The 288,358-nt window shown below is 35.1% G+C and overlaps 1 long non-coding RNA gene and 1 pseudogene across 1 annotated transcript; both read right to left on the bottom strand.

The window, feature by feature from the left end:
- Positions 1 to 38,913: 38,913 nt before the first annotated feature.
- Positions 38,914 to 39,161, bottom strand: LOC109461100 (cytochrome c oxidase subunit FA4 pseudogene; annotated as a pseudogene).
- Positions 39,162 to 108,319: 69,158 nt separating this feature from the next.
- Positions 108,320 to 263,620, bottom strand: LOC141571820 (uncharacterized). The gene is made up of 3 exons (XR_012496877.2): positions 263,509 to 263,620; positions 109,604 to 109,699; positions 108,320 to 108,364 (listed from the first exon to the last, which is right to left on the bottom strand). It is a non-coding gene; the product is annotated as an uncharacterized LOC141571820 (long non-coding RNA).
- Positions 263,621 to 288,358: the final 24,738 nt, after the last annotated feature.

Raw genomic sequence — 288,358 nt, 5'->3', positions numbered from 1 at the left:
TAAAGTTAGTGTGATTCCGCTCAAAAAGCATGAAATACGTGTGCAATATACATTGAAAAGTACCAAACATTTCTGAGAGAAATTAAAGAAGATCTAAATAAATGGCAAGAGATACTATATTGTTAAGATGTTAATTCTACCAAATTTGACCTCTGGATCCAATTTTAATGAACATCTCAGCAGACATGTTTTGTAGATATTGATAAACCAGTTCTGAAATTTTATGTGGAAATGCAAAGGACATAGAATGGCTGAACTACTTTGAAATATAGAATTAAAGCAGATGACTTACACAATCTGATATCTAAGCTTTCTATAAGCCTACAGTTATGCAGCTGATTTGGTATTGGAATCTGGATAGACATACACACCAGGGAAACATGGTCAAGGGGCTGGCACACACATGTACGTGATTTTTGACAAAAGTGCCTAGTCAGTTCAGTGGAAAGAAGTATAATCTTTACTACAAGTGAAGCCATTACAATTAAACATCCTTGTAGTACGAATTTCAACATGTATAAATTAACTCATTATATATAAAAATAACTCAAAATCAGTCATAGACCTAACTAAGAGCTAAAACTCTAAAATTTCTAGAAGAAAGTAAGATAAAACCTAAGTGACTTTGAAATAGGCAAAAGTATCTTCAGTAGATATAAAAATAAATATTGCAAAAAAATTTGATAAATTGGACTTCTTCAAAATTAAAAATAAGGCATTGTTAATAAAATGAAAAAATAATTACAAACTTGGAGAAAATATTTACAAAATGTGTATTAGATTAAGATTTTTTTGTTCTGAATATATATATATAAAATAAGTCAATATTAAGACTAACAACCCAATTAAAAATTGGGGAATAGATTTGAAGAGAGTTCATCAAGGAAGACATATGAATGTTAAGCATATGAAAATATGCTTAATTATATTAATTATTAATAAATACAAATTAATACCCAAATGAGATACCACTATACTCTTACAGAATATCTAAATGTTTTCAAATTTGCTTTCTTAGATTTTATATATATAATATTGTATGCCAGCTATACTTTAATAAAAAATAAATCTTATAATAAATCTTATCATATTTCAGTAAAGAACTAGGGTGACTTGAAGTCTTTTATATTGCAGAATAGAAGAACTGGAGAAGAAATAGGTAGAAATGTAATTATGATGAATTTATTTAGGAAAAGCATTTAGCAATTTATCATAGTTAAACATGAAATTACTATATGATCCAGCATTTCACTCCTAGGTATTTACCAAGAGATAACAAAACATATACTCCATATCGACTTGTGTATAAATATGGAATCTTTTTTTCATAGTAGTCAAAAACTGGAAGTAATACATATGTCCATTTACTTATGAATGATTAAATAGAATGCAGTATTATCCCTAAGATGGAACGGCACTCAGCAACAAATGAAAGAAGCTAGACACCAAAAACTTTGTAATTCCATTTATATTAAATTCTAGAAAGTCAAAAATCACAGTGAGAGAGCAAATCACTGTTTTCTAGGGGCCATGGATTTGGGGGAGAGACTTCACTTAGGTAAGGGGCAGGAGGAGACTTGTAGTGAAGGAAATGTTCTAAACCTTGACTAGTTCGTTTAAATGTTCAGGTTATAGAAATAAATACAGTAACTATTCTTCAAAGTTAACTGAACATAAAAGTAGCAAAGTCGCTTGAAGAAAAGAAAGGTATAATTTGAATTGGCAGTAATTAAAATGAAATGACTTCTCTCAGTCCAGAGAAGGGCGTTTTGAATCATGATCAATGTGCAACATTTTTCTTGCCATTCCAATGTTGCTGTTTATATAAATGGACACATTACACTGAAGTACAAGCAGCTAGACTGATTTTAGTCATTCCAATCAGTAGTTCAAAATTAAAAATAGAGACAACAGCTTTCTAAATGCTCCTGCGATGCTGATTATCTAATTTCATTGCATTTATTGCCATTTCTGGCCACTGTTTTGCCTTCAAAGGGGAGTTTAAGATCATGCAAGAGCAAAGGGCTAGGATAAGGTTTTTTTTGGATTTTATTGATGGGTATAACAGGCAGAAAATCTGCCATGGAGATAGCATGTGCAAGATACCTGTTGTTACCTTTTTTCCCAGAAGAATCTGGGAGTTGTTTGGAGAACCCAACACTGTGTTTACCAGGAGATTTTTGAAAGAAGAAAATTTATGGATGAATAATGTAATTAAGCAATTAGACTGATGAAAAAGATGATAGTTGTCAAATCCATCCAGTCACTTTATTACCTTTTCTACTTTCTCTGAGCTCCTGGGAATGAACACATGCATTTTGAAATGTACATTTAATAACTGATAAAGTATATATCTCTGGAATGTATTTCCTATCAGTGATGTTCTTCTGATGATTAGATATTTCATTTCATAATTATTACACAATAGAATAATTTATAATTTAACTTTTTAGTTTAGATAATTTTTTAGAACATTTCGAATGTGCTTTCTAAATATTATATTAAACATTTTAAACTGGATTGATAAATATCAATCAAGCCACATTTGTAGTTTCTAGTTTATAGTACTAATTTGCTAGGTAAGAGTGCCTGTTTTTATCAGACAACCAAAATTAAAATTCCAGTTGTAATTCTAACATTTATAGAGATTTTAATAAATGATGGTTATTAATTCAGATGAACATTCTGGAAAACATTTCAATCAAAATGAGGCTCATTGATAGACAGTACAAAGGTTTTCTACTCTGAATATATGACCTTTTTTTTCCTTCTCTTTACATAAAATGCAAATGTTTTTCACTAACCAAAGATGCAATTGAATGAATACTTTTGCTACTTGGTTGACGATAGTGTGCTTTGTTTCCAGGAAAGGACTGAACTCTTCGAGTTCGTGTGTGTGTAAAGAATCAGCATTGCATCTGGTTTAAGCATAGGTATATATCCATTTCTTCATTCATTTAGACAACAAATAAGCTGCATCAATAAAGTCAGAGGTGTAACGGAAGTTTCTTTTTTTTAAAAGTTCTTGATAGTGCCATTTCCCAATCTGCTCAATGATTTTGACGGTCAACATCACTGTGCAATGACCACACTTTATGTAATTTGCTATATATCTTTCCCAGAAAGTTTAATTGTAGGTAGGCACTCTTAATAATAATGTTTTATATTAATTATTTGATTTTTTAGAAATGTGATTTAAAAACGTTCAGCACAGTCAATTTCATGCAAGTAGGGAAGCCATAATTGAGTCAAATCAAAGCCTGAAAGCACAGCGCTATCAAACATTGAAACATACAAAGATGATTATTTGTTTTATCCCATGTTTGGGGTAATACCAGAATACTGGTGAAAAAAAAAAAGATACTAATTCCTTATCACAGAATAGTCTTATTTCTCTTTTGGATAGCTTAGTTTGATTTTTAAAACTCTCCTCTATTTCACAAGTATTGCTTTTGTTTAATATTTAATGGTTACCATCTCTTTTGTTTTCGTTATTGGCTCTGTTATGGAAATCATTATGTGTAGATTTATCTAGAATAATACTGACACAATGATCAAAGTATTGAATGTTGATTTAAGTGAAAAGCTAATGAATTATCCAAGAGAAGACTGAATATTGTAATACAACATTTACACACTGAATATAAAATACATTTTATGATAAAGTTGACTATACCCTTATTGAACTCCAAAGGTTGATTTAAAAATGTTACTTAAAATAAAACCTGATGGGTTTTTGCCTTGGAAAAGGAATTATTAAACGTCTCGGCTTCAGTGGATTACTTAAAACAATGAGACTTTCTTGCTACTGAAGCTACTTAAAAATAATTAACAGTAAATATCTATGTGATTTTTGTCATGGGTATGAAATTCAGCTCTTTATATGATTATATTTTCCAAATCTATGACATAATCTATAATCTATATGTTTAATATTTTTTATTAGTTTCAGGTGTACAAAACAATGTAATAGACGTTTACACCCCTCACAAAGAAATAACCCCCTCCCCCAACCTACTATCCCTCTGACATCGTATACAGCTGTTACAGTTCCATTGACTCTATTCCCTATGCTATGCTACATATCCTGTGACTACATATATTATATATATATATATAGTTTTATATATATATAGTTTTATATATATATATATATATATATATGTAATTATAGTTGACATTCATTGTTATTCACCCTCAGCCTCAGGTGTACAATGCAGTGGTTCACATACACATTTAGACTGATTGGGAAAAATAAGAGTTGCCAAATCCATTAGCTCATTCACTATATTGTCTTTTTCTGCCTTTCCTTCTGTGCTCCTGGGAGTAAACCGACACCTGTATTTAGATACCAAAAGTACTGTAAGGTCTTCGTTATACTATGATTCTATGGAGGATAATTTTAGCACAAAGTTCTTATGTATTATTTAGAGCTCCTGAAGGGAGAGCAGAATTTGCCACCCCAAAATATGCGTTTTTAGCTGATGATTATTTTAGCATGATGATTATTTCTATTCAGAAATAGCAATCATAGGAAAAGTTCTGAAAACTTAACCTTCTGTAAGAGACATTTACAAGGGACATTTACATTTAGAAGGGAAATCTTCAGTTGTTAATAGTTCTCTGAACCAGGAAGAGAAGGATGACTAAATCTCTAGAAACTCATCAGTGGAGAAGACAATCACTTAAATCTGCAAAACAACTTTACCCTCTCTTACTGTGCTTTTCCTGGTAACCTGCCATAACTGGCTCCCCCAAACCCAACATCTTCTTTTGCTTTTAGATGGAGATTATATTTTAGGTGGTAGTTTAGGCCACTTGGGAGAGTTGCTCAGTTTTCCTGGATATCTCCCATATATATATATATATATATATATATATATATATATATATATATATATATATATATATATATATGAGTTATACATGTTATGAAACTTCTGTTTTCTCCTGTTAATCTTTCATTGGGGTAGGGGACAGCTCAGCCAAGAACCTAGAAGGGTTGAGGAAAAATTACTTTTCCTCCCCCACACTCCAAATATGAAGAGTTTTGTTTGTGTTTCTGTTTTGGTTTTGACTATTGCTTTTTCTAAAAACAAATTCAAGTTGAATTTTTTAAAGCTTGTAACACACATCTTAGCTATGACTGGATCCAAGTTCCATAAATTTTCTCTTTCCCTTCTAAAAATATTACCCCCTCTACACTCTTATTTCTCTCCTTCCTGTTCATTTCAAACTTGTGAAAGAGTAGTCTTCACCTGTCATTTTTATTTCCTCTCCTCCAACTTTCAATTTAAAAACAGAAATAACCTTTTTTTTTTTTTTGCCTTCTCCGATTTACTGATTTAATTTTCTGGAAGGTTACCAATAGTGTTATGGATAAATCCAGAATTTTCTTACTCATTTGTCTGTTTTTACTGTCCTTACTTTCCTTCTTATGTCTTGGATGCATTCTATAATATTAACTCAGGTATGCACCTTGATAATATTCTCCATCTTTATCTTTCATCATACTTGACTCATTTCATTTTAGTTCTCATTATTTCCCTCTACCCTTCCTATTTTGGTTAAATAGTATTATCTTGAGAAATACCTTCCTAGAACACCTAAAATTCTACCCTGTTTAAATTAAGACTAAAATTATATTTAGACCACGTGTTTACATCTATGAGGATTCACCTTAAATATTTTTTATTGTGCCAAATCCCTTTCTTGGACGTCATTAAATATTTCTATTTACAAAGCCTAGCAGAGTACATGGTGTACAGTAGGCATTCAATAAATGTTTGAACATTTATTAGTAGATCAACATTTGTCAGATTCCCAAGCCTTTATTATTTCCATTTTTCTGTGCTGCTTGTGCAGTTAAGTATCGCAAACTCTACAAGTATGAAATACCCAAGGACTGCACCCTAAACCTCTTTTGTGGATAGCACTTAAATATTTTTTTTCTTTTCTCCATTTATGTGGGAGCCTGGCTTAGGGGTGAAATAACTGGCCACAGATTCTTATGTGTCAATCGCTATTTCAAAAGTGTCACTAGCCTAGCCATCTCTGCATTTGCTCCTGGCTCTCTGCTGTCCTCTAGTGGCTATATGCTGTATACCCTTACCTGGAGTGGTACGAATGAGAAAATAGTCTAGGTGAAGATCTAGAATTGTCTGTCCACACAGACTGGATTTCCATTGGCTGAGCTAAGTAGTAAGAAGAACTGATGTGGCCTATCACAGGAAGGCCAGATCCATATCATTATGAGCTTGGAACCCCATTAGTGTTCCTTTCATTGTCATTGAAATCAAGCTGCCTACAGACAACAGCCTCCATATCACCCCTTGGTCTTTCATCAGATAAGCACCTTTGTGTATTGCGAGATTTCAATAAGCCTTACCCAAAATATGCCTTGTGAATGAAGTCTCTTTTCAATGACTTAGTACATTTATATTCTTTGCTAAAATAAAGGGGACAGGGGTTGCTAAACCTGAATGGTCCCGGATATGTAGGTAGAAGAAAAGCTAACGGAGCCAATACTTAAATGGCACTCAGCAGAAAAAATCCCCTAAACTGCTATACTTGTAAAATTCTTATCAATTATGAGATATAATCTCAGATAAGAGTGATACAATTTTAAGCTATGTGCCAAGGAAAGATTAACTCGCCCTCCTCACATCCCCTTTTGTATCAGCACACCTTTAAGTCATGGAATGGAAGTATGTTATCTGAAGTTTCATTTCTACATGAAAAAAATAGAGACGATAGTCTCAATCCTCTATAACTCAGTTATTGTGAGAATAACTTTAATTAACTTTACTTGGTTTGTAAACTATGTAGTTTTATGCAAATAGAAGGGATGAATAAGGTGATCATCTGTTTTAACACGTTTACATATAAGCATTCAGGCAATTACATATCTCCTTAAACTTGTAGTCATGAGGAGCATGACACAGTGAGAGCTCGTAACATTCTTGGGTAATTTGACTTATTATTGAGTTGTAAGAACTTTTTATATATTAAGTATACATGTCTTTATATATATTTATATTTGTATATATTATATAAGGAAAACAAAAAGGTCAGCTACAGAATGGAAAAATGCATATAAAATTATATATGTGTTGATATTGCACTCAACAGAAAGAGGAAATGTGAAGGTTGCCCTTTCTGCCCACCAAAGCACATGGCAAGGTGAAGAGAATCAGAGATACAAACTCTATGTCTGGAATACCTTTTTATGAACTGTATTCTTAGAGTAGGAAAGCTTATTGGATATGTTGACAAAAAAAAAATTAAAAAAAATCTGAAAGCAAAGATATTTTAGCCCTGTCCATTATTTGTTCTCCTGGGAAGAGATTGTCATTCCGAGTGTCATATGCCAATATCGAGATGATAGTGCAACATCTGGGAAGGGATAGATGAGACATGTCTAACCTGTCTTCTGCAGCCATGTGCCCTGGCAGAGACCTAGAAATTTCTATGTTCTCTAGGAGATAATGAAAAAAAAAGTAGCTGTATCTCTGGTTATTACTGTGGTGACAGAGTATCTTGGTTATTAAGGGCTACTGAGCAAGCTATTTCAGGGACCAAATTGGAGTGTCGGTCATGGTTCAGGAAGACACAGAGGTCCTTAGGCTTCAGTCGGAATGAGTCAGCAAGCAAGGGAGAGCTATAGGGCTGTGACTAGTCAGGAGACAGAGATATTCATGTACATGAGTAGGATGCTTATCGATAGGAACAGACTCACTGTACCTCAGGGATACCAACCTCACATAGCCAGTGGAGTGCAGCCCAAGGACCAGCATGAAACAAGGATAACCACTAACCCCAATCTCATGGTGAGCCCTATGTCTTGGGAACCATAAGCTTTCTTCCACTCCAAGATGCCAGCTCAAGAAGGAAGAGGGGTGGGATAAACAGCCTCAATAGGACTTGCGATTTTAAGTTGCCCGCATGTTTTCAAAACAGGCATTGTTTGAAACCAAAAGAAATTTAAAAATGAAAGAGTGAGGTATTATTTTTAGAATATCTAAAATTTCATTTACTCCTATTTCCGGTGAGCTATCAAAGTGAAGCAGATATATTTTCTCTCTATATTGAGGTAATTTTTAACCCTGTTACACAGCTAGTGAATGTCAGAGTTTATATTAAAACTAGGTCTGTTCTATCACATATGCACTGAAACTATTTTTATAGGGTTGACCCTACCCTAAGGTATAATGAATGTCAGTAAAATATTACTTGCTATTATGAAGCTTCAGATACACCACAGGTGAAATCTATCAACAATAACATACCAACTACATATATTAAAAGTCTGTTACAACACAGGAAATGTACATATACATACATACACACATGCACACATGTAATTATAGATGCATTTATATGCATATATTTTATATATAAATGGAGTTTTAGGCTTAACAAATTGCTTGATGGTTGAGGGACATTTTTGTTCAATAACCAGGCCATGTCAAGTGGAGTGAGAAAAATTAAATCATGGAGAGGTCATACATTATCAGTAAGGGCTATACAAAACTTGATGTCTCCTGGAGCAAGTCAGTTTCTGGCTAAAATTCAATCTCTCTTTTCTTTCAATGTGTCCCAAACTGTCCCACAGCTCTCCTCTCTGAGGAAATATAGCTATAGGGAATCATGTAGAAAGTAATAATCAGTATTGGGTTTCTGATTTACCAAGATGTTTAGGGAATCCACTTAACTTCACAGCTGCAAATTCCTTACATGAAAATTTAACACAGGCCTTTCTTATAGGTGGTTAGAAATAACTGGTAGAAATAATATTAAAAATGATTTGCAAAATCAACAGGAACTTCAAGCAATATTTAAAATGTGAATAAAGAGATTGAGTGGTGTGTGTGTGTGTGTGTGTGTGTGTGTGTGTATAAATAAAATTGATATTGAACAACAGCACACTACAATGGGGAGAATCGGCTTTGGAAAACACAAATTTCTCAGTTATCACAGGGAGCAAATTCTAAATCTATATCACATGGAATATGTGGCCAAGGTATTATGGAAATTGGTTAGCTTTCTGGAAGGAAATACTAATTCCAGGTGTCTTCAATAATAGTATTTAGGGCGACCTTGGTTCTTTCCAGATCAATGAGAAGGTACATGATCTTAGCCTTCTTAAAATGGCTACATTGTGAGGGAAACCTGCTACTTGAAAAAGGTGCTGAAGTCAGAAAAAGTCTCAATCCTGACTTGTGACCTAACATATAAGAACAGTCTTGGCATACAAACTTTCGCGGGAAGATAAACATCTTAGGCCATATGATGGGAAGGTGCCCCTTTGTGAAAACATTTGTGAACACAAAATATTTTTCTCTAAATCAGCATGTGAAGGTGTTGCCTTACAGCTGCCAAACCATTTGCTCCCCCGTGCTCTTCCCGGGATTTCACAAGGGAGTGCCTCAGCAAACTGAGGCCCGATGGAGAGGTATTGGAAAAGCTCTGTTGAGGGGAAGTCTCAGCAAACTGAGGCACGATGGAATTATATCAGTCCCTCCCCTTCAATGGATTCCTTGGAGATGTGCGTGTGTGAAGGCAAAGTTCAGGCTGGAACACAATGGGAACTTTTGGAAAGACGGCCAGCAGGCTGCTAACACACAGATCTTGAGATTAACAATCATTACCTCTTTAGAAGTTTACCAATAAAAACTACACGTTGGCCTGATTCAGGGTTTAGTCCCTGAGACTGTTCCCCTAGGCCCGTGCTTGCACTCTATTCGTGGCTACTGTCTTTTCTTAAGCCTGCACTGCCCTTCTCCTTCCCCACAACCCATGTCGTGCTGGACACGACATGAAGGAAACAGTGAATTAAGACTTCATATGTAAATAATAACTATCAGTTCTTTTTGCCAACCTAGCCTATCACTAAAACATAAGCATCCACTCCAACATGTTGCCATAATCTATTGAAATCCAGGGAGGAGAGAGGCAGCAAGCTATTTTTATTCCCACAATGTAGGTGGTCAACCAAATAACTTTTTAAAATATCCAGTTATTGATTTTGTCATCCTGTATAAAAACCTATTTACCAAACATGTTTAATTCTACATTTCCTTCCTTGACAGACTTTATATTCTTTGTTTTTCTGTTTCCAAATAACAAAATTTAAAATGTCATTTCTGCCTTTCTCACTTCAGTTTCCAATCAAAGTGTTTCTCTTCTCTCACCCACATACTTGATAGCATTTTCTTATGTAAAACAAAACTGATATTGAAACAAGGAGGCTTTTATAAAGTACAAATTAGTAGTGGAAGACAAGAAAAATGAGTAAGAAACTCAGATGGTGGCTGAATTTCCCAAGGAGCTCAGGGCCTGAGGGTGTGGGAGTGATATTTTAAAGTGATTAAATGCTATGAATGCCCTTGTACATTTCATATACTAAATGATATACTTGTATAAATGAACATTCTACAGCAGGGATAGTCTTTGGCTTTGCTGACCTTTTGAAAAATTGGGAACAGGACTGACTGCATGTCACTGAGCTTATATGATTTATACACAGTTCCTCTAGTTCCCTGAACTATAAGTTATTGAGGCAAAAGTGACCCTGGAATTTTCCATTTTCAATAGTTTACAAAACTATTTGTTTTGTTTCAGTGAAGCATATCTGAACTAGTGCAATATGCTTCCCCAAAGGTTAGAGATATTTGCTATACACAGTGTGTGCGATTTGCCCTATTTATATATTGAAGAATATTTGACCTCTTTATTTTTCCATTGTTTAAAGTACAGAACTTATCGCCAGTTGGCAGTTTTTGAAAAAATCTTAGTCTTAGTATTTCAAAACTAGATTTCATTTTAACTAACTCTGCATAACACATGTGACTATAGTAGAGCCAAGATGGCGTCCAGTAGAATTTGAATGTCATTTAAAGCACAGGCTAATTAAGAAAGTTGGAGGCTATTTGTTGTCATGATTCAATGCAGTTTACATACTGCAAAATTAGGTGATGATGCAATCAAGTAAAAAGTGGAAAGGCAGCCAAGTACTCCTTTAATTCTTAAGCTCTCATTGACTATTTAAGAGTTAATATAAATATGAGCACAGTGCATACATAGGAGTAGATTCTAGCAGAGAAATAAATTAAGGCAGTTTTCATTTCAAAGTAAGTTGGAGGGCTGAAAGGTCCAATATCCTAGTGGTAATTTTTCTTCAACACTTCTTTCCCCCCCCCTCTTTTTGGTCTTATTAATAACTGTACTTCGTTGGTTTTGCTTATACTATTATCTATTGTCAGCTGATTTTATATATATATATATATATATATATATATATATATATATATATATATATATATATATATAGTGCAGGTCTCTGCAACTAAAGCAAGTGTCAGAGAGAGAGAGAGAGAGAGAGAGAGAGAGAGAGAGAGAGAGAGAGAGAGAGAGAGAGAGAACTAAGAACTAATTGGTAATATTATGGGAGACCGGAGACTCATAGTGTGTGTGTGTGTGTGTGTGTGTGTGTGTGTGTGTGTGTGTGTAAGAATGTGCATTACCAAAATGGTCAAGGATGCCTGAGGGTGACCAAGTATGACTCTTGCAGAAATAGGAAAACCAAGCAAAATCAGGATTCCATGGTGTATGTTAACCAATGATTGAGACAAATGGAAATGAGAAGACAGGGGAAAGAGATGGATTTAACTTACTCTTTGATAGAAACAAAACAAAACTAAATAAAAAGAAAACAAACATACAGGATGGTGGGCTTTAAGCATTATTATTTAACAATTAGGATTAATACGTTCATGGACCACTAAGTTTCCATAGTACACAATTTGAAAACTTTTTAGTAAATATCTAGACTTTAAAATGAATGAAAACTAGGTATTTCTAAGGTAGTATTCCATGTGCTGGTACTCATAGAACTTTAATGCTTCATGTATAAGATCCAGTTACCCACTTATTGAGGGAAACAAATAATTACTGTCAATAAGTATATATTGGTAATATACTTAGCCAACGAATACATATTGACAATATAAATTATATATTGATGGGAACAAATACTGTGCCAATTGTGTGTGTGTGTGTGTATGTCAAAGTTATAGCTATAATATTTATGTACTTATACTAATATATATATACCAGGGTTGCCAAAAAACCTACACATTTTAGGAGCTGTAATCTATGTATTACTTTTAGAAGTTGAATTGAATTACGGTAGCAATGTATAATATAGTATTCACTCAAAAGATGGTGTTAATCAAATGAATGTTAGTGTCATTCATTGTATTACAATGTTAATACAGTGTTTTCCTTTCTTAAAATGTGAATACATTTTTTGACTGTCTTTCTCTGTTTCTCTCTGTCTCTCATTCTCTGTCTCTGTCTGTCTGTCTGTCTCTCTCTCTCTCTCTCTATATATATATATATTATATATATATTATATAGGTATATTTTATACACACACACACACACACATACTTTCCATTGAATATATGTGGGCAGCATTCAAATGTGTGTGTATTTAGATTGACTAAATATTAACTTAAATATTAAAACTGGGAAAATAATCATATCTAATTTTAATACTATTTTATGTTAGAATCTTAGAGCCTAACACAGAAATATTTTCCTAGATAATATTTTTGCTTTAATTTATCTTTATTCCATTATTCATTTCTCTCATGACCAATTAAAAAGGTATACTCTTGACAAGTGAGTGGATGGAGTGAGGCCGTATAGGGAGACTGAAATGAACATTCTGGAGCTAGAATTAAGTCTTGGCATGCTCAGGGATCAGTCAAATCATTAACTAGTAACTGAAATACGTGTCACACAAGAAATCTTTCCTGGTTTAGAAATTGTAAACTAAGGGGCTGGTATATAGTGTCAAAACAAAATTATTAGTTGGTAGTTATAAGATCGATTTTAGAAGCTTAAAAAACCATGAAGGAATTTAAGATATAATTTCAAAAGTTTACCCAGCATGCAATAGTGTGTTTAAAGTAATGGCTTTTTGATATGACAAATTTAGTTACCTTGTAGGAATTTGATATAACTCTTTTTGACCTTCCGGGGGAAAAACGTTGCTAAATAGAGGCCATATGTTACAAATGTCATTTGGACAGTTTGTGTAATATGTTGAATGCTTGTAAGTCACCTGAGTTTGCATATTTGCCTTTAGGGGGGAGTCTCCTAAAATGCAATTTGATCACTGAATGATGTACACTCTAAAATGTTCTGTTACGTAATTGTTTAAAAGAATCCCCCACAGCTTTGTATTCACAATTAACTATGAAAGTTAACATAAAGTGTCTTTCACACAAAATAAACAAAATAAAGGTTTTCATAACACTTTCTTAAAAACATGGCAGCTTTCAGAGAAAGAGAGGATTTAGTTAGTAAATTAAAGCAGGTGTTAAAAAAGTCTGACTGCAACAGACCTTGCAGGCCATTTAGCGCAGCCTCCTCGCTGGCAGAGGAAGAATCACAATCTAGAGACAAGCAGTGACCTAGCAAAAAAAGAACTCAGTCTTCTAATTTGCAGACCAATTTCCTTCCTCATATCCCATGGTACCTAACAACAATGGATATTCTAAACCTGTTTTGAATCCATCCTCTAGAGTGGAGAGTGACCAGTGAAGATGTGAGACATGGCACTGCAGGACAAAGAACTGCTTCGTCACATACAAAACTTTCCACGTTGGGCAAAATCCAATAATAGGATTTGAAATGAGCGAAGAGTATACCAGTTTCTCATCAAAGAGTTAACATTTAATTTGAATTAATTAGGAACTGGAGAGGGGGCAAAGGCATTCTCAATCAGCGTTTGCTTAGCTTAAATAGATACCTCTTAAAGTCAAGGAATTTGGTTACTTCAACTATTTTAAAATATCAATAAAACAGCTAACAGCTTTACTAGCTGTTAGCAGATAAAAGCTACGAAAGTTGGAACTAAAAGAGAAAATAAAGGAAAAAATTGAAAATGAAAAGAAATGTTCCCTTCAACTAGGTAAGAATTGAAAATAAAGTTAGACAGGAACTTATTAAAATGAGCACTTATTTATTTTTCTTTAAATTCTTATCTATAATTGGTATCCTATTTCATGTATTTTTAGAGTATAAGTTTAGTGACAATCATATTGCTGTTCACATAGTTTCTTTTATATATATTATATATATATATATATATATATATCTAAGTATATATAAGATCAGTATCATAAGAGGCCAGTGAATTGCCAAGTCCGTTATAGTATTTAACAAGGCAACAGCACCATATTGTTAGCAATAATAAAGGAATTATAAAGAGTATCTACAAGTTATCAAATGCTTCCTATGCTTACATACACTACATGAAAGGAACTGGCTAAATACAAAATATGAATCATTTCTTCGGATGAACAGGTGAGAAAATAAAAATTTGGCAAGGTTTAGGTAATTTTCTTGAGCTTTGTAAGTGACAGGATTTAGAAGCAGTTTTTTTTTGTCTTTCAAATCTGTGGTCTTGAAACCATGCAGATCCAGAAATTTATGCAAAGTTTCAAAGAAGTTATTATCAAAACTATGAACATTCTATTGCTATTTTCCATGGTGTTATAATTCATTTAAATAAAAATTCCTCTGGATATATTTTCGGCTTTTTTTTTTTTTTTTTTTTTTTTGAATCTAAATACATGACAGATCAATAAGGCCAGATTTCTATAGTTTACTTAATAAACACCTACCTGGAAGTTATTATGTATCAGAAATTGTTCTAAGTATTTTAGGAATATTTATTCGTGTAATACTCATAACACTCCTATTAGGCATATACTATTATTATCTCCATTTGACAGATGAGGAAACTGAAGAACACAGAACTTGAGGAACTTATTTGAGTTTACACAGCTGGTAAATGGCAGAGTCGGGTGTTGAACCTAGGAAGTCTGGTTGAAAGTCAGTGCTATTTGTCATTCACTAAGCCACTGTATGAATTCACCTGGTAAATTCAAGTGGGGAGTCTCAAAGTCCACTAAGTATCTATTTTCATTACCAGTAGTCTCTGGTAGCTGAATTTATCCTTTTGCCACGTGTTTGGCTGAAATAATGAAAGCAACTAGTGGTTACCCTTAGTTACCACTTGTGTCTTTTTCCCAAGATAGTTCCCCAAATTTCCAAACTTGTTTTCTGAAGATGTATAGCATATTAAGATTTTCCCAGTTACAGCAACATGGGAAATGCAACAAAATGCATCCTGCCCTTGGAAATTCACAATGCTAGTCTTGCAACAAAGAAAACCTCTTTCACATCGTTTAACCCAAAGTTTTCTAAGTGTAGTTGAGTATGAAAATATTAAAAACATTTAGAACCCACATGGATATGTGGGCAATGCCTGATGATGGCAATAAATCAAGATCTGGGGTCAAATAATGCAGATTTAATTCCTGAACATTTAGGGTAAAAAAACAACCATCTCTTTAAGCCTCAGTTTTCTCATTTGTAAAATGGTAAAACAGCCCCTTACTTGAAGGCTGCTGGAGTTATAGCATAATTAGGTCACTTGGGAATCTTATGTCATAGGCAGCCTACTACGAAATCTTCACAGACTGCTTTTTAGATGTTTTAATTCCAACAATAGGTTATTTTAAACATTTCTAACACTCCCGCAACATGCATGCCAAAAAGCAAAATTCTCTCTCTTCTTCCAGAAACGTTAACAAGTCCTGACACCTTCTCAGCGTCAGAATGGGAAGAATTCATTTGACTGGATTGTTGCTGTTGCTGAGAGAATTGAAAACCCACCTCCATACTATGGAATAGTGCTCGGTCTGAACTGCAATTGAAAATAATTTCTTTAAGGAAATTGTGCCAAACATCAAAAGCTCCAACTTTATTTTTAAATCCCTGTGCTCTCTTCTGAGAAGACACCAACATTATTCTCCTCCACGCTCATTTCTACTGTTGACATTTCTAGTTTAAGTTCTAAGCCTACCAGGTCACCTTGAGAACTGTTCACCAGCAGAGGTTTTTTTGTTTTCTCCAAAGAAATTTATCTCATGGTGACAGCAAAATGCCACTCAATATCCTCAAAGCCAAATTCTTTAAACAAAACAAAACAGAGCAATTTCTTCTCTTACTGTGAGTCTGATGGGCTTGGTATCCACACACCAAACTGTTTCCCCTCCTTTTTTCATTCTCTTTTTACTACATTGCACATGTCACTAAATTCATTACCATGAAAGATGGACAAAAGTCATGTTTTTCCCAAGTGAATTTTCAAGCTGCCACAGACACTTCAGGCAAAAGAATATTTTCTTAATTCATCATCTAGTTCTGTATCATAAATCAAATGTATGCAGTAAGCAATATACCACGCAACCAAGGTAACTAGAAGATAATGTCATACGGATGACACAGAAAGGAGGGGAAGCAGTGCTTTATTTATGGTCTTTGGCTCAGGAACAGATGATAAGTGCACACTGCAAAATGTTCCCATTCATTCTTTTTCTTTCTTCTTTTCTTTCCTTCCCCTTGTCCTCTCCACCAGGACAGAGGAGATGGGAGGACTTTTTCAGTGAATGAGGTACATAAGTGCGGAGGCTACAACAGCACCCAAACCCTTTGCCTTCCCTCTCTCATGCATTCTGTATTCTTTTTGTGTCTAGCTCCAGTCCAAACCTCTGCAGAGCCAAATGACATTCACAGGACTGTTTGAAACCTGTGCATTTCAAATTAGGTATTATGTGTGTGTTAAGGAGAAGGCAGATACTCTAATATGTCACATTTCTTGAGTCAATCATTTTACTCTAAGATTTGAGGAGAAATAAGTAATGACTTTATACAATAAGCAAATATAGTTTATAATGAGCTAACACAAAATTCTGGTGGCTATTTAAGATAAAACTTTTTTCACTTTCCCAATGCTTACAAGAGAGAATTCCAGGTATTGTTAGAAATTCAGACTCTGATACATCTTGTCTACCAATTAATAGTAGTTTCATCTTGGTCACCTCACTGAGTCTCTGCAAGCTTTGTTTTTCACCCTACCTGCAAGATGCAAATAAAAATAATACTCTCTCCCTAGATTTTTCAGGGTCAAATGAGACAAAGCCTTGCATATAGTAAAGCACACAATAGAATTTAATTAATATTACCACTTTCTTTCAGACTTCTGTCTGATGTGATTATTCTCCAAACTTTAGGTCACTTTTGTTTAGCTGGATAAGTTAAAGAAACTCTGCTCATTGGTTGACTTTTTGAAAAATATGGAACTTAAGTCTAAGGTTCAAAAACCCAGTGAGAATGTTCATCTTATCTATTAAACCTAATCCCCATTTACTGCTAAGTGCCTATTGGGAGAGTATGATTAAAACAAAAGAAATCAGAGAACACTGTGACAAGTAGGTGTTAGGGAAACCTTACATTTATAAATGTAACTTAATACTACTTTTTGTATAAATTGAGTTGTTATAAATTGTATGTAAAGCAAGGGTTCCTCTATTATAGTTCGCTTTTAAATTTCAGCTCTGGTGCAAAGGAACCATTACCATACCACAAGGTGAACCAAAAACCAGGAAATAAAACCTCGTGCAGACATGCCTGCACTGAAATAAAGCTCTCTTCATAGTACTTGTTACTTAACTGTGGGCAATTTGTATGCGTTTTTTCTTCCGATTCCTCATATATGAAGTGGGTATCACCTCTGTCTACCTCACAGAATTATTTCCTGGATTCAGTACAATGTGATAGGTGAAGCATCTGCACACATTCATTCAGCAACTATTTGCTGAGCACATACACTGTGGAGGGCACTGCACTAGAGTAAAGTCATGCATTCGATGCTTATGCCCCCAGACCTTGGAACTTCTAATTGGGGTGGCCTATAAATGGAAAACATGCAATGGAGGAGATGGGCCGGAATCCATGAAACCCTTTTTTTAAAAAAATTTATTGGGGTGACAATTGTTAGTAAAATTACATAGATTTCAGGTGTACAATTCTGTATTTTATCATCTATAAATCCCATTGTGTGTTCACCATCCAGCGTCAGTTCTCCTTCCATCACCATATATTTGATCCCCCTTACCCTCATCTCCCACCCCCCCACCCCCCTTACCCTCTGGTAACCACTAAACTATTGTCTGTGTCTATGAGTTTTTGTTTCTCATTTGTTTGTCTTGTTCTTTTGTTGTTTTTGGTTTATATACCACATATCAGTGAAATCATATGGTTCTCTGCTTTTTCTGTCTGAATTGTTTTTTGTATTTCTTTTTCTGAGATTTCATTGTTAGTATATAGGAAAGCAATGGACTTTTGTATGTTGATTTTGTAGCCAGCAACTTTATTGTATTTGTTGATTGTTTGTAATAGCTTTTTGGTGGAGTCTTTAGGGTTTTCTATTTATAGCATCATATCATCTGCAAAGAGTGATAATTTAACTTCTTCATTCCCAATTTGGATGCCTTTTATTTCTTTCTCTTGCCTGATTGCTCTGGCAAGGACTTCCAACACTATGTTGAAAAGCAGAGGTGATAGGGGACAGCCCTGTCGTGTTCCTGAACGTAGAGCAAAGGGCTTCAGTTTTTCACCATTAATTATGAGATTAGCAGAGGGCTTGTCATATATGGCCTTCATTATGTTAAGGTGTTTTCCTTCTATACCTATTTTATTAAGTGTTTTCGTTATAAATGGATGTTGTATCTTGTCAAATCCTTTTTCTGCATCAATTGATATAATCATATGATTTTTGTCCTTTATTTTGTTTATGTGATTTATCACATTGATGGATTTGCGGATGTTGAACCATCTTGTGCCCCGGGATGAACCCCACTTGGTCATGATGAATAATCTTTTTAATGCATTGTTGTATTCGATTTGCTAGAATCTTGTTTAGGATTTTTGCATCTGTATTCATCAGAGATATTGGTCTGTAGTTTTCTTTTTTTGTGTTGTCCTTACCAGGTTTTGGTATCAGGGTACTGTTGGCCTTGTAAAATGAGTTAGGGAGTACTGTCTCTTCTTCAATTTTTTGGAAGAGTTTGAGCAGGATTGGTATTAGATCCTCTTAAAGGTTTGGTAGAATTCACTAGTGAAGCCATCTGGTCCCGGACTTTTGCTTTTGGGAAGGTTTTGGATGACTGATTCAATTTCGTTACTGGTGATCGGTCTGTTTAGATATTCCAGTTCTTCATGGTTCAGCCTTGAATGGCTACATGTTTCTAAAAACTTGTCCATTTCTTCTAAGTTATTGAATTTGGTGGCATATAGTCCTTCATAGTATTCTTGGATGATCCTTTGTATTTCTGTGGTGTCCATGATAACTTCCCCTTTTTCATTTCTGATTTTGTTAATTAGTGTCTCCTCTCTTTTTATCTTAGTGAGTCTAGTGAAGGGTTTGTCAATTTTGTTAATCTTTTCAAAGAACCAGCTCTTTGTCACATTAATTTTTTCTATTGTCTTTTTGTTCTCTATTTCATTTAGTTCTATCTGATTTTTGTTACTTCCTTTCTTCTGCTGACCTTGGGTTTCATTTGTTCTTCTTTTTCTAGTTCTTTAATGTGTAACATGAGGTTATTTATTTGGGATTTTTCTTGTTTCTTGAGATAGGCCTATAACGATATACATTTCCCTCTTAAAACTACTTTCGCTACATCCCAAAAATTTTGGTAGGCTGTATTTTCATTGTCATTTGTTTCTATGTATCTTTTGATCTCTCCTCTAATTTCTTCTTTGACCCAGTTGTTCTTTAAAAGTATGTTGTTTAATCTCCACGTATTTGTGTTTTTTCCCGCTTTCTTTTTGCAGTTGATATCCAATTTCAAAGCCTTGTGATCAGAGAATATGCTGGGTATGATTTCAATCTTCTTAAATTTGCTGAGGCTGATTTTATGTCCCAATATATGGTCTATCCTTGAGAATGTTCCATGTACACTAGAAAAGAATGTATAGTCTGATGTTTTAGGATGAAGTGCTCTATATATGTCAATTATGTCCATTTCATCTAATGTGTCATTTAGGGCTGCTATTTCGTTATTTATTTTCTGTTTGGATGATCTATCCATAGCTGTCAATGAATTTAAGTCCCCTAGTATAATTGTGTTTTGTCAACTTCTCCCTTTAGTTCTGATAGTAGTTGCTTGGTATATTTCGGTGCTCCCTGATTGGGGGTGTAAATATTGATGACTGTTATGTATTCTTGTTGTATAGTCCCCTTTACCATTATGAAATGTCCATCTTTTTCTCTTGTTATCTTTTTCACCCTGAAGTCTGTTTCATCTGGTATCATTATGGCTACACCTGATTTTCTCTGGGTACCATTTGCTTGGAGTGTCAATTTCCACCCTTTCACTTTGAGTCTATGCTTGTCCTTGTAGCTGAGATGTGTCTCTAGGAGACTGCATATGCTTGGGTTTCGTTTTTTGATCCAATCTGCTACTCTGTGCCTTTTTATTGGTGAGTTCAGTCCATTTACATTTAGGGTGATTATTGATATGTGAGGACTTCCTGTCTTCTATCTTTAGTTTTCTGGTAAGGTTGTGTCTCCATTGTTTCTCTGCCTTTTTGTTGTTGTCTATTATTTCTGTGTGGTGGTATTCTATGATGTTTCCCTCTGATTCTTCTTTTATTACAGTATGTATTTCAGTTCTGGATTTTTTTTGAGTGGTTACCCTTAAATTTATGTAAAACAAAGTTTGATATTTAGAGTATTCCATTTTCTTCAGCATGCTTACTTTCTCCATTCCCATATTCCAGTTCAGGCCTTTACTCTCCCCCTTTTTATGTTTTGGTTGCCACAAATTGTTCCTGTTGATGGTGGTCGAATAGCCTCCTTTAGTATTTCTTGTAGTGCAGGTCGTGTATTAGAAAATTCCCTCAGCTTCTGTATGTCTGGAAAGGTCTTTATTCCTCCTTCATATCTAAAGGATATCTTTGCTGGGTATATTATTTTTGGCTCATAATTTCTCTCTTTCAATAGTTTGAATATTTGGTTCCACTCCCTCCTGGCTTGTAGAGTTTCTGCTGAAAAATCTGATGATAATCTAATGGGCTTTCTTTTGTAGGTTACCGTCTTCTTTTCCCTGGCTGCCTTGAGGATTCTTTCTTTGTCATTGAGTTTAGACAGCTTCAATACAATGTGCCTTGGAGAAGGCCTGTTGGGATTGAGGTAATTAGGTGTTCTATTTGCTTCTTGGATTCGAGGATCCAGTTCTGTCCACAAGTTTGGGAAGTTCTCATTGACAATTTGTTTGAATATATTCTCTGTTCCCTTCTCACTTTCTTCTCCGTCTGGTATGCCCATTATTCTTATATTGCTCTTTCTGATGGAGTCAAAAAGTTCTTGTAGAGTTCTTTCATTTCTTTTAAGTCTCAAGTCTCTTTCTTCTTCCATCCATATCATTTCCAGATTTCTATCTTTGATGTCACTGATTCTTTCCTCCATCTGGTCAAATCTACTACCTAAACTGGTTATTTCATTCTTAATTTCTTCTACTGAGTTCTTAATCTCCAGAAACTCTATTTGGTTCTTTTTTTAAAATTTCAATCTCTTTCGTAAAGTGCTCGTGTTGTTCTTTGATTGTGTTTCTGAGTTCATTAAACAGCCTTTCTGTGTTTTCTTGCATCTCGTTGAGTTTTTTCAGAACTGCAATCTTGAATTCTCTGTCATTCAAGTCACGTATTTCCATATCTTTAAGTTCCCTTTCTGGAGACTTTTCACTTTCTTTCTGAGCTGTCTTGTTGCCTTGGTTATTCATAGCAATTACTGGTTTACTATTTCTCTTCCTAGACATCTACAGGAGTGGCTTCTGCAACAGGTTGATAGGAAGAGGTCTTTCTTTGTTTCCCAGTACTTGTTGGTAGAATGTTTTATTTTCTCTCAGACTGCAGCCGTTTTTTTCTCTCTCACACAGTAGTGCTTTCTCTCTCACACAGTAGTAGTGTTTTCTCTGCACTATTCTAGCTTCTCACACAATGGGGGGATTTCCTGGGAGATGGGCTTCTCCTCTGTTAATAGTTTGCCTGGGTCACAGGGCGCATTGTCCCTGTGGGTATGCGGAGAGCTTCTGAAGTTCCAAAGCTCTGCCTGCACCAGATTCAGAGCCCGTATGTTTCAGCAGTTCTGTTTACTCCTGCAGGGATCTGCCCAGATAGGTGGGGCCAGGGTCGGGGTGAGTTGTGAGAGGTGGCCCACAGCAATGGCAGAGACCACCACCACAGCCAGTCCTGCTTCCACAGCTTCGTCCCCTTTGCTGGAACTAGTTTGGCTGCGAATCTGTTTCTGTGGTCCACAGTTCTCAGAACAGCAAATATTCTGTTCTTTTGATCTGACACTGCTACTGTTCTGCTTCTAGCCCCGAGCAGGTGGGAGCGGGGCGAGCTCTGGGAAGGTAGGGAGGGGGCGGCTAGTCTCAGTGCCTAAGCCTTCCATTCTCTGCTTGGCAGTGAGGGCTTAAACCACCGTTTTCCGCCTTCTTCCCTCAGTCTTTTCTCCGTGGTCTCTGCTGTGAGCGTTGGATTCAGCCGTGTTATATGCTGCCCCCTCAGCCCTGTGGGCCATAAGCGGAGCCCTAGCAGTCTGAGTTCTTCCCTCTTCTGCAGCTGCGGTAGTTCTAAGAAGCAGCGAGCTTGGAGCACTGAGCTAGGTCTGCATCCCTCCCCCCCAATGCGATTCACCCACCTTTAGGTGAATTCAGTAGTGGGCCTCTTCATCTTGCCTGTCTGCTGTGTAGGGAGTCCTTTGTGGAGTTATTGTTGTTCTATTAGTTGTAAATTCCAGGGTAGCTTTACAGAGGCTCACCTCATGCTGCCATTTTGATGACGTCCAAAACCTTTTATCAGAGGGCCAAACACAGACTGTGGGCTCAGAAGTCTGCCCCAAGCAAGGGAGATTCTAGTTGGAATCCAAGCCAGGAAGCACGTCAATCTGTCTCACCATGTTCAGTAAATATTTCTTTTGAATCAAAGGGAAAAAATAAAACGAGTCTGTATAGGTTAATTGGGAAAAGGGAGAAAATGGGGAAAAGAGGATGTCCCAGGCTAGGAGAAAAGCATGTGTAAAGGAGCAGGAAGCATGTATTGTGCTCAACAAATGATATCACAAAGAAGTATTTTCCCAGAAATAACACTTCGCTCCAACTATAAATCCCACTAGAGATATTCGTATTTCCAAGGAATAGATGGCATAAAGACATGAAGATAGACATATGGGTCATCTATTGGGATAGAGATTCTCAGGGAGGAATGGGTACAGATTTCCTATCCTGATAAATTATATATAAGAGCTCCTCAGGTAAGTCCTTTTTTCTGTTTTGCAACTCTTCTGCTGGCCCTTAGGAGAAGAGATCCCAAGGCTTAGCAAATGGGTCCTCCTAGGCAAATCATTTGTATACTACTATGCTTTATAAAACGTGTAGTGGTTAACCTGCTATGTTAAGTTGTCCTGTTATGAAGGTTTCACAAAAATTTTATGTATTTAACACCAACTAATAATAACAGTACATTTCATATATAGCACTATTTTACCTTAAAGTGCTATTTCATGTTTATTATCTTAACTATCCTGACAGTTTCTCATAACTTTTATTCCTTTATTTTTAGATGAGGTAGCTGAGGCATAAGACTTGAACCCTCTGCTTCCTGACTTAAAATCCAATATAAACAAAACACTTTTTGGATCTCATGGGTTATGGGCTTTGCATTCTCTCTCTCTCTCTCTCTCTCTCTCTCTCCCCCCCCCCCCCTTCATCCCTCTCTCCTAAGTGTGTATGTTGAGCATGGATGAAATGCACTGCTAGATTATGCAATTACCCACATCATTATGAATGGGAACAACTTACAGTGGTAATTAAATAGTTTTCAAATTACTTCCAAATGCCTTATCATGTCTGATGTGCCCAATTATGTTAAATGTTTCATATCCCATCTAGAGTCAAATAACAGTAAGAGTCAAAGAACAGTAGATCCAGGACTGGAATCAAGATTGACGAATACCTCTGTAAGACACCATGGAAAGTATTCAGTTCATTATTTTATAAGACAAACAACACACAAGCAGAGAAACAAAGTAACTTGAAGTTGGAAAGTTCCGTAAAGTAGACAGTCTTTCCTAATGTTCCAAGAGGAAATGACACTGTCCCCACAGCGGGCTATGGTTCCAATGGTCGCCAAGACTGACCACGGGCTGGACATAGAGGTAGACATAAAACTAGAGAACAGTCTCAAACGGGCTTTTTACAAACACTCAGAAATTTAAATTATGCCCAATTTAATACTGTTACATGTTAGGTTGGTTCAAAACCTAAAGTAAATGCAATCTCTTGTACCTTGTTAATATTTTCTTATCTGTTTATGGGCTTATTGGAAATGCCTGGAACTGTATTGAGGTCTGACAAATTCTTAAACTAAGGGAACCATGAAGTCAAGGTCTATTAAAATACTCCAAGGAAACCCTGGTACCTAAGAAATTTACATTCCAGTGTGCTGATCACATTCCTTTACTTAATGAAGGTACATTTCCACTCAAGAGTTCCCACAAGAACAGCACTATAAATTTAAATTTTTTCCAGTAGGAACAAACTCAAAGTGTTAACTCTTGAAGCTGGTGGAATGTAAAATATAACAATTGATATCTGCATATCATAAGATTCCATTCTTTATTATCCTTTTTAATGGAGGATAGAAGAGACAATATAGAACTGAACATATTAAAAGCATATATATTTGATGTTAAAAAAGTTGTGAATGAGAGATACCAGATTCAGGAGACTTGAATCAAATCAAGAGACTAATTGTAAAAGTCTGGTTCATTAGTACATATATATCTATACCATGTTTTTGTTTATTTGTCTATTTTCTTAAGCTTAGGGATAAAATGACTTACTGTTTCCTGGCACTACAAGAAGAAAAAGAAACAACTGAGCTCTCCCTCTCGCTCTCTCTTCCTTCCTCTCTCTCTCTCTTTATGTTCTTGTTCATATTTTCCTTAGTGCTGAAAGATGATTGTTCTACCCTAAGATGCATCTCTGTCAACAGTTACTGGAGCAAATAAAGATTTGCTTATGTCAGAGCATGAATCTTCTATTTATGACTTTAATAAAACCTTTAATTTTATGCTGCTTTACAATTGTAAAACATGTTAGCCTGTATGGTCTCAGGTAATCCTCAAAGCATTATGAGAATAGGATGGGCAAGTCTTGTTTTGTTGCTGTTGTTGTTGTAGTTATTGTTTTCACTTGAAATGTTGAGACTCAGAAAGGACAGTAGCCATGGTCACATTCATTGAACTAGCAAAATTCATAGGGTCAAAATACTTGTTTACTGCTCTTTCTGCTACCTTAGGCTTCTTCCAGCCTTATTGTTATATTTATTGTTTATCTAAACAGTAATATCCAAGATTTATATCTGTTATTCAAGACATTTTCCATTCAATTCAAAAATGAATGTTTTAACTTTATTTCTCAATATTCTTTGGAACCATGCAAGTCAGTTAAAGGGGGTCTACTATCCCATGCACATCCCTGCCCCTCCTTGTGGTTACCTGTACCCAGGAAGTCTTCTACCAGGTGCTAGACCAAGCCAGATCTCCCCTTCCTTCCATGCTCAGCTCTTACAGAACCCTCTCTGCTGCCATAGAGCCTTCATAAACACCTCTCAGCAACAGATGTTCTCTTCTCTAAACTTTAATTTTGCACTATTGTACTGCTCATTCCCCTATTGATAGATACTTTTTTAGATTTCTTGTTGTGTAATGACTTATGATGATATTTGTGTTTGTGTCCAAATATAGATAACTCCCCCACCCTAAATATTATACCTTTCTTTGCCGAAAAGAATATATACCATTCTTTTAACATGGACATTTTTCCATGGCAACTGATCCTGCATACATAGTTAAAGGATGCGTAAAAATGTCAACAAAATTGGCAAACAACATTCAAAAGCAAGATTTGCTGTAGATACCTTTGTTGTAGAAACCTCAAACAAAGATTTGTTGTAGAAACCTCAAACAAAACAAAACAATCTGTATTCTGACAAGTCAACTGATATTCCTGATTTACTAGTACATGTTAGAGTAATTAAATACACAAAATTGTACCAATTCATAGATACTTTGGGAAATCTATTTAATATATTTCATAGTAGGTGCTTTAAATAGGCATTGAGATACATAAATATCACAAATCTTTTAAAAGAAAAATCACCTGTTTACAATGAAGCATTGTGGTAAACCAAATAATGTACCACACCAAAAAAGATATCCATACGCTAATCTTGAAAACTGGTGAGTATGTTATTTTACATTGAAAAGGAGACATTGCAGATGTGATTAAGTGAAGGATCTTTCAATGGGGAAATTATCCTGAATTATCCAGTGGGCCCAATGAAATCATGTCATTAAAAGAGGGAGACAAAAGGGTCAAAATTAGAAAGAAAAAAAAAAGTAACAATGGGATCGGAGACTGGAGGAACATGAGAAAGGGGCCACAAGCAAAGTAATACAGGTAGTCTCCAGAAACTAGAAGAAGCATGAAGTAGACTATCTCCTGAAGTCTTCAGAAGGAACACAGCCATTCTAACATGTAACATGATTTTAGAATCCCGAACTTCAAAACTCTGACAGAACAACTGTGTATTGTTTTAAGCCACAATATCTGTGGTAATTTGTTAGGGCAGCAATAACAAACTAATACAAACATAACAAATAAATTCTCTTTATAGTAAAGTCAAGTTAAAACTTAAATTATTTATGATATTTTGTCTCCATAATATTGGGTTTTTATTGTGTTGTTCACTGTCATTGAGACCCACACACCCAGAGTTATGAGGTGACCTTTGAAAATCTGAATACCATACTCAGATTTAGTATTTCAGTCACTCCTCAAATGTACAAAAATAGAACTGAAAAGACTTAAAGATTTCAAGATTAAGTTCAGCATCACTGAATAATGCTCATAACAAAACTGTAATTTGGTTTACTTGGTTTACGTTTATCTCATCAGCTTAGTGAAACATAAGGTGACTTTCCTTGTTACTGATTAAACGTACAGTGATTAGGTGCTCATGGACTTAGGGGCAATTATGTTGTGTATTTCCCACTGGTTTCTTTCACCACAGCCATTATTATTACATGAGTTCTGTTAGAGTTGATAAGAAATGCCTAATTAATGACTGGTCTTCCATTTTCTTTGTATAATTTCATGGTTATTAAATTTGTTTAGGGAATTGACATGGTGATAAAACCACAAACAAAACAAAACAAACTGAACACACTCAGTAGTGGAGACCCTACTGAAAAATGTATCCCTATAATTTAAGCAAGCTTTGCTCTCTTCCTGAAGAAAACATACTCTAATGTGTGGTTATCTTCTCTATTTAAAAAATGAATCCTTTACATTTAAGTTAAATAAGTTGGGTACATTTAAACAATGGAATATTATTCAGTCATATAGAAATGAAATTGTAGATGTGGATATACTGACATGACAAGGATAAATGTTATTGATAGGTGGGTAAGTAAGAAAAGGACATGGCAAACCCTCTATAGAGTAGCAGTTCCTAATCTTTTTAGTTTTAAGACTCCTTTAAATGGAGGATAGCAAAAATAGTTAGTTTATGTGGATTTTACCTATCCATGATTATTAGACATTAAAAGAGACATATTTAATAGATTTATTAAATCATTTAAACCAACAATAAAGGAGCCATTGCATATTTACATGAAAATGTATTTTATAAAAATAATTATACTTTCCAAAACAAATAAATTAGGGAGAATAGTGGCATTGTTTTGCATTTTGCAAATCTCTCTAATGTCTTATTTAATAGAGGACAGCTAGATTCTCATATTTGCTCCTGCCTTCTGGCCTTAGAAATTTCACTCTACATTTCTGAGAGAATGAAAGTGAAAAAGGCAAATAATGTCTTAGTATCATGATGAAAATAGCTTTGATGCCATGAACTCCATGAGAGGAACTGGAAGACCTCCAGAAGTCACTACATCATACTTTGAGAACAGCATGATCCATGTGTTTGTATATCTATCTATCCATCCATCCATCCATCCATCAACCCATCCATCCATCAACTCACCCATCCACCCACCCAACCACCCACCCTCTATTTCTTAGAAAAAGTTGTGGCAAAATTTTGATTACACCAAATACTATTCCTACTACAGCCACCACTACTGTTATCACAGTAGAGTTATACCACCATTCATAGTTAACATTTTGAATGCTTATTGTGTTCAAAGCATTAGGATAAACACTTAAAATTATTATATTGCTCTGTCCTCACAAAAGCCCAATGCGGCACATTATCTTATTGCAGGTGAGAAACCTATTTTACTGGTGAAGAAACAGATGAGAATAAATATCTTGCCACTTAGCAAGTGGTAGATCTAGGATTATACTCTAGTATGTATTACTCTGGAATTAAAAAAATTTTTTTTCCAGTAAATTGATCAAATTAATAACTGGCTCTTTAATCATTTAGAATAAGTTGTTTTAGTTTTTTAATCCATCTACATAAACTATCAAGTAAAGATGGCAGTGATTAGATTTTAAAATTAACATTAAAAACATATTTGACTTTAAATTTGTTCTAAATCTAGGATCTGACTCAGCAGTTCATGTACCTCCAATAGATGGTCAATAATGGGATACATGTCAGATGTATATGTATATTTTTATAGCAATAAATCTATACATTTTATACAGGTTTTATACAGGTTTACACAGGAATCAGTCACTCAGAAAGGTGAAAAATGATTCTCTTGATCAAAATTCAATGCATCATGAAAAGAAAGGTATCTAAATTATTTTAGATAGTGTATTTTTACTTACTTTATATCATTATCTGGCTAAAATATTTGTTTGGATTAAAAATACTTTTCAGAAATAATTACATATATTCATAATAGTTAACTTCTCATATATATACAGAATTATCCATTACAGCAGGCTAGTGTATCAAAAAAAAAATTTAAATGGAGTAAAAATAATAAAAGAAAAATAATCTAAACAGCTGATTAAAAAAAAAAAAGAAGGAGAAGAAGAAACCCTTAAGTTGACAGTTGAAAATTACAAGGACATTTGAGATGAATTTCTACTTTAATTTAAAGTAAATTATAGCTCCTCCATTTAATGAAATTCTGAAATGTTACACTCAGAGAATCAATATTTTACAATGCTTTGCTTTGACTAGAACTCATCATGAATAAAATTATTTTTAAAGGTTGTTATAAATCCCCTTACTTTTTTGCTCGAAGGAATTAGTTTTATGTTGATAAATGTTGTAATGTAATTGAAAGTAAATGATCTTTCAAGGTGTTTATAGAAACACCTTATCCTTAAAAATAGTTCCCTTTATTCAAACCTGTAAAGTGAATTTGGAGATAAACACTTAACTTTTTATAATCCTGGTTAATCTTTGGGATAATGAGTATAGCATTTGCCTAATTTTTAAAGGACTGCTTATGAAAAGAGAATATAAAATGTAGAAGCTACAATTCTAGTGTCATTTTAACCGATGATTTATCCCCATCAATTATTTTCACCTTCATTATAGAGATAGAGAGAAAAAGATTGCCAATAATTTCCTTTCAGCCTCCTTGCCTTCCTTCTCTGTCTTCCCCCCAACTGATGGCAGTATCAATACTCAATCATACTTCAAATGATAGTGAAAGAGAGAATATGTCTTCACTGAAGTATAAATATACTATCTGCTCTGAAATAACCTAGAGTTAGACAAAATCCATATGTTGGCATGCAGGTAATTTTCCTGTCACCAGCTACTATCTAAATGTACTACTCAATCATACAATTTCAGGACCTATGTCCCAGTCATTTTAATTTGGAAATTGTCACTGATAAGTTACCTCAATACATAATCCAAGTTTAGTGGGTTACAGACTTTATACTCTCATTTCCTTGTTTTCAATGAAATTTCCCTTGTAAAATTGTTAAATATAATAATTATTGTGGTAATAATCCAGATTTCAATTATTATTTAACTGTTTTTCATTGTTAAACCCTATAGAAGTGGTATTTCATTAATCTTTACACTTAAAGAAAATGTAAAATTATTGACATTTATGCCTGGACCTGAGATCCTTCCATACATTGAAGATGTTGTAGAAATGATACACTACCAACCATTTTTTCCTTACAATTATATTTTTTAAAAGAATAATGCAATATATATCTACAGATAATTTAGCTTTTTCAATCTAAAAGACAGCTGTGGTTGGGCTTCTGTATGCTACCAAAAAACGTACACTTGTACTAGTTTCAGAAAAAAGAAATTGATTCACATTACTCTAAAGTCCAAGGATAGTGTTGGCATCGGTGACTCCAGGGCCCTGAATAATGCCATTGGAAATCTTTATTTTTCAGACTCTTATCTATCCGTGTGTTGGCCTTTTTCTCTCCTATAGCCAGGAGTAGAAATAGAGAGGAGTGTGCCTGCTGACAGCTCGTCTTACAAAGCTCAATGTTTGTCTTTTCAGAAGGAAAAGAGACCTTCTCTCACCTGATTCTATATAAAAAGGATTGTAGTTAGCATTCAGGGATCTTATGGCCATTGCTGGAAACTTATTGTAGCCAGAGGGATAACATGATGACTGGCGGCCCACCAAAGAAATCCACGTGGGTTATGCTGGTGAGGCAGAAACAACAGACTCTACTACAACGACCATGTTTTGAAACTGTGCCTTGCACATAAGCAAGCTCTATCCTGTTCAGGCTTTCTTGTAGCTTTTTAGACCTTAGCAATGGATTCTTTCCCACCCAACCTTTTTCCTCAATTTGCATAAAACCAATTGTGTTGCACTGAAAAGCCTTTTCAGACTGACTCTCCACACAGTCTGTACTTTCATTATAAGCTTCTCCTCCCTCAGGTGCTTTTCCTACATATGCTGAGAAACAAACAGAAACAAAAAGCAAAAAATAAACAACAAAAAACCCACAAATGAAAGCCCACTTCTTTTCTAAGTGTGTTGTAATTCTTAACAATTCTGTAGAGATTACGCTAAGGAATGTTTGAAATGTTAAAAGTGGCAGAGTCTTCAAAATATTTCCTAAATGATAATGAGGGTCAGGGTAGAAATCTGAAAATCATGTTTTCATTTGTGTAAAAACCTCTCTGAGGAGGGTCAGCTAGCTTTCTGTATGTGGTATAAGGGAGAGCTTAGTAATTGTATATCCATTTCTAGGGTTAGTGTAATACAGTCCACTCAGGAAAGTACAGACATATAAGGAGATTAAATGTACCCTTTTCTGATACCTTTCCTATAGGAAACCATTCTGTCTCTCCATGTTCTGTCCTGACAGTGGCTTCCTGTCGAAAATACAGGTTACCTATCAGGACAATCAAGTGCTGGGACACACCCATTTCTTTCAGAGCAACCCATTGCTTTTCATGATCAGAGGCTTTACTGTGGTCTATACAACACAGACTACCTTCTTCTGACATTCTTTGGAGCACTCCATATGCAATGAATGTTCACAATTAGATGTCGAGTGCCTTTTCCTTTTCTGAACCCAGCACGAACATGAGGCCTTTCTTGCTCTATATAAGGTAGTAGCTTTTATTGCATCAACTTGAGCATCACTTTACTTGCATGGGAAATTAGAGCAATGACTATAATCATTCATACCCTTGTGTTCCCAATTACCATGCATGGGTCTGAAAATTGGACAGTGAAGAAAGCTGATAGGAAAAAAAATGATTCATTTGAAATCTGGTATTGGAGGAGAGCTCTGTAGATACCCTGGACCTCCTGAAAAACATGTAAGTGGGTCCTAAAGCAAATTAAACCTGAAACATCACATTGTTGGGGGCAAAAATGACAAAACTAGTTCAGGTACAGCATGCGAAGGCAGGGTTCTATGGAAAAGATTATAATACTGGGGAAAGAAGCAGGCAGCTGGAAAAGAGGAAGACCAACTATGAAATGGGTTGACTTCATAAAGGAAGCCATAGGCATGAGTCTACAGGAGCTGAGCAGGGCTGTTGAGGATGGGACGTTGTGGACGTCACTCATTCATAGGGTCGCCAGGAGTCACAGCTGACTCAGTAGCACATCATATATATGTATATATATGTGTGTGTGTGTATATATATATATATATATATATATATATATATATACACACACACACACACAGACGCACACATGGGCATACAGATTGTACGATCATTTCCCTTGTTTTCCTATCATTAATTAGTAAACACATACATTACATCAGTTTGAGTCTGAAGGCAGGAAAAAGCTGATATTCTAGTTTTAAGGCCATCAAGCAGAAAGAGTTCTCTCTTACTTGAGGGAGGGTCACCTTTTTGTTCTGTTAAGACCTTCAAGTGATGGGATGAGACTCACCCACATCACAGAGGACAATCTGATTTACTCAGTCTACCAATTCAAATGTTCATCTCTTCCAAAAACACTCATAGAAGCACCCAGAATAATATTTGACAAAATACCCGGCACTTAGCAATCAAGTTGACACATAAAATTAATCATCACAATACACAAACCCAGGAATTCTGATTTCCTTTCTATGAAGTACAGATGATTTCTCACCTTCAACATTCTGAGTTTTCCAAATAGAATTTTCAAGAAAATTTGGAAAAGTATATATATATATATATATATATATATATATATATATATATATATGCTAAAAAATATTGTTTTCTAAAACATCAACAACCTACAACATTCCAAAGGCTCATCTGTTGCAGATTTCCTGCATTTATACATCCAGAAAGTTATGCCTACTTAAATGGAAAATAGTGGTCCTTGGCCTGGAAACTCATGTCACTTAACACAAAGACTTTAGTCTTCCAAATATGACTTGTACTAGCAGGTAGTTTTGAGATCCCGTTCCCTGTCAGAAGTTTCATATCTCCAGTAGAGCTGGGTCCTCTGTTCCTCAGAAGAAATATCCATTTTTTTAAAATTGATAAATGTATAAAATTCAGGTTCACAAGAGAAACAGAGGACCATGCACAGATTCTCTGAGAAGTGTAGCACTTCGAAACACACATGCCTGGTTTCCACAAGGCAACTGGCTGCTTCTCCTCAGTGGCATAAGCTCTCTCAAGTCTGCGTGTGTGTGTGTGTGTGTGTGTGTGTGTGTGTGTGTGTGTGTGTGCTGTAACCCAGCAATACATTCAGAGCAGCCTATGCAAAAGGATTCTCACCTTGGAGTCAAGAGGTTTGTGGCTAAGTTCTGGCTCTGCCTGTGGGGCTGCTTAGAAAATTAGGCATAGTACATCACTACTATGCATTCTTAAAAAGCAAATGTATTCCTGTATCAATTTATCTCTGAAGTGAATTTTAATAAAAATAAATAAATGAAGGTGTTTTAAAATTGTTTCACTGAAGACAAAGATAAATCAGAATAATTTCTTTTATTACAGCCAATGGATCTATCATGGTTTTGCATTTCTCATAAATAATTTATTCAATGTAATGCTTTGTTGCAATGTGCTTCCATTTAAAGAATTGCTTTTCATTGATATGCACCAGTTTTGATTCAAGGATAATGCATGGCTTTAATTGGATAGTGTCACTTTACTATATTATAGGCGTATTATAGGATTCTCCAGAGCCATGTTTTAATTCCTAAATAAAACATGATTTGTATAATTACTGGTTCTGCACTATAAGATCATTAGAAAAGTATCCCAAAAGATATGAGTTCTTTTTTTGCTTATCTCCAACAATAATATATATTTTATGTATCATTTTATACTTGCAAAATGCTTCACCTATACGAATTCTCACAAATTATGAGTGATCAGAGATGAAGAAGTCAAAAGATGTGATTTGTAGAAGACCAACAATCAGGGCACAGGTATTCACTTTATCCTGGACCCCTCAGAGCTGTCCATCTTCAATATCTGTGAACAGATATGAAGCTCCCTCCCATGAACCTTAGAATGAACGCAATGGTGTTCTATTCCATATTTTAATAATTTAGTGAATGATTGCCCTTGTGTTTTGTTGCTTTGAGCTGAATATCCATTATCCTTCAAACTCTATTTCCCAGAACAAATCACTAAACAAAAGGTCACCCTGGCTTGAGTTATGTGAGCAGCTAATCCATTTGCCACTTCATAGCTACCATGTAATGGAAATTGACTGGCTTTTAAGAAAAAAATTCATGGGGAGAGTGTAACAGGAAGGGAAAGTTTAAATATTTGTGACAGAATTTGTTCAGAATGACCCAGACAAGCTCTCTCTTTTAGTTGAAATTGAGAATAGGAACTTGATGACTCAGAAACTCAGGGGAAAAGTCTGGGTGTTGGCTGCTTCTGTAGCACATTTCCTGCTGCCGTGAGTTAACAAACTAAGGTGGCCCTCTGATGAGAGCTGTAACATGGGGTGATGAGTCAGGTTGGGGCTTCGTGGAAGAGACAAGTCTTGTAAAAACATGTGGGCCTCTGGTGAATTTGCTCTCCTGTATTATAACCAAAGCCAGAGACATTGTGTCCTCATTGTCTTTGAGCCTAGGACACCGCCTTGGGATTTCTGTCTGCTGATGGTCAGCCTTGTACCTAGGTTCCCTTTGATGTCCACTACATTGGACGCTGTGAAAACACAGGGAAGGTGGTGAGGCAAGAATTATCTATATTTTGCTCCAGGTTGAGCCCAGCCACATCTCCTTATTGAGTCAGGACACCTTTTGAATGTACAGAAAGCTTGATGAAGGAGCTTTGGAGCTGGGCTTGCTATTCCTGGGCCCCAATCGTGTTTCTGCTGTATCTGCTTCCTCCTTAGCTCTGCTATTACTAACCAGCGAGGACTGAGATCTGGCTTTTCAAACCCTGAATGTGTCTAAATGATTAGATTCTCATTCTCAGTCAACTTGGGCTACATATTATCTTCAGAAAGGCCTTTTTCCAGAAAAGCACAATTTTCTTCATGCTTCTGATCAAAACGGTCGGTTTTAAAGCAAACATTGTCCTTCTAGCAGCTTAACTTCATTAAGCTATGAGTAGCCAACACAATACAGCATATTGAAAATTTCCTGCCAGATATCTTAATGTTGTAGCCTTGCAGCATATGCTCTGCTAATCAAGGAATAATAACCCATTGTTTGACAAAAGAAAATTAACTTAATAGCAACAATTGTCCGTTTTAAACCCAGTATGCTCATTTTATTGTTTCCTCCTAATTGCAACCCATTCCACATGTAGGACCCGTTACATTTAACACTCCTCTTTCTTGAATCAAAGCCTGTATTAGCTAGGATATTTTCATTTCTAATTAAAAGAAGATTCAACTCTATTCTTTAAAATGATGACAGAAATTATTTTCTTTTCATTAACTTAAAAGTTCGAGTGTCAAGGTAATAGTTTAATCACCGTTCTGAACTCTATTTCTTGTTGACTGTCTAATTCTCTGCTCTCCTCTCTGTGTTTCCCTCATAACAACAAAATAGCTGCAGTTTAACTTAGGTCACATGTCCCTGCCATTCAACTTCCCTGGAATGGCACGGATCTACGGCCACTATCTGAGTCAATCTATAGATGTCCTCTCCCTTAGTGAAGACCAAGAGACACTGATTTGCCCGGTAAGGGTTAGCATACCATGTTATATAAGAACTAGATGAGTATTAAGAAAGATGGTGAAACTATAGATTGAGTCCATGGCTTACCAATATAATCTATGAAAACTATGTAGGTCATTTCATTGAATATAAGCACCATATGGACAACTATAGGATGAAGGTCCAACAAAAGTTAAGTCTTAGGCTATGTTTATAAAGCACATATTGGAAACAAAAAAAAAAAACAAAAAAAAGGTTTAGCCATAGTTTTAATTTAGGTGTGCTATACTCAACTTGAAATACCATTTTTAGGTGTGAGTGTCACAATTTAAAAGTGACATAATAGGGATTGTGAAGAAGGGCAAGTGTAAATATGATGACCAGAAAGTCATGATCTAGCATTTACTGTATACATATTACTTATGGCCATCCAGTTTCCATCTATTTAAGTGTAGGCTTCAGGCATGTATATATATATATATATATATATGTGTGTGTGTGTGTATATATATGATTTCACTTCATATTTGTATAATTTTATTTTACATTTATATGGTTTATTTTACTTTTTTACTTATGGAAGTAAATATATGAAAACTCACTGCAGAAATTCTAATAATATTAAACTATATTTAGTAAGGAAAGTTCTCCTTTCTCTTTACAATATAATTTTTATCCTTACAGTTTAATTCTTATACTTATTTCAGTGGTTATTTTGTTCTGTGATATTTTATATTATAAATAGTCAAACATATGGAAAATATGATAATAATTTATTAAAAACTTATACAAGTTTTAAACCACTTATAGAAACCATCACCCAGCCTAAATAAATTTTAACATTGTACAGTATTTTCTTCAGATATATTTTTAATGACTCCTGTTGGCGAACATACAATGTGATATATAGATGATGTAGTACAGAATTGTACACTTGAAACCTATGTAACTTTACTAACCATTGTCACCCCAATAGATTTTAATTTTAAAAACATTAGATTCTGTACATATGAAGTACTCTTTGAATAGTTCTCCTGATACTAATAACTTGCCTCTCTTGTAAAATAATTCCATTTGGATTTTGGTATGTATCCTTCTCTCAATGATTTACTAGTTTTGCCAAAAGTTACATGTGTTTTTTAAGATGTAAATACACATTTTCACTCAGTGTTATTTTTGAGATTTAGTGACATTAACACAAGTAAATTTAGTCCACCAATTTTAAATACTGTACCATACACAGCTGTGTGATTACATCAACTATATATTCTCCCTCATTCTCAATGTTTAGATTGTTTATAATTTTCACTTATTCAAACAAATAAATTTAGTTAATATCATAAAATTGCTCTCAAAGTTGGTGGACCAATTTGGATCCATACCGGCAATGAGTGAGAGTTACTGTTTAGTCACTTATATTAACATATTTGTTACAAATCTTATGGATATAATTTTAATTAATTACATTGTTTTGGGTGCTTTTTATAGTTAAAGTTGAACATCTTTTCTTGGCCATTTGAATTTTCTCTCTATGAATTCAAAACTTTTGCTTATTTTTCATATTGGTTGTTTTACGTTATTCTTACTGATGTATAGAAGTTATTTGTATTTGCTGGCTGCTAATCTTTTATAGTTTGCACACGTTAAAAATAATTATATCCAAATTGTGGATTTTCTTTTGTATTGCTTTAAGAAATTTTTTTCTTATAAAGGTATTTTTCATGTTATTGAATTCCAAGCTACCAATTTTTTCCTTGCTGGTATGTCTTTTGCTCCTGTGCGATATACTCCAGACAACAGTTTTCTTTTTTCTTTTTATTACTGCTTTCAATTCTTTCGCTTTTGTCTCCCTTCTTATGATGATACCCAAGTTCATAATCACATACAAATGCATTTCTTTTTCATCTTATTGTTACTTTGTCAGTGACCTTAATCATAAATGGATGTCCTGAGAGTTACTATAGCACTTAACAACATTTAAACTTTCTGATGTCTATAGGAAAAAAAACAGGGGTTCACTAAGTACCTGACCAACATTAATGGCTTCCCTGGTAAATTCTTGGTTGGCAGGAATAGAAACTGATGTTGTTGATTTTGCTTGATACAGCCTCATGAAGTCAAGGGTAGTAAATAACTCGGGGTTGGCACTTACTATTTTGGCAGCTCATTGGGGTGAAGAAGGGATATCCAAGTTTTATTGACAGAAGACTTTTCAAACAACAACAAGACTTGGACAGGAAGGAATGTTTGAGGAACCCAATACGATTTAGCCTCGGAAAAAGAGAAGCCTTAGAGGCAGTGGGACATGATAGTTATCTTAAAGTAACTGATGTGCTGTCATGTGGAAGAGGGATTATAAGACTTTCTCTGTATATTCTTAGAGAGTTAGAGAAAGGATCAATGGGTTGAATTGGTATTCCAATGCAGTGTAAGAAAAAGCATCAACGGATGTAGATGCCTGATCACTGCACTGTACACCTGAAGCTGAAGCTGAACAATAATGAATGTCAACTACAATTTTATATATATATATATATATATATATATATATATATATATATATATATATATATATATGGTTACAAGAAGTAGAGTACAGCAGTACAGCATTAGGAATAGAGACAGTGGAAATATAATGGCTGTGTGCAATGTCAGAGGGGTAGTGGATGGAGGAGGGGAGTTGTCACTGTGTGTGGGATATAAATGATAAATGTTTAACGATTATATTGTTTTGTACACCTGAAACTAATAAAAAAAGTTAAAAAAAAAGCATCAATTGCATAAAACCTGAATGAATATGGCAATTTAAAAAATATCACTGGAATAGTTGTCTCAAAGACTAGATAACCTCTTCTTGGATGGAGGATCATGCTGCCTTTTTCTACTTTAGGATTACAGAAAAATAAAAGAGTTATATTATTCAACAATTAAATGGATCACCTGGGGAAGTAACGAACTTCCCATAGTTCAAGTATGAAAAACAAATGACTGAGGTGCAAAACAGAATGTTCCTCTGGCTCGTAGGATATTTTGACAAATATAATTTTTTATTTCAAAATCTACTTATATGATACTCATTAAACCACTAAAGAAAACAATTATTCAAGAATGAACAACATGAAATGTAAGGAAATACAAACGTATCATTATAAACTATTATAAAACAATTATTCTGGTACTAGGTTCAGCTCTGATTATATGTTATACTAAATACAATATTATTTTTTTTCAAGTTTCAGATATTTATTAATAAGTGTAAACCCCAACATAATACACCTGGTTAATAATAAACATGATTTCAAGCATTTGGAGGGGAAACATTTCCTAGTTCAGTGGAAAATTGTGTGGATAGCTTCTGGAAGACCGTCAATCTAAGCAGCTTTACAGTGAAATATTTCATTTAGAAGTCTGGAACTTCTTTCTTCAGTTTGCTCTAATCTACATACACTGAGTAGAACTTGTATTGATCATTGAGACCCAGTTTGTTGCTGGGTCATGGGTTATTTTTTTATCCCAACAGACATCTGGATTGAACAACGCCAGGCGCATGACATACAGCGCTGCTCCAGTACCTCCAGCTCCAATAAATACAAAGAGGTGGATCAAGCTTGGATGCTTCTTAGCCTGACCGATTATTTGGCACAGCATGGCTGCTGTAGTGGGCTCGGTTCCAGAAGCACAGAAGAACAAAACTATAAGGCCTGGGACTAGGTAGTCTCTGCCCAGTACTATGATTAAGAAATGAGTAGGAGAGGGGTGAGCAACAGATATGTTCTTATCATATTGGATTGACTTCTTGAATTTCTCTAGATTCCCTCAAGCAGAGCTTTTAATAGTACTTTAAATTTACATTGCTTATATTTTAGTAATATTAGATTAAACTAGCTAAATGGACATAATGCTTTCTGGCACTTTGAAAGACTTCAGAGTAGCTATACTATGTATCCCCCCAAATCACTACATTTTTTTTATATTCCCCTTTTATAGTAATTGAATTTAGGTATAACCCAAATGTGTAATATATCAAAAACAAAAATATAATTTGTTTTATCACTTCAAGGTGCAGCCCTGTAACAATTAGACCAACGATGTCTAGATCTTCCTACCATGATGAAAATGTTGTATATCTGTGCTACGCAATATGGCAGCCTTTCTCTAATAAGCCCTTGAAATGTGGCTAATGCTCCTGGGAAGCTGAATTTTTAATAGCATTTGATGTTTATTAATTTAAATCTAAAGGCAAATAGCCACATAAGGCTAGTGGCTACTATATTGGACAGAGCAGGCCTGAAAAGATTTTCCATATGTCTTTTCAGAGATAACCCTCAACTTTGGCAGGCACTATATCTAACACCTAGAATCGCTGCATTTCTACTTGAGCTTCCTAATGCTCCAAATCAACTGGAATATGAAGGCAGAGAAGGAAGATGAAATTTGAAAGTTTCCATCATCTCCTATATTTCAGTGATGAAATCTTACAGAGGACAGCATATATGTTTAATGTACACACAATAGATTGAAACATATTGCCTTGCATATTTTTTAGCTTTACAGTTTAAATATTCCTTATCCTATGTGATTAGAACAAAAACATTGTGAGTTGAGCAGGGCAAGAATTTTTGCCTTTACAAATGAGAAAATAAACTCAAACAGATTGTTTCTTTCTTGCGCTCATGAATCTAGTGTCATAGGCAATACTGCTGACATTTATTCAATCAGAAAATATTTATTGAGTAATTACAGAGTAATAGATACTGTCTAGGCCCTAAGTATATAGCATCAAGTGACAAATTTACTATCTGCATAACTGGAGATATTCAATTTTGTCCAATTGTCATTGGGAATTTACTGAAGTAATTCTTGGTATAGTCTCTAAATATTTCTTCAAATTAAATTTTGAGTCTACAATGGGACAAGCATTATTCTTTTCTGAAGAAAATAGAACAAGCAATATTTTTTTATTCAAGTTTATTGGGGTGACAATCGTTACCAAAGTTAGATAGATTTAATGTGTACAATTCTGTAATATATTATGTATATATCACATTGTGTGTTCACCACCCAGAGTCAGTTCTCTTACCATCACCATATATTTGAATCCCCTTACCCTCATAATATGTTTTAACAAGAGAATTAGAATTGTTCGAGCATTTCTATGACTCTTGTAGGTGCTGGAAGGTTAAGGATAAATGACAGAGACCTCCTCTGTAGTCCTTAAGATTCTCAAGGAAAAGGACCTGGAAGCTTTCATTATTTTATGAGAATGTCTGAAGAACAGTGGGAGCTTAAAAATCAAAACAAAACAAAACATTAAATGAATGAGTAGTCATTTACTTCAAAGAGGTTATACTTCAGTGTGGAAGACATATATTTAAACCATAATAACATGCTATGAGAAAGGCAAATATAGTCCAGGAGGATCTATGCATTGTATTATCTCTTGAAGCTTTATGTATTCATTAGGGATTGGTCTTGGAAAAAAATCTCAGTTGTAGATACAATTTCTTCAATGACATTACTTTTTTACTTAATTATGCCATTTCCAACTCTTACTTCTTAACTCATTCCTTAACATGGTAAGGGCCTTATGCCATCCCAGTGTTTCATTGGGCAGATCTTCACAGCTTGCCTTTCTAATATGTCAAAGTATAGTAGATGTTCTTAACCCAATTTCTTGTGTACCTTGACCCTACTAAGTAGTTAAAAGAAAATCTATCTGCTGTAATTAATAAATCTTAAAATAGTAATGCATTAATACTTTCAGGGATATTTATGTTAGGTTTGTTTGGTCATCAAGAATCTTGTTGATCAAAAAGAATGCATTGCAGACATTTTTGACAATTTTGATAGGAAACATTTGAGAGCTTTCCTTAGTGCCGCTCAGATTTCAGGAATAGGCAATTGCTTATCTTGCTTTGACTGAGGCCAGCTCTGGGGAGGTACTGGGAAAAGTTATATTTTCCTTGAGCTCTAATTCATGACATAAGGTTATTAATTATTTTATGTACTTCAATTTCTGACTCTGAAATGAATATCTTATCTACATTTAATTTCCCAGAGCATGGTGCAAATTAATTAGATCATGCAGAGTGAAATATTCCTTCAGAAGTTTACTATTAGTAAGGGTCTATATGGGAAAGCCTTATTATTCTACTGCTAAATATTCAATGCATAAATAGATAATTGTAATTGTCCTCCATTAAGACTTTGAAGATTTGTCTTTGATGCGTTTGATCAAGGACTTAATCAAACAATAGTTGCTCATCTCTTCTTGTTAAAATCGGTGTAGTTCTTAATTGAGAATTTATCTTCATCTACATATAAGCACAGCATAACTTTTAAATGTACGAGTATCTTTAAAGTTTATTCCCAAAGAAAGCAGACAATTTCTTCAATATCTAAATTTTCTGGGTGTGTGGATATTATCTTTAACTCACTAAAAGTATTCTCTAAGTTTAACACTGAATTAATTTTCTGACTTTTTTTTTCTTTTGTAGCTCGTTCAATGCTTAGAAAGCCCTATTTCTTATAGATAACCCCCCAAAGCATTTCTCTTTCAATATCTACCCCACAGTACCTTGTTTTATAAAATATAGTTATTTATTAACGTAAGATCTTATTTCTAATTTTACCTACCCTGTGTCTTATGAATTAATACATAAATTAATTACTACATCCATTCATGCACTCATTCTACACAGTGGCATAATTTACTATTTTAATGAACTTAAATAAAATTACATCTGATGGAGATAGGTTCCTCTTCCCTGGCCCCTCCTCCTTCTTCCTTCCTTTTTTACATTCTCCTCCTTTTTCTCCTCTTCTTCTTTCACTCCTCCCCCCCCCACCCCTTCACAGCTGCACACAAGGGCATTTCCTGCATTTCTTAATTGTCAGATAAACAGATAATTCTGCTATTTCCATCTTTCAGATTGCTTTCCTATTTTCAGATCAAAAACGATTTCTGTTATTCCTTGACTCTGTGTATAGTCATGATTCTCCCAATGATAATCTCTTAAACCACCTTTTTTTAAAGTCATAAATCCTAAAAGTTTTTAAAAAGCTAAGGAACATAGGGCTAAAGTCTCTGCAACAGTTTAGCAAGCAGAAAACAAGCCAATCCCTCTCCTGTGGAGAATGAGCTGTTGTTTTATAGTTAGGTCTTGGCCACTTAACCTAGTTAATTGCCACCTAGAAAAATTCCTCAGAATCACGGATGATCATGTCTTACAATTTGGCACGTTCAGAGGCTGTACAGGGACACTTGGGACTTAGACTCACTCCCACAGGAAAATGTGATACAGAGAGGATTGTATTACTTACTGAAGACTAAGAGACAAGTTTGACCCAAGGCTACTTATTCTATCTTTCCATCATATACTGATGAGTCACCAACCCTAGACCTATTGTATCAAAATTTTTGAGAGATGGACTCTAGCTCCTGGGCATTTTTTTTTCCATTTAATTTTAAGCTTATAAATTTCTTTATTCAGGAGAAATCTACTATTGAATACATTTTAGTAATAGATATAGTCCAAGGGGTATTGCATATTCCTACTCCACCTTCCAAATAATTGGAAGCAGATAAATTACCTAGGCACTGCTAATCAAATCTCTGCCTGGAACATGGAAACTAGCAGACAGGGTTATGGCAAAGTTAAAGAAGAATTTAAAAAGTTGTTCATTGCAGTGGCAGTGGCATTTCAAGTCCAGCAACAGTGATGGGATTGGTGGCAGATGTTCAGGGATGGGATCACAACCAGATGGTTGTGTGGATCTCAAACACGTAACCCATGCCCTAACCTCCCTTTTTATTCCCGAGCCTGATTCTCCAACCTGTATATAAATTTTAGGAGCTTCTTAATATTCTCCCAATATGTAATATATCTGCTTAAACCATAATTGGGTTTTGTTGCTTACAACCAAGACCACGCCTGAGTCCTCAGGTTATTCTCCTAATAGACTAGATTTGTACACTATAAATCTTATACAATACTTTTCTGAAACAAAGAAACAAGAAAAAAATAAGGCTATAAAGTCTAGGAAACCTCTTCTTCATATGTTTATTTTTCCAACAAAGCGTTCCAAAGTTGAAAATGTGAATCACGTGTCATATATTTGGCTAATGTCATTAAAGAGTGAAACAGGCACAATTCTAGATGATTAAGGACACGTGGTCTCTATGTACTCAATATGGAAACCAGGTGGCAGAATGGCCAGAGACAGCATTATGATATCCAACAGATATTTAAAAGGTAAGTGGAATTGGTAAGGCTGTGAAGACAGGATAATTCCTTCTATATGTATCAGTAAAAGCCCAAAATATGACTAGGATTACACAGGCTACAGTGAAGAGTTAATGTTCCCCCAAACTGAAGCCATCTATAAAAGGAAATCTTACTGTTTATTTCAAATATATACGTTTTGAATAGTTTGAATGCATTTAACAATGATTAGAGAATAACTTGAATAATGAGTAATGCAAGAAAATGTGACTTTATTAAACAAGTGGAGCAAATAAGTGCTACCCCTGTATACTATTAATCTTGACAGGTTTTACGCAAGGAAAGTACATTTCCAATGCAAATACAATTATAATAAACTCCTCTTGGAATTTCCTCCAGAGTCCATGACAGATTATCATTGAATGGTGGTCTGTTTTTTTGGAAATAGCTCTAATCTGTATTCAAATTTTGAGAATCTGGGAAGGAGGAATTCCCAGGCTTGTACACATCTTTAAGATACAGAACATAGGTTTATAATATAAAGTATTTTTGTGTCTTTTTTTTAATTAAAGTTTATTGGGGTGACAATTGTTAGTAAAGTTACATAGGTTTCAGGTGTACAATTCTGTATTACATCATCTATAAACCCCACTGTGTATTCACCACCCAGAGTCAGTTCTCCTTCCATCACCATATATTTGATCTCCCTTACCCTCATCTCCCACCCTCCCACCCCCCTTACCCTCTGGTAACCACTAAACTATTGTCTATGTCTATGAGTTTTTATTTCTCATTTGTTTGTCTTGTTCTTTTGTTGTTTTTGGTTTATATACCACATATCAGTGAAATCATATGGTTCTCTGCTTTTCCTATCTGAATTATTTCGCTTAGCATTATAATCTCAAGATCCATCCCTGTTGTCACAAATGGTCCTATTTCATCTTTTCTAACTGCTGAATAGTATTCCATTGTGTATATACACCACAACTTCTTTATCCATTCATCTATCAAAGGACATTTTGGTTGTTTCCATGTCTTGCCCACCGCAAATAAAGCTGCAATGAACATTGGAGCACACATGTCTTTATGGATAAATGTTTTCAGATTTTTTGGGTAGATATCCATGAGAGGGATTGCTGGGTCATATGGTAATTCTATTCTTAAACTTTTGAGGAACCTCCACACTGCCTTCCATAGCGGCTGCACCAGTCTGCATTCCCACCAACAGTGTATGAGAGTTCCTTTTTCTCCACAGCATCTCCAACACTTGTTACTATTTGTCTTGTTGATGATAGCCATTCTGACTGGGGTGAGGTGATATCTCATTGGGTTTTTGATTTGCATTTCTCTGATGATTAGTGATGTTGAGCATTTTTTCATATGTCTATTTGCCATTTGTATGTCCTTTTTGGAGAAATGTCTCTTCATGTCCTCTGCCCATTTTTCAATTGGGTTGTTCATTTTTGTTGTTGTTGAGTTTCATGAGTTTCTTGTATATTTTGGATATTTGTGTCTTTAAAGGTGATTCTCAAAGTAAATCTCAAAAATTCATCCCAAAACTTTTCTTAATAATGGCTACATCCCTGAAGATAGAAAGAGAGACAGCTAGATGGATCAATCTATAGCTTGTATAACAGTCTTCCTTGAAATGCACTAAGCATTTGAACATTGGCTGCGTGAATTCTGCTATGTAAGTTTGGATAAAGAACCCCCAGATCACCATCTGAGGATAAACTTCAGGTTGGCAGATCATAATAACTAAGTATACACACAAAAATCTTATGTTCTTCCACGAAATTTGGACCTATTTTTTTGTTGTTGTTAATTGAACAAGTCAACTAGAGACAGAATTTATAAAATGATAAGCACTTAATTTAAATATTATGCTTAAATATAAACATTTAATGTATACTAATAGTTTTTTCTTTGACTATAGATATACTGATGGAGCCCTTCCGCAGACTTTTACATTTGGCTCATTCACACCAAATTCAACATCATTTCTTTTCAAATAAACTCAATTTTTCAGGTGCTATATTTGGGTTCTTCAGAGAAACAGCCAATAAGAACTAGGTATAGATACAGATATAGACATATGAAGCACATATTTGTAATACATTTATTATAGGAATTGGCTCACACGATTATGGAGGCCGAGAAATCTCACTATCTGCCATCTGCAAATTGGAGAACCAGCAAAGCTGTTAGTGTAATTTAGTCCCTATCCAAAGGCCTGAGAATCGGGGGCCTGATGTTTGGGGGCAGGAGAAGATGAATGTCCCAGTTCAAGCAATGAATGCAATTTCACTCTTTCTCTGCCTTTTTACTCTATTCAGGTCCTCAAGGGATCGGATGATGCCCACCCACATTGGTGAGAGCAACTTTCTTTAGTCTGTCTACCCTTTTATGGAGACACCCTCAAAGACGCATCCAGAAATAATGTCGTATCAGCTATCTGGGCATCCCTTAGCCCAATAAGTTGACACAAAATATTAAACACCACAAGTGATAACAAACCATATAACTTGTGTACATGGAAATACAATTCAATTTCTTTTCACTCACATTGTTTTGATGTTTAATTAAATGATGTAAGCAAAGGACAAAGTAAAATGGAGCTATACAGTTTAAGGATAAATACAACTGACAATTAGAAAGCATTCAGCTAAACTGAGGGGAATGGTAGAGTAGGGTGTCCTTAGCCTACCATCTACAAGGGATGCAGTGTGTTATGAATGGCTGGCAGTGCTTGACAGATGAAATAGTTACTCTACTGAGTGAGAAAAATGAACATTAGTTAACACAGCTTCTCCTGCATTGAAATAGCAAATTAGAATAACACCATATCAACACGTGGAACAATGTCTGATTTGAGTAGCATCTATACTATTAAAATATTAAATTTGAGTTTGCATTTCCTTCAGTTTGTGATTCATTATTTACTATAAATTGGACAAACTATCTTTTGTCATTGGCCAATGATTTGTCAGACCAAATGTAAGTTATATAACTAACCACTGTGTGCCTCAGTTTCCTCATCTGTGAACTGGAATTAAGTATACTACCTTCGTAGGTTGCTAGGAGGATTAAATGAGTTAATATATGCATTACCTAGAGCAGTGCCTGTCACTCAATGAGTTGCCTTGTGGCATCCTTTGGTGTTGTGCCATGACAGCCTGTGCAGCCGAATGCAGCAGCTGTGGGAAGTGCTATTATTCCACTTTTATACATGTGAAAAGTAGAACTAGAGAGTTTAAGTAACCTGCTTGCAGTCACATAGCTAATAAGTGGGAGAGTCTAGACCAGCTTATAAGCAGAAGGTTCTCGTATCTGCCTTTAGGGATGGCAATGACCTGGACAAGGCCATCACAATATTGCACTTGCTACCTTCCATGTGTTGGCATTAAACCGAATTCTGATGACCAGATTCCTAACAAACGTCTGCCCACACCCTCCTCAAAGAAAGGACAGGACTGCTTACTTTGCCACTCACACAGAGCATCCCAAGTCTACAGAACAAGGAAAAAATTTCAGAGCACATAAAAGCATACGACATTGTAAATATGTTTACTATGAAAAATGTACACCATTGTGGGGAGTATTTAATGCTGTAGTTAGACATACTACAGTCTATTGATGTGATGGAAAACCATTTTGCAATTAACTGATTCAGGTATAGTTTTAGAATGCATAGGAGAAAACATTTTTAACAGTTTTTAAGTTAGCTCACCTGTGTTTAGATAATTCCACACTTACAAAATGCTATTGTCCTTTCAATATATTGTTATGATCCCTTTTTAAAATTTTTGGAAACGGATACTAAGGAAAAGGCTCTCTTCCTAATCACAAGGGGTTTAATACTCGATATTGTTTAAGCCTATCTGTCTTATGTTTCTTGCAAACTTTAGCCTTTTGTGCTCTTTTCTTATTTACTTAAAGTAGAACCTCAAATTCATACCTTTCATTTTCCTATTATGTAAGCAATTTTAAAAATATCAATCATCATCACTTAAACCACATAATCTCTCATTAAATAAAACATTGTCTTATCTCATAAATTCTGTATTCTAGTCTAGGATTCTTTCCCCCATAAATGGCCTCTATTTGCCCCAATACTCATTTAACCTTTGCTCACAGGAAGCCATAGTAATTTTTAAAGACTATTTTCTACTATTTTAGACCCCTTTCTTACATTCCTATGTTTTTGCTCAGAACAGAAGTCAAATCAGTGGGTGAGTTTCTAATTATTTCTCTTCTGGGCTTCTCTCCTGGAGAGATCCTAATGAACAGTGAACTGTTCTTAATCAGGCAGCAGCAACAAGAAAGAGGCAGAACAAATTTCTTGGCTTATCCAATTACTGGATGATTCTGGAGACGAGGCCGTGCCAATGCATGCACAATATCACTATGGAGATTCATGAAAGAAAATGGTTTTAAGAGAACACAGCAATAGCCATGTAAGGGAATAAAACCTTCACTGAGCGATTCTTGTAAATTAGCAATGGAACCTGGATGGAGACTTGAGACTTTTTATTCCTCCTTCATTGGGATGTGCTAAAATAAGCCTCTAGCAAGTCAGAGTTAATTACAAGGAGAATCCATTAATACACTGACAGTGTATTTCTCTAGGTGATTAGAATTTCCTGGAGAGGCAATATCTTAAAGGGAAGGTCACAGCTCCCACAGAGAGCCTCTCTGAAGAGACTCTTTGTCTTCCAGACTCTCATGACCATGTCCACCCTCTCTCTTTCAGGTTTGGAGATCACCAGTCCTGGGAGAGGCCCTATCCTTTCTGCTCTCCTACATCATGGACAAACTTTGATTAATAGACACTTCTCTCAACTTTTCCACAAATCATGTAATTCAACTGTGCTATTCCTGCCAAGACCTTGACTAGTAAGGTTGGTTTTGAAAAAAGACTCACCGAGAATTCTCACTTCAGGATTTACTAGCTGGTAACTTTGAGCAAGTTAGAACACTTTTCCTCACTGTAATGGAATGAAAATTAAATGAGATTATGTAGGTAAAATGCTTGGCATATTGTTTCATGCATAATAAGTACTCGTTTCATTTCATTACTTGCCTCTTTCCCACCTGTTTATGTGACTGGTATGCCGTGAAAATTGATGGGAGAAGGAAGATTTTGTCGAGAAAAGGAAAGTTTCAACGGCATTTTCTCACACAACTATGATTATGGATACTATTAGTCAAGTCTTGATTTTTACTCTAAACCAATCATTTATTACCTTTTACTCAATCTTTAGGTCTAAGATTGCATTTTTGTCTGTCCATGTGCGTATGTGTATGTGTGCAACAGAGAGAGAAAAATGAATATCTATGTATATATTTAAATATGTTTATTAGATGTTAAAAAAAAAAGCAGCCGTTTATAACAGTTCAAAAAAAAAAAAAAAAGAAAAAGAAAAAAATGGAGTAAAAACCAAGAGGTTTTTTTTTTTTTTCCTTTTTTTTTTTTTCTCCAAATCCACTTTCCTCTCCAAAGGTCCCCATTGTTAAATTTTATTGCATGTGCACACACAAATACAGACACACTCCCTCCTGCTCTAGTGGAAAAGAGATCCTACTTTACAGAGGTGTTTTCAATTGGTAAGAGCCAGGAAAGGGGATGGATAAATGGATTGTACTCTCCAAAGCTCAGTTGTGAAAACTTATTCAGAAAGGGTGAGGGCAACGTCTATTTTGTTCCTGCCTAGTGCCTCTGTTTTTTGTTTTGTTTTGTTTTTGTTTTTGGTGGTTGTTGTTGTTGTTATTTTATTTGTTGTTTATTTTCCCCCCATTATATTATTTGACATTTGTCTGGTTATTTTCTTGAGTTGATTTTGATTGCTAATTACACAGACTATTCAGTTGTTCAAAATTTCATCTTAAAATATATCTATCAGCTATATTTCCATTGCTTCACTATTTATCTGTTTCTCTGCTGAATTATCAATCACACTGTGTATGGAGATTATGATACATTGACTTTTCCCATGGTGTTATATACTGGTAATGTAATCTAAAAATATTTCTGATGCTACCACTGCATAACTACCTTGCTGTGGTGGAAGAGGTTTTATAGCCAGCTCAGCCAGCTCTGGCTGTGGGGGAAAGAGAATACTTAGTTGGGCTGAATGTTACCTGAAAAATCTCTCTCTTTCTTACAAGTACTGGTCATCTGCTCTTTGTACCACACTTTTAAAGTGAGCCTCTCCTCCTTTTCCCCTCAAGTATCCTGCTTTCCTCCCTCTCCCATCCACAGATCTCTGCTTAACCTTCTATTGTTATTTCCAAGGGCTGTTGCTGTTTATCTGCTTTATGTCCCTTAAAGTGAGCTGCACTGGAGACAGAGGATCTTAAATCATTAAGCTGCCATTGTCTTAAAGTACTACTGAAACGTTTTTTAACATATATTGAATACCTAAACATATGCAGATTTGTGATGAATATAGTTATCTTGAATGCTTTATCTTCACTACATGGGCACAACACTAAAGACACAATTCATGAAAAAAAGAATAAGTTGGACTTGATTAAAATTAAAACTTTTGCTCTGCGAAAGATAATGCCAAGAGAATATAAGAGAAACTACAGACTGGGAGAAAATATTTGCAAAAAGTCCATCTAGCTAAGGAATGTTATCCAAAATAAACAAAGAACTCTTAAAAACCAACAATAAGAAAACGACCCAATTAAAAAAATGGGTCAAAGACTGTAGCAGACACTTCACAAAAGAAGATATACAAGTATCAAATAAATATATGTAAAGATGTTCCACATCATATGTCATCAGGGAAATGCAAATTAAAACAAGAAGGAGATGCCACTACATATGTATGAAATGGTCAAAATCTGGAACACTGACAACACCAAAAGCTAGTGAGAATATGGAGCAAAAGGAATTCTCATGCTGTTGGGAATGCAAAATGGTACAGTGACTTTGGAACACTGGTAGCTTCATACAAAACTAACCATGTTCTTACCATATTATCCAACAATTGTGCTGCTTAATATTTACCTAAAGGACTTGTTTATGTCCACACTAAAACCTAACCTGCACACAAATGTTAACAGCAGTCTTAACTGTGTTTTAAAAAAACCTCAAAATGTGGTCTCAGCAGAGAAATAGACAGTCTCAGAAAAATAACAGAAGTTATAAAGAAGAACTAAATGGAAAATTTAGAAATAAAAAATATGAGAACATAAATAAAAACTCAATGAATATACTCAACAACAAAATGGGAAGGACAGAAGAAAAAGTCAATGAACTTAAAGATAAAACAAGAGAAATCACCCAATCTAAATAATGCAGAGAAATAGGCTGAAAAATTAAACTATAGCAAAAATATCACTACAAATATATCACTAGGACTACAACAAAAATATCACCTTGAGGTCATTGGAGTCCAAGGAGAGGAACAAAAGGACAGGACAGACAAAGTATTTAAAGAAATAATGGTGTAAGATTTCCTAACTATGGAAACACCCCTAAAGCTACAGACTAACAAAGATGAGTGAATCCCAAACAACTTAAATCCAAAGATAGTCACAGGGAGACACATCCTACTGAAAGATCTGAAGACTAAACACACAGAAAGCTTTTTAAAAAGCCAGAGAGATTGCTTCCATATTTTGGCTATTGTAAATAATGCTGCAATGAGACATGAGTCATTACTTGGAGGGAGAAAGCAATTGAAATAACTGTCAATTTCTGACAGAAACTATAGAAACCAGAAGGAAATGGTGCAACAATTTTCTGCTGAAAAAAATAAGAATTACCAATCAAGAATTTTGCATCGTTGACAAATTAACAGAAAATTCTATATCCTTCATAAACATACACAACATATCTTTGTCAAATTCCTTGTTTTTATTGCACTATAATTAACTAAGATAAAACAATTAGGGGGAACTGGGTGAAGGGGGCATGGGACCTTTGCAACTTCCTTTTAATTTATACATATTTCAAAATAAAAACAGGTTTTTAAGTTTAATAAATTACATTCGGCCAAAATTTAGTTTTAGCAGTACTGTCACAGTGTCATATCACATCAGTCATTGGTTGTCAAAAGTCCAATTCCAAATCCACCAAGTTTTTTCTTGAGCCCCCTCAGTCATATTTCTGAGGAAGTATCAAGGGTTTCATACCTCACAATTAAGAAGCATTAGACATGGTTGGACTTCCAGCCATTCATTTATGGGTTTCACATAATTCCTTAGAACCCAGTGTGCCAGAGGCAGAATTCCCCACAGATTCATATGATATATGTAAATCTGGTTTATAAAAATCATTCCTGGAAAATACTGATTTTCACTTTTAAAAATATATATTTGGAAAGCAAGTGCTAATTTTTGCATAACCATTTTAATTATATTTTTGAGATAGTTTAGCTTTGAAATAGCCTAGCTATTCCCAACTTGATAATTCTAGAAAATAGTAATATTTAGCACTATAAATGCATAAGTTTCAATTAAATAATGCATTACTTAATACATAATGCAGCCCCTTGGCAATGTTAATATATCACACCCAGTTTACAGCAAACCTGTGGCTGAAATGCGGTGCAGCTGTGGTGGTCCCTCCATAGACCACACGAACTCTTCCTAAAACCACTTTACATTGCGAGGTAGTCCTCAAGGCACCAACAAAAGAAGATTTTAAAAGTATCTTTTGGAGATACTGTGCATGAAGCGAAAAAGCAAAGGCAAGGCAAAATCACAAAAGAGCTTTTAATGGGAAGGGGGTTCCCTGAGTGTTACAAATCTCAGTTGGAAGGCTGGCAAATGGAAGGAAATGCTTTTCTGACATTGGATGTGCTTTCTAACCTCAAATGCTGGACCACTGTAATGAAGAACTAATTGCGTTGTAAAGCCGTAAGTGAATGAAGAACGTCAGGGGCATAACTCAGTTCAAATACATGAATGAAGTGCATTTGCCCCCTTCCACCTTAATTTGATTTTATCTAATGAAGATGTGATTTTACCTAATGCAGATGTTAGTGCATTTGTTGCTACCGTGGCAGAGCCCAAAGGAAGAGTATATAATTCTAATTACATTCGGATTTAATAAAGTAGGGGAATCAATTGGTACATTTATTTTAAAATACATTTTGAAAAATTCTAATTGTTCGAGTCATCAGTTGGAAGTTAGTAGCAAATAGGTTATGGAGGCCTATTACATTTTTAAATAGTCTATAAATAAAGTATTTTTGACTGATGCACATTTATTATTAGCAAATATACAAAGAACTCTTCAAAATTCTTGGATTAAAGGGTTGACCACTGAGATTTCCCAGCATCAAGGGAGTTTCATTCACTAAAGAAGTTTTGCAGGATTTCATAGGCTCCACTTTGGCCACTGTATTTATTGTGAAAATTGAAAATGTTGATTGAGGAATTCCTTTATCAACCAGCCTTTCTCAAAGGGGATACTGGACTCTGATGTTCCCAGCAATCTATCGAGTGGTCCTCGGCAACTGGCAGCTTCACAGAGTTATATTTATATACATTTTTTCACATTTAAAATGTAAATTAATATTATCTTCAAAAGATTCTTAATAGCTTTTACATTCCTAAAATTGCTCATCTATTTTTGGATCTTCATTGGCTAATTTATCTTCTGGTAACATTGAATATATAGGTGGGACATTATCTTGGCACACTTATCTTCATTTCATTCACATGTTTTTATTTATATTTGCTCAATTTACTTTTTTTCATTGTTATATCTGTATTTTACAATATTCCTCAATCATTTAAATGGAGAAGTATCTTCCGAGTGGTTCTTTGATATGCAAAAATGATCATTGTGATTTAGAATGTCAACTTGAAATGATATCATACATGAACATGAAGATTAAACAGAAACAGTACAAATACAGAATTTATATCTGTATTGGAGGTAACAAGTAAATCTGCTTGGGACAAAGAGCAGAAAACCACAAAGATTAAATAGAAGTTATATTAATAAACAGTAGAAGCTGAGCTATTTTGGACTGCCTTTGCATTCAAACTTGGTCCCGAGTGAAGGTCTTATGAAACATTATCAAAAGTCTTTGTAGTCACATGAAGCCAACTAATGTATTCACATCCTATTTGAATACAACATGGTGACCTCTCGGGTAAATCAATTGAGTTTTTTTTGTTTTAAAAGAAGAAAGAGAGGATCAAGCAATTCCTTTATGAAACAACATTTGTATAGCCACATGAAATCAATGGCAATGGCATGCTGTATGAAAGAGTGAGTTTTGTATACTAGAAGATCATTTGTTTTATATTTATATGAAATCACTGATATACAAAGCCTGAATCAATCTATAATATTTGAATGGCACATATATGACATAAAAGTATTCAATGACTTTTTATTTTTACTATTAGAGAAAAATTCATCCTACCAAAGAACATCACCTTTTTAATGGGACTGAAAAATTGTGTTGGGAGCCTCATTTATGGAATGCTATCCTTATCCATAGCAAAGAAGGAAGATTATGTACAATTAAAAGAGTTGACACCTTTACATGCTAATCCACACACTGCTTTATTTATAGAGAAGTGTTTGTGGTCAGTGATTAACTTTTAAAGAAAACACTGAAAATAATAAGCGTGATTAAAGTTGAGCTACTGTATAACTATGCAATCTATATTTGGGGCAAAGAAATGTGCAGTGAATGTGTGTTAAACTGATTAATGGTCCCAAAGATGTTCATGTCTTAATCACTGAAACCTGTGAGTAGGTTTCTTTATACGGCAAAAGGTACTTTGCAGATGTGATTGAGCTAAGAAATTTGAGGTAGAGCAATTACCTAGGTAGATCCAATGCAGTCACAAGGGTTCTTATAAGAGGAAGGCAGGGGGTGAAAGTCAGAGAAGTGGCAATGAAAGCAGAGATTAGAGTGTTGCCATTGCTAAAAGGGGGCCATGAGTCAAGAAATGGTGGTGGCCTCTTCAAGCTGCAATAGGCAATGGATGGATTCTTCTCTAGAATATCCACAATGGATGTGTCTCTGTAGGTACTTGGATTTTAGCACTGTAAGAGTCTTAAATAAAATAAATATGTATTGTTTTAAGCCATTAAATTTGTGCTAATCTGCTACAGAAGCAATAGAATACTAATACAGAATGCAAGAAAAATTTATATGATGGCTACTGAGGGGAACAGGGTTACTTACCTCACCTTTTGAAATGATGATAACATTGAAATCTATCTACATAACCCTGACACTGCCAGAAATAACCATTTCTAAGTGCTCAAGTGACATATCTTAGCAACCTATCTTGAAAGGCTCAAGCTTATCACTTCATATTTGAAATATCAAGATTTTAAATGTTGAGGATAGGACATTATGACTTCTTAAGACTAAATTCTAGTAAAAATAGCACAGTCACTTACTTGACTCCTTTTTAATATTTGATATTCAAGACACATTTAAAAACCACATCCAAATGTAGTGACAGAGTTGAAATATTTTGCAAAGCCAGATAGCATGGATGGACTGGGAAACAATAACACTACTTCTCAAGTTAAAATATTGTGCCATCCAGCTTTCTCATGTGAGATGCATTACTGAATGCAGTGTTTTTTCAGTAATAGCTCTATTATGTCGGAGTGAATGTTTCATATAAACATATATAGAATTCCCTGTCAGAATGTTGACACTTTCAGGAAGCATTTACACTGACAGAGGTTTCTCTCTCATGGGAAACTTTTAGGATTAACACTCAAACTACTGCATTAAGTTCACATTTTAGTCAATAAAAATGTGTTGTCTTCAACAATACAGATAGTTTTAAAATCAAACAACAGAATTTACAGCGTGAAACACAAGTCTTCTGCCCCTACACATCCACAGTCAAGATTTATACCCCAAAGAGGCAATAACTTTTAACTCTTTTGGTTTATTTTTACTTTCAAAATAATATGCTTATAATGTTTTTTCTTGATTTTTTCCAATTGTAGCTATTATAAAATGACTTTCTAATCAGAAGATGAGAATTCAGTTGTATATAAATGCCCTCATTTTTTTCTTCCCCTGACACGTAATGTAGTTATTTCACTCTATTTATTTAAATAAGTATTTAGATTTTTTAAACTAACTAGTTCTCACAAGTGAAACATGTATTAACTTCCTTTTTGTGCAAGTATTTAATTATTTTTATTCTATCCTAGTTAATAATTTTTTTAGGTTATCTTTCTTTTCTATCCAGTTATCAACAATTAATTCCCAAACTCTGAGTGCTCCAAATGTGCTTTAATGTATTTAAAAGCATAAGAACAAAACATACAAAATAACTCAAACTGGATCAAAAACTAAATGTAAAAGATAAAACTGTAAAACTTTTAGAACGAAACAGGGGTAAATCTTTATGACATTGGATGTAGCAATGGTTTCTGAGATATGACACCAAAAGTATAAATGACAAAAGGTAAATAAATAAATTGGACTTCCCCAAAATTAAAAGTTTTGCACTTTAATGAACACTATCAAGAAAGTGAAAAATCAACCCAATGATTAGGAGAAAGTATTTACAAATCGCATATCTGATAAAGGACTTGTTTCTAGAAAATATAAATAAATCTTACAACTCAGTAATAAAAAGACAAATAATGCATTTTTTAAAATGAGCAAAGTATATTGGTAGACTATTCTCCAGAGGAGATACACATGAGGTGTGATCAAACAATATGGTGAATGACTAAATTATAAAAATTATTACAGTAAAAGACACATTGCCATTAATTCCCCCTTAAAATACTCCCCTTTGCTTCAAACACACTTATCCCATCATTCTTGCCACTTTATGAAGCAGTTCTGGAAGTCCTCTTCCGTGAGTGTCTTTAGTTGTGCTGTCATGACTGCCTTGATGTCCTAAATCATTTTGACTTTGGGAAAGAGCTAGAAGTTGCACGGTGCCAGATCCAGTGAATCAGGTGGATGAAGACACACCGTGATGTTTTTATTTGACAGAAATTGCCGTATACCAGAAGTGATGTGTGACACAGAGCATTGTCATGATGGAAGATGATTTACAGCACACTTCAAAACACACCGTCTCTAAACCATTGCTCACACCCGATTGACTACACTGAACAAGTTGAAACTTGTCACACAATGTTACTAAGGTTCAACATGCTGCTTCCCATATTGAAGATCGCTGCCTTTCTGTTGGCTGGCACTCCGCAGCAGCTTTCACCATATTGTTTGATCACAATGGAAAGGGTCCATGTCACTCATTGCTTTTGGTATGGTGATTTCTGTCAAATAAAAACATTACGGTGTGTCCTCATCCATCTCATTTACCGGATATGGCACCGTGCGACTTCTGGCTCTTCCCCAAAGTCACAATGACCATAAAAGGAAAATGTTTTGAATTGATTCAGGACATCAAGGCAGCCATGACAGTGCAACTAAAGACACTCATGAAAGAGGACTTCCAGAACTGCTTCAGAAAGTGGGAAGAATGATGGGATCAGTGTGTTTGAAGCGAGGGAGAGTAGTTTGTGGGGGATTAAGGGCAATGTGTCTTTTGCTGTAATAAACTTTTTTGTTTAAACATTCACTATGTTTTGATCACACCTCATACACTAGCAATAAGCACATAAAAAGATGTTCAACAGCATTAATGATGAAGGAAATGCAAATTTATACCATGTTGGGATTGTATTTTCATATTCTCTAAGATGTCTATAATCAAAAGGAAAGTAGCAAATGTTGGTGAGGATATGGAAGAACTGGAACCCTCATTTACTGCTGGTAGAAATGTAAAATGGTGCCATCACATTGGAAAACAGGCTTGCAGTTCCCCAAAAGTTAACCATAGTCACCATTTGACCCAGCAATTACACTCCTAAGTATATACCCAAGAGAATGACAAGATGACGACATAATATTTTGTTCAGAAAATATTATGATGGTGTGTGTGTGTGTGTGTGTGTGTGTGTGTGTTTTATCACTTATTTTTCTGGTCCTTCATTGGCCCTTTTAATACAGAAACTTACTAATGTCTTTCAATCTGGAAAATATACTTATAATTTTTCTTTGATTTTTTTTCAATAATGACCTATCATTGTTAGTTAAGACATAATTTAGTAGAAGTAAAATGTAAGAAGGAAAATTAACTAGAAACTAAACTACGCCTCAATCTATCTATTAAACTAGATACAGATTCCTTGGTGAAATTATAATAAATTCATCCCTTTCCTTAGTGTGAAAGAGAACAATATTTTCAGAAATACTGTTTTCATCATTTAAAAATATTAGCTAAAATCAATGCCTGTGGTCATCCTGAAAAACTATTAACTGGTCTGTGGATGTTGTAAGTTTGTAAAGCATGGCTATAACCAGTGTTTCACTTTTTCCAGGGATTAAAATGATCTTTTAATGAAAGACAAGGTATTTTTTTTTAATCTCTGACTTGTTTCTGAATTAAGTCTGAATTTTAATAGTGGCTATTTCTTACGAAGAATGTTCCCAGCAGTTAAAATTAACATATGTGATGGATCTAACCTCAGATGTAAATTAAATTCTTATCAAATTCCTGACGTGATCAGCAAGTACATGTCCTAGAGTTACTGAATCTCTCTCAATAAGAAATTCTACAAATGCCCATGGCTGAGCCCTACATTTTGTGCTGCTTAAATAGAGAATTAAGACCTCCGTGACTGGCATCTGATAATAGCTCACCTGGCTGTCTTTCTATTAAACCACAAAAGTTCTCTCACCTGTTTCTCATGGATCACACTCATATTCTGAATAAAAAGCAAAAGATTCATATCTTAGTCACCTCGTGGTAAACAAAAAAATAAACAAAATAAAAACCTCTAAAATTCAACTGATGTAGGAATTCTAAAAAGCCCAAAGAGAATTTGAGATTTATTCTGTTTATTTTGTCACTATTGACACACCAGATCCTTCAGCCCAAATTTCAGCCCTTAAAAAGCCTTATAGATTTATTTTTTTCTTACTTGAGCCCAGCATTTGTAGTAAAGGTGGGAAAGCACACAGAGGTCAGAAAGCTGCTGAGTGCTTCCAGTTTGCCCACAAAGAGTAAGTCATGTGGGAAAAAAATAAAATAAAAAATTAGCATCACAGAGTACAGGAAATAATTTTTTTAAATACTTACATGTTTATTTTTAACTAAATTTATTGGGGTGACAATTGTTAGTAAAATTGCATAAGTTTCAACTGTGCATTTATATAATACATCATCTATATATGACATTGTGTGCTCACCACCCAGAGTCTACCATCAACAAGACAAATAATAACAAGTGTTGGAGAGGCTGTGGAGAAAAAGGAACTCACATACACTGTTGGTGGGAATGTAAATTGGTACAGCTGCTAAGGATACAGTATGGAAGTTCCTAAAAAAAGTAAGAATAGAATGACCATATGACCCAGCAATCTGTCTCCTGGGTACCTACCCCCAAATCTGAAAACATTTATCTGTAAAGATATACATACTCTGATGTTCACTGCAGCATTATTTATGGTGGCCAAGACATGGAAACAACCATAGGGTCCTTCAATAGAATAATATTTTTAACCTCAATGGTGGACCAAGTTGCAGCACCAGTTGTAAAATTTCACAAATTATATTGTAACATCATAAAATATATACATCGGGCATTGAGTTTTCCCTTAATTGTCATTATTTCTGGTCTAGTTTTCTTGAAGGCAACACACTATGGGTTTCTGGCCCTATTTTTTCATGTGAGGTGCACCCTGTTGCTAATATTCAATTAGAAATCGATGGGACCCTTGCTGCTTTATGGCATTAACTAATGAATTCATGCTTTTGACTCTGTTTAACCATAACATGGTGCAGTGCATCTGGGAAATGACGAAGTGTATCTTTTGTTGCTATATGCTAATGAGCATTCTCCAGCTTGTGTACCACCTGAGAACATTGGCAACAAAAATGCTTGAGATACATAGCTTCCACCCAAGGCCCTGCTGCTGGCCTGCACTAACTGAGATGTGTTCCTTCTGGATGACAAACACAATATGTTATTTAAATGTTGGAATCAATAATGAACAATATAGTAAAAGCATATGCTCTTTAGAAATATTCGGTTTGTATTGCTTCAGATAACAATAGGCTGTCAAGACTGAGAAAGCAAAAAAGTGAAAGATATACAGAGACTTTTCTTTCTCCCAACTCTTTGGCAGAGATACAATGATAAAAGAGGCTTGTCACTTATTATTCCCTTCATCCCTTTCTGACAAAATGGTTGAACGTAGTGGACTAGACCTATGAGGGTAAAGAGTTCTTAAAGGCAGATGGATCAGGGTTCATATTTTGGGGGCTTGAACTACTTAACTTCTCTGAGCTTGTTTACTCAGTTACAAAACAGACATATCAATTAACATAAAGTTGCTATTAGAGCATCATGAGATAATGTAAGAAAAGAGACACCTGGAAGGTGCTCAGTAAGTATGAGATTTAAAAAGACAAGGAAATAGGATGATGGGGTACAAAGAACACTGCACTAGGAATCAGAGAATGCCCACCTTTGGCACTGACCAGTTCTGATACTGCATGAAGATCACTTTACATCTCTGGTTTTTGCTTCTCTTCTAACTAAGAAATTTAGGATGAGAGACCCATCTAAACTTGTTCAAGCCCAAAGGGATAATTATTATTCCTCTTTCTCTGAAAACTGATAGACACTATTGCAATCTTAAATTAATCTCACATTATAGAAGAGGCTACAGTTCACATAACTCACACTCATAAACTGAAACGCTTTACAATCATCCCAGGGCAAGAAATATAATATAGCCAGGCCATAAATGAGGCTGGAATGAAAAAAAGTGAGAAAATAGGGCTAATTTCTCAGTATCTTAGTATTATGACATCTCTCTCACCTCCACTTCTTTTTATACTTTTGCTGCATTCGTCTCCCCATTTCCCCTCTTTAGATTATTTTTCTTTGCTTACTCGTGGCTGTTATGGCCACTCCATTACAACCCTTCTGGCTCCATTACAATTACAGCGTATCAATTGTACACCCCCAACACAGACTGACAACAGTGCTGATATCTCTTTTTTTTTCCCTTTCATATTTATTTTTATTTCATTTTATTTTATTTTATTAAATTTATTGGGGTGACAATTGTTAGTAAAATTACATAGATTTCAGGTGTACAATTCTGTATTACATCATCTATAAATCCCATTGTGTGTTCATCACCCAGAGTCAGTTCTCCTTCCATCACCATATATTTGATCCCCCTTACCTTCATCTCTCACCCCCCACACCCCCACCCCCCCTTACCCTCTGGTAACCACTAAACTATTGTCTGTGTCTATGAGTTTCTGTTTCTCATTTGTTTGTCTTGTTCTTTTGTTGTTTTTGGTTTATATACCACATATCAGTGAAATCACATGGTTCTCTGCTTTTTCTGTCTGACTTATTTCGCTCAGATGAATGGATAAAGAAGTTGTGGTATATATACACAATGGAATACTATTCGGCGATAAGAAAAGATGATATAGGAACATTTATGACAACATGGATGGATCTTGAGAGTGTAATGCTGATATCTCTTTGATCAAAGTACTGGAGGAGAAAGAGTGGCTTATTCTATCCCATGGACCGGTTTCCCGTAAGTCAGCTGTCCATCTCTTATCTAAGCAGCTATTGAGAGACTAGAGTTGCAAAGAGACAATTTGTGGTATAGTGGTTTGTCTTGTAGGTAGACTGCTATGTTAAGCATTTAATATACAGTACATCATGAGTTTCTGATAATACTATGAGGTGATTGGGACTATGTCAGGTTCACAACAAAGAAAACTGAGGGGTAAGAGATTTAAGTGAACATTTTCATGTCACATAGCTTAGGTGACATGTCCATTATTTGAACCTAAACTTGACTAATTCCAAAGCCCATGCTCTTAACAAATATTCTCCCCTGCCTCTTCTTATCAATCATCCTCTACCTGACACCAACTTTCTTTTTAAGAGGCTGTCTGTGTGTTGTACTAATGGCAGCCTCTGTCTGCCACTTTTACAAGTGGTGGGATCTCCCCTAAAGGAATCCATTTCAGTCAGAAGACATTTCATTTGAGTCACTAGGGAGGGATACGCTGAATGGCAAATGCATGTGGGTAAATGGAGTGTGTCCCCAATCCCTTTTCCAGACACCGTGTGTGGTCATGTGACCAAGTATACTCGATCCTTGCTGTTCTGTGGTAGCCTTCAAATTCCAACTCCTATTAAAATGGATCATGTGCTTAGAACTCATCTGGCATCTACAATTACGTTTTGTTATAATGTTGCTGAACATAAAATTGTCTTCATGATCCCCCTAGTTATTTGAAGGCAGCTCATAGTTAATGAAATAATGTCTGCTCCCCAAACCACCTCCTGCCCCATCCGTGGCCTTCGGCATCTGCAGCAGAACCAACCTCACCCTCATCTCTCAGCTGCTTTCTATGCTCCTCTGGGTTTGAACTTTCCAGGAGAGTCATTCATATATTTCAGTCATTAAGCAAAATAGTGTAGTTTACCAAGCATTCCTGAGCAGTATCTGTACAGTAAACATTCTGTGGTTTGCTTTGTCGGTGTGTTTTAACCTTGTTCACAGGCTCTGGAGTGAGAGAATGCTTATAAATAGCACTTACAATGTAAGCCATTTCTTTTCACTTGTATTATAGGTACTGATCTAGACTCACTTGCCAACATATTCCTTTGATTTCATAAATGTCAAATAAGATTCATTTGATCAGTGCTATTAGATAGTTTCATTATAAACTCTTCATATTCAATTGTATCATGGAAGAATACAAGAATGGAAGACCAGAGATTCATTGCACATCTGTACAATGTAAGAAGTGACACCTTCAACAGGCTACTGAGTGCATCTGTAGTATTTAAATCTCAACAAGTTCTACTACAAGTTAAGACTGCCTTATGATTTTAAAAGTATAACAAATGCCCCATATGTGCATAAATTCCAGAAATAAGTTGACTAATATACAATAATGCTTCAAACCCACTTTATACACATAATTTGCTTTAAGTACCAGGATGAATGTCATATTCAGAAGTCCATCACTATTAATTCAAGCAATGGTTTTCTACTGTGCAACCTTATCCTGAATTTTGAACTTCTTATCAGAGATTGCAGCAGATGTAAACAGGCTGGAAACAATATTTGTCACCTCAAACCAATTCTTTCATGTAGGCATTTTATAAACATTTTTGAGCAGCCACTATGTGTCAGGCATTTTTCTGGGGGTTGGTCGAGACAGAGTTGAACAATGCTTGATTTTTGGCTTCATGAAATTTACATTATGATAAACAACAGATATTACAGAACTTTATAGTGCAGTATAGATTAGTTAAAAGAAAAAGTGGGAATGAGCAGGCCAAGAAAAGAGAGCAGAACGAGGAAAAGTCCAGTGTCATAGTGAAATTCAGAACAGTAACTCTTAATACTACCATTGAACATTGACTCTATTCTTAATGGGAGGAACCATTAAATATCAGTTAAAAGTATTGAAAACGAAAATGTAATATTTTCCCAGCCTGAGGTTTGAGGAAAGAGGCAAAATAAGAAGCTTTATACAGCTAGGGGTTAGGAATGGGAGAACAGTAATATACTGTAATCTGGGCATAGTAAAGGACCAGTAAAAGGTGGGTCTAAAAATAGGAGGAGGGGTCTTCAGAGTGAGAAGGAGAAAAGAGCTATAATATGATTAATTTTCTTTATTTAGCTCAACACAGTGTGATGATCAGTTCACCTTCCCCACCACTCCTCAGTCTCCTGAATTTTCTTTTTCCCTCTTGATTGTGTTCATCATTGAGGAAAAGTCTGCCCTCTTAATGAATAAACATGTTTCTTTGCCTGTTCTTTTTATTATAGCCTGTGCGTCCATGCTGAGTAAAAGAGCAAACTACTAAATTTCCTGGTTATTTCCAGCATTAGCAATAAAACCCTCCTGAATTTTCTAAGCATTTAAAATTTATTTTTGACAAGTAGTCTTCATTTTTAAATTTAATGTTTCTAACAGTAGGTTGATACACACGGAATGTTTTTGTTTTGTTACATAATGGAAAGCCATGTGATGAAAAAATTTCCAGCAGACTTTTAAATTATGAAATTACAAATTTTTAAATTATCTTGTAAAATAAAAGCCAAACCTTGCTCAATTCTGCAGTACTATGGAGCCAATACTTTTATGTTCTTTTTCCCTCCACAGCATTTTTAGGCTTCCAAGGACTACCAGATACTCTTTAGTGAACTTCAACTCAGAATTTCCCTGCCAACATCCAAAAGAAGTTTTCAAAATGATTTTTTCTACTTGTCACTAAATTCAGAATCAACAAGAATAGTATGAATATTTCTCTGGCATCGACTCTTATTATTGAATAATCTCAGAGGTAAAATGTACAACCTACCACAAAGTAGGTAAGTTTGAGAAGAGCATCTGGTAAATCAAGAGAGATATAGTAGAAACTTAATTAAGTCACTATTAACTTGTTCGACCACACAGATTCTCTCTCTATTCTCTCTATACTGACTGCTGCCCATAATACAGGGATTGGTACCAAACTGACAAGCCACTCTCAACCCACATCCTCAACTGTGTGCTTAACAAGTGCCAGCTAAGTTGATTTTCAGACATTTTTAGACTACTTCCGTCAGTTATTATAACTACAAATTTTGATAAATAGAATGTAAACTAATGAAATATTAGTGCAAAAAGTGGTTTCCTCGAAAATGATGTTAAGTGTGGGAAAAACGTGAGTTAGTTAAAATAAAAATAATATTGCAAAAATTACTGCCGTATTTGGCAGAGAAAGACAATGGAAAAAAGATGGGGAGAAACTCCAAAATCAAGGATTCTGCACTCCTAATGTTTAAACAATGCCTTTAAGCTTTCACTCCATCTTAAAGAAACCAAAACTAGAAATCAGAGATAATGCATGACAGGTATGGTTTATGAAAGAAGATGATATGGGAATCTATTTAGAAGACTCAAATGCAAAATGACTTCAAATGAATTGTCAAGTGATATATATTTATATATTTACATAAAAATAAAATATTCATTGTGACATTGTATGTTTCATCTTATGTACAGATATATGCCTGTTTATTATATACTATGTTTCCCCAAAAATAAGACCTAACTAGACAATCAGCTCTAATGCGTCTTTTGGAGCAAAATTAATGCAAGACCCGATCTTATATTATATTATATTGTATAAAACCTGGTCTTATATTATAGTAAAATAAGACCGGGTCTTATGTTAAGTTTTGCTCCAAAAGACGCATTAGAGCGGATTGTCTGGCTAGGTCTTATTTTCGGGGAAATACGGTACTTTTATTTTATTTTGGAATCCCACTTCTGTTGATGAATTTTTGTTTTTTCAATTTGCAGAGTAATTACTGGCTATAATCATATCAGGTAACAATAAAAGGTATTTTTTTATTAAGCACATACTCTGTGATAAACAAGATCCAAATTTAAACGTGTTAATTCATTTCATTCCCATGGCAACCCATTATCACCAGCTTTTAGAGACGAGGATGTTGAGGCATAGGGAAGTTAAGTAACTGGCTCAACATTTTATGGCTGTCAAATGGTGGAGCTCAGATTCAAATAGTCTGGCCTAGAGTGTATAAACTGAACCTGCACATAATTTATGTTTTTCTATTCAAAGATAGTGATAAACCATTGTTCTTTGTTAGATGGACTGAATGAATCAGCATGAGAAAGTGAATCTATATTTCCTAAGTTATCCCAGTGCTACTCACTCACAGTTAGCCATGAGGCTGGCTGTATTCTCCTACAAATACATTTGCATTCACATTCTGAGACCGTTTCATTTGCACAGGATAGTATACCTCTTTAAAAATATTTCCTAGCCTATTTTGACCAAACATCTCATTTCCAGCCTCTAATTCCTCACCATTGGACACTTTTACAATGCCTCGTTTGAAGAGTTGAAAGGTCTCTGGCATATCTGGTCTTTCTCCTTTCTCCATAAAACTCAACTGTGTTTGCAGCATAACTTCAACTCATCGTTCCAGCTCAATGATCCACACATTGGCCAAGAGAGGAAATGGAATAAAAGCACCTTGAGCCAAAATACACTATCAAATTTAGCTCTGCCTGTTGACCTCCATTATTGTATCCTCAGCCCAGGTGTTCAGGATGCCCCTGAGGCCGCTGGCCTCCTGACATGCCTGCCATAAATTGATTAGAATTAGAAGAAAAGATATTTTTCATTTTCTCTTTGTAAAATGCAAAATTATTCACTTAAAACCCCTAGAGGTAGATTCTGTATGCAACACTCTATATTTAACTCCATTAAATTCAAAATCCCTACTGACATGTTCTCTGTCTGTGTTGCAGTGAGTTCTAAGAAAAGGTTTCTAAAATCCTGCAAATGCATTTTGATTATGAACAGAGGGAAAGTGTCCTGGCAAGTCTCATAATACAAGTGAAGCGATGGGTGCATTAGCAAGTACTAAGTTTAGAAATATTAGTTTCAATAATCTAAAGTGTAGTTTTAAGTAGCTATAAGAAAACAATTTTTCTCCATTAAGTGTACTAGTATCTTGATACACAGGGCAACCCAAGAAAAAGGGAGTCACTCAATTAGTGACTTACGGGGTCACGATGTACCTCTCTCAACAGATGCTTGCTGAAAAACATGGATGTAATGTATTGGGGAGTGTGTTTCTATGAGAAAATTACATGGAAAAAAGTAGGCTCCTTTGACTGCATTCTTCTATTTACTCAACTTCTGCCATTCTCAAGTTGATGACTGTTTATTCTGTTGAACTTATTTGAGAAAGAAGTGAAAATGACGAATATTGGCTAGAATTTTTTTTCTCCAATTTAATATGTACAAGGTAATACCAGCTTTCAAAGACTTCAGCCAAAGAAATAACTAATGGTGGCGATTTCAGACAGCAAACTTTTGATTTCCTAAGGAGGAATCCATTCTCCTAAGTTCTTAGCTGTGCACTTGGACACATATGTATGCTCGTGAACATGTTCATGCACACAACACACATTATCGCACACACCATGTAAAATCATTCCTTTTCCCCAGTATTAAAGAAATTACATTTAACTTTTTGAAGAAATTGTGAATTTTTCAAATTTGCTTTAAATTTGCTTTTAAATGAACACTAGGTTTTCTTTCTGGTTCCACCCTGTCTTTCTCACCGAATACAACAATAAAATATGGACAGAATTCATAAAGCAGCTATCGGAACTCTCTGAAGTAAACCAAAGACAGCAGATTGGAGAAGACCTGAACTTGAAGTTCCATGGAACAAGTAGTGAGTTTACCATTTCTTTTTCTCTGGTATCTCCCAGGCTGAGCGCAGTGCCCCAGAAGTGGGCAGTGAGGCCCAGAGAGTCCAGATGAACTTCGTAGTTCTAGCTTGAGAAGCAGGAAAGGGAACACCTAACACACAGAGAAAATATGGAAATCACCTCCCACCCCTCACTCCCCCCGCCATTTTCTCTGTTCTCTCATGCCCCAGCCTCCAAGCAATCCCATGGTGGTGATGACAGACACTGGAAACTCTAAGGGAAACAAATAGGCCTCTCTGTTCACTACAGCTCTGATTCCAAGAGGACTGGGTAAACCCTGTTGCTTTTCTCTCTTTGTCTCCTGGTTGCTTAGCCCCAGACGCTGGCACGGTTATGGAAGTTCATAGCAGACTGGAATAACTGAAACTCCAGCTTGTTCACCAGCAGACTAGAAAGAAGAGCTCCAGGGAACCCCAAAGTACTGGGGAAAACATGGAGAGGGAGGAGCTCAATAAGTTGACCCATGAAGTTATTTTTTAAAAACTCTTGAGCACACCAGCCTGCTCATGCGTGGATCTGATCCCATTCAGGATAACAAAAGCATTAAGAACTGAATTAACAGACCGCCAGCTATTCTCCACTGAATGTAAACAAGACTCAGGTTCTCATAATATGATACTGAAAAAGTCCAGATACAATCCAAAACTACTTGCCATGTAAAAAAAAAAAAAAATTAAAAATCCCAGTTTGCACAGGAAAAGACAATCTCAATAGACTCTAGCACAAAGCTGGCATAGATGTTGGAATTTTCTGACAAAGACTTTAAAGCAAGTATTATAAAAATGCTTCAACAAGCAGTTGTGAATATCATTAAAGTCAACGGGTAAATTAAAAAACCTTACTAAAGAAATAGAAGATACAAAAAGGACCAAGTGGAAATTTTAAAACAATAATCACAAGGACCAAAATAAAAATCCTTTGTAGGTGAATGGATAAATACTGTGTGTGGTCCATCCAGACAATACAATATTATTCAGTGCTAAAAAGAAATGAGCTACCAAGCCAGGAAAAAATATGGAGGAAACTTGAATGAGTATTACTAAGTGAAAGAGGTCAACCAGAACTGTACGTTTCCAACTATATGATGTTCTGGAAGAGACAAAACCATGGAGGTAGTAAAAAGATCAGTGGGGTAAGACGAGGGATGAATAGGCAGAGCACAGAGGATTGTTAGGCAGCTACTAAATATTCTGTATGCCACTATAGTGAGAAATATCTGTTATTATTCATTTGTCCAAATGCACAGAATGTATAACACTGACTGTACCGTAATATAAACTATGGGCTTTGGGTGATTATGAAGTGTTGATGTAGGTTTTTCAGTTGTAACAAATGCATCACTCTGGTGAGGGGTATTGGTAATGACTAGGCTATACATATGCGGGAGCAGGGGTTATATGGGAAATCTTTGTCCATTCCTCTCAATTTTCTTGTGAATCTAAAACTGCTGTAAATGTGTATATAGAGAGATATATGTGTATGTATATTAATCACAGAAATAATAGAAAGGGAGACAACAGAACAAAAGAGTCAGTGAACTTGAATATGTACCACTAGATGGAAATTATTCGATCTGAAAATCAGTATAGAAAAAAAATTAAACAATTTTGATTTTCCATCGTTTGGTAGTCTTGGGAAATGTAATCGACATTGCTTCTCATTCCAGGATACTAATTTGAGGATCTGAGAAGTTTATATTGTGCCTATACATTAAGGGAAAGACCTTCAATCTCATTTATTTGCTTAGTGGTAAACGATGGCTAAGCCACCTGGCCTTATCCCAGCCTGCCCTAGTGATATCTCCTGACATTTGCCCTTTCCCTGGCCTGTTACCCAGGGATGATTTCATGTGCATACCATGTTACTGATGGTATATAAACATCTAAGATCACTGTCATTTAAATTAGACCCCTCACCTTATGTTTATGATTCTAGCTTACAAACTCCCAGCTTTAATAGCTGTTTTAGACCATTAGGCTTTTGAATGGTATGAATGGTCTTTGATTTATTGCTTCCTGTGTCCCATTCAGCTTTCAGCTCTGAACACGTATTTTCTGTTTCAGAAGATGGAGTCCTTCTTATACTGTGGTTCCACAATCCCACAGGTTAAACTTCTCATTTACCAGCCCAGTGTTAACAGTGTTCCATCCTGAGCTACAATCAGTTTCCTGAAGCCAAGCCTCAAAAAGGTCTTTCCACTCAAATTCTTACCCTGTTTGTGATATCTTAGAAATTGTTTATTCTGCTGGGCAAGGAGTTTTAAAAAAATATGACTTGTGTGCTTTGCTGATTTTGTGACTTTAGAAATTGGTGATTTATCAGTTTTACATAGTAGTGTTTCACTTCTAATTGATGGATATCAGACTTCAGCACAAATCCCCATAGAATGACAACAGAGAAGTAGTTTCATATTTTAAGGAGATAACCTTTCCTAGAAGACTTATTTTGTTACCTCTTGTTAAGCTTTAGTTACAGCTCCTTTTAAAAATTGCAGGTAAGCATTTCCCATTGGTCTTCTCTGGTGTTTTGGGTCTATCTTCTCTGATTTCCTCTTATTTGTTAATCAATAGGTCTCCAGAAACTTTTATGATGAATGTTTATATAATGATAACCTCAACCATGAACTGAGGGATGAGTTATGCATTCTAATCAGAAAGAACGTGTCACATAAAGTGTTATTTTGTTTTCTGATCATTTGTATTCTTTGCAGTTTTTGTCAAGGAAGACAGTCTAATCAAAACCTGAAACCCTGTGTTTCCCCCATAAAATCTCATTAGGATTGGCACAGCCAGAGCACTGAAAGAATACTTGAAGAGGTCACTTTTTTTTTTTCCAAGCTGGAAAAGCTGCAAAACACATACAAAATCTGTATGGTTCTCTGGCTACTCTTCCCTGCCTGTGTAAATAATGCAGGAAAGTGGGGCAATAGTTGCTTGGTGGAAAGTGCTGTAATTGCAGGAATCTGCAGTCCTTTACCATGACCTGCAGTGGACTCAGCAAGCTTAGTTATGTCAGGATGAGTAATGGTACAGGCACTGGCAAGACCATAGTCTCATCTCATATAGGAATTAGGCTTGAATTTTACTTTTGTGCTAATTCTGTTAGAAGAAGAAGTCATTTGGGTTGTTTATTTCTTAACAATAACAACCTCCCATCGTTATCACAGCTCCAAGTTTGCTATTCTTGTTACAATGTCACACTAGCAATATTGGTCCTTTAGAACAGTGCTTCTCGAATTGTGATCTTCTGACCACAGGAACAGAATCATCTGGACCCAACCCCAAATCTGCGAAATCAGAATTTTTGTGGATGAGGCTCATGAATTCATACATTTTACATTTTCCCAAGGTGATTCTTCTACCACCAGTTAGAAAAGCCCTACCTATGGAAAAGACTGTGTTTCAGGACAATAAAAATAATGATTCAATGCCATCAGTGCTATGTAATTAACGTCTGAAGGACAAGAGCATCCATTAAAGACTAAAACAAACAGGAAGAAAAGACCTAAAATTGGTATTTTACTTCCAGTATTAAAAAATCATATATTAGAGCTGAAAGGGACCTTAGATAACACAGTCCAAACCTTACAAGATATGACTGAGGAAATTGATAGCAGAAGTTGTTATTTATTGGGTGTTTACTATGTGCTAGGCATTATGCTAAGCACTCTATAGGAAATATTTGGTTTAATCTCTGTTGCTCAGAGAGTTGAAGAGGATTTAAGGTTATCAAGTATGTTATAGGGAAAATGGGGTCAGCTCAAAGTCACATTCATATTTCACCTCACAGCTTCTTATCTTTTTCTTGGAGGAGAGGAGAATACCACCCAATTATATGTGCCCCTTAAAGGGAATTTCAGGTACCTATATCGCAAGTCACGCTTCAACAAAATATTTGTCATCTACTTACTTTTTTATTTTCCCTAAAGAAGGAAGAAATAGAATTCTCTAAACTGTCATACTTTGACCTTATTCAAAGTCCAAGCACAAAGTACATTGTGTTAAAAAGAAATAACTAGAAAACAACCAGATGTAAAGTTTTATGTGAAGCACACCAAGAATATTGGAATCAGTTTCCTTCTCAATGATTTACTCTTAATATTGTAATGAAGAATTATACATTGTGATCTTTAAGTAGTAATTTAATTGTACATTCAATACTGTGTAGGATTCTGGAGCAGGGAATTTGCTTATTATCTCTAAGGATCTGTTTGCATGTGGTCTGTGTACATATGTTTCATCCAGTAATTTTTCAAGCATCCTTATATTTTCTATTTCCTACAAACCTCCTTATTTATTTAAGTTTGCACGGATGTGTAAGATCAAAAAGCTGCATCTTTCCTTATATTGTCACGTAGCAGACTTCAGACATGGGGACTAAGCAGTTCTGTCTTAGTTCCTCATCCCTTTCAGCCAAAAGGTCAATATTTTAGTATGGGTTTAATTTCCATGCTCTAGTCCTGGCCTACTCTTTCATCTGCATTTCTCACTTCTTTCTTTGTTCTTCATTTTATATTGCAAGAATACTGGAAATTTCAGGAGCATATAACACTTTCTCATTCTCCTATACATGTGTATATATTGTTTTATTTGCCTAAAAATCTCTTTTAATGATCTGCCTGAAGAACTCCAACAAGATCCAACTCAAATGTTCACTTCTCTGCAATATACTCCTTAATTCAACCTCAACCTTCAAGCAAAATTAACTACTTCCTGTGGACCTTGTAATTTTCTCTTTCTATTGCTGCATTTGCCACTCTATATTTCAGTTGTTGTTTGTATTCCTGGTTTCTTATTTAATTCTGAATTGCTTAAGATACATTGTCTGATTCTTCTCTATTTCTCCAGAACCCAGAATAATACCCGACAGAGCAAATGCCTATTGAATAAAGATTTATCTTTCCCTTTGTTTTAGATTCTTAAAGACTCCTATCTTTTCAATGCTGTTTTCTTTATAAAGATGAAAATCTGTTAACTGAGAAGTCACTGTTTAGTGGGAATCAACATGTTGATTAGTAATCTGAACATTAATGATTAAACCAACTTGTCAATTCAGTAAGAACTAATATTTCCATAGATTTTCAATGTCTGAAGAATTTTCTTATACATGAAATTATTTTGATACTACCAAGGTACATATTCATTGCTTATTGCACCAGAGGGAATGGAAATTCCATAACTGGAAGTGGTTTGCCCAGTATTGCTAGTTTGTTTCTTTGCTTTTAAGCCTAAATTTCATGCTCATTCCAATACCAAAGAGGGGAGTTATGAATGAATAGATTAGTGACTCCACTTCAAGAAAAATTGATAATTTATTCCTTTTATAGAAGTCTTCAAATTAAAAACTGATTTTATTTTCTTAAAGATTATTTAACATAAATAACTTTCTTTCAAATTGAATGGGAACTGACAAACATTTATTTTTAAAAATGTTAGTCCATACATAAAAATAGTATTCTGACCCACAACCTCTGTGGCAACCAATCAGCCTGGGAAGTCAAACCACAACCACTGCAGCAATGAGCTCAGAATGGTTAGGATTTGGTCGATAACTGCCAACTTTCCTAATGTTTGCTCTCATCCCCTTCTTCCAACTTAGGGTCAACCAGAGAAAGCCAAATAAGCTCCCCAAACCAATCATGAAAGGTGCCTCGCTTTTCTTAGCCTGAGTCCAGTTTTCTCCTGCCAGCAACCACTACGCAGAACATACTTGAAGCCTTCCCCTTTTTCACTATCCAGCTTTCCCATTATCCAACCTTCCTTTGAGTCTCTGACCAGTCCAAGTGATGGTGTCTGACTCCCTTGCTATAGGAAGTTCTAAATAAATAGCCTCTACTTATCCTCATTTATTTCTACAATATTACCTTTACTGGTATTTATATTGTAAACTTCCAATTTCTAATTTGCAAAACAGTGTTTTGCTTCTGTTTAAAAAAATAAGTCAAGCATAGCCAAATAGTGAGAGGAGAATTATTTGGATTCTTAAGAGATGTTTAAGCCAGATCATGGTCCAGCTCTAATTTCTACAGACAATTTACCAAGATTTGCTAACAGAAAGAGATCCTGTGGATCCTTTCAAACATAAAATAGTATTTGGCAAATACCCGAGTTCTGGTTTACTGAAATTACTCTTTGCTAAATACCTGCCCTTCATCTCTTGCCTGTTTATCATAAGTGGAAGACAGTTCCTTTTCCTCCCTTTGCTCCAAGACTTCAGAATGTGCACTAATATCTTTCTAGGAAATATGTTATCTCCTATTTAAGAGTATATGTGAATTTTTGCTTCTCTTATGTAACATTTTAGGAGGTAGCCATGGATGAAGAAACTGAGTTGGCGCAGAGAAATTAAATCATTTAATCAAAAGTCAGAGTTGGTATGTACCACATTCATGGTGTGAATCCATCTTGCTCTGACTTTAAAGACTATCTGCTTTCCTGTATGTCACAGTAGCTCATACAAAGATCCCTTCCTTTGTTTCTCATTTATGGGTAATAATCTCTTCTTTGTGACCACTATTGGAAGGTTTCAGAATGAAAATGCTCAACACAGGTTGGGTGACTACCCAACAATACAGTGGGTGATTCAATACAGTGGGTAACTAAAAGAAATAGTTTTTTGTTTTATTTTATATTTATATTTATATTTAAAAGTCTTCAAGGACAGGAACAATCTTCTTACTTTATAAGAATACTATTCATAGTCTATGCCTTGCCTTTCTAATGGTTATTGCCACCCTAGCATTTTAATACGATGAACATCAAGGTGGAACATTGCCATTTGCAACAAAACGCCAAAAACCATATATCCAAAGTACATGTCCAATAGATACTTTGCTGATTGTGAGGTTACAGGCTGATTGCTCACATGTACGTTCTGTTCATTCTTATTTTAGAATGAGTTAGAAGAATGCAGTCAACATTACCCTATTGATTATTGTCATGAGTTACTACTCAAAAGCCCAGGTGAGACACAATATCCTGAACATAAGATGGAAATATGAGAAAATACTCCTCCCTGAGAAATTGAGAAAAGGAATAAAGCGTGATGGATTAAAAAGTATATTTTGTTCTATAACACTGAAAAATGAAGAAGGAAAAGGGATGTATACAAAGAAAAAATGGAAAGGTAAAATAAACAAGGCATAGGAAAAAGCTGTGGTGATGTTAGTTGCTTTTTTTTTTTCTCACCAAGAATATTGACATAGAATTAAAACTGCAGAGTTGATTATGTATTAATGCACACAGAAGACCTTTACCTGTTTATTTGCTCAAAGTACGTAATGACCAGCCAAGGGACAGTTAAATGGCAAGTGCACTTGATCCTTAGATTGGCTTCATCAACACAAAAGCCTTAATTTTGACTACATTTCCCTTTCACCCTGAGGAATCAGTTTGACTGACAGGCATTTCACAAATGCATAGTTGCATGTATGTCAACCTGCTCCAAAGATAAAAGAAAATGTATTTAATAATATCAACATTGTTGGTACCAGTTGGTCTATAATCTTTCTTAAGAAAATAATATGTATAAAATTACAATGTCAAATATTTTTAATAAATAAAAAATTAGAAAATTTTAATTTTAATTAATGCAGTATGCCTTACTTAATTTCTGGAAATGTTACTGAGAGTACATAATGATAACAACCTTGAATTTATATAAAGCTCTATCCCATCACACATTTACAACCACATTATTTTACTTTATCCTCCAAAGATGCAGCGAAAAGTATTCAAAAGTATTCCTATCTTTTTTTTATAGATCATGAAAATCAGTGGCTGGTTCAAGGTTATCAGTCAGTGACAGAGTTAGATTAGGGCTTTTGTTCTCCAAGGGCCTTGCCTCTATAGCCACTATGTTAGAAGTGACCACTCTGAAATATTCAGTATAGCATTAATTTAAATTTCATGTTTTTAAACCAGTGAATGGATTTAATTTTTGTACAATTATCACTACTGATTAGAATTAATATAATTATATTTATAATATACTATACCAATGTTTTTCAAATTTCTTTGAAGAAAAAATCAACTGGGAGCTTTTTTTAAAATGAAAAAAAAAGCCAGGCCTGCTGAATGAAAATATCCAACACTGAATTTTAGTTATCTATATACTAATAAGTTCCCAAGGGATACTTAGCTCTAGGGAAATTGGGACTCAATAATCTAAATCAATTACGTAATAATCTAGTAGCTCCAGTAAGCACATTTATAGGCGTGGGATTTCAAACATGTTTTAAGATAATACTATATATAACACGATAGAATTTACATAACAAAGAACTTTCACTCAAAGTAATCATGCCTTGTAAGAGTTATAAAAATATTCAAGAGATTTATTAGGATGGTAAAGACACAGAAAACTTTAAGAAATGACAAATAGTAAATGGAACTGTGATGGTTATGAGGGAAAGCAAAAGTTTCATAGCTGTCTTAAAGTATTTGAAGAATTGTCCAGAGGAAAAAAAGGTAGATTTGTACTCTTTAGCTAATGGTGAGCACATATCAGATACCCAAGAGACATTACAGGGATAAATTAATGAGTGATACAATTAATAAAACCAGTAGGTAGGGAAAAAAAAGCAAAAAATGGAAGATATAGGGAAATAAATATCATTTTAATGTAAAGAGTGATGTTCTCCTGTCAAAAGCTATCCACAGAGGTTTAAATCAACAAATTGCCTTGGTTAGATTGAAAAATAAGATGACAGTTACATTTTTTTCAATATTGAAAAGAAAGGTGCTGATTCTTACTAAAATTACACGTCTTGCAAAAAGCTAGCCTTCAAACCAGTATTCTTTTTAATTCTCATAAAAATGTTGAAACCAATTTTTAACACATGGAAGCAATTTTAGAATGCAAGTTGTTCTGGGAAAGAAAATGTCAAATATTTTTCAATTAAATATGTATTTCCAACTGTTTCTAGCATGAACAAACCAATATTCACAATAATAATGGCATGGCTTATTGTCTGTCTACACTCATCTAGGAACTGCTGACAGTTTCATATATCTCTAACACCAATACCAAACCAAGTCTAGGACAGCCAAGAAATGTAATATAGATATAAACTCCTTTGAGTTTAGGGAGGTTAGATAGTTTACTCTGTGTCACACATACATTAATTTGTGAAGCAGAGATTTAAATCTGTGTCTGTCCTAGTTTTTATCCTGTGCTGTTTACCTGATGTGATTTATTTCTCCTGAAGAAAGTCTTCCTTCTACAGCTGCTTTTCTGAATTGAATTAGTGTTATCATTCTGTATTGCCTAATCAATATCCTCCAGTAAACAAATAACATACAATTTATAGCAAAATAAATCTCAATTGTTTCATCTGAGTTAAATGATATCTGAAGAAAAGTAAAAATCGAGCAAGTGCTTTTATGAAGGAAAATGCTATACTGAAATATCATTGTCATTTTTGGAAAATGCATACTGATGGGGAATTTTCAAACTCGATAGCAGACATTCTTTGAGGAGGGCTTTTTTTAGAGTCAGACTATGAACTGGTAAGAGAATTCATGCATGAAACAATCAGTGAGTTTGGTGTGATGGACAGAGAGATTCGCAGACAGGTAGCAGGATTTGCAAGAGCAATTCTTCATCCAATACTTTTAAATTTATTAAAATGAAAGGGTAGAAATTATATCAGTTATAAAATACGGAAAATCGTCTAGAAGGCAGGGATCACAGAAATGTTTGTCTTTATGAGGGAGTCAAGATTTATTCACATATGAGCTTTCTATCCTCCTCCTCCCTCAACTAGAGAATTTTCTCTTTGCACAGAAAAGTACTCTAGCCTACATGCTACCTTCTTTGAGAAGTTTGAACCCCTTCCGAGTCCATCTGATTTGCACTATCTCCCTCCCAAATACATTTCCCTAAATTTTGTTTATCACACCCTTGCTTGTCATTTTAGTTTTATCTCATATAAATGGATTTCCAATAATCTTGCTGTTTCTGAAATTCGTATAAAATGGATGAAATGTAGATATTCCTTTGTGACGTGCTTTTTCCCCCCTCGGCATACGTATTACTTGAGACGCAGCATATTAATGTGTATGGCTATACTTCATTCATTTTCATTGCTGTATAATTATACATCACTAAATTGATGTCCAAAGTTATTCTACCAATTAAAAACACCTCCACCAGAAGTATATGGGAGTTTTTAATACCCATTTACTCTCTAAAACCTTTGAAGTCAAACTTTCTTTATTCAATATTGTAGGGGTGAGGTAGTATCTCCCTATCATTTTTAATTTGGATTTTCCTGATGACTAATGAAATGGAGACTTTAAATGAGTTTGTTTCCTTTTTTGTTAAATACCTTTAAACGTCATTTGCCTATTTTCCTATTTTGTTATCTGAGTTTTTCTTATCAACTTTTAGGCTTTTTGAAATCTAAATTGTAAACAAAGCTACAGTTTTGCTGCCAATATGTGTACAAATATAGTCTCAACATTTTGTGCCCTATTTTTACCATATCTGTAATGAATAAAACTTTTAAATTTCAATATAATTTCTCATTTGTAATACCTATGTGTTGTACATTTTTCTGTCTCATTTAAGAAATCTTTTCATATGATAGAGTCACAAAGGTATTTTTCAGCAAGTGTAAAAAATATAACTCCTTTCCTTATATTTATATATGTTCTCTTTTCACAAGAAAAAAACATGAAGGAAATTCTTTGTCTTCCTTTTGAGGTCCCAGGGAACATGTCCTAATTGACTACGGCGTATCCTGTCTGTTACCATAAGGGATGTTCTATCTGCATGCCCACGGTGAGTTACTGCTACCCTTTTTTTTTTTTTTAATTTATTTTTTAAATTTATTGGGGTGACAATTGTTAGCAAAATTATATAGATTTCAGGTGTTCAATTCTGTATTACATCATCTATAAATCCCATTGTGTGTTCACCACCCAGAGTCAGTTCTCCTTCCATCACCATATATTTGATCCCCCTTACCCTCATCTCCCACCCCCCACCCCCCTTTAACTAAGGGATTTTTTTTCCCCAAGAAAGAGGTGGGAACTATACCCTTCGGCTTTGCACCCATAGTTATAAAGCTGAACCAGAGATTATGTCGGTCTCCCATCTTTCGGGTCCGTGCACTACTTTGTTTTCTTACCATCTGATAAATTTTTAAAAATGAACAAATAAGGTATGAAGGAGTATTCCTTAAATTGGAGCTCACTCTCTCTGTTGTAGTCCCAACATTGGTAACTGTTTGAAGGTGAAAAACAAAGGACAGAGGGTCATCTGAAACACCTCAAAGGTCAGTTTGTGTTTTATATGAAAGTTTGATCTGAGTTTTCTTAGCAAAGTTTCCAAGTGCTTTCCAATGCCCTATATAACCGTCTATGTCTACAGACTATCAAGAGAGTCTGAAGTTATTCGGTTCTTCATTTACTCTCCCAGTATTTTACATTTATTCACACATTATAAGGACATCTTTATTTGAGCATTCAGTTTTAGCATAAATTAGGTCTCTTTCCATTGGTCTGACCTTCGTTAACTTGTCTGTCTAGAGCTCTTTTTCTCTGTTTTCTAATAAACTTACTCATATTGCATTCTTTATTTCCATGCTCTGGCAGAATTTACAGAACAGCAACTGTAGAAGATGCTAGAGACGCGGCATGCCATGCAGTGCAATGAGTACACTCATTCTTTAGGGCAATTATGAACCTTCAGGTTGCAAACACTGCCTGGAGAACATGTTTAAATAGTTTCCTAGGCCGTCACCCAGATGTTCTGCTTCTGTAGGAATGAGGCTTGAGAATGAATTTTATTTATAGCAAGTTCCCAGGTAATGCTGATATTGGTTAGGACTACACATTGAATATCACTTAATTATGACACTGGTAATTTTAAGATATTTTGTTGACAGATTTTAGAGAAAGAGCTTTCTCCTCAGGTATAATCTTCATTCTTTGCATAGTCACATTTAAAATGGCAGGTGTATTCCTCAACTAGCAACGATACCTTATTTGACTCACAGATTGGACTCACAGGAGGTCAAAAAGTGCAATTCATTGCATCTTGTGCCCTACGGACAATGATTACATCCTACACATAATCCAAATGTGATCTGATAGCAACTGCTATATGCTTTTGAAAGCTCAAATGATAATGGCTCTGAAACTGCTTCCTCAATCTACCCAAATAGAAATGTAGCATTTCTAAACATATCCCGTTATTCCTGACTGTCCCCCAAAAAGGGACATGGTGACAAACCAGTTCATCAGATGCAGTCAGTTGCAGCTTCCACTATGCTATTCCTGTCGTGGTTGGCTCCTTACTTCCCAGAGAGCAGGAGCCTCAGTGCTGCCATTCTTGACACTGCCCACTGTGAGTGTATTATCTATGAAAGCTTGTAAAGTGACCAATCCTCACGGTGCCAGAGCAACCTGGGATCCATCATGCAGGAGCAGGGTGGAAAGCCAAATCCTATTTCTGTGTTACCCTTTATTAACCTTTATTATCGAGGACAGAGGAGCAAATCTTTTTTTGTGCTTGGGATTGATTTACAAAGTCACTCTTGAATATTTTCATCATCCCTAATTATAAGCATTTTAATGGGTGGATATTAAACTCAATCAAAGGGGATGGATGAATAAACCCTATTTACACTTCTCATTCTTTTTAGTCACAACCAACAATAGCCAACTTCTTCCTTCTCTAATTATAAGCCACAGTTCCATGCATACTGATGAATACAAAATAAGGGGAGTTTTCCATAGTACTAGGACTATGGATTACTAATTTAGGTACTTTAACACAAAATTAGGTCTTAACATGAAAGCTCCATTTTACATATTTTTTTTCCTTCTGTCTTTCAAATAGTTTGAGGCTATTTTATTACTCTAGGTGAAAAATGGCAGTGGGTTGGTTTGGAGGGGTGCTGGTAAAGATGAAGAGCTGTGATTATATTCAGTGTTTTAGAGTTTGTTTCTGTGCCAATCTCAATATTTGCCCATTGTCCTTCATTGCATTTGAGAGAATTTAGAATGTGCTGTTACTCAAAGTCTCCTGTGGTTTTTTTTTCAGCTCTCGGTGTAGTTTTAATTATAAAAATAACTTCATGTATGATTTACATAAGTGACACAAATGTAATAAGAGTCTGACAAATCCAAAGGGTCTTGTCCCACTATTACAGCAAATTTGGGGGGCTGCAGAGGCTTTACTAAAGTCCTCAGGCCTCTTAGATAAAACAGAAATTTCAGAATAAGAGTTACATTAAATATTTTTAAAAGTCTCCTCTACCATGAAAGTTAAACAGCATGCCTCCCTAATTCCTTTTAACACTTTTTCTGTCAGAGACAAAGGAGCTGGGTCTTCCTTCTCTGTTTTTTTTTTTCTCACCTAAAGATGCAAAACAATGTGATTACTAAGGTACTCTTGTCCAAATGCCCATTAATTCTTTTTTTAGTTAATGGATTATGCAACAAATCTTGCCAATTTTATTTCTGAACTTTTCCCTAATTTAAGCCTCCCTTTTGTTACCATAATACTGGTTAAGGCTTTCATCATCTCTTGCCAAGATTACTACAATAGTGTCTTAACTGCTCTACTCCTGTACTTATTCACCTAAAACTTATCTTTTCTAAAGCCAAAGAAAGATTTATCTAAGCACAAAACTAAACTTTGCTACTTTTAATTAAATCCCTATTTCTTGCATTATAGGAAATAGATTAAAAATCTCTGGAATTGAACTTTACAATGGCCATTATTATAGGGAATTTAGGAGTCAAGGATGTTTAATAATATTTCCAATAAGTAGTGAAACCTTTATACATATGAATATATCTTATATTAAGTATACATTTGAAGATATTAATTTAATATCTTCTACATAGTAAAGATATATGCCCTGATTTTCAGTGTTTGCATCAGCAGTTCAGAAATAAGTATCTCGAGCTAAAAATGAGACTACCTAAACAGAATGATACAGGACTGAAAATGAATCATTTTTTTTAAAGAAACCTGATTTCTATCATAAAAATTAATATCCTGGTATCAAGAATATACCAGGTATATTCGGTAAGAAGCAGATTATAGAAGCTATATTTATTGACAAGTGCAAATTGGAGAAGTAATGAGAAAACTGTAAAGGAAATATTAGTATAGATTTTGGATAAAAATTATTGGCTGTTCAAAATTGTTTCCAATAAAAGAACATTATTTTATAATGACATCTTTATGTTGAATAATATTGGTCTATTATACTGTTAAATATCAAATATTCCATTTAATTCATCAACAACACAATCAGCAGAGAACAAATTTTGATGAATTTAATGGAGCCAGTGTTTTCATAAAGCTGGGAAAAAAAGGGGGTAATCATTTTTTGACATACGGATACTGTGGCACTAACTAGTCTTGCTGTTCCCACATAATATCCCCCAAATGTCCAACAATCCCTCTGCCTATACTGCTCTGCCCCAACCAAACTCTTACTTGCATGGTGCCAGGAAGCAAGAAAACCCTAATAAAGTGAACGGGTTGTGAGAAAACATACAGAAAGACAGTCAGCAAGACAAGTAGATCATTCTGCCTGCTCTACAACTCAATCGGTACTTGTCTTAGCTCAGCCTTCTTTAATTGATAATACTTATGAGCATTCTTCGGGTAAATACCCAGAAACAGAATTGCTGTGTTGTATGGTAGATCTGTTTTTAGTTTTTCTGAGGAATGTCCATACTGTTTTCTATAGTGGTTACACTAATTTGTAGTCCTACCAACAGTGCATGAGGGTTCCCTTTTCTCCACATCCTCGCCAACAAATGTTATTTGTTGATGTTTGATAACAGCCATTCTGACTGCTGTGAGGTGGTACCTTATTTGAAAAACATATAAACTTACAGCATTATTTACAATAGCCAAGATAGGGAAGCAACCTAGGTGTCCATCAATAGATGAATGGATAAAGAAGATGTGATATATATAAGCAATAGAATATTACTCAGCAATAAAAAAGAATGAATTCTTGCCATTTGTGACAACATGGACCTAGGGGGTATTATGCTAAGTGAAATAAGTCAGACAGAGAAAGACAAATACGGTATGGTTTCACTTATTTGTGTGATCGAAACAAAACAAAACAAAACAAATGAATAAACAAAACGAAACAAGACTCATAGAAACAGAGATCAAACTGATGGTTGCCAGAGGGAAGGGGAGGAATGAAATGGGTGAAATGTGAAGGGGAACATAGTCAATAATATTATGTTAATATAAGTGTTCATGGTATCAGATGATAACTAGGTTTAGTGTGGTGATCACATTGTAGATATATGAACGTCAAATCACTATATTGTATACCTGAATCTAATATAATATTGTATGCCAGCTATACTTAAACAAAAACAATAAAAAATTAAAAATAAAATTCTAGCACCAAAATAAAAACAAAAAACTGATGAGAATCCTAAATGTAGTATTCCAATAGCTCAAAGTATCCTCAATAGCTCAAAGAACAAGAAGGTTATGACTCATTTCTGTAATCTTAGAAAATGAGAGAAGGGAATTCTTCGTCTACACCACCCAGAAAGGGGACCTGATCCTCCTCTTCAGTCCCTCCTCTCGCTTGCCTGTCCTTAATCTGTTTAAGGGGATAAACCTATAGAGAAACAGATCACATGCTGGAATATTCATAAGGAAGTAAGGTTTTATTTGTATAGATTACCTATTGCTGTGTAATGAGTAAATTACTCAAAATTTAGCATCTTACAGCAATACACATTTATTACCTCACAGAGGTTGTGAGGGTCAGGATCTGAGAGTGGCTTAGTGGGTGATGCTGCTTGGGTTTCTCAGGAGATTGCAGTCAATCTGCCTCTGTAGACTTGAATGGGGTTGGAGAAGGCACTTTAACCCTCATTTTGTGGCTGTTGCTAGTAGGAGGCTTCAGCTTATCTGGCTCCTCTTGCATTTTCTTACGAGCAGCAAGAAGAACCAAGCAACACTTTTAACATTTTGCTTGGAAATCTCAGCTAGCTCACTCGGTTACTATAGGCAACAGTGTTGTTAAATTTTTTTTGCCACTACAGAGCAAGGATCCCCTTTCTTCAAGTTTCCAATAACGTTTACCTTACTTTCCTGTGAGCCCTTGCTGGAAGCCTTATTAAAGGTCACATGGCTTGAAGGCTTTGGTTAACAATTTCTTCAAAGGCAACATTTGAGTAGTAGGGAAAGGACCACACAACTATCCAGGGAAAGAACATTCCAGTTAGAGAAAGCAGAATGCACAAATCTACTGAAGTAGGGGTGCTCAACATGTTTAAGAAATAGCACAAAGGCCAGTATGAGTGCAGGAAAATGAAGGCGGGAGAAAGCAGTGCGAATAGGAGGAAAGAGCTATAGCAAGTAGATTATTTAGGGGCTTACAAGATGCTGTGAAGACTTTGATTTGTCTCTGATTGAGGTGGGGACGCAATGCAGGAAATGCAATCTGGCTTAAATTATAAATGAATCACCCTGGCTGCTATATGGAGCATAACTGTGTGTGTGTGTGTGTGTGTGTGTGTGTGTGTGTGTGTATCTGTGGCAGTGTAAAGGTCGACCAGGAAGCCAGTTAGGAAACTTATTTTGGTCCAAGTGTGAGATGATGGTACCTAAGTTTGGCTTGTAACAGTGGAATTAGTGAGAAATTGTTGAATTTTGAACATTTTCTAAAGGAAGAGTCATAAGATTTGAAGGAATTGGTGCTCTCTGAAATCTTAAAACTCATTTTGTTGCGCCTTCAAATGTATAGATACCCTTTAAAATGCTCATCAATATAACATAAAAATGACAGCAAGTAGTTACGGATGAATTGGCCATAAATATTAAATTAGCTTGAATAACATATATGAGAAGTAGACAAAATACATTGGGTTTTGAAATGAGAGAGGATTAAAAATACTGAAGAAGATATTTTCTTCATCCATGAAAATCTTCAAAAACTTGTTCAACTCTAATAATGCAGTATGCGTTTGCAGGATCAGTTTTAGTATATCCATTCAACATCTGAACATTAGCTACGTGGTTTCAGAAGCCATTCCATTATAGTCCTGGAAGCCACCCCATCCTTTTGTAAGTACTTACAGAAGGTCAGCCACTCTTAGTGCTTGGGAAATAGAGTTTACTAAAGAAGCAAAAGTCCCCTCCCTCTTGGAGGATCCTTTTGAGGGTCCATATTACATACTACTGGTAAGATGATGACAAATCATAATTGTATAACTCTCAAGACTTGAGATCATTAGCACTTGATTTTAAAATCAAAGGTATGCATTTGTAGGATATCTGATTGTAAACCTGATAAATTGGATCATTGGGCTATTCTGTTTCATACCTAATGTTTGAGGTTAAAGTATAAGTCAACAAAAACCATTTGTGTATTCTACTGATAATTCAACTTCAAAATCAGTTTTGGAAATGAAAGTTCCATTGAATCTTCCTTTATTCATATTTATACAAGTAACTGGTTCTAATTTACAATAACATTTGTAGACCTAAGGGAAAATTTGACAGATGTAAAGGGCAGATGGCATCTGATAATTAATGGAGTAGTAAAAGACAAATACCTTGGTGGCTGTGTTTATTGGGTAGGAAATAACTAAGTCAATGAAATTGTACATCACTAGTCAACCTTCCATCGGTTGTTAGTGTATAGATTACCTTACCGTTAATTGTGACTTAACAATGTATTTGGGAGCAGCTACCTAAAAATGGCAAAGAATCTGTGGCACCTGAGACATTCTAACCAGGAAAGCTGATGGTTTGGAAATTGTATTTCAAATATAACTACAAAGTAAACAGCAGTATAGTTTCTATCTGTTTAATCATCTTTGTACTGAATATTCAACAGAAGTGATTTTATCTTAAGGCAAAAGTGGCATGAGACAGATCCCAGGTGTGGAGAAGCCCTCAATTTCTCTAGGTATATTACTGGACCACTGACTCCCATCTGCCCCACGAGTCTATTCTGTATCTTTTCATATCCTAACCCATGTGTAAGAAGAAACTCTATGTAGTCAATAATTGAAGATTGTTCCCTGGCACCTCTAGACAGCTTCACCTCTGCGTAATTCTCTCATCTGCACCTTTTGGATATTGTTACTATGTCTAGTACTACAATTTATCTCCATTGTCCATGATGTACACTTCCAGCTATGAGCATCTATTAGCTAATCATGAAGTTAGCAAGGACATGTTTCACCTGGATTGTAAATATAATCTGAGTGGCATTGGAGGTAGTACAGGGAATGGAATAGGACTTGATAAAGTGTTTCTCATGATAAGAATCATCATTTTGTGGAACACGTCTACATTATAAATCTTGTTCCTATGACCAAAGTGGTTTAGACCTTTATTTCTTTTACAAAACTAGCACTTTTGTTGCAATATGTGCATGCAAAATGGCTAGATGTTATGCTATTTAAGGGAATGTGTTGCTTGGAGGCTAAATATTATTTTTAAAACAGGAGATCAGGGCATCTTTTTCTTCTCCTGTTATAGTACCTCAGTCCTTAGTTACTGACTTCACCCTCCTTCTCAGAGACAAAGTTATAATGGGATCTCTTGGGTGGTACGATAGTGCAGGTGGAAGCTTCAGAGTCACATTTAATTGATACTAATAACACTTGAATTAATACTACTACCAGACACTGTGCTAGGCAATTTCATAGGTTACCTTATTTAGTCCAAACAAGCAGGTATGACTTAGTCCTATTATTCAAAGAGAGAAGCTAAAACTTGGAGAGATAAAATAACTTGCAGGAAGCATCACAGACTCTGTTTAGATTCAGGTTTCAGTCTCAGTCCAGTATTCTCTCTTATACCAAAAACACTCACGTATTATTCTGTGAAGAGGATTCATTCCCTTAACCTTTAGTCTTAGACATCTGTGACAGTTATCTTCAGAGACAACCTGCTAATCCTATTGTGTTCTGGGTTATTGTTTCTAGAATGCCATTTTAGTCTGAGGTTTATTGAAGTGGGGTGGGGCGGAGCAAAAGGAAGCACAAATAATGATTCAAAATTTTTAGCCTTCTTACACGCAGAGCTTTACTGAAATGACAGGTTTTTGTTTCAATTTCTTAGGAGTTTGAACAAAAGCCAAGATTGGAGCTTGTTTTTCTCAAATTGAGCTAGATTAAATTATATCTTGTCTTCATTCTGTCATGCAATAGCCTGGAATTATAAATAGAACTAATATGATTGCCCCTGTTCACTCTGATACACACATGACTACTAAACCCAACCTAAATTAATTAAACAAGTTTTAACTTGATTTTTAACCTTTTAAGCAACCTAAAATAAGAGAGAAGATCTAATTTGGAAAACAGAGATACCCAGGATGCCAAATCAAATTTAACCCATATAACAAGTCAGATATTAACTTGACTGGAGACACATTTCTATGGACCAATTTGTGCCCTAAAGAAAGATAAAAAATGCTAACCCTGTACATTAAAGACTTGGAATTAGGAAATATTTATTGAGAGACCGAGGTACCTGGGGTCAAGCTCACTGGATAATTCATCAGCTCCACGATGTGGGTTTACTTTCTAAGAAAAGCCATCCAGTTTTCTTTACTTTCATTTATATTCATTTGTATGTCTTTCTCTACACCACACTTCATAGAAAGATTTTATTGGACAAGTGGAACTTGACAAAGTGTTTGAATTATTTAAAAAGGAAAAAAATGGGGTCTATTAATAAGTGATAGTGATGATGATGATGTCAATATTTACTGAATGTTTACTATGTACCAGACCCTATTCTAAGTTCCTTAAATGTAGTAACTTATTTAGTACTTATTGCAGCCCCACAAGATGCATTACTATTGTCACTTCTATTTTAACAATGAGGAAACTAAGTGACACTTTTTCCCTATTGACTGAACGCAGTCAATGCTAGAGGCATTGTCTTCTTTTCTTGTTTGCTTGTTATGATCCAATAGATCCATGCATTCCATAAATGTCTATTGAGAGTTAACTCTAGAGGTACGAAGGTGAACATGAGATCTACTTTTACCTCAAAGGGTTAAAATTAAAGAGGAAGCTAATATGTTATAGGCTCTCCCTATAGACAAACTGCAGAGTACTGTAACAGTCCTTAGGAGGGACGGATAATATGGTCTTAACATTCTTGTACACAATGACAAACATGTATTAATTTAGAAACACATTATAGGCCAGACAATAATAAGTGTTATGCAGGAAACCAAAGTAGAGTAAGGGAATAGGGAGGTCCTAGGTAGACAATGGTAGGGTGATTTTAAATAGGAAGATTGGGGGAGGAGGCGGGGAAGATCCCTGAACAGAAAAATATTTGAATAAAGACCAAAAACTGATGAGAGAGAGAGAGACATTCAAATATCTGGAGAAATATCAGTTTCATCAGAGAGAAAAAAAGGACAATTGCAAAGGCTCTGAGGCCTAATTCTTGATGTGTTGGCAAAGTATCAAGGAGGTTGTGTGGTTGTAAGGATACGAGTTATGAAGAGACTAGTAGCAGATGAGGTCAGAACAGCATGGATGTACGAGATCTGGTAAGGACTTGTAGTCTTTTTTTTATTATTTATTTGTTTACTTTTTCTCAGAAATGAGATGAGGAATCAGAAGGGTGTGGACAAAGGAGTAAAATAATTTATGTTCCATTTTTTAAAGTACATTTTATCGACTGCATTGAATATAGGTTGTAAAGAGGTAAGGGAGGAAGCTAGAAATACCAATCAGACCAAAAGTTAGGGTGATGAGATGTGGAAAGGCGGGGTAGAAATTATGGATTAATACTTTTGAGAGTGATACAATGAAAAAATTTTAATACATCAAGAATCATTCTAATTTACACATTAGTGACAAGATGACTAAACATAACTGCAAACAATCAATAAAAACTAACTTGTTTTGCCCTATGCTTAGGCATTTCTTTGGCCAATAAACTCAATTAATATTAAGTAGGATAATAACATTCACTTCTTTGCCTCCTGAACTTAATACATTTAGTTAATACCAGTGGCACAAATTGTACCCTATTTGAAGTAAATACCTATGAAAAGTATCTTAATGATTAGATATGTGAAAAAAATGAGTATTGACCGTTATGCTATGCCATACACAAACATTAACTTAAGATGGATCACAAATACAAATGTTAAATTAAAACAATAAGACTTTTAGAAGAAAACATGAGAAAAAATTTTATGACCTAGAGGTAAGTGAAATTTTCTTCAATAAGACTCAAAAAGGAAATCATTTAAAAATTGATGACTTTATAAATGAGTCTATCTACAAGGGACTTAGAATGAAACTGAGCCAATTGGGTGCTTATTGGGCACCTATTTGCAAGACGCTCTGCTAGGCGCTGTAGAGGACATGAAGAGCTGCATTATATTCAAACATCTTAATGAAGAATGCATCCCGATTTCCAGTCAAAATAAGTTACAACCTCTTGGACAAAAGAATCCAATTATAGGCTGGGCACAGCTTATATCATTAAATAAGTATATCTGAAAAGGCACATCAAAATTTGATTGTTTTCTTTAATAAATATTAAACTCACTCTAAAAAAGGAGAGCCACCTAATAAGAGCCCATTAATTTCATTACAATTCAAATAAACTTGGATCTTTAACCTTCAAAAAAAAATAGATGAATCGGATCATTAAAAGATGCAAGGACAGAAATGCAGGGAGGAGGTATAGATATACTGTCCATTCACCCAGATCTCTCTCTCTCAGATATATATGACAGAACTATGGGCACAGATATATTGATATATATTGATAAATATGTTAATTATATTCAATATAATTTTATATAAAATAAATAAGAACTCTTAAACCATATGAAAACAACATAGAATAAGCAAAGTTATTTGAACAGACACTTCAACAAAGAAGATATACAAATGACTAATAAGCACATAAAAAGATGTGTGACAACATTAGTTGCCTGAAAAATGAAAATTAAAACGATGATACATTATTACTGTGTAGTTCATATAACCATTACGGTGGTTAAAATTAAAAAGCAAAACAAACAAACAAAACAAACAAACAAAAATCCCCAAAACAGACAATCCTAAGTATTGCCAAGGACTTGGATCACTGGGGAATCTTAACAGAGACTGAGGCCATCCTTCAGACCATGCTAAAGGGAATGGGACTGACTATACAGTCGGCTGAAGGTTGCACTAACATATCTTTTATTTCTAAGATACTATTATTTAAGTTTGTGCCAGATCACTTGAAAATTTCACAGCCTCCTGAAAATTAAATGATGGGAATATGCTGAGGAATTCTCTAATGGAAATGAAAATTTCTGTAGAAATGTAGTAACAGTATAAATTGAAGGACAGGGAAACCATGAGGGTAGTGTTTTGTCATTTCTGTTGGTTGCCATAAACATACTTCCTAGCACAGATGAGAGAGGGAGAGGAAAGTAGGAGAGAAGGTGCAAATCCAGGAGGCTAATGTAATGAGGAGAAGGGCATGGAAGACTGACGTTTCTCATACCTAAAATAGTCTGAGAACTCACAACTCCTTAATCTTTGTTTGCCGTTGACCTGTTTGTTGGGTTCCCAGCATATTCCAAGGCATCTAAGTCACTCATTTCTATAGGTTGTTTTAGTCACCGTGATCGTTGCTTGCAAGTATTCTTAAATTTCAACACGTGTAAACACTTAAACAAAGCATTAATAATCAAACATGCTTAGGTTGCATCATATCAATTGTGTTTCTAACGTGTATGCAAGCAGAACAGAACTGTACTTTTTTCTAAGAGCTTTGAACAAATATGGAAGCTGGAATCTCAATCTGATATGGAAATAGAAGCTTTCAGAAAGTGTATCAATTCACCTGAAATAGTATACCTCATACTAATTCACTTCATGACTCTGATATATGAATCTGCAGGTCATGTCATTATTACAGGAATTCAAAAAGTGCATGTGGGGTTAACTATAGAGCACATCAATTATTTGCATTTATAAGATTGGGAGGTAGGAGCAAAATTGGGTTAATGGGATGCTAGGGCCTGAGGCAAAGAATAAAACCAAAACCCTCCCATGGAGCTTAGGCACAGTGGATGCATCTGAGCACGGGGATGTAGGGGGCAATAAAATAACTGTGTTAAGTCCTTATGGCTAATATTATCAATGACATTCTCTTATAAAGAAACAGGAAAACAGGAAGGTTATTCGTTTGCCAGGGACAGAAACCACTCTTCTCATTTCCTTTATTATCTCTTAAGACTCATGTAATTCGGCCTACCAAATGTAGAACATAGAGAAACAGAAAGAAATATACAGAAAGAGAACGGTTGTTAAGTCTTCACTAAGCATCCCTAAAGGTCAAATGACGGGGAGAGTTTTGACATTTTTGCAAATGATTATATGGGAGACACTCAAAGAACAGCCACTTAGCCTTGGTTAAAAGGAAAGGTGATGAAATATCACTATATGTATTTCCTGAATGTCATCTACTTGAAATATTCCTTCCTGTCTCCTTCTCTCCCCTCCTTTCCAGTCCTCCCTCCTTTCCTCTTTCACATTCTATAAAACCTCTTTCATTTATTTTCACAATTTCCTCCCTGCTGATTTACTTTAATATAAAATATACTCAAAATAAAAATATATAAAAATACTAAAATATAAATTCTGGACTCTGATTCAAACGATGGGTGAGTTCCTTTTCCTGAAGCAAAAGTTGTGCCCTCACCCCGCGATGGTTATTAGGACATTAGATTGGTTGAAGGATAGTGTACTAAATGTAAAATATTGCCGACCATATCTTATAACTAAATGCTTAGCATGGTACTCCTAGTACTGAATGTTTTAATTGGCTATTTTCTCCTTCCTCTGGGGCCCAGAATGAAAATGGTAATCTTATTTTCCAGACACTGTTAGCACTGTTTGGCATTTTCTTAATAAAGCCACAATGCTCCTGGCCTTTCATCATAGCTTTCCAGTAGTTTCTCCAAACCATTCTACCCTAATTATTGTAGCCTGCAAACATCACCTCCCACCCCCTGCAAGTTTTACTGAGCAATCAGCAATTTGTTGAGAGGAATGATGACCATGTTATATTTCTCAGACTTTCATGCAGCCAGGCTTCTTTTAAATCAATTCAGCATTATGTTCAGTCTTTGAAGGATGGTAGTGGGACTGCTAGTTCCAATTCTCAGAGAGCCATCGGTAGCAATAAGTACAAATGCCTCATGTGAAGAACAAATTATCACGTCTGTTAACCTGTGGATCAGAGCTGGATAACAAGCTCGGTGAGGGAGTGCCATGCAGGAGGAGATGTCATCTCTCCAAAGTGAGCCTACTGAAACATGATTTCATGAACATGCTTTTTAAATTATTTATGCTTTAGTCTTTATTGAAGTGAAAAAGAAATGCTTTAAAAAACTGAAGCATCTGGTCGCTAGGAGCACTGTCTACAAGTCAAGATACTTTTTATATTATTATTATTATTATTAACCATATATCTTTTCCTAAACAAATGGGTAGAAAGGGGCTTCATTGTCTTGAGATACCTTTTTGAACCTCAAATGGCAGTATTCAGGCTAAGTAAATTGCAGTGAAATCGTTTTTGGTTTTTTTTTTGTTTTTTGTTTTTTGAGGAGAGATTTATTATTAATACTCTCCTCAATACATTGAAGGAGTGAAGTATATATAGAAATTTGAGTCAGGTAGGAACAAAGTCTTACATTAGATGAGAACTCTGCATTGCATACTCAGGAGGAAGAGAATGCTATCCAAACAAAACAGGGTCAGATACAGGGGATGGGTTTACTTCCACACTGACAAAAGGTCAGCAATTAATCAGAACAAAAGGATCATCACTAGAGTCAATATTCCCCAGAAGAACTAGTTTGAAGAGAAGGGGAGGAACTGGAATTTGGTGATCAGCCTTTCACAGGAAACATCTCGTTTGTTCTTCAGAAGGACTCATGGATGATACATTATTTGTATTTCACAAACTGATACAAGAAAGATGAATATATGCCCCCAATACATAGTCAGAGGGTGAAGGGATGAGATATGTTGGGCTCTGAACTCTTTGCTCTGTCAACCATACAACAGTTTCTCAAACTAAGAAGCAGTTACATGCAGAGACAAAATGATGGTTAAATAAGGATATATGTTATTTAAGCAGAGATATGTAATATTTAAGTTGTCCAATCATTCATTTAACATATATTTATTGGGAGTATTCTGTGCCTGTGGGTGTAATATTGTAATGTAGACAAAATACAACCTTAAGAAACTCACAGTATAGAAGGAAAAAAAGACAGTGAACAAATAATTATTTCATGAATTTTCTGAAAGAATGTTCCTCAATGCTATAGAAGTGCCTAATGCCCCATCTAATATATAGGCTTCTATAACATGGGAATAGAAGGGTGAAATTACAGGGGCTGCTCACTCTCACAATTGGTTTTTTTTTTTCCAATTTTATTGAAAATATTAGCTAATAAATTTGACATAATTAGAAAAGGAAAAGATTAAACTATCACTTTTGCAATAAAAATTATTATAAAACTGAAACCCATAATAGGACCCGTTAAAAAACCATACACACAATATGAAAATGAAGTAAAGTAATAGGCTGTAAAAGCAATATACAGAAATCAATACCATACATATGTGTAAAACAGAAACCACTTAGATGGTATCGGGTAAAAGAAAAATGCCCCCATTTACAATAGCAACAGAATGATAAAATAACTAGTAATATGTTTAACAAGAAAAGCACAAGACCCATATGGAGAAATGCTTAATACACCCCCCCACACCAAAAAAATAAATAAATAAATAAAAAAGCTGAAACAAATGTAAATACAGATTATGTTCTGACAGGAAGTCTTAAAAAGTAAAGATGCCAATTTTCTTTGAGTTAATTTATAGTTTTCACAGGATCCAAATAAAACACCAATACTTTTCTTATCTTTTTCCTCCAAATAATCAAGGTGCTTCTAAAGATCAAGTGGGAAACATAACAAACACCCAAGAAACTCTGAAAATGATAATCAGAGAAATGGGCTTAGTCATACCACTTAGTAAAATGATTATAAAGTTTAAATAAATAAAATCTGATGACCTTGTCTCATGAACAGACACAAACACCAAAGGAATAAAATAGAAGTGCCAATATTAGACTCAAATGCATTTATGAACCTAAGTTACGAAAAGCAGAATATAAAATCAGTTAAGAAAACATAATTCAATCAATGGTGTTAGGACAACTGGACAGTCATCTAGACATTATCACAGTCATACCTTCCATCCCTCACCAGAACAAACTTCTAATGAATTAAAGATGCAAATGTGTAAAATAAGACCACAGAGAAAGATCATAAAAGAATAAATTTCTAACTTTGAAGCAAGAACAATATTTCTAATTTTAACTAAGAATTCAGGAGCCATTAAAATGGACCCATTCAAGTAATTTAAAAAAAGTATCTGCATGCCTTAAAAATAAACAAACAAGTAAAAATAACATGAGCAAGGAAAAATATAAATTGGCATAATATATTTTGAACTCATGCTACCTATAAAGGGATAATTTTCCATAGATTAAATAGATAATTTAGAAAGCTTTAAGAAAAAACATCAGAATCGAAACAGAAAAACTCACAAAGACTATAAACAGAGAGTTCAGGAAAAAAAACAAATAAGTCTTGAAAATAATCCAGGCAATGGCAACCCCATCCTTCCAGTTGGTCAGAGTAGAAAACATGGAGTAATAATTTACTTCTTTATTTCCCTTATATCACATATCCAATCCTTCAGGAAGTCCTGTTTGCTCTATCTTCAAAATATATCCAGGATGGGACAACCCTGGTCTACCACTCCCATCTAAGACCAAGGTGCCCTCATCTCTGGATAGGATTGCTGCATCAGCCTTCCAATCGTCTCTCTGTTTCCACTCAAACTCTGTAAGGTTTCATCTTGATAGAAACCAAAGGAATCCTTTAAAAATATATATCAGATCGTGTCCCTCTTTTACTCAAATTCCTCAGTAGTTTTCCATTTCATTCAGAATAAACGGCAAAGTTCTGGAGGTTGTGTACAAAGCCCAATCATTCTAGCTTCTCATTAACTCTCTGACAATTGGCACGACTCCTTTCCTCTTCACATCTGCTCCCATCACACTGAACTCCTTGGTGTTCTTCCAAAATGCCAGATATTCTCCCACCCCGAGAATTTTGCCCTGGTTGTTCCTTCTACCCACAACTCACTTTTCCCAGATATCTGCTTAGTCCACTCACTCATCTTCTAGTTTTAGCCAAAATGCCACTCTACAAGTGAAGCATATCTTGACTATCATTCTCCTTTCACTATGTTTTCTTTTATATTTCTTCGTAAAAATTACCATTGTCTAACATACTATGTGATTTACTATACCTATATGATTATAGTATAATATATCATATATATATATACACACACACACACACACATATATATATACATGAATTTTTCCGTTTAGTTTACTTTTATATTCCCATCACATAGAACAATGCTGGCATATAGTAGGCGCTTAATAAATATTTGTGCAATGGATAAATTTAATTCTACTCCTAATTTTACAAAGGAAGATAAATTAAAATTTGAATCAGAGGCCATTTTCACTTAACAAATTCGCAAAAACAAAAAGCCGGTAACAAGCTCTAGCAAAACATACTTCCATAAATGACTGGTGGTAGTATAAAATGGTACAAACCATATGAAGAGAAATTTGGCAAAATCTGCTAAAGTACACTGGAATATGTTTTCTGGTGTAGCAAGTCCATTAGTATTTACACATGGATGAAATGACATATGTTCAGATTATTTATTGTCATGTTTTTGCTACAGTAAAATAATAGAAAAAACTAAATATTAGTTAATAAAGAACTGGTTGAACAAGTTATGGCACATTAATACGTTGGAATAATATATGGCTGGGAAAAACAAGTAGCTCCCTCTGCATTGATTTGGAAAGCTTGCCAAAGTATCTTGTTAAATGTAAAAGAAGGTACAGAACAGTATGTACAGTAATCTAGAATTTGTGTAATAGGAAAAATTAAGCAAATATATATTCATTTATACACACACACACACACACACACACACACACACACACACACACACTGGAATGATACAGAAGACACTATTTGGTGTTTTAGCATTAGTAGGGTTTAAGTAGTGGGGAAAAAAAGTGGGGGGCAAAGATGAAAAGAGATATTTATCTTCACACTTTGTTTTTTTTTTTTTTTTTTTTTAGATTTTTGAACCATGTTAAAGATGATCTATTTAAAACATTAGGTATATAAACTGAATTTAAAACTTTTGCAAGATAGTATATACAATAAACTACTAGAGAGGTATAGATAAAAAGACTGACTTCTCAATCACATTCTAAGAGCACAGAGTGATAAAGGCACATGTTATCTTTGGAACTTAGAAATTTGTTAAACTTTTGAAAATGGATTGCATAAAATCAATATGTAAATGGATGAAGTCAACCATATAGAAAAACACCCACCTAAATAATTACTTCTTGGAAATAAGTGGTCCTAATCAAGAGATGAGGGTGTAGTTTCTATCAAAGTATGACTACATTAGCATGTTTAAATTGTGACTAAGACAATGCCATTAGTAAATTAAAAGGGAAAGGATATCCACTGAAATGAGATGGTTGATTAGAAATGTAGAAATGCCAGATTCAGAAAGAGAAGCTAGCAGTTCACTCCTCAATATCCCACAGAGGCGGTGCTCTGGAAAATGGTCTTTAGTTTATGGTCTGCTTAGTGTATGCACTCATTGTGGAGATGGATGCAACAGACAATTAAAGACGGATGTCAAAATCCACTGAAAGGATTTCACTTTCTAATTATTATCAGATGCAGCTTTCTGAGAGTGAACAAAAACATACGGCTCATTTTACCATTTCCTTCTACTTGATGGTTATATTTTCCAAAGGAAACCAGTACATGTACTTTTTTTTGTGAAGATTTTGGTTAATGTAAGTCCATCTCCCTGACTTTGATCACGTTAGGGATACTAACAAATGCTCCAAGCCCATGAAACTGAAGGCTCGGTTCAGAACTGATATCCTATTAACAAGCTGTTGCCAGAAGGCATTGTCCCGAGGAGCAGCCAGTGACATTACTGATGTCACTTTGTATTATTAGGCTCCTCCTACTACAGTGATAAAAACAAAGGTAATTTGATACAGGGAAATAGGATGAGGTGAATGAGGTGACTGAGTTAACACCCAGTAGGTTCCAGTTTTTAAAATGTTATTAGGATAAAAATGTGAAAAAAAAAGTTATTTGTTCCCTAGAAAAACTAGCCATCAAGTTATAATTCAAAAAGAGATAACCTATTATTTCCTATTCCAGTAATAAAAAACAATCATGAAATGCACTGTCAATAAACTAAGTAGGGCGCCTTTCATTAAAAAAAAAAAGAGAGAATTCCTTCCTTCTCAATTACTACGTAAAGAAAAATTGGTAAGAGCTTCCATGTCTCTGTCTGCTAATGACCACTCAAGCAAAGAGAATATTTCATTAGAAAAAACCAACACTTCCCACACAGCATCACATTTTTCAAAGTATGGGTATGGTGACTAATAGGTTTCTTTTAAGTATGGAATTAATGGAGGTGGAAAACTTATAAGAACACAGTTCTAGAAGTTCCTAGTCCTCAATTATCCAAATGATTTTCTTTAGGGATTTTCATTTCATTTCTGTTAAACCATTTCCATTTCAACTTCTGCCCATGAGCTGTTTTTTTTTTTCTTTTTTGCCTCATATGATCCATTTTTAAGTGAATCATGTATTTATTGAATACCAGAGCATAGGGTAGAGTAAGAGCCCCAGAAGACCTCTCTTCTCAGCCCCTTAAAGCGACTTGCCCTTCTGGGCCATTTGATCTCTCCTTCCTCTCAAACTATGACTTAATGACTATTGCATACCATTTGCTTGCTTTCTTCCCATCATTCTAACGTTACTTACTTATCATTGCAGACAGAAGATGCTATGTGGAGAATTAAATGAAGTAACAGCTGTAAACATAAAGAGCTGCTCCTTTTTAATTTTCTGTACCAGGCACTGTGCTAAGCACTTCACAAAATATTACTTAATATAGTACTTAAAATCATCCCCATATTGCAGAGGAGAAAACCAACAATCATAGGAGTCACTTTTTAATCACATAGCAAGAGGTAAAGTCATGTTTAGAACTCAGATTTTTTTGGGAACTCTAACATGCATCTTCTTCCATGGAGCAAACAAGATTGGCTGGCTGTCCTTTTCCCTATTGGTTCTCCTCATACAACCCGTTTCCAGCCCTTCAGAGATGGGAACTCTGGGTAAGAGTCTCAGATTACGAGGTACTCAGAAACCCTTGTCCATGGGTCAGACTTCTGTCTGGATCCTGCAACAGGAGATTGATTAGGTGATCTCTAATGTTCTTCAGACCAACCACAGAACTGGAATCTAATCCTGATACATTAGCTTGGGTTCCCCAGGAAACAGATTCTGAGACAGATTGCTGTATAGGAAGTTTACTGGGGAGTGCTTGTCTTAGTCCATTCACACAGCTATAAATAGGATACCATAGACTGGGTGGCTTATAGACAACAGAAATTTATTTCTTCCAGTTCTGGTGGTTGGGAAGTCCAAGACCAAAGACTAAGAAGATTCAGTGTCTGGTGAGAGCCCACTTCTTGGTTCATAGATGGCTCTTTTTCTTATGTTCCCACAAGGGAGATGTGTCAGAGAGCTCTCCGGAGTCTCTTTTATGGCACTAAGCACATTCATGAAGGCTTCACTCTCATGACCTAATCACCTCCCCAAGATTTCACCTTCTAATACCGTCACACGGGGGATTAGGATTTCAACATACAAATTTTTCTGGGACACAAGCATTCAGTCCATAAGAGTGTGCTTTGTATAACGCTTGTGAGAAAGGAAGTGAAGAAAGCAGAATTAGATTCAGGGAGAACCTCCACTGTGATTCAGTTGCAAAGAAGGTCTTACCTCATTCTACAATGAACTCTGGAGCTTGACTGGCCTTTCAGAGTTATCCTAAATTGAGGCAAGTGGCTGGGTCATTGTACCTCATATCAGGAGTCGTAAGAGGTAGGCTATCTGGGAAGAGGCATAAACTTGACATGGCATCTCCCTTCATCTTGAGGCAACGCCTGGGGAAGAAGTCAGTTATAAGCCAGCAAAAGGATTACATCTAGGGGTTGAAGAGAATAAAAATTTTTCTGTTTGTTTGTTTTCTGCTATTTTTCTGTTTGTTTGTTTTCTGTTTCTATTCTGCTCTATTAGTCTGTGTCTCTATTTTTATGCCAGAACCATCCTGTTTTGAATACTGTTGGTTTATAATATAATTTGAAATCAGGAAGTGTGATGTCTCCAGCTTCGTTGTTCTTTCTCAAGATTGCTTTAGCTACTCAGGGATTTTTGTAGTTCCACACAAATTTTTTGGATTTTTTTTTCTGTTTCTTTGACTAATGCTGATGGAATTTCGATAAGTGATTGCTTTGGGTAGTATGGACATTGTAACAATATTAATTCTTCCAATCCATGAAGACAGGATATCTTTTCATTTATTTGTGTCTTCCTCATTTTCCGTCATCAATATTTTGTAATTTTCAGTGTATAGATCTTTCACCAGTAATCTTGGCTAAATTTATTTGTAAGTATTTTATTCTTTTTGATGCTATTGTAAATGGGATTATTTTCTTAATTTTTGTTTTGGATAGTTCAGTGTGCATATATAGAAATAGAACTGATTTTTGTATATTGACACATCTTGCAACTTTATTTGTTTATTATGTCTAACAGCTTTTTTTGTTGAGTATTTAGGGTTTTCTATATATAAGACCATGCCACCTGCAAACAGACAATTTAACTTCTTCCGGTTTTATTTGGATGCCTTTTATTTCTTTTTATTGCTTAACTGCTCTAGTTAGGACTTGCAGTACTATGTTGAAAAGAAGTGGTGAAAGTGGGCATCCTCGTCCTGTTCTTGATTGGAGAGAAAAAGCATTCAGGGCCTCACCGTTGAATGGGATGTAAACTGTAGGCTTATTGTATGTGGCCTTTATTATATTGAAGTATATTCCTTACATACCTAATACATTGAGCGTTTTCATCACGAAAGTGTGTCAAAGATTTTCCTGCATCTACTAAATTGATTATATGATTTTTATCCTTCATTCTATTAATAGCATATCACATTTATTGACTTGTGTATGTTGAGCTAACTCTATCACAGGGATAAAACCCTCTTTTTTTGGTGTATGATCCTTCTAATGTGCTGTTGAATTATGTTTGCTAGTATTTTGCTGTAAATTTTTGCATATATGTTCATCAGGAATATTGGCCTGTAATTTTCTTTTCTTGTAGTGCCCTTGTCTGTTTTTAGTATCAGGGTAATATTGGCTTCATAAAATGAGTTTGGAAGTATTCAAGTTTTTGGAAGAGTTTGAGAAGGATTGTTATTAATTCTTCTTTAAATGTCTAGTAGACTTTACCAGTGAAACCATCTGGCCCTGAGGTTTTCTTTTGTGGTGATTATTGATTCTGTCTCTATACGCATTATTCATCTTTTCAGATTTTCTATTTCTTCAGTCTTCAAAGGTTGTATGTTTCTAGGATTTCATCCATTTCTTCCAGGTTATCCAATTTGTTTGCATGTAATTGTTCATAGTAGTGTATTCTGATCCATGGTATTTGTGTGGTAACAGTTGTAATGTCTCCTCACTCATTTCTGATTTTATTTATTCAGGTCTTATCTCTTTTTTTCTTTTTCAGTCTAGCTAAAGGTTTGCCAGTTTTGTTAATTGTTTCAAAAACCTAGCTCATGTTAACTGTTCTTTTATATTGTTTTCCTCTTCTCTATTTCATATATTTCTGCTATATGCTTTATAAGATGTTTTGGTAACTATTTCAATTTTTGTAATATTTACCTTGTTATTGTATCTTCTTGTCTTATATTTAAACTTCTATTAAACTTATATTGCATTTTATTTAATATTTAACTTATACTGAAGTTGTGTTAAATTTTCTTGTCCATTTGGTCTCCATTTTCTCTATGTGTTGTCCATGAAGACCAAAGGCAAGTGATGGTTAATCCAATATCTCTCTAGCATTTAAGATACTTTTGTCTCTAACTAATAACTATTAACTGTTAAAATTACACTGAATAAACAAAACTCTCATTAAAAATAGTGAGAAATGATCATTGCCTCGTTACTCCAATTTATAGCTAATTTAATGTTATCTCACAGGATAGATCATATTCTTTGGAATATCTGCTCTCCTTTTCAAGGGTTGACAAACTGATACTTTGTTGAATTTTATACTCAAAACTAAAATTGAGTTATTTCTTTATTATCACCACTGACACTCTCATTTAGGATTTGTGACCTAGACATTGAGTTGGTTTTCTATAGACAGAAAACTTGTTTTATTAAATCTTCCAGACCAACATCTTTTAACATCTAATGCAACAGTATGAATTCCTTTTCCCATAAGACATACATCATATGAGAGCTACAGAGTAAATATTACAGAGGTTCAAAATAGGGTGAGTACTAGGGACTGAGAAAGTTTAATAAAGACATAATTTTGAAATGGCTTCTAAAATATGGATAGGCATTTGATTTAGTACCTCCCTAAGGAGCAGTAAATGTAATCTGTTACAATAGGCTCATGTGTATACCCAGAAAACTGTAAAGACAAAAGTATTCAGTACAACAAAAATGATAGCGAATCTGACTATGTAGAGACATTTTTGTCCAATAGTTATTTGAAATAAAGTTGGAGACTCTTAATTTTAACCTGAAATAAACATGGAACCATTGAAAGTGGCTTTCAGGTCCTTAGGGAAGAACAAACAAACATAAAAAAGCAAATGATAGGAAAGAGTTTGTTAATTGTTTAAAGAATCATACTGAGAAAAACCTTATTTTCCTGTCAGAGAAAAAGCTATTTTAAATGAATATATATGTTTTTTATTTAAAATCAAATCTTTTCTAAAAAAGAAAAACAAACTTCTGTAATGCTATTTGAATCACAGAAGTGGTACCATCTTTTATTTCCCCAGTGATCTCCAGGAAAATGCCAATAGGAAGAATGACGAAAATTACCATAACTGCTACTTGTGTCAAAATAAAATCAGTTGTAAAATTTCTTTCCACAGGAAAGAAGTTACTTGGTAGTTGGTCTCCTTCTACATTTATCCTTTGAGAACCACAGTTGAAGTGATACTTTTAGAATCTGACTACATTTTACCATCCTATTTAAACAGAATATAGTTCAATGTGGGAATGGGATATAGTCTTTTTAGCTAGTTTTAAACTTCTCTTTGTAATATCGACATGCAATATGATAGGTAAATCTATTTATAATGCTTTTTTTCTTAGACATTGCTTCTTTTGAGACATACATAGTCAAGTGATAATTTTAAGCAATTACCAGATAAGAATATATCATGAGGAGATTTTTTTTCCCAAATCACAAGCATTGCCTTTCAGAGTATGGTATCTCTTAGTACTGTTTTTTAATACTGTTGTTTTCAAATTGTGCTCTGAGAAGCCTCCATTATTTTAATAAAATCCTTCATAGCTAGCTGCCTCTGAGGGAAACTGAGGGACTTGTGAGAGGGAGGAACGGCCCTCAGCTTCCCCTGAATATTTTTTGACTAGAAATTTTGAGACACGTTACTTTGGTTCTCTACTTAAAATTTCTTAAGAAACAATACTTCTGCCTTAAAAGAAACCAACATTATTTTTCTGCTTTATGAAGTTTTTTTTTTTTTCTTTTATACTAATGAGCCAGAACCATTGACCCACGGTGCTTTATTTAAATAAAATTTAATTTCACGTATTCTTTGGAGACTCAGTAAAAACTTAGACAGAAATAATTCTTTTATCATTGTTCTCTTCCACAATATTATGAAATTCATCTTCTCCAGAACTGTTAGCACCATTTAGAGATGCTAATATTCTTTTCAGAGAGAACAGACAGACAAGATAAAAAAGGATTTTGATCTGAAGAGAAGTTCACTATTGCTGGCTGTAACTCCAGTTTAATAACCTGGCTTTTGCTGTTTGAATTAAGGCCTTTACATCTAGAGTCTTTGTCCCCGTGATGGAAGCGGCAACATGTCTAAGAAGTACAGATTATTCCCAAGTGATATTAGGTGGAGGATACAGGATGTGTGGGTGGCAAAAAGAAAAAAAGGAAAACATTATCATATTCAGAGAAAATGGATCCTTGAGGAACAAAACGTGAACTCAAGAAGAGAACCAATGAGAAGATGAGGTTTTATGGGCACTTAGCAAAAGAGGAAGTTGGCAGCTTGGTAAAAGGTGGCTCCAGTAAATGAGAGTCCTGCCATGTGGGGTTGGGGGAGGCAATAGCCGAGACTTCTTATTAAAGTCTTATAGTTCCAATAAAATTTGGTTTATATGCTTGGCAAGATATCTAGGACTCTTAAAATTTGAAGAGAAGAACATTGAATGCCATCCAAAACTTTAATTCAATTTTTTAAAATTTATTTGATCTGTAAAGAAAAATGAGATATTCAGAAGTTAACTTTCTGTTTTAATATTTGGCATCTGTTCTTCTTTCAAGTAATAACTTTGAAGAAAACATAATTCTGTGATAAGTATAATGTGCCAGAGCAAAGCAGAGATAGTCCTTTGAAATTGAGTTTAGGGATCTAGAGAGGATTTTCAGTTTTATAAGGACATAAACCATGCAAAATAGACTTGTGCTTTCCTTTCCAGAATATTCCCAATTGTATCTGTCCATCTGAGAAGTTTCAGGATTCTCGTATTAGTTGACCCTGCATGTCTATACTGGTTTATATGGACTATGTTCATACATACATGGAAACATACATCCATAAATGTATCATGTTATAAAACAATCGCCTCATGCTTTCAAAAAAAACATTTGAGACATATATGCATTGCTGATAATGTACAAGTTATTGCTGTGAACCACTCAGACATCTCCTAGGATAATTAGAACCAGTTTTGCATTCTTCTATTCTGAAAATCGTCCTCGGTCAGCTTTCATATAATAATCTCTCCTAGAAAACTTTTCTCTTCTTCCTCTTATCTTGTCTATCCTACCCATTAGAATTTCCTGAAACTTCTGCATTCTATGGAAATACAGTCACATAAAAACACACATTTTCCTCGAGTTCCCATAGTAAAAACCATGATGTTCTGCTTATGTTTGGCACATCATCAAGGTGTTTGACGGACAGGCTGGTACCACAAGCTAACTTCCCAGGCAGTGCTGCACAGAGCGGTAGCATGGCTGTGAAACTGGTACTATAAAATCATGTTCCTAAAAGCACCGAGTGCGCAGTAGGATGATACATATTGCACTTGAACTGGCAAAGTCATGCCTCCGAAAGAAACATTTTTCTGCAATATTTTTTGTTTGTTTTTGTTACTGCTGGAAGTGGAGAGGGAATGAAGAAGGAGGGCTGTGTTTTATAACAATATTCTGGGAAGTCATCATTTCTCTACGGGTACAGCCCTTAGGCATATAATATCCCCCCAGAGGATAGTTCCAAATGCAATATTTTTATTTTATGTTTCTGCATCAAAAAGGTCCTCTGAGCTAACAAACAGGAAAATCACAACAAGTGATGCATAGATTGCATCAAATTCATCAAATTATTCATGACCCACCTTGGTGTTGGGAAATCATAATTAAAGCCTTAAGTACTAGAAAAAGAATGGATTTGTAGTTATAGAAAAATAATAATTTTTAATGATAGTGTTTTTGGCATTGATCTTTTAAAGCATATAATATTTTCCATCATCTAGGAAACTTAAATATGTCCCTAAAGTCCTTGGCTTTTCATGGAAATCATCTTGCTACTATCTGTAAACTCACTGCCCTCCTGCTGCCCTCCAATTTGGCTAACACTGAGTCAGTCCAAGCTTTCTGTGAGGCCAGAGTCTTCCCATGACATCCAATTTCACCTCCTTAAATCCACACAACTCTGTGAGGATGAGGTGGGAGCAGAAACTCACAATATCTGTAGACCCACCAAGAGTTAATTTGAGAGCACAAATGGTCTTTTTAATAAATCAGTGTCTAAGACGTCTTATTTTCCTAAATGTAACTTATGTTCTTTCTTTTGGGGGCTAAGACATTAGTTTTGTTTGTTTTTTTGTTTTGTTTTTTTCAAGAAAGCTTTTGTAGGTCAAAGCTCTTTGTAAACTCTCTATATTATATAGCATGTAAGACATATTTACGTTCCTCATATGCATAGAACTTGTTAAAAAAGAATGATTTGCCTGAGTCATTTCAGACAGGTTTACATTATCCATTCCCTTTAATAGCATCACAGAATGTTGGTTATCTTTCTCTATGTTGTCTTATACTGAGAAATACAGCATTGCCTATAGCTATGTTAATTCTACCATCATCCATTCCCTAAATCAGTCATGACCCAGCAGCCAAATTAGGGAGATTATCTTTTCTAAGGTATCACTCCAGCAGTACAGGAAAGGTAAAGGAATAAAATGAGTTGTCCAGTTGAAATGAAGGGTCCTGCGTGATCAAGTTATCTCCTTTACTGTGAGGTCCATGTTAGCAGCACTTAGTGTGTCTGGTTAGTAATTTATCACTGGTACCTTCCCATCACCTACAGCTGGATCAACATTGACTAAGCATAAATAAATGAATATAATCTATTAGGTATATGTTCTTCAGAGAAAGCACTGTGAACAGTGTAAAGGACATGGATAGCATGATTCTTAAACTCAGCCACCAATTGGCATAAAGACAAGCCCAGGGTGGGCAAAGGGCTAGCATTCCTTCTTTTGGCACCAGCAATGGACACCGTTAGGCTCAAGGGAAGAAATCTCTGAGTATGTATAGTCTGATTATTATAAATATATTATCTTTATACTTTCAATAGTTGGTTTCCGTCGGCCATCCTTTCAGTTGCCTGAGCCAAAAACCTTAGCATGATCTGTGATTCCTCTTTTTCTCCCCACCTACTCCTGATTCATAAACAAGTTCTATTGGCTCTGATTTCAAACTATATCTAGAATTTTAACACCAGATATTCTGCTGGCACCTAATCTGAGTAATCATCCTTTCTTACCTAGATTATTCCAAGAGCCTTCTGGTTTCTTCCCCTGCTATTACCCTTGCTTTTCTGCTGTCTAGTCTCACTTAGCAGGTAGAGTGATTCATTTGAAAGGTAAACCAAAACATGTCACACCGATGGCTTTCCATTTCACTTGGTGTAAAAGCCCAAGTCCTTCCACACGGTCCACAAGGGCCTCTATGCTCTGGCCCTAAGCTCTCTCACCTCACCCCTTCTCTGCTCACTCTGCTAGCCCTTTCTCACCTGGATCCAGCCATGCTGCCCACCATAATGGTCTTCAAACACTCCAGGCATGCTCCTACATTACAGGCTTTGTTCTCTGTTTCCTTTCCCGAGTCTGTAAGACTGTGCCTTTCTGGGACTCTGTTTCATCCTTATGTTTACACCTTATGTCTCTCTGTCTGGTCCCCAAAGATGGTGTGCAGCCAAAGACGGGTAAGATATCTCACGGGAGATACAACCTAAACCAGGCGGAAACGAGTGGGGACCCCCAATAAGCTGCCTTAGAAGAATATGGGAAGGAGCCTTTCCTCCCCTTCCCCCTGCCTGGGAAAGCTGTGCCTGGCTCTGCCTTTTCCCTGGCACCTGTTTGTGGGAGAAGTCATGAGGACAACAAAGATCAGTTCTCTCCACTTATCTCAACGGAGCTGTTACAATATGAGAGACTTGACCCTGAGAGGGTACATACCTTAAGTAAGACATCATGGGACCTTTTGCTTTGGCTGTTTATAGACAAAGGGTGATTGGAACAAACATTTTTCTGCTATGATGTATGAGTCTCACAGACCGTGTAAGAAACAATGCTACTTTCTTTTTTTTGTATACCTATCAATAAAAACCTTCAGTTGGCCTTATTCCGGGCTCCAGTCCTCTGAGACTGAGAGACCCTTGGCCTTTGGAGAGATTTAACTGCATTAAGTCTCTGTTTGTTTCTTTCTTAAAAACTTAACCCAAACCGCCACTTCTCGCACCCTCACTGCCCGTGTTGCGCTGGACGTAACAAGAGCTTCTAATAAAGTGGATACTAAAAGAGGGAGAAATCGGTGTTCCTTTTTCTCAAGATGCTCCTAGGCCCCTGTGCATACTTTCTCAACCACACTCCAGCTATCACCTTTGTATATTAAGGAAATTTCAGAATAAAAACTATAGGTAGCCTCAAACATTACTGTCACATCCTTTACACAGGGCAATGAGCTCTACTAAAATAACTGTCCATTTTCATTACTAAGTGTGGCCAATCAAATTATTATTTCTCTAACAATGAAATCTACTCTAGGTTGATAAAATATCTATGCCATATAGTCATAAAAGGGCTGGCGTATACATATTTTTAAAATTTCTCCTCAAAGGAAATTTGCTTTTTAAGTTGGAACATTCTTCTCTTAAACATCCAAAGGAAATAGGCTATGTTTTATTCATTTGATATTTATATTCATCCTCCTAGTCTAGCATACCATGTGGAAAGCACTGATTGAATATTAAATTGAATTAAATTCCTTTCATTCGTTCTATTTCTACTTACACAAAATATGTCCCTCTGGTGTTTCTATTCTTCTCATTGGAGATACATGAAATAAATGCAATAACTCTTGAACATGAAAATTCCTCAAATATGATGGCAGCTAGTTTATTCCTACCTCTCAGTGCTCTTTACTCCAGACTAAACAACTCCATTTCCTTTAACTGTTTTCATATGTTAGGGAAACAACAATCCTCACCAGTTTACCACTTGGTCTTAGAGCAGAGATTCTTAAGCTGAATCAGAGATTCTAGGGAATTCACAAGAATGCTGTAAACCTTTGGGAACTATATATGAAATTCTGTATCTATGTATTAAGCACATTTTTCTGGAGATATATATATATATATAATATATATATATATAAAATATATATAATGTCATATATATTATATATACTTACTTACTCTTCAGGAGATCACAGATAGTATCCCATTGGGATATTAATGGCTTCTTTTAGATTCCCAATGGGATATTATCTGTGATCTCCTGAAGAGTAATACTCACTGATGGAAAAATTACCCAGTTTGCCATTGTTATCTAAAATGTGTTTCCTAAACTTGTATATAATGCTGTGGTCCAACCAGGGAGAATACAGAGGGGCTGGTATTTCTCTTGGTCAAGATACATTGTCTATTAATGCAGCTCAACCTTACAGCCACTTCTAATTGCCATCTGACATTTTTAGTTAACACTTAATGTATTTATTAATAAAACCACTAAGTCTCTTACCAGCATACATATAGACACACATCCCACACATCACCACACATTTTCATTATCAAGCTGGTTTTCACTGCTACTTTCACATGTTTTTTTAGTGTGAGATCTATATTCTACATTTGTACCTGTCAAATTTCATCATGTTGACTCGGCCCATCATAGTCAGACATTTTCTTGCATCTCATTTCTTACATGAATTAATCTTTCTGGTTTCTAGTCATTTATACATTTGATAACCATGTCTTCTCTCTCATTTTCAGCGTTGTTGATAAAGCTGTTGAGAGCTTTATATCAGCCCATAAAAGACCTTCCTTCACGGTGCTATGAATCCATTATACCACACTCTTTGGCAGTTTATCAGTGGCGTACACTTCTGTGTCATTCTATGCATATCTCCCCAACGCTTTAGAAAAGATACCATAAAAGATTACAATAATACCCCAGTATAATTAAGGGTTTACTCTATAAACAACATGCAATTGGCTAATCCTGTCAGCACAAAAAATAAGGTTAGTTTGGACAAAACTATATTTAGCACAGTATAATCAGTTAGCATCTAGTTACTGAGTTTTCGTTTTCTAATTTTTAATTGGTAATTCTAGAACATCTCCCATTTGAAATAATCATTGAAAAGAGATCATCAAGGCATAATGAGGCATTAATTCATGATAATTACATGCTTAAAAATGAACATTTTAGAACAGTTTACAGTTGAAGAATTTTTACTTTTTGAAATGAACTTTCTTCAGAAATTGGTTTTTAAGTCAACAAATTTGCTCTCTCTATACAGAAACAAGCATCTTAAGAAGAATGAAAAATATCGACCTACCTTTGTACGATGAGAGCTTGCTGTTCTTTCAATGGCAGGGTGAAGATTCTCTATAACAAAACATTGCAACACATAATCCTTATATGAACATGAGGCTATTGAATTGTTTATATAAAAATTAAACACCATGATTTTATGGTATTTTCTCAAAAATGAGCACTTTTCCTTATTTGAATAGTGCATTACTAGAAAAAAATGATGTAGAGAAAAAAAGCACTTATGGATTATTGACCAAATCAAATATTTTCATTTAATATCACAGATAGTAAAAAACAATTTTTATAAAAAATTAAGAATGACCATATATATAAATTATAGATGCCTTATTCATTTTAATACTATATAACTTATGACATTGATTTACTCTGTGAACAACTGATTTATCTATAAATGTCAAAAATTTTTCTGGAACTTAAAATGGTAAGAGAGTATAGTTTGAATTTTGGGGTGTGATGCAAGTGAAATAAAAGTAAATGAATAATTCAATAAATAAGAGAAAGTAGGAAGCAAAATCTAACACAGAATTGGAAAATGCCTGTTACTTATTTAAAAATCAATATGTTGCACTGAGAAAATTTCTCTCCATTTTAGAAATATAAAAGCACACAAAAACACAACTTTAAGGAATAAAATAAAATCAATTTTAAAATATTTTTTCTACCAAAGTTTTTGAGGTTATAAAACATGTTTATAATAAAAATACACTTAATTGTTACAGAAAACATGAACTACAAGAAAGACCCTGGTCTTGGATGACATGTAATTTCATTTGCTGAGATGCAAACCATACTTAAAAATGAAAGGCTCTTATGCAGGTCCCCAGCAAAGGAAACAGCTAGAGGTACTTAGATAGGAAACAAACTATGATAAGTTAATTACATACATTACACTTCATGCTTTTAGATCAAATGATGTATAAAGACCCATGGAGCAAAAGAAACTTTTCAACCTGAAATTGATATGAGTTCTCACATACAGCAACTCAAAGTACTCTTAGTAACATACTTCTCAAATCACGTCCATCAATATGTGACTGGCTGCTTGCATGTTCCCAAGCCTTGTGTCCTGTTCTTCTGAAGAATGGCTGAAATATCTCTGTTAACACCAAATCTCCTTATTCTGCCTACTCTTTTGCCTAGAGCTAGCAGAGGTGATTCTTGTTTATCAGTCACTGAACCCTGCCATTCTATTAAGGATGAAAGGGAGTGGCTCTCTGTGGCTTTTGAATTCTGAGCTCAGTGGATTATTTATTCACGGTAATTAAAGTAGAGAACAAAGAAATAACACACCATCTTAAAAGGCAGGATCTTCCACTTTTGGCTTACCACTGTTCTCCTTTGGAGATGAGAGGTGGCAAAAGAGACTGGTAGGCATGCTTGAATAACCTGTGGAGAAAGAACAAGAGGCTTAGACTGCCCATTTCCAGTAGCATGCTCATATCAATAATTTGTAGTATAAATCCTGTGGCCTACAACTTAATAATAAAGAATGAATTAATGTTACACTCAACAGTATAGATACAGATGACAGATATGAAGATAAAGAGAAGACAGTCACACAAAATACATAGTGTCTGATTTTTTTTCTATGTGAAGTCCAAGAACTGGCAAAACTAACCTATTAGAGAGAATGGTGGTTATTTTGGGTATGCAGGGTACTTACTGATATGGGACATAAGGGAAACTTTTGAAATGCCCCCTATCTTAATATGACTAGTAGTTACCTGGGTGCATACACACACGTACAAGATCTTTGAGCTGCACTTTACTATATTATACTTTAATAAAACATTTTTAAAAAGCAATATTATTAAAATGGGTGCAATTAGATATAGATCTGTGTATATTATAGCATGTGGGCATATATAACTTTAAGTGTTTTGTTGTAATGTTTTTAGCTACTGTAACTACTTAACTACTACATAAGACATTTTAATTCTTATTTCTGTTTTCTCTCTTATATCCCAAATATTGTATCTTATTTTTCATTCCACTTTTAAGCCACTTTTTAATATTTTGCAACCCAATTTAATATCTTTTCTGAAACAGGTATGTCTTAAATTACATTTAACTAGAATTCTATATTAGTGCATATGTAATAAATTTTATGAATATTCTGGGTTAAGACTTCAGAAACAGAGTTAAGAAACAGAATCTTACAAAGCCCTTCATTTACTAACTAGATTAATTTTGATAGACTACAAGAAACTGTTACCTTTGAGTTTCTAGAAGCCACTTTCTTTTTTCATAATTGGGGAAATCATTATTTAGAATTGAGAAATATTGTATATCTTGTATAATAACATTTGGCAAGAAATTAATAGAAACATTTTTGTTATATAAGTATAATTTTTAGAATATTGTATTTAAGTTTTGATTTATAATAAATAAAATTTTTGTTAGGTATGTAATTATTTACATATGTGCAGTGCAGAAAACAAATCAAGATAGAAAGAAGTTTCAACTTGCTGCTGAAGAACCCTGTAATCTCTAGGACATCTTTCTCTCACCCATTCAGTCACTTTCAGTTACCACAGAGGGAAAAAGAAAGACAGAGGAAAGGCAACATCCAACAATATGCTGACAGGGTTGGAAGACCATTAAAATATTTTGTGAAAAAGATGTCATACGTGGCCCCTTCATTTTGCTTTCCCAGAAAAAGGAATCTTTTTTTTTTTTTCTTCTGAAATGTATGTTTCCAAGAAAACTGTAGTGTTCCGGAATTAAACAAAAATTTAATCAAGCCATAATTTTCATATACCACATGATGCATGTGTGTGTTTTTGGTGATGCTTATCGCCCACAAATGACACAGAATTACTATACATGATGTATCAATCATGCTCATATCAAAATGAAACCTCTGACTGGAAAAATATATACTACCTTCCTAAAAATAACTGCCTAGGAAGCACATTCCTTCTAATGTTTAAAATCTTGTGGGAATATGCTCAAACTTCAAATTTCTTGTTTGGTTAAATATTTGCTATAATAAGAGAAGTGGAGAATTGGAAAGATGATTGTTTTTGGTTTATATAAGAATATACTAATGCATGCCTATCATAAAAGTGGGGAAAGGAATTTTGTGTATTTGTGATTGATTAAAGAAAGAGGCTCTGTGTTAGTGCTTAAAGAATAAATATATGGAGAATTCTTATTTTAATGATGAAGCAATACAGATTAACTATTTACAGAACTTACAGAATAACTACTAGCAAATTTTCTTTGTTAATTGCAAGGTTTCAGAATTTAAGCAAAGTATCCAACGCATATTAGCCTTGAGATGAGAATGATCATGTAACTCTCTCCATGGTTAAGTATAACCTTGAGATATAATAATATGGGATTTCCATTTCCCACAATCAGGCTCATGGAAACTACTATATTTGTGGGATGCCCAATTACTCTACTGTTGGAAGGTCAAGAAGGACAAAACATATAAACATCCAGGAACTAAGGTTGGTGAACATAGGATTTTACAGAAATTATTGTGATCACTTTTGAAGTTTGTCCCATTTGTTCAGAATGTCGAACAATGTATTAATAAGCCATAGATTCTGAATCATCTCCCACTACAATATTTAGTTAGAAAATATTACAGCATAAGTAAAAGAGACTTTTCTATAGGATATTGCAAAATTTTCAAATATGATACTTTTACTTAAGTAGAATTAATATCATTCAAAATAACTATATATTTGTATTTTATTGACTAAATTGTCTAGCTACTTAGACTTTTTTTTTTCCCCATAGACCTCCATTTACTGATATTTTAAACAAACTTTTTACCTCAGGATATATTTTTAAAACATATAAACATTCCACCAGTCTTGATGGAGCTACACCCTGAGTTATCAGCATATTTGATTAGAAATCTGTTTCTGAACAAAATTTAAAAAATTGAGATAGTGAAAGCTATTGTCACTGCTTTTTTCCCTACTTTTAACACAAATTTTTAGAGTTTTCTTTAGCTTGGAGAGGGATACCAGGATTTAAATGGGGTTGAGCAAATCTCTCATTCTGAATAAAGTTAAATGGCCATTGGCTGTTTGTTTTGTTTTGTTTTGTTTAAATTTTACAGTCACCATGCCAACACCAACAAAGAGCTTTCTCACCAGTCGTGTCTCTGGATAACTTTTAAAACCAAAGAAGATAGTCAAGTAGATTAAATATCTCTGAAGACATTTGTTTTGAAATATTGAAAAATAAAATTTTTAAAAGTCAATCTATAATACTGTTTTTCTTTCTGAGTTTAACTGCAGCTTTTGTAAGAGTATTTCTCCCACTCTTTTTTATTGAAAATGGTTTGTTCTCACTTTGGCATCAAATTCATTTTCTTCCTTTTCTTCTCTGTTTTTTTCTTTCTTTCTTTTTGTTTTGTTCAGCTAGCCTAAGCACTTAATCTTAAAAACCGTTTCTATGGAAAAAACACTTGCCATCTCCCAAATAACTAACTGTGAACAAATATGTGCCTTGCAACCTGGTTTTAAGTGGGGAACTTATTATACTAAAAAATCTGTCTCTTGGTGACATGCTGGTGTCATGATTAACAGTAATAACAATTTCTGCATGCCACTTGCTATTGCTAATAGGTTTAAGTACAGATCTTAGAATGCACCACAGCGATAATCCATTCTAATAGCTACTAGCACTTAAAAACATATTTCTAGATCAATTTTCTCTAAAAAGAAATCCACCAAACCCAGTATATAAATACAAAACAATGCATTTCTATTGAATGGTTGTGAATTTGGAGCTGAGGGACGGGTAGATAGACATCTACTCAATCACTCTCCATTCTGATCCCAAGGGGCCTCTGAGATATTACCACGGAAGCTTTAATTCAAAATATCAGATGTAGTCTATCCACATCATTTAAAGACATAAAACAGATTCAGAAGGGGGAAATAACTTGCAGAAGTCAACACACAGATCAGTGGAAATAAAGACATGAGTCTGATCATTAAACTATCTTGTGTTGGATAGTGTTCGCTTATACACTATTTAAGCAGTTAAGGTGATAAAATAAAGCTCAATTGTGGCTTTTTTGTGCGTAATATGTGATGATACTTTTCCCTGTTCCCTTTCTGAAAAAAAAAAAAAAAGGGCAAAAATTGATACGAGAAAGATTTCAGTGTGTGGAAATAACTGGCCACACTAAAGGTATTACTGAATATTTCCATTTTAAGTCCTAAATAGCTTTGTTTAGCTTTCCCATAAAAATCATTTGCTCCTCACTAAACCCATCATTATAAGGATTCACTTTGGAAAACCTCTTCTAAAACCAAAGGAATGCTACGTTTGTGTTGCCTGTAGAAGTGTGCCAAGATCCCAAGGCTTGCTCTCCAGTTGGTTGTTGGGTAGGGACAAAAGGAAGCAAGAGCAGGGAGGGCTTCTAATTGTAATGTATGTTTTTCCATTAAAAATTCTGGCTTTTTCTAATAGGCATTCTTGTTTTGTTGTTGTTGTTCCTGTTTTTGAAGGATGGATGGATTACCAGTCAGCTTGTTTGCTTCCATTGGAGTCATGAGCCATGTCTTTCAGGTTTATTTTAATGGAGCGGCATAAAGAAATCACCAGGAAATGCCTTTATTATTAGCATTAGCTGCAACAAATGGACTAAAGGAATTTTCTCAACCTTTAGTTTTCTCATTACGTACTATAATTAGGAAGGAAAACATTCTTGTATTTAATATAACCAACAGGGAAATTATCAGAACTATCTTTTAAAAATCCACTTTTCAAAACAAAAAAAGCATACTGACACTCCCGGCTCTTCAAAAATCATGCCATATCTGTAATCCCAATTTGTGAATTGCTTATGTTCTAATACATGTGATAATTTACAATTTACAAACATAAATGAGTTTTCTCAGTGTCTGGAGTCATAGCTATTTATTAAGACAAGCCAATAAGCTTTGCTTAATTTATAGTATCACTAACATATTGGATATTTACAATGAACAACCAGAGGGTACATTATGGCTTCAAAAGAATAATACTTCTAAACTGAATTTAATGACATACTATTTTTGACAGAAATATCATTACCAGATATAAAGTTATAACAAAATTATCAACATCTTCAAAGTAGTCTTGTTAGGTTATTTCTCAAACTTGAGTAATTAAAAAGCTTTTTTTAAAGAAAATGACTTTAAGCTATTCTTATTACAATAATATTTAACCATATGCATATAAACTATGTGTATATGACATACAACTCTTATACATGTTATAAACCTATAAGTAAAACTACAAAGTAAAGAAATAAAATTAAATTAAAACTCTAAAAGTTAGTTTTATCTCTCATTATACGAACACGGCAAGCACTTTTGAGTTGACATGTTAACATATATGCTTTGTGAAGATTTAATGACATGTTTTTTTCTTTTTTATCTGAGCTTCTACAAATCTTTGGTTGGTTGACATAAGTTAATATTCACTTAATGTGAATGCAAAATTTATACATAAAATCCACATCACTTCTTTTCTGATTATAGCACAATGACTAAAATACCATAGCACCACGATGTAGCACCAAAGGATTATACACAAAATGAACATATATTCAAATAGCACCTGTCAGTACAGAGTAAGGAAGTTGTTATCTGTGAAAAAATGCGTCAATTAGTCTTTTTAAGTTTTCATTGTGATTGAGAACACAGAATTTGAAAATTATTGTACAAAACTTGTAAAATCCAAAGAACATATCTTGGCTCCTTTAGGCTTTGACACAGTCTAGTCTGATCTTGCTGAAATCTTGATTCTCTAAGTATGATTTTTAAAATAACTTTATTGAGATATAATTAAAATCCAGAAAACTGCACCCATTTAAAGAGTACATTTCAATGAGTTTCAACAGATGTATATGCCTGAGAAACCACTACCACAATCAACATACAAAAGTTGATTCTATCAACTCCAAATGCAAAATTTTCTATCACACTCATCTATAGTCCATCCCTCCTTCCACATCATGTCCTAAATGACCACCGATCTGCTTTCTATCACTATGGATCAGTTTGCATTTTCTAGAGTTTTATACAAGTAGAATCATTCAATATGGACTACTTTGTGTCTTCTTTCACTAAGCGTGATGATTTTGCTTTTCATCTATGTTGTCATGTGTATGATTAATTTGTTCCTTTCTCTTTGCTGCAGTTTGTATCTCGGCAATTTGATCTCTGCTGTATATCTAGTGACACTAGAGCTTAAGAATCTCTACTTTTGATAAAAGATTCATTGGCAGATAACCTGAAGACACATGGTTCTGAGGCTCTTATGACCACTGACTACAGTGTCAACACAGAGAGGTCCACAGAAATCTTTCATTTTAATTTTGCTAATATATCAGATGGCCTGGGAAGATTTTCCTACATCAATCTGTCCTTGAGAAAACATGTCCCTTTTGTTATTAAAGATTCATTTCTTACTCAGAATTCAGACTAGGATCAGAGAGGTGAATAGTTTTCTTTACAGGTGAGGAAGAAAAACATAAACTCTCACCAGAAATATTTTTCTCTTTGTTACTGATCAGTTAAGGTTTCCAATAGTAAGATTACTCTCAGATGAAGATGCACATATCTATTTCACATTGGAGGTTAAAGCCCTAACCTCATTGTATATACACGAAGGTCTGACAATTAAGTTCGCGAACTTGTTGCTACCTTTTTTCATATCAGAGGGATTATTCATTATGAATTTGTACCAACCGGACAAACAGTTAACCAAGTTTATTATTTGGAAGTGCTGAAAACGCTGTGTGAAAAAGACAACCTGAACTTTTCATCAACAATTCATGGCTCTTGCATCATAACAATGCTCCAGCTCACACGGCACTGTCTGTGAGGGAGTTTTTAGCCAGTAAACAAATAACTGCATTGGAACAGCCTCCCTACTCAACTGATCTGGCCCCCAATGACTTCTTTCTTTACACAAAGATAAAGAAATATTGAAAGAAAGACATTTTGATGATATTCAGGACATCTAGTATAATACAATGACAGCTCTGATGGCCATTCCAGAAAAAGAGTTCCATAATTGCTTTGAAGGGTGGACTAGGCACTTGCATCAGTGCATAGCTTTTCAAGGGGAGCACTTTGAAGGCGACCGTAGTGGTATTCAGCGATGAGATATGGAGCACTTTTTCTAGGATGAGTCCATGGACTTAATTGTCAGACCTCATGTAATCATCTTGGGAGTAGACTGTTCTTTATTTTGGTCTGTTCAGACATGCTCAGAATTTGATCAATGCAGCATTTCATATTACTCTAGTTTTACATCCACTTTATTACATTTACCACAAAGCCTTTCATTCCCCAATACTTTCTAGCAATATTTTATATAAATAAATCAGTAAATATGATATATATTATAAAATGTTTCATATATTAAAATAGGCTTTGTTTTAGAATAAAGTAATAAGCCCAGCAACCAAGGTTATGCTAATGGTTGGACTAGTGACATGGAACATGTTGAATGGTCAGACAAGAAATTTTTCAAATAGTTATTTGAATATTCCTATATTGTAGATTATATTATATAAATGATATAATAAATCATATTTATATATGATAAAGAGTTTTAGGCAATTTGGGATTTTTTTTGGTAGAATCGTGGGTTATTCAAACTTACAACAGCTTTTTAGTTCATATAATTTTTAAAAAAGAAGAAAACAATTCAATTCTGGGAAAATAAAAAAGGGTTAGGAAGACTCATATTTTGACATGCAAAATCCTTATTAGTTTGCTAAGGCCTAATAGCTCCATTAACAAAGCTATTAGTCATCAACTGGAACGTGGAAAATATTTTCAAAAAGCTAAAACTAAATTCAGTTTCAGTGGAAAATGACGAAAATTAATTTGTATAATTCTACAAATTTGTATAATTCTGTTTCCTGACTTTTGTCTTTTTTTCCTCATAATTTTCAATATTCATCCTTTTTAAGTACTTCAGAGGGATTTATATAAGTAAGATCATATACAATCATTCTTGTATAAGATTGTATAAGGTCACTCTCAAATTATGTTGAATAGAGAAATTCAAATAAATACAAACACAAATTAGGCTTTGATTCACTTACTTCTTTTCACATGGGTATTAAAAGAGAGAAGAAAACATCTCTATTTCTGGTTATGCATGGATAGGAAGTCAAAATACAGAGGAAGGCATTAAGTAAATGTTGATATTCAGTGGTCTTGCTTCTATATCTGCTTTCAAATTGTACTCTAAAGGAAATTTACTACTTTCTCCCAGAAGCCAGTCATCTCATATCTTCTCCCTAAAGCTGTATTCTCTTTTATTTTCGACAGTTTTAATTACTTTTCCCCTATCTTATATAAAAGAAAATGTACATGGAAAGGTTAATCCCTATGTTACAGCCTTTTCCCAATAGGCATATATAAGTATATTTTAAGTATAGCTAAGAATCTGCCTAAACTCAGTATCTTCCTGGTATTTTTTTCTTGCTTGGTATTATTTCAGCATGTCATACTTTGGTTCTACAGAGCAGAAGAGATGAAAAACATTATCAATATGTTAAAATCTAAATCAATTATTTCTGGGATAATTTTATATGAAAAGCTCACCTTTATTTTCTAGTCATTTAATAAAATTACTAAAATTATTTTTTCCTCAAAATAAATAATATACTCTGTGACTTCTCAGAGCAAGAAAAACTTTTCTTCTGCATTTGTTGTTCTTCAATATGAATGAAACTAAATGTCAAAATAAAATAGCAATAATAATGAACCAATTTGATTGATCTTCTTAGATTATCAACTCTAGAGAATGACTTATGACTAAGTAGGCTTTTATAGGAGTTCAATGTTAGTTTTCTATTGATTAGTTTATGGTTGTAGAAGACACACACTTAGGATCTAAAATTTAGAAGGTCAAAATATAAAATGTTGAGTACAGATTAATTTATCAATGTTGTTGTCAACCATGTAAACTTTTCCTTTTTATTGCCATGGTTGTTTAATTATAAATATAGAAATATCCAGAGTTGTTTTAACTACATTTTTACTAATGGAAAAAATATCTATGCCTATATCCACAATCACATCTTCCAGGAATCATTTCATCTAAAATGAAGCAAAAGTTTCATTCATAAGTATTAAATAAAGAACAGAAATGCTTTCAGTGTTAAACGGGCAAATTTCCTGTAATCTGGAAAAGTTTAAAACTAAAATTGTATAAAATATGCTCAATCGTATTGCTATCTTTGTCACTGTTTTCTTTATGTTCTCTTCCTAATTAATAATATGTCCTTAAAAAGTGGTTATAATAATGAAATATATGTATGTGGTTTTTCCCAGTTCTGAAAAGCTTTTTGAAAATTATTTATTTTGAATAATCGTTCAAGAAATTTCTTAAATCACATTGACTTGCTCTCTAATAAATTATGGAAATATAAATAATAATATTTGCTCATCTAAAATCAATATTTAGATGTGAAAATTTCTGCCATTTCTTACAAACTTGATTTTCCTTCCAACCTTCAGTAATTCTGAATATATCTCATTTTAAAGGGCGATATAAGTGTATTAGTTTCTTTAGATAACAGTGGATTTCCAGAAGGTAAGGAATATTACTAAATATCCAAATGCCCAGTGACTCAAAAGAAATTATTAAATTGTAACTCGGCTCTTTCAAAAATTTTATAAAATATATGAAAAAATGAAATGACTTAAGATGTTTGGTGATACATTCCTTTTTGTTTTTGGTATTCACACTTCTCTAAGGAGAAAATTTTGTCCTGCTACTTAAATAGCATCTTAGAGTTGACACTGTCAAAGGATAGAGTTGTAACCGGAATACCAAGTCTTATTTGACTACTTGAAGCATTTTCTTTTATATTCTCAATTTCTCCACTGTAATGCAAATGTCAAGTGTTCTGTTCATTGTTTCCTTCCAAAGACCAGTAGATTTTTAGTTGGATAATAACCATACCCATAGCAGTTCATTATACTATGATTTGAGAATACACAAATTTATTAGGAAATAAAACAAGTCTTTGGAGATCCTGCTGGCTCATTTAGGTGAACTCACCTGAAAATTAAAATAAAGTTCTTCATTGATAAGCATGTTTGTGAATATCTTCCTGAGAACAAATTTTTAGGAAGACTACTATTCCAAAATAAAGTTGGTTCTTCTAAGTTTTTATGTGCAGTAAAATACTTTTCCCACAGTTGAATAAAATTTAGATGAGTTCATTTGTATAGAAACAAAAAATGTCTGAAGTCTCAAATAAGTGTCATAAAGTGATGTCAACCAAAAAATTACATTCCCATTTTATTTGTCTAATAGCTATAGTTATAGAGAAGTTAGCATGCTCCAGTTAGAAAATAGAAAGAACAAAGAAAATTAATGATATCTTTCACAAAAGGTAAAAACAAATCAGAAAAGAGGGATTCATTAAAATAATATTTATATTTATCAACCCTTCTATGAAGCTATATATTTTAATTACTTTAAATCATGTGTTTTTTAAAGCACTGGCTTGAGAGCAAAAGGACTTCAAAATTCTTCATTAATATAAATACCATGATATTTTTCACAAAGAACAATTAATTCTGTGGATTTCAATATCTTTTTAAAAGACAATAGGGATATAATATGAATCCCAATAGAAGTAGTCCAAGAAAACTTCTACTCCTAAGATCACATTTTCCAACCTTCCCGTATCTTTGTTATTATGGACAAAATATTCCTATAGATTACATTTAATGCTCTCTCATCTACTCAATTTCCCCTTCCTTTGCAACCGTGTTTCCCCGAAAATAAGACCTAGCCAGACCATCAGCTCTAATGCATCTTTTGGAGCAAAAATTAATATAAGACCTGGTCTTATTTTCATATAATATAAGATTGGGTATAACATAACATAACATAACATAACATAACATAACATAACATAACATAACATAATATAATACCTGGTATAATACAATATAATATAGTAATGTAATACAGGATCTTACATTATTTTTTGCTCCGAAAGACACATCAGAGCTGATGGTCCGACTAGCTCTTATTTTTGGGGAAACATGGTATGTTACCACTTTTTCACCTTTGATGGATCATTTCAGTTAGAATAAAAATCTGATACTATAAAATATGCCATTACAAAATATGTATTTGTGCCCATATTCTACTCCAATTAACTTCTTTTCGCTCTTATGTAATAAAATTCTTTGAAAATACAGCCTCCATTAGTTATCCTTCATTTACCCTTTAAGCCAGTGTAATTAGACCTTCTTCCATGCTACCAACAAATAGCTATTATCAAGGTCTACACTGCCAAATTCAATGGTTTTAGTCATCAACATTGTTGATCACTTATTCCATCATAAATTCTTTCTTCACTTGGCTTTCAACACATCAGTCTCACTTGATTCTCCTCCCACTTCCATTGTTCCTACTTCATTTCCTGGTTCTCCCTTTTCCCTATGACCTGTAAGTGTTGGAAAACCCCAGGACTTAGGCCGCAGACTTCTCTTTACCTACACTTACTCCATAGGAGACCCCATTCAATCTTATAGTAGTGAATATATTTATATTCTTTGTATTCCCCATTTTATATCTTGGAATCTGACTATTCCTCTGAATTCTAGACTTTTGTATACAACTAGTCGACATCTACAGTTGGATATCTAATACTCATCTCAAACTTAATATGAATAAAACTAATCTCTAGATTCCTCAGTTCTCCCAACATCTTCTCATTACCCACCCTATCTCATTTGGAGTATTCTACGTTTCCTCTATTTCTTTCATATATCACACCTGATCTATCTGTAAAGTCTGTTGACTAGAGCTTCAAAATAGATCTGGGATTTTACTATTCTAAGATTTTTTACTGTTAGAAGCAAATACCAAGCCATCATTGTCTCTTATCTGGATTACTGCAAAAGTTTATAACTGGTATGACTCTTGTAGCCCTTGTTCCCTACTCTGCCCCATAATGATCCTTTCAGAATATAAGTAAAATGATGTCACTCATACAAAAAATCCTTAAATGAATTCCTTTCTTAGAGTAAATGCCAAAATCCAAACAATGTCTTACAATGTGCTGGCCGCTCCCAGCTACCTCCTTGATACTCATCTGCTGTGACTCTTCCCTTTCTCGAACTCTACCCTGTCACATACTCCAAGCACACTTGGGAGGGCTGAAACACTGCGAGCATAGTTTGGGCTAAGGCATTTGCACTGGTTCCTCCCTTTGCCTGAAATGCTGGCCTTAAGAGGAGTTCGTGTTTCACTTCCTCACACCTTCCAGGTCTCTGCTCAAATGTTCGCCTTGCAGTGCACTACCCCAACCCCCACCCTGAACCTCCTATTGCCTTGAACTATTTTATTGTATTTATCAGAGTTTTATTATTTCCTTATTTGTTTGCTTATTGAAAGTCTCTCTCTTGCTGAAATCTAAGGTCACTGAGGGCCAGGACTGCCTTCAGTGCTATATGTAACCCCAGAACCTATAAAAGTTTCCGTCAACCAGTCAGAAATAAACAATGCAATAGCCTAAATGAAGAATACATTAGAGAGAATCAACAGTAGATTAGATGAAGCAGAGGATTGAATCAGTGATTTAGAAGATAAGATAGCATAAAACACCCAATGACAACAGCAAAACGTAAAAAAGAATCCAAATATATGAGGATAGTTTAAGGGGCTAATGGGACAGCATCAATCGTATCAAAATTCACATCATAGAGATACCAGAGGACAAGAGAAACAGCAAGGAATTGAAAACCTATTTGAAGAAATAATGACAGAAAACTTCCCTAACCTGGTGACAGAAATAGACGTATATAAGCCCAAAAAGTGCAGCGTCTGAAACAAGATGAACCCAAATAAACCCACACCAAGACACAACATAAATAAAATGCTGAAGGTTAAAGACAAAGGGAATCTTAAAAGCAGCAAGAGAAAAGCAGTTACCTACAAGTGAGCTCCTATAAGACTGTCAGATGATTTCTCAACAGAAATTTTATAGGCCAGAAGGGATTGGCACAAAATACTCAGCGATGAAAAATGACCTACAACCAAGATTATACTACATAGGAAAGCTATTATTTAGAATTAAAGGACAGATAAAGAGCTTCCCAGACAAGAAAAAACTAAAGGAGTTCAAAAACCAAACAAGCATTACCAGGGACAAGTTTAAGATGAAAAAAAAAAATCGAAATTATGAATAAAATGGCAATAGCTACACATCTATCAACAATTACTTTCAATATAAATGGATTAAATGTCTCAATCAAAAAACACAGGAGGGCTGAATGGATAAGATAACGAAACCCTTACATTTGCTGCCTATAAGAGACTAACTTCAGATTGAAAGACACGCACAGACAGAAAGTAAAGGGATGGAAAAAGACATTTCATGAAATTGGAAACAAACAAACTCTGGGATAGCAATACTTACATCAGACAAAATAGACTTTAAAACAAAGGCCATAACAAGAGACAAAGAAGGACCTGGTAATACCACTTCTGAGTATTTATCCGAAGAAACCCAAAATGCTATTTCAAGGGGATGTGTGCATCCTTATGTTCATTGCAGCATTGTTTACAATGGCCAAGATGTGGAGGCAGCCTGGGTGTCCATTGATGGATGAATGGATAAAGAGTAGTTGACAACACTCAGTTTTTCCTCTATGTCTCTGATTGGTTTATTCATTTATTATTTTCTTTAGATTCCACAATAATGAATGTCAACTACAATTATATGTGTGTGTGTGTGTGTGTGTGTGTGTGTGTGTGTATATATATATATATATATATATATATATATATATATATATATATTTACAAGAAGTGGAGTACATTAGGAATAGAGGTAGTGGAAATATAATGGCTGTGTGCAATGTCAGAGGAGTAGTAGATGGGGAGAGGGGAGTTATCACTGTGTGAGGGATATACATGATAAATGTTTAATTAGTACATTGTTTTGTACACCTGACACTAATAAAAAATGTTAAAAAAAAAAAAAAGAAGAGTTGGTGCATATACCTACATATACAAGGGACTACTCCTCGGCTATGGAAGGGAATGGGTTCTTGCCATCTGAACCTGCACAGAGAGACCTGGAGGATATTGTACAGAATGGAGTGTGTCAGTCAGAGAAAGACAGATGCAATGTGATTTCTGCTTATATATGGAACCTAAAGAACAAAATAAACAGAGAGGTAGGACAGGGGCTGACTCATTGATGCAGAGAACATTTTGGTGGTTGCGGGCTGGAAGTGGGGATTCAGGGGTTAGGTGAAGGGGGGAAGAGATTGAGAGGTACGAATTGGTTGTTGCAGGGTAGCCATGGGGATGTGGGGTATAGCGTAAGGAATATGGTCATTAGTGTTGTGGCTATGTGTGGTGTCAGTTAGGTGCTAGATATATTGGAGTGGTAGATGGAAGAGGGGTTAGGGGCAGAGTGGAAAGGGTAAAGGGATTTGGAAGTGCAGATTGGTAGTTGCAGAATGGTCATGGGATGTGGAGTAAAGCATAGGAAATATAATCAATAATATGGTAATGGCTATGTGTGGTGCCAGATGGGTGCTGGACTAGTTGGTTAGCAGGATCACTTCATGAGTTGTATGGATGTCTGATCACTGTGCTATACACCTGAAATTAATATAGTGTGGAATGTTGATTGTAATTGAAAAATTAAAAAGGAGGGGGAGAAGTAAAAGGGAATAAGAGGTTCAAATGTCCAGGTATAAAACAAATAAGTCATGGGGATGCAAAGTACAGCACAGGGAATATAGTCAATAATATTGTGATAGTGTGGTATCGTATCAGATGGTTGTTGGATTTATCATGGTGATCACTTCTTCAAGTATATAAAGGTTGAATAACTACGGTATACATCTGAAACTAATGTAATAGTGTATGTTAGCTATATTAACACAAATCTTAGGAAAAAAGAAAATTAAAGTACAGAAATTTGATGGAAAACTACAATTTTTATGAAGCTACCTTCGGGTAGGCAGATGCGGGTACCCCGTCCCTCTGCCAGGTTATACTTTAATTCTAAATTAAATATTTATTAAATAAGTATTCTAAATATAAGTTAAATTAAATTAACTTCTAAATTAAAATAATGCATTTCAGTTGAACAATCTTTGGAAATGATACTATGTTAGAGAATGTGTTTTTCCTAGAACAAGTTGAGGAAATGCAAAACCTAGACCGTAATTTTGATTTGGTTGCCATCTGGTGAAAATGATCTTATGATCCTCCATTGAGTGTAGGATAAAGTCCAAATTCCTTACATTGGTATTAAAGGGTTTTTTTTAACCTGTAAAATTAAATTACAAGCTGCCTTTCACTTATAAGCACCATTACTATCTAATAACCTAAACTCTGTCTCCCTTACCCACACACAGTATGGTACTTCACATCTCATTGTTGCTTTGCTCATGATACTATCAGGTACAGTAAGTCTTCTAGTCACACATTTTTTTATAATGACAAGTTTCTCAAGTAAACTTCACAGAAGTATTTTAACCAATCTAATACAAATAATTATATCTAAAACATATGCAATGGGATCTTGACTGAGGAATGTCACTTATCTAGACTTTGCTTAGCTGTAAAATGAATATAATATCTACCCTATCACTCTATTACTATTATAAAAAAGATAGAAGGTGCCTAATAAAATGCCTAAGCAAGTGAAGTAGACACAAAGAGACGCATGCTTTTTCTATTTTCTTCTCTCACCCAGTATCATTCAACCCCATTACTCATTTCTATACACCACAACTTTATCAACTTCTAATTTGCCTGTTCTGATTAGTTTAACCCCTGTTCTTGAAGTTATTTTTTCCACATTAATTACTATATTAGCATACCCTTAACCAAGGTATACACTCTCCATGGACACCAATCTGCTACTGCTTTTAAATTTTAAAGATTTGAAGTTTCAAAACTTTTATACTGATAAGGAATTGTAAATGATAAGATAGCTTCCAATGATCCTGGTGTAGCAAAAGAAGCACTTATATGAAAACTTTTAAATATATCAGTTTGATGTAACCATTAATCATTCTTTAATTTTCTGATTAACATTACTAAAAATGATTTGAGGTGTCATGATGGGATGTGAATAACTTTAGTACAATTAGTTTCTGATGTTATTTATAGAAACATAAAATAGCTTGCATAAGATTACTTTCTTTAAACAGTATGTTTTAAAATAACATAACCCCACTTCAAAATTACTGTACCTTTTCCTTAAATCACAGATGCTTAAACTTTTTCATTAGCTGATCGAGATAAATAATTTTAAATTATTTAAAGTGAAAATAAAGTGAGAACATTTATGTTGAAATTAGAACATTTTTCTCTGAAGTAAAAGCCAACAATTTGGAGTTAACTTTGATTAGGTAAAAAGAATTCTTTCCAAGTTATGCTATTTCTGTCACATTATCCAAAATTGCAGATTTTCTTTTGGCTTTATAACTTGTTTTTTAGTCACTGTTGGGGCATTTTTTCCATTACGCACTTTCCTTCAAGGTACTGAGTTTCTGTTCCTTTTAAACACAATATAGCAAATTACTTGTTATCAAATGTCCTGGCTGTTTCCCATTTCTTTTTTCTAAGTACTAGAGGTTTTTATATCAATTGAATTTGCAATCACAACCATTCATTCAGAAGAAAAAGAGCCTGCAGATTGAAAAACAGACTAATTTAAAGGAAAGTTCATTTTGACATTGAAATCTCAAGAAAATATTAAACTTTGCCAATAGTATTGAACTGGAAACAAGAAATGTTTTTGTGAAAAAACAAAAAAGTAATGTTGGTAGGCTATAATAATTGAAAATTAGGTAAAATTTGCATTCTTTTCCATTTTATCTTTATTTTCTATAACAATCTTTTAAACATATAATCTTATTTTTATTGACTGTTACATTACCAAGAAAACCTAACTTGTGTTTCAAGTTTGAAAGAAATAGTATTGTGAGTATCCTGAATATTCTGAATAATTTTTTACCAATCTCTATTTCATTACAACTGTTGTTCTACAAAAATTATTTTCCATAGGTTTCAATTTTCTTGAGAATTTACCATATATATGAAAATACTATCAAATCTATTGTTATAATAAAGAAGTCTGTGGGACAGCTTAGAAAAATGCTAAAATAATTAATAAAATCAATAATTCATCTGCATAAGTCCTAGGTCTATGAACATATTTCTAAGGTTAAAATACCTTTAGATAGATGATTATCTATCTATCTATCTATCTATCTATCTATCTATCTATCTATCTATCTATCTATCTCCTATAATGATTCCAGATGTCCCACAGTGAACATTTGAAGGGAACACAGTTTATCATCCCAAAACGTGCCTCTTTGGGATATTGAGTATTTTAAACTGTTTATTTTCAAGAAACGAAAGACTCAGGAAAAACCTTGAGTTTATCCCCTAACTGCCTAGAAGAATTTAGATAGAGGACCTACTCGAGAAGGGCGCTATCGTCACAGATAACTATAGTTTAACATGAACTAGTGTGTGATAGACAGGGAGGAGGGTCGCCAGGCCCATTTGATCAAAGTCCTTTCTGTATCCATCGGTAAAGATGGCCGGGCAAACATTTATTTACCAAACATTTGCTTCTCTATCTCCCTGTGAATTGCCTTCCTGCACTTTGAAGTCCCAAATCACAGGACCCCCTTTCTCCTTAGCTCAAGATGGTACATAAACCATAACTACCCAATCTGTCCTGGGTCTCATATTCTTATGGAACTTCCATAACCACATATGTAATAAATTTGGTCTTTTTCTCCTGTTAATCTGCCTCATGTTCATTTAATTATTAGTCCAGCCAGAAGAATTTAGAAAAGTAGGAGGAAAACTATTTTTTTCCTCCTCCACACATCTTTACAAGAAAGAACAGCATTTTTAAAAGTCAAATTTAACAGCACAGGAAATGGGAATCCAATTGAATTTGACCAAATCAGTGTAGTTATAAAAAGACAGGTTAATATTAGGTATATAAACACTTTTCTCAACCAAGAAATATTTTGCATTGGGAAACTTGCTTAAAACTATAGTCAGCTTTCATTAAATCCCATTTTAGAAAAATAATGTTATCCCCCTTCTTGAAAAATGTTAAAGAAGTTGTGGTATATATACACAATGGAATACTATTCTGCCATGAGAAAAGATGAAATAGTACCATTTGCGACAACATGGATGGATCTTGAGATTATGATGCTCAGCAAAATAAGTCAGACAGAAAAAGTCGAGAACCATATGATTTCACTGATATGTGGGATATAAAACTGAAAACAACAAAAGAACAAGCGAAACAAAGGAAGAAACAAAAACTCACAGACACAGACCATAAGTTAGTCGTTACCAGAGGGTAAGGGGGAACAGGGGTGGTAAATGAGGGTGAAAGGGGTCTAATATATAGTGATGGAAAGAGAACTGATTCTCTTAGTGAACACACAATTTTATATGTAGATGATGTATTACAGAATTGTACACCTGAAATCTGTATAACTCTACTAACAATTGTCACCCCAATAAACTTTAATTTAAAAAAAAAAAAGAAAAATGTTAGAAAGTCTTTTCTGAGGGACAGAACTGAAGAAAATGTCCTTCCTTCTGGGAGTTCTATCTCTGAACTCTCTATCTTTCAATTCTCTGTTACCAGGAAACATTTAGCAAAATACTTTTTTTCTCTTACAACTGAGAATATATCCATAGGAGGAACTTCTATATTAAGACTGTGGAAACCAAGAGGATGTCTGACAGATCCATCCTAAGGCTTCTGAGGGGACTTTTTACCCTGTAATTCTATTTCGTGTGACATTACCTTTGCCAGGGATCTCCATTACCTGAGAGTAGTTTATAATACCTAACGAGTCTATATATTACGGTTTTAAATTCAGAACTAAATTCTTTAGAAACAGTAAATATACTCATTCCACCATACATATAAATAGGAAAATATTTTTCTGATGGTTACCCACCAAATATTCAAATGTGGCTGGTTAACTTCAATATCCAACAAACTGACTTTGTAGAAATATAACCACTGCTATGCATAGTTTCCACTACATCCTACTGGGGCAAGACTGGAGAGTGAATCAAAATGGCATATCTTCAACTTTCTAAAACCTTTTAGAAATTGTATATCTCAATAAAAACTTAATCATGTCTTCTCCATAAGGATTTTTTGTCTTATGGAAAATATTTCACAGCATGACTCAGAACTTATCTAATATTCTTTTTTAACATAACTTAATTTCTCATTTTGTATGTATTACGAATCTTGTTATTATTGGATGAAAATCTGAATTCAAGAATCTTTTAATAAAGGTATGCCAATATGGTTTAAATTATGACTTCATTATTGATTCTTATCTGTAATTAAGAAAAGTAATAGTTTATGCAGGGATCTATGCCAATCTATTTAAAAGAAATATATACTCATACAGGATTATTATCCATTGACAGAAACTAGTGTTCCTAATGAAAAATATAGCTTGGTAAAGTAAGAACGGTTAGCCTGAAATCCCCAGTCTTCTATAATATTTAAAGAAAATATTACTTGGAACATAAATTGGAAATAAAAGAGTACCAAAAAAGTATGATGGTAGCTCTTTTCCCTAAACTTATGGTTTATATATACTCACTGACAGAACAGAATGAAACGTGAGAAAATTATAAACTGATAGGAGTTTTATTGGAAAGGTAAAGAATCTGATTGTATTATTATGTATTGCTGAGTAACGAATATCAAACACTTAGCAACTTAAAGCAACATCTATTATCTCAGTCTTTGTGGTTCATAAATTGAGGCATTTGTCTGGATGCCTCAGGTTCAGAGTGTCTTAATAACATTGTATTCAAGTTTGGGCCAGGACTACAGTCATCACAAGGCTTAACTGTGAACCCTTGATGTATCTTCCCTGGACCTTACTCACATATCTGTTGACAAGTTACAGGTCCTTACTGGCTATTGGCTAAAAACATTAATTCCTTGCCATGTGGGTCTCTCCAGCTCACAACATGTTAGCTGATTTCTCACAGAGCAAGTGAGCCAGAGAGTAAGAGATGGAAGCCCAAAATGAAAAAAAAACAACACACATTATTTTTGTAATCTAAATAATAAAGTAACTTCACATTATTGTTATCCATTACTTGTTAGAAAGAAGCCAGACATTATGGAAAGCCCGCGTTCATCAGAAGGCATCAATACTAAGAGGGAGATATCATCAGAGACCACCTTGGAGCTACCTACCACACTGTCTAAATAAAAATAAAGGTGAATAATGACCAGCAAATAAGTGTTACACAGGCTTAATTATCCCAAATTTAAAGTTGCTACAAACGTTTCTGTTTGTATTAGGTAATTTAGCCACTTCCTTCCCATTATCCATGATAGAAAATCCAATGCATGAGTTAGGGAACAGCATTGTCAGCTGTTGATTGATAAAATTAGTCAATTAAATTAAAAGTTGAAAATGAAAAAAAAGATTAAGTTGACTTTCCCAAAACCTAGTGCCCATCCAGTGTTTTTAGAGAGAAAATATAAAGGAGTCCTGATTTCTTTGATCCTAATCCCATCTATTCTTTTGGTATGTTTTTACCTGTTGTCTTGAAGGGAACGAAACTAATGTGCATTTTCCTCTTTTTTGCACTTGAAATCCAGTTGAGGGCATTGGATCTTCTTGTAAAATAATTTTTAGTCATGCTTAGTGATTGATAACTTACCTAGCTACAAAAAAAAATATGTATAGGATTACTTTCAGACACATGCTCTATAATTTTAAAATCCCATGAACCCCTATGCGCGCGCGCGCACACACACACACACACACACACACACACACACACACTCATGCTAGAGAAGATGATACTGACAGCTGAGATGATTTCCAAAGTAACCCGCCTCCCCAAACAAATAATGAAAGAATAATAAAGGAACTAGTTATGTGCTTTTATTATCATCAAGCTAAAGTATTGCAAGAGAGTGCCATTACTGATATCCCTTGTTCAGATGTAGAGGAAGGATATAGATATTTGATAAATGGAAAGGAAATTTTAATTTTAAATGTCATCTGAATACTGTACTGCAGAAATGAATACCAGAATATGAGATTGAAAAATTCATTCTGCAATTATAAAATTTCTCTTTGCTTTTGTTTATTTTAAATTCAGTTATTGAAATGAGGGCTGCTATGAAATTTCTGGACTTCCCAGAACTTGAGGCTCCATATTAGATGGGAGCTCAGTTTTTAACACCCCTCTTGTCTCTTTGTCAAATCAATGAAGTTATTTTTTTTTATATAATGTCATAAAACTTCTACCTCTTTAATAGCAAAATTAGAAGGTAATTTCTTAAGAAAGGAGTCGTGAGTGGCTGGTCATGGCTAGAATAATCAGGGGTTCTGGAAAAGACAATGAGGGCATAAGGCACATCTTTTATCCACAGGAAACACTGGCAACATTACAGAAGCTAAGATAGGTTCACAAAGGAACCTGAGTGCTTGGGTAGAAATAGGGAAATTAGGAAGCCACTATGGAAGATGTGAGATAGGTTATATGGAAAGCAGAGAAGTCACTGTGTTTTTAAAGAGGGACAAAATTTTGTTCAGTGATGCTTAAGAAAATGGAAGGTCTTTGAATTTACACTGCCCCTAATTCTGCTTCCATTCTGTTGAAATCCTTTCATTTTAAATGCAATTGCCCAAAGTTAAAATGCACTTGTAAAACATATGACTTGGAAGAAGATTAAATTTTATTTTTGTGTAATCAGTTCCAGCATGCCATCAGAGGAGGATAGGAATTAAAACTCTGAAGACTAATCATTTCAGAATAGCACCAATAACTATATAAAATAATCAACAGTTTAGTATAGAGGAAGAAAATTTTTCTTTCTATCTTCTGAGTTTCTTTGGCTGGTCTAATAATCAAATTAACATAAGACAGACGAACAGGAGAAACATTTAATTTTATACCTACAGGAGCCCCATACAAATATGAGACCCCAGGGCAAGTTGGGCAATTGGGGCTTATATACCATCCTGGGCTAAGGAATGAGATAGCAACCGAAGGCTTCAAAAGGGAAGCGGGTAATTTATAAGATGATGAGGAGAAAGCATGTTTGGTAATCAGATGTTTACCCTGCCATACAGGTAGGTCATTCAGGAAAATGTTACCTCTGGGAATAGCTCTCTCCTGAGCCAACCCTCCCATCTCAATTCTTTTATATAGTTAAGGGCGAGGTAAAAGTTTTTCTTGAGTCTTCTGGGTCTTGACTGCCTTCAGCTCCAAATAATTCATATGCCAAAATATCATATTTTGGGGTAACAAATTCTGCTCCCATTGAATATATTCCCTGTATTATAACTTCAAGTAAAATTTATTTTTAATTTTATAATGTGCTTCTTTCTAAGCCTCCACGTGCATCTACCCAATTTAACATTCTTGCAAATGTAGCTTTTTTCCACAGGAAATTATTTTGATTCAGTGGCATATGACTTTTGATAGGGAGGAAATAGGCTACATGGAGTATAAGCCACAATCTAGTCATATAAGCATATGAAACTCTTTTCTGATTGCTAGAAACTTCACTGGCGATTAAAAGGAATGCATTCCACATTGTATAGTGGTGAGAAAAAGTAATTTTCCCTCTACCTTTCTATGTTGTTAGCTGAGACCTCTGTAATAAAAGAAATATTAAAAGAGAAGAACGAGTAAAAGTTTATTAATATGTTTACCTCATGTATACATGAGAGATACCCAAGGAAAAATGAGTCACTCCCTGAGATGGCTTGAAATTGAAGTTTAAATACCATCTTAATAGTAAAATGGGAGACGGAGTGTAGGTCTCTTACAGGAGAGTAAATGATTTTGAGGAAAGACAAATGAGCCCTTCAAAGAACCGATGGGAGGGATGATAGTTTGTGACAGCTTGTCTGGGTGTGGTATGGACTTCTGGTCTCCTCTCCTGTGATGAGTCAATCTTCTCTGGATGACGAAACTCCCAGAGAAATTTATGAAGCGAGTTCCTTTTGGGGGATCTGTCTTTAGGCAGATACCTGTAGTCAGAGAAAGCCTCTCCTTATATTTGCTGTTTTTCAAGGGCTCACAGCTCAAAATAATCAATATACTAAAGTGGCATTTTTTAGGGTAACACGTTCTGAACTTGTACAGTCATATTTTGGGGTGGCATATTCTGTTACCCTTCAGTGTTATTACTTATACTCATTTATCACCCCAAATCAATTGTCCAATCCCTGCTTTTTACTTTTTGACACAGGAAGATCTCTAGCTATCTTTATGTAAGATTCCAAGTGCAGAAGAAAAAATCTCTTAATCTTACAAATATGTTTTTAAAACATAAAGAAATTAAGAAAAAAACCTTATTCATACTTCCATATCGAATTGTTAATGATTCAGACTATCGCTATTAAGGTTCCAGAACTTCAATTGTGTTTTTCTCTCTAATACATATCGGCAGCACTGAGTAAAAAAGCAAGGATGCACATTTACCCTGGAAATGGCAAAAGCAAGTGAATGAAATTAAATGTCTAGGACCATACAAGAAAAATTAAAGTCTTACAAGAACGTGAGTTTTGTGATGCTGATTCCCGTTAGTCAAAAATCCAAATATATCTTTCGAATCCCCCCAAATAGCAGTCCTTCAGTATCCATGGGGGATTGATTCTAAGACCTCCTGTGGACACCAAAATCTGAGACGCTCAAGTCCCTTACATAAAACGGCTTAGATCAATGCATGTGGTCTGCCCTCCATAACCATGGACTCCCAAACATGGATCAAAACCAGTACAGGTATGAATTGGAAAAAAACCCTCATGTGAACTGTGTTGTTCAGGGTTAATTGTATATTACATAACATTTTCTTTCATTATTTTTTGTATGGATCACTGTTGGATAGGAAACCATTTAAAAGTTCTTCAGAGGAAAAAAACAACTTAAAAGCACTTCGCATAAAAATCTGTCCCTAGAAAATATTCTGAGTACAATTACTCATATATTATACCTTAAAAGATAAGAGAAACCTTTACTTAAATTTAGCAAATCAACATCCCAGCTACCCCCACGATGCTCCCAATCCCCGAACTCCGTCCTTCTCCCCCACCCCCAACAAACCACACACATAACACACCTGGATCAAAAATACACACCCACCAGCTGAAGTCTCCGGTTCTATAGCTAGTCTTTTAAAGCCTGTAAGTACTTGTCAGAGATAATTCAGTTAATAATAAAGTGCATGTGAACGAATTACAGATTTTCTTATTAGACGTGGCATTGATCAAGAATGATGACAAGCACTAAACCACCCATACAAAAATTAAATGGTTCAGTAAGGGGAACTGGATGATGACAAAGATAAACCATTCACTTCTCAGTTTTGAGTAAAAGGGTAACTTCAAGTCATTTCTTCTAAAATTCCTAATTTGTTTTGGAATTAGTTCTTTGAAGAATGATCCATATTTTGAGTACCTGCAATGTCTCAGCCTTGTTCTTTTATGTTTTGATTTAATTTTCACAGATCTTTAATATACAGGTGGTGTACTTATTATACAAACAAGCAAAATGAAAGCAAAAGGTTCAATAATTTATGTTCAGTTATTCTTTTACAAAGTTGCAATACTAAGAATCAGATTTAGGTCTATCCATCTCAAAAAACTTTACTCTTTACCTGCTACCTGTAATTCATCAAACAGGTGGCGTAACTATGAACTATATTAATTGAGGAACAAAACATGAATTTTGTTATTACGCCTGATACATTCTAGCAATAAGCTTAAAGTGCACACTATGGAATCAATTTACGAGGCCTCAGAAGAAGCTGTGCTGAATTTGTCTGTCTGGATTTCCTATGGTCTAAATAGATTAGAAGGCACATTAATATCATTCCTTTGGTTTCAGCATTTCTTCCTTCTCCCAGGCAGTAGTATTATATAAACATGGTCTATTCATTGGGCATGAAGCCAGCACATTGTGTTCACTCCTCCATGCTGAGGCAAACATCCACACATTGAACTTAAGACAGTTGTCTCTTATCCTGAAAAATCAACCACATGACTCATGAATTATGCATGGATCGGGTGGGGTGCATGCATAAAAGTAATAAATGAATAACTATCAAAGATCCATGGGCTTATTCATGCACATAGGACTTCTCAAACTTAGGCAGTATTAACCACATCATAAATAAATTTGAATCATATAAGTGTTAAAAGCTTTAAAAAGTACTTCCAAATACTTGTTATCTATAAATGTCATTTGCTGGAATTAACTTAGTTTTTATTCCATTTTATGAATTTTCGAGTTATAAAGGATGTAGATTTTTAAGAGCTGTGATAGGTTGGTGTTCCCATTACTGCCACAAGTGCTTCTCATTAATGATCTGTTAGAAATTCTACTTGGCCTTTACAAAAATCTGAGCATTATGAAAAAGAGAGAAAAAAAGTATGGTAAACCACAGGTGAGCAGAATGCAATTTAATAGTAAGTGTTCCGCTTTTATGTTCTTTGTAAGCCAGAATTGATTTCAGTAATTATCCTAATTTTCTAGAAGCCCTAGTCCATGGGGCTATTTCTGCTTCCATAAAGAGATTTTCTTTTAATGTTCTTGGAACCCCACCTACAAAATGTCAATAATCTGCCCTCTTCTTCAAAGCAATGTTGCCTGGATTCAGAAGTTTATGTCCATATCATATAGTCTTTAGGATATTTCCTTTAAAAATCAAAATAAAAGCTTGAATTCCATTCTGCCTCTGAAAAAAATGTCGGAAAGATACTTGATTTTGAGGATGAGCATCATTCAGACCCATTTTTATTCCATTACTTGATCAAATATATTCTTAAACTTAAAACCTGAAAATTTGAATGCCATACCTCAGTTAAGTAATTCTGCAGATGAATCGCCTACTTCCAAATTCACTGCTTCATCCACCACCTTCTCCAAAAAGACCCTGGACCATTTCTTATCCAACAAGCATACCACATCTCTCCAACCACTGCTCTCTTTCATCTTCCATAGATGCTTTTCATGTTTGCTGCCAACAATGCCTTAGCAGCTGTTGCATAGATTTGCACTAGTTACATATTGTGTTTGTTTCCTTTTTGTTCTCTTGTATGAATTACCTAGCCTCCAACGTTACATTCTAAATTCTTATAACAAAAGCTAAGTGTTTTAAAATGTTAGTTTTATTATTATTCGGGTATAGCAAGGCCAATAGATCAGAAGACTGCCATTAAAAAGGTAGTTTGTTATACTCACAGATTCCCAAGAAGGCACGCCATGCCATGGAGGCACCACATCCGGAAGCACCAGGGGCAGTCAGGAGGCAGAGGGAACAGAGGAAAATATGGGCAAGAGCCTTCATCTTGGTTTCTATAGGAACTAATGGGCATGCCAGGGTAGCTGGGCCTAGGATTGAGTAGTTTGAATAATTTCAGCAGGTTTGGGGAGGCTATCTCTACTTGTCTGGTAATTGGCCCTGCGGTGATTAGGGCAGTGGAATAGTGAGTGACCCAGGAGATGAGAGCGTAGAGGAGGTGCTGAGGGCTATGGGCTCTGGAATAGTTGGTTTTCATATAAAAGGTATGGGTGAGTTGTCTGCTAGGAATTAGCTAACCCTGGGTGAAGCAGTCCCTCCAAAGTCAGCAAAGCACAATGTGTCGAAGTATCAGAAAAAAAAAAGCCATGGGTAATACCCTAAGCTTTCTACATTTTAACTCCTCATACAACTATATGCAGAACAATAAATAATGAAACACCCTTGCAATTACAAAATTAACTCTCTATGAGGGAATTACACTCTCTCTCTCCATCTGGGATAGTTAGTGTGAGTTAGCTTGACAAATATATCTATAACTTCAACAAACCCATTGTTACCTGCTAGTTATGTCTATTGCCAATGTCCTCCAGCCAAAGACCACGAGGAACACACGTGCAGTTGAACAAGATGGGCTTATTTCTCATTGCATTGAGGGAGAATACATGGCATGAGGAAGTGCAGGGTGTCTCAGTAAGAGGGTGTTAGGAAGGGTTTGGATTTGGATTGCTTGGGTGATCTTGGACAGAGTCTAAAACAGTAGGAGTTTGGTCGGGATTGGGTATTGTCAGAAAGTGGGGGAAATTCTATAATTGGGTATCCCATAATTCTTATCTGTAAATAGGGTGGACTAGAGGGAGGTAACAGGCAAGCAGGAAAAGAAGTAGCAGTGACTTATAGTAACTGAGAGAGATGAGATCCATCATGGTCAGAGAATCACTCTGTCTAATGTGGATGCTCTGTGAAGTTGTTTACACTCAGCAGGACGATATCAATACCTAGCTGTGAGTGCCAGGCCAGCTCCTGGATGTCAGGCAGGGGGTGCTCTTCTCCTTCTCACTATATCATGCACTGAATTTGTACATACACACACACACACACACACACACACACACACACACACAGAGTCAATTTTCATTATTAGTAAATATGCACAAAGTCAACATGAACATTGAATTAGCTTCTACTGAAGCGTTGCTCCAATGGGGAATACAGGGTTAGGTTCCTATTAGTCACTAGGCACATTTCTGTCAATCAATAGATACACAACCTTATTTCATGTGGATTTCTGTTTAAAGACACCTTATTTAACAACTACTGTTGATTCATCAATATTGAACTCACAGCCTACAGCTCTCTAACTCATGCCTGAACAGAGCTTATGTCACACATGTATCTTCTTTATAAGGCCCATCATAGCCTTCTTGCATTTACAAACACTAGATAGCACTTCTGTACCACTGGGGACCATTTTAAACAGCAGAATCACCAACAAAATTGCCAAAAATGTGGGACTAAAAAGACCATACTCTTTATAATATGAGAGCTGAAAGAAAAAAGCAAAACATAGCGTTGTTCAAACTCAGCTGGGAAGATGCCCATTGGAGGATTCAAATTTTTTGCTGCATTGTGCAGGCATGACCATGAAAATGCCCCAAAAGTATTGGTCATTTGGTTACAAATAAATTTTAGTGAGTACGCAAATTTACAATGTAGAATCCACATATAATGAGGATCGACTGCATACATTATCTCTAATCCTCTGAAGCAATCTTCAAGGTAGCATTATAGTGAAAAAAATTCTGAGGCAAAATAAGATATGTCATTTGTTCACAGTCACAGAGCTAGTTTCTGGAAGTCAGAATGTGAAACCTGGTCATATGTAAGTTTTGGAATTAGCGTGTTCAATTCTATAAAAGTAATACTGGCCTTGGATTAATCTGAAGCTAGAGAAGAATTTGGGGAGAACTGACATATTACAATATTTAGTTTTCCAATCCATTAACAAAATATAATATTTCAGTTATTTAGGTCTTTCATAATTTATCTTAGTAATATTTTATAATTTTAGTTGTTTGAACAATTTACATTTAATTTATTCCTTGGTATTTGATATTTCAGATACTGATATAAATGGTGTTATGCACATTTTGCTTTCTGGTTATTTGTTGACACATATGGAATTACTGGAATTCTATGGAATATAAAAATTATTTTTGTATCTACCAGAGGTGCCAAAAAAAATGTATACAGGTGGACACTGGTCAACGTTGTTCAAGCAGTAGTTCGCCATAATCAGAAGTTTCTGGACGCTGATGGTAACCACTTTGAGCACCTCTTGTAATTGCAGAAGTCAAACGTGACTTGTATTGAGTACTGCAATATTAATACAGTTTTCCTTTCTTAAAATGTGTATACATTTTTTGGGCACACTATGTATATTTATAAGTGTCTATACACATGTGTTTGAATATTCACAGTGATGCTAAAATTCATTCATTAATTCTCAACATTTATCTACCCTGTTTCCATGAAAATAAGACCTAACCAGACAATCAGCTGTAATGCGTCTTTCGGAGCAAAAATTAATATAAGTGTTATATTATTTTTTGCTCCAAAAGACGCATTAGAGATGATTGTCCGGCTAGGTCTTATTTTCGTGGAAACACAGTATGTATGTTTTTGTTTTTTCTATATATACTCACGTCTTTTATGACAATTAACAGTTTTATTTCTTATTTTTCATTTCTCATGGCTTTTTGTTGTTGCTTTTGCTCTTTTTTTTTGCACTTGAGAAGGACTTCCTTATAAATACTGAATAAAAATGTTAATAGTGTGCATACTTTTTTCTTCTGTTTTCAGTGGAAAGCTTTCATAAGACACCATTAAGTATGATGTTTCTTGTAGGAATTTCTAGATATAATTAATTATATTAAATAAGTTCATGCCTGTTTTTTAGGTTTTACTTTTGACTCAAAATGATTATACATTTTTCCAAATCAAATGTTTTATATATGTTAATTAAATCAAGTTTATTATTTCTGTTGTTCAAACCTAATTGTTTCTTCTGAATAATATTGAATATCAACTATAATCAAATACATAGTCACGGGATGTGGAGTACAGCATAGGGAAGATAGTCAATGGAATTTTAACAGCTGTATGCGATGTCAGAGGGGTAGTAGATTGGGGGAAGGGGGTTATCACTTTGTGAGGGGTATAAATGTCTAACTATTACATTGTTTTGTACACCACAAACTAATAAAAAATAAAATAAAAAGACAAAAAAATAAAAACCCTAGTAGTTTCTTGCTACTTATTCTGTTACTGAGAGGGGTATATTAATATCTCTCTTTATGATTGTAGAATTGTTAATGTCTTCTTACAGTTCTTCATTTTTTGGTTTATATACTTTCAAGATACATTATTGGGTTTATACATATTTAAAATAGTGATATCTTCATGGTGGAAATGTCCTCCATTATAGTAGAAAGTAAGTTCCATAAAGTAGAAACTTTAAGCTGTCATGATCGCCCCATATTCTTAGTACCTGGAATCTTGCCTGAGACAATTGCTGCTTTAAAAATTTATAGAATGCCTATCTGACTGAATACTAAAGTACTTTCGAAATACTATTTCCAGAAGTTAAACTGATTATGAAGATTTTCAGGTTATAGTAGCATATTAGTTATTTATTTTACATATATTGATTACACGTGTGTGTGTGTGTGAATGTGTGTGTGTGGCATTATGCTAGATGTAGTTAAGAATATAACTCTGGAAAACGTAAGATCATATGTAAATAATCACTGATTTTTATTTTTAAAATCAATCTTTCCATTTCGGTGGTTCTAAATTATTACAAACTAATTCATGCTGACTAGTAAAAATTTGAGAATGTGAAGGCAAAATATAAAGAAGATATTTCAGTCCCAAACTGAGCTAAGAGTCACTGTCAATATTTTGATGTAGTTTTTTTAATATTAAGCATAGGTATGTATGTGTTTGATGATACATTCTGAAGAATTGGGCTTATTTTTTCAAAGCAGCTTTTTGCCTGTTTTGGCAACTTGACATTGCACGTCAAGCATTTTCTCGTCTCCTAAAGTCTTGGGACAAACATAATTGCGATGAGTGCAGAGAAGTCACTCATAATTATTCATTTATTCATTGATTCCTTTGTTCATTCAACAAATATTCATTGAGACACTACAGGGTACCAAACACAATTTTAGGTAAGCAAAATATGATCCTGCTTTCTTAAAGTTTACATTTTACTGACAATTTACAGATAATAAGCAAATATGCACACATGTTATGTGTTTGATGGCAGTGCAATGGAGCAGGGTACACAGAGCCAGAGAAGGAAACAGCTGTTGGAAATGTTGAGGCAGGACCTTGCATAAAATGTTGGTGGGAGAAAGAGAGCCAGCAGGGAGTGGAGAAGAGAAAGCCAGAACAAGAGAGTGACAGGTGAAGTAGGGCTGCAGAGACCACGTAAAGATTTTGGCTCTTATCCTAGGTGAAGGATAGTCATTTGGAGAGTGTGAGCAGAGAAATGATGTGACCTAACTTACACTGTGAAATGATTCTCTGGCTTCTTTGTAGAGGGAAGATAATAGGGAGGGCAAGAGTGAAAGCAGGAGAACATCTAGAAGAGTATTGCAGTAACCTGGTAAGAAATGGCGGCATGAACCAATGTGGTAGTGGTGATGAGAAGCAGTCAAATTGTGCATATACTCTGTTTGTAGATGTCACAGGATTTAGTGATTGGGTGATGTAGAATGTGGATAAAAGAGAATTACAAAGTGTGATATTGAAGATTTGGCTTGAGCAAATTAAATTAGGGAGTGGCCTAAGATGGAGAAGAAGCAGGTGTAAGGGAAATCAGCAGTTTGGTTTTGAATTTATTAAATTTTAGATCAATGCTTGAGATTCAGATGGAAATGCCAAGAGTTTACAGATCTGGATCTCAATGAAGTAATCTGGGCAAAAGATAAAACTTTGGGAGCTCATAGTGAATTGATGCTGTTTCAAAGACTTAATATTGAAGGTGATCCAAAGGTCTGTATGAAAGGAGATAGGAGTTCCAAGGCTCAAGTTCTGAGCAACTCCAACATCTAGAGCCCAGAAATATGAGGAGGATCCAGTGTAGAGAACAAAAATAAGAGACTGGAAAATGTGGAGGAAAATTAAAAGAAAGTGATATCCCAAGGGAGAAAATTAAGGAAGTGTTTAAAGAAGGAGGAATTGATCCAGAGTTTCAAAGGCTGCTATCAGATCAGCTAATAGGAGGGGAAGGAAATAACCATTGTATTTATAACTGAAAGGCATTTGTGATTGTGAGAAGGGTTTTGGTAGAGTGGTAGGATGAAAGTCTGATTGGAATGTGTTTAAAACAGAGTGAGAGTAAAGAAATTGAAAAAATAAGATATAAATTAATTACTGAGAAGATTTCCTGGAAAGGGAATTGGACAGATGGTTTATTATCTGGAGGGAAAAGTGAGTTGATCTTTCTTTAAAGGCAGGAGATATGAAATCTGTACCAGATGTGGAAGTCCCCCTTTTTCAATAAAGCAACAGCTTTTAGAGTAAAAAGTTGTAAACTGATAAATAAATAAATACATCCATACACATGTACATAAACAAATAAAACCTGATTGATCAGAATGTGTTTCATGGCCACTCCTACCAGCAAGGGAGGCTGGAAAAATGACTGCTAATCTGGGAACATTGTCTCTCTGAATTCAATCAAGATTCTATAAACAAGGAAGAAAGGGGGAATATATATTGGGAAGCAACTAATAATGTCTGTTACTAAACCCTATGAAGAGCCAGATATGCTGCTTAATCATGTGCAGGTTTATACTAAATAGGGGAGTACTTTTTGGTTACCTTCTCATGACCGTTGGCTCACTCTACCCACTTTTTTATTATTGTGATTGTATTACCGCTTTCAAGATTAACTTGAAGGGGAATTTATTTGGACTTACAGACACTAGAGCCACGTAAAAGCAATTATGGGCATCAATGGCTTCTGATTGCCACTGCTCGTAAGGAGCCTTTGCTCCTTCTGATGACTTTGCTTCATCTTCATTGGCCCAGGATGAGTTGTTGGAGCTTGGGTTGCCACAGGTTTCTCCAAGTCTTAAGTATATCATTTAAAATTCATTGTAATGTCTATAGTTCCCATACTGTATTTCATATTCCCAGGTACACATGACACTAATAAAAAATTACAATAACATCACAAAAAATAATTCATTGTAATGTCATTTAAACATATGCTAAATTGTATAGCTCTAAAGGCTGTCTCAAGGACAAGAAAATGCCTCAAAGCTATAGCTAACAGGATGTGGGACAGATGGCAAATCCTTAAGCCCAGCTCCCTAATTACCTATCAAGTTTCATCCAGGACAGGTGATTCTATCCCTAAAGTTATAGCAATCATGTGCACAGATGGCGTTTCACAGGGACAAAATGAGAGGAAAAGTATTTTCATAGGGTGAGTCTACACAGAGAGGAAATAGCTTTATTGAGCATTTGCCTGTGTATGGTTCTCAAATCGGTTCACTTACTCTGAGCAAGCAGTAAATAAGGTACCATTAAAGAGGAAATTCCCAAAGACAGATGCATTGTTACTCATGTTTCCCAGTCTCAATTTATGTACATCACTTCTCAGAGTGTGAGGCAGTTTTAGTGAGCAAGAGGGGTGAATGTGTTCAAATGCGACCCCTCCAAGCTCCTAGAAAAATGGACGTATTTTCTTGGAAGTGCTCACTGCTGACTGTTTCTGCACTCATTCATAGAAGACTATTTCTGCATGCAAGTTCTCCTGTGAGGAGCAAAGGAAATCTTCAACCTTGTTCAGAGCATGCCCTGGGCTTTCATTTTCATTATTTTAACCAAATTTTATAGCCTGCATACACTGTATCATGGTTATAACAAACTGGGAATATAAAAGTGAAAGAGATAGCTGCTCTGCCCTAAAATTTTAAATTTTGAGCACAGTGGCAAGATAAGGAGATGTATGCTGAGGGGAAAGCACTATGGAGGGGTCTGTAGGTAACAACTTGGGTAGTCAGTGGACAGGTGAAATGGTAGCATATTCTCCCCCCACTTCCATTGGAATGTGGAACCAGCTATATACATCTTTCACTACTTCCTCATGAGGCTACAGGGCTCACTTCCATATCTACTAGGATTTTTTTTTCCCCCTGGAATTGCAAAAGGTACAGTATGTGGGACAGATGGAATCCCCTAAGATGAACTCCCTAATTACCTGTAAACTTTGATCTAGGCTCACCTTGCCGGAATCCAAAGTCCCAGCACTCTGACACTTGGGGCTGGATAACGTGTGTGTGTGTGTGTGTGTGTGTGTGTGTGTGTGTGTGTGTGTGCTGGGAGATTTTCTGTGCATTGTAGCATGTTTAACAGCAGGCCGACTGTTACCAACTAGATTCCAACAGCATCTCAATCTGTGACAATGAAAAAAGTCTCCAGACATTACCAAATGTCTCCTGGGGGTAAAATCACCCTGGTTATATTTATTGCCAAGAACGATTAGACTTGTGCTTTGGTCTGTACTGTTAAATATAAAATGACCGTGAGCAAGTCACTGAAACTCTTGTTTATGTTCTTGTCTTTAAAAATGAACATAATACCTTTATTACCTATACCTTAGTGAGGAAGTGAGAATTAAAGATCATAGTAGAAATGGATGTAGCCATAAAAAGTACTGTGTTTTTTTCCTTTCACAAAACAGATATTTCAAATATACATTCAATCCTATTTAAAACATAAATTTAAGGCAAATGGTTAATTTTCCCTGAACTGTTTGTGTAAGTGCAGCATTTTTTACGTGAGTCTCCGTGTCCCATAGTGCTAAGTTCTCGTAGCATTGATGGCATCCTGCCCTTGTAGAGAAGAGCCCACAGCACTGCATTTGATGCTGCACCGCCCTCATTTCACAGTAAGAAAGGCAAAGGGGACATGTCCTGAGGTTGCCCGGGGAACATGTGGAAAGCCACATAAGTGCAGCTAAGAATTTCAAGTTTCCGGCCTACCAGGCAGGATACTGAGCTCCTGACACATGCCCCTTTACATCCTATTCTTAGCATGCTTAGCAGTCACTGAATTAAGTTAATGAATCAATTTCAAGCTACCAGTGCTCTTGGTAAACAGAACAAACTCCTGCCAGTTGACTGGCTCGAGGATGCGCTATAACACGACAGGCATGGAAATTTCACCACTGGCGAGACGGGAGAGGTCAGCTATTTGAAATACTGCTTAGATCCATCCTCAACTGTGGAAGATTTCTCTGCTATGCATTGCCATAACTGCGCTGACCACCGCCCCATCATCCAAAAGCAAACAAGCAAACAAACCAAAAAAAAAAAAAACTTTTCAAGTCTTTTCACAGAACTCTTTGAGATTCCAAAGTTTTCTTTTGAAGAAAATAATTAAATCATTCCAAATTTGAACTACTGATTTTCTTCATTAAAAGAAGTCCCACTGTCCTCTGAATTTTGCATGATGTCATCGTCATTATCCTGGATGAGAAAGCCAGGCACCCTCCTCAACCCATTGATTTCCCTCAATTCCTCTCATCAATCATTCCAACATCCTTTAAAAACGTCTTATTAAAATATTTAAACATCAAGTTCACCCATTTCCCTGGGTGAACGTCTATTAAAAACATCTATTAAAATGTTTAAACATCAAGTTCACCCATTTCCCTGCATTCCACTGCCATTCTCCCCATTACTCATTACTTTCACCTGGATTATAACAATATTATCCTGATTGGTCACTCAGCTTTATATTACCAAGTGCCAGTCTGTTCTCTAGATAGCAGACATGACTCACTTTCTGTAATGTAAACCTGACAGTGTCTCTGCCTGCACCAGACCCTTCTCAAGAGACACAGCTAAGAATCTAGGTTTTCTTTCTCCCTGGACCCAGTATAATGCCAATTATAAGGTGGAAGCTCAAAAAATAGCCGTTGAGTGAATCTTTTTGGAATATTCTCCATATACAATTGCATTCCAGTAGAGGGCAGATGCTCACCCAGAAACTTCTTCCAAAGGAGCAGGCTATTTGGGTTTGAATACCATCTCTGCTTACTCTGTCCGTTATTCAAATGAGACATAAGATAGGGAGGGAATGATGACAAAGAACATTCAAAACCTATCCGTAGATAAGTTGTGGGTAACTGAGGGTTTCTCTGTGTCTTTGAAATGACAAGAAATATAGATTCAAATAGAATTCTGGTTCTGTGGTTTTGAAAGCATGTTCATTGTAGTAGAAAGAGCCAAGAACCAGAAACACGAAAACTGGGTCCTGAATCCCAGAGTCCTATTCAAATAATTTGCCATCTGCTCTTAGTTTCTTCGTCAATAAAATGAAAATGAGAAACCCTGTTTATGTTACCAAGGGAAAGGATGATATACAGAAAAGAACCACTCGAATGTGACGCATTACAAACGCACATCCACCAACAAATTTTTCATATAATTCTGGGTAATCTCAATTTCCCAAAATTTAGCCACAGACCTTGATGGCTTTGATAGTGACAATTTGACCCTGCATCCCAGGTTAAGGCCATTTTCTTTACAATTTACAATAAAATTTCCCATTCCACATATCCTTTAATCCTCAAAAAAAAAATCCTGGAGTGTTATATATTTTTATTCTCTCTAATTGCATAAAAAATATGAAAAAGAGGGTTTAAACTTAATTTCTACATTCATTTTATTCCCCTTCTATTCTTTAAAAAATAAAGTGGTTAGACACAAACTATATTGAGAAAACATTTGTATCCCCACAAACACATCTGAAAAGTATTAAGATTGAAAAATGGTTTACCATGAATGGAAAAAAAAAAATCGATTTTCCTGTTTCCTACTGACAAATTACCTCAAATTACCACTGCACTGCATTGAGCCTTTGTGGCCATCAGTGGGCATGTTTAAACTGAACAGAGAAACTTTCGTCCCAAGCTAAATGCAGGCTGTGCAGCATTTACAATAGAGCTGTACAAACCACACCAGCACCAATGTTTAATCCAAATAGAAAAGTCTTTCAAATCAGTCTCTAAAGATCGATGCAGTTTTATATTTTTATCTGGTTGTTCTGACATTGGATTTCCTATACCTAAGTAGCAGGATGTATAAAGGGGGACTTTCAGAATAACCATTACCTTTCCTTGAAAATTTAGTATTCTAAATCATGCTTCACTTTAGGAATCATGGATCTAATTGATGGGGGTCAGATATTCTACTACAGGACTTACTAAAAGTTCAGGACAACGCCTATACAATGGCATTATGTTAAACTTCTCCCAATATATTGAGCATAAATTCTAGCATGGTCCTGGATATATGTGTTACTCTATATTTGTATACACTGTATCTATATATTCTATGTCTGCACATACTCATTAATTGGGGATTAGTATTGAAGAGTTGAAAGTCAGGTAGATGGAATCTAGAGTCATTCTGAATTTAGGAAGGAAAACTGTTTCTTTGGTGACACACTTTTGTTCTTTCTTTTTTAGTTCTTTTATAAGACATGGAAATAACATTAATCTACCTCCTAAAGCTATTTAAAGTATCAGATAGGAGGAAAGAATTTAAAGGGTTTCATAAATTGTAAAATACTGTATATATCCAAGATAGTGTTTTTATCATTGCTTTGTTACAAAGAAACTTGAACTAAGACAGAAGTTAAAAAAAGCTTCCTGGATGAGCAGACAGAGGGTATAAGGGAATGAATAGGCTATGTGCTAATGATTAGATAAAGGTGCCTCTGTGTGTGATGCAGTTACTATAACAAGAGAATTCCAAAGAGCGCTTAACCTAAACTGAACACAGCTTGCTTGACACTGCATCTCAATACTACCTTGTATCTTTCACTGCACACCTTAGCATATTGTCTGTCCTGAAATCCCCTCATTTTTTTTACATTTGAAACACTCTGCAGTTGTTTGGCTCTTGGTGGTATATGGTCGGGGGAAAGACCAGAAACAATAAAGAAAAGGGGAGCGCTGCCTTCCTAAAGCTGGCTTCACAGTGTGGAAATTTCCTAAGGCTACAGTCAAGGAACGTCAGAAATGTGGTACACAGTTTACCACTCTCCCATCCTTAGTACCTTTAATGACACTTTCATGAAGCCCCACCAATGACTACGAATCCTTCTCATCATTATAATCCAGGAAGCCACCACCAAGCAATTGAGAGCTGGCATGCAGACAGAATGAGAAATGGTTGTCATTCCCATGCTGGGCTGACGGTGAAAACTCTAACTTGAGCTAGGCATGCCTTCCCAGGCAGTTACAACCTTTGTTCATTAGAAGAGAAATACTGCTGTCATATCTATCTCTTGAATTACACATACTATAAAATATGTAAGTTCAACCTCCAATCACTAACTTTGGGACGAAGATTTTCTAAATGATCCTTCACTATACACCACTGATTTGAGAATTCAAATGGAATAGATTGCAACTATCATTCTCTTTCATATTAATCTTGGGAATGTTTTCTTGTCTTAGTTCTTTATACATATCGATTCACACCAGATCTCTCCCCCTGTGTGGAAGCCATTGTGCAGTTTCACTTTCTTTTTCAATACTACATTCTTAGTGTCTTAATTTTCTGTTCCTTGTTGAAACATGCTAACAAGGATCACGGGTAGATGAACAAGACACATTAGAGACAAGTCTGTTATAGAAACACAGTCACATATACTCCAGTAGTTGAATAAATTCAGAATGTGGTCTGTGGCAACCATCGTCATAGAGAATCAGTAACGCACAAGCCATGTTAGCCGAGCTTTAGAGTCCGAAGCTAAGTGCTCAAATTGAGCTCTGTCAGTGACTAGCTTTTGGGTCTTGGAGAAATCCCTTAAATTCTTTCCACTTTTAATTTCTTAACAGCAAAATGAACATGTCAATACATATGGGGATATTAAGGATTAAATGAGAAAGCAAATGCAGGTGCTTTGTAAACCATAAAGCATAATGATGGTATCATGTTAGTCTCTGTTCCACCTAAACAAATGTGGATGACGTATAAGGACATGTAAGGATATAAAATAGACTAATGTCAAAATTAGCAAGTGACTGGTCTTTAGGCATGGCAACTACAATAATTGGCTAAGTCAGATGTTCATGTTAATCAGAACATTTGGCAATTTATATGATTTTGCTGGCATTTTCTTTGTTTATTAAAAAGATACATAATTTTCAGGTCACAAACTGTGATTTTAGTTTCAGTTTATGTTTGGTAACTGTATACAACTCTGTATCACCAACCCTAAACAAGACTTAGGACATTCACATTACCCTAGAATGTTCCTTTCTGTGTTTTAGTCAATATAACCCACTTTAGCAGAGGCAACCATTTCTAATTTCTATTACCATAATTTGTTTTTCCCTAGATTTTGGATTGTAGATTAACAGTGTATAGTACTCTTTTGTCTCTGGCCTCTTTTGCTCAACAAAATGTTTTGGAGAATCACCTATCTTGAGGATATCAGTAATTTGTACATTCCTTTAAATTACTGAGTGGTATTACATTGTATGAATATGTCAAAAATGTTATGTCATTTTTTTTTCTGTTGAAGGACACTTGGCTTATCTCCAATTTGGGGCTATTACGAATGTATTTGCTATAAACATTTTTACATAAGTCTCTTTGTGAACATATGTTTTCATTTCTCTTGAGAGTGGAAACTCTCTTAGGGGTACAGATTCCCTGAAGGCATCATTTACTTGGGAATGGAATTGCTGAGTCATAGAGTAGACCTGGTATAAGTGTAAAATGGCACATCTACCTTGGAAAACTAAGTATTTTATGAAAGTAAACATATACCGAATCCATCTAACATCTCCTCTATGTATGCTAGACTTTAAAGAACATTTCCTGTTTTTCAAATGTTGGTACAAATTTCACACTCTCATCAGCAATGGATGATGATTCTAGTCACTCCACATCCTAACCAACTGTGCTTGTGTTGGTAATTCGTTCATCTTCATTTGGCATGGTCAGTGTATTTTTCGTTTTGTTTTCTTAATTCCTTTCATGTTAGTTGCATGGATTAGTATTTCATGCTTTTTAATTGTTGAGTTGTATTTCATTATACAAATAACTGAATTTGTTTATCCATTTCTCTTGTTGATAGCCATGTGGGTTGTTTCCAGATTTTGTTTATGATGGATAAAGCTATAATCCATCCACTATAATCCACTAGAATATGAGTCTTTTAATAGACCAATATTTTCATTTCTCTATAAGAGTGGGATTTCAATAGTTTAGATCAGGAATCAGCAAACTATCTGTGGGCCAAATGTGGCCTACCACCTGTCTTTGTAAATAAAATTTTACTAACACGCAGTCATGCTCATTTGTTCATATATTGTCTATGGCTGCTTTTGTGCAACAATAGCTGAACTGAGCAGTTGTAGCAGAAACCATGTGGCTTGCAAAGCTTAAACTATTTAATACCTGGCTACTTATAGAAAAAGACGGCCAACACTTAGTTGAAATAAAAGACATTTATCTTTATTAAAAAAAAAAAAACCTGCCACAATTCACCAAAGCAGTTATGCAATTTTAAATTCACACCAATATTGCATGACAAATATACCGTATCTTTGCCATCCATTGATATTGTTACTCTTTTTATTTTACATAGTCTTATTTGTTGAAATGACTTTACATTGTGTGTTTTAATGTGCATTATTCTGATCAAAAATTTCAATCATCTTTTCATTAGCTTATTGATCATTCATATATCTTTTGTGAACTGTCTGTTGAAGTCTTTTGCTTAAAGTTAGATTATATAGTCTCTCTTTTTATTGTTCATCTGTAGTATTTCCTATGTACTCAAGATACAATTCTTTTCTAAAGATATATGTATTTCTATTTTATCCCAGTTTATGGCTTTCTTTGGCATTCACTTAATAGTATCTTTTGATAACGAGGATACTTTAAAACTTCTATGAGGTCCAATTTATCAGTTTTCATTTGTGGTTAGTGCTTGTCATGTGTTGCCTAAAAAATCTTTGCCAACTCCAGGGTAACAAAAATATTCTGCTGAATTTTATTATAAATTTAGGAGTATGCTCCAACCAAATTAATTGTTGTACCTAGATGGGGTAGGGAACAAAGTTCATTTTCTTTTCGTGTGGATATCCAGATGTTACAGCACCATTTGGTAAAAAGATTTTTGTTCCCCATAGAATTGATTTCAAATCTTGGCCAAAAATCAATGAATCATATATGCTCGAGTTTATTCCTAGATTCTATATTCCATTTACTATGTGGCTATTCTTACACCAACACAATACTGCCTTCATCACTGTAGCTTTACAGATTAAAATCAGTTAGTTTAAATCCTCTAAGTTTTTTCATCTTTTAAACATACTATTTTAGGTTTTTGCATTTCAGTACACATTTTCGAATAAATGTGTCAATATCTTTAAAGGATCATTTGGGATTTTGATTAGGATTATATTGTATGCATACATCAATTTGGAGATAATGGAAATTTTAACAGTATTGAGTCTTATAATAATCATTGTACACTGCATAATCATATATTTAGGTATATTTTAATTTATCTGAGCAATTTTTCTACTTTTTAGACTATTTTCCATTTCTATTACATAGATCTAGTATATTTTTCATATTTATAGCTAGGCATGTTATTTAGATATTTAAAAATTCATTTCTAATCCGTACTTCTAGTATACAGAAGTATAATTACTTTTATATTTGTGGCTTTTGTTGTGTTGGTAAATGCCTAATAACCAACTCTTACAGAAAAGAAAATCCCCAGTTTACAGTGTTTGTGGAGTTTCATGGTATAAATTCCATGGCAGATTTCAAGCTACAAACAGACAACACTAAACAATGAGTTAATAAGATTGTGTGCAGTAGCACACAATAGCACATAGAATTATCATTATGCAAATACAAGAGATATAAATATCCTCAAGAACACAGCCATTGTTAAAATGTAATAAACTATTTGGAAGTGATCATTTTTGAATATTTGTTACCTTTTTAAATAACTTACTTAAATATAACTAATTTTTTAACAATGTCTGTGCTTTATAGCCTGCACACAAAATTTCTGAAATTTTAAAAATCAGCTCTTATAAGCCAGTGTCATCCAAGTCCAGCAACTACTGCCTGTGACCTTTGTAATTTTCTTTCTCATTCTATTATTAGTTCTACATTTTGTTGTTCATTTATTTTTTCAGATTCACAGGGTATTCTACATAACAATCAAGTTGTGTGTGAATAAGAACAGCCTTATTTTTTCTTGTTTAAATTTTACGCCTTTCATATTTTCTTCTTCTTTCCAGTAAAATTTTAATGAAAGTGGTGAGTGCGAGCACACATTCCTTGTCTCCTAATCTCAAGACTCCACAGATCTTTTTATCCTTTCTAGCCTAGTTACCAGTTTTCTGAGAATTAGATCTGCCTCTGCTTTAGAGGCTGACATCTGCCTTGAAGGTACATGAGTGATCGCTTGGCTCTTCGTTTTCACCGCCAGTTTTCTGCCCTGTAGGAAATCAATCTCTTTCCTGGTACCCTGACCCCAATCTTTGGTAATGCCTGCTATGTGAAGGCAGATTGCAAGCACTTCCAGCAACCTTAAATTCCGGGAGGCCTTTAAAATAGAAGGAAAGGCCTCAAATCCATGTGGGAAAACCCAGAAGGCCACTGGCAATTATAGGCAGCCTTTGGTAGCCACCTGGGCAGAGGTCCAGGGATGGTGTGAGATAGCAGGTTGGGAGGACATTATCAAGAGCAAACAGATGTGAATCAAAGAAATCACAGGCAATGGAGCATAAAAGCACAGCCAATGGTGCAACCAGGGTAAAAGTGCCTCCGCAATGGATGCAGATCTCATGGACTTCAGAGGGGCTCTCTCAGCATTCCTGACCAGATCCCACCTTCTGACACTCACCTGTCACCTATCGTACTCTTTGAAGGCTCTTAGGAAAGCATTGGCAAGGTGATGCAAACTGGCTTTGTGATTAGGGCTCCTTGGGATTCGAATTCTTTGGGCCAGCCCACTCACAGCCATTAAAAGTCTGACGGATTCCTCCTTACACCCAATCTATAGTGTATTTAGTTCTCCTTTTCTCACTGACCTGCACATAGAAAAGCAGGCTTGGATTTCTTCTTTCTTAGGAAATTACCCATTACTTTCTGTAATTTAGTTCATTTATTTTTCTTTGTTTCTTCAGCTCTTTGCTGAGTTTTAAAATGTCACGGTTCTGTGGTTTATCTGTCTTATTCTCATGTTATTGTAGGAGTGATAGAGCCCTTTGACTATTTACGTCCTAAGTGAAAAGCAGTCTTAATTTGCTCATTCAAATTTTGAGCACATTCAAAAAGTGTTTATAAAGGCTCTTACCATTACTTACGAGTTTTTAAGGAATTGGAAGCAAGAAAACTGGAAACTAATTAAAATCATGCTATTTATTTTTGTCCATATGCTAGCATAAAACCCCTACAACTGCAACAGCCAGTAATAAAATACAAATTAAAAATTTTTAATTGGGAACACAATCACCATTAAAAGGTTATCTAATTTATTATTGTTTAACACATTTGACTAATGGGCACTAGTTGTCAGTAACATGATGTGTGTGCATTATAAATATTTTTAAATAGGATTAATATTTTTTTAAATTACTGATCTGTTCTTACTTTATATTTTCAGTAGTAGTCTTCAGATGTTCATTGGATAGAGGAAAATTCAGCTTTGTTATGGAAAGCATACAAAGATAAACTAGGTCCGCTTTAATAGCTAACATCAAAATGGGATTAGGTAAAAACACCATTAACTACAAAGCCAAAGTATTGTCTTGAGAAACATTTTTTTTCTAATTTCTTCATCTTCTACCTTCATATATCTAGGACCAAACCTGGAGTGTTATACAGTGTCTTGGCAACCATGACAGCCAGCCTCAATCTATGGCAATAGAACAATATGACATAGCAGAAGTGAAACGCAAATCTGCCCTTTTCCTTCCTCTGGACATAGATGAGAGAAGAAAGAGAAAGAGTAAGAATAGACCACAGAATGAAGAAGAATTTGTGTTAGGTAAGTAAATACACGACTAAGGAGAGTTTTTCCCTGACAGTGTCCCCTTCATTTGGGACTCTGAGTGTGTGGAGGGGCCGTCTTTCAGGCTTTCCAATACAGGCACACCTTGTTTAATTGTGCTTCTTTTGCTATTGTGCTTTGAATTTTTTACAGATTGAAGGTTTGTGGCAACCCACAGTGGAACAAGTCTGTCGGTGCCATTTTCCAACAGCACTTGCTTATGTTGTGTTTCTGTGTCACAGTTTGGTAATTTTCATAGTATTTTTAACTTTTTCATTATATTATATTTGTTCTGGTGGTCTGTGATCAGTGATCTTTGATGTTGTTACTACTGTAATTGTTTTGGGGGACCATGAACCAAGCCCATATAAGACTGCAGACTTAATGGTTAATGGTGTAAAGGGTTCTAACTGCTCCACTGACTGGTTGTTCCCTCATCTCTCTCCCTCTCCTCAGGCCTCCCTATTCCCTGAGACACAGCAATATTGAAATTATTAGTCAATAACCCTATAATGGCCTCTAAGTGTTCAAGTGAACGGGAGAGTTGCACGTCTCACTTAAAATCAAAAGCTAGAAATGATTAAACTTTGTGAAGAAGGCATGTAGAAAGCTGAGACAGGCTGAAAGCTAAATCTCTTGTGCCCAATGGTTAAGCCAAGTCATGAATGCAAAGGAGAAGTTCTTAGAGGAAATTAAGTTGTTACTCCACTGAACACACAAATGAGAAGAGAGGAAAACAACCTTATTGCTTGATATGGAGAAAGTCTTAGTGGTGTGGCTAGAAGATCAAACCAGACACAACATTCCCTTAAGCCGAAGCCTAATCCAGAGCAAGATCCTAACTCCCTTCAATTCTATGTAGGCTGAGAGAGGTGAAGAAGCCACAGAAGAAACATTTGAAACTAGCAGAGGTTGGTTCATGAGGTTCAAGGGACAAAGCCATCTCCATAACATAAAAGTGCAAGGTGAAGCAGCAAGCACTGATGTAGAAGCAGCAGCAAGTTATCCAGAAGATCTAGCTTAGATAATTAATGAAAGTCGCTACACTAAACAACAGATTTTCAATGTAGATGAAACTGCCATATTGGAAGAAAACGCCAATTAGGACTTTCATAGCTAGAGAGAATCAATGTCTGGCTACAGAGCTTCAGAGGACAGGCTGACTCTCTTGTAAGGGACTAATGCAGCTGGTGACTTTCAGTTGAAACCAATGATCATTTACCATTCTAAAAAATCTGAGGGCCCTTAAGAATTATGCTAAATCTATTCTGCCTATGCTTTATAAATAGAACAACAAAGCCTGGATGACAACATATCTGTTTACAAGATTTACTGAATATTATAAGACCACTGTTGAGATCTACTGCTCAGAACAAAAGATTCCTTTCAAAATATTGCTGTTCATTGACAATGCACCTGGTCACCCAAGAGCTCTGACAGAGATGTATGAGAAATTAATGTTTCCATGCCTGCTAACACAATATCCATTCTGTAGCCAATAGATTAAAGAGGAATTTCCATTTTCAAGGCTTCTTTTTCTTAAGAAATACATCTCATAAGGCTACAGCTGCTATAGATAGTGATTTCTTTGATGGATCTGGGCAAAGTAAATTGAAAACCTTCTGGAAAGGATTCACCATCCTGATGCCATTAAGAACAGTCATGATCCATGGAAAGAGGTCAAAATATCAATATTAATAGGACTTTGGAAGAAGTTGATTCCGACACGCGTGGATGACTATGAGAGATTAAAGACTTCAGTAAAGGAAGCAACTGCAGATGTGGTGGAAATAGCAAGAGAACTAGAATTAGAAATGGAGCCTGAAGATGTGCCTGAACTGCTGCAATCTCATGATAAAATTTTGATGGATGAGGAGGAATTGCTTCTTAAGGATGAACAAAGAAAATAGTTTCTTGCGATGGAATCTCCTTCTGATGAAGATGCTGTGAAGACTGTTGAAATGAGAACAAAGCATTTAGAATGTTACATAAATTTAGTTGATGAAGCAGGCAGGGTTTGAGAGGACTGACTCCATTCTTGAAAGATGTGCTACAGTGGGTAAAATTCTATCAAACAGCACTGCATGATACAGACATCATTCATGAAAGGAAAAGCCAATCTATTCAGCAAACTTCATTTTAACTTATTTTAAGAAATTGCCACAGCCACCCCAACCTTCAGCAACCACCACCCTGATCAGTCAGCAGCCATCAACACCGAGGCAAGACTCTCCACCAGCAAAAAGAGTACAACTCACTGAAGGCTCCAATAAATGGTTAGCATTTTTTAGCAATAAAGTATTTTTAAATTAAGGTACATACATTTTTGATATGGTGCTATTTTACACATTAATAGAATACTGTGTAGTGTAAACAAAACTTTTATATGCACTGGGAAACCAAAAAAAATTGTGTGGATCACTTTATTGTGGTATGCTTTTTATTGTGGTGGTCTGGAACGCAACCTGCAATATCGCCAAGATATGCCTGTACTAGCCTATGCTACAGAGATATGCAAGTAAAGTAAGCAACATCGCACAGTCAGGGTTTCTTCCTTCCTTTTTTCCCCTCTGTTCCCCTCTCCTTTCCTCCTCCCCCCTCCATTCCTCCCTCCCTTCCACCCTTCTTCTTTTAAGCCGCCTTTATTTCCCGAATGGACCTAGAACAGAAGAGAGATGACTAGGAGTCTATCTGTGGAGTTTTCCAGCAGGGTAGGTGAAGTGATTATTAGCAGCAAGGGCTGTTAATAAGACTTCTCAAGTCATCATGAGATATAATTAATGACAGCCAGGCCTCAGAAGTGTCTATAACAGAGGTTGAGACTAAGGTTGTTATTACAGTCATCCCACTTGACCCAAATAAAAAATAACCAGACTGTGCCTTATGACAGTCATACACTCACACTATGAAATCCATAAGGATAAACAGCAACCACATGAGGGACAGAGCCCACTGGCCAGAGGAGCAGAGGATTCCTGCATGAGCAGCTGAATTCCTGCTCCCTGCCTTACAGATAAATGAGCCACACCCTGACCCCTTCCCTCTGTGCACTCTGACCCCATCTTAGGGAAAGAGGAAGAGGGAGAGAAAGGTTCCTGGTACACCGGAAAATGGGACCAAAGAAAGAATATAATCCAACTGAGATTAAATCATTTGTATACATAAATATATATGATCACATATAAATATTTACATATATTTTATGCTATATACATGTATCATATATTTTATTATCTATAACTAGTACTTTAGAGTATTTAATATTTGCTACCTATAGCACAACAGAGTAAGTATAATATAAAATAAGTATATGACACGACACACTAAGTGTTTTATGTGTATTACTTCATTGGATTACCTATGAATGTTTATAGCCTATGTACTGTTATGATCTTCTTTTAGAGATAAGAAAATGAAATCTGAGGAAGTAGTTAGCCAGAACAGTATGTATCAGCCAAAGTTTTGGATACATACTATCCACTCAGAATGGAATAATTACAACCTCACATACCTTACTATAGAGCAGTGAATGTGTCTACATATAAAAATGGAATTTTGAAAATAGGCACAGGGCTTGTTTCAAATTCCGGTTCAGGTACTTACGATCTGAATGATTTTTGTCAATTACTGAGCATTTGGTCCTGTCCAAAACATCCATGGAGATATTTTGCCCATGCCAAAAGGTCCTTGATATTTAGTTCCATCAATAATGTCCATGAGCATTTTTGATACTTGCCAAAGAGTCTTTGACATTTTGGTCCTGTCAAAAACATCCACACTTAGGAAATGTCCCTGGGTTCACATAGACCATAATGTATTTTTTATACTTTTGGTTTACAGGATTAATACATACAAAATACTATCATGTCTTATTGGTCTGATAATTGTGTTGTGGCTATATGGTCAATAACAACCCTTTGCAACTCTATAGCTGGTAATGGCACATGGGTTTAGGTAGATGGGTCGGTATGGACCAAATGTTTCCGTGGACGTTCTGGATAGGACCAAATATCAGGGACCTTTGGGACAGGACCAAATGTCTTGCAAGGATTTTTGTCAATTCAAGAAACTTTCTGATCTTTAATAAAATCCATGGTCATACTGCAAATTAAGAGAAATAATATATGCTAATGTACATAGTGGGCAAATTTTTTTTTCTCAAGCAAATTGCCAATAAATTGCAGTAGGATATTAATGACAGAGAAAAAGTATAGTGTTCAACTCTTATTTGAACCACAGATTTATTAATATACTCCAGTTGTTTGTTACATATACTTCATACTTCCCTGGTATAACTTCTGAAATAACAACTACATAGAGACAGGTCATCATGGAAATTTAAAATGCATCTATTGGCTAAAATTTAACAAATTAATTTCTTTCATACTTAATCTCTATTCTGTGAAAATATTGCTTTAAAATTAAATATTTTTAAAATCACTAAAAGAATAACAAGCCCTGCTTGCTTATATAATGCATTATGGCATAGGCTTATATGTGTAATATTGCTTATACACACACATTTGATACAATGTAACTGATGTGTGAAATGGAAATACTTAAATTACATTTCCCTCTCAGAATAATGTCATACATAATAACTCTTACAATGAATGCTGATGTTGGTAAAGGATTGGCACAAGTTTCTGGAAACTTTATAAACTCAACTTCTTGGGAGGTTTCTGTTTCAAGTCTGCCTTTTCCTGAAATTATTTCACAGGACAAGACCCCTCATTCCTACTTGGGGCATTGTTGTCTGCTGCTCAACATTTCTAAAGCAATCTTAATTGCAATCCCTCTGGCTTTGTCAGTTGCCTTCTCAATCTAAATTAAAAGATGTCAACTGTACCCTTTAAAAAAAAAAGTGATTTCTGAAAGTTCTTTTTCAAGTAGATGAGATGCCATGGAAAGAATCAATATACCCAAAAAGAGGGAAAAAATGAAAAAAACAAACAAAAAACTTTTATTTTAAATTTTAAAGGAAGGAAATAGTTGGTGATCTGGCCCTAATTTCCTCACAGGGCTGACTCCCATCTTTTCATTTTGAATATTTTTTTCCCCCTCATATGTTCAGAGCTTCCCTACTTGGTAGGTTTTTAATGACACCACTTATCTGGTGGAACCCAGGGTGCAAAAAGGTAGCACAATTAACAACAGTTACATCAAATTACCTATTATGAAGGTTGAAAACTGTTTAATATATGTGGGTAGAAAACTTTTCCGTTTTCAAAAATCTATAGAGTTGAACTCTTCCTGAGATTTCAAATGTGAAAGCCCTTTAATGAAACTCTCCTCACCCACGTTTACAAGGTCACAGTGGTCTTGATTTTAAAATATATCACAGTGATTATAATGATAACGTGTACTCTCTTTTCTTCCCAGCTTGAGATCACCTAATGCACTCCCACACTAGCCTTAAAAGGCAGAAATGCAGAAATTCCCTTCTCCTCCCACAGAAGTCCAAAAGTAATCTTAAATTGGGAGCAGGCGTTTCAGTGAGGCATCCTCATTGGTTAGTCAAATAACATGGCACCCAAAGGCTGAAGCCATGCGTAGGGTTTTCTTTCCATTTGCATGAAAACTGTAATTTAGAGAACAAGTTTCTGATATCAGGCAAGCCTTGTGTCCCATCAATTATGATTCAATAATGGAAAACAAAGGCATTTCTCACACTCCCGAAACAGTTTTTGTCTCAGAGAAAGGGCTTAGATTGCTTCTCAGATCCAACACATTTTTTGGAAATTTCCATGGATCTAGCAGTTTTTCCATACATCCATTCACTCACTATCTAGGTAGTTGACCTTCTGTAGAATACTTCAAGATGTGTCCCAGGGACCTGAACCCCTGGTACCTGGGCCCCACCATTTTCTTCTTGTTTCCAGTCCCTTCTGAGTGTTCAGCCTTTAGTCTCTTAACTAAAAGAATCCATCCAATCCCCTTTCCCTTCAAACAACTCAACTCCAATACCTTAATAAGCAGTGAAACAGATTTTTAAGAATAAAACTTCAGGTCAACCCAACACTGAGTGCCAATGGTTCTTTTCCAACCCAGAAACATAAAAATGGTAGTGAGTTCCCCTGAGGAAAGACAAATTCATTCTTTACAAACAAGGTCTTATTATCATTCTAGGGAGTGACATTAACAGTGTCTATTATCTTGGAGGGTCAACTGTGGTGAAAAACAAGATGCAATTTAACTTATCAATAAGTTATCTGGCTACATCCAGTTAGTAAGTTACCCCAATTTCTAACCAGATCTAAAATTTATTGAGCACAAGTGGCTTTACAGGCATTATTAAATTTAATGTTAAAACACAGCTATGAGTTACGTACTTTGTTGTAACTGAGGAAATTGAGCCTTAGGGAGGTTACATGTCTAAGATCACACAATTCATAAACAACAAAGCCAGAATTCAACTTCAGATTGGATAATTTGAGAGACCCTCTACTTAACCACTATACTGCACTATTTCTAAGTTTGTCCTGATTTCTGAAAAATAACTACATCATAATTTACCAGTCTTAGGAATCACAGCATCATGGTTGCCTCAACTGGTTGATATAAGCCTATATACAAACATAGCATGTCAGATTTGATTTGCGAAAATTTGCTTTAAAGAAAAAAAGAATCCTCTACCTACAAGGCAGGGCTATCATTGTTAAAAATTAAAAGAAAAAAATTTTATGGTTGTGATGAATACAACTGACTAATTTTTTTCTTTAAATGGATGTTTCTGAGCAGGATAGCTATGTTATCTCAGAGAGCCTCCTTGGCAAGCTTGTACCTTTGGTCATCAATCCCCCTTTAACTTTAAAGCTCTTCTTAAGAGAGGTCTGCAAGTGTTCAATTTCTAATTCATTTCAGTAGAACACTTGGAATCAACAACTTGATACTATACTTTCTTCTTCCAGAATTACTTCTGTAATTATTGCTGTATATGGTGGGCTGCGAAATATGTCTTTTTACTCAGAATTATAGAAGAATTTGCACAAGGTCATCACGAACCCAATTTAAGAAATAATTACTAAATTCATTTTCTTCTTTTGTTTGTACTCCTTAACAAACTGTGTTCAAATGAAGTAACATGATTGGTTTTAACAGAATCAGTCCTGTTTCTCAGCCATATTTTATGCTCGGATTTTATACCCTGTGAATTCTTTTAAATTTCCTGGTTGGGCAATCGTTAAAAGACAATGAAATATGGAATATTTGATAGATGAGGCCTAGCTCACCATCCTATTGCACAGAAACAAGGTATTTTAACTGTTAAAAAAATCCTTTCTGTAATAAGACCATGCGTTCAAATTCGAAAAGAACTAAGTGATGTAAAACATATTTGACTGTCTTGTTGCCACTGTAAATCTCTCACTAAGCAGAACTAAACATTTTTAAATCGTGCTCCTCGAATTTACTACAACACTTTGAAGTGTGAACAATCCGTCCAAGCCTCAGTGCTTCTCCCCCACTTAATAAAAGTATTCACAGCTCAGAAAAACTGAATATCTCTGCTCCAGTGCTACACGAGTATGCATTTCTGAAAAACTTATGAAAAGTCCCAGAATTTATGGGGGGAAATAGGATTGAGGCAACCCACTCAAAACCTGTGGAAGTCTGTTACCAGAACACTGACAAAAACTATAATATAATCATCTTAATAAAAGTCCTAGCGCAGTGATGTGCTGATTTTCTTTTTTATTTCTCAACTTCAACTTTTCTCTAAGAGAACACAAAGTCAAAGAGCCACCTACAGCAAGCTTGGCGTCGCAGGTGACACATATTTTCCTTCCATCTTTCCCATACCAGGCCTGAGTAACAGAGACAGATTAGTATCAGGACTTTTTCTTGGAAAAATATTTCGAAAGAGCAGATCTTGGAGGGCAACTTCTACCAGACATACTAATCTCTGTAGAAACTTGAGTTGTATTTTGTTTTTATGTTTTTGAGTAAAGATACATGATTTGCACAGAGACGGTGAGGATGAATTATGTTTAGGAAAAGCGTAAAATAGCAATTAATACTTGGGACAACCGCTTATAAATAAGGGCATCCTTTAGGTATCCAAGTGAAAAAATATCTTATCAGCAGTGTACTTCACCTGTTGTTGTTGTTTTTCTTTTTTTTTTTTTTTTTGGGGGGGTGTTGAATTAGGGTTGAGGATTAGATACTTTTGAGGTTTTGACTGAGCTTTCCTGCTCTCACAAATCCATGTACAGATTCTCATTTTTCAAATTTTAAATGAGTGTTTATTAAAATAATCATGGTCTTTCCTGTTTCACATTCAGCTTGCTTAGAGTATCAGAAGACAGCGTTATTTTAATTTATGCCACCTTTCATCACTCTCTGTAAAGTTACAGAAGAGTAGAAATACATGACTTATGAGGATATCTCCTTGATAATCAGCGAGTGGTTCAATGGAAGACATCTGCTAGAACGCGAAGAGAGCAGTCCATGAAAGAGGAGAGAGCAGTGCTTACTTTGTGTGCCGGGCTGTTGAAGGAGGTTTGTGGAAGGGAAAATAAGGACCGTCTGAGGAACTTTTATAGTCCAATACTTTTATATATACGATGGGCAATACAATCCTAAACATACATCAATTTCCCCATGCAATTCAAAAATATGTGTGTATGTGTGTATAACATTAGAGCCACAGTAGATACTTCCTACTCTCGAAATCCTACAACTTAATTTTCTAAACTCTAAAATAACCTTGGACTATCAATTTAACACAAGTTTTAGAGTTATATACAAGATTAACTGAGCAGATAAGTGGATTTTTGTTTCTGTCGAGTTAGACCGAGATGAGAATCAGAGTACTTAAGAAAACTGTACTGTATGGCCATCTTTCTGTTGTTGAGAAGGACCAGAGAAAGCTTTCTCTTGGGCTGCATGAAGCCACATATATCTCCTAGCATTTAATATAGTTCTCTGTAATCTGCTGATACACAGTAAATGCTGGTGTTCTATTGACTACATTTAATGCCCTGTAAATAAGCCACTGATTCATGGCCTTTAACAGCATTTCTACTTGATGTACTAGGTGGGCTGTATATATTTATGAATTTAAAATCAACACTGCATAACAAATTATTTTTAAAAATAAACGACACAAAACAAAAAAACACCACAGAGCTACAGAATTAAAAAAGACCAAAGTTTTAGGGGTTTGTTTTTTGGACTAATTCTTATTTCATTTTGTGTGAAGTCTTTTTGTTGAATCTTGTGCTAATAAACTCCCATTCTTCTCTAGCCAGTTACTTTCTCCTAATTCTAGCCACTGGCAAGAGACTGGCCCAGTAAACTTACTTCCATTCTTCAGGATATATCAATGTAATTACATACAGTGGTGACTCAGGAAACAAGACTCAAAATTTGACCACCGAAACTAGAAGAAATACACAGTCTAAACCTTGATCAATTTGTCTATCAGTGATAGCAGATGATTTTTAGGAAATAGTTGCTCTATTGGTACTGATCATTTAAATCCATGCTACATAAGTCAAATGTATTGCTACTATTTATGGTACTGGAAGCTATAAATCTTGGACTGTTTACAAAAAAACAAGTTTAAAACACTTTATTCTGACTATGTTCCTGGAACTAATCACAGGATTACACTGAGCCTATAAAGTATGACTATGAATGCATCTAGAGCATTCTAGGAATATTTCCAATATACAAATTAGTGATTTCACTACCATTGCAATCAACTGTTTTACAATAGCACTATGTGCAAAGAAATTAGTTGTTTTCACAACAAGAAAAATTCTTCCCAGCTCTCTCCATTAAACAAAAAAACAAAAACAAAACAAACAAAAAAACGTTCATCCTGAAACAGGGAAAAGTGAGGCAGTCATACTTATAGCACTATATACCTACAATATTAGCAATCAATCAAGTAACAAGATAAGACACATAAATAATACAAAACTTAGTCAAATGCCAAAAGTATGTAGCATTGCTTTTAGTTTCAAATGATCATGAATTAGAGTTTTCAAGTAAGATTTTTAAAACTATAGCATTGTTCTCAAATAAGCAAAATTTTAACTCAAAATGATAGAGGTAGATTTTATTTAATTTCTTAAATTAGAGAATATAAGGGTTAATTCTACTTAGATTGTTTACCTTTCCTAATGACAGAGATAATATATTTATTACCTTCAGAAGATTTTATCAATACTTTTAGAATATGCTTTCTCTTGTACAGCTTTGCAGAATGATATACACAAAGAGCCAAGTGAGCCAATCATAATACAACAACATTTTAAAGTAGAAAACTCAAAATTTTAAAAATTCAAAGAACGTTTATATAACTATTCCCAAACCTTTATCCGGTCTGACTTTTCTCAGCATCCTGCTCCCCTTAATTGGTACTGTGCTTCGAACAGTATCTTTGTAGGAGGAACAATGAGGTTGAACAAGACATGTATTTTTAAATGGAAGGTGAGCTCTATATGAGTTTCTTATTCTTAAAAATAACATTGATTAATACTGAAGTCAATACTTGATAAAGTCAATAATTTATACTTGCAGAGTAGTTTAAACATTCCAGGACACATGTACAAATCTCTGATGCAAGCACGGGAGTCATGTTATCTCCATTTAATGATATGAGGAAAATTAGAATAAAATTTAGTGATTTTTTTTTTCTCAACTAGTTCTGCAAGTAGTAAGGTCTTGAATTTAAGATTTCCTATCTTCCTCTTAATACTTATGCTTTTCCTTGCGTTTTTTGTAAGCAAGAGTATTATTGAGGCCTTTCAGCCCCAAACACCACTTTTTCTTTCTTTTTTTTTTAACAAGAGATTCTGGTGTGTAATCAGATCAAAGAGCTAATGAAGATTCCTTGTTAGATTTCTCACTCAGAAAATGAATAACAGAATGTTCTCTGCAACTGTGAATGACCGAAGGATGATGGTTATATTCAAGACAGCAGTTTAATCTTCATTGTTAGGAAACGTAACCTAAGTGATCCAAGTTCAAAGATTATTGCATTATCCAGAGACTAGATTGCTTTCCAAATCTTAATCGACATGTCTTAAAAAGGCTTTTTGACAATATAGAATATCCACATTGCTAGAGACATCATATAAATATAGAAAAATTTATACTTGTCTGAACAGATAAATAAAGATAAATGAGGAGGTGGACTGTGGATCTTAATATTTTGGTAGGAAGTACAAGCGGTTTTCAAATAAAAAACTGAAAAACTATTTCTCCATGTGTCAACCATTTTCAAGAGTTCCTTAAGGATTTTCTCTTATAGTCTATTCTGCATAGCATATCTAGAGTAATGTCCCTAAAGGCCACATATATATTCTTCTAGTAAAATATTATAAACACAATAATGCTATAACAGCTGCAAAATGTTCATGGGGTCAATGATTATATAGTTAGAAATATTAGCAACTGACTGATCAACAGATCAACTGATGACAAATTTTAATGTAAACCTAAAAGAAAATCTCATACAGAAATATAAGAACCCTTGCATAGTCAACATTTTTATTACCTTGAAAAAGGACATTAACATAATGCTCTTTATATCTACCAATAACATTAAATGGGAAATAATGTGCAACACACTGGAAGACAAAATCATCACTCTACTCCATGCCAAGACTCTCATATTCACATACAAACCCAATCTGACTCATTTTATTAACAATGTTTTCCACACAACCACTCAACTCTTTAATAATTTGCATGTATTCTATTGCATCTAAAATCCATTCCTAGGACATTGGCAAATGCTTAAAAAAAAAAAAAAAAAAAGGTACAGAAGGAGAAAACCAAAGAAAGTTATTTTTAATAACCATTTTTTTCCTTCAGTGTAACATCCCCTACCTTTTATCCTTAAAAACATTTCACTAAGTGCATGACTACAAGATTAACTCCTCTTCCCTCCTGTCCTCTCTCCTCTTCAACACACACACACACACACACACACACACACACACACACACGCGCGTTTCAATCAGTAGAGCATGGCATTAGAGAATCTAACTAATTTAGGACAAGAAGGGACTCTCCCCTTGCCCTAAAATCACAACAGTTAGATGGCACTACTCTGATTTCCCGTGAGACTACCCGGCAATCACATTTGTTTGTTTGTTTTTTAAATAACATTTGTGAATAGAACAAATACCATAAGCTGGCTTATCTAGTGTTTAAGTGTCCTCAAACTAGATTTTTATGTTTTTTTGACTTGACTTCTCTCTGTTCACTTGCTTGTGTTATTTTCCTACACAGAATCCTCAAACATAATGTGACAGATTCTTTAAAACTATAACCAACTTAAAGGAAAAAATTAAAATAAAAGTAAATGATATAGCTTTGATTTATATAAAAGTATTTATATAACAAACATTTTGGGTTTATTAAATATGTTATTCCCTATCAGTTTCCAAAGAATGATAATTTGAGAGGATGAAAAATAAAATAAAATAAAATAAAATAAAATAAAGGAAATGTGTAAGTTAAGAAATGGTGAGAAATTGGAAGTCATAATTAACCCTTTTCATTTTATATCATATTAAAAGTAAAAGTATTCAAATTAGTGAATAAATGTAGAGAGATGAAGAACATACCTATCATCCCATTGAAGTATAACCCGTTAACATTTGGCTGATTCCTTACAGTTCTTTTATAAGTATCTTTTAGTTATAATTATGTTGTATATGTAATTTCACTTTTTTTCACTTAGCATTGTCATATGAATTTTATAAACAAAATCCTACAAAGAACCCAGAATAACAGTTATTGCATTTAAGTGTTTTGCTTAGTTATGGGTTTTCTATAAGAGAAAACAAAAACAAAAACAAAAGCGAACAACCTGGCGTGCTCTATTTTTATCCTTGTCTGATAAAAGAAATCTTATGAAGTCAACAGAAGTAGTGAAGTTGTCCTAGCACTAATTTCAAACGGTGTCCCACATAAAGTCAAATATGAGAACGTAATAAGTAGTTATGCCGATTTCTGTGTTGTAGTAATTTCTCATGGGGAAGAAAAGAAAAAGAAAGAAAGAACTACATAGCTTACCCTGATCAGTCTAAATACTGTCTAGGCTAAATCACCTTCGTTTTGATTAAGCTACAACTGTTGCAGTGGCATTTTCATTCAAATGGGAACACAGTTACACAGGAGCCCAAATGATCACAAGTCCCCTGACAGATTGTCATTCCCATAGGGAAAAACACCAAGGTCAGTCTTCACCTTTGCGACTACACACAGGACCACTTTTAAATGTAGAAAACCTAGGAAGCTAATAAAACTGCAGAAACCGAATAATAATGCTACTTAAGCAGCATTTCTAACGTCTTGTATTCTTTCCTGGCAGGGCTTTCAGAAGTGACTAGGATACAGAACAACAGAAAAAAGTGGAGCCAACGAGCCTCTGGAGAACGAAAGAATACCCAACCAAAAGGAACATTTTTTCCTTACTTTGACCTACTTTCATGGTATCTCAGTCTCACCACTACAAAATGCTTTTATGGGTTTACTTAAGAAGAGAATACAACGTAGGTCTTTGGCTGGAACGTTAATCCTTCTATCTATTCTCTAGCTTGCACTCCTTCCCAATCTCTTCCAAACCAACACCTCTCTACTTCTCTATGTCTCTCTGGGCTCTGTCCTTTGTCTTCAAGCAAACCCACTGTCTTAAACTATTTAAATCCTCTAGAGTTAATGATCTCTAATAATTTTGCACTTGATCCTTGTACTAAAGTCAGTGAGTTCTTACTGCCCTTGCTTTTCATATGGGAAACTTGCCCAAACAAGTTAAGTGGCTAAAGTTGTGGCTTCTAAATAGTAGAATCTAAATTCAATCTCATACCTGTTTTAACTCCATGCTCATTTATTTGTGCATCATCAACAGATGTTTTTCTTCCGTTTTTCTACTTGATGTCCATTCTATTTCCCTTCCGTGTTTTCAGTCTCACATTGAATTTTTTATCTCTTTCTACATTTCCTCTCACCCTTGAACTCCTTGCAGTTTGCCCTCTGAGCCATCATCAGAGGGCAGGTTGGTCAGGCTAATTCAGTGGCTTCCTTGTAATCTTTAGTTCTTCCCAGTCTCTTCCACAAATGCAATGTGGAACGCCCAATCCTCCAAACTTGCTTTGCCTTTATTCACATGGCATTGCTGTCTTCTTCTTCTACTCCTGCCCAGAACTACAATTAGTTCTTCTAAACCCCCTTTCTGAGCTTTTGCTACAGTGTATTATTGGTTAAGATATTATCTAAAGCAGAGAACCAGATTAGAATCTCAACTCCACCACAGACTGCGTGATCTTGTCCAAGTTTTCTAATATCCCTGCGCCTCAGCTGCATCATCTATGAAAGGTGATCTAGAGCGGTAAAGGAGAGGTTGTTCATAAAGCACATAGCACACAATGGGCACTCAAGACAGACTGGTTTACAAACCTTAAGTGAGCATGTCAAATGAATTCACTGTTGTTTACATCATGAGAATGTGTGCTGTATTACTTCAGGGGGTCCCTAAAGGGTAGGTAGGCTACTGTAGAATAGTTCTTGTCATAGAGCACCATGAGCTTGCCAGATAGATACTGAAATTGCAACAATATTTTAAAAAGGAACATCAAATAAACAAAATATAAAGGACTCACATATTCTGTTTATTTAATCCTTGCTGATTAGTCACAATAAATTAAGAAATAGTAATTAGTATACTATGGCAAAAAACAAAACAAAACAAAAAAAACACACCGGTAAACTTGAAATAGGAAACCACATATGAAATAGAACATCGAATCCAAAATTCCTATTAGGTATTAAGGTAATAAGTCCAAAGAACGTGGGCATTAGGGAGGTCTATCTTTGGAAGTAAGCATATTAGGGGTGTTTTCTTGATTGACTATTGTGGTAGGCAGAATAATGCTTCCCCCAAACCCTAATTATGCCCATGTCCTAATCCCTGGAACTCTGAAATATGTTATATTACATGTCAAGTGAGACTTATGTTTACAGATGGAATTAAAGGTACTAACCAGCTGACCTTGACATGAAGGGATTATGCTGAGTTATCTGGGTGGGCTCACTATTATCACAAGGGTCCTTAATAAGTGATAGAGGGAAGTAGAAGTGTGTCAGATGCAGAGATATAGGAGATGCTAGCTTTGAAGATGGAGGAAGGGGCTATGAGCCAAGAGATTTATGCATCTCTAGAATCAGGAAAAGGCATAGAAATAGTCTTCCCCTGGAACCTCTAGGGACAGGCACAGCTCTGCACACACCTGATTTTAGCCCACTGATTTTAACACCCATTTCAGACTTCTAAAGTCCAAAACTATAAGACAATACACTTATATTGTTTAAATCATTAAGTTTGTCATAACTTTTTATAGCAGCAATAATAATACAACTATTATATTGAACTATTTTTTAAAAGTTTTCCTTGTGATAACTCTCATTAAAATAAATAAACAACAACAAAAAACATGGTAGTTAAATTTTCTCCAGGGAATAATGATGGTCCCTTGAGAATGCCACCCCTCCAAAAAACAAAACAAAACAAAAAATCTATTTAAAATTGAGGGTTTTCCTAGGAAATAAAATCAAGTTTGAGCGGATATGTTTCTGAGAAAACAATTTTCTTTGAGAAACAACCAGAGAGAGAGAGAGAGAGAGAGAGAGAGAGAGATACACACACACACAGATTATAAACAGGTACTAATGCTCATGGGATGTTTAAGACAATAATACTTCCTGAAGTTTGAAAACACCAGAAAATACATGCCTCTCTAACTTTGTTCCCTACTGTCAACCTAGATTCCAATGAAGAGGAAATCCTAGAAAAATAAAGTAACTTCACAAAAATACATCAAGTTAATTTTTGATAATGTCTGGGCTTTAATGATGCCGAGCCCATAAAAATTTTAAGAAGGTGGTAAACTGACTATACACAATGTTAGCAGTCAGAATATTTGTAGAAAAAAAGTAGTTTACTTGATAACTTAAAACACCCATACCTTTAAACCTGGCTCCTCTTTAATTCAGATCATTTAGAAATAAAGGACAGTACAGAATTCTATAAAGTCGAATCTGGTTGAGTATCTGTCATAAGACAGAGATGATATGATACTAAGTCACTTGATTTAAATGTCTCTAATGAAATAAATCAGAGTCTTAATTAGGTCTAATTAGACCACCCCTTATCTAAAGGTTATGATAAACAGCAATTCAGTTGGTCCTTCCTTTGCCAGAAAGCAAGTTCCTTTGATTTAAGAATTAGTTTCATTTGGTGGTTCGAGGAAGCTACATCACTTTACTCCTATGAGATTCAAAGTTTAAGTGAGAAAAGTATGATTTCTACGTCCAAATAGCCATCTTTGGAAATAGTCTCCAAAATAAAATGTTATTCTTTTTGTAGTTAGAGCTGCTATAAACAATTAAGTAGGAGGCCACTTGAGAACATCAGAAAAGGAAATGTGTGCGCCATCTGAACATCTGGGGTTGTTTTTTTTCTTGGCTTGAGGAAAGCCCCATGTTAAAACCACAAGCAATATTTTACTATCATTCTTCATCCAGCCTCAATTAAATAAGACGTGGTTGTCTACCTTTGGTGGTTTTGAGGTTTTGGCATGGATTGCACATTTGGAGTTGGAGCCTTTTCTAACGTTACAGCTGTTTTCAATATAGACATTGAAAACTAGAGGAAATGTACTAACTTTATTGCTTTACTGAGTGTTGTTGATTTTTTACTTTTTCTAACACTTGCTTTAGATTAAGCCAAAATCATTCTTTTGATGCATTGAGTTTCTGTCAAAATAGATATGAGTTGCCTGTGCATCTAGTAGTCCCTTTACTCATGGAAAAATACATTTGAATCTTCAGCTACAGATGAATAACTGGTCATGACAACCTTTAAAGAAGTAGAATGACAAATTTTAGTAGATCTTTCAAAAATAATAATAATAATAATAATAATAGCTATCTCTGCAATGTATACACTCAAACTAGACAGCTCTGATCTCTCATACCACCTCCCCCAATCTCAAATCTCAGTCTAATATAATAGAACACATTTGGGGGGAGGGAGAAGGGAGACGAATCATCACACAGTCATAAGTACTAATAAATTACCAGTTTCAAGAAATTTATTAAGTTGGTGCAAAAGTAATTGCGGTTTTTGCAATTATTTTTAACCTTTTAAAGCACAACTACTTTTGCACCAAACTAATAGATAATTTTTTTTAAACCTAAGGTAAAAATTCCCAGGATTTAAATAAAATCCAAAGAATAATGATAATAATGATGGCGATAGTAACTAAATTAAATGATTTAAATGTTTATTAAAATTTCAAAGCACTTTTATGCATGGTGCTTATTTTGTTATATGAGGCAGTCTGTGTAGTATTATTAAACATTTTGGAAAACAAGAAAATGAAGTCTGAGGAAATTAAATATCTTGTGTGAGATGACACTTTCATGAAGTGGAAAATCCAGGTTTCTTGGACTTAGCCCTGCAGGCTTACTGTCAGCAGTTTTCTTTACTAGTTTCTCTTGTGACTAGAAAAATGATCTGGACACCTTTCTACCAAACCTTTCTGGAAAGTACATTAATGGATTTGTAAGGAATTTTTGAACACAGTGTTATTCAGGGACTCAATTAGAGTGATATTTTGCAGCTCCTGTCATCTAAAGAGCAAAACTATATTTGGCAACAGGACCTAATATTATGCACTTATCATTATAAAACCTCATCTTGCATATACCATATCACCTTAAAGATTTTTGTTCATTGAATTTCTAGCTCAAACTGAGTTTAATCTACTAAATTTGTTCAATAATGACCTCTGAAATGAAATTAGCTGTATCCAAGTAGTGGATATATTTGAACAACGATGACATCAATATTAATGTAGCACAATGTAAAACAGAAGTCGTAACTGAAGTACCATGACAGTATATACCACATTTTAAATAAAGGTACAAGTACATGATTCCAGAAGTGTCCATCAACTAGGTAGGGCTTTTAAACCCTTCATTCCCATTAAGGAAATAAGTGGGCTTGAGGTGGTGATATAATTTTGGCAGAGAGATATTGGAATGTTGTTTATCACATTTATAGAGAAGGGCTAGAGGAGGGCCTGTCTCTCACTTAAGCATAAGGGGGGAGAGGGTTAATTGGGAACTCTCTGAGCTTCTTACACGATTCCATTCTAGTCTGTGGGACACCATGGACTGATGTCTGACACATAAAAAAGAAATTTGAAGGTTTACTGAGCTTTGATGGTGGAGAAATAAAACAGTTGTTACCGCCTAAGAATTGGCCTGAACTCGCAAATTTTTCAGGGTTTTCATGGTGCTGAAAACATGAGAATTCCCATTGGCACATATACATGAAAAAAAGAAAGAAAGCCAGCACTGGGTGTTTTTGAACATATCTAAGTTCTCAGCAGAAAGAAGTTGAACAAATGACAGATGCCTAGCTCTATTATAGGAATCACAAGGGAAAAGTTAGAATGGGGATGCGTTCACCAATGCTTATGGAACCTCACTTGAGTGATCAAAGTGATGGGGATTTTATTAGAAAAAGTCAGCTTACACATCTGTCAAGTTCAGAATGGTAGCTCTCTACCATGACACCAGTCATTAGAAACTTTCATGCTTCCATTTCCTATCCTCCCTCCCACTGTTCCTATCACACAGGGGACCTGACACTAAAATTAACAAGACAGAAAAGGAAGAATAAATCCATTTGGTGTAGAAGGGATAAGGAACTATATACTTTTTTCTTCACCTTCCAGATTCTCATTTATAGTAAGCAAATCGGGGAAGAAGTTTTAACTTGGAAGCAAGATTGAAGCTACCACTATTGCTCAGGCCTAAGCAGTTGGTTAATAAAGTAAGGCTATGCTATGTGAATTGAAGAGACTGGAGAATCAATTTTATTATTTGCTATTAACCATAAAAGCCATTAGGACCTACCTTATTTTTTATTCAGGGTCAGGGGAAAGGTTAGGTCTATAGAGTAAATTTAAAGGAACTGTAAGAGGCATGTTCTCTGATGACAATCCACTGAGTTCTGCAGAAGATTGTTGTAAAACCAGTAATAACAATCACTAAGAATATGGCAAAGTTATTTGAATTACCTACAATGTAATTCATGATTTTTTGCTTTCCTTAGAACGCTAAACTCCCAACTTATGTTTTCAGACTCAGAACTTCTCTTTTCTTGTGATATCTATTATCTACTTACTTCTGTTCTCAAGTTTCTATTCTGTTTCTAAAAATATTCTGATATAAAGCAAAAAGGTTCTGTTTTTGCTATCAGGCTGAGAACATTTTGAACCATTACAGGAAAATAGCAATCTAAACAGGTTTTAAGCTATAGCATTAAAGACCTGCATTTCCCTCTCTTTTATGGAAGAGCAAGGAGTGATAGAACAACTTGTGGGAAATTAATAATAGATTGGTAGCTGAACTAGTTTAGACATGTTCCGCTTTGGCTGTGCTTTCAAGCTAATGAAAAAGCAGCAATATCATGCAGTAATGGCCTTCCCCCAGTTGTTTTTCAAAACTGCACTCATTAAACCACAGCCTTCCTATGCTTTTTTAATAATCAGCTATATAGTTAAGGAACAATATAAAAACAGTTCCATGTTTTATAGTAACTACGAATCTCTGCTATCTATATTACAGTCAATATTTGGACAAAAGGGGGGAAACTTAATTTTCTTAATGTTTTCTTGCATGGGAAAACAATCTTTTCCTCTTTTCTGTAATTGCATTGACTGGCCCTAGCTGGGTTTACTTTGCAAATTATAAGCAAGCCAGGCTATTGTAGTGTTAAAATAGTCTTTAAACATCTAGCTGCTATTTTATTTTCACAGTTCTAATGGCAGTGATAAGAATCTTCCCAAGTCACATTTATCTTTTGCTCTCACTCCCTCAAGGGCTAGACTGCCTCTGTGTTCATTGACCTTAAATCTTGATTAAGTTTTGGCTGGAAACTAATAAAGCTGAAAACTGGAAAATGGAATAGTCCATTATTGATGCAATCTTGCCTTAAGAAGCAGTGGGGGAAGCAATAATAAATGTTCTTTTATTAAAGACTGTGCTAAGCTAATGGGTCTGACTTTGTCAAGTTACTAATAGAATGCAGGGAAGTTGAACACAGTGTTCACACAGTGAAAAAGATGGAGAGGGTGAAGTTTCAAAAGACTTCTGTTTCAGGCCTTATAAACTAATCTTATTGAAGGATACGTAGGCTACTCCAAGCTTGGCAATGATATCTAGCTTGTGTCACGTCTAATGTGTGTCAACACTGAATCTTGGCTATTTTATCTTACAACTTCAAATAGAAGAAGATACCATATTTTGGTATAAGTGATAAAATAACTTCTTTCTCATAGACATTTGTTATTGTATCGGGAATTTTTGAGGGAACTCTATTCACTAGCAATGATTATTTTCTTGTGTTTTGTGCTCATATTATTTTGACGTTTCCATCTTGTTTCATAAAATGTTGAAAAAGATTGGTTTAAATTTCCCACTATAACTGTAAATTATTTCTTCTCATAAATCTGCCATATTTTGCTTTCTACATTTTATAACTATGTTATTGGGTGTATACAAATTTTACATGGTTATACCTCCCTGGAGAATCTTTATCATTTGGAATTCCTCTTCTTACCGCTATTGTCTTTTCTGCATTAAAGCTTAGTTCATCTGATATTAACATGTCTACACAATCATTGTTCTGGATAGACTTTGGGAACTGTTTATTTTTCCTTCAACTCTATTCTATTAGTTTTATATCAGTATCTTTATATGTGCCTTTTGTAAACAACTCATAGTTAGATTTCTAAAACTTTAAATGCAATCTGAAAATATTTACACTTTAAATGGAACATTTAGTACAGTCGCATTTTATATAATTACCAAAATATTTGGGTTTATATCTACCATCTTATTTTATACTATGTAGCCTCCCTCTCCGGTTTCTTAACCCTTTTTTCTTTATTTGTCTCAGATTGTGTGAATATTTTTTTATCATTGCATTTTCGTTTCATCAGCACAATTTTATGTCTGAGGAAACTGAATCATAGGAATGCTCCCCCACAGGAAAGGTCACTCAAGATTTGAAAACCTGTCCAGTGCCTCCTGGGACCATGCTTTTCTCCATTTTGCTACTGATCAAGAAACCAAACTAAGATTATCATTAATCTTACCGTATGTGCACAGTATTGTATCCACAGGGCTGGTATCTTTAACTGAATTCCTTTACTTAAATTCTCTCTCTTTGCGTTTCTACGCTGTGACTTGAAATTCCAGGCTCCCAATTCACCATTAAGAGTGAGGCAAGGAAATAGTAATCTGAGGATAGGTTATATATAGTCAACTCTGTGAATTCCAGATGATCCTTACAGATCCACATTTTTAAGAAACACATTTGGAAAGGCAAATGTTGAATTAAACTATCTTTCCATCTCTCCACAGCTTAGGGCAGCAAAAAGATTAAGTATCATTCATTATCAACATATCTATGTTTGGGTCTTTGAACACAACCACGCAGATGGGGAAACAGAAAGTTGTTTGCATATTGCCTAGATCTCCAAATTAAGATATTTTAAAAGAAAATGTCAAGGCTTCCTTAAGAGTCCCGGTTTTATTAAACAGTCCCCATTAATTTTCTTAGTTTGGATGTATTTTTTATAGTGATGAGGGAGATGAGAGGCTAGTAAAGCAATATCAAGAAGCTGGTCACGTGGACTCCTTTTTGGTTGCCATAAATAATTGATAATAAAAAAATGCTTTATTGTCATGAAGTACATGTTATATCACTTCTCATGAATTTAAAACAGATCATCTAATCATAATGTTAGAACAACTTGGCTGAATTTCTTTTCTAATATTTGTAGTTCATATTCTCTTTGGCGAGACTAATTTTCCTTAACTTTTCAAGTTATTATTTATGAAGAGCAATAAAATTTGCTTTGGAGGGTTTAATTTCCTAAAAACAAAATAACAAACAAAGCACTGAGGAAACTCTCTAGAATCAAAGAATGACATATATCCACATTAACATGCATATAGAGTCAAATATAGTTTAGACAATCTAGAGAGAGAGAGAGAGAGAGAGAGAGAGAGAGAGAGAGTGTGTGTGTGTGTGTGTAGCTGTTGTTTTCCTCAACTGAGAAACTTTAAATAGAAGTAAATTCAACCTTAGGAAGCTTTGATGGCTTTTTGTCTGCTTTTTAAATTAGCAAATGCAGTGGACTTAGCATAGACCAAAGGCAAGTATTTAAAGGGGAACCTTCCAAAGCAAACTGCCATTCAAATATTCTTTGTGTGCAAAACATTTGCAATATGACAAAGCTCTTTAGCATCTTTGGATTCCTTCCTGGGAGTTATGTATATTATAAACTCAGATTGGCTTGAATTTTTGACTGAACAAGTACCAACATTATTCCATTGGTTCAATTATATCAGAAGACATTTGTCTGGTAGAGCTGGCTTTGTGGTTCCTATTTTAAAATCTGGGAGTAATTCCAATGCCATTAAATGAGCTCTTAGGAAGATGAAAGAGGGAGAAGGGACATGGCAGAGCCTACAAATATATAATAAAAAGTGATTATGACTTCAAATCTTATATATTAAAGTGAGAAATAACTCATTATTTGAAGCATTTTTACTTTATAAAATATTTTTCTAAGTATTATTTTTGTTATTTCTAAAAGAGTGTTAACCTCAACAACTTATAACCACATAGCATTTTTGGCCAAATACAGTATTATGCATACTGATCACCCACTCTTTTTTGTGAGACCAAGTTTTTACTGCCATTTGTTTATTTTTAAAAAGCAAGTCCTCCCTCCAATTAAAAAGATGGTCCACTATAGAGAATATTTAAAAATCTGGGAAGTAGAGGTTTGTCGTTCTGTTTTTGGTATCGATAGTAGTGCCTCTAGAGAAGCCTGCTTATAACCTTGTAGGGAATCTATGACATGTGATTCAAAAAAAACTAGTAAATACTTTGAGATATACTAAATGTCGTTAACTTGTAGATGATGGAAAAGGAGAAGTATGTCTTTCTCTGAAAGTGTTTATAATCTTATGAGTCTTACCTAAAACCAATAAATGAGAATCAAACATGAAGTGCTGATTATAAACATTAGGCATTCGGAAAGGAAGGATATAAACATGATTTGAAGGATCCAGAATAGGATCCATGAAGGAAACAGTTTGATTACAGGATAAAATAAAGAATGGGATTCAGATATTCCAAAATAAGTTAGATGAAATCCCTTCTTGAAGAGTAGAGTGAAGCTCAGACACAATCCTGAGAATAGATATGTTAAAAGCTAAAGACAGAATTTGTGGATATATAAAACTTTGAACGTGTATAGCTGGCAGTGGGAGGGTACAGAATTGGGGAATGTTATAAAGTTTAGATAGAATATAGAATCACAGAGATATTCTAAGAGCTTGAAGAACTAGGTAACCTGAGGAAACTAGTGTGTCTTAGGATGGTTCTTCTGGAAATGGTCAGCAGGTGGAGACGAAACTATGCCAGAGATGAGACTTGCAGCCGCCTCATGCTTCAGTATTAAAACCCTGGGCCGGAACAAAAGGGTGAGTAAGAATCCAAGTGAGCTAAAGTTTTAATGGAATGAATAAAAACAATTCAGATATCCAAGATGAAAAATAAGGATGAGAAAGGCTACTTCAAGGTTGTAGGCTGGAAGATTGATGAACTGGCTATTATCACAAAATAAAAACCATCAGCTACAAACATAGAGTTCTGAGAGACAAACAATTCTTTCAGTTGAGCCTCTTTTTATTTCAGCTTAAAGCAAATGGATTATCTTTTATTATGTGTATGTTTTATTTCCAAATCCTATGTCCCAATCAGGAAGAGGAGGGGCAGAGAGGGGCCCTTTAGAAGCCTGATTTCATTTTTCAAGGGCTTTAATATGTTCCCTATTCAAGATTTTGAATATATAATTTCCAGTCCTACAAGGAAATTCCTTAATGTAAGAAACAGCAAAACTACGATATTTAAGGAGAGACTTATATGCACAAATTGATGATTTATATTTTTCAGAGTATGATTTCTATACCAAATGATAATGGCCAAATGAGAATTGGATAAGCCCCTCAAAAGACTGAAACAAACAAAAGAACCCAAATAGATATTTATGAATATTGAGCTATTAACACAAAGACAAATAAAGTTAGAATGACCAATGTTCTTCCACCCAAAGTCCAAATTTGCACAGGACTTAAAATCAATTCCAGTGAGGATCAGGTTTGCAGAAAGAAAAACAAAAACAACAACAGTAAAAAACACAATTGTAAGATGCAAAATTGACCATTGCTTAAGAAAAAAATGACTTAAAATTGATTTTAACATTGTAGTATAGAAAACTACCAGTGTTAGTAGGATAAAGAAGGTGGTGAAAAAATATGAATCCTGGAATCAGATTGTCAGAGTTTCAGTTCTGGTCCTGAAAGTCACTAGTTCTATGGTCCTGGACAACTTACATAGCCTTTCCAACCTCTGTTTTCCCTTGTATGGAATGAACATAATCAATTTACTTTCCTAATATGCATGTCCTAAATATGAAAGAATGTCCTCTATACAATGCTCTTAATACAAAGGCCCTGACACATATTATATGCTTAATTTTAAAACATTTTTATAATAAAGGAGGGAACTAATTTTTTCAAATTTATCAAATGGAGAATGATTAACTTTCTTCTTTGATAATGTACACCTCTTGCGTTTTCTTTTACTTTCTATTAACAACTTGATCATGATATGCTTGACATACAATTATCAACACATATTCAAAATGTATGATTTGATTATATCTGATATGTGTATAAACCTATAAAACATTTCTACAGTTGACACATTGAATATACCCATCAGCTTCAAGAATTTCCTTCTGCCCTTTTTTAATCCATCCCTCCTTCCCTATGTCCTCTGTTCCAATCCCTAGGCAACAGCTGATCTTCTGTCACTATAAATTTGTTAGCATTGTCTAGAAAGAGAATCATGCAATATGTATACTTATCACATATTACATTTTTAAAATATTGCAACTCCTTGGTCATAGTGCATGAAAATTTTAACAATATACTACCATTTCCCCACTATTAGCAGTTGTGCTAATAATTAAGTATTTCATTTCTACAGAGATTCTACCCCCACAATATAATGTTTTTGCTTTAAATAGTCAATTATGTCTTGAACAGGTTTTAAAGGATAAAAAATACTCTTTACAAGTGCCCACATAGTTACCAATTCCACTACTCTTCATTTCTTTGTATAGATCCATATTCCCATTTGGCATCATTTTTCTTCTTCCTGAAGGACTTCCTTTAAAATTTCCTGTACAGCAGGTCTACTGGTGATAAATTCTTTTAGGCCTTATAAGTCTGAAAAAAATTTTACGTTGTCTTTGTTTTTAAAAGGTAATTTTCCTCGGTACCCAATTCTAAGAGGTTTTCCTCTTCCATTTAAATATGTTGCTCCACTGTCATCTGGCTTGCATTGTTTTAAAAAGAAGTCTGCAATCATTGTTTTCTTTAGTCCTATGTATATATTATGTCATTCTTCTTTGTTTTTAAGACTTTCTGTTTACATTACTGTAAGTAACTTGATTATGATGTGCTTTCACACAATTTTTTACATAAGTTTCTTATACTTAGCATTTGTTATTTTTCTTGGATCTGTGAATTTATACTTTTTATTAATTTGGGGAAACTTTTAGCCTTATTTCTTCAAATATTTTTTTTCTCCTGTTCTCCCTTCAGAGATTCAATAAATGTATATTTGGAGACTTTAAGTTATTCCACAGATTATTAATGCTCTGTTTTTATTAATTATTATTATTTATCATTGTTTTCATTATTATTTAGTTTTGGTGTTTCATTTGATATAATTTCTGCTGCTATGTTTTCAAATTTACTAATCTTTTTTTTTTTTCTGCAGTGTCCAATTGCCTATTAATCCCAACCAGTGTGTTTTCATATTAAATGTCCGATTTGCTAACATCTCTACAATCAGTTTGGGCTTTTATATTTTACATCTGTCTCCTTAACTGGATCATGCTTTTTTCTGCCTCCTTGAACAAATCTAATATAGCTATAACTCATTTATTGTCCTTGCTTTCTAATGTTATCATTTGTCACTTATCTAAATCTGTTTCTATTGATCGCTTTTTTGTTGTTGTTGTTGTTACAACTTGACTTATATTGTACTGTCTTGCTTATTTACATGGCTGGTAAGCTTTGTTTGGTAGCCAGGTATTGTTCATTTTATTTTGTTAAGTGCTGAATATTTTTTAATTCTTTAAAAGTATTTTCATCTTGTTTCGGGACTGCAATTAAAATATGCATAAACTTTTATCCTATGGAGAGTTACTTTTAAGCTTCGTTAGGCGAGGCCATAGCAACTTCTCATCTATGGCTAATTTTGACTTCTTACTAAGGCAATATCATTCCTTTGATTTTTCTGTAATTTTTTGACATGGGTATATCTCCTAACACTTGATTATAAAGTTTAAACATACAGAAAAATTTTTTAAAGTTTACAGTGAATAATCATATATTTACCACTTATATTTTATGATTATCATTTAACTATATTTGCTTTATAACATGCATTTATTTATCCCTCTATCAACCTATTGATTCATATGGAGTCTACTTTATCTGATGTTAATCTAGCCACTCCTACTTTCTTTAGATTAATTTTTAAATAGTATTTTTCCATATTTTTGCTCTTTCTGTTGTTCTTTCTTTCTTCTTGATGTTTCAAGGTGTTTTTTTGTTTGTTTGTTTGTTTGTTTTACCATGTCCTTTAGTTTTAGACAGCTTCCTTAGCCATTCTTTTAGGAGAGATTTGATGGTGAGAAATTCTTTTTGTTTTTCTTCATTGAGAATATCTTGATTTCCTATTCACTTCTAAAGGGTATTTTCTCTGGATGTAGCATTTTGATTTGAAATCAAATCAAACATTTGAAAAATGTAGTGCCACTTTTTTCTGGCCTCCATGGTTTCTATGAAACCTCTGCTGTCATTCCAATTGTTTTTCCCCTATAGGTAAGATATCATTTCTCACTCACTGCTTTCTTTATAACTAGTTTTCATAAGTTTGACTATGACAAATCTGTAGGTATATAGATACATAAATATAAATAGATATAGATATAGGTATAGATATAGATATAGATGATATAGATATAGATATGTATTAGTTTATCCTGTTTGGGGTTTGCTGAGCTTTTTAAATCTATAGGTTTACGTCTTTTGACAAGTTAGAGAAATTTTTGGCTATAATTTTTTTGAATATGCTTATCCCAACCATCTTTTCCCCCTCCACGTGGAATTCTAAAGACACAAATGCTAGATCTTTTGTTATGGTTCCACAAGTCTCTGAGGTTTTGTTTTGTTTTGTTTTGTTTGTCACTTTCCTCTCTGTTGCTCATATTAGGTAATATCTATTGCTCTATGTTCAACTTCACTGTTTTCTCTGTTCCTTCTGTGTGATGCTGAGCACATCCATTGAGGGTTGCTGTTTGGTGTTAATGAATTTTTATTTCCAAAATTTCCATTTAGTTATTCTTCATGTATTCTACCTCTTTTCTGAGAATTCCTATTTCTTTGTTAAGATTCTACTTTTTTATTTCATTTGTTTCAAGTGTGCTCCTAATTGCTCATTGAGCCAATTTCATAATGGTTGTTTTAAAATTAATTTCCAATAGTTATAACATCTGTATGAGTTCTTTGAGTGCCTTTTCTCATTCACGTTTAAATTTTTCTGGTTGTTGGTATGAGAAGTGGTTTTCAAATAAACACTGGACATTTTGGGTATTGTTTTATGAGAACCTGGATCATAGTTAAATATTTGTTTTGGTGTCTTCCTCAGATCCCACTCTAAAATGGAAGGGAGATGCCCTCTCATTTCTGCCAGATGGAAATATATGTTCCCTATTTAGACGACATTGACACCCTGAGATACATATCCACACAGCCTAAACAGACAATGTGAGGCGGTTGCTTCATTGTAGCTGGGTAAGTATGAAAGTTCTGAATCTCCTCAGGACCTCCTCCTATACCACTCCAGCAGGCACGGGGCAGGATGCCTCATTACAACCATGGGGAGTGGAGATACAGGGTCCCAGCTGGTCTCCACTGACAACATGGAGAAAGGCATTGTTTATGCTCTGGTGGAGGATGAATGCCCCAGTCCCTACTCAGCCTTCTCGGACACCACCCAGTAGAGTGTTGGAGCACCTCAGCACAGCCTGACAATGGTAGAAGTCTAGGCTCTCCACTCAGCCTTTGCTGGTGGGACCACTGTTTTTCTGTGGTGTTTGGCTAGAGTGGAGCTGTTATTATCTATCTTACTAGACTGGCCCTTTGCTGGTCTTTTAGTTAGAGAGAACAGGATTGTGTCAGGGTTTTGTTTTGTCTGTAGCTATTGGTATATCTAGGTTGTTGACCTTTCCAACATTCAGCCCAAGATCTATGAGGACAAAAGAAAATGCAGAGAACTTACTACATGTCATTCCTTAAGACCTGAAGTGTCTAACCAGTCTGTCTCTTCTCTCTGCTTTTAGATATTCTTTTTAATATACAAACAAGTACTTATCTGTTTAAACAGTACTTATTAGTAAGAATGGGAAAAAATACCAGCAACATTTGTTTACTATACCTGGAGTCCCAGGTAGTAAGAGGTTTTCCATGCTGACTGATAAGAACAGAAATTATTCTTGGCCCTATGTGAGCGCCCAAATTTGTTGTAGTTGCTGATATTGAACAGTTCTTTTCTCAGTCTCAAAAGCATCTGGTGATCAGAGCTCAGCTGAAGAATCTCTGCAGATTTCTAGAATCTTTCTTGGTGTATAGCTCTCTGACCTTCATACAGCTCTCCCCTGTATTGCACTTTTATGTGAATTGTAGCTGCTTTGACTCCACCTCATTTTTCAACTCTGTTATCTCCCTGTTCTGTGGCCAAAAAAACTCCCACAAAAGAAGAAATGGGGAATTCAAGGGGCTCACCTTGTTTGTTACCCTTCTTTCAGGGATCACTGTCCTATACTGATTTGTTCAGTATCTGAAAATAATCATTTCACATATGTTCCCCAGTTTTTTTAAAGATAAAGTCAAATGGGTCCCAATTATTCTATGATGGCCAGAGTGTAATCTATGTCCCCTACTTTTACATTTATTGCATTTAAACTTCCACTTAAACTTCCTGAAAATACATATTTCCCATGGAAATATTAATTGTGAAATGATATGACATATATTACATTTACCAGGGTAAATTGATATCCTTATATTACCTCATAATTTCAAGAAAACAACAACAACAACAAAACAAGGACAAAGATCATCAGTGTAGAAAGCAGAGAATATAATTAAGATGATCTAACTTCATCTAGCAATGCATTGATAGCTTTCTATTTTGGAGCCCCTCAATGGCATTCTAAATACAAACTGGATACTGTGATATCATTAAGGTAACAGATTTTATTTCATTTTATTACCAAATTCATTTCACCTTATTATTAAATTATTTATTCAGTAGAAAAATGTATTTTATTGTGTGGCTGTATTATAAAAGATTTCAAATCACTGAAAATTATTAAAGGCAATAAAAATTTACTGAAAAAATATATTTTCCCCAATGAAGAAAAAAGAATTAAGGCCTGCTTCTCTAATATTATTATTAGCTACATAGTCCCTTAATATTCTAAATGTTAAATAGGCTACAAAATACAAGATGTGGTTATATATACTCATTTGTTTATGGAGGACTGAATAGTCATCAATGTATACTTGCTTTTAGATAGCATTATAGGCTTCTGATCAAGATGGCAGGGTAGGTAAATGCTATGCTTACCTTCTCTATGACCACATCAAAATTACAACTACAGAACAACCATCATTGAGAATCACCTGAAGTTTAGCTGAATATAAGTCCTATAACAAAGGATAGATAGAAGAACCCACATCGAGACCGGTAGAAGGGGCAGAGATGCAGAATGGACTGGTCCTATATGCATGCATGGTGGTAAAAAATTAGAATGAATACCTCAGCTGTGGAGGTCTCCTCAGAGGAGCAAACAGTCCCAGGCCCACATCAGGCTCCCCAGCTCAGGGTTTCAGTGCTGGGGAGAGAAGTCCCCATAACTTCTGTCTGTGAAGACCAGTGGAGACTGTGACTGAGTGAGACAGAGGGCTGCTGCAGTCCCAGGTGTTCCTCTTAAAGGGACTGCACAAGGACTCACTCGCTCTGAGCTCTAGCTCTGGAGCAGCATCTCTAAAGGTGCCAGGGACATATGATGTGGAACTGAATTATCTTGCTTCAGAGCAAGGGCTGGAGAGGCAGCTTTATCCCAGACAAAAATGCTGGCAGAAGCCATTGTTTGTTTGTTGAGCCCTTCCCCAACCCAGTGTGCAGATGCAGGTGGCCGCCATATCTGAGTCTCCATCTACCTGGTGAACACCGTTCACCCCACCCTGATGATTCCCTGAAGTGCCACCCCACCCCACCCAACTTGCAGGTCCTCTCAAGCCACTTCCAACAGCTTTTCCACACAAATGGCCTGTCTTGGCTCAGGCTACAGACTTTCCTAAAAACTCTCAAAGTTTCACAAACCACAAACAAGCTGCATCTGGCCTTGGCATGTCCTGCACCTCTTGCTCAGCAGGCCCAAGCCCAGAACCAGCAGCAGTCAACCTCAGTTGATAGCTAGCCTCTCCCAGACAACTCCAAGCTCAGCACAAAAAGCAACCATCTGTAGATCATTTTGTAGCTCATATCAAGTGGTCTTGGGTAGAGGACAGACAGCTGCTGACCGTGGCCTGCAACACAGCCTCTCCCAAGAAGCCCCCAGAACTAACACACCCAGTGGCCAGCTTCAGACAACACAAAGGCACCACCCACCACCTTCACAAATGACACACCCAAAGGTCAAGTAAAGACAAATACCATATGATTTCACTTATATGTAGAACTAAAAAACAAAGTAAATGAATGAACAAAACAGAAACAAACACATAGATACAGAGAACATTTTGATGGCTGCCACTCAGGTGAGTGTTGTGGGGGTGGGTGATAAAGGAGAAAAGATTAAGAGGTACAAGTTGGTAGCTATAAAACAGTCATTAGGTATAAAGTATAGCACAGGGACTATGGTCAATAATATTGTAAAAACTACGTATGGTATCAGGTGGGTACCAGATTTATTGGGGTGATCACTTCATACGTTATATAAACATCTAATCACTATGTTGCATGCCTGAAACTAATATAATATTATATGTCAACTGTAATTGAAAAATACAAAATTATTAAAAATAAATAAATAAATAGCATTATAGATGCCAACTGCTCTAATTATGTTATTCCATTACTGAACTCACATTTATGTCATTTCATGTCACAGATATTTAATGTGTACAAACGAAAATAATGGCTAACTGTGATAGTGCTCTGAAACTTGGCATGAGAAAATGTCTTATTTTGATGAACTGTAATTCTTTTGAAACATTGTGGATATGCACATTTTAGAAGAGCCTATGGGGAATGCTACTGAGGAATAGAAGTCTCTTCCCTGTATAGAATGGAATAGTCAAACAATTTGGAATAACAATTTGGAACTACTAATTGTTACACATGCTGCCTCAAAGCTGGTTTAAAAAAAAAAAAAAGTGGAATAGCAGGGTCTTTTAGTTCATTGAATCCCTGACAGTTACCTTATTCAAATATCAAGAGTGGATGATGAAATGAAAGCAGAGGGGAATGTTTCTATTCAGGCAGGAAACAGAAAAGGTATGCTGTCACAAATGTATAGTTATGCTTGTAATTATTGGTACTTGATTTTTTTTCTAATTATTGACCAGGATATTAATTGTGCCTGCTACACTATTCATCCATTGTGGCAAGAATTACCTGTTCATCAATTCCAGTAATTTTCAAGCCAGAGCACTCTTTTGATCAGAATACATTAAGGGTAAGGGCTGCTAATAACAAGTTCCACTCCTCAAATGCTCAGTTAGACAAAGACAGTAGTTTCCTCTAGCCTTAATTGAGGTCCTTTATTATGGTAAGATTCATAATCTCTAAGTCAAATACAATATGTAGGTTTTCTCAACCTCAGTAAGGAAGAAAACAATTTTTGTGCCTTTTCTGTGAATATCTTAGGAGAGAAAATTTCACCCCTAGAACTCCTGCTGAGAAATGCTGTGCTCATTCATCCTGGAAAGATAGCAAACATAACCCATGAGAGTATCATTTGACCTTCATTCCAACATAAGCAGTGCTATTTATGGTTATGCCATAAAGTTTGTATTCACAGATTCCTTAATGACCACAACTTCCTACCATCCAGGTATACATGTCCCTTTCTAATCACACTGCCACTTCTCCCATCCAAAGATGGACTCTATTTCTCCACCTGCCTACACCTGGCTGCCCATGTCACTCATTTTGACCAATAGAATAATATGACAGTGCGTAAGTTCCTGAGTGTAGAACTTATGAGGCATTGCAGCTTCCTCCCTCACCTGCTTGAAACACGGACATTAAATTAGCACACAAGGAGCCAATATAGCCTAACACCGGATGAGAGTCTTAGTGGAGAAATAATGAGCCCCAAATATATAAGTGAGGCCATCTTGGACATTCTAAACCAGTTGGTCATCCAGCTGAATGCAACTTCATGAGCCCAGGTGAATCCAGTAAGGAACTACCCTGTCTACTGACAGAATCATAAACATTAACTTGTCATTTTAAGTGAATAAGTTTGGAGGATGTTTGTTATGGAAATAATTGATACAGTGGTCATACTAGAATAACACTCATAAAATTGTGGTCCCTGATGTTCAGTTTTGAAGGTAGAAAGAGAGCTGTGGCTCTTTCAAGTTCATTTGGATATTCTTCTGTTTTAACTGAAATGAGTGAAAGTTAAGAGGTATCATATTTTTAAATGTTATACATTTTAATTTGGGGCAAAAGTTCACTACAATGCATTTCTTTATCCTTTCTTTCCCCCCTCCCTTTAAAACAGCTGAAGGGGAAGGATGTTTTCAGCAGCTGAAGGATCCCCACTGTTGTAAACTTTCCACACCTTCGCTTTCCCATTTGTACAAATATACTGCCTTTCCAAGAACATAGAGAGATTGGGAGGCCCACCAGAAAGGATGATTTTCTTCAGGGACAATCCTAAGGATAAACAGGGCTATTTTATTCAAGCAGAAAAAAAAAAAAAAAAAAGGATGCTCTATGTTGGGAACTGGATGGAGCAGAGGAGGAAAGAGCAGTCCCCCTTCTGAGAGTCAACAAAGCTCTTAGATGCTGTGGGTCTGTCATGCAGATGAGCACATCGTGTTTTATCTGTGATTCTATTCTGGGTACAATGTTAATTGGGCATCCAATGCTCCAGAATGAAGTTTTTTAAGTGATGATGTTCCTTGTGCTGGTTACAACTTTTCCACTGCGGGAAAAGGAAGAATAGCTTACCTCTTATAGGGTCATTGTCTGTTACAAGCCCTTGAGTCTCAGTACTTACTATAGAAATTGTCACTAAAAGAGCTAGAGGAATTAATAGCACTGCAAATTGTCAGAAATGTTATCCCTCTACTAACAATTAGTAATATAATATAAATCAAAGACAAATGCCAGTGAAGAGAAGACCATATTGTATGAACTATTAAGTTTTGCTGGCATCCAGAATGTTATGAACTACAGTAGTCCCCCCACCTTACCCAGAGGGGATATATTCCAAGACCCCCAGTGGATGGCTGAAACCACAGATAGTACCAAACCATATATACAGAGGGTGCCAAAAAAATGTATACGCATTTTAAGAAAGGAAAACTGTATTAAAATTGTATTAGTCAATATATACTGATAACAAAAGATGAATACACATCACACTTGATTTCTCCAATTACAAAGTGGTTACATCAGTGCCCAGACACTTCTGATTACGGTGAACTATGGCTTGAGCAATGTTGACCAAAGTGTCCAGTTGTATACATTATTTGGCACCCCTGGCATATATACCATGTATTTTTTTCTGTACATACAAATCTAAGATAAAGTTCAATTTATAAATTAGGCACAATAAGAGATTAACATTAATAACTAATAATAAATAGAACAATTATATCAATATACTGTAATAAAAGTTATGTGAGTGTGGGTTCTCTCTCAAAATATCTTATTGTACTATGCTCACCCTTTTTGTGATGATGGGAGATGATACAAAGCCTATGTGATGAGATGAAGAGAGGTGAATGACAGGCACGGGGATGTAGCGTTAGGCTACCATAAAGGTGACTTGAACACAAGCACTGCAATTTCATGTCAATCAATCTGATGACCGAGAAGACTACTGAGTGACTGACAGGCAGTAGCCTCACCCAGCGAGGGTGTGCTAGACAAAGGGATGCGTCATATCCTGGGAGGGACGGAGAGGGACAGCATGTGATTTCATCACGCTACTAAGAAGAGCATGAAATTTACACTTATGCATTCTTTATTTCTGGAATTTTCCATTTAATATTTTTGTACTACAGTTGACTGCGAGTAACTGAAACCACAGAAAGTGAAACCGCAGATCAGGGGTAATACTGTACTGCAGTAATAGAAGCCAATGTGTCATGTGGTATGGGGCACATTTTTAAACGTTATACATTTTTAATTTGGGGCAAAATTTCATTGCAGTGCCCATTTCTTCATTCCTTATCTTTTTTTCTTTGAAAGCATATTCTCTCTCAGTAGCTGAGGAATGCCAATTGAGAGCTATCACTGCAATGTAATATTAATTGGCATCCTGTATAAAATATCTCAATTTAGTTAACAAAGCTGGTGTATACATTCAAGTTATAAAACAAGACTGCGAGTATGCTTGCTACATATATATACATACCACACAAATACACACACATACACATAAACATACATGTGGATATGCCAATGTAAGTGTGTTCCAAGCAATAGAACAGTGGCTATCATGTCAGTTTTCTCTGGATGCATAAAAAATAACAAAACTTAATGACTTAAAACAAAAACGTGATTTTTCATGATTCTGTGGGTCAGCTGGACAGTTTATCTGCTCTGTGTCAGCTCGTCTGACATTTATGGTCAATAGGAGACTCAGCTGGGGTTGGATGGATTAGGATAGTCTCACTCATACATCTGTTGTTGGCAGACTCGTTAATCTAGGGAGTCTCGGCTGTGATAGCTCATTTCTGTTCCATATGATCTCTTGCCCCCCAGTAGGCTGCCCTGGACTTCCTCACATGGTGGTCTCTAGATCCACAAAGAGCAGCAAAAAAGGATAAACCCCAATTCTGAAGACGATTTGAAACCTCTACTTGTATCACCTTGGTCAAGGTGCTATTATCAGAGCAAATCATGTGGCCATGGCTTGATTCATGGGGTGGAGAAATAGATTCCACCTCTTGAGGTGGGCAGTTGTCAAATATTGTGAAAATTATTGCAATTGACCACAGCTGTGGATTTTAATAGCCTATTCATTCTTTTATAGAGCCATAATGTTAATCTTACTCCCTTTGCATCTAAATACAGACATATCATTAAAAGAACATGTTTTTGTTTGTTTTCATTTTGGAAAGAGATTACACCTTATTCATTTTTGTTGTCTTCACACAAGGCCAATATTTGGGACATGATTGTTACTTTATGGGTATTTGTTGAATAAATAAATAATCTAAATAAGATATGTATGAACAGAAATTAACTGTTTTATTTAACTACAACTGAATAATGATAAAGTATTAAAAATGTGACATACCTCAGATACTTGGTGTCAAATTTATAATATTTACCTTACTTTTAAGAGTACAAAGTAAGCTTATGCTACTCCTATCTCAGGCGTCAGAAAACATGTGGCTGGCTGCCCGATTTTGTGAAGTTTTATTATTCATTTATTTACTCTCTCTGACTCCCTTTGTGCTACAATGACAGATTTGGGTAGTTGGTGACAGAGACTATATGGCCAGTAAAGTAAAATACATTTAATGTCTGACCGTTTATGACGTTTGCTAATCACTGTAGTATTTGAATATTTGAAACCATGAATTAGTATAGCAATTTCATTGTTGTATTTAGTAGCATATCATAGCGAATACACACACGCACACACACCACACACACAAACATAAATATATACTCACACCTACATACATACAAACACACAATGGAATATTATTCAGTCTTTAAAAAGAAGAAAACTCTTCACTTGGGACAATATGGATGAACGTAAATACGGAGGGCTTTATGCTACATGAAATAAGCCAGAAAAAGAAAGACAAATACTGCATGATATCACTTACATGTGGAATCTAAGAAGAAAAGAAAAGCTGAACTCACAGAAACAGAAAGTAGAATGGTGGATGCCAGGGAGTGGAGAAATACGAAGAGGCTGGTAAAGGGTACAAACTTTCAGCTGTAAGATGAATAGGTCTGAGGATCTAACGTACAACCTGCTGACTAGAGTTGGTAACACTGTTTTAACTCAAATTTGCTAACAGAGTACAACTTCAGTGTTCTCACCCCATCCTCCCCCCAAAAAAGGTAAATACGTATGGTAATGGATGTGTTAACTAACTCAGTGGGGAAATCCTTTCACAATGTATACATATATCAAATCATCATGTACACATGTACACTATCTTACAACTTTATTCGTCAACTAAATGTTAATAAATATGAAAACAAAGATATCCTCTTCAACTGAGTGGAGATGTCTACAAGAAATACAGATGAAGTGATGAGAATAGAAGAGTATCCTAAAAAAATGAGAACAAGATTTTCAGTGAATGGAGCTCAAGGCGTTACATCTTTACAACAAACCAAAGCACTGTGACCAATTGCATTGACTGGAGCATTGAATGTCTAACTCTTGTGTTGACAAATGTGTCCCCATAGCCTTTCCAGAATCACTGGGCATTTTGAGTGAGGAGATAAGGGTGTTTAGGAGGACTTCTTGCTTATTAAATGAAATTAATAGATGTGTGATGATTAATCGTCCCAAGAGTAATTTTTTGTAAATTTCAATAGATGCCCCCTACCTCAATCTAACCACATCATTTGAAAAAAAAATGAATACTTAATTCTCCTCAAAACAGATTGAAGGAAAAAGAAAAGGGAGATAGATTACATAGATTTAAAAACAAAAACAGGGAAAATAGAAATAAATAGATAATCAGAGAGTCAAATGGCATTAAATAATTCATACAGCCTTATAATATTCCTGTATTAATTTTGTATTAATAGCTACTTAGAAATGAGTGTGGTATAGTTGAAAACACATGAAAGTGGGATGTTCATAAAGATAGAAGTTTCCCTTGAGCACAATTGTTTCATTAAAATAAAATAGAAAAATTACTTGATTTAGTTGTAGCTTCGGGTAATAAATTATCATATAACAAATACCAGCCATGGCATACATAGTTGTTAATTGAAAATCATGTTTTGTTTTGTTTTTTTGTATGGATATATGGCAGGCAAACTTCTTTTCTCTACCTTGCTTAGTGTGACTTTTTTACAATATGTATCCATTGGATCAAGCAATGTAAAAGAATGAAGGATCCAATGCTTTATAAATCTAAGATAGCATTATCCGCTTTATTCCATTTTTAACATTATAATCCTATTAGTAAATTTAAAAATAGTGACATTTATTTGATGTCATAGTGTTAAATGTTTTAAGTGCATTAACTTATAAAGCTACAAGACAACTGAAAAAAGAATGATACTATTTCTGTTTTATAGGTAAGAAATAAAAGTTTAGCGATAAACGATCTACCGTAGCTCATACAGTTATCGGAGGTAAAGAAATTAGTCCAGCTCTTTTGACTCCAAGTTCACTCCAGATATACATGCGTATTTATAACTTTGAGCTAAAAGAATATTGTTTTATTTCATCCTAAAATCACTCCTTGGATATAGAAAGATTAGTTCCATAACACTAGGCATGAGCACCATCTTACTTAGTTCTCAGTTGTTCTTTGTATGTTTGCTGTGTTCCCCACCCAGTGACAAGCTCAGTAGCTTTTGATTCCTTATTTCCTTTGTTCCCATCAGTCTCCACGAACACTACCTAACTCCAGCACTTAGTATATAGCTCGGGATATATAATTGTTTTCCATTAATATTATTAATTAACTAAAAAGCAGATACTGTTATACCGAGTTCAAAAGCAATAAACGGGATTACCTATATCCACCTTACTGCTATCCAATGTAGAATTAAAATCCATATCCTAACCCCTACTTCTCTTTTAACTAGGCAAAGTTGTTTCCAAGATTTCGGATTTACTTTCTTTCACGGTAGTATATCTATCTAAAACATACTTAGCAAAATATTTATTTTAATGTTGGTACCATTCCTTTCTAATTGCATTTTAACTCTATTCTTTTCTTCAATGAGAATCATATAATTGATAACACAGGTTTAATAATCACATTATTTTCAGGTAAATGTTAATTATGACACATCATGTGCTCCTCTAAATTCATCCATAATTTTCATCTGTATCCCATTTATCTTTCTTTGCCAGATTTACCTTGCCCATCCCGTCACTGACCTCAAGCCTCACTGACCCAACCATCCATATCCTAATTCACTTCTTTCAATCTTAATCATTTTCCCACTGCTGCAGTCAGTTTAGAGCATAAGATACACTAATGTTTCCCTTAATCCTTGAATCAAAAAAATCTCAAATTTAGAAAATCAATTACTTCAAAGTCTCATTAGATTTCCTGTCATATCTGAAATCTGATTTCTCTGAGTTTTCCCATCCATTTTCCTTTTTAAAGCCAAGATGTATGAAAGCCTGATTTTGTGATTTTTGTGGCTACTGTTTATGTTTTCATCATTAGAAGTTTCTATCATCCCTGCAGGTTGCTTAGAGTGTGTCATACTTAAAGAATATGCTGTCACCCTTTGCAACCTGATGGGATTGAGACTTCTTACACCACTTCCTGGGCTTTGCTAGAGAATGGTGTTGTTTATTATGTTTGATAACAAAAATTCCCATATATCTTGCTGCTAACAGCTGTTCTGTGAATGGAGCAAAGTGAGTAGGAGGACATGACAATTCTTATAAAATCAAGACCTTTGCCCAACCTAAGAACAAATTGCACTTGGCTTGACAGGCCTTATGAGAGCTAGACGAAATACTGGAATACTGTGTTCGCTTGAGCTGTAGAACTAAATTTAAATGTAAATAGATAGCATACCCTGACACAAGTATATGCTATTTATTTAAATTTTCTGTGTGTGATACAAGTCATATAACTTAGAGAACTATCAAGATGGCAGGTTTGTTTCAGTTTTGCTATCTCTTACAAATTAGCATGTGAAGCTAGGGTCCACTGTTAAGGTCAATGCTGAATTTGACTTTTCTCTAAAGCACTGACCTCAAAATAGTTAAAGCTAAGGGGAGTAGATTGATGTCTTATCGTCTGGAGAAGGAAAGGTTGACAACACGGTGGTAGAACATTCTGTTCTGAGGAACAGTCTTTCTTAATATGCGTTCTAATAAACAGTGCAGATAATGACATAAAAGCTGTACTTATCAAAACTCCAGATGACACAAAATTTTAGGACAGGTTGCATTTGGTAGATCTACAGCTTGGAAGGTTCCATTACATTGCAAAGCTCTATGTACCCATATCAGGTTGACAACCCGATTCTGTATCTTCTGCCAGTTAGGCAAAGACGTATTAGTACTAATTGATTGATTCTATACTTGAGTCGGACTCATTAATGTCTTGTGTCAATGCACAATTGACAAGTCATCTAAAGTTATTTTCATAACAGCATGTGGGGCATGATTAGTGTTAATATACTTTAATACATTAAATTATCAATCATAAACTTTAAATAACATACACTTTCAGGAAAACTGATAAAATAGAAAACAAAAGGTTAGAGTTAACAGTGTATCTAATATTTTAGGATGATTCCAACTATAAAATAAAAAGTGAGTTATTTTTGAGAACTTACTAGGTATTGTGTATTACCCCTATGTCATTTAGTACAAGGGAGCTAATAATCTGAGCATTAGTGACACTACCTGTGGCTTTGTTCGGTCATACACTTGAAGTATTCCTAAGGATTCATGGAATTAAATTTTTCTAGTACTCCAATGCATGTTAGTATTTTTCTTTTGCACAAATAAGGTTAGCCAAAACCTAAAGAGATTATTCTTGGTCAAACATCTCAAGTCTAATTACAAACAAAAATACTTCTAATAGGCTAATGGAATTTATTAAATTGAATTAGGTATAATGAGCTAATTCAACAATGCCCTTAACAATATCCATTCAAAAATAAAGCAACTGGCATTTCAGAGGGTTACTATGTGCCAGATAATATACTAGCTATTATATAAAAACCATTTCTAATCCTCACAACCTCCTCCCCCTCGGTTAAGAATTATTACCCTTATTTAGCTATGTAGGGACTAAAAAGTAAGGTAGTGGATTGACTTGACCAACATTATGCAGCTAACTTATGTAGCTGCAATATTCAAGCCCAATGTTTCTAGCTCCAAACCCCACCTCCTTACCGCTATAAACATTCACTGAGGACCTGCAATACACAAGAGAGCTGTAGGTGCTACCAGGAATCAAACGTACCTTCGAGTATTTACATGGTAGGAGAAATAACAGGAAAAAACCAGAAAGCTATATTTCAAAAAAGAATGTGATATGTTTAAAACTGAAAAATAATCAATTGACTCTGAGATTGAAAAGAAACAGGTGTAGTCCCTATCTTTGGAAGAACTCTTGGGAAAATATGACTCTAGGATTACTCACCAGAGGTCATGCATGTGGCAAAGGGGGGGTATAGAGCGATATTCTGTGGTTGCAGGAAGTGTGTTCTACATGCACTACTTCAGAGGTTGCTTTCCTTGGTTTCCTAACACTTGTGATTGCTCACTGGGCATTTGTTAATCATCAACACAATCTCACAAAAAGTTATAGGTGATGTTCAAATAGTTCAAGTCGTTCAGTATGAAAGACACACACTGAGGAACAATGAGTACATGGAAGTGATATACAAGTAATAGCTTCCAAAGAGTTTTTTTCTTTCTTTTAATTTGTTTTTTATATGCCTACCCTGGATCTCAAAGAAGAATCGAGGAGTTGATGTTTTTGAGCTGAGAAGTAGCATTGCAGGGTCTCCCTTACCCATTGCAAAAAGTGATCTGTGTGTGCTAGTTTTTTAAACTGGAATTTTGTGTAAGAGTTTAGGTTGAAAAAAAAAGAAACCGTGAACTTCTTCTAAAAAATAAATATTTATTTAAAGATGACTTTTCCAGGGTTTCAGTGTTCAGAGACTTTTACACTTGGGGTTTTTCAAAGTTCTCCTCAACTATAATAACTAGAAATGGATGACTAGAGTAGTTGACAATGACTGTTGCCCAAGGGTCTCAGTAAAGCAACACGGGAATGTCTGACAATTCTGTCCCTCGGGGCCTCCGTTGGCATCATTCTGAGCCACTGCTGGGTGTATCTATCATCACCATGCATTGCTTTTTGTTGCACCCCTTTCCAGAAGTCTGTTTTCATTTGTTTGTTTTGTTTAGTTTTTGTTTTTGTTTTTTTATAAATCCCCTTGGAGACAGGCACTTTTTCAAAGTGAAGCCTATCAAATTTGGGGATTTTTCCAAAAGTCTCAGGAAACTAAGGCAGAATTCATTCTGCCATCAAGGTACATGCACTGTTAATCAAATTCTGTTGCAACAGACCAGTCTTCTTATTGATATAAATTAGAATCACAAGAATCTTAAGCCTGTGACAACCCCCAAATAATTTATTATTCTCTAAATTTAGGCTTTTGACAGATGTACATTCTGTAGGAAAGGGGAAAAACATTCTATTTTCTCCTTCAATATCTTCATATTAAATATAATGCACTATATATATGTAGAAATGGAAAGGGAGGTTTCTGAAACACATTTTGATGAATAGTTTTTCTTTGCTTGCACACACATTAGCAAAATAATATAAAGGAATTATTCTTTCCCTCTACTCTCAAGAGAAAAAATGTACTGGGTCTGGTGTTTACAATGGGATAAAAGATGTGAAAAATTTCTTGAAAACCTGAGTCTGTGAAACATGCACTGTCAAAAAAGGGGAAAGGGAATAAATACTGGTTCTGTCAGAACAAGGAGAGAATATTAAGACTGGCAAAAGAATTCCTATCACCCGGCTCACAAGTACAAGACAAGAAACACAGGCAAGACAGAAACACAGGCTTGGGTATAGGCATGAGGGTCCCCTATTCCATGGGCAGAGATGAGCGACTCTGTGGAGTTCATCTCTGTATCCCACCTGGGCAACACGGCCTCACATATGGCAGAGGAATAGAATTTAGTGCTGGAGTTGTGGAGCTTTACAGAAGTCAACAAGTTGGTATCAGCAGTTTGTTCTTCTTAAGTTAGGCTCAACATTTCTGAATCTCCATTATAGTGCCCTGACTGTATAAGATAGGTCGTGATCTCCAGTGAATGATTTTCCATGAGTCAACAAAGAAGTTCAGAAACCATCAGCACTTTTGTCAGATGATTTATCTCACCTAGGTGGATGATGGTTCTTCTTGGGCAAGACTATTTGGCCTTTTCTGGGATTGTCGAAAGCTAATTCCTCAAGGTTCAAAAGTCCATTCTTCATCCACCTTCTATCCTGCTCTTCACTGCTTGATAACAAATGAGGTCCTGTAGATCTAATAGATGTGTCATGGATGAGAGCTTTTTACTTCAACACTGAATTGTCAGGCCAATATATGATTGGCAAATAACAAGAAAACCATGACAGTCCTGAATTCTATTGGCTCTTTTCCCAACTCCATGTATTCTCTATCATCTGAATCACAGTTATTATTATGCATGATTTTAAAAAAGAATACAGTCCTATTTAAAGGAATACCACCTGGCATTAAAGAATATAGAGTACTTAATAATGCTTCTATTATTAGTTATACATTTAAATAGCTATGTTCATTAGAGGCTAATAAACTAAGGATCCAAAGGAAATAAATCATGTTTGAAACCAACTTTGGCTGCATTAAGAGTAATATTTTACTGGCATAAATGAACAATAAAAGTATGGTTTTTGGAACTGGACTTTTTATCTCAATGCGTGAAATCACTCAAATTGTTCAAACAATATTAATATGATGAAGGAAAAAAACAGTGATATGTAGGACTTATTACAATTCTTGTATCACTCACGACTGAAATAATTTAAATATCTTTCAAAAATGCATATGCATTGCATAATTGTACTTTAAAGTGCTGAACAGTCCTGTAACTTAATTGTGATTGTGGTTACATGACTCTAAACGTGTGATAAAACTCCACAGAAGTGCACACATACACATGTGTACATGTAAAACTGGTAGAATGTGAAGAAGCTCTGTGCTTGTGCCAAAGTCATTTTCTGATTTTAAGATTGTCCTGTAGTTAAGAAAGTTGTTACTACTGGAAAAAATTGGGTGAAAGGTACAAGGGACCTGCCTGTACACTTTTTTGCAATGTGTGATGAATTTATAATTATTGTAAAGTAAAATAAAACAATCACAAGAACAAAATAATGTTAAGGAAATGGAAAAGTAAGCCAGACTGGAAAAAATATGAATACAATACATATTCATGACAAGTAACTTGTATCTATGATACATACAAAACTCAACAATAAAAAGGTAGCTATCTTTGCTAAAAAAAAGAAAAAAAAAGTATTGAAGACTTTTACAAAAGATATTTGCAAGAACAATTACCATATAAAAAGGTGATCAAAATCATTAGTCATTAGGGCACTTCAATAAAACAACAAAAGAACAAGACAAACAAATGAGAAACAGAAACTTATAGACACAGATAATAGTTTAGTGGTTGCCAGAGGGTAAGGGGGGTGGGGGGTGGGGGGTGGGAGATGAGGGTAAGGGAGATCGAATATATGGTGATGGAAGGAGAACTGACTCTGGGTGATGAACACACAATGGGATTTATAGATGATGTAATACAGAATTGTACACCTGAAATCTATGTAATTTTACTAACAAGGGTCACCCCAGTAAATTTAATAAAATAAAATTTAAAAAAAAAAAACACGATGAGATAATTCTACACACTCTCCAAAAAGGCCAAAATTCAGACTGATAATGCCAAGTTTTGGCAAGAATATGGAGCCACTTGAATTCTCATATTTATTGTTCAGAATGTAAAATAATAAACCACTTTGGGAAATGGGGAATATCTAATAAACTTTAACATGCAATTGCCCTATGACCCATCAATCCCATTCTTAGATAAATATCTTACCAAAATTAAGTGAAGAAAAGTTTATAAAAAGCCTTGTCAAAAATATACATAGCTGTTCTATCCATAATAATAAAAAATATAAATAACCCATCTGTACATAAGTAAGAAAATGGATAAAACATGCACATTATATCTTCCCATCTATATAAAGCTTGAGAATATACAAAACTATTATATGCTGATAGAAATTAAAAATAATATTATATCAGGTTGGGGGTGGAAGTTCAGAAATAATAGGGAATTGTCCCAAAGAAACTTTCTGAGGCTATGTAATTTTTTTTTTCAAACTTCAGCATTATACAATATAATTAAAGGGAAAAATTGAACAAGCTATCAGTAAACACATTAAAGGGATAATTTAAAAGATTGAAATTGTTCTGGTAGTTACATGAAAAGTCTGCACAGGAAATTACGAATCATTGTGAAGGAAAAACAAAGACTTATAAATGGAACTATAAAGCGTGTTCATGAGTTGGGAAATTCACTAAGGTAATAATATCAATTCTTTCAAATTGATCCACAGATGCAATTAAAGCCCAATCAGAGTACTAAGGATTTTTCTATTGTGGAAGTTAGCAATTTAATTCTAAGGATATACAAATATAAACTATCAAAGATAGACAAGTGGAACAGAATAGAGACTGGAAACAGACCTATAACTAAGTGATCACCTGATCAATGGCAATGCTGCTGTTATATAACACAGTGAGGGAAATAAGGCTCTTTTTAATAAAAAAGATGCTGACTCAATTGAACATTCATATGGGGGGGGGGGATTCTTGATCCCTACCACATGGCATTCAAGAAATTCTTCAATGGACTCAAGTGTTGGATAGGTTAAGACGACTTACCTTGCCTTTCTTAATACTCTCCCACTCTATCTCTGTTTCCATAGATATCAATTTGTTCCTGAATGGTTATGTATCTCACTGCAAACCTATTCCTGTCTGTAACACTTGACATTGTCCTTTTGTTTCCCTGTCTTTTGGAGGGTTATTTGTTCCATCTAAAGGACTTAGATTTCTGCTACTAGTGTCCCTTACTCGTAATTGACTTAGAAGTCATTACTGTCCTTTCACAAGTAGTCTTGATTAGCAATAGACACCTTTCAAAAAATAGAACAAGTACAAGCCATTTCCTCTGGCTACACCTAACTTGTGAACAGCTTGTAATAAGTATAACATCTTGATTAAGATGATACTCAGTAAGTTTATATAAGAGCATAAGGAAGTAAAAGAAATGTATGCAGACATCTAACAATGTGGAGAAAGCAGTTAATTTCTATTGATAGGATTTTAAGACATTAAAAAATGATAATACATGATAAAATAGCATAAAACACTGGAATTTGTTTTTGTGGGGTGTTTTTTTTTTTTTTTTTTTTTTAAGTTATAAATGCTACAATTTTTAAAAGTCTGGAATTGTTTGGAAGGCTTTCTTGTAAAGGAGGGACTTAAACTACTCTTCCAGGATTGAGTGGGATTTGGAGATGTGAAACTCAGGATTAATGAAACTAAGAAAACAGCACAAGGAAAGCCTTTTGGGATTGAGTTTGTTTGTGATGCTATTGTAAATACCTCTAACATTTCTAATATTTTTCTATAAGTATCACTTTTATATGTTACATTGGCATAGTTTTATATCAGATTTAGAGAAATGATGATAATTTGTGATCTCTCTTCAATTGCTAATGCCAGTAGGTCAAATTCACAATAAAAAATATTGTTCAGAAAGCAAAACTCATTATTTCATTGAAGGTCCTACCTATTCTAGACCTCTCCTTCCTTATAAATAATTCCTGTAGACAGTTATTTCTACAACTTGAATAATATCTTCTGGCTTAAGTGTTCTCTAGTTCATTAGAGAGAAAACGAGAGTTAAAGTGGAAACAGGAAGGAGAAATCAAGTTCCCTTCAAATGGAATAATAGGAACTAGATTTTCCATCGCACTTGAAAACGTCACACAAAAAAAGAATAAAATATATGGAAATTGGTTTCAAGCACCACACATCAGGCAACAAAGGACAGTGCTCCCCAGAAATGGGAAACAAACAAGGTGAACTCTATAAATGTCACAGGTTAATTCTTAATGCCTTGGAAATGACAGTTTAAGGGGACTAAGGTGGCTAAAGCACTGAGGATTTTGCAGAGTGACCTGAAGATTTGCAGAGGATTTTCGGCTGAAAATTTTACATCATTTTCTGTCAAGCTCTCTCCTCCCCGGTACCCTGTTCTGAGAATGTTCGTCATTGTCCCAATCACAAGATCTCATAAAGGAATTGATAACTGCACAAATCATGCAACAAAAACAAAAAAGGTCAGGCGTTATATAAAATGTTTTATAATTAGGGGTTGTTTCATGTTCTTCTAATGGTTAAACAAGGATTATGGGTTTTGTGGAAGAAGACCCGAAGGTAAAGTACAGTTCTCATCACATCATATCAAGGGTTCATTCTATCAACATGACTTATCACTGTGAATGTTAACCTTGATCTCCTGGCTGAAAGAGTGTTTGTCTGGTTTCTCCACTGTAACACTAGAGATCTACTCTTAATGCACAAAAAATTCCACAGCCAGCCGAGATCCACAGATAATTCTTTCATCAATGAGAATTGAAGTGTTCCCATCTACAATGCTATGAGCTATTATTTGTAGCTGAATTATGCTGAATCAGTTTTAATTGATTTTTTTAATCATATGACATAAATTCTTGAGGAAATGTGGACAATGAGGTTGATCATTAAGTCTGAAAATTATAGCTATTCTTTAAAACAATCTTATTATTGGAGAAGGTCCAAGATGGTGGATTAGGTAAAAGCTATGCATGCAGCCTCCCAGGAGCACATCAAAATTATAAGTAAATTACAGAAAAATCAATCTCAAGAATCATCTGAAAACTAGCTGAAAAGACCTCTATAACTAAGGATATAAAGAAGAGACCACATCAAGATTAGTAGGCGAGGCAGAGACGTGAAACGGGCTGACTCCAAACCCACAGGTAGTAGCTGAACACCAAAAAGGACACCTCAATGGCAGAGATCTCCCATAAAGATGGAGAGGTCCCAGCCCCACACCAGGTTCCCTAGCCCAGGCGTACTGGACTGGGATGAGGAGTCCCTACATCTGGCAGTGAAAATCAGCAAGGACTCTGCCTGTTCATCCTCGTGAGATAGAAGGCAGTTTGAAACCCAGGCATCCTCTTCAAGGTTCCACACACTGACCCATTCATTTGCAAGCACTCATCTGGACTCCAGTGGAGGGGCCACAACTCTAGAGACACCAAACACATACATGGACAGACAGAGCTATGTGGCTTCAGCTCGAGGGCTGGAGGGATAGCTACCATTGTCCCTGTCTAGAGCCTCTCTTATTCATAGCTAACAGGAGCTTGCCAACTTTTCAATGTTGAACCTTCCCCTGAAGGGCCAAATCTGAGACCACATTGGTCTGGTAAAATAGGTGTGTGGGTATTACCAAGCCAGTATTACAAGAAATGTCAAAAGAACTTCCTTAAGAAGTAGAAGGGGAAAACCAGACAAACAAACAGTAAAAGATAAAAAATATGAATAATAAAATGACAGTAACTGTGTACCTATCAATAATCACTTTAAATGCAAATGGATTAAATACTTGAAAAGACATAGGGTAGCTGAATGCAGAAGTAAACAAAACCTATTCATATGGTGTCTTTCAGGTCGAAACACACACATAGACTGTAAGTAAGGGGATTGAAAAAGATATTTCACACAAATGGAAATGAGAAAAACAGCTGAAACAACAATACTTTTATATTGGACAAAATAGATTTTTAAAACAAAGACTATAATAAGAGACAAAGAAGGACATTATAGAACGATAAAAGTATCACTCCAACAAATGGACATAAACCTAGTAAACATCTATGCATCCAACATAGGAGTTCCTAAATATATAAAACAAATATTGACTGACATAAAGGCAGAGATCGACAGTAACACAATCATAGTAGGGGATATATATATATATATATATATATATATATATATATATATATATATATATATATCAGTGAAATGTAAATGTAGCAATTTGAGTGTTTTAGGAAAACCATCCTGGTTAGAAAATTATCTCAGCCAGAGAAAAACTTGGTTATAGTAAATATAATTGACTCTTGAAAATATTAAAGATATTTTAAATAATCAGATAAAATAGGAAAGCTACTGCTTCTCGCAAGCACTCTCGTTAAAGAATGTTTAATTACTATGTTGTGTTAGCTTATTATTTTCTAGAGGGAAAGAAATATATTTCTTCCATGTGGATTTTCAAATTTTTGTCTGCTTTAAATTCATAAATTTGCTACTCAAGTGCTTAATATCTAAATAGGACACAGGATATGATATTTGGATTGGGTAGAGAGACCCCATAAAGAAGAAAACAGGTACAATTACTACTTTAAAGGGCATCTTGGAAAAACACCAGGCTATATTTTGGTATCTCATGAAAATTACTAAGATATACTTTTTATCTTTTCCATATTGAATCCTAGATTTTAAAAGGTCAGAAACCAGTTTTCTCCTTGTTTGTGGATGACAGTAAAGGAATCATGGTGTATGTATATGCTTAGAGAGTAGGGTATAGAGTGTAAGATGTAGACCTAGAAGGAAGAAAAGGGGGAAAAAAATCTACCAATTATCTCTTAATATTATCTCAGTATAAATGAAGAGATTCCAGATTTATTTTACCCTCTCCCCTCCTTTTTCATATTATAGGTCACTGTTGGTATGTGGGAAATATTTTAAAAATATATAGAAAGTGTGATCAGAATTGAGCAGTACAGTACAATATTGGAGAAACCTTTGAGCATCAGTACCCCAGAGAGCTATTGGAAAGCATTGCTGTGTTCGTGTTTGTATGTGAAGAAGCACTAACAGGCCACAGCTTGGCTTAGGAAATCAGGAAGGTCAGTAAACTATTCTTAAACGAAAGCAACCTTCAAGCATTCTATTCTGGGGCATGACTTTTTAAAATACCTATATTTTCTGTTTAAACCATCAAGATTTTTTGGCTGAATTTAGTCAGTGACCATTTTGCCAGAATTTCCTCCCACACACCACGCTTCTTTTCAGAAGGGAATAGTATTTTCGTAATATTTATGGTTATTCTCTAGCATAAATCTCCCCAGCCTGATTATGGTAAAACTATTCGAAGTAAAAGGAAGTATACTTAATTCTCATCAGGAAAGGACTTAACTCTCTTTTCAAATACCTCTTCCTCACAAAATCACTCACTGTGTTAAATGCATCCTGTTTCATGAATTATTACACAAAATCAAAAACATTGTTCCATGACAATATATTTCTTTTAAATTAGATATAATTTTTCCCATTCCTTCCAGAGGTGTTATAAAATATAATTAACTTTAAATTTAATAAACATTTAAATAACTACTTTTTTCCAGGAACCGTGGAGTTGCAAAGTAAAAACAAACCAAACAAACAAGAGAGAGATCCTATCTTTAAGAACTCAGTGTTTAGTAACATACTAAAGCTACCAACTGAAATTCTGGAATTAGATTGGGTGTCATTAAAATCTATTCCTTTAACAAATATTCATTGAATGCCTAAAAAAGTTCTATGTGCTAGGGGACCACCAAATATCCTCTGCCTCATAATCTTAAATTCTGGTGGGGTAGGATGCACAAGAAAGAGAATAATACTACAGAGACAAATAATAAACTGGAAAAGGATATAGAATTTAGGATTGGAAGCTTGCAGTTTTATGAAGGGTGGCCAGGAAAGGTCTTGCTGAAAAAGTTGCATCTAAGTAATGCCCTGAAGAAAGTGAAGGAGTTACCAGAGGTGGACATCTTGGAACAAAGTATTCCAGGAAAACAGAAGAGGAAGTGAAAAGGCTCTGAGATGGCGCATGGTTGTCATGTTTAAAGGACAGCTAGGAAGTACTCTGGTTGGAGTGGAATGGGTAAGTCTGTAGCAGCAGCAGATGAAGTCAGAGCGGAAATAGGAACTTCACACCATTAGAACATAATTTGCCAAATTGTTACTTTGAAGTCCTCTCTTAGAGGGATACATCACATGACAGATGACTCTCAGCATTTCCCTTTTTTTCCTTTGTGTCCTCAAATAAATGGACTGAGATGATGAGACACCTTGGCTTATGACCAGGAAAGTCATGATGTCCACATAGCGACTTCTGTTTGGAATACAGCACTCATTATCATCAAGTTGGCAAATGTTCTCATTAACTTAGTGGAAACATTGTTTACAAATTAGTTTTTAATGATTCTCACACTCTAAGGAATTTTCAAACCAGTGGGGAGAACTGGCTAGTTCTCTTGCTTTCTCTAACTGTGGAGAAAAACAACATGATAAAATTCAGGATGGGGGTGGGGGGAGTACAGCATCATAAAGAAGTTATTGGAAGTCACAGTAATTAAAGAAGATGCACCGATTCCCTCCCTCTTCCTCATGTATCCAACTTAACATGATATCCTGTACGTAGAAAGACCTTAATACATATTTGTGAGCTAATGGCTAATAGAACCTGCGGAAGATTTAAATGATAGGTCTATTAAGGAAATAATAACTAGTAAATAGTTTGCACTGAATAGGTAGAGCTAGTTAATTATCATTTATAAGAGACACACACTTAAGTGTTTCTAGGTTCACCAACCTTTCAGCATTCACACTACTGTTAATATACACCTATACTTGTGTTTATACCTTCACCTACATTCTGATGTCGATGTTAGAATAGGGTTCCACAGGTCAGGCTGACCCCTGGGTCTCTCCCTTTTGTTTCATAAGCGACAGTGCCATAAAGCACATTCACTGGATCATCTTCAAGGCAGACAAGACACAATCACCTTAATTAGTTTTCACAACTCTACATCATCTTTAGTCTTCTCACTTATTTGCCTTCTTACAGTGTCAATGTGGAGCATAGAATGGGGCCTGGCGTTGCTCTCCGTGCTGGGTTTGCAAAGTGGACAGCACAGAACACCCACTGCAACAAAAACAAAATCTGCCTCATGAACTTTACTTTCTAAAAACAGACCCGGAACAGAATAAATAGTATTACTGATGACATCACAGAGAGTTTAAAAAGGGAATAGAAAAAAAGGCCAAGAATCATCAGGAAGGATTAGAATCGCCAAAATATTACTTATTGGGCAAATTAATTAAAGATTAGAACACAGATTGCTTATCTGTGTGAAGAGATTAAAAATAATGCCTTCTCATAGGAAATAAATGAGAAAATGTGAGAGAAAAAATATTCACATTGTATTTTATGTTCATGAAATTTCAGAAGCACATTAATTTTATTGAAACTTCTTATAAAGAGCAGTAGCAGAGATAGGTACTTAAAAGTCAGTGATTTCAAACACTAGAAGCTTCTCAGAGGTTCTATAATGTCTAATCAATCTCCAGTGGGGAAAGAAATCAGAAAAAGAAAAAGTAAGTTGCTTTATAAATTCAGTTACAAGTGAAGTGATTAACAGTATTCCATCCGTGGGTGGTAGGCAAAATAATGGCTTTCCTCCCAAAGACACCCATGTGCTAATCAACAGAACCTGTGAACATGACAAAAGAGAATTAAGGTTAACAGTGAAATGAAGGTTGCTAATCAGATGACCTTGAGATGGGGAAATTATCCTGGATTCTCCAGATAGACCCAATACAAACACATGGGTCCTTAAATGTAAGACTCTTTCCAGTTATGATGAGAGACGGAAACTGACCATGGAAGAGAGGTCAGAAAGGCGTGATGTTGCTAGCTGATGGAGGAAAGGGCCTACCACCTAAAGAATGTGGTCTCTACAAACTAGAGGAAAGCAAAGAAATGCATTTTCCCACAGTACCCCCAGAGGAACCAGCCTTTATGACAACAGCCCAGTGAGACCTGTGTGAGACTTCTTACCTACAGAACTGTAAGAATATTTGTGTTGTTTTTATCCACAAATGACCACAAGTTCACAGTGATGTGTTACATCAGCAATAGAGAAAACGAATATGCCATCATTTATGACTTTCCACAATTACCTGTAACACGTCTCCTGAACATTGATAATTATACTGATCAATGTTTACATTTCTAGCTGGGTAGAGGCAAGCTCCGAAGTAAAACAATTTGGCAGCAAGACACTCCTTATCTATTTGCAGAAAAAAATATATACATATAATGAGAAGAAACCTATTATTTTTAAAAGAGATGGAAACATGGACAAAATTATTCTTGAAACATCTGTCTCAATCTAAGTCATCAAAAAGGATCCTTAATGGTTATACTTCCTGTTATAAGAATAACAAGCTCTGGGATCTAAGGTACATCACGATGATTGTAGCTAATCATACTGTATTATATACTTTAAAGTTGCTAAGAGAGTAGATCTTAAAATTTCTCACCACAAAAAAAGAAATGGTAATTATGTGACATGATGGAGGTTTTAGCTAAGCTATGTTGGCAATCATTTTACAGTTATATGAGTGTATCCAATCAACACGTGTATTCCTTGAACTTATACCACGTTATATGTCAATTATGTCTCAGTTAAAGGTGGGATAAAAAGGGGATCCTTATTTGCTTCTATGGTTCATAAAGATTTTGTGTTACTTAACTTTTCTCATCAGTCAAAGCAAAGGATTTACAGCACAGTATCTGAATATTTAGAAAAGCATTTGTAGATCCAAGTGATTTGCCTCATTGTTTCCTTTTATCTAAATGTGATTTCTTTTTAAAGAGAGACTCATATTTCTGATTTGTGCATTTCTTTATCAGAGAGAAAGTTTATGTTAACTACTATTTCCACATTTCATAAAGCATCTCACAAGACATGTGGTTCATCTAAGATGTACATTATGTTACTAGCTTCTTTCCAATTCTTTTTTTTATTTTTAACTCCAGCCCCTCCTTAAGATTGGTCCTTGGCTTTTCACCTATCATTTATATATACTCTTTGGATTTTATCCACTACTGATAAATATTAAATTTATACAGATATTTTAAGGATATTTAAAGATTATATTTTAATGATATTTCTCACATAATAAAAAACAAAGCACGTTTACTCAGTATCTCCAATGTGGCAAAAAAAAAAAATAATAATAATACTAAAAATGTCTCCTTGGATTTTCCATAATCACCTCAAATCATTAGATTATCTTTCCTTCTAAACCAGGTTTTTCTCTTGGTTCCTAATTTCTGTTAAAGGCAGGATCATTTTCTGAGAAATGTCTCAGAAGAAACATGGTATCATCTAGAAATCATCTCTTGCAAATTTCATTTTAAATCAGTCACTATGTTTTCTTTATTATTACTTAATAATTACTTATCAATTGCCATGTTGTCTTTCTAGCCCATGTCTTCTCACCTCTTCCACCACCCAGGTAACCCACTGCCATTATTAAATTCCCTCTGTTAGAAATATCTTAAGTGTTTTCTGTCACTTAAGGGGACAAACGGATTGTGGTGGAACAGAATAAGGAGGCAGCATCTTCCCTATTAATTTTCCCATTGATCTTCTCTATAATTCAGTCTTAAAAAAATGTTCACCCACAAACACCTCGTTTTCACAAAATGGAAATATATTTTCAGTTTCTCATTATAAAACGAATGCATCCTTACAAAATCTCTTAACGATACATAAAGTAGAAAGTAAAAACCCCTATGAACTAAAAATCAAGCACCCTATGGGAGAGATAATAACTCAATAACAATGATTAGTTATGGAAGGGCTAAGTCTGACGGACAGTCTCAGGACTAATGTGATTGGAGAGCCGTAATAAAGGATGGAGACTACAAGGCATAAAAGTGGCCGTTGGCAACAGATGAGGGAGGACCTCAAAAGAAGCTTTCTCATTTCACAACTATCTTCAGGGTGTGTCTCCTCTTTGGGATACTGAAAATAATGTCCTCTGGTCACATGACCGGTCACTTCTCCCTGCTCTTTTTCCTTGACTCAGAAAAAGAAGTTCCGTCACTGAGAACACATCGAAGTTCTGTGATAGGCTTGGACAACGTGATTACCGCAAAGGAAACAGATTAAAAACACTGGTATCTCTAAATATCTCTTACTGTAAAATCTCTTCCGATGCAACATGTGAAACATGGGAGACCCTGAACATTTTCTCAACCAATGTCCTCAATTCTCTACAGAGAATGGACAAAAAGATTGTATCACTATCAGAAAAGATAAAACAAAAACTATTTCATCTACCAGAAATGGAATGTTTGCAGGCACTATAACATGCAGCATGTAATTGACTTCTAAACCCCGAGCCTGCCTTTTTAATGCATTAATACACTTGATAATTCAGTTTGGGTCCTGTAAACACCCGGTCATCACTTCCATTGAACACACAACACAAAAACACCATTGGCTCTCTGTCTGAAGTAATCCCTATATTTGAAATTATCCTACTTATAGATTTTTCTTTCTTGGTGCAATTTGTATACTGAAATGACTAAAAACTTCAAAATTTAAAAAGCAAACCTTCGAAAATCATGATATTCTCCTTTTTTCCCCCTCTTTCTTTGGCCAGATGAAAGCCTTGTTTCCATTAGGCATTCTTCTCTAACAGGACATAGATATACATAGCATCCCTCTGGTTATAAAAGCTAATGATTTTAAACTAAGTTTTAAGTACTGAATCCACCTTCTACTTTGTGAGGAACTGAAGACAGGGGAGGGTCTGAGATGGACACGTGATGGACGCCATACTTTAGAATGAGCTTTGGACACAGAATCTAGAGCCCTGGATGGTGTCTGAAATCCAGCCTGTTCTTGGTCTATTAATTTATAAAAGTCATTCAAGGGTATTTAGTTTCACTTCCCCCTCGTCTTAGATGATTGTGATAAAAGAGCCCATCAGATCAACTTAATAAGAAGGGTCACTTGAATCAACAAGGACTAGTGGCTAGCAGCTAAGAGCAAAAGTGCGGGCTAGGCCCAGGAAAAGGAACAAAGATCTTTGTACATGTCCAAGGAGAATCACCGTGAGTTATGAGGACACGGCAGCACTTTGGCAGCGCGTTTGCCAAAGGTGGTTGAGTCAATATGCCACAGAGAAGGGATACAGCTACTTACACCTTCGATATGCTCCCACTTTTCAATTCTCCTGTTTTGTCACTGACAAAAGATAATATATACTTTCTAGTGAATTGTAATGTTCTATGTTTCCTGAAAGTTATGTAACTATCCAAAGAGGAGATGTTGTTTGCTAGCCTGACTCAGAGATGAGGTGGGAGAGAACGATCTTATTTTCTCAATTATAAATAACACCAAACCCTTTCATCTGTCCCGTCTTTTCCTTTCTAGTCTCTGTCTCATCTCTCATTCCCCATGCCTCAGGCCAGCCATACTGCACATCCTGAAATATTCCAGACAGTTTTTGTTTCTGGGCCTCACACATGGTCTTCTCTCTGTCTGTAGCACTCTTTCTACATTCTCATTTTCTTTGCTCATTCTGATTCAAACTTAATATCCTAGTTTGGGCATTGCCTCCCCTAGGAAGGCACATATTGGATGCTGAGTTAAATGACTCTGCTGTGTGTTTCTGATCACCTTTCATTATCTGTTCTTACTACCACCGAACCTATAGCATTTATTATAACTACTGAATTAATGTTCTCTTACCTCTTCCAAGAGAATTTAAGTTATTTAAAGGCAAGATTTATGTATTGGCCAGGGATGCCATTGCATTTCCAGCCCTTGCAGAGTCCTTGGCAATAGAAGATAACTTGACACATACTTGTCGAATATATGATTGAATGGAGAAGTGAATGACTGGCTGCTTCTGCATTTCTGTTCGTAGTTCAGTACCATCATTTCAAGAGAGTGCAGAGACCCGCTCCTTGGTTGACTGCCTTTAGCTTGCGGCCATGTGAAGTGGGTCATGAAGCCAAGCATTGGCTAGAACCAGGTCTGTATGAGAAACTGAGGAAGATAGTTATAGCTAAACCAACAGTGTCATAACTGAAGCAGGGAAAAGAAATACATGGGTATGAAGAATAAGTGTATATTTTCATATAAAAACAGAAGAAATGTAACAGGCTGTTTAGGAGCTGGTAGATAACAGATTTTTACATAATATAAACAGAACATAATATCTTCAAATTAGAGGGTTCTTTTGTTTAGTTTCATTAGTGGTACAAAACAAAACAATTTCTCAGTGGGGACCAAAGAAATTCCTTGTTCATTCCTTGTCCTAAATAGTGTCCCTTATAATCAGAGCCTGAAGTGAGAATTCTTCTGCAAGGGATTTAGTGAGGGAATGCACTCGGGTGAAAAATGTAAGAGAGTAAGGGAAGTAAGGCACGAGGAAACCGGGCAAAGTTGAGGGTCTCAGTGAAGCCCACAGTCAGTCTGTTCCCAGGTGAGCGCTAAAGCATGAATAGTAATGAAATACCCCTTGTGGACAAGGAATGGATGTATTGTACTCCAGTATCAGTCAGTCATGAGCTGATACTAGAGACAGTGTCATTTTCCACATATATCAGTCCTGGTGGTAATTCTCAGGAGACAAGTAAATCGCAGCCGTTAGCAACCAGTACTCAGCAGAGGCTGGGACACGAGTGCACCAGCCAGGAAAAGGGAACTGAGCAGGGACACCAAGCATAACTACACACCTCAACCCCAGAAACAGAAGGGTTTTGGAGCTATTCCAACTGTTCCAGAAAATGATTTAAACCTTCCTATATCACCAATATAATACCTGAATAGGGTCTATTCTATTGATGGTGCCATTTCTTATAAACTTGTGTGAATAGAGTCAGACTAATTTGATGTTACTTGGAAAAAAACATGCATTTTTTGTCACCTCTAGATTCCCACTAAAATTAAGTTCTGGGCATGTCAGCTGCATAGAATTTGTCTTCAACTACTCCAAGAGGAACATGCAAAAGAAGGTACAAGCTGTAACACGTGAGATTGAGTTTAGACATTTAGAAAACAAGTTTATTATTAAATTCTAGGGCTTACTCACTATGATAAGAATTGTTGTGAAATTATTTTTATTGAAGATTTTTGAAACTAGGAAATATCTATATTTTAAGATCACAAGCTTGATTACCTTTAATTCCATTCTCTGCTTACATCTCTGTGGATGAGAATGTAAAGGAATTAAATGTGAGCCTCACAGCAGGTCCTATGCATATTTACCTCTCTCCTAAAGAAAGCCTAACATAGTAGAACAAGCACAGATTCAGACATTCAGGTTATGGCTCTCTACTAAATTAACTGGCCTTTGACAGAATCTTAATGTCTCTAAATACAACTTTCTTTTAATGTAGGGTAATAAAAATGAATAATACAATCTTCCGGGTTCTTCCCATAGTCCATGATTTTATTTATTTTGTAAAAACAAAATACTTATAAAATGCATGCGCTGGAGTTGGTTGCTTCTAATACAACACATACTTAATTTTTTGTCCAGGTAATTAATGCATTACCCTATCAATATTTAGTGAATAAGTCATAGTTTCCTTATTCACTTGAAATGCCATATAATTATGTAATCAATATTTATAATTTTATGAATTTATTATTTATCAATCCATTCATTCATTGAATAACTATTTTTTCAAGCAACTACTATGTGTCAGTCATTGTATTAAGTGTTGATTTATCTGTCAATTACTATAGTGGTGCCAAAGTGTTTTAATTAGTTTAAGCACATTTACACGGAAAGACAAATTTTCCTTAACTATATTTTACTTTCAGTATTTTGCTGGTTAGTGTTACCTATTTATTATTCTAAATGAAGAGTGATTTTGTTAATTTTCAAAATCCCATTTGGAATTTATTTGGACTTCAAGTAGGATTCTTAATTTCCTACAAGACTGAAATAAATTTCTAGGTCTCATCCCTTTAAGCTAGGGGCTGCTTGTGGGTATTGTAGAATATTTTTCGCTTTCTGCTTATATTAGGAAGATGTATATTATATCTGGAAGTACTTTTTTCAACTTTTTTTTTAATTGTTTGGTATCTAGTACACAGCACTGGTATCAGGTTGTATTAATTTCTGAACTTCAGTTTAAAATGAGTCTCATTCTTTGCAACTGGTTCATTTGTTTTCATTTCACTGTGATTGAGTAGGTTCAGGTAAATATATTTTTTATTTACTTGACCATCTTTCCTGGGAGTTCATTTTCATCCTGAGAAAGGCATGCATAGCAAAGGCTCTGATAGTTGATCAAAAATCCGTTTCCCCTTCTTCCTGGATCCCATATTGCAGATAAGTAACTGAGTGAGGACAATGGAATGTGAACGACAGTGATGTATGTAATTTTTAGGCGATGGCTTTAAACAAGTGAGTATCACCCATCCTCCACTCTCTTTTCAATTCTATTGACCCCAGGATGTAAGTTATGACATGCCCTAGGGAGTGGGGAAGCTGCACTATGAAGGGAACACTGAATGACCACAAGAAGACCCACTATTCTTTCATGGGAAGAAAATAAACTCCTATAGTGTGTGAATCATTATGTATTAGGTTATTTCTTTTTTTTCAGTCACAGACCAGCCTCCCTTAATAACACCGCTTTCTAATTTTCTTGCCATAACTCAAGGTACTGTAGCTTCTATGACAAATAAAATCTATTAAAAAAAACATATAGATGAATCACTTCAAAACTCCATGAACACTGTGTTCTTTTCACCGTGAAAATTAGAATATGATATAGTGTCTGAGATTGGATTTCCTGATATTAGACTTCAAGATGGGGAGTTGTGTGCAGAAGATTTATTATGGGGAGATAATACCTTTAAGGAAGTGAGGAAGGCAGAGTTGAGCATAGAGAGAAACTGATCCAACAACGTGGTAGCAACTGAAGCCTTCGTCTAGGTCCTATGAGGAACTCTGAAGCTGAAATAGCCCTTTGATGTCCCAAATTGAGGTGTGGGAGTCAGGCCTTTGTATTTCCACATGAGTCATTAGCCATGAGCAGCCCCATGGGAAGGGTCATAATCTTAGACAAAACAGTTTTATGTGGCCTAAGACATGTCCCAGTGAAAGAAAAAGCTCAGAGCTTCCACTATGTGATATTCCCAGCAGTTAGTGCATTAACACGAAGATAGGATGTGGGGCAGGGGGAGAACCTCACAGTATTCAGTACATTAAGCATATAGGTAATAATTTATTGCATGACTCTTTTTAAGACTCTAAATCTGGCAATTTAATAAAGAGTCATGAATGAGTACTTAAGGAAATAAAATTTTCCTGTTAGAGGAAACTTGATTATATCAATATTCTCCAATGTATGTTGTATGCACTGCAGGATATGGACAATATCCACTGGTCGCTCAAAAAGGAAATATGAGTGTGTGTGTGCATAAAATACTTTTATATAGGTAGTACATAAGTGATAAAAACTATTTTAAAGTTTATATAAAACAGGCAAGTATTACATGTATATCATTTATAAATATTTGACTTACCGTACCTTATATTTCATATTCTATATTTCATATAGACTCTAAGATGAAACCAGTCATAATATTACCATTTTATGTAACAACAGGGAAGAAAAAACTATATCCTGTTGGAAAAAATCCAAAGACACATACTTTTTAAAAAGTCCAGAATGACACATAAATTGGTCACAATAGACATTGTTTCTTTGGAATTTCTTTAATCTACTTTAAGGTATTCATTTTTTTCACTGTCATCAGTAGCATTACGTGATGTTTGATAGGAATTAAAAAAAAAATAATAGCACAGCTTTATTTATTTTCCTTCCTTAGGATATATAACATGTTCTGTTGCTTTGAAAGAAAATAAGGAATTGAAGTAATTCTTCCAAAGACAAAGGCTTGCTTCATTTATAATGGATTTGTGCTCTGCCACCCTGCTTTCATGCCTTGCTGATTACACAATTTCTTTTTATTTCAATGTCCATTCACAGCACAGCCATTTTGAAAACTTTTAAATGACAATTAAACTGAATATGCACAGAACCATCCAAGCACGTAACTTGAAATTATTAAACTGTCGGACACTAGTTGTGAACTGCATCCTGATTTTGGAAGTTTTAAAATGATTTTAGGAAGAAAAAATGCATTTTAGAATTGATGAAATATAGTATATTACTGTTGGGTGTTATTTTTTATTAACTAATGGATATGTACAATAAAAAAATTTTTGGAGAACTTTGGCTTATATTGCTGGGGATTATTTTATGAAAAGATTTAACAAATGGCTTTGTTCAATACCATATTTCTCTTGTTCATTTAAAGAATTTTTAAAATAAGACTCGAAACATGATGTAAAATAAGGCACACCTAAGAAGGATCCCAGAAGTTAATAAATGCTATTTTCCAAAGAATTCTATATATCTTCTTGAGTTTGAATAATTCTGACAAGCCATCTCATTATTGCTTGGCTTCATAAGCTTCTCTACCCATTTTTAAACACAATTTTCAGAGTATCCATTGCCTACTCTTCTGCTTGTTTTATTTCTTGTTTGTTCTGCCCCTCATAGACTCTTGATAGCAAATCATATATGAATAACAAATTACATTGCTAGGTAAGACTTAAAACTTAAGGGCCAAACCTCATTTGTGTCCATCTGTTGGAACGCATTTCATTTTACTTGAATTATTTATTTTTCTTTTGTCAGTGGCTTAATTTTTAAAGAAATTTTTTTTAAAAAAAATTATACAAACATGTATAAATATATAAATTATTAGGTTTCAAATAAAAAGTAACCTTTTTGGTTAAAAAAAATAGTGGCCCACAAAACAGCTTCCCTGCTTTGCTTATTGTTAAATATGTTAAATAAAAGTATACATAACTGTTAATAATAAAAATTTCTTAGAGAAAATCTAAATTATTCTTGAATTTAAAATTCACTCAAAGAAAACATGTTACATAACTTAAGCGGGGAAGTTTTTCTTTTCCTCAGAATGTTTAAATTGGTTCCAGAGCACGTTAGGAACTCACTCTTCCATCATTCTCTCACCCTGACAGTGAAATAAATAACACTGCTTTTCAGCTTGACTGGCACCTTCAAAAACTGGGCTCAGAAATTGTAATTAAAAAGTATTTAAAAGACTCCCAGTTTACTCATGAGAAGAAGAACATCTTGCTCTAATTCCATTCCTAAATAAGCCTCCCACACGATAGCTGAGAAATTTTCAAAGGTCATGATTGAAGTAAGCACCTACCTTGTTTTATAGGTGGCTCATGCTAGTAAGTAATCACCATACTCTGAAATTATATCACCAACCTTGTTTCCCAGAACCAGGTTGATATCACCCTCTGAACTCCAGAGCAGAATTTAGACTCTATCTCATTGAGAAGTTATCCCAATATTAAACATTAATAAATACATGCTCTCAACTTGAGTATATGACCTAGCAACCTAATCATCCAGCTGCATGGCTATTAATCTCATGCAAACGTATGTCACTAGCTGTTTTGATGCTATCGATGCTAATATAATGACTTCAAACCTGGGGTGGAGTGAAAGCATACCTAGAGTCATACAGATTATTTGGATTTGACATCAAAAGCTAAGTCAACAAAAACAAATATCAACCAATGGGACTACATCAAACTAAAAAGCTTATGCACAGCAAAGGAAACCAACAGCAGAAAGAGCGGGTATCTTATGGAATGGGAGAAAATATTTGCAAACCATATATCTGATAAAGGGATAATACCCAAAATATGCAAGGAACTCACACAACTCAAAAGCAAAAGAAAATAACCCAATTTAAAAAATGGGCAAACTACCTAAATAGACATTTTCCAAAGAAGACATAGAAATGGCCAACAAGTACATGAAAAGATACTCAACACCTCTAGGGAAATGCAAATTAAATCCACAGTTAGATACCACTTCATATCTGTTAGGATGGCTAGCATAAAAAAAAGAAAAAAAGAAAAAAGAAAAGAAAGAGAAAATAACAAATGTTGGTGAGGATGTGAAGATATTGGAACACTAGTGCGCTGCTGGTAGTAACGTAAAATAGCACAGCCACTTGGAAAACAGTTTGATGTTTCCTAAAAATTAAGCAGAATTACCATAGTCAGCAATTTCACTGAGGTAGGGTGTATACCCCAAATAATTGAAAACAGATACAAACACATACTTGTATGCCAGTGTTTACTGGGGCATTGTCATAACAGCCAAAAAGTGGAAACATCTCAAACAAGTCTATCAACAGAAGAATGTATAAACAAAATGTGACATAGCCATACAATGAAATAATATTTGGCCATAAAAAGGAGTGAAGTACTGATACATGTTACAACTTGGATGAACCTTAAAAACATGGTAAGTGAAAGAAACTAGTCACCAAAGTCCACATACTGTATGATTCCATTCATATGAAAGTTCAGAATAGGGAAATCTATAGAGACAGAAAGTAGCTTGTTGCTTAAGGCTGGGACAGGGAGAGGAAAGGTGATAGAAAACTAATAGCAAAAGGGCATGAACTTTCTTTTTGAGGTGATGAAATGTTCTAAAATTTACTGAGATGATGGTTGCACATATCTGTAAATATACAAAAAAAAAAAAAAAAAAGAATCGTGCACTTAAAATGGGTGAATTGCATGGTATGTGAATTCTATCTCAATAAATCTGAATCAAAAAAACAAACAAACAAACAAAAAACAGATTGACTAGAATAGCTATATACCACCCCTGATCTCCCACTTGGATTTTCTGCAGACATCATTTGCTGTTGTGACTTTGGCTATGCTCATGGTGATAAAATTTTTTCTTGTAATTTCCCAGCTCCTCCAAGTACTTGATATTGGAAGAACTAAGAGTGAAATAATATAGGGCTAAATTCTCAGTTATGTGCTGGGTCAAATATGACCTTATTGACTTGGAAATAGAAGTTAAAGTATCCAAATTTTTTTCTAAATTATAAATGCAATATAAAACTATTTTATTTTAAAATGAAGTGTTAAAAGACAATAGATTTGCCTTGCCATTTATGTTTTAGACAGTAACTTTGCAATTGAAGCTATGGTCTGCAGAGGGTTTTCCAAATACTTTTATCAACCTCCCCTCTTAGCTATTGAACGGGTAGAAAAGATACTCCTGCTCGGCAAGAAGTTTTGCTGCTTGTTGGTACAAGTATAGGATTGAGGGAAATGAAAAGTCTACTCTTTTTCTGACCCTGACACTGGCGAGAGGAAAGAGAATAAAGTGCTCTGAGTTTTCTCTCTCTAGGCCAAATCTGGAGAGGGAATGGTGAGCCTTAGATAACAGTGATGATAGGGAGAGTAGAGCATACAACTTCCTGTTTCGAACACCAGAAAGAGGTCAGGAACCTGGGGCCTGACTTAACATGGCAGCGCAGTGTGATCAGGCAAACAAAAACCCCGGTTTTGAGCAAGTCTGACTTTCCTTAGCTCCCTTGTGGTATGGATGCTCTGTGACAGACCTCAAGCCTAGATGGGACTCTACAACAAACAGTAGCAACCCCACAAGAAAGGTAAAAGGTAACCACTGGTCAGAGGCTGAGGGAAAATAAGGCAGGAGACAAGACAGTAAGTTACATCACTCAGGAACAAGCTGCAAGTGTCAGCAGGATAGGATGCAGCACCTGGATGGAGGAGGGATGCTGATCTTCCTATACTTATACTTTGGTGTCACATAAGTATCACAGCTTTATTCCCCCATTCCACACCCGGATACCATTTTGGGGAGAGAAGCAAGAGGAAGGAGAGGATACCTGAAAGGGAGACAGGGCATTTTTCCAAGAAAGACTCAAGATAATATGTAAACACACCCATCAGGTGAAAGGATGAGGGTTGAAGCTAAGTAGAAACTGGGAGGATAAAACAGGATGTCAACAATTTTAGATAATGAGCAGTTGGCAGAGTGAGTATAGGGGCACGGGAACCAACAGATATATTTTTCAGAATAAAGTTTTCAGAATTTACATGTTCGCAGTTTTCTCCCGAGGTGAGCAGTGTTGCTCTGCCTATACGTTTAAGAACTTTTGGGTGCGAGAATAGATGGGCCTATCTGCGCTGAGGCTTGCGAGTTCTCTCGTATATGTTGGCAGTGCTCCAGGGATGAGTGTTGAAATCTTGGGGTGTGCATTAGTGCACTATACCAGAGGAAGGTCCACTATTTAGAACCTGAGCTCACACTCAGGACCTGGTCAGTCAGTTTGCTATCTAGTTAAAAAGTGGAGGCTGACAAATCTCCCTAAAGAGAGCAGTCTGTGATCAGTCAACATATCACACATATGCAAAGATGACATGAGAAGATTTCAGGAAGAAATTAAGATGATGCAGTCTACTGTCTCCTGGAAAGCAGTGGATATTTTGATGTGGACCTGGAAGCAGACATAGGAAGGAGATATACAGCAATTTCTATAGGTATGTATATATTTTGCAGAATTTTCTATTCTGTGGCACAATAGAAAGGTAATGGAGCTCTTTTGGAGAACAATTTTCAATTACAAAAACCTCCAGCTAATCGTGGTGATCCTGCAAAAGGGAGCATAAAATTTTGGGCACAAATATTCCAGTGTATCCTCAGAAAACAGAAAGTTCATCTGAAACTTTGAAAATTTTGTTTATGTTTCTTTTTTTGTTGCTATTGAGTTGTAGGAGTTCTTTATATATTCTGGATATTAACCACTTACCAGATATATGATTTTCAAAAATCATACCTACAGTTTTTGCTCTTAAATTTAGGTCTTCAATTCATTTTGAGTTAATATTTATATATGCTGTGAACTTCATTCATTTGCATCTGGATATTCATTTGTCCCAGCACTATTTCTTGAAAGATTATACCTTCCCATTGAATGGTCTTGTTACCCTTGTACAAGATTAGCTGATCTTAGAAGAGAGGATCTGCGTTTTGTCTAAGTCAGATTATATACTGCTAACTATTTGTGTTATAGAAGAACAGCACCAAAAGACAAATCCTAATGGGCATTCTAAGTGTCAATTGGTGATGGACTCATCAATAAAAAGATCAGTGGCAAAACTATTTTCAGAGAAAATAGTTCTAACCATTTTAGTTTAGTGACTCATTCCAGAAGTTAATTATGTAGGAGCAGTGGACAATTACGTATGGAAAGAATGCAGATTTGCATTCCTGACAAAATAATATTTCCGTAAATATCAAAAAGTGAATGTGTCTGCAAACTACTAACAGCAATGTGATCGTAATCAAAGCTTTGACCTTCAAGTAAGTAATATCTTGCCTCGGATTATATAAGCAACTCGTGTAATTTCTACTGACAATAAAATTACAACACAGCACAGATCTTTGTCAGCAATGTTATGACTGCTTTCAATGTGAAGGTCATAACACAAAATACAAGGTGACAAATTAACTGAAACCCTTTTGTAAACATGTTTCACAGCACTTCACCAAGATCTGGACATTTATCAAAATGTTGACATATCCAAATTAGAGCCAATAAGCAAAATTTGAATATGTTTCCTAAAAAGAATTCCTAAAACCATTCATTGCGAATTAATACAATTTAATTTGTGTGAATTAAACAGGACAGTAATTTTGGTGGTTTCGGGTTTGTTTTTTTATGTGTTTTTTTGTTGTTGTTGTTTTGTTGTTGTTGTATTTTAAATTCTTCAGCTGTAGTTAATGTCAAAGTGAAACGAAAGTTCTATTCTCCTGAATCAATTATGAGCAAAACATCATTTCCTCTGTTCCATGTCTGAGGTGATCTTTCACACTTGTCCAACGCTACCGTAGCCTGTGGTTTCTGAGATGAATACCAACAATCTTAACAACGAGTTTAAGATTTGTAGCTTTAACTGGTCTTCTTAATTTCCTTCCAGATATTAGAGTTTAGAAACAAAGGAAGTTGGGGTGAGGTAAATGAGAGAGAGAAATTGGGTGATGGACTAGGCTGGTCAACTTATTCCATACTGCTTTTCCTTGCAGGTAGTGGCGACCATATGATTCAGATATGAACAATGAAATGTTAAAGAAAATTTAAATGTTAAAGAAAATTTGTGATCATGCCAGACACAAATAAGGGACTCAAAAATAAGTCCAGAATTGTGTGGGTTTGTGTGATCATCTCAGTTGGTCAGTAAGCCAATCTGAAGTGACACTTACGTCTGTCGTCATGGACAATGGTCAACATATGTGTATGGATAGATAAATAGACTGACTTATTCAACATTTATTGTAAAACTCCCATAAACAGACATTGTGCTAAGACCAGAGGATACACTATGAAGAGGATATTAGTTGCCTTCAGGGAACTCACATTCTAGTGCATGCCATTGGAAAATATTAGAAAGCAGGCAAAGAGGTGAGAAAAACATGCATTGGTTCAGCATAAGAAATATTAAATAGAGACATCAGATTAACTCTTAATATTTTCCTCTTTCTAGTCAATATGCTATAATCAGAGCTTACAATGATGACCACTTTGAGTTATGAGGACAGGGAAGGGGTGGTTAAATATAACACTAAAAATTAAAACAGATGCAGCTAAATGTCAGAACGTCGTTGGCAACAGAATAGTTTATAATTACCAAGAGCCATCCTATGTTTAACAATTTGAGAAATGTGAACAGAATCTTCTGCCCAAAAATAAATGCCCTCTAATATTCCATGACTAGAAATGTATCTCTTTGAATATAGAATGTTTTACTCTCCCAAATTATGTCAAATTACACAACTCTTTCATACTTATATGTCAGTAAATCAAAGTTTTGGATTAATGGGGAGAGTGTAGGGCAGAAGAGACCCAGGGCCCAGAAGCAGCAGTGAACAATGCAAAAACAGATGTGCTTCTCTGGCAAGGATCAGACCTCTCCCTGGAGGGAGAGCTGACCTCCTGCCTCAAAGTGGCAGCTACATCAGCTGCTTGCTGCATGTACACAGATCAAAAGCATGAATCAAACCCTCTGTAATGAGCCACCCCAAACCTCCACTCTGTGCCCTTCCAGGACAGCTTCAGATGGAAATGAATTTCTTAAAAAAAAAAAAAAAAATACCAATGCACAATGCAAATGTCTTTGTCACTGGTGTGGACTATGTGGCTCTAAAATTTGGGCTTTCTCTGGCTTCTTTTGCAACATATACAAAAGAATAAGAGAGTGAACATGCAGGGCCCCATTCCACTATGAGCAATACAATTTACTCTGTAGGAATCATGGCAGCAAAATTAGAAGGAGAAGACGTCTTCGGGTAGCCTGTGAGGCCTGCCTATCCTTCTATTTGATGGGACTGCTTTTCATTTTCCGAACTGTAACCTAGGGACTTGTAAGCAACTTGCTGCTTCAGTTGAAATATGTTCTTGTCAGTAGGAGATGATTCTCCAATTCCCAGGTAGAACTTGCTAGACAGTAGTACAATTACATTCTGAAGCAACATACACTTTGACACGTTGCAAGTTAAAAGAGATATGTTTTTTGTTTTTTGTTTTACCCCTTGTGTTAAAATAGAAATGAAGGAAAATATGACCAAAGGCTCATATATAGCGACAAGGAAGTACATGGTAAAAGTCTTGTTCTTCCCACAAAATTTCTCTTAGGGCAAATAACTCAGAAATTACTTTCTTTCACAACAGAGATGTGCTGCTTTGTGGAGTTGATGCCTTTCAGAACAGTGGAGCAAAAACAGATTCTGCAATACATATTTAGTGGATATAGGTTTCCTGGCCCAGGAGGCAGACTTAACTAGTGTCGTCCAGTGACATGGGCCCAGATTTCATTTACTAGTTAGTCTTTAAGAAACCCACTGTTAAGCTTGAAGATTTTGTTTTATGCACAGGAGATCACAGGTCTTTATTATATTCACTGAAATATCCTGAGCACATAAAACAGTGCCTAGCACACAGAAGATTTTTAATAAATGTCTGTTGAATGACTGAATCAACTGATCTCAGCCCAGTCAGAACTTCTGGAACGATATCTTCGAGTAAGGACTTTGCATAATCTCAATTCACATGATTCAATATACAGAGGTGGGAAATTACTTCATTTTGTTCAGCTTCTTCATTTAACTCACTCGTACATGTTTTTTGATTATAATATATGCCCCCGACCATCTTTTCTGTATCTTACTTTCTGTGCTTTTAACCAACTTCATTCCTCTGAGCCTTCTTTCTAAACTCACATTGCTGAAACTATACAAAAAGAGAAAAGTGTCAGTGAGGGTAAAGAAAAGGGAACACTGTTGGTGGAAATGTAAACTGATACAATCATTATGAAAACTAGAATGGAGGTGCCTCAAAAATGTTTAAATGAAACTACCAGCAGTCCCACTTCTTGGTATATATCCAAAGAAATGAAATCTCTCTCTCAAATAGATATCTCCCCTCTCATGTTCATTGCAGCATTCACAATAGCCAAGATGTAGAAGCAACTTAAGTGTCTCTCTGGATGAATGGATTAAAAAAAAAAAAATGTGGTATGTATATATAATGGAATATTATTCAGCCTTAAGAAAAAAGGAAAGTATGCCATTGGCAACAACATGAATGCACTTGGAGGACACATTTAACTTAGAATAATGTCTAAGTTAAACAAGCCAGACAGAGAAGGGTATATACTGTATAAACTCACTTACATATGCAATCTGAAAAAGCAGAACTCACAGAACCAGAGTAGAATGGTGATTGTCAGGAGCTGAAAAATGGGGGAAGATATTTTCAAAGGATACAAACTTTCAGTTGTAAGATCAATAGGTTCTGGGGATCAAATGTACATGCTGTGAATAGATTTAATAATATTGTACTGTATGCTTGAAGTTCGATAAGAGAGTGGCTCTCAAATGTTCTCAACACACACACACACACACACACACACACACACACACACATGGTAATTATTTGAGGTTATGGATGTGGTAATGAGCTTGATTGTGATAATCATTCCACAGTGTATGTATATATATCAAATCACCATGTTGTACACCTTAAATATACACAATTTTTATTTGTTAATTATACCTAAATAAAGCTATAAAGTAAAATGAAAGTAACTACAGTGTCAATAATCACTGGTGCTCAATTATATCAGTTTCACATGTTCTAAAATAAATTTCTATAATATCAAACCTTTCATTTTTAATATAGCCTATAAAAAGAAGAAACCAGATGTCATTTTTTCTATGTATTTCCTAAGTATGTGTCTTCAGGAACTGATTTTTATCACAGGATTACTGAGGAATGCTAATAGGTTTTCCTGTTGGTTTTCTTTCACTCATATTGCTTGGCCTTTCTCCGCAGTTGAAATTAAAGAACATTTCCCAGCAATGTGTCAGTCATTGTATTGTTGTGTCTCTTTCTCCCAGACGCATGCATATCAGAAAACCATAAATGAATTTGGTCAAATATGTTGTGAAAACTAATATTAACCAATATTTATGCCATGTGTTATCTTTCATGTTCATTATTTCTACAGTTGAAAAGGAGCAATTTGGTTTTGGAGAAAAAAACACTGTCACCTCACTTTGCTTAACAAGAGAAATTTTTTGGAAGCTGTTACATTTATAAGCAGCAGTAAAAATATTTCAGGAACTAAATTTGCGTATGAGGTTTGTCTCCTGTACCTCCCATCCAGTGTAGTCAGCTCGATGTGTGTGCATTATCAAAGCCTGTCCATTAAATGTTTAGAATCTAAACTGAGGCTATTTTGAGTATAGTAAAAGGCTAAGGTTATAAGATCCCAGACTAACCGCTTGTCATCAATAGTAAAAATGAATGGAATGATCTATAAGATCTTTTTCAATTGTAATATTCATTTTTCATGCATTGAACAAGTGGTTATTGAGAAATTACTATGCGAAAGATTGTAAAAAGCACTGAGGGAGATATTCAGATAAAACAAGAACATTGTCCTCGGGTAGCATATTTTCCAAATCCCCAGATAAAGCAAGGTAGAAAGAACATAAGCTATCTCAGGAGGGAGGGGAGTAAGGGACACCTACTGGACGAGTTTGAGTAAGGCCCTGAAAGTGTGGAATCAGGCAACTTCGATATGGAAAGGTAGTGGAGATACATTTTCATGAGAGAGATACTCGTTAGACATAAATGCTTGGGTGAAAATGAAGTCATGAAAGTATACATTTAACACAGCTAGGAAGCATGTGTAAGTGAAGAAGAGAATGGGTAATTAAGAGCTCATGAAAAATATCAACACTGAAGACAAGGATGAAGAAATGGACACCAGTAATTAGGCCAAATAGAAGGTAAACCAGAAAAGATTAGTTTCCTTAATTCAAAGGAGGAAAGAGTCTAAAGAATTAGATCAGCAGCGTTAGGTGCTCGGGTCTATCTAGTGAGCAGTGAGATGAGCCATTGCATTAATGATTTTTAGTTCACTGGTGATCTTATCAAGGCTGATTTCAAAATTAATAAGAAATCTAAATTGAAATGAGTTGAAGAGTAGAAGGAGTTAAAGAAGTAGAAGATAATTAGAGACTTCGCTTAAGTAACGTGTCAGTGAAGGAAGAGAATAATAGATGGTGGTGGTTGAGTACAAGATAAGATGGTGGAAAGCTTTTAAGGATGAAGGTAGTTTGAACAACTTACAGAAAGAAAGAATGGATTCATAGAAAAGGAAAGTGTGAAATCACAAAATTAAAGGGAATTTTTGAATCAAGGCCCTGGGGAAATTCAAAGTGATGACTGAGTACATAGGGGGATTTAGCACTTTGGAGAGGAGGAGACACATGGTTTCCTCAGAAATAAGAATATAATTCATGTACTTTTAAGGGAGAGGAGGGGCAGGCAAGTTACTGGGTCTCACGCAGATTACATTCATTTTTCTCTGTGAAGGAAAAGATAAGACTTTTTTTTTTTTTAACTGAAGGATTTAAAGGAAGAAACAGGGCTGTAGCAAGCAATATGATAAAATTTTGCGGCAACCTTTGGGGAAAGACAAAAAAGACATAGTACAACGTGTCAACTTCTATAATTATCTGGAACCAATAAAAGTGACATACTAGCCACTATTCTTTTGGAAGAGAATCTCTCAGCGTGATGTACTATGAATTGAGTTAAACTAAAGAGTAGTAGACAAGTTAGAAAACTACTGAAATAGTTCATATACCAATACTATGAGTATTGCATTTGGAAGTACTAGTAGTAATAATAATAGTAAAAAGGAGCACAAACAAAACATGGAGCATCTGGCAACTATTTTCTTATACAAATTTTACACCTAGTATTTCATTTATTTTCGTTATAAATTTAAAAAGTTGATAGAATAAATTTTGTATATCCCATCTTACAAATTTAAAAAAGAGAAGTTAAATAACTTTCTAGGAAAACACAACATTGATTATAAACCAGAACTTGGATAAAGTTCCTCTTACTTTTTGTCCATAAATTTTATCATTAAATTACATTAAAGTCAACATCTGTCTTATAAAAATCATTCCCCCTTGCTAAAACAGGAGGATTTAATTCTCTGTGGCACTCATTTCGCAGCAACTAGAGGCAGAGTTCAAAATTAACTTTGATCTGTTTTCCAATTTTAGACATTGTGACATCTGTCTGGATTTTCTTTTTTAAATATAAATTTGATCTTTGCCATATTTTCCTATTTGGTAGAATATAGAAAATTTTTCTTTAAGCACATGCAAACATTGTAGAAGAGTTATTATTTCAGCCAGTTGCGGAAACATCAAAATCACATTGGTCTGGGAGAAAAGCTGTGATTGGTTATAACAAACAACCACACATCACAGGCCAAATGAACTTAACAAAGACTAGTTCAAATTCAACCATTCCCATTGACCAATTCACACACACACACAAAAAAAATTATTCTTAGTTCTTTGAGTCTCCATATAAATTTTAGAAAGCTTCTTAGTTTCCACGGAAAAAATGTCTAGGGATTCTGAATAATATTTTATTTACATTTCTTTTCAAATTAAATTTATTGCGATGACAATGCTGAATAAAATTACATAGGTTTCAAATGTACATTTCTATAATACATGAAATGAACCTATAAACATCATTTGGGAATTTCTGTCTTACAATATTTATTTGTCCAATCCATGAACATGATATATCCTCCATTTTATTTAGGTCTTCTTTAGTTAATCTCAGTAGTGATGTAGTTTTCAGTTAGATGGTTTGCATAACTTTTGTTCAATTTATTCCTACATATTTGATTTTATTGAGGCCACCATAAATAATACATCTGTTAAATTTATTTTTATAAATTGTTTGCTGTTGTTATATGCAAGTGCATTTAATTTTTTTATATTGATCTTGTATCTGAAACACTTATAGTCACTTGTGAATATTAATAGTATATCTATAAATTCAGAGTGAAGAAAGAGCACTTATCAATTCACTTGATTATTAATCTAAGTGATAGATATAAGAGAATGTGGAATAAGTCTGACATTTCAAGCTCCATTTTCTCTTTATCTTCTAGTCTCTCTTTCCTGAGAAACAGCAGTACCTCCAATCCAGAAACCTAGTAGTCATCCATGATACTTTTTTTTCTCTCATTTTTTAACATCCAAAATTTGCAGATTCTATGTTCTTCATATGACCCAAAATTATCTCTTCTACCTCTCCCTCATACTTTCTCTAGTTTAGATTTCATCATGTTCTACCAAGACACTTAAAAGAGGCATCAAATTTATTTTCACCCTTTCATTGCTTCCTTCCCCATGTAAATCTTGTCATGACACTCTTCTGCTTGTAGAAGATATATTAAAATTAACTTTTATTTTTTGCATTAATCTGAATGCATGTTACTGGATGACAACTTGTTTCCTGACTTTGTCTATCATTTCCCATAGGACTCTGTTCAGAGGTTATTGACTCCCATATCCACATTTATATACTTCTCTCTGCCTTATACAGCAAAATATAGAATAGAAGCAGAGACATGAGCAAAAGATCCAATGCTTTTGATTAATTTGGATTTTTGGGTCATAAACCATTTTGAATAATATAGATGATCAGTTCAGGTGAGATTTCCTTTAAAATTAAGGAAATTTTCATTATTGTTTTTCTTGTGATATAACTGTTCTTCGTGACCTCTACATTGCCCAGGGAAAAGATGCATAAAATTATCAATAATAAACTTTAAAATAATAGTCTATATATTCTGTTGTAGTTAACAATACATTCCTGAGCCAGTCAATTAAATTGTAAAGATTTTTAATACGCACATGAAGCAAACTGCTTGAAAGCCATGCACTAAACTCGTGCTTATGCTACAATGCACAGACCTGATATTCTAATTCTAAAATTGTAAGTGACCTCAGAATGCTAAGCCAATAAATATAGCTCAGTCTATTTTTTGCATTAACAATATTATCAATAATTTGATAATAGTATGGAAGGGGTATTGAGGAGATGTGTGTGTGTGTGTGTGTGTGTGTGTGTGTGTGTGTATACATATATATATATTTTTAATGGAGAGAACTCATTTCTAACTTGTAGCCTCTGACATATCAACTGAGGCAATTTTATCTGATGTAGATTTCAGATATATCCATTAACAACAGTGTTAACTAATATAAATGAAAAATACTTTATGGTCCTTGGCACAAAGAATGAAGATGACTCAAAGTAATCTTGATAGTCTTTGCCATATTGATGGAATTTTTAAATGGCTTTTACCTTTATGGCCTTTGCTAGTATTTTTGAATAACAAAATTGACAAAGATTAAAATAATATTTTTTCCAGTTGGTAGACTTTCTGAATTCACTTGGTGGAAGCAAACCAGCATATTCTTGGAACATCAGTTTTCATTGCCTTCACTCCTTAGTTAATGAAAATTCCTGGGATGACACAGAGAACCCTCTTTGTATTCTAGCCGCAGGTATTCTGTTAATTAGTCTTACCTTACTCTTCCTCAAAGAACAATAAATGCATCAGGTCATAGCTAAAGGCACTCAAGAAAAGCAGTGCTGCAAATAGAAAAATCTCATTCACCATTTCTTTGATCACAGTCTTTAAATTGAAAGCAGAAGTCTCCTTTGCTTCTGTCAAATCAGTCAGAACTGGTTTCAAAGCCCAAATTGAAGTTTATATACTCAACAAATCAAAGGCTAAATGAACTGTCTGAAAGTCTAACAGAGTGTGATGAAGAGCAGTGTAATTTTTCATGTAAGTTGGTCAGGTTACCCCTGCGTGGTATGCTGCAATTTCTGTAGTGCTTTACATTATCCTCCCACTCTTCTTTGGTGACTATAAAACGTTTTATTGCACCCTTAGTAGTAGAACTTCCAGAAAATGTAAATCCTTGGTTTGCATAAATATATATGCTTATAAATATATTCTATAATATTTTCACATAGTCAGAAACCCTAGTTCTGCCTCTATTAAATTTTGGGGGGAGTTAATTATATATATATATATACTGAAATATATATATATATATATATATATATATATATATATATATATATATATATTTCAGTTTGATAGTCCTAGGAGACTTTATATTGCTAGTTTGCTTTATCCAAAAGTATTTCATGTTGTTCTATGAGTCATTCAGAGATCCTATCTACCCAATAAGCTTACATGAGTTAAAGCCTTCTTATGCATTTCTCCATCTGTTTTTGGAGATGTTAATTTGTAAGACTAGGTAGGCTATTGTTATATGTATTTTCCATACAGAAATTTAAGACATTTTCTGTAACAACTCACTTTAGGAATAACAATAAATATATAAGCAAGGAAAGCACTCACATTCCTATTGTCCTAATTATTCACACTCTACAAGTCTCCCTAGTTTGTCCATAGCATTCTTTAGGGGCCACATAACCAATTAGCCACAATAGTCTCGATGTGATCTGATGGAAGACAAATAGAATGAAAGTGCTATCCCTTTGGTCTAATATTGTCCATTTAGTCTAAGATTTATTATTGTATTATCTTTATTAGCAACTGAATAGAATCTTTCACTCATATATACCAAAATCTTCTTTTAGAAGTGTTTTTAATTCAAGTCACCTCTTTGTATATGTAGGAAAATTACTCTTTGTATCTAAATACATGCATTTTTCTTTGTCTCTAACTTCCTATTTATAAATCTTATAAACTAGCTTGGCAAAAGTATAACATGAGCTCTTGAGTAAGAAAGAGCTGAGATAAAATTTTTCTTCTGCCACTGGGTAGGCCATTTCATTTTTATATGCCTTATTTTCAAATCAAGGGTAGCAATAATGTCTACTTGGGAAGTTATAGTGATCAAATGATATGCATTGCATAAAGGTACCTAATCAGCACATAGTAGCTACTCCAAATGTAGTAATTAAAATTATGATTATCACTTCTGCTCAATATTTTTGGAACCTTGATTCTGACATCTTGTCTATTAGGTAACTAAAAAAAAATCATTACTGTGCATTATTTTAATCTACACTCAAGTCATTGATACAAATGTTTAAAAAAAAAACAAAGACAAATGAGAGAACTGGCTACAGTAAAGTCTCCATTCTAGGTTTAAATCTATTCGTTAATATAAATAATTTGTGTACAAATATTCAACCAGCTATGAACCAGTAACATGTGCTAATTATTTAACCCTATATTGCCTACAATGTATTAAGAGGCACTTTGTCAAATACCCTGCATAAATACACAGCAGTGTACCTGCAGAAATACACATGCACAACAAACACAACACACCCGTACAAATTTTAAGGTAAAATATCAAACCTTTCTAGCAAGTCTGTGCCTATGACAACTCCTGGTAATTGTCAATTTTGTCATTACACTCACAAATATTTGGTTAGCTAGCTCTTTCAATATAGTTCTTCATTTATGTCCTCTACTATATTTTTTATCTTTTTGAAAGATAAAATTTGAAAGAACATTTTGTCCTCTGATTTCTGTTATGATGTCTTGAGTTCATCTGTGATCGTATTGTCAAGATCTACACTCTAGTAAGAGTTCAATTCACTGAGGCCTACAGGTTTAAATTAACTCAAGGGAGCTTATCACTCTCCATCATTCTCTCTCCAAACTATAACATCCACACCTTTAGATATATTTTACCTAGCTCCATTACTCTTATTTTACTCATCTCTCAGCTCATTGAAAGAAGTCATAACTTTTTTAGGGCAAGAGATTTCTTACAATTCTGAACTGCTTCAGGATTATTTTTTCATACCAGTTCTTCAGCATTAACAATACAATTTATAATATTGTACATTAAATTTTCTCCTGTACACCTTATATTTACTTTCTGCAGTGCCTGCTGTACCGTAAGCGCTGACTATGATAAATGAAAATTGTTAATCACAGTGTGTGGTGTGGAAAGAGTGCTATCTTATGAATCAGATTATTGGGCTCTGGTCCCTCTGTGATCACTGAAGAGCCACGTAACATCACTGGGCCTCCTTTCCTGATGTATGAAATACTGAAGTTGGACATGCACTTCAAATATCTCTTCAACCTCCAAATGCTTTGACGAATCTGATAGCCTATTAGCTCCATATAGCAGGACACAAGTGTGTCCGGTTCATTATTAACTCCCTGGGCACTTAAAATAGTGAACGATGTATATTCAGTGAGTCAGTCAAAAAAAATTTCACTGTGTGTAAGCTACTCTTCAAGGTACTTGAGCTAAAGAAATAAACATATCCCTTATGGGTTTTATATTGAGAAGAGAAAGATAAACTGTGTTATGTGTTTGAATTTTATTAGTGATAAAAACAGCAGGAAAGGATGATTAGAAGTGCCAGGGTCAGGTTTGCAGTTTTTGATGTAGTGTAGTCCTCTCTGTGAAGGTTACAACTGAGCAAAGATTGGACAGATATAGTGATGAGCCATAGAGACATATACAGAAAGAGTCTTCTCAGAAGCAGGAAGAACCAGTGAAAGTCCTGATGTTGTAATTATTCAGTTAACCAGGAAGGGACCAGAAAGCTAGAACTGAAGAAGAGGTCAGTGAAGTAGCAGGGGGCAGTGAAGGGCCTTGTAGGTCACTGTGAAGAGGCGGCCTTGATTCTCTGTAAGATGGGGAGCCTTTGGGCAGTTCTAAACCGTGAGGTGCTATGATCTAATTCACACTTAGAAGACAACGCGGGCTGCTAGGTTCAGATTCGCCTGTAGGGGGAACAAGGGTAGGAGGCATATTATTTAAAGACAGTGATGGCTTTGACAGTAGTGGAAGTGGTAGGACTCTGGATATGTTTTGAAATTACAGACAACAGTTAATGAAAGAAATAAACATCAAGGATAACTCAAAGGTTCTTAGCCTGTCCAACTAAGAAGATGGAGTTACCACTAATTGAGATATAATGGAGCAAGTTTATGGGGGACGAGCAGGAGTTTAGTTGGAATATATTTGGTTGAGATATCTATTAGGCATCAATAATTGCTCGTTAAATGTGTATGACTGATTACATCTAAAATGTATAACACATATCCATATATATACACATACGGAGGTCTGACAATCAAGTTTGTGAATTTGTTGCAACGATGTTGCTAACCTTTTTTTTATATCAGAGAGATTATTCATTATGAATTTGTACCAACTACACAAACAGTTAACCAAGTTTACTATTTGGAAATGCTGAAAAGGCTGCGTGAAAAAGTTGGACGACCTGAACTTTTCACCAACAATTCATGGGTTTTGCATCACAACAATGCACCAGCTCACACAGCACTGTCTGTGGGGGAGTTTTTAGCCAGTAAACAAATAACTGTATTGGAACATCCTCCCTAGTCACTTGATCTGGCCCCCAATTACTTCTTTCTTTACCCAAAGATAAAGGAAATATTCAAAGGAAGACATTTTGATGACATTCAGGACATCAAAGGTAATACGATGATAGCTCTAATGGTCATTCCAGAAAAATAGTTCCAAAATCACTTTGAAGGGTGGACTAGGCACTGGCGTCGGTGCACAGCTTCCCAAGGGGAGTACTTTGAAGATGACCATAGTGATATTCAGCAATGAGGTATATAGCACTTTTTCTAGGATGAGTTCACGAACTTAATTGTCACACCGTGTGTGTGTGTGTGTGTGTGTGTGTGTGTGTAATAATTTAAAAAATAAATGTTGTAAGTACTGCCTTTCAAAACATTTCCTCATTCTAAACAGTTTTTTCCCCAGTTATAAATATTTCCTATCTTAATTACAATGGGGGGAAGAAATTCTCATGATTTAAAGGAGTAGAAAATTTGATATGTAGTGATGGATTAAACATGTTATTGACCCAATATGCAGAGGTAAGACAAATCTCTATTATATTTTAATAGTATAGATCAATATTAATTTGACACACATATCCATAAGAATGCATAGTCTGAACATATATTTTTGTTTAGAATTGCAGTGGGTAAAAAAACTGCTGTTATTGAAAGATTCTGAGAACTTTAGATCTCCGAAAACATTATAATATCAGACAATTGCAAAAAATGCAAAAGGCATTATAAATAGTAAAAAGATTATTATTTTTCAGTACTTTGATTAAACATTATCTCTAGTAAATAAATGTTTTCCTAGACCTAGATCTTCAGTCATGATTAGGATTATACCGTCTTTATGGCTTGAACTGTCTCGGTATTGGTTACATCAGATTATATGGCTGTGTGAGTATGCAAATATATACATATTTACACAATAGATATTTAAATGTATGTGTGTTTAATGAATTACAGAAGCTTCTTTTTTTAATATTTATGTTTTATTTATTCGTACATGTGTGCTAACATATCCTGGAGAGAAAACATAATGAACACAATAGGAGAAGGTCAGTAGTTAACTTCTAGAAAGTGGAGGGAAAATAAGAATTATAAACTAAACTTTATAGCATATTTCAATGGATATTACCCAAATTTTAATTAGCCCAAAGTTACAGAGAATAAAAAAGGCATTTCCGTTTTATCATTCAACCTTAGTACGAGTAAGTTTTGAAAGTCAGTATTTTTGCTTATGCTTTTTTCATGTTTTTCTTAGGATATTCTAAGTGTTTGTCTTGCAGAGGCTATAAGTAGGGGTACTGGATCAGGATAATACAAGCTCTTTAGTTGCTACACAGACACATCCTGTGTGAGAGAGAAATCGCCAGGCTTTTCCAAGGCCTAAATAACAGCCTCAGCCCAAATCTGCTCTGATTTCAACCAGTAAACAAGCTTTTAAAATAACTTCATGAGAGCTAAGGATTCCAGGTGCAAGATTAGGTACCTGGGTGGAGCGCAGCACTAAGAAAAATACATCACAAAGGATAGGAAAGACAGTTTTACATTACCTTCTTCATCCCTCCCCCAAAGCCTGGCAGCACAGCTTGAAGAGAGACACCTCCCTATGGCAGAAAAGCGTGAACTGAGCACCTGATCTCATTATAGACCCCATTATATAGACCCCTGGCTGGCACCTGTGACCCCACACTACTGGCTGGCCCCTGGTTCCAGGCTGGCACTTGTGGCCCTAGCCTCTAGGCTACCATGCACAGACCCAGGCTCCTGGTGCCCTCAGTACAAGGCCGGTCCCCTCGGCCCAGGCTCCAAGCCAGCACCTGATGATGCAGGCACCTATGGACCCAGGCTCCAGGTTCACTCCAGAGCCGGACTGGCCCCAATGCCAGGCCAACTGCTGTGGCACCAAGCACCAGGCCAGCACTCACAGACTCAGCCTCCAGGCCAACCCCCTTGGACCCAGGCTCTAGGCCTACTCCAGTGCCAGACTGGTCCCTGCGTTCCAGGGTCCAGCGGCCCCAGGGTCCAGCGGCCCCAGGGTCCAGCGGCCCCAGGGTCCAGCGGCCCCAGGGTCCAGGACTATCTCAGTAAGCCTAAAGTTAGCAGAAGGAAGGAAATAATAAGGATCAGAGAAGAAATAAAAATAGACTAGAAAAACAATAGAAAAAAATCATTGGAACTAAGAGCTCAACTGTAGTAATTATTTCACTATGTACATTTACATCAAATCTTCACATTGCATGCCTTAAATACATACTATTTTTATTAAAATATGACCAGGAGAAATTAATATCTGCCATTAATTACTATGCATTTACATACTGCTTTGTACACCCATCTCCTTCAAAACTGAGAGCCTGATCAATACATGAACTGCTTAACAAAGGTGAATTTTTGCAACTGCAGACCTTGGGACTAGATTCTGAACCAAAGCTACTTTCCAAAAATTATCATACTGCAAAGATAGCTTGCTTTACTTATTTCTGTGAAATAACTTACTGTTTTGTCTATTTTCTCCTTACTAAACCTCTGAGACGGTTTCCAGCAATATGATTATAACTTAGACGTCAATGCTTACTTAAAATCAATCAGAAAGGAAAACTAAAACATTACTGAAACTGGGCGGCCAGGTGGCTCAGTTGGTTAGAGCACAAGCTCTGAACAACAGGGTTACAGTTCGATTTCCACATGGGCCACTAAGCTGCACCCTCTACAACTAAACTGAGGATAACGAGCTGTCACTGAGCTTCCGGAGGGGTGGCCATCAGGTTGGGGGTTCCTGCATGGGATGGTGGGCTGTGCCCCCTGCAACTGAAGATTGAAAATGGCAACTGAACTTAGAGCTAAGCTGCGCCCGCCACAACTAGATTGAAGGACAATGACTTGGAGCTGATGGGCCCTGGAGAAACACACCATTCCCCAATATTCCCCAATAAAATTTTTTTAAAAAGTTACTGAAATTAAAATATAAGTCAAGGAGAAAATAACGTGGTATATACATTTTTTATTTATGCTGAGCTATGAAGATATATAATATTAACTCCAAGAGGCAAAACACCATTGTATTAACTGTGCAGGCAACTGTTAAATGAGAAAAATGTCTTTATTTTTAATTTTGAAGATTAAGTATTTTTGAAGACTAGTGATTCTCTTTTGAAAGCAATCTTAATTAAATTCTTCACTTAAACCATCTAAGATAGAAAGACCATTATATCAAGAAAAATGTGTAAACTTCATTTTATCTGCAAATCAAGGGATCTTTTTCATGTGATCTTTAATTAATTTAACCATTTTTTATTATTTAAATATTTTCTTTGAAAATTTATCTCCATTATAACAGGCCATAAATATAAAACAGGCATGTTTCCACTGTAACTATTATCACCAGTAATATCCAAAATTATATTACTGATGTTATGCTACCATAAGTATCTTCATCCAATTAGCTTGGATCATTAGGGTTCAATTCAAGTAGGACCCATGAAGTCTGTGAATTGAAAATATATATATATATATATATATATATATATATATATATATATATATATATATATATATATTTGCATCTCTCCAGGTAATGTGTACATTCTTCTCTCTGTATCATGGTATCCACTCCAACCTAGTACCATTCAGACATCCCTATAAAACATCTCGTGAGTCAACGCCCCATTTATTGGCACTCCTTCCCTGGATTCTAGATCAAAATTCCCCGTCCAGTATGCTTATAATACTATTCAGTATGCTAAAGGATTTTAATAGAATAGTGGGTATCCCTTCTCAAGCCACACATTTTTATCTTATCAGCATCAGCATCACCTTGGAGTTTGCTAGAAATGCACAATCTCAGGTTTTACCCCAGACTTCTGAATTGGAATTAGCACTTTATAAAGATCCCCCTAGTGATTTTTTGAGCTCATTAATAATTCACGAGCATTACTTTAGAGAGAAAGTGCTCGTCTTGCTGTTGTTTCTTCAAGTAATTTGTCCATTTTATCTAATTTGTCTAATATTGGGAGAGAGAAGGAAACCATCAACAAGACAAAAAGGAAACCTATTGAATGGGAGAAGACATTTTCAAATGACATATCCAATAAGAGGTTAATATTAAAAATATATAAAGAACTAATTCAACTCAACATAAAAAAAAATCCAATTTTAAAAATAGGCAGAAGACAGCATAGGGAATATAGTCAACGGTGTTGTAATAGCTATGTACGATGTCAGAGGGGTAGTAGACTTGGGGGGTTATCACTTTGTGAGGTGTGTAAATGTCTATTATGTTGTTTTGTGCACCTGAAACTAATAATAAAAATAATAATAAAATAAAATAAAAATGGGCAGAAGACTTGAATAAACATTTCTACAAAGAAGACGTACAGATAACTAACAGACATATGAAAAGATGCTCAATGTCACTAATTGTCAGGGAAATGCAAATCTGAAACACAATGAGATATCACCTCACATAGTCAGAATGGCTATCATTAAAAAAACAACAAATAACAAGTATTGGTGAGGATGTAGGGAAAAGGAATCCTGTGCATTGTTGGTGGGATTGTAAGTATAGTCACTACAGAAAACAGTATGGAGATTCCTCAAAAAATTAAAAATAGAACTACCATAAGACCCAGAAATTCCATTTCTGGGTATATATCTGAGGAAAATGAAAACAATAATTCAAAAATATATGCACCCCTATGTTCACAGCATTGTTTACAATAGCTAAGATATGGAAGCAACCTAAGTGTCCATCAATAGATGAATGGATAAAGAAGTTATGGTACATATATACAATGCAATATTATTCAGCCATAAAAAAGAATGAAATCTTGCTCTTTGTGACAACATGGACTGACCTAGAGAGTATTATGCCGAGTGAAACAAGTCATACAAAAAAGAACAAATTGCATATGATTTCACCTATATGTGGAATCTGAAAAACAAAACAAAAACAGACTCATAGAAACAGGGAACAAACTGATAGTTGACAGAGGGCAAGGGAGTGGGGTTCGGCAAAAAAGGGTAAGAGGATTAAGAAGTACAAATTTCCAGTTATAAAATAAATCATGGGACTGTAATATACAGCATAGGGGATAGAGTCAATAATGTCATAAGTACATATGGTGACAGACAGTTACTATACTTACTGTGGTGATCACTTTGTAAGATACGTAAATATTGAATCACTATGTTGTACATCTGAAACTAATATAATATTGTATGTGAACAATGCTTAAAAATAAATTTTAAAAAATTAATAAAAATTATACAAAAATAAATCTAAAAATGTCATTCTAACCATTCTAGTAGAATTCTATAAAGATCTCATTTCCCTTCAGGTTTCTTCTCTGAGCAATGTGTCATTCCAGACACCTGAGGAATATGATTGTTTTCTATTGATTCCTAAATTAATATTGCTATGGTCAGATAACATAATTTGCATTATTTTGATCCTTTGACATTCATTGAATTCTGTCTTATGACTCAGCATATTATCTATGTTGGTGAATGTTTCAATGTACTTGAAAATAATGTATATTCTACAATTGTAAATGTAGTGTTCTATCAAAGTCAGAAAGTCATTTTTTAAAAATAGTATTGTTCAAACATTCTAAATCTTGTTTATTTTTTATTTTTATGAGTCCTATCACTGATTGACAGGGTAGTGTTAAATTTCCAAAGATGCTTGTGAAGTTGCCTATTTATCCCTTAAATTTGTCAGTTTTGCTTCTGTATTTTGAAATTGTTTTTATGTATATACAGACTTATCATTGTTAATATTTTTGTTCATGAAGTATAGCATGCTTTTTGTTTGACATCAATATACCCACATCTGCTTACTTATGCTTAGTGTTCTCAAGGTATACCTTTCCCCATCCTTTTATTTTTAAGCAGTTTGTCTTTTTATTTAATATTCCTTGTAATAGAATATAGGTAAGCCTGCTTTTTTATTCAGTCTTATAAGCAAGATCTTTCAACTGCTATGTTTATTCCTCTTCTATTTATTGTAAGTACTCACATTTGTTCCAAACTGATATATTTTTTGTTCCTCAGTTTTTTTATCTGCCTTTTAATTTGATGAGCAATACTTTTCTAGCATTTGATTTGTATTTCCTCTGCTGAGTTTTGAAGTATACCTCTTTGTATTATTTTTATTTGATTGTCCTAGGGGTAATATGTATCTTTAATTTATCAAAGTATACATTCAAAAAATCTACATAATTTAATAGTATAGTATACAGTAAATACACAAGCATGGGAGAGACTCATTAGTGTATTTCAAGCTTTCATTTAAATAGGGGTTCTGAAACCTGGCTACATGTTAGAATCCCCTGGAAAGATTAGAAACCTACCAATGCCTGGGTCTCACCAAAATCCAATTAAATCTGAATGGGGAGAGGTGAGTGAGTCTCAGTATTTTTCAAATCTCCCCAAATGATTTCATTGTGCAGTCAGGATTCACCATGACTTTTAAATAAATTTTGGGGACAGGGAGTTCTAGAAAAGGGTAAACGGGCTCAAATATATGGTGATGGAAGGAGAACTGCCTCTGGGTGGGGAACACACAATGCGATATATAGACGATGTATTACAGAATTGTACACCTGAAACCTATGTAACTTTACTAACAATTGTCTCCCCAATAAATTTTAATAAATAAATTAAATAAAGTAAGTAAGTAAGCTTCCCAAAAAATAAACAAATTTTGGACAGTGGTACAATTTTCAAAAGGATTAAAGCCATGTAGGTTTTAAATTCAATTATGGATGTTTAAGTCAAGATTAAGAAAATGTTGTGTTTGATTAGAATATAGAATAAAGAATTCTTCTCTTGGAATATGATTGACAATTAGAACAGATTGTGAAAAACTGTGCAAAATGAGGAGATAAAATGTATTTAAATGATTATTTCTTTTATTCTTAATCTGAATAGATATCCTCTTTTAAATGTGGTAGGTTTTTTTTAAGTTAATAAACCTTGATGTTTTAATAAGGAATACTATTCTGTTTTAAAAAGTATAATTAAATGGACCATGTATCCTCTCTACCTAGCAATTAAATTCAGTTGTATGGATCATGAAGCTCAAGATAAACGAGCACTCTTATTATGGACTAATATTGAATGAATGTATGCCCATTAATGGGAATTAAAGTCAGATGAATTTTAGATCATTGCAATATGGGAGAAGCATTCAAAAGATACACCCCTGCAACATCTGGTATATACCAACATATTTCTTAGTATATTGTGCCTGCAGCATACAAAACAATCAATAATTATTTCAAGTCAACAGATGGACACTTCAGGAGAAAACCAGAGTCCCCAACACCTACAGGTTATCTAAGAAGAAGCTACATGGCCATATTCCAGAGATACTGCCAAAAATAATCCCAAGGGACTAGAAAACTGGTGAAAATAACTTATAAAGTCCCTTTGACCTCTAAAATTATTTGATCCTATACCTTCAAATAATGACATTTGCACTTCTCAGTACCTTGCTGATCGTTCATGTGCTATGGGAGAGTGATGCAGTTTTAACAGAGAAGCTTTGTGACACAATTCTTCCCTCACACGTCAAGAATTCTTATCAATATTTTCATAGGATAGGCAGAAGTGTGTGGAGACATGCAGACTGTGAAAATTGAACTGGTGACACTTGACAGAAAGTGAAGTTGGCTTCACTGCAAAAATTCAATAAAAAAAGAGGCAACCAAATGAGAACACTGCCCCAAACAAGCCTGAGACATTGTGATCCTCCTTCCTGAAAATGGAACATCTCATTTTTGTTTTGTTTAATCAGATCCTCCTTCCCGCCTTTCAAGTTGTGTGAGTTGGAGTTATTTATGCCTACCAACTTAAAACTAACTCTCTTAGCCTTCCGTCACCCCAGTAAACAGGATGCCAGTCTAAATGCAACATTACTCTAATAATGTTTCATCATGCTGGTAGCTTGACTTATTACTTTATCCTTTGTACTGCATTTTCACGCTTTATTGTAAAAATAAGACAACAACACTGCAAACAATTGTTATTAAATCTTACGGCTACATATTGGTTTTCACAGAAGTGACTGAAATGACAATATTTATTTCTTAGTTGCTTATAAAAAAAAAAAAAAGCATTTCTTTCCTTTTCTCCAGAACTAAAGAAACATTTGTAAATCATAAATAAAATTTTCCTTTTTTCCTGTGTCCTACCATCCTCCCTTCTTTTCATCTAATCTCTCTACTTTCTCCCTCAAGTTACCTTTAATCCATGATGTTCTAAAGTTACATTTTTCTACTTATGATAAACATGATGCTACTTTGCCTTGAAGAGCTTGATGCATAGACTTTGCTTTACATCACAAGGTTTGGGCACGAGCATTTAGCTACATGTTCAACATTTATTGAGTACCCACCATATAAAAGGTACGGTGATAGACATAAAAGAAACAAAATTGTTTTCACACAAATCATGCATTCAGTTACTTACAGTCTTGGGGCAATATGATAGATATACCAATACTTGGTGAACAGTTACAGAAAATAAAGAGGAAGAGAATAGAGAATAGATTAAAAACACATCTGTTGTACTTCTCTGTACTAAGAGTTACCGTGTTTCCCCAAAAATAAGACCTAGGCGGACCATCAGCTCTAATGCGTCTTTTGGAGCAAAAATTAATATAAAACTGGGTCTTAGACTAAAGAGTTTGGACATAAGACCCAGTCTTATATTAAAATAAGACCGGATATTATATGATGTTTTATTATGTCATGTCATGTCGTGTCATCTCATGTTACAGCGTATAAGACACAGTCTTAACGTTGTATTAAAATAAGACTGGGTCTTATATTAATTTTTGCTCCAAAAGACGCATTAGAGCTGATGGTCCAGCTAGGTCTTATTTTCCGGGAAACACGGTACATGAGATGCCAAAACAAAGATAGAAAGGTAATACTTGAAAGTCTGGTTATTTATTACTGAGAGTTTTGCAAAGGTACGTAGTGTAACTATACCATGTCGCCCAGCGACAAAAGCGTGTATGAACAGACAGAGGCAGCTCACCGAGTCTCTGCAAAGGCCACAGACAGAACTAGAGGAATGTGGTTAAGATCCCAACACCATTATTATAGTCTAACCAGTGGAAGCCTCGTTGCAGCTGTCCCCACACTCAAGCCCTGGCGCTCTCACTGCCAGCTCTGGTCACAAAATGCTCTGACAGACAGATGTCTCTTCCTCTCACCTATGTATCTTCCCCAATAAATTCTGCTCAGCATCCTCTTCCTAACCTCATTGTCTCAGGCGTGTTTGTCTAATTGACAGAGCCTTGGTCATTTGTCAGATTCTAATTGAAGGAAGTTAGGAAAAAAAACTTGGGCTTCTAGCTTGGGCAGGCTGGACCCCCAATGTACTAAATCCCCCTAAGAGAGAAAGTGTTCAGAGGTACTTAACAGGTATATAACAGGTATATAAATAACCACTGGGGTATCAACACAGACTTTAGATATAAAGCTTGTAAAGCTCTCATCACAAACTTGTTACACCACAATCACAAAGTAAGCAGTTCATGGTTGAGAGAAGATTTCTACTCAAGGCAGAAAATAATACCATCTAAGAAAGAATAACAATTTAGGAAAAGGAGTGGGTGCCAGCAGGAATTAGACACAGAAATATGTTTCAAAATAATTGTTTTTGCCACAGAAATATCAAGCACACTATTGAACTGGTTATAACTTTTTAACTCTTTCTTAATAAAAGATATTCAACTGAGACATTAAGTGAGATATTAGAAAACCAGACTGCCCTTCTGTAACAGTATTGGTGGGAAGAAGTTACTCACCTGACAGGTACTTGCTTTTTATAGCGCATGCATTTTGGAACCTGAAGTATGTCTGAAAACACAAGCCACTTTCAGCACATACTCAGGTGTGCCATACAGCTCTTTACACCTGTTAACAGATTTACATAAAGAAAGCTGGGTCGAAGTTTCTTTTAACTGCTGCTGCAAGCTGACAAGGTATCGAGTGCACTCTATTCAGCAGCAGGAACAAAAAACCTCGTCAAAATCATGCTGTTTTGGAGACAAGCACGGATGATTTCCGCAGCTTTAACAAAAGCTGAAGCATGACGGCCACTGATCTCTTATGTTTAAGGAAACTGGATCCATCTGACTTGGTAGCTACCATAAAGGTCCGTCATCTCCTGCTAACCACTGGGTGTATCCGTATGGCGTGCTGCACCCTCTGTCATTTATGCAGTATGGCCATTCATTGAACGGGCTCCAAGTAGGCACTCTGCTGGGGTAGTGCCTGAATTCTGCAGAAATGAGACTATGAGAAAAAGCGAGCTGCTATAGTGCTGGCAGCAGCAAGGGAATAAAGAAAGCACATTTGAAAAAAAAAAATCTGATTTAAATAATCACCGCCACACAACAATTTGACTTTGCTATTAATATTTGCTGATATGCTTTTATCTTTTCTTTCATTGCCCCCATTCTCCTAGTCATTTTTGGTTGATGCTTGATATTCGTCAAATTGACAAATGACAATGAAAAGTTCTCAAACAGCAGTATGTAGGATTTTGTTCTAATTGTCATTTTTTAAACCAGGATTTCACCCATCTTATTATTGATGTAGATGAGCAACCAGAGCAGAATCAGCACAGGCTTAGTGGTGAGACAGCAAATCTTTTTGTCCTTGTTCTCTGGATATCTAAAGCCTGGAGACTTAGGTTTGATACCTGGCTCTGTGGCTTTTTTTGATCTGTGTTTTAATGTACACTTACCCCAGCCTCAGTATCCTCAACTACATAATGGAAACAAACAAACAAACAAAAGAGAAAATCAAACAAGAACCTAGTTCACAGGGCTATTGTCAGTACTTAATGAGGAAACAGTCGTTGTGGAAGCACCAATAGCAATGCTTGGAGCATTATAATGACTCAGCGTGCATCAGCCAGACATGGTTCATTATGAATTGGCATAGGCAGCAAACATAAAATGTATTAAAATGAGAAAATCTGGTCAAATAACATACTGTATTTTTCATGTAAACAGCAAATATATCTAAAATATTTAAATTTTTTCAATTCCATCCTACATTTTCTATTTGAAAATCAATGAAATTCCATGGCCATTATCTTTTCACTATATCCACTGGGCCTTCACCATAGTATGCATAGAATTGAATATAAATACATTGTCATTTCAATCACATTCAGAAGCGTCTTCAGGAAGGAATTATTTTGAATATATATGACAAAAACATTCTGAGAATACATATCTTTTTTTTTTAGATGAATGTTCTCATCATGCTTTAAATTATTTTTAAAATATGTGACACACAGTTTGATAATATACTTTACTATTCTTGAGCTGGCAATATAATAAAGATCTGCAAAGAATTTTCTTTATAGTATAGCAAAACAATCTTGACGTTTATTGGGAAAGGAAGACAATGATTTTGGACCTCTGACAAAATCTGACAAAGAGTTTGACCTCTGACAATTTGAAGTTTCTTGTAATAACTAGTGATTGCTGGTTGAAATATTGAATTATAAATTAAGGACAATGTTTGACAAATAAAAATCTAAGTGGCTAAAATGAACGAGTAGCTTCTGAGCAACTTTTGTACTTGGCCATATGAGATGTAAAAATGTAGACCCGAAGTCCCAAGGAGATGAAATGACCAGGGTCACCAACACTAAGAAAGGGGATGCATGCCACTAGCTGATATCCAGTTAGGTAATCACATTTTTTTCAACATAAAATACTCATGTTATTTCAAGTAAATATTATATTTTTCATTTTCCTGCACTTTATCTTCTCTTTCTATTTTCATTCCATGTTAGACATAAAAATGAAATAGCTACTGATTTATTCAGGGTAACTAGCAACATTATTTTAGGTGTAGAAGAAATGATGTTTGTGACATTTGGTATGAAACAAATAGGCTCTACAGCTTAAATATTGACTGATGGCTCAAAAGGTAAGTAAAAATAAGACGTGGGAACTCTAAGCAAGAGGCTAAAAACTGGACTTCTAATTTCTTCTTTTGTAATCAAAAAAGTGTTAACCAAGGGGAATGCTTTTGTTTCTCTCCCATCTGACTGTTACCATAAATTCTAGCCTGCATTTCTCCCTGGGCATTCAGGCAAATAAGGCTAATTAAGTAGAGGAATTTTGCAAAAACAGCGTCCGGAATAGGTGGGAAAAGATATGCAAAGCCACGACAATTTATCAAAGATTTATAGGAATCTCAGACCTGACTCAGATCAGTGGAGGTCAAGAAAGTCAAGAGCTGACTGGAATCAAATCTGTTCCTTGGAGACCACCTCTTGCCCCACCCATTCTCCCTTCCCTTGACATAAAAGAAGACTGAATTCGGGATTCTCTAAAGATAGATTTGAGGCACCATTAGGTGTCCAATCTTCTTGGGTGGTGCCTTCTTGACCAACAAAACTTTCCTTATTCCAAACCCTGATGTTTTGAGTTTTGGCCTTTCAAAGTGTTGGGTACACAGGCCTTGAACTAGTAGCAAAAGGTTTAAGCTAAAGGAAGCCTATAGTACAGTCTAGTCCAGCGGTCAGTAAACATTTCTGTAAAAGATCAAATAATAAGTATTTTAGGCTTCTGGACCATATGGTCTCTTTCACATCTACTTAACTCTGCCTTTGCAGAAGGAAAACAGCCATAGGAAATACATAAATGAATGAATGTAGCTGTAGCCCATCAAAATATTGGCAAAACCAGGTAGTGGGCCAGATTTGGTTTGCAAGCCATTCACTTGTAGATCCCTCATCTAATCTCTTCATTTTAGAGAAGAGGAAAAATCAGGGTCAGATATACTTAGTGGCATACTTAACCAAAGTCCCTAAAAACTCTATCAGGACTCAAGTTGCAGCCAAGGTTGCATGTATCCTAATGAAGCTGCTGCTCTTTCTATTGCATCATCATTATGTAAATGAGCAAAAAAATGGCCTCTGTGTATTGGCCTCTAGGTTGTTTCTTCACTGCAGACTGAGAACCTGCCATTCCCAGATTCAAATTTTTGCACATCTACTTATAATATTTTAAACATAGTGAAAAGCAAGCAGATATTTGGCCATTTAGAGCCTGTCTGTTTTGAATACCTCATGAAAATTCACTTAACAGCTGTTATATATTGATAAAATAGGGCCTTATAGTTATAATGTCCCAAACTGCTGCTGCCTTTCAGAGTTCTCTGACCCAAAGACTCCTGCCAGGAGCCTAAGTAACCTTACCCACATGGCTCAGCACTTCTCTGCTTCCCCTCTTCCCTGAAAGTCCCCTTGCTTACCTCTCCTTCTGAGTAGCAGGCCCCTGACCCATTGCCTTTGGAGAGACTCGTGTTGCGACAAACCTGTCAAGGCATTTCCAGATAAAGCTTGGTGTGCTACTGCCTGTCATGGTCAAATCCTTTCCTTTGATTAATCACAAATCCCTCAAGCTCCTACAGTCACGATTCATAAAAAGCAAGCAAAACAGAATGAAACTATTTAAATCATCATTAGTTTTTCTTTATTTCTAAAATAATTCTTTTTACTAAGAAGAATTATTTCTGTAAAGTGTGTTTCTCAGAAATTATTTTGCTATAAAACAGTTAAACCATAAGGATTATGTTCAACTGTGTGATTCTCTCTCTGTTAACAGAACTTACTCCCTCTTCTTCTGTGCAAGATGACGTAAAAAATTCAAGATTGAGAGGTAATAAACTTTTACAGATAGAATTTTTTTCTTTACAGTCTAAGTCCCCTGTGTGTAGAAGTGGTTATAAATTTTCTGTGATCAGATGAAAGAATTAATAAGAGACTTCAATCACTCCCAATGTATGTGAATACCCTTTCAAAGAAGAGTGCATGTCATATATATATATATATATATATATATATATATATATACACACATATATATACATATATATGTATATATATATATACATATATATGTATATATATGTGTATATATATATATATATATATATATATATATATATATATGCCTGTTCAAAGAATGATTTTCAAATATTCTCTTTAATCACCTTTTTATCTAGACAGGCAATTTTTAAAATGCACCATAATACTAGTTGAGTAGTAGGGTAGATAAAGATTAGGGTTCAGGAACCCTTCACTCCTCATAACCACCATCTACCTGGGAAAATTATACTTCCCATCGTGTTGACTTAGGGCTTGGCCATGTGACTTGCTTTGGCAGCAGGGTGATAGTACACATGACATGAGAAGAGGTTTGAAATATGCTTGTACAGTTGGGCCACATATCAGGAAAAACAGAAGGCTGGTAAATAGTGACTCATATAGTAGTGAAATACTTGGTAAAAGTGCTGCCTAAAATAATCTGAAAATAGGAAATTCATCCAGTAAACTGGTGAAATCGGATGGTAAGATTTTGAAAAGAATGTTGAAAGTGTGAAGTATGAGCTGGCTCCTGCTATTTGCATTTGCTGCAATGATACAAGAAAGTCATGAGCTTGGAATAAAACTGGCTGGTTTTGAAGATAATTTAGAAGGACAAAGATCCATTTCAGAGACAGATTCAGAGCTCACCAAATGAAAAGTGATCCCTGTAAATGCAATCATGTGGAAAAGACCAAACAACACAGCATGCAACCATTAAGAAATGGGCTCAAGATAAAGACAAAATCAGCTATGGCTTCAATCCCATTTGTTAACACTGCTGAAAATATTTAAATGGTGTCTAGTAGACCTTTCTCCCAGACCTGCATGGCTCGAGAAAGAGTAAATATACATAGACACTTGATGCACCCAAATTACCTGAAATTAAAAATATAGAGAGTAGTATCTCAAAAAGAATTGTGAGCGTGGCTTTTGCCAAAGGAATCAGTCTTTGATAAAGAAATGGACTAGCAAAAGCAATGTCAACCAGGACTAAATGACTGAAATATTTAACATGTAAAAATACATCTGGTCCTCAACTTTATTAAGGAAAGGAACACATTAAAAAATATCCTTGGCTACCAAGAACGGCACACTTACCAATTCTAACTCTGCAAATATGTCCAAGGAAGATAAAATGGAACAGGAAGTACATCCCAAAGATGGAGTCAAGGGCTGGCATGAGCAGTGAACTTGGATACTATTCTCAGGGAGCAAAGCTGGGGCTGATCAAGACCTATACTCGAGTAGGAAGATGTGGCAACATCTGCCCTATAGGATTTCGGAACTCATATGGTCTTCTGACTGCTACCTGCCTTGTATTTTTCATCTTTTTAAATTCAAGGGTTAAGGAGGGAATAACTGGATTTAATAAAATATGTAGATTTCAATATAAACAAAAGTACATGTCTAAATCTCTGGGATGCAAGTGCAGCTACAGAAGTTAGTGGTGAAATTACATCCCTAAATATACTTAACAAAAATAAGTAAGGTTGAAAATAAATCATCTAAATATTCAACCTACAAAGTTGTCCTTAGAACAAAAGGATTATTTTACTGGGCTGATCTGTGAAATCAATCCATGTTTAGTTCCTTGCTTTAGATTTCTGTGTTGAATTCCATTGCAGAATTAACCACAATCTGTTTATCAGTTTTCCTGTTCATGGACGCTGGGGTTACTTTTAATTTTTAGTTATTATGAATAAAGCTGCTATAAAAACTGAGGTACAAAGATGGCAGAGTAGGTAAACTCTGTGCTTACCTCCTCTCACAACCATACTAAAATCACAGCTAAACTACAAAATAACCGTCATTGAGACTCTCTCTAAGTCTAGCTGAATCCAACCCTACAGCTACAAGGACATACAGAAGAAGCCACCTAGAGACTGGTAGGAAGGGTGGAGACAGGAAACGGCTGGTCCCACACCTGTGCATGACCATTAAAAATCAGGAGGGATATTTCAGCTGTGGAAGTCCCCCCATAGTAGTGAGGAGTCCCAACCAAACACCAGGCTCCCCAGCCTAGGGTTTCACTGCCAGGGAGAGAAGTCTCCATTTCTGGCTGTGAAAACCAGTAGAGACTGTGGCTGAGTGAGATGAGGGTGACTTCATTCCCAGGCATTCTTCTTAAATGGCCCATGCACGGGCTTACTCAATGACAGACTCACTTGTTCAGAACTCCAAAGCTGGGGCAGCAGCACAAAAGGAACCAGGAACATATGGGGAAGAACTGAGTTGTCTGGCTCCAAGGCAAGGTCTGGAAGGATAGCTTTATAACGGATGAAGCAGCTGACAGAAGCCATTGTTTCTTTGTTGAGCCCTCCCCCCTCCCAGTGCACACCCAGGTGGAGGCCATATCTGAGTCTCCATCAACCTGGCTAACACTATTCATTCACCCTCATTCCTTGAGACTCTCCTATCCACCCAGCTTCCAGGCCCAATCAAGTAGCTTCCAGTGGCTTTTCCATATAAATAGCTTGTTTTGGCTCATGCTGTGGACTTCCTAAAATCTCTCAAAGGTTCACAAAACCCCAACTAGCAGTGCCTAACTTCGCACGTCCATACCTCTGGCTGAGTAGCCCTAAGCCTGGCACTAGTGACAGCCGGCCTTGGTTTGTGGCTTTACCTATTGAGGTACCTCCAAGCTGAGCATGGGTGGCAGCCATCTGCAGATTGCACTGTGGTTCATGCCAAGTAGGACAGAGCAAGACACAAGCTATAGCTGAACATGACCTGCAGTGGGGCTCCTCCCAAAAGGCCTGGCAAGGACTGGCACTCATGGTGGCCAGCTTTGAACTCAGCCAGAGTATCACCTTGCCACCTCTGGGGACAATACAGCCAAAGGGCACACTGGACAGGCACCAGAGCCCTGCTAAAGTGAATCCTGCTCAAACCCCTGCACAACAGCTCCTCCACTGTAGTCACAGCCAGTCCTCACAGTCAAAGGGCCCAAGGATCAATCCCTCCCACTGAATGCAAACAACAACCAAGGCTCAACCACAACAGGAGGGCACACACAACCCACACAAGGTACACACACCTGGCATGCCCAGCTCCGGTGGCCAGAAAGACTGCTACTGAATCCCACAGCACACCTATTACGTAAGACCACTCTACTAAGAGTGGGAGACATAGCAGCCTTACATAACACATAGACTCAAACACATGGAGGCAGCCAAAACAGGGAGACAAAGAAACATACCCCAAATAAAAGAACAGAATAAAGCTCTAGAAAAAGAACTAAAGAACATGGAGACCAGCAATCTGCAAGATGCAGAGTTCAAAACACTGGTTATAAAGATGCTCAGTGATCTCAGGGAGAACTTAAACAAAGAATAGAAAACATCAAAAATATGGTAGAAAACAGTAAAAAGGACTAAACAGAAATAAACAATAATAGAAATGAATAATTCATTAGAGGGTATCAACAGTAAATTAGATTAAGCAGAAGACTGAATCAGCGATTTAGACGATAAAGTAGCAGAAAACACCCAATCATAAAAGCAAAAAGAAAAGAGGATACAAAAATATGAGGATAGTTTAAGGGGCCTCTGGGACAATAACAAGCATACCAACAATTGCATCATAGGGGTACCAGAAGGAAAAGAGAGAGAGCAAGGAACTGAAATCCTATTTGAAGAAATAATGATGGAAAATTTCCCTAACCTGGTAAAGGAAATAGATATACAAGCCCAGGCAGCTCAGTGAGTCCCAAACAAGATGAACCCAAAGAGGCCCACACCAAAACACATTATAATTAAAATGCCAAAGACAAAAAAATTTTTCAAAATAATCTTAAAAGCAGCAAGTGAAAAGCAGTTAGTTACCTATAAAGGGAATTCCATAAGACCATCAGTTGATTTCTCAACAGAAACTCTGCAGGCCAGAAGGGATTGGCATAAAATAGTCAACATGATGAAAAGCAAAGCCCTACAACCAAGATTACACAGCAAAGCTATCATTTAGAATCAAAGGACGAATAAAGAGCTTCCCAGACAAGAAAAAGTTAAAGGAGTTCATCTCCACCAAACCAGAATTACAAGGAATCTTAGAGGGATTTCTTTACGACATAATAATAACAATAATAATAATAATAATAATAATAATAATAATAAATGGCAATAACTACATATCTATCAATTACTTTAAATGTAAATGGATTAAATGCTCCAATCAAAACACAAAGTCACTGAATGGATAAGAAAACAAGACCCTTACATATGCTGCTTACAAGAGATGCACTTTAGATCAAAAGGCACACACAGACTGAAAGTAAAGGGATGGAAAAAATATATTTCATGAAAATGAAAACAAACAAAAACTGGGGTAGTAATACTTACACCAGACAAAATATACTTTAACACAAAGGCTATAACAAGTGACAAAGAAGGACCCAGTAACCCCAAGTCTCGATACTTATCCAAAGAAACCCAAAACGCTACTTTGAGGGGATGTGTGCATCCATATGTTCACTGCAGCATTGTTTACAATAGCCAAGATGTGGAGGCAGCATGGGTGTGAGTTGATGGATGAATGAATAAAGAGTAAGAAGTACATATATACAATGAAATATTGCTCAGCCAGGGAATGGAATGGGTTCCTGCCATCTGTGGCAGCATGGATGGACCTGGAGGGTATAATGCTGAGTGGAGTATGTCAGACAGAGAAAGACAGATGCAATGTGATTTTGCTTATATGTGGAATCTAAAAACCAAATAAAGAAACAAACAAAACAGAAACAAACTCATAGATACGGAGAAACTTTTGATGCTTTTCAGATTGGTGAGGGGGGTGGGGATGAGTGAAAAAGGGATTAAGAAGTACATATTGTTGATACAAAGTAGTCATGGAGATGTAGAGTATAGTTCAAGGAATATAGTCAATAATATTGTAATAACTATATACGGTGCCAGGTGGGTACTAGACTTATTGGGGTGATAGATGGGAGGGGGTTGGGGGCAGGGTGTAAAAGGTGAAGGCATTAAGAAGTACAAACTGGTAGTAACAAAATAGTCATGGGGATGTGAAATAAAGCGCAGAGAATATAGTCAATAATATGGTAGTAACTATGTATAGTGCCTGGTGGGTACTAGACCAGTCAGGGGGACCACTTCTTAAATTACATAAATGTCTAACCACTATGCTATACACCTGAAATTAATATAAAACAATATTGAATGTCAACTGTAACTGAAAATTTTAAAAGTCAGGGTGAAAGGTGAAGGGGAATAAGACGTTCAAATTTCCAGGTATAAAACAAATAAGTCATGGGATGTAATGTACAGCGTAGGAAATATAGTCAATAATATTATGATAACATGGTACAGTGTCAGATGGTGATCACTTCTTTAGGTATATAAATGTTGAATAACTATGGTGTACCCCTGAAACTAACATATTGTATGGTAGCTATATTTTAATAAAATTTTTTATAAAAATTTCAGGTACTACAATGCTTTTTGTGGACATATGTTTTTATTTTTCTTATATTACTACTTAGAATTATATTACTGGCCCAAGTGGTAGGTATTGGTTTAATTTTATAAGAAACTATCAACTCTTTTACCAACAGTACCATTTAATATTCCCAGCAGTTATGAGTATCTGAAAGGAAAGATAAACCTATCACTTTTGGTGACAGATATGATTGGATAAAAGAAAATAATCAAAATTTCATTTTAAACCAAATTTTATAGTTAATATAAAATTTTATATTTTTCATATTTATATATTTATTTATATTTATAAAATTTTAATATAGTAAAATTTTATAGTTTTAATTTTAATATCTTAAAAAGCATATTTTGTACATACTAGCATTTATCAGTTATGAAAAAATAATGAAAGAAAGCATACTATTACAAAAATGACAACCAAAAAAACTTACATATTAAAATATAATTAGGAAAACACTTGACAAAAAAAATATAAGTCCCATATAAATGAAATCATGAAAATTTAGTGAAGAACATAAAAGAAAATATAATTAATGGTAAAATGTGCTATAATCCTAGTTAGTGAAAATATCAGTTCTCCTCAACTAAATTTCTAAGTGTAATGAAACTGCAATCAGAAGTGCAATAGATACATACTAGAAGATTACAAACTCATATTAAAATTTATATGGAAGATTATAAATTGATCTGAGTTTTATGTGGTTGCATATATATATGAAATAACAGTTAAGATATTTTAGAAAGAAAAGTACAAATCAATATATAATTTACTTAAGAATTTAAGGATATTTGATGAGGATATTTAACAGGATAACACTGGTCCAAGAACACACACATTTATAAGAGTAATACATTTATTTTAAATATTGTAGTGGTTACCATTTATAAACAAATAAAGTTCAAATTTACCATCCACTGTGATAAATTCCAGGGTAATTTCAAGGGAGTGAGCATAGGAATGAGATATAAATCTTAAATTCATAATCATTTTAAGGGTCCCCTCTTTTTATTAGATCATTGAGTGTTCAAATATAAGGAAAACTGAGAGATCATATAGACCAGTTTTTTTCTTTTTTTCAAATTATGTTTCGTACAATAATATTATCCTGAAGAGGTGACTGGGGGAAGAAAGGAGAAGCTAGAAGAGGATGAGGGATACCGATGGATCTTTGAAAGGAGAAAAGGAAACAGCCAGCGAGGCAAACCCCTTTAACAGTTTCAGTAAGAATAACTCGGTTTTCATCTGTTTTACCATGTGGGGTTCCATGTAAGATTTCATTTTGAAAGGTTCCATATCAGAAGATAGGCAGGTAGGTATGCAGCTAGATAGGTAGATAGATGATAGATAGATAGATAGATAGATAGATAGATAGATAGATAGATAGATAGATAGGCTGGACATTTCTGATCTTATATTTCTGATTTTCTAGTTGCAGAAATTCAGACTCAAAGGCTTAAAATGGTTTCTAATAATACCCAGCTAGAAAACAGCAGCATCAGAATATGAACATATAACTTAAAGAAAGGACATTTTCTAATATGTGACACTGAATGATCAGGGGCTATGGTTTGCCTTGAGTCACCATCAGGTTCCTTTCCATTTTCTTTAGAATCAATGTGAACAATCACATATGACTTATTACATGACAACGTCTATGTGCCAGTCTTCTTTATGCAAAAATACCTGACATGTAATACATATAATTATATATTATATAAAATAGTTTTACATATCACTACAATTATATGCATTATATATACATATATATATATATATATATATATATATATATATATATATATACACACATTATATATATAAAACACACATGACAATGAAGTATAGATAATATTTTCTCCAAACCAGTTTCATCTCTTTTTTATCTTTTTGGTGTTATTTTGAATTGAGAATGCTATCTTGAATTCAAATGGAGCTGTAGCTTCAATAAAATAGGGTATTTTTTATAGAAGGGCTAGATATTAGAAATAAATGGATGTTCCTAAGTAAATTGGGTATATCATTTGCAAAAGAAAACCATGAAGAATTAATGAAATTATACCCTTATCTGTAATGAAATGTTAAAAATCAATGAAATATGATTCAATATCCATATATCTTTAGTAATAATTTAATATAACCCAAAATTAATGTATTTGAAATTATTACAAATATGATGCCAACACTACTCCTGTGGTAATAATAACAAATCCATCAACACACAATGATTAGTTTGCCAGGTCACTGAGTAGTTTTCTATCACTTCAGTCATTTAATATGAATTGCATCTTTTATGAAACAAAGTTTTATTACCCACTTGCATTGCCATGAGAAAAAAGCAGCAGATCTCTCTAAAGAAGACCAATCACTATCTGTTACATTCACTCTGATTGCCTCAGAAGTTCTATAATGTACATGAGACCCTTAAATTTCCCAACTGTAAATCTGAGATCTAACCCCTGTTCCAGAACTTGCTGGCAGTGTAGTGTGCTTTCACAAAAGTCACTTTTTCCTCTGAACATATGTGCTCTCCTCTAAAAGGAGCTGTGCACATTTACTACATACAACTTTATGAGTTTGGATATAATTATACACCCAGAAAACCATCACCACAGTCAATGCCATAAACATATCCATCACCATAATATTCTTAATGGTACCTTATGGTTTGTTCTTGACCCTAACTCAGAAAAGGATTCTGACAGCTGTCCCAGAAGACAATCCCATATGACAATCATATTTTGAAATAAATCTTTGAGTAGCTGGCATGGTCGGGAAAATTAATGATTCCAGAATGTGGTTTTGAAAATAAAATACAATGTGAGTGTGACAACTGCATCTTTAGACATTGCCTATGAAAGTAAATGAAAAATAAGAGGCTAAGTGTAGAAGAGAATTAGTAGAATTGAAGACATTTATGGCTCTCATTGGGGTATATATGTGTAATAGAAATACATTATAAGTCAAGATTCTTTTTCTTTCATAAAATGTAGTAATAATAGCATTGAGTTTGCCCATCATGGAGACAAAAGACAATTAAACTAAGAGTTAGAAGAACCACGTAAGAGTCCTGAAGCAACTGTGTTGGCCACACCACTATACCTCTCTGTTCATCAACTTCCTCATCTGAAAAATGTAGATTTTCAGTATAAGGGCTGTGTAAGGCTCTTACAGATTCTAAAGGATGGTGGAAGCAATGGGGTGAGGAACACAGCAGTAAAATATGGCAGGAATTCTACATGTCTACACGGAGCACTCCATCAATTACTTGGGGATTTTGATTGACTATATGTGTAGTCTACCTATGATTTTCAAACCTTGTGCATATTGGCATCACTTGGGAAGCTTTTAAAATATATGTATAAATTGCTGGACCTCACCACTTAAAATTTCTGATTTAATACATCTTTCTATCTTGTTTTTTCTCATTGGATGGTGCACTCATTAAAGACATCCACTTGTATCCCCGGTACCTAGCATAATTTAGGCTCAGCAAAAGTTTGCAGACTAAGTGAATAATGAATTCTTAAGTTTTGTGGGGGGCGGGGGATAGCATGAAAAATATGTGGGAAGAAAGCAAATATATACATAAATATATATATAAATATATGAGATATATATATATAAATATATGATATATTTTTTCATCACTGAATAGTCACACATCTATGAATCATTACATGAACAGTACACATAACACATATGAAAAACTGGAGCGCATCTCAACAAATACTAATGCTTCTTAGTATATGGTGAAGACTTTTTAGTATATAGAGAAAACACAAGTGACTTTTGTGTGACATTCGTCTGCTTCATTATAAGACAACATATACTATAGACTAGCACACAGGTTCCTCTAGCCACTGAAGCAAGACAAAATAAAATGTGCATTTATATGCCCAAACAGTAGGCCAAATCAAGTCAAATCACCAAACACATGTTATTATCAAGCAGAGGTAGAGGCTTTCATGAAATTCAGTCCATACTAAGAGTTCATAAAAAAAGCGGGTATTACCAAAACTACTTCTGTATCAGCTAGGAATGCAATTGGCCTCAGGTAAAAGAAAAACTATACTAGGTTTCAAAAAGAGTCTAACTTATGTACCAAGAAGTTCCCGAAATGGTGCTACTGAAGCTTAACAATGTCTACAGAAAGAAGCTCTTTCTGTCTTTCTTTTTCACCATGTTTGGTAATGGCTGCTTCAATTTTAATTTTGGGGAGCCCCTGAGACAGAAAGGAGTAAGGAGAAGAGGTAGCACTGGCAGACCAGCCTTTAAATTTCATTGTTTCTCATGGATCTCCTAGTTTCCAGGAATGATGGACAATTGGTACTTCAGCTTTAGAATGGCTAAGATAATTAGAAGGGGTTCAGAAATGGAATTTAGATCATCCAATTTACTAGGTCTACTAGTGGTTTTTATATAAAGCCCGAAATATTCAGCTTGGAGAGGAACAATGGAAGAAAACTGTATTTAGAAGCTAATATAGTATATCTAAATGTATCATATGATCTATATATCTAAAATATTTGGTGCTGTTGCTTTTCTATTTTATCAAAGATTTCAATAAAACCTTTTCACAACAGCCACATACTTTCTTCCATTTCAAAAATTAAAAGGTTAAAATAATGCACATTTTATATATCATCCAATGTTGGCCACTTCTATCTTAGTTGGCAACATTTTCAAATATAAAAGCACCATTCTAAAAAGAGTATTTTTAATGCAAAAATACTGCATTGCCATTTTAATATTTTTGAACATTATGAAAAGGCACAAAAAAAGGCCTATCAATCCAGAGTTTACATTTGGGATGTAAAATTCTGATGTACTAAATCAATGTATTATCAATCATGTGCTAAAAAAAAATTTTATAAGATCAATGCATTGCATTTAATGAAAAATCAAATAAATTTGTTTTAAGCCTGTACTTTTGAAAACTGATTTTGCAAACATATTAAATCAACATTTACTTTGAATGGGCATAGGATGGTATAAGACTGATTGAAAAGATAGGTAGTATTCATATGAATTCATACATAATAATTCACTATAGAAAGGTATGCATTAAAAAATATTAAAATTTACCACATTTTGCCATGTATAATGCACACATTTTGCCCAAATTTGTGAAGGAAAAATAAGGATGCACATTAACATGGGTAGTACTAATTCTGTATCTATATAAATGTTTTAAATTATTTTACTTATGCTTATGAGTCAAATGTGTAACTCTAGAAATCAATAATGATATGCAAAATAATACCCTGGAATATGATAACCGTTTTGCTGAACTTGCAATGATGAAGAGTTGCAACGACAAACTTGCAACGACGAAGAGTTCTTGGCCTTCTATGGTGCGTAAATATCATAAATTTGTTACCAGTACATAAAATTTCTTGTACCTTGTATCTGTTCTTGTGTTTTGTAATTATTTCTTACATGAAATTTCTTGTACCATAATGTTAAAAAAATAAATGCTAAAATGCCTTTATAATACAAAAAAACAAGTACCTAAATGTAAACAAATAAAAATTTGAATTAAAAAATTAAAAGATTTTTTCCCTGAAAGTTTGGACCGAAAACATAGGTGCATATTGTACACGGGAGCACATAATACATGGCAAAATATGGTAAGCTGCCTCATATATACGTAAGGGAGTCCCTGAAGAAGAGGAGAAGGAGAGAGGGTCAGTAGAAAAATATCTGAAGAAACAATGATCAAAATTTTTCAATTTGATGAAAACTATAAACTCACAGATCCAAGAAACTCAACAAGTACCAAGACAAGAAATGGTAAGAGAACTACTCCGAGGCACATCAAAATCAAATTGCTTAAAACCTGTGATTAAAAAAAAAAAAAAAAAAAAGACATGCTGTGTAAAAAAGGAACAGATACAAACATGACAGCAGATTTCTCATGGGGAAAACTGCAAGTGAGACTACAATACATAGTACACCCATATGATGAAACAGTACTCAGCAATAAAAGGAATGAACTATTAATACACATGCAAAAAGGATGAATCTTAAAATAATTACGCAAGTGACAGAAACCAGACAAAACAGTACACCTTCCCCATTAGACAAGGAAATTTTTGAGGGTGATGAACAAGCTCATTTTTTGATTTTGGAGATGTTTTCAGACTATATATATATATCAACCAAATTAAACTTTACACTTTATAAATGTGCAATGTGTATGTCAATTGTACCTCCATAAAACATTTTTTAAATTAAAATAAAAAGCCTGTGAAACAGTAAAAATATGTTTAACTCTGCCATCATGACTTTATATACATCCTCTATTTTTACACTGAATTTAACATAAGATGAAAATGGGCAGGAAAATATAAGACTTTTATGTCAATTGCTTTTCCATTCACTACTAAATATGATAGGATATAGAGTCAATATATATATTTTTCCCTGTGACAAGTGCTTGCCAGTGTAAACATGAAGCTATCAAAGCTGAAGGACATCTATACTTTGCCTGTTCCCAAAACACTCTGGGTTAGTTAGTGCAGCGCTTTTACCTGAGAAAATGTTCTGATTTGACAACTTGAATTTCTTATCAAAGGCTTATCATGAAAAATTGTACAAATTTGCTTATCACCTGGTGACGAAAATTAAGACAATCATTATTATGGAACATTGGTGAGGCCAGGCATTGTTAAAATTGTTAAGCTAGCTTTCTGGCTTCGAGTAGAAGAAAGCTCAACAGCTATTAATCTTAAATGACATTATCTGCTCTGGGATTACTAATTGCTAATATGTCTTCTATGACATTTACCTTAGCATGAAATGGGATGAAATTTATTTTAAGGCAACCCACCTTTTGATAACAATCAGATTGACTAATAACACCACAAGTTATTTCCTCACATGTAATGGGTAAAAAACGACCCTTGAAATTTTCTTTTCATAGATAAATTTTTACTGTGAAAATTGTTTTTTTTCTATCAAGGCATAGATAAAATAGAGAGCAGGTACTTAATCTGGATAAAATTATATACAAAACAGAAAAAGTTCTGGACCTTTATTCACTATGACTCTCTTCTTCCTGAAGTGGCTGATGAAGGATTCCTATAGGCTCATAAAGCCCAAAGAGAAATCTGTGTGAGCGTAGTGGGGAGGGAGATGCCACTGCAAAGAAGTGGTCTCTTCTCTTGTATGTTATGAATGCATAAGTCATCTGGAAGCCAGGGGAGGAATCAACCCAAAGATAAAGCTGGACACACCATGGAGAAACCAGAGAAGAAGGAAAGAACCTGAGTCTATGATGACATTGTTGAGTCACTGAACTCATAAACCCTGCAACCATTCTACCTCTGGACTTGCTGCTCTGTGAGAAAATACATTCTCTATTGTTTAAGTCGACTTAAGTAGGATTTACTGTTACTCTAACCCAACAGCCTCCCGATTAATATAGTCTCTTTCTGCACAATAGGAAAACCACTAATTGTAGCTTGATTTGAAAAGGACATGGAAGTCATCATGTTTAATATCTTCTCAATTAATAGCTGAAGTGATAAAATATTTTGCGAGTGACATTTTACTAATAAGTAAATTCTAATGCTAATAAGTAATACACTTTCTAATAAATTGCAATAGATTTGATATAATCCCTAGAGTGACATGACTCTTCCTCACTTGTAGCCCTTTTCTCCAACCAGACTTCAACAAAATAGCTTGGTCTCCCTATTGCAATGTTTGCAAACCATGTGCTTTGCCTGAGAGAGAAAAAAATGGCCATCCAGCTTCCACTTAAATGCTTCTGATAAATGCCTCTACCGACTTTTAAAAAAATGAAAAGCTATCCAAGTATTTAAAGAAATGATAAGAGTCAAGACCGTTAAGTATTAAAGACAAGTATGGATTCAAGGTTTTTAATAGAAGAAATCTTCCTGAGTTTGCCAGTCACTGGAACATAAATCTTGAGCAATTTTGGCTTTGCTCATGCAACACTGAAGTAGCTCATTCTACTAATGGCTAGCTAATTCATGGAAAGGTCTTTCTTATAATAAGCAATACTCTGGCTTGCCTTAACTTAGCATTTGTCTTCTAAACAGGACTTTTCTTTTGCCTATTAGGGCCTTTTAAATAATTGAAAAGAGTTTTCATTTTACCCTCCCATTTCTGCTTCTTTTTTCCAATGCCTGTGCATTGCAGAGATGGAGAAAAGGAACCATTCCTTCACTTATAGGGTTATATGCAGATAATGTTATTTCTTTTTTCAGGAGAGAGGTGTATAAGAAACACAAGTTGGGTTTTTCCTCTCTCTATTCACACTACCCACTCCTTCATCTCCCTTCCACTCAGAGAGAGTAATTAACACAGGCCAAGGCCTAATATTCATTCCCTTCTAATAGTCAGAGTTAATATTCAAAGTGTGTGTTTTGTGTGTCTTAGTGTCTCGGTAAGCTCTCTCTCAGATGAAAAGGATGCCTCAATTCTTTGATGAAAAGATAGTGTCCTCAATTCTGTCTATGCAGTAAGCTCACCATTAAAGACCTTCCAATGCCCCTAACTATAAGAAATAACTGTTACTCATTCCGTTGGCCTGAAACTGGATGGGCAAGAGATTTCAATTATTAAAGGAGAATATGGAAAGCCTCTCGTCCCCATTAGGTCCAAGCCATATTTTAACATTCAAGTTTAACAGTATGCTGTGTGCTTTGGATAATAAAGCTGATATTGGATGTATTCCATGGTTCCACGGCTCATCCAAATCCTTGTACTTCATCTCAGTTGGCTCAGAACCTAGAGTGAGTCGAAGTATTATTCATATCTGGTAACTCTCCCCCTAATAAACCATAGCTCTTTCAATTTTCTTTCATACATACCTGATCTCCAACATTATGTTAATAAATTTTTTGAATACTCCCTACTTTGTATAGGCACCTCTTACAATATGGCCTCATAGTACCATAGTATATTGAGAAACAAAATCCTTTTAATTGAATTCAATTAGACCTTGGTTAACATTCTGGCTCCAATGGTTATCAGATGTTAGTGCTTGAGCAGATTATTTATTGGCCCTGAGTCATAAGGCTTTTCATTTTAAATAGAATGATATCAACCTCACAGAAATGTTATGAAGTTAGAGATAATTAAGATAGCATTTGTAAATCGTTGAACATAGTGCTTAATGTGTATATGTGTGCAGTGCATATATATATGTGTGTATATATATGTGTATATGTATGTATGTATATATATGTGTATATGTGTGTGTGTGTGTGTCTGTGTGTGTGTGTGTGTATATATATATATATAGTCCATGAGAAATGCTAGTTTTAATATTAGGCCTGGGCTGATGAAGTTCTACTCAGAAAGTGTTTTTGTTTTTGTTTATTTGTTTTGTTTTTTGGGGTGTTTTTGAAGCAATAGTTAAGACAAATGAAGACTGTTGTTTATGCCTCCTTTGTGTGTGGCACTACACTGGGTTGTGAGAGGTGAGCATTGGCATGGAAGCCTTTGAATATAATGATATATAAAATTGCTGGGTAAAGGAGCTATGGCCTTTGATAGGTCAAGGTGATCTATCCATGGCCTTCAACCATGGCAGCCATACACACCCCATATCCATCAGGAGACAAAAGCTGCGTCTTTTGGTACCTGTCCGGTCTCGTAATGAAATGAAGATGTTGTACTTGCTGTATTTCCTGCTTTTATCCTTCTAAAAAAGCTAATTAGATATCGTATTAGATTAAAGCCTTTCTGTTTATGCCTTATGAATCTTATTGTCAATCTGAAACCATAACTATAGCTTTGATATTGCAGGGAGTCTATTGTACCTTATTGAAATAATGGCAAAAGCAATAGAGTATTTACCAAAGGATATTTGTTCATTAGAATAATAACCCTGGCACTAATAATTGTTGAAACATCATGGCAAGAGTAGGGCATCAAAAAAGTTCAGGATGTATTATAATCATTGAATAGTCAGTATGACTAGTATGTCAGATGGAAAGAAGAAATATGGGTGGCTATAAAGTCTACAATATAGTGCAGTGAACCTGAAATTTTACACAATGTTATTAGTTTCATGTGTATAAAACAACATAGTGATTAGACATTTATATACCTGACAAAGTAACAACCCCAATAAGTCTATTACCTGACACTGTACATAGTTATTAGAATATATTGACTATATTCCCTATGCTGTACTATAGATCCCTGTGACTAGTTTTTAAAAGTATAATTAACATTAAATATTATTTTATATTAGTTTCCAGTATACAGTAAAAATATTACTAAGGGTAATATCTGAGAGTTTACTGCCTATGTTTTCTTCTTGGTGTTTTATGGTTTCAGGTCTTACACTTAAGTCTTTAACCCATTTTGAGCAAAGTGGTTATACATTTACATAATTTATGAAGTGATCCCCCAAATAAGTGTAGTACCCATCTACACTTGGATTTTCTATAGTGGCTAATGTCTCATCGTTAGAAAAGGCTTTCGCTTCAACTAAGATAATGACCAAGAAACAGCAGCCTGAACTACAGAGTTAATTATGGTTGTCTTACTTAACAAGTGCACGAGAGGATAGTTTTTACAGTCATTTGTTAAGCCAGTGTCAAGGATTTAGGAATAACCTCACCACAATTTTCCAAGTTTTCTTTTCAATGTTTCAGAATGATTGAAGCCACTCCTGGCACCACGTCCTCACACAATTTCATTCAAGATAATGAAGCAAGATGTAACCCAGAACAAATGCTACTTCCTGTAACTACGGTAACTTTATAGTGAATAGGAATAACTCTCTGAAACTTCTCTCCCAAAGGACTTATTTCAAGAATTGAGTCACCTGCCTACCTCTATATAAATGTTGGCCTCTAGGACCCCATTTGCTGATCTCAAGAGGTTACCATCTAATACATAAACAAGAGATGTGAACAGAGGTGATGTCAGTAGCATTAATCTTGGGATAAGCAGTCGACGTGTTCTTATTCTTTCTTTGTTTCATTTTGTTTGTTCATTGAACCTCAACTGTAAAGGTTTCAGTTCATCATAATCCTCAGTTCAAGTTATATCCTCATTAAAAAGTCAATGCAAGACATCTCTCTTTTTATTAGTATTTATCACAGTTGATCTCCAGACAATGTTATTTCCCTCACAGTGGACAATGGTTGGACTTATTACTACTGTTTGATATTGTTTCTATGCATTTTTAGGGTTAGAAAAACATCTGTGTTTTTTTTTTAATTAAAGTGTATTGGGGTGACAATGGTTAGTAAAGATACACAGGTTTCAAGTGTACAATTCTGTAATACATCCTCTATACATCACATTGTGTATTCAGCACCCAGAGTCAGTTCTCCTTCCATCTATATTTTTAAAGATAAAATACATCATGAGTTCTTACTGGTTATTTTATTTCAAGTTCAGTATTATAGAGTTTTTACTTAGCCTCATTAATCTTACAATTGAATCTAATTTATTTCATGCCAAAAATCTTAGTCTCAGAGATATGAATATAGTTACTCATTTGCTGTGTACCACAAAATAAAAACCACAACCTATGAATAACAATACCAATACTGCAACGATGTCATGAAGGTAGTAACAAGGTAGTACCTGACTTCATACCTCCTCCCAAGAAATCAATTAGCCATAGACAAGACACCATTGTGAAAATATCAGAACCCAGGGCTTAGGCTAAAGCACACCCCTGGACGACAGTAACAGAGATGGACTGCATTAGACGAAGAAGTGGGCTGGCTAGACTCTGACCATATCACCTGGATTTGAACCCTGAACTGACCCACATTTGCCCCAGCTAAGCTTTCTGGCGTTGGATGCCTGATGGGATCTAGTGGAGAGTCCTTCACATTTTTGTAACCTGGGAAAGACATCTCTGTCCTGCCAACCTGATCAGCTGATGGCCTTTGAAGGGAGATGAGGGTGTCTGTCATTTCTCATCACTTCACTGTCCTCCCCCTCCCATTAAAAAATGCAAAAAAAAATTCTCGATAGCAATAACAAGATGAAAAAAGATGTACTAGCCCAATCAGATATATATCTGGAAATTATAAAATTGAATCAATAAGAAACTGGATTAATTAGTTGGATGGAGACCAACTGAAAGCTCATACTGGTGTGGAGTTAAGGAAATCACTATTTGGGGGCAGAACAAAGTCAATCTGCAAAGAGAAGGGAATGGAACATAAACACAAAGATAAGTGACTGAATCAGGTATTCTAGCTTTCTAGTTCCTGCGACACTTAACCATTCTTCAGTCCCTGCTGTTCGAGTCTTTGTATTCCTAAAATAAAATCCAACTTTTATTGCACGGGTTTAAGTAGGACTCTTTTCCTTAATATCCAGAGAATCCTGACTAGTACATGAAGCAAGGTTGAAATTAGAAAGCCTACCCTTCAATCTGTCTTATTTTTCTGATAGTGTAAGCTAATTTATAATCCACTAAAGATGATTTCTTTTTGGCAGAATTTCATGGAACCTCATTAAAAGGGGCTTTTGTCTCTATGCATATGCTAAAGAATGTGTGAGTATGTACATTTCCAAAGTCATCAGTCACTTCTTTCTCTCTCCTTTTAATTGCAGCTAACTTCTCTCTACTGTGCTTGCAACACAAGCTGATTTCTTCTTACACGGAGTTCTTTTCATCTGTATATCACTGCTTTTATTTACTTGTTTTTATTTTATTTCCATATTCCAAGCACAGGCAATATAACTACCAAGTTTTGATACTTGTGATATTGTTAAAATGTGTCAGATATTTTGTTTCTGATCTATTTTAGCAATGGTATATAGACATACGTACATCATTTTTCCTGTTCATATCCTTGTTAATTTCCCCAAATATGACATATGAACTCTCTAATGGCAGTTATTCTGTGTCAGACCTAGTAGCATTCTTCCCCGTAACTCCATAAATCAGTTAACCACTTCCAGCATCCTACTCAAAACATTCTTATTTTCCCAAGCAGTACTGTACCCCTTGCCCATGTCTTATACCATAAATCAAGGTTGCAAAGTATGAAATGTAGATCTTAGTCACTGGATTTTCAAATATGTTTTTTCTCTGAAAACATCTTAAACTGGAAAAATAATTAGGAGAACCCCTTCTGCCCCGTGTTCCAGTTCCTTTCCCTGGACTTCCTAATAACAAATGAGGTATTTTTATATCGTGATATATTATCATGAAACGGAGCAAAAGTAGGTACTATTATATAAGGTTGGTGAATTGTAACAGACGCCATATTTACATCCCTACCCAGGAAAACAGACATACCAGTGTCTATGCAGTCAACATCTTGTACATAACAAGGAATCTCTATTAATGTACGCTCCTCCCTTAAAGATAGATAGATGATAGATAGACAGACAAACAGACAGGATAGTTTATATGAATTCACTCACAGAATTAAGGAGGTCATGAAGTCCCAGCATGTACCTTCTGCAAGCCGGAGAACCAGGAACGCCAATGATATATTTCAGTCTGAGTCTAAAGGCCTTAGAACCAGCAGTGCAGATGTCTGAGGGTAGGAGAAGATGGATGTTTTAGCTCACAAGGAGACAGTAAATTCACCCCTCCTTTACCATTTTGTTCTATTCGTGCCCTCAGAGGACTGGATGATGACCAGCTGCATTGGTGAAGGTGATTTTCACTCAGTTGGCCAATTCATATGTCAATCTCTTCCAGAGACACCCTCACAGACACACCCAAAAATAAGGTTTTGCCAGCTACCTGGGCATCCCTTAGCCCAGTCAAGTTGGCATGTAAAATTAACCATCACAAGTATCGACAATATTGCTTGAATTATTATTGCCTGGATATCCTCCTCATAATTCTGTTTAAAATATTAAATTTAGCTGTTTTGTATACTCCAAATTCAGTGTCTAGGCACTTAATTTTATAATTCTTCCATAAACTCCCTTGTCTTACTCTATTTTTATAATATTTCTCACCTCCTAATGTTCTATACTACTTAATTTATTAGTTATTACCCTTCTCTTCTTGCTAAAATTTAAGCTCCATAACGTATTTAATTTGTATCTATTTTGTCCCATTGATATATTTCAAGCATCTAAAATACACCTTGTGTTTCCCCAAAAATAAGACCTAGCCAGACACTCAGCTCTAATGCATCTTTTGGAGCAAAAATTAATATAAGACCTGGTATTATTATATTATTATACTATATTATATCATATCATATCATATCATATCATATATCATATCATATCATATCATATCATATCATTAGTCCCGGTCTGATAGTAAAATAAGACTGTGTCTTATATTAATTTTTGTCCAGCTAGGTCTTATTTTCGGGGAAACACAGTAGTTTATAGTAGGGGCTTGATATGCATTTGTTAAATGAATGAATAAAAAATATCTAGTTTAATGTAATGGCACATAGGTTCCTCTCTTTTTGCCCTGTGTACTTCATTATCCTTTTTGACAAACTCTAGTGTTGATTATTTGTTTGCAAGTTTCATTTGATTCCATTTTTTTAGGTGACAAAAGTTATGCGTACTTATCTAACACACACATGCACAGTTTCATCACTCTCCACAACCCTTTCATTTTTCATTTTTACAGGTCCCTTATGGATTTTTTTCTTTCATTCTCTCAGATAAGCTACAGTACACAGATAGAAGCATAACTCAAGCTTTTTCTCAAAGCTTTTCTATCTGGGAAGGTGAACTTGCAAATATAACACATATTGATGACCATATCAAAGAGGCAGACACGTAACATACATATTATGCTGGTCTCAAGAACAGATTTTTGCCAGACACTGTACTGTAGTACTTGTGTTTCCTCTAGCCTCCAAAATGTGAGTGTTATGTGTTGTTAAGTTAGTTCCAACTCCTGGCGACCCTATGAACGAGTGATGTCCACAACGTCCCGTCCTCAACAGCCCTGCTCAGCTCCTGTAGACTCATGCCTATGGTTTGTTGTATGGAGTCAATCCACCTCATATTTGCTCTTCCTTGTTTCCTGCCGCCTTCTATTTTTCCCAGCATTATTGTCTTTTCCAAATAACCCTGCCTTCTCATGATGTGCCAGAAGTAGGGCAGCTTTAGTTTCTTCATATTTCCCTCCAGTAATGTTTAAGGCTTAATTTGCTCTAGGACACACTTGTTTATCTTCCTGGGTATCCACAGAGCTCTCCTCCAACACCATGTTTCAAACGAATCCAGTTTTTTCCTACCAGACTTCTTCACAATCCGACTTTCACATCTGTAATTCACATAGCAATTGTGAATTATGAAGGTGTGGATGTTCTTAGCCTTGGTCTCTGATGACACATCTTTGCTCTTGGTGAACTCTCCTAATTCTTGCACTGCTGACTTTACAAGTCTCAGCCTTCTATTGATTTCTTGGCTTCAGTCTCCATTTGAACTGATGACTGAACCAAGACAAGCAAAATCTTTAACAACTTTAAGGCCACCTCCAAATGCCCACTGTAAAATGCTTTGTGTGTGTGTGTGTACTGTTTAATGGGAGCCAGTGGGTTTGTTATATTTAAAACTTCATGGCTACAATAGTAAAATAAGTGGTTCCCTAAAGGACTGAAAGAATACATCACTTCTAGGTTCTTAACTCACTGTCAGAGAGGGGCTTGTGATCAAAGAAAATATAGTCTAAATATGCATATCCTTAAAGACTCAACTGCCAAGATGGGATTCTAGACTCCATTGCTCCTGAATCTTTTGATTGACCCCTAAACGATGTTTTACAGGTTGAACAAAATTGGAATTAACTCTTATCAATAGGGAAATAATATTTTTATAGCTGCTCACAATCCTCCCTGCAAAACTGTCAATTTTATAAATGTTGTTGGCAACAGAAACATAAGTTGAACTGACTCATAATAATCTTCAGTGCTACACAATAAAAGTGAACATCCATGCTCTATTCTTTACAGAGACTTATTTCTTGATTCACACTGGCGTAGTGCTGGTTGCTATGCTGTTCTTAGTTAGATTTATGTTCTTCTCCTTGTCTGCTTGCCTCCTTGCCTCCTATGAAAACATATAGGAACACGTATCCTTATGACTCTAGAGCATTAATGACACTGACAATGTGACCCCACAGGAGTACCCTCCAGAAGCATTTGCTTCCCTATCTCTTCTCAGACTCATTTAATTGCAAACCCCCTACACCACATGCACACACACTTTTAAAGAGTAAACACACTAAGTTTGGTGGTGCATACCACCAATCAGTAAGTACTTACTTTCCCCTTAGAGAACAGTCTCAGTGTTCAAGCATGTTCATAATATGAGCCTTACTGAGTCTATTCATGTTACTGCTACTCATATGGTCATTCTACCCATTACGGAATTAGGAACATGGCTATTAGTGACCTAGGCAAACGATCTTCTGGATTATCAAATAAGCAGTATACATAAACTCTGGAGACAAACTTTCTATTGTGTTGCCCAGAAAACAAGATCTAGCCCGACAATCAGCTCTAATACGTCTTTTGGAGCAAAAATTAATATAAGACCCGGTATTCTATTCTGTTCTGTTCTGTTCTATTCTATTCTACTCCATTTTATTCTACTCTATCCTATTCTATTCTAGACCCAGTCTTATATTATAGTAAAATAAGACTGGGTCTTATATTAATTTTTGCTCCAAAAGACGTATTAGAGCTGATTGTCCGCCTAGGTCTTACTTCCGGGGAAACACGGTAGTTTCCTGTCATAGCTCTGACACTTTCAAGCTTTGTGACATTAGGCAGGTGACAACTTCAGGGCTCCTTTATCTGTGTAAAGCAACCTATAGGAATGATTATGATGATTAGATATGTTATTATCTGTTAAGTGTCTTAATATTCCCTGGTCTCATATAAGTGTAAGATGCTGTTATTAATATAGCATGACTGATCCAGTGTTTTAGGAACAAGGTGATAGTGGCATGTAGTGTCCTTCAAGTAATACTCTCCATATGCCTTATAAAACTGCACCTTCCCCTGCCCTTACTCATCCCTAGTAATACAAAAATGCTAAAAGAACCAGCAAAGGCCAGGAAGGAACCAAACTTATTTGTAGTGTTACCTTATAGAAATTAAAAATTTGAGTTTTTAATATAGCTAAAGTTTTACAAAGGCCATTTCTAACACTTGAAAGAAAATAAACATTTTTTTCTGTATCAAAGAATATAGAGAGAAATATATTATTTTACTATGATGTTTACATATGAAAGTCAAATTGATATTTTCAAAAATAGTAATGTGGCAGGGGCACAACTTTTCTGTGATTCCATTTGTGATCAAATCCTCATTTGCATTTAGACTGTTACACAGCAAGATGGAGTCCAAGATATTTACAGGATTTTTGCAAGTAAACCATCTACTTATGCAGATGTGTGATTCCAATAGGGTGGAAGATTTACATAAAGAGGTGTTTAAGAATTTCAAGGAAGGTACAAGCTTCAATGACAAAACTAGCTGATTCACTAAAGTATAGTGAATATATTTTGTAATAGGTTCTTTCTTTAGATTTTATTCACACACTTTAAACATGAAAATAGTACATAAATAATTTCTTTTCGGAAATGACTTGTAAAAATCATATGTGCTTAATATTTTTAAAAATCAAACACAGGCCAATGCAAAAGAAAAAAGTTTAAAATAAACCAATAACACTGAAGGAAGTGCTGTTAGCATTTGGTGTTCATGGTCCCAAACATGCCAATATGGCAAGAACAAAGATAGAAACAAAAGAAAGAAAGAAAAAAAAAAAGGTTCAGATTATGATATTACTTTTAAAAGAGATACTCAATTATTTTTCTCATAGTTCAATGAAGAAAAGAAAGTGAAATAAAACTAAAATTTTGGGTGAATTTCAGACAAAGTTTCTTCACCATAGACATATTACTTTCAAATATCAATCTAACATCACATGAAACTAACATGAAAAAATCTAGTTGTTTACTGTCTCATCTCAGGATTTTGGCCTCTCTGTTCTGTAGGGAGAATTAGCTTCTTTTTCATAAAGTAGATGACAGTTCGGGTCATGTACAATCTGGGAATTCAGCAATAGGCCAAACCAAATGAATAGTTGAGGCATTTGAGCTTCCAAAGACAACATGTTAATAAAAAAGTCAAATATATACATATAACATGGTATACTATTGTTTCCCTTTTTCTCTAGACAAAAATGTTTGGTTTTAAACTAAAAGCATTTTTAAAACAGGAACTTGGAGAAGTTACATGTCAAATTTAAACACTATTCACAAACTAGGCAAATTAACATATTACAGGATCATTATGAATAATGTATTCCCTACTCAGCATGTATCGATGAACTGCTAAATATTGATAATAGGTTATACATAGGGCAGTCCCTGTCAAGGACCTAAGGGGTATACCAACAATAAGAATACACAAATGTCTGTGGTAAGCATCAAAGTGAAGCACAGACATAATTCTCTAGGAGCTTCTAGAGGAAAAGTCCACTTTTCCCAAAGGAACAAAAAAGGTTTCATCAAAAACTTGACAGATGGAGACAGGGAGACAGACTCAGAGACTAAACAGAAGTGAAGGCCTGGAGGCAGGCTATTACCATCAATGAAAATGTTCCTTCTTCCCCAGGAAATGTCCTATCTAATGTTTGCTGTGACCCTTTAAAGGTCTTAAAAGTTGTATAGCAATTGCACACACCTCAGTAGTTTTACAAATCTTTCTGGTAACGAGCAACACAAAACTGAATTGTAGTTGATACTATGTTTCTTACCGCGTCACTGATTTAGAGGAGGTCAAGATTAACCATGGACTGAATAGCAGAACAGGTGAAGTTTAAGTTCAGAGATCCTCCAGTCACTCATCTTTTATGACCACCCTTACACACACACACACACACACACACACACAAACATACACGTCCTATCCTAGACCTTCAGATTCCTTTCATCCACTCCATATGCCTCTGTCATTCCACTCCCCAGATTCTCAGTGTCCCTAAACATGGTGACGTTCCTCACGAGGCACCCCTTTATAATCTCACCCTATTCTACAAGCCAACTTTTAAGGTCTGTGTGACTTCATTATGGCTGTAATCCTTGTGCAGGAACACAGTGAATATTCAATAAATAGTTGTCAAATGAATAAAAGATTAATAGATTGAAAGACAACCCACATGGCAAGCAAAATGGGAATTATCATATCCGTTTGCTGCTAAGTTTGCAGAGACAAATAAGGTTCTAATTATCCAACTTGTGTTCATTTTACCATTTACCAGAAGACATGGCTTTTACTCAAAAAATGATTAATAGTGGGAATTACAAATTGGATGGAGGAGCAAAATAATTATGGTTTAGGCACATAAAACCTACAATGGGCTACAAACCATGCTATATAAGCAGCTGCCTACTGTATACATGCCCCCAGTCAGCGAAGAAGGTGATAGTAGTACCTAATGAGAGAGAATACTATTGTGAAACAAATACTACTGAGAAACAAAAATTAATAATGTGGGAGTTGCCACAATTTCCCCAAGTTCCCTGCTCTTTAACTTTATCTTTGCCTACTCTTTGCCTACTCCCCCTTCCAATTATCTAGAATAATAAGAATCATAGCCTTTAGCCACTGGTTTCCAATAGTTTGTTTGGAAGGAGAAGAGGTGTTGCTACTGCAAGTGAAAATGTTCACTCATATACAACTCAGGGTTTGCTTCCAGGAAGAGTGCCTGTGACAGATCTTTCTGCACGAAGCAGATCTTTGGCAGAGGGAAGAGAATGAACGTTCTCTGTCTCGTAGAAATTGTACTGGTCATACCACTCCTGGATCTCACTCTACGTTCAAAAATCCATCTGAACTTAAAGTAAGGTGAAGAAGTGAAAGGAATGCAAAGGGGAGGGATCAAGGAGAAAATCAAAGGGATGGACAGCGTTTCAGTCGACATAGAATGTATCAAAACTAAAGACTGAAATTAAACACCACTGTATGTTACTTTGGGACAAATATGTTTGATCAACATCAAATACAGGACAATGGTTATTTCTAAGTAGGAATATAGAAAGGTAAGAAGGTATAGCTAAACAGAAGTAAAATTTTAAGTATAAGTTTCATTTCTGAAACATGGTGGTATGCGGTACCCAGGTATTCATTGTTTTTTTTTATCAAATGTTGTATACCTATATACTTCATCAAAGAAACTGATGCCTTTCTATACAAATTTTTATTTGCCTCCCTATTCCTAATTCTGTCCTTTAATTCATGGGGTTCATAGGGCAGCAGACCTCAAAGTGGATGATATATACACCTAAGAGTATGTGAAAATATGCCAAATAATCACAGATCATTTTTCAATTGAGATCTAATTCACATACAATAAAACTTATCCATTTAAAGTGTACATTTCAATAGCTTTCAGCATATTCACAAAGTTGTACAACCATCATCACTATCAAATTCTGGAACATTCTTACCACTTTGAAAAAGTAAATCAAAACCTGTACCCTTTATGAGTCGCTACTCAATACCCCTCATCCCAGCCCCCCACAATCATGAATCTACTTTATTTTGCCTATTTCTCACCCTTCACATAAATGGAACCAACCAATAATGTCTATCATTCAGTGACTTGCTTGTTTCACTTTACATAATGTTTTCAAAGTTCATCATGTTGTAGCATGTATCAGTATTCCGTTCCCCTGTATGGCTGAACAATCAGAACTGCAATGTCTATACATTCTCTAGTACCTATAAGCTTACATGCCTGAGCATGTGTGTGGTCTTGGTGGAGACATCATGCTGGTCCTTCGTATTTACCTCTCCTTTTACAATTGTTCTTTTTCTTATTCTTGTGCTGTAAAAGCTCTAGGATTACCTTTCAATTTGACTGTTACTGTGGTACCTTACCCTAGGTGAACAGTCCTAAAAAGACAACCTACAAGTATACCATACATCATTCACCTATTCTCTGAAGAAGAGATATAGTCCAACATAATTTTCCTTTCTGTGTTTAACATTTGTTCATCATATGTTTCATATATTCAAGCTTTCACATTCTTATATCGGTTTATGAATGACTACATATATGGTGTGTCCACAAAGGAAAGCATGAAAATGATAACACAATAATCGGGATTATAGTCACCGTCACCCTGGAGAATGGGATGGGAAAGGAACTGGGAGGAGAACACAGTGAGTTTCTGATGTACAAATAAACTCCACTTAAGCTTTGTGGGGAGCAGTTGGGTGTTTACTCATACTCTTTAAACATTTTATGTACATTATGAAATTGTAAGGGGAAAAGGGTGCTAGAGCTTATTGGACTTATACAAATAGTCCTGGGGAGAAGTAGACGTCACATAATGTTTGCTAGAGAAAGTCCCATTGTCAGCAAGGTTCCAGTTCCTCACCACTGGTTTTAGAAATTTACCCTTCTCTATGTGTTAGTTTCATCCTAAGTTTTTTTTCTTCCTTCCTTCCTTCCTTCCTTCCTTCCTTCCTTCCTTCCTTCCTTCCTTCCTTCCTTCCTTCCTTTCTCTTTCTTTCTTTCTTTCTTTCTTTCTTTCTTTCTTTCTTTCTTTCTTTCTTTCTTTCTTTCTTAATTATTTTCAGGTGTATAAAACAATGTAATAGTTAGACATTTATACCCCTCACAAAGTGATAAACCCCTCCCCCAATCTACTACCTCTCTGACCTCATATATAGCTGTCACAATTCCATTTACTGTATTCCCTATGCTGTACTCCACATCCTGTGACTATATATATTAAATTATACTTGACATACGGTATTATTCAGCTTCAGCTTCAGGTGGACAGTGCAGTGGTCAGGCATCTACACCATCCATGAAGTGGTCTCCCTAATACGACAAATGCCCATCTGACACCCTACAAAATCTTTACAACATTATTGATTATATTCCCCAAACGGCCTTTCATATCCCCGTGGCAACACTGTAGTTACCAATTTGTGCTTTCTAAAGGTTTGCTTGCTTCTTTGTAGCAAAAATGGCAGTTGCAATTCTGGTTCATATTTATATGAGCACAAGACCAGCCTGAAAAGGAGGGCTTCTCTTCCTGAAACTATCAAGCAGAAGCCCTTCGTTTTCACACACATCAAACCTACTTAGGTCATGTCCCTGCCTGAACTAATGCCTGTGATAAGGGAGTTGGGACTAGGCCGGTCACCCTCCACCCAGGATGTGGGATGGGGGTTGTGGAGTCAACCACCCAGAGGGAGCAACTCTGCCCAATTTGCTTGAGACTTGACCTGCTTTACGAATGATACAGTAAACAGATTGTTGTTTACTGTAAAGCCAGTAGCGTAGACATAAAAATTAGCTGCCCCAAAACCCATGCTCAAGTCTTCTACCCACAAGTAGATTTAAATAAATGAATATGTCTCATTTCTACTTTCTCACAATAGACATCTATCTCCCATAGGAACTAATGAATCTTTTTCAATTATAGAGTTCCAGACTCTATAAAGAATTCCTTAAAAATTTTCGTATTTCTCTTAAATGATCAATTAATATGTATCATGTTTTCTACCATCATTTGACAGAATTTCTGATCTGTCAGTGGTATCCTGAACCTGCTTCAGAATCAGAGCTCTTCAACAGTCATGCCCCCAAAACACAAGATCCCATAGATGGTGTTGTGTTCATTTCACAGCTTGAGAGATGTTTTCTCAGCTCTTCCCCAAATCTTAAGTGAGGTGGGAGCTAGAAGGATCTGTCTTCTGAGAAATATCTGTTATTTTCTGGAATAAATAAGATCCTTGGTGACCATTTTATTTAGAGTGATGTAGCTTATTAACTATTTTCTTATTAAAGGATAGCAAATAATACCCTGGTTAATTTCTTAATTCCTTTCAATTTACACCTCTTATTGTTTGCAAATATTCTACTAGCTCCCTAGATGAAATTATAAAACAGCACATTTTACAATAACTCTAATTTCCTTCTTATTTTCTGTTTGATTTTCACTGTCTAAATGGTGAAACTGAGACTCAGAGGTTCTGTCCAACTAGTGTCAAAACAATCAATAACATCAGTGAAAATTTGGTTAAGCTATTTGGTCATTATTATGTAAAACAGGGATAATTTGGTATGTTTTATATCTTTCACTTGGTTAACTTCAAGGATGGTTATAGCATCTTCAAGAGTCCCTATGAAAAATGAAGGTTTCAGGGCCCTCCCCTAGACTTTTAAATTCAGTAACTCGGGGTGGTAGGGACCATACTATCTTTTTTGAATAAGGATCCACAGACTAACTGCTCATCAAAATCACCTCTAATTTGTTTGAAAATGCAGATTCCAGGATGTAGCATCCAGAGACTCTACTTCCAAAATTCGGGAAGGACCACAAAGCCTACAGTTCTGAGAGAGTGTGAAACCAGACTGGTGAAACTCCACCATAGCTGAAGCTTGAATCAAATGTGTTCGTTAATAAAGAGATTGGGCAATATAGTGGGATACAGTTTCAAGAGAAATGCAGTGGAAAGCACCACTATGAAAAAAAAAAAACAAAAAAACACGCAGTTTGGAGGACTTTTGGAGTACAATTAAAAAGCTTTTATCAGTGAGTGTTAATATGATGAGTGGCAAGGCAGATTCTCTGCATTACAATTTTATGAGAGTTGATCAACCATTTCTCCTCCAAGCCTGAAGCAGTCGGAAGTAAATCCCATTATAGCACAGAGTTTGGTTTCCCTGTGGTGTATATTGACCTAGGACGTTTTCTGATCAAGAATTCATTCAGTAGCTTTGCTGCATCCATACAGGAAATGGCTGTGACCTTTCCGACATGTAAGGTTATGTATTTTGACAGGCGGCACAGAGCCAATCCCTCCAACCACGCAGCACAGACGACCGCACACTGTTCTCCTGAGGCATGCTGCTACTCATGTTGTTTAATCACATTCAGCAGCTCTGGAACTGAACGTTATTCAGAGTATCAGAAAGGTAGAAAAGCCGTGCTGCTGATTCTATGGAAATCCTCAGCAAGGAGCAACATTAATAGCCGGCTGGTTATTTAATGGATGTTCATTCACTTCCAGAAATGTCCTCCCCTTCTGTCTCTATTACCTTCCAGCACATCTGACTGCAGCCCCAAACATGAATGCCAATTTGTAAGAAATTACAGAACTTTTTGAAAAATGAAAAAAAATATTAGATGCCTTCTTTGCTCATGGTGGACAGAAAAATGAATCACAGCCCCTGACTTAAGAAAGCATATAACCTAGCTGGAGTAGTAGCACTAATAAATGTTTCCTACAGGGCTCCTTCATTTACCAGTGCAGATTTTGACTTATGTCAGAGACAAAGCAAAACTCTCTCTCTCTCTCTCTCTCTCTCTCTCTCTCTCTCTCTCTCTCTCTCTCTCTCGCTCTCTGTCTCTCTCTCTCTGTCTCTGTCTCTCTCTCTGTCTCTCTCTCTGTCTCTCTCTCTCTCTCTGTCTCTCTCTCTAACACACATATGCACACAGCGCCTACTTGCACTCATATCACAAATTTTGGCAGTTTAGTGACATTGCTGCAGGTCCACATCACACATTGTGTGCATTCCCACTGTCTCTAATTAATTCTTCTGTTGTCTCCGTGTTTTCTTCCTCCCCCTTCCCACCTCCTTATTTCTCAAGAACAATATGAATTCTTATTTTCTCATTCATAGCAATTCAGCTACACATGCAGGCCATCAAATTTCAGCCTCTACCCCAAGTTCCTTATCAAAATATTTCTATGAAAGAAAGACAATTTTCTTCTCCAGGAAAAACCTAGTGAATAAAATGTTCTCCACCTTCAGCTTCTGAAACAATTTTAAAACACAAGAGAATATTAAGTGCTAAATTGCATGGTACAGAAAAAGGGGTACGTAGATGTTAAGAGATTGAAAAGATCAGTGAAGGCTAGAATATGTAATAACTTGCTGAGGTGCCCTTCCAATATGTTCCCAAAGCATTGGGGGTTCAATAAATCAATGCCTATATACATGTTGGTTAACTTGGCTCGCCCCTTGTTAAACTCTAAGCTCAGTGAGGACCGACATTATGCCTGTATCACTATTTTATATCACCAACACTGAGAAGAATGTTTTAGGCAAAATAGGGAGTCAGTCAATTTTAAAAGGGAGGGCTTGACTGATTCTTGAAAGATGCATGAAACTTAGGTGGTTGGAAATAAAAAGGTGAGACTTTCACAGTGGGAAGAATAAAGTGAGCCAATTCCTAGAGAATTTAAAGACTAAAGAAATAGACTTACCATATTTTGCCGTGTATAATACACACTTTTTTTTGCCCAAAGTTGTGAGGGAAAAATAAGGATGTGCATTATACATGGGTAGTGCTAATTCCGTATCTACATAAATGTTTTTAATTTTTTTATTCATGCTTATGAGTTAAAAGTGTAACTCTAGAAATCAATAACAATGTCCGTATGCAAAATAATACCCTGGAATAGGATCATCAGTTTTGTTGAACTTGGGACAAACTTGCAACGAACTTGCAATAACAAAGAGTTCTTGGCCTTCTATGATGTGTAAATATGGTAAATTTGTTACCAGTACATAAAATTTCTTGTATCTTGTATCTGTTCTTGTGTTTCGTAATTATTTGTTACATAAAATTTCTTGTACATAATGTTAAAAAATAAATGCTAAAATTACTTTATAATACAAAAAACAAGTAGTTAAATTTAAACAAATAAAAATTTGAATTAAAAAATTAAAACTAATGATGTTTTTTTTCACTGAAAGTCTGGGCCAAAAACGTGGGTGCCCATTATACACAGGAGCCCATTATACATGGCAAAATACAGTAGTTAAAGTAGAGTGATGTAGTCGACAAATATGGAGAAATAAGCATGTATAATTTAGAAAGTGATCAGATAAAGGGGAACCTGAATGCCTGTCAGAGGAGATTAGATTCAGTGTTGTAGAAAATACAACAGTCAGCAGTTTTTGAAGGTAGCAATGACACAGCGTGAAATTTTAGAAAGTTAGTATCCAAAAACTTTAAACAGTGTACCTTATTCAGAGTGTCATAAAGTATTTGGGTTTCTCATCTTAAAACAGAGTTGCCGTCTGCTTTATTTTTTCTTTAATTTCTTTCTTTTTCTGTGTCTCTTACACCATTTCCAGTCTCCCAAATAGGACGTTACATAGAGCTTAGGTTTATTCAATTAAGTAGAAAACATTGGAAAAACTCATTGAGAAAATGGAGTGATGGTCTTAAAATATAGGCCTTCCTGGAGTGATTTTTAAAAACTTTAGGAACAGAGACCAAATTTTTAACACTCAGGAATTACTACAGGAACAATTTAAATAACCACAGTGGGGTTAAAATGTTGTGGAGTAGAGAAGCAGGTAACTTGGACTTCTGAGGACAGCTCAAAACTCACCGAATAAATAGTATAATAGCTTAACAGTTTATTAATAAGGATGATCTATTTGCCAGCAAAAAGCAAGTTAAGTTTTAAAAGTTTATATTTCATAAATCTCTGATAACTATTATCCTTCCTGTTATGATCACCCTGTAAAGACAGGAGAGATCCCCATCCAAAATTTGGATTGGGTGTTGACACCACACACACAGACACATCAAGAGTGTATGAAAACGTTTTATCCCTTACAAAATGAGGTTTTCTGGAGAGAGCAGGCCATATCGCCCCAGACGGTCTACGAATGGCTTGAGATTCGCAGGGAAAGGTGCCTGACTTTGGGTTTCTCTGATGGTGACGGGGTAGAGCTGAGATGAGGTTTCTACTAGCAGGCAGGGGTCTGCATGGCACCAAAGGAGGAAGCACACAGGCTTTCTTAGCAGCATGACAGATTCAGAGGATGGGACACAGGAAGAAAAGGGAGGAGTGACGCATAAAGCTTTCAGGAGATAAACAAAAAATGAAGTCAGACTTTTTATTTTACTGTCCTAGTTAGGTTTGTTTAATATGACTCAGTATGAATATAAGAAACACAATACATTTTTTTTTAAGGAGAGAAACATACATGTTGGCCTTTTCCCATGTAACTTTACATAACACGACATTAGCACGTAGTGGTGTAATAGTGCACTGCCCCTAAATACTAGTCATTACAATCAATTCTCCAATATCATTTCACTCTAAACAATAGCAATCTCCTTCTTATGGTCAAAGATTAGCTTAGAAACAGGAATGTGATGATAATATGGCCAATGAGACTTAAGGGGAAGCTTACTGGGGGGAGCATTCTAGGTTGGGTTTCCTCACTCCAAAAAACAAACAAAGAGATGAGACGTTCTATTTCTTTCTCTGGTAGTTGCCAAGCCTGCAAGTGCTATCTGAAACTGCTGAAGCTGAAACATCCTAATTGATATACCTTTTATGTAGAAATGCTTTGGTAAATCAGCGACTAGAGTACAAACCAATTCGTACGTATTCCATCATGCTTTTAAATGAGATGGTACTTGGCAATTTGCAAAGTGTGGTAGCCATGGTATGGTAAGATCTGATTTCAGGTCCTGTTCTAACTTTTACCAGCAATGTGACCTTGAGTGAATAATTTAGTCAAAAATTACTTTCTTCATCTTTAAATAGTATTAATACTCACCAACTATGCTCTGTGGGGTTACTGCGGTAATCACACAAGTTAATGTTTAATTCATTACTCAATGAATCCATGAATTGAAATACACTTAATGAGGAAAGCTATAGCTAAATATTATATTAGGAGCTCAGAGAAGAATTGTCAATAAAAGAGATAAAATCCCTGCCTTCATATTGTTTATAATCTAGTTTAAGTAAATTTCTCCACAAGTTATAAGCCCTGAATATATATAAATATATGTCTTTGTATGTATTTTGTATTGATTTTATTCAAACTATATTTATTAGCAGCCATCATGTAAGAAACATTATCTAAGTTCTGGAGATTTAAAAACAAAGAAGACAATTCTTGTTGAGATGTACTCCATTATATTTACTCGTATATTACACATAACTTAAGAATCTCGTCAACAATAAGCAAAGTACCAGATGAACAGATGATTAAACAGAAAAGACATTTAATTTTTAAAACAAAAAGAAGTCTAAATGTCTAATAAATTATTAAACATACCTATAGGTTTAATAATGTCAAAAAAGGTAAAATCTTCTTCTTCCTATAATAAACTTTACCTCTAAAGGAAGTTAGGAAAGTAGGTATCTGTCATAGGGAAATAAAGATAACTTAATTACTGACTACATCACTTGGGACTGAAAACACTGCTACAAATAGAATTGACAATTGAAAATAGAAATACGTAGTTAATGGGCAGGTAAACCAAAAGTACAAGGTAGGACAATTAAGTTTGCGAATTAATCCTAGAAAAAGTGCTACATGCTTCATTGCTGAATATCACTATGGTCACCTCTGAAGTACTCCCCTGGGGAAGCTATGCACCAACGCCAGTGCCTAGTCCACCCTTCAGAGCAATCTCGGAACTCTTTTTCTGGAATGGCCATCAGAGCTGTTGTCATATTATCCTTGATGTCCTGCATGTCATCAAAATGTCTTCCTTTCACTATTTCCTTTATCTTCGGGTAAAGAAAGAAGTCATTGGGGACCAGATCAGGTGAGTAGGGAGGGTTTTCCAATAGTTATTTGTTTACTGGCTAAAAATTCCCTCACGGACAGTGCTGTGTGAGCTGGTGCATTGTCGTGATGCAAGAGACATGAACTGTTGGTGAAAAGTTCAGGTCGTCCAACTTTTTCACGCAGCCTTTTCAGCATTTCCAAATAGTAAACTTGGTTAACTGTTTGTGTAGTTGGTACAAATTCATAATGAATAATCCCTCTGATATCAAAAAACATTGGCAACATCATTGCAACACGTTCGTGAACTTAATTGCCATACCTCGCAATTAAGTGTCTATAGACAATATCTGTGTCTATTCTATATAGTTCTATTGTGTCTATTCTATATTCTATTCTGAAAAGTAACATAATATCTTAATTCATACAAGACATTTATTTTGCATTAGGGAGAATCATATTTATATCATGCAGTTTCCAGTCTGTAATTTTCATGTTTATAAATTTGTGATTTTCATGTTTATGTTTTGATATTTTCCCTAAGTGGACCTAACACACAGTTGAAGAGAAATCTAATTTATAACCACTTTGGATTTAATTCTTATTTACTTTTGGATTTCAAACACAGACTCCTGAAGGACCTACCCATGATGCTGGCTAGTTCAAGCAATTGCAACAAAATAGTGTATCTATTCAGCTTGTACACTGACCCTTAGAAATGATGGCAGGGAAAGAGACATATGTCAATATAAATCCATCAGCATTAAAACTCAATATAAAACTCAGCATTAAAAACAAGACCATTTTGCATTTGTGTGGTCCTTTGTAGTTTTTTTGTTTGTTTGTTTTTGTTTGTTTGTTTGTTTTACGAAATGTCTTGCATCTCATTTTACCCACAAAACATTTCTATGAGGTAAAATGGGAAATGTGCTGTTCATTTTATGGATGAGGTAACTGAAACAAAGGCCTCTGATTATCTTTTCCAAAAATACACAATATATCAATACTAGCAGAAGACTACATTTACTATGGTTCAGGTTGAAAGAATTTGGTAGAACTCCAAGCTTGCAACAATATTAGCTCGGCCTGGAAATTGGTATTCAATGAGTTGAGATTATTAAGTATTGTTCAAAGTTGAGGCGCCATTTATATGACACAGAACTATGCATCCATTAAAAATGATGTTTACCAAAATACTAAAATAGCTCATAAAATGACAAGGTTAAAATATTGAAAATACAGTTGTATCTACTGCATTAATTCAACTCTGTGAATCCAGGTAATAGAGACATATATATCAAAAACTACAAATACAATCACCAAAATGTTAACAGCGCAGTGATTATCTCTGAGTGGAATCTTAATTTTTTTCTTTTATTTTTGTGTGTTTTTTCCAAGTTTTCTATACTGAAAATATATAAAGGACCTTTTAGAAATAAAAATGGGTGGTGGTGTGAGGCAAAAAACAATCTGATCTTATTGATAGTCACATTTTCCAATTCAGTGTCTTGCTTTATGTCATTTCTTATTGTATTATATTTTCAAAGCTATAACCTCACCCTTCAGAAAACTTTTGAAATACCTTTATTAGGTATAGGCTTATCCTTCATTCTCTATTTCTTCAGGATTCCCTAACACTGGTCAAGGATTTTAAACCAGTAAGCAAAATATGACCATTGATCAAGGCAATTCTTTGTGTTTCTACATCAAGAATTAGAGATCATGTACCATTTCCCAGGATACAGTGATTTCCTTCTGGCTGAAAATTGCTATTATTGAAAATAAAGTAAAATTTTCCCCATAAAAATGAGACATGTCAAAATAGTATCTCCTGACAAACACAAACAAAAACATGTACTTAAAAAATTTAGAAGTCTCACTCTTCAATGGTATCATAGTTGTTAGTAAGGAAATCTGTCTTTAATATTGTCTCAGAGATAGAGAGAAAAAACTGAGGGTTGCTAGATGGGAGGAGGGTAGGGATGAGGGAGAAGGTGAGGGCATTAGAAAGCACAAACTGATAACCACAAGACTGCCACGGGGATACGAAAGACAGTTTGGGGAATATAATCAATAATGTTGTAAAGATTTTGTAGGGTATCCGATGGACACTTGTCTTATTAGGGAGACCACTTCAGGGACGGTGTAGATGCCTGACCACTGCACTGTACACCTGAAGCTGAAGGTGAATAACAATGAATGTCAACTATAATTTAATATATATATGATCACAGGATGTGGAGAATAGAGTCAATGAAATTGTAACAGCTATATACACTGTACGAGGGATAGTACCGTGTTTCCCCAAAAATAACACCTAGCCAGACCATCAGCTCTAACGCATCTTTTGGAGCAAAAATTAATATAAAACCCGGTATTAAATTATATTATATTATATTATATTATATTATATTATATTATATTATATTATATTATATTACACTGGGTCTTATATTATAGTAAAATAAGACCAGGCCTTATATTAATTTTTGCTCCAAAAGACGCATTATGGCTGATCATCCGGCTAGGTCTTATTTTCAGGGAAACACAGTAGGTTGGGGAAGAGGGTTATCACTTTGTGACGGGTATAAATCTCTAACTATTACATTGTTTTGTACACCTGAAACTAATAAAAAAAATTATCTCTGAACTGTCTTGATTTAAAGATCTGGTTTAATAGTCACTTTCTTATCTAGTTTCTAATGTAAAATAATCGACTCACAAAGTATTATTTTTACTTTAAGATTTTTCAGGAAACAGATGTGGTTTCTCTAGCAAGGGTTGGAAGTGATATAAATTGATAGAGTATTTAATATGTATGCACACAGAGCAGGTGACTATTATGGAGATAGATATGAACATGAACCTTCATTCCTATAATAGCTTCAGCTAAGCTGGTACTTTTCTGCACTGTGCAAGGTCTGTACATGTGTGATTCTTATGAATTACTCCAGTTTGTAATGAGTGAGTGACAGCTCACTCATTTTACATGCAGGGAAACCTCACAGAGAAGCACCAAAATACTGACCACCATTTCCAGGACCAAGTAAAAGTCAATAGAGATTATGTGAAGAAGCCCAAGTCTTTATGGCTTGATATACTTTGATTTCAAAGCTATCTTCTGCAAACAGCAGCTTTAAACATAATGCATTTCCTAACAGGCATGCATTTATATTTAAATGAAAGAAGCGGTTATGCCTCTGCAAACCTACCAAAATAATAGAATCGGTAACATTACATCCTTGGCAGAAAATGGCAAACCCTTAAACATCTAAAATGGGAAACTCAGTAGGTGCCACACCAGCACATACCAGAACTGTTTAATGATGGGATGAAACAAAAACATTTGTGCACCAAGTAGAAAGGTACCCTATTTTTCTCTCTTATATTACATGCCACTAACAGGATTATAGGATGTGTGGCTTGAGACTTAACCTTGTATCATTTATTAAAATTAAAATTTCTGAAGATCATTAAGAAAAATAAAGCCTTATATAAAGGGTTATATTCTTGAATAATTATTCTAGGTATTTTGATTAGTTTATGGGAATCCTTTTGGCAAATAAAAGGGGAAAATACATCATATTTAAATTGCCAACAATAAGAACAAGTTATGAATTTTAAATCACCATAGAAATCAACCTTTTATTGAAATTTTAACAATTAATTAGTATCAATACTTGCCGAGAGCTCTCAAGTATACAACTTCTCTAATGTCAATAACCTTCATTACTAAAGCACTAAGGCTACTATCCTAGTGTTTTTCTTTTTCTCTCATTGATTTTGGTAGATTCTAGAGCTCCAGTAACAAATAGCATTATCATCTGCCTTCAGAGAAACCCTGCGTTTATAATGGTTTATAATGCTTTTAAAATGAAATATTTTATTTCTAAATAGAAATTATCAAGTGTTTTTCTCCAGTTCTCCGGACAAGTGTATCCACTCTCTTGCCCTGGACTTATACTCCTACTGTTGCCACATGGAGCATAGTTTTCATTTAAATGAAATCTTCAATCTCAGACTAAGCAATGCCAGTTAACATCTACTCCTTTCTTTTTTTACACTGTGTTCCATGAAAAACATATTGTGACAATTGCCTTTAATCCTTATATGTAGATTTAATGTAGAGACTAATGCTTAACTTTTACGGTGGTCAATAGTTATGACATTTCAAAAACCTTCTATCCTGTATGGAAATGCAACCCACAAATGGCAATGAATTCCACCTACTTACCACTACCAACAGAACCACCCCTGAAATCAGTAGAAGTAGAACATTCCCTCAAATGCCTTCTTTATTTTATGGCATTCAACAACATATGTGGCAATGCCCATTATGCTCATTCATTTCTGTGATGCCAGAAATTTCCATTTAACTTTTAGCAATGAAAATTAGCTTCCCAGAAAGTGAAATAAAAATGGTTCTTCTTTTATATTTTTATGACTGAAGTGAAATTTGGTAATTTGTTGTATTTATTGAAAATAAGGAAATATATGTGGCAAAATTTGGGGTTCTTAGCAATGTGGAATTTTATTGTTTATCTCCTGAGACTCAAATACATTAGGGTTTCTATTAGGAACTGTCAGATAAAACACTGAATTAAATGAAACTAAAGCTCCACCCCATCACCCCCCATCACCCGCCCCTTGTAAGGATACTTAAAGGAATAACCTTAAATTAAAAAGAACAAAGTAAAGAAGACAAAAGATAAATGGTGTCTTGTTTCACATGATGGACGTGCAGAAGATTCCATGCCACTTCACGAAAATCTCACACTCCTAGGAAGGTTTACCACTTTCTTCACTAAATGACTGCACATGTAAAAAGCCAATGCTATTGTTATTCATATTCAGTGAAGGCCATCAAATACCATTTATACAACGTATATCGTACAGTTTTAATATATGTCTGCAACAGTCTCAGGTCTCAGTCACATTGTCAACCCTTGGAGCTCTCTACCACGTTAGGAATTGCCAGCCCTGGTTCATCACTGGCCTCGAAGTTAGTTATCTAAGACAAAATGTAAAGGATGAGGGAGAGTCAGAGGGAAGGGAGAACTAAAGGAAATAAAATGAGTTTTGAAACATAACCCATTTAATACTTTAAGAAGAAAGAGAAGCGTATGAAATCTTGTAAGCATTTCTTCTTTGAAAACATAAAACTAAGGAAAAATCAATGCCTGTGACCAACATTTGTTTTGACTTTAGCTATAGTTTGAGATCAATATGGTCAGTTAATTGCTCAGCTGTGCTCAATTACATTACATCTGAAATTATAAAGCTGAAAATCAAACGAGGATTTTTTTATCCTCCTCCAGTAAAACGGTATCTTACTAAATACATGATCTAAGCATTGATAGTAAACAAATATAACTTTATGGAGGGAAGAAAAAACTCCGTAAGTATCTCTGCATACTCCTCCATCTGCACCTTATGTATTAGGAATCAGAAATTCACACCTCTGAATTTGAACCATAAGCAGATTGCTATAAGAAATGTGTCTCATCACTGCTTCAGGAAGACTTAAATTCTTGGAGCAGAATATAGCACTTCTGTTAGTTTCAAATACCTCATATTTGCATGTTAATTTCAAAAGGTTCAAAAGGAGCCTTTACCAACTCCATGTCACTAGTCCCCACACTCAGATGGTTGTCACAGCTCGATTTTTCTTTTAGAATACAGAAGGGTTAGACTTGAGGCAGAGCAGGTCAGGTTTCCTCTCAGTTCAGTCACTGAGTTTGGGCCATCTGGGGACTAGGAGTCAGGTGTACCGAGTGGAGCCCAAGAAAATATTTCAAGCAGCTGATGCTTGCCATTATATCTCTACCAGATGCTTTTCGATGCAAAGTGACAATTCCCTCAGGCACCATAGTCATGCTTTGCAGGGTCTCAAACACCCTCCAAGTTTCCATCTTTGAGATAAACAATCTTATAAAACAAATACAATGTATAAGCAAAGAAGACTGGTGGGAAAAATACAGCAGAAAAAGCCCATGTGCGAACAGAATAGCAATTGTGGCTCTCCCCCATCCTTCCTCACAGACCTCTCACGCATTCCAATCCTCAAGCCCCACTTTCCTTGATGCCTTCTGGTTTTAATCATTACCTCAAACACTTTGGATCTTTTTTTTTAATTGGGCCCAAATTTTGCATTTTGGCAAATTAAAAGAATGTTATTACAATAGATTTGGTTTTTTTAATAAGCACGGACTCCTGTTGTGAAAGCTGTTAGTTTTACCCAGATGATTTGGTAGACATAGTAGACCAGCCAGTTTGTTCCCCTTCCTAGAACCTGTACTGTTTGAGTAACATTGCAAGACTCTTTTTGCAATTTTTACTTCAATTGCTTTCCTTTTCACTGAGCTATCTAGTCATAGGGATGGAGGAGAAATAATGATAACTTTCCAAGGGGAAGGTGCTTGGTAGGTGTGAAATGGAAGTTTCATAATGCTTTAAGGGTATACAACCACACTCGATCCATTTTACAGAAGAAAAGATATTATCCCTGGGAAGAACAGTATACTAGTTAATAGAAAAATGAATGTAAAGGAAGAATAGATGACAATATATAACTACTTTCTCCCCCTCAGGAAATTTTGCTTGAGATAAGGAATGAACCTCAAACTAAAATAATTTGCTTAATCAAATAGCCATCAAGTGGCAGGGTTGATTTTTAAACCTATGATATCTGAGTTCCAAATTCAAACTCCTTCTGATATGCCTTATTGCTTCACTCATAAAATCAGCCACCCTTCAAATGAGACTCATTCATTCATTCACTCAACAAATAATTGTCAAATGCAATCCAGACACTATGTAGGAGGTGGGAAAGGGGGTATAAATAAGAAAGCCCTCTTCTCTCTCTCTCTCAATCCATGTGATAATGAGCCACTGCTGTTGATAGTGTCTCAGTTGGTATAGAAAGTAAGCTAGTAAACTTCAGAATCAATGCTTAATATATTTAGACTAATTATTTTAAATAGATTTGAAAAAGAAAAGAAAAAGAAAGACAACTCAAAAAATGACCTTGGGAAGAGCCAAACAAAACTTTAACGAGGACAATGCCTAAGGCTGGATTTCAATGTCACTAAAACATACAAATTATATGCAAATCTGAGTGTATACCTCTGGAAAATCCTTGTAGAAACCACAATTGTAGATCTTTTCAAAATGTAGTTTTAGGCAGAGATGACACTTTCAGGACTGAAGTCTATTATAGTCTATCCAGGTAGTCTTCTACCATAGCATGGAATTCTAGTTGAATATGGAATTCGGTTTATATTAATCATTGTATTTAAATAATATTGGTTCTATTTATAAATAATTAGACTAAAACATGAAACCCAAACTATAGACATACTTTTAAAATCAAAATTATCTCTACTAAATCTAGAGTAGTAATGCCCAGTATGAAAAAGGTAATTATTTATAAAAAAAAAATTGGCAGACTCAAAATAAGAAAATGCCTTTTTAAAAAGCTAGTTACAAAATATCCAGTAAAATCAGTAGTTTCAGAACAGTAAAACTTGATAAAATTATAAATATTAGGTTCCATCTTCAGTAAGTAAATCAATCATTCAATCAAATATTTACTGTGAATTCAGAAGACAAAATGTGGTCTCAGTCATTATCACATAGGAAGGTTTGTCAGCATACTTGAAATATATCCTGAGTTATGGGCAACTAAGTGTAACACTCTTTTCTGAGAAAATAAAGATATTCTTTGATTATCCAAGGCTATGAAATCTTCACAAGGCAGGCTAATCACAACCCACATCTTAAAGAAAATGAAAAAAAAACAGGAGGAGAAGTGTCTGGAGGAGGCATGGTAGGGGTATGAATATTATTAAATGACAAAGATACAGAGGCTCAGACAGGGATGGTTTTGACATTGTGAGATATAGGGGGAAATTGGTATGCCTGGCAGTGATGGCACAGGATAAGCTGATAAGCACGCACTGGTTTACTGAAGACTGAACTAACCCCTCCATAAATCATATCATATCCAGAAGAATGTCTTAGCTCTACTATCCACCGTAACTGGGATTACTACAAACAAACAAACATGTTCTGTTAGTCTGCTTGTGGTCCATACAGTTCCATAGGCCCAGCAGGTGTGTGTGTGTGTGTGTGTGTGTGTGTGTGTGTGTGTGTGTGTGCACATGCGCATGTGTTAAGAAGGCACAATGTTATTGTGGTGGGGAAGGAAGTGGATAAATAACAAAGCAATCTATTTTTATAAGAATGAAGTCCATAGCCATTTTCCTAATTTTAATCCGAGACATAAATATTTCTAATTATGTATTAGGAATCCTGTTTGGCAAAAAGAACATTTTAATAATAACTTTCTGCCCTAATTATGAACCAAATCTTCTTTACAGTAGAGAATTCACTTTCATGATTGATCATGTACAAAAGTGCATGTGCCACCAGAGAATGGGCTGACACCACAAATTTGGCCATATATCAGCTATTGCATAAAACTCTATATATGGTGATCTACTAGATTTTATTAAATTGCATGATAGATATGTTAATAGAGACATAAATTTGGGAGTCTTCAGAGTATTTTGTATTTAATGCTTTGGAACTTAATAAAATCACCAAGGTAACAAGTATATCTAGAAAATATAAGAAGTGAGAGCACTAAGCCAAGGTTATATCAATATTTAAGTCAGCCAAATGATAAAGAAAAAAGAAATTGAATGAGATTGAAAAGGAAATACCAGTTAGGCAGAAAGACAATTGAAGAGATAGGTGTCTGGAAATGAAGATGTGAACTACGTCAAACCCTGCTAAAAGATAGAGCAAAACATGATCTAATAATTGATAATTGAGTTGAACTAAGTGAAAGTCATCAATAAGCTCTACAAGAGCAATTCTAGTGAAGTGGTGAAGGCAAAAGACTGACTGAAATAGGTTCAAGAGGAGAGGAATTGAGAACAGTAAGTAGAGCAATCTAGGATTAAAGACGGGCAAGGGATTTGGAGTTGGAGATTTTAGATTAGAGAAGACTGTTGAGAAACAGTCATCTAGAGAGGTGAGAACCATGAATAAGTCAAGAAGGACATCACCCTGAGCTCATTTACTTCACAGTGGAAAAGCCAATGGAAAGAAAAAAGAACCCCAAAATTTAGGATAGTTTTAAGGAGCCTCTGGGACAACATCAAGCATACCAACATTTGCTTCATGGGGTACCAGAAGGAAAAGAGAGAAAACAAGAAACTGAAAACCTATTTGAAAAAGCAATGACTGGAAACTTCCCTAACCTAATGAAGGATGTGGATATACAAGCCCAGGAAGTGCAGAGTCCCAAACAAGATGAACCCAAACAGGCTCACACCAAGACACATTGTAATTAAAATGGCAAAGGTTGAAGACAAGGAAAGAATCTTAAAAGTGGCAAGAGAAAAGCAGTTAGTTGCCTACAAGGGAGCTCCATAAACCATAAGGTAATTTCTCAAGAGAAACTCTGCAGGCCAGAAGGGATTGGCACAAAATAATCAAAGTGATGAAAAACTAGGACCTACAACCAAGATTACTCTACCCAGCAAAGCTATTATTTAGAATGGAATGACAGATAAAGAGCTTCCCAGACAAGAAAAAGCTAAAGGAGTTCATCACCACCAAACCAGCATTACAAGGAATCTTAGAGGGACTTCAAGAAGAAGAGAAAGAAAAAAAAAACATAAATACAAAAATGGCAACAACTACATATCTATCAACAATTATTCTAAATGTAAATGGA

The sequence above is a fragment of the Rhinolophus sinicus genome, chromosome 2, assembly GCF_057876585.1.
Source record: "Rhinolophus sinicus isolate RSI-liver-muscle chromosome 2, RSI-T2T, whole genome shotgun sequence".
Taxonomy (NCBI): Eukaryota; Metazoa; Chordata; class Mammalia; order Chiroptera; family Rhinolophidae; genus Rhinolophus; species Rhinolophus sinicus.
This window is presented reverse-complemented; position numbering and strand designations above follow the sequence as displayed.